General features: G+C 35.3%; 5 protein-coding genes and 2 long non-coding RNA genes across 7 annotated transcripts; 2 read left to right on the forward strand and 5 right to left on the reverse strand.

Moving 5' to 3' along the window:
• Positions 1-22,677: 22,677 nt before the first annotated feature.
• Positions 22,678-23,697, forward strand: LOC128225998 (uncharacterized). Its single transcript, XM_052935890.1, has 2 exons — positions 22,678-23,052; positions 23,176-23,697. The coding sequence occupies exons 1-2, from the start codon at positions 22,678-22,680 to the stop codon at positions 23,695-23,697; spliced, it is 897 nt and encodes a 298-aa protein (XP_052791850.1).
• A 37,193-nt stretch (positions 23,698-60,890) lies between these two features.
• LOC128228773 (guanylate cyclase soluble subunit beta-1-like) lies at positions 60,891-85,131 on the reverse strand. The gene is made up of 11 exons (XM_052940274.1): positions 84,986-85,131; positions 84,498-84,539; positions 82,400-82,473; positions 79,966-80,066; positions 79,288-79,373; positions 78,250-79,035; positions 77,659-77,777; positions 72,912-73,143; positions 64,459-64,602; positions 62,312-62,466; positions 60,891-61,507 (listed from the first exon to the last, which is right to left on the reverse strand). The coding sequence occupies exons 2-11, from the start codon at positions 84,498-84,500 to the stop codon at positions 61,378-61,380; spliced, it is 1,830 nt and encodes a 609-aa protein (XP_052796234.1). The 5' UTR covers positions 84,501-84,539; positions 84,986-85,131; the 3' UTR covers positions 60,891-61,377.
• Positions 85,132-87,713: 2,582 nt separating this feature from the next.
• LOC128228357 (uncharacterized) lies at positions 87,714-93,338 on the reverse strand. Its single transcript, XR_008259910.1, has 7 exons — positions 93,285-93,338; positions 92,673-92,785; positions 92,388-92,445; positions 91,934-92,007; positions 89,668-89,818; positions 89,292-89,424; positions 87,714-88,847 (listed from the first exon to the last, which is right to left on the reverse strand). It is a non-coding gene; the product is annotated as an uncharacterized LOC128228357 (long non-coding RNA).
• A 3,574-nt stretch (positions 93,339-96,912) lies between these two features.
• Positions 96,913-97,715, reverse strand: LOC128225999 (uncharacterized). Its single transcript, XM_052935891.1, has 2 exons — positions 97,411-97,715; positions 96,913-97,195 (listed from the first exon to the last, which is right to left on the reverse strand). The coding sequence occupies exons 1-2, from the start codon at positions 97,713-97,715 to the stop codon at positions 96,913-96,915; spliced, it is 588 nt and encodes a 195-aa protein (XP_052791851.1).
• A 14,825-nt stretch (positions 97,716-112,540) lies between these two features.
• On the reverse strand, positions 112,541-209,355 carry LOC128226858 (guanylate cyclase soluble subunit alpha-2-like). Its single transcript, XM_052936943.1, has 11 exons — positions 208,870-209,355; positions 182,396-183,078; positions 149,343-149,413; positions 132,421-132,539; positions 127,707-128,410; positions 126,345-126,524; positions 121,172-121,310; positions 119,415-119,581; positions 118,540-118,683; positions 118,166-118,320; positions 112,541-113,942 (listed from the first exon to the last, which is right to left on the reverse strand). The coding sequence occupies exons 2-11, from the start codon at positions 183,050-183,052 to the stop codon at positions 113,705-113,707; spliced, it is 2,574 nt and encodes an 857-aa protein (XP_052792903.1). The 5' UTR covers positions 183,053-183,078; positions 208,870-209,355; the 3' UTR covers positions 112,541-113,704.
• On the forward strand, positions 205,534-206,415 carry LOC128226000 (putative per-hexamer repeat protein 5). Its single transcript, XM_052935892.1, has one exon. It carries the CDS (start codon positions 205,534-205,536, stop codon positions 206,413-206,415), a length of 882 nt encoding a protein of 293 aa, XP_052791852.1.
• Positions 209,356-218,846: 9,491 nt separating the features above from the next.
• LOC128227985 (uncharacterized) lies at positions 218,847-224,213 on the reverse strand. Its single transcript, XR_008259878.1, has 4 exons — positions 224,065-224,213; positions 221,115-221,246; positions 220,436-220,533; positions 218,847-219,048 (listed from the first exon to the last, which is right to left on the reverse strand). It is a non-coding gene; the product is annotated as an uncharacterized LOC128227985 (long non-coding RNA).
• Positions 224,214-233,491: the final 9,278 nt, after the last annotated feature.

Below are 233,491 nucleotides of genomic sequence, written 5' to 3' on the forward strand. Positions count from 1 at the left end.
CATTGAACAAGTCAGGAATTCACAGCCGGCCGCACCACTAGTACCATACTGCCATCTGAAAATACAATAAGATTAAAATTTAAATGTCTGCAATTCATGGGCGCAGTAAAAATGTTACTGCATCACCATCACCGGTTGATATTATACAATTTAACCTTGAAAGAAATGTGTGCTGGTTTATGTGTTCAAACCCATTTTGCTAGACCACTAGCATGATATTCCAGTTTTAAGAAGGCAATATTACAGTGTGGACATACCAAGTGGTTTGTGACGTCACATTTTGTTATAACGTGAAGCAAAAGACCGCTCGACTCAGAAAGGATTATCGCTGTAAGATTGTTATTTTCATATCATTTATTTTTTAAATCATAGCGGAGGCTAAGCGGAAAAATGTACACTATACTCGGTTACTGAGCGATATGTTGAACAATTTATAGTGTGTTTTTTTCAAAAATCGTGGGCAAATGCTGATAATGTACAAAGTACTGTTTGTTATAACGAAAAGCAAATTACGTTTCTGGTCGAAAAAGTTCTTTTTATATATAAACACCATGTTTGCCTTAAAACGGAGGTCTCGGCATGCATGTTCTATCCTCAAGATATACTCATACCTACAAATGAGGCATACACTGTATAGAAATATTAAATGTCTGTATTTTGTTATGACGAAAAGCAAAATCTTTTCGGTTATAACGAAAAGCAGGTTTTGGTGAAACAATTGCGACCTCTCTCCTTCTTGCCATGAGTGCAATTATAACCCCTTTTGCAATATGTGTTTACATATACAGTGGGTATGAGCATCGGTTATGTTTTACAGCAATTGAAAGACATATATATGACAATTAAATGTCACCAAATGTATCATAAGTATGTCACTCAATTTGTATATCAGGAAACACGTTGCATGTTCTTCATGAGCTTGTCAGGTATTTTTTGCTAAAAATGGAGTTTATGCGTCGTCGGTAGGTTTAAAGTGCACCTAGTTCACCTTTGTCGTGTATCAATTAAAACCTTAAAACAATTGAATGGAACTTAAACATAAGTTCATTGAAGTAAACGTTGTCATTTCGTCTTTTTTCGTTATTAATCTTGATTAAATGCATATTGATACACATATGATAAAGTGGATTCTTCAGGGATAAACCTTGATGTCGAACAACTGAAGCAAAACCATGTTTATTGGCACAGAAAAGAGGCTCAATGATTTAATCAAACAAAATGTTTCTTTTTTTCCAGAATGATGCGGCCTTCCCTTGCCTCGGGGAAGCACAGCATGGGAGTAAAGAAAAAAAGATCAACATTTTTGGACGGTACTGCCAAAGCAATGCCGTTCATATGTATCATATGTATTTTTCATATGTACGTTTCGACAGGCATGCATCATTTGGTCCCCGGCTTCATCCCTCAAACAGAAGCGTCCTGGAACCAGTGTTTAAGGTATGACGTCACCATTGCGTCATATGTACTTCCGTTGTGTGGAAAATTCTCAATAAAAATATGTTTTAAGACTGATAGACATTTTTTCAAATTCTAAATAAAAAAATAATGTTTTTATGACTGATAGACATGTTTTCACATGCTAACTGTAAATAAAAAATATCATTATTCCTAAAACTTTTATACCTTGAGTATCTATTATTGCTTGATTTATCATTTAGAATAGAGGTTTAAGCATGAACTGCTGCCCTATAGTTGAAATGTCATTTTGGAAGAACTGTCATGGCGGACTGTGCAATTTTTAGAGTTTGTTTTTTAAGTGGAGAGATTTATCTTAGGAATAACTTGACCCCCCTGTTTTATTGGCTTAAAGGGTAATTTAAAGCTTGTACTTTAAGAATATATATGTTTATCATAGTCTGCTTTCGCTCGAAATGCCTTTAAAGTTGTCTAAAAATAATCATTTCACATTGAATTATAGAGGAAATAACAATGATGGTGTGTAACCTAAAAGGGACCAAACTGCTTTGTTTAAAAAGTGTCATTTTTGGCAAGAAATGTATTGCATTTCACTATTTCTGGCAAATTTTCACAATTAAATGCATTTATCTTGTCCGGTTGATCAAAATATGCTATTTCCTGGTTTTCACAACTTTCGCCTATTTTTTTTTATTAAATTGAGTCGTCTGCAATCTTACGAGCACTGAAAATGTCAAAATTTGGTGAAAATTTGACTGCGAGAACTTGAAATGTGTGCAAAGATGTGTAGAACTGCCCCATTTGATGCTTAGAATGTCATTTGAGTCCAGGTTCAGTTGAAAAACCTCAAAGAATTGCATTTTGGGCCAAAACGCCTTAGAAAATACAGACGCACAGGCACTTGGGTGACAGGCAGTGAAACTGGAAAACCTGACACAGACTATCAGATTGAGCTATTTTTGGGTGTATTTATGTATGAAGGACTAATCGAAAGTGTTTTTTATAAAAAATGCAGGGACGGGTTTAGTTATAGGTATGACGTCACCATTGCGTCATATGTACTTCCGTTGTGTGGAAAATTCTCAATAAAAAACATGTTTTTTATGACTAATTGACATGTTTTCACATGCTCAATACACTGTAAATAAAAAAATATCATTATTCCTGAAATTTTTATACCTTGAGTAACTGCTGCCCTATAGTTGAAAGGTCATTTTTAAGAACTGTCATGGCGGACTGTGCAGTTTTTAGAGTTTGTTTTTCAAGTGGAGAGATTTTTCTTAGGAATAACTTGACCCCCCTTTTTTATTGGCTTAAAAGGTAATTTAAAGCTTGTACTTTAAGAATATATATGTTTATCATAGTCTGCATTCGCTCGAAATGCCTTTAAATGTTGTCTAAAAATAATCATTTCACATTGAATTATAGAGAAAATGACAATGGTGGTGTGTAACCTTAACGGAAGTGCACGGCCAAATAAAATAGAGCGTTTCATACTACGCGAGTCAAGTAGCGCCCCAAGGCGACTGATTCATGATGTTAAATTTATTATTCAACTGTTACTCCACAATATAACACTGCATTGTTAAAAAAACAAAAACACAATGACTACACATCATGCCTTTTCTTTAAAGTTAAAACAGATTAGTTTTGAATAATGTATGAATGAAAAACGTTCAATTCATTTTTCAATACATCGATCCGACCTGTCAATCAAACAAATCATTATTGACCAATGGGAAAGAGGCAAATTATTCACCGCGTCCCGACTGCCATGTCAACACACAAACAGAGGAGCTATAAGTGTACGGATAATTGTATTTTTTTAACTTATTCATTAAAATGGTACAAAAATGTGCATGCAGAACATTTAATGCGGATGAAAGGAATCCTTAAAGACTAAATGGAGGCCGATTTATACGGTTTCCGACCCCGAAATCTGACATTGAGAAGCGTAAACGCTGTGGACGACCTTCACGGTAGATTTTCTCGGCATTGTTATTTTTTCTCTATGTAGACAAACCAAGACAAAATCTTGCTTTTAACTATCATGTTCTGTTGTCATTGAGCATGACAATCCAGCTGTATGATAATAGGGACAAAATAGGATACAGGCATCGGGCCGATATAAAATGTTTGCTGGGGTTGTCGAAATTATTACTTTGTTTTAGTGTCAAAATGCCCAAACAAAATGAATATGTTTATGAGTCAAATTTATCGGAACTACCTAATCAACAATGTCTTGAGAGTTCTTGGTGATAACTATTCAAATAAGAAAGTTATTAAAAATATCATGATAAATAGCGGATGAAATTCATTTCCTGGTTACAAAAATGCATTTTTTTTCTATAACAGCTGCAGCCACCACAAAGCCTAAAGACATTGTTGATAAATTTAACGCATAAACAAACGCATAAACAAACTCATTTTGTATAAAGACATTTCCGGGAAATCGTAAATGCTTTTGAAAATCTCATGAAATATTATAAAACTGCTCAACTCCTAATTACACTTTACATGTTTCAACGGATAAATGAATTATGCTTACTAAATATTGAGCCTCAAATCTGAAAAAAATGGACATTATAAATTCTGGTCCTTCAAACGACGTTTGCATTGTGGCCGGCCCTGAAATATTTGCCAGCTTGAATACTTCTTACTTGGTTAAGGACTAGGTGTTGTTCCAAATTCTATTGGACATGTATAAGAACTGTTTTTACTGTAAAATTAATATTAAAAGAACTTGTTCATTCATGAAAAAGCTGTAAATGGCAGTAAAGTCTTCTGTAATTCAGTATTTTTGCATTTCAAATGAACCTCAGATTCTTCAAATTTCATCTAAAAATTATTTGTGCTAATAAATTGTAGTTAATTACTTCAATAAACCATGTCAATTAAAAGATTCATACGTATTTGCAGATGGCATCCATCAAAAAAGTTTTTGAAAAAAATCAAGCGGGGCATACCAAAGGTTTTGAAACAGCAATACATGTTTCCTGTGGGAATGTGTTTTACCACAGGAGCCCAGATTACATTCATTGATAGCACTAATATCATATTGCCAAAGGTTTATGGTGAGACCAAATTCAACAAATCAAGAGTTGCGTGCTCTCTACCATCAACAGACAAAAGACTGAGGGCAAGATAGTCCACATTCTCAAAAACTTCCCACATACTTGTAACATTTGTATGGGTGTGCCTGAGCAGTAAATGCTCATTGGGCAGGCAGCAGTTCAACTCGAGGGGCTACCACTGTCTGTCCCAGGTGGCTTTCAAGTCATCACAGAAAACACGGGTGTCAGTCTCTGGCATAATTGTCCAGGTATGGAATCTTTCATTCATTCCTCAAAAAGGCATTTCACCTTCAAAATACTATACAAACAACATTAATAAAAATATCTAAATACCAACTTGTCTGTATCTGATTACTCTGTGCCTTTAATTTAAATTTTATTTATTTTACTATTGTGAAGAAAGTTATGTTAACTTATACTAGGTCAAACTTGTTGGCACGATGTTGCTCGAGAGTGTGCTCTTGTGGTGTTGGGGAAACCTGAGAACTAGGAGAAAACCCTCTTGTCTGGCTTTGTGACCTCGAACAAGTCACACATGAGCTGAAACTGGGAATCGAATGCATGTCTCCTTGGTGGTTAACGCTGAAATACTGCTTTAAGCAAGTTTCTAACGTTTTATAGAACCGGACATCGAGCGTTGATTAAGTTATTTTAGCAACAGTAAATTTGTTTGAAGCTAGTGGGCTTACTAGAAGATTAATACCTTTATCAAATTCAAACTGTTAACAGTACATTACTTCTCAATTTTGTGTAGATATTTTATTGTATATCTGAAGAGCAAATTTAAATCACACTAGTAATTTTGCATTTTCTTACTGTTTTTAATGCAGGATGAAGCTTAGCTCATGATGACAAGGTATGCAATGAGAATATGACCATTGTGCGTCATGCCATAGATAGAGAAATCCAAGTGGTGGAGACTTTTACTGACGTTGTACATTCATAACTGATGTCGCTGCCAACACCCACAAAATATGCTCATCAACTACTACAACAACAACCAACATACAGGTAATTTAAATTTTAGAATAGCCAGCTCTTAATCATCCTAAACACAAATTCCCTCAACATTGACAGAGCTACAGTTACTTTTCTGCCAGGTCATACTTTTAACATCAACAAATTGCAGTTTCAAAAACTATTCAAATTATTGAACATTATTCCCATTAAACTTAACATTAATATGGCCAGATGAAATATCTTAAATTTGCACATGATCAAAATAAAACAAAAAATATTTCAACTTATAACTATGTCCAAATAAGGTTTAAGGCTTTAATCTAATATTATAAATAGAGTATGTGAATATTTGCAGAGAATCTGGGGCTACCCTTGCATAGGAGACCGAGAGAGCATCGTGGTTATTTACTTCACCCTATTGGAGAATGGGATGCTGGAGTTTTAGTCAGCTAATGACACAATGCTGACTGTTCTCATGGAACTGATAAAATAATTTGAATAACAACTTCATGTACTCACAACTGATTGTTTTGTAAACTTACAGAAAAATAATATTCCAAAGATTCTCAAGTTATGAAATTGTTTTTGGAAAAACATTTTGGTAGTTTAGTTTACAGTCCGAAACTAATAAGAAAAAAATGGGATTTTCCCCAAACAAATAGCACTACTTTAATTGATACTTTATTCAGTAACATTATTTCTACGAACTGAAAATAGTTACTTTTATTTTGTGTGTTATGAAATTTGTTAGTACAAATCGCTGTAAATATATTTGTTTGTTCAGCTAGTTTCACTGCTGGAAGACATTGATTTTTGTCTTTGTAAGACTGAGTAAGTAACCAACACGTCGTGTCAGGTTCGATCCTTTTACTCAACTATCATATATATAAAACAACGGAAGTGACGTCGACGTTAAGTCCTAACGCCGCGACGTCACGTTACGTAAGTTCGCGCGTTATGTTATACAAATAAAATTCATGACAATTTTTGTGTGAAATACATAGATTATTGACATTTTCACTCTTTTACATATGCTTCCTTCTACAATGTTATTATGCTTTCATGTGTATCATGTATATTTAATTTTTTGCACATAATTAATCTATTCAAGATTTAGTGCTGATCCCGTTTCATGTTGTTTTTTTCTCATCCAATACAAATGTAACCGGTGCTCAAAATATTGCGATGATGGGTGTACTTTCCAGTCTTTCATGTTGTGTGATAATTGTCAGCTCCATCCTTTCATTAAAGAATTGCTATACCTTAGTTTCTTAGCAAGCCACCGACTCATACTTTGCCTCATATGTAAAAATATGTATTATAGCTTTATGTGGTTGCTGGCAGAAGAGGCACTAATATTAATCAACCCAATGTTGGTCAGTACATTAGATTTTGTGATAACATTTTGTTTAAAATTAATTATTGTATTTGTGACTGCTTTATTGCACTGGTAAAATATTTTTCAATTTGGCCTATCTTCCCCAAAAAATAAATCCTGTGATAAATCCTTAGAATTGCATCCATCATTCACCCAAGCTTTTCATTGTCTTAAAAGCACGTCTGTCTTTTCATGTACAAACTTCTAGAAATAATTGTTATTTTCAGTTTTGCTTTTTTTAAACAGACACGTGCTGTTATCCAGCGAAAAAAATGTTACTTAATAACTTGAGTACACCTTTTCTCAAAACAGTCATTCAGGCATTTATTCTTTAATAATTACTTTATGTTGAAATACATTGCAAGTAAGACTTTTGTTTGGCTGCAATAAATCTAATAAACCTTAACATAATTGAAAATATAAAGAAATATGGGCTCTTCATAAGCAAGGCTTAAATTCAGACCCATACAGATCAAGAAACAAATACTGGACTTAAACTAGAATCAGAAACCTGTTTTAATGCAGTTAGTAAACCTTGCATGTATATAGGCATTTTGTTAATTTGTCATTATGTTGTTATAAAAAAATTGAACTGCATTCTGGTTGTTGAGGCATTGGTCTATCACAGTTGTCTATGTGTTTGCCTGTTATGTAGGTTGATCTTACATTCAGCAATTGAAATTTACAGGAAATCATCTACATTTTTTTTCAAATAAATTTATATAGGTATGCACTAATGTCTTTCGTGTTTTTATTGTTTCATTCTTATCAGATACAAGCATATCAGTTGTTGTAATAGCCTTCGAAGAAGAGGTGTATATTGCTTTGCTCATGTCATTTGGTCGGTCCGACGGCAGACCAAAGCTTGTATGAATAATAACTCGACAATGTCTCGACCTTAAGTCCTCAAATTTGACATGAAGCCTTGGTCTGATCAGAAGATGTCCCCTTTTTGATTAAGGGGTCCTCGGGTCGAAGGTCAAGGTCAAATTGAACTTAAACAGGAAAAGGTTGTCAAAGCTTGTCCGAGAGATAAACTCAACAATGCCTGGACATTTGGTGATTAAACTTAACATGGAGTCTCGTCCTGAACCCTATTTTACAAGAGGTAAAATGTCAAGGTCACAGTGAAATTGAATGTTAAAAGGTAGTCCGAGTGATAACTAGACAATGCCTGCACCCATGACCTTCAAACTTGACTTGGATGTTGATCCTTATGACTAGATGACTCGTATTGATAATAGGAATCATTAAAGATCAAGGTCAAAGTGACCTTAAATGCAAACTCCACAATGCCTGGACCTTTGGTCATCAAACATGACACGAGGTTTTGGTGTGACCAGTAGATAACCACAATTGATTTTAGGGGTCATCAGGTCAATGTCACAGTGACCTTGATTCCAAAATGGTTATCCGAGTGATAACTCTACAATGCCTGCACCCATGGCCCTCAGACTTGACTTGGAGGTTGAGCCTGTCCTGAATATTACTGTTACAATGACCTTTAATGCAAAACGCTTGTCTTTGTGTTAATTCGACTCATGGCCCTGGCCCTCAAACTTGACATTATAGTTGGGGTGACCAATAGATGACTCCATGTGAATTTTAATTATATTTATAGTTATATTTGTTTAATCCATGTTGTTCAATGTTTGACAAACATCTCTTGTTAACAATGCCAAACATCATCCATTGTTTCTTCAAACAAACAGACAAGTAATGTTGTATAGTCAAAATCACTTTCTTTCCAGGGCATAACTTCATTTACACTACGAGGTGTTGCATTTCTGCTGCCAGCTTTAAGCAATACCGTCCCTCAGCACTTTCAGTGCTTTGATTCAATTTGCTGACATGAGTTACGATATATTTTTATATAGAGTGAATATAAGTATTTAATTTATTTTGTGACCATTCAGTTTTAGTTCGAGTTATATGAAAAGATATGAACGAAACAATAAACCACTTTATTGCGTGGAAGGAACTGACGTCTCTTTTTGAGAGGCATTTAGAATATACATTCTAAATGGTGCGTCAGTCAACAAATAGTTATAATAAATTCATTGATAGCATTTGTTGGTAGTTTATTTTACTCAACCCGATGAGCTACTTCGATTCAGATGTACACTCAATTGTCAAAACAATACAATCATTATGGTAAAATACAATTAATTTACACCTCAACTTCCATTCCATAAGTATACTGCCTTTTGGAAATTGCGAATATTTTCCGATGAAAGCAACATCTCCGGATATGTTCGGTTGCGAGTCATGGCATACTAATATACATGGAAAATGTTTATCTTGTTATTGTTTGTATTTTGTCAGCAGTTCCCGAAAAATTGTATCAACATGTGAAATGTATTGCTGTTATTAGTGTTTCAATTTTACGTTGAAACTGGGAGTAGGATTGTTATTGGTCCCAGGTTGAAAGTGATTCGAAGTGATTGATTTTATCCCGCGTTGTTGTGACGTCATTTGATCAACTGTTTCCGGTTACGGTCGGGTCCTTCTATTTTCAGAATGGGTCGGAAATAATTACTGTGAGTTTTTTTTAAAAGAAATGAAGTATTTTTTTACAATTCTTTAATGAAATACTGAACTATTACCGTATACAAAGAAATTAATTTCGTGATTGATATCATTATTGGGGATATGAACGCACTCCATAAACTTTAACCAGCCCAACTGCGTTCCTACCCCGATAATGACATCAATCCCGCAATTCATTCCTGAAATGAAGTGACAAGACATGAATTCTTAAATTGAAATGTAAGACCCTGTCTAGACGTACCATGCTAGGACACTGAGGTTCTGAACAATGGACAGCACAAACATACATTACTAACAATACATGCATCACAATATTTTTTGAAGAAATTCTTTTACCCAAAAGTTTCGAATAAAATACATAATTTTGAAAAAAACAACTTACGTATCGAAATAAAGGAAGTCTTACAAAATAAATTCTAAAATAATTTAAATTTACGATCGGGCAACTTCAGGATGCACTCTTATTCCTAAAGAAGCAGTACCACATATAACACAATCGTTTTAATTGACAGTAAGGAATAGATATATATCTTCATTTCCTCCTTTAAAAGACAATTTAAAACAAACATGGTCTAACCAATGAATCAGTACACAATATACATAAGAAGGTGCATGGAATATATATATATATCACCAGTGACCAAATCACACAAGTTATACCGTCTATTGAAATTTGAAGATAATATGTCGCTGATTGCGGTCATTACCTTTTTACAGGGACGTTAGTTGTGGACTTCGTATGGGGAATACTGCATTTAATTTAACAGAAAGGTGCAGAAAACACGATATTGTCACCTGGAAATGATACACTTTTAAATGGACCACCGTCTTCCGACCGTGTTCAGAAAATGCTGCTAGTTTGCACAATGTATGTCGGAAATTACAAATCCAAACTACAACAGACACGATAAGTACAACACAAAAAGAAACACATGGATCATCAGTTCTTAACATGATTTTTGCTAAAGAGAGAAATATTGTATTCATGCAGTTTATATAAATAGACAAAAAAATAATTGTTACGTTCAAATATTACGTTGTGTCCAAGTGAATCGAATTCGAACGTTTCCGAAAAAGTCACAATTTCATGTTCACTTCTCTCTGTCTTGTTGTTGTCAGTTAAACAACTTGTTTACATACTGAACTTGACATAATTGATAATCTTGTTTTATCCGTTTAGATTTTAACGCTATTAAATGAGTATTTAAGATTGGGTCAATGATTAACGATATCTCCACAACGCTTTACGGAAACGATCGTTGATCTCCGTAAATCTTTCAGCATTCGCTAGTCATTTAATATTTATGCCTTTAAAGCAGTTAAATAAACGTTAACAATCTTGTTATCAATGATTGATATTTTGATATCATTCAAACTTTATTATGGAGGACGTGCAACGTGTTGTTTGAATCATGAAGTGTGCTGATAAATAAATTAAGTGACATACTAAGCAGTATGATGGTGGCGTTTAGTTGTCATATCGTATGTCTTTTAATAGCTGTAAAACATAACCGATGCTCATACGTACTGTTTATGCAAACAAACATTTCAAAGCGGGTTTCAATTGGGCTCATGACAAGAAAGAGAGAGGTCGCCAATCGTTCCACCAATAACTGCTTTTCGTTATAACCAAATAGTTTTTGCTTTTCGTCATAACAAAATATAAACATATAATATTTATATATAGTGTATACCTCATTTGTTGGTATGAATATATCCTAGGGGATATATTCATACCTACATACGAGGATAGAATATGCATTCCGAGACTTCCGTTTTAAGGCAAACTATATTGGTGAATATATATATAAACAACTTTTTGGACCAGAAACGTAATTTGCTTTTCGTTATAACAAACACTATTTTGAATATTATCCGCATTTGCCCACGATTTAAAAAAAACACTATAAATTGCTCAACATATCGCCCAAAAACCGAGTATAGTATACATTTTTCCGCTTAGCCTCCGCTATGTTTTATAAAAATTGATATGAAAATAACAAACTTACGGCGATAATCCTTTTCGAATCGGGCGTTTTTTTGCTTCACTTTATAACCAAATGTGACATAACAAACCACGTGGTGTGTCCACACTGTATTAGTGAACAGGCATTACATTGAGCTGATTTTTATCAACACTCAAACTACTATATTGATGAATAAATATATTTAATTATGTTACCGACAGTCAACGATTATATTTGGAGAAAAGGTACGTTTTAGCACGGACATATAAACCATACGTCCTTGGTTAAAGAAATGTAAATTTTATTTTTTAAATTATTTAAAAGATTATTTACAGCAACAACAACAACAACGTTTAATGCATTCAGGCAATAATGCCTAAAGCATACAAACTGTTTACGAGCAAACAGGTAAAATTTAGCGAGAAGCATAAAAATAAAATGTGAAACTAAATATAAAGCATTGTTAGTTAGTAATAGTGATTTTTTTGCAATTCAGGTAGAATGCTTATATAAAACATATTGTTATTAACAATTTGATAGAACAAAAATTTAAACAAGTAATTCACTCAATTCCGAGTGTTTGTTTAACAGAAGTTAGATGGAGTAGAATTTATCTAGTCTTGTATATTTCTTGAGCCAACTCGTGTTTTTGTATGTACTCAATGACTTGACACCCACGTGCTATTTGGTACTACAACCAACTTTCTATGAATGAAAAGTATTATACATTTGTGAATGACATTCTAACCGTGGATATATAGTTAATTATTTAGACTGGTACTTTGCATTATCACCGATTTTTTTTATTGGTGTCGGGTCGATTCGGCCGAGATATCATTTCGGCCTATTTTTATTAATTAATGTTTGTTTTAAATCGTGTGAATTACGCTTTGAACTTTCATTTTATATCAGTTTAATTTAAAGTGTGTAAATTTCGTTGTTGTGACTTATATTTGTTAGTAAAATCGTGTGAATTAAGCTTTGTATTTCCATTTTATATCACTTAAATTTAAAATAGTCAATTAATGTCGTGTTAAGGCACTTATTATTGTTATCAAATGCATAATTTAAACTATTATTCTCAAATGCTTATTTACTACCACAGCGTGTATATAAATCGTTTTCACAGAAAGTAAATTTCTAAAATAACGAACTCGTATGACCGGCGACCAGTCAATACAAAAAAAGAGAGAATAACTTTTTTTAATTTCCTGTTTTAAACATTAGGCTTATTTGTTTTATATGACGTTTTGGAAGTTTTACACGCATCAAAACGGTTATTGACGACAAATTTAAAGTAAAGTTGAATAAGAGTTGATATCATTAACAAATCTTTTTTATCATAACTAAAATTTATCCGTATACACTTCCCCATTGACAATTGCAAACATGTTAGAACTGCGCCTACATATTTGTTCTCATCAAGGGCTTTTTCAGTCTTCCACCAGCCTTAACAGGGTAGTTTGACATCCAAATGTTATTCTGAATGCTGCCAGGAAAGGATGATTTTTTTTAAACAAAATGACTAATCAGTTGCTCACTTATGACCCGTTCATGTAATTTGGACATTGATGGTAAAATACTGACTGGTCTATAGTTCTTTTCAATAAAGTGGTCATCTTTCTTGATTATAGGGGTAACTTGTGCTAGCTTAAGACTATTTGGAAATGATCCTTGGTTAATAATTTCATTGGCCATGTTTCGGATGGGAACCTGTAAAGTATCTTTGCCAGCAATGATGATTTTGGGAGGAATCAGATCTATACCAGTTGCTTTTTGGGGATTTAACCTGTCAATGTATTTTCCAATATCTTTATCAGTGACCGGGATAAAGTGAAAGTCAGGTGGCATTTGGCAATTTTTCTTTTTTTTTGGTCAAGACTAGGGTGTTTATCTTTAACCTGAGTTCCAGATATTCCAATGTTTTTGGCTATATTAATGTAAAATGAGTTCATTGTATTGGACACCAGCTTTTGATCAGAAACCAAATTCCTTATGTTGTCTTTGAGTATTATTAGGTTATCTGATTTATTTGTAGGTTTCTGTGAGAGAAAAGGTTTAATTGTCGGCCAGAAGTCCTTAAATTTGGGTCTTTCACTACACCGTTCTTGGAAATAAACAGCTTTAGATTCTCTTTTCACCTTGGTTTTGAGATTTCTGAACTTAGTGTAGTTTAACCAGTTGGCCAGGTTCTGATTTTTGTTATAGGTGTTTCTTGCTTGACCAGCATTGTAAATTAGTTTACGGTACCTAGAGTTCATATAATGTGGTGAATTCCTTTTTGTGGTTTTCTGTTTTACTGGGGCATGCCCATCAATAACTTGTTTCAATAGGTGTTCGTGAGCCGAATAAATATCGTCCATGTCCTCAAAGATATGGCCGAGACGGGACGGTACATGAGAAAGATGTTCATTAAATGATTTGGTGTCAAAGTTCTTGTATGACCTGAAGGTGATATTCTTTTTCATAAATGGCTCACATTGTTCTCTTAAGCTGGTGAGGTTGTGACAGTCGTTTAGGCCGCAATTAAAGTTTACAGTTGTACACATGAAAGACTTTGCATTGGTGAGGATGACATCAATAAGTGTGGGCATGCATTTTTTTTATAAAACATGTAGGTTCAGAGATAATATTTTCCAGGCTAAAGTTATCACAAATGTTATGGAGAGGTTTTCATTTTTCCCTTTTCAGTAAGTCATAATTCAAATCTCCTATGCAGATAATATGTTCAAAAGTTATTAACATTTTGTCTAAACACTTAAGTATAATTTTCAAAGTCTGGATCTGACATCGACGGTTTTCGGTTCAAGCACAGAATACCCCATTTCCGCCTTTCAGTTTGGTTTCAGCAATTACGAGCAGATCTGAAAGTTCATCAAGGATTGTACGAATTTCATGGAATTGTATCGTATGCTGTTTATATTTAGGTATCTCAGCACCGGACGTTTATTGTTTTCATTTCTGAGAGTTTCAAGGTTGTCGAATAAATCTGAAGAGTCGCTGTTTGTGCTGCAAAATAAAACAGAATCATTAGTCATAGGGGTTGATGTATCCGCTGTTGTTACCTCGCCAAGTTGTAGGCAGTCCGGATCTGGAATAGGATCAAAAGAGTCATTTATATCTAAAAACTGGTTGCAACTGTCAGTTTATGATCCTGGTCAATCTCGTAGCTGGGGTGATATTTTCTCTGGTGTGGGGATTAAAAATGAGTCTGAAAAATGAAAGCACTTGTTATATTCAGGGCATATGGCACACGGAGGACATGTAAATGAGTTATCGGATGGATTAATATTTAATACTGATCTTGATATTTTCTTTCCTTTAGTTGGGAACATTTTTAATGAATCCAGTGACGACATGTAGAGCAAAGTAAAATTTGATGATCTTTGCGTACATTTTTGAAGCAAACACTGCAATTATTCATCGAATTGTTACCAGACGGTCCAGGGTTTAGCGAAACGTCGCCGCTCAGTAGAAGTGATAAAGAAAATGTATACAAATCTGTTAGGTCATTTTTCGGTTTGTCGATTTTCCATCCGAAATCATTCCGTCCGAATACTCCATCACATAGGTCGAATTTCAATTTGGCTGCCATAAATCCGCCTGTCCTGGTACAATTTATCTGATTTACGATTACTGTTGTTTTTATGATGTTTTTCTCATATAAATCAGTTAACTAGAGGTAAAGTGAAGGTAAAAAGACAAAAATAAATGCTGTTTACAAATGTTGTTGTTGTTTTGTCGAATTTTTGGCTTGTTGTCGCCTATGTTCTCTTTGTACTTCGGCGAATTTATTCGCAGTTATCATCACATAGTACTGCTTCACATTGTGATTTTACTCTTGCTACTTATAATGATATAAACGTCACTTAATTTGGAAAGTTGTTTGAGTCTGTGTTCTTTTTGTTTTGTCTTTATTTTTAATTATTTATATTACCATTACATCCTCTTCGTTTCCATCAAATACTCTGCCAAAGATGCAACTAAAGCTTCTTTTGCGTCCACAGGAATGTTTTCTATTTCTCCTGCAAGAATGGCTATTGTGATTGCCCCACAATTTATTCCAAAGCGATGTAGGTGTTCTTCAGTTCTTTTTATAGAGCTTTTCTTGCCACTACAATTTTTTTACAATGAAAAATGTAGTGGTCCACTGTTTCAGGAACCATACAGAAGTCACAGTTTTGGTCATTACTATCTGTTATTTTAGCCCAATGGTTTTTTAGATGGCTGTGTCCAATTAGTAGCTGGTTGATTAAACTAAACGTATTTATATTTCTATCTTCTATGCAGCTCATCCTTTCTGGTATTGTAAAGATGTCCTGGAGTCTTTCGGCCTTTTGTGAGTTCGCATACTGACTTGCCCATTTGTGCTGTGAAGTTTCTTTCATTTGCCTAATTATATCTCTTGAATCCCTTTTCTCTTGCAAAGCAATATCATCTGTATTTTGGGCATCTCTTGCAGCTTCTTTGGCCAGGTGGTCGGCTAATTCGTTACCAGCAACATTATTATGGCCAGGTACCCAGTGTATAGCTATTTTATTTTCTCTTTCTTCTAAAGTTGCAACTGCAGTTTTAATCTTGAGTATTGTTTCTATTTTTGTCTTTGGAATTTCTTTTGAAAATGCTGGCCTTATCGCTGCTTGACAGTCTGTGAAGATATGAATGTCTTTTCTTTCAATGTTGGTTAGTTCACTAGCAAAAGTAAGGCCGTCTCTATTCCAACTATCTCCCCGGCATACTTATTACTCAACTTTAAGACAGGTTGTTTGATCTGTATAGGTGCTGAGTTATAGCCATCCATATGAATGACTGCCCCTGCCCCCGTAGGTCCGGGATTGCCTAGAGTAGACCCATCAGTGAACATCAGCACATCTTCTTTACATTCTTCAAGTATTTTGTTGATGTTTACTACTTGGTTTGCCTTACTCTCTTTAAATTCTTCCAATGTAATTTTTTCCCTTGTTCTTGATAACCCGATGAAAGATTCGCTGTACTCAAACTCTTTTTCAATGTCACTGAACTCGGTGCGGCCCCTAAATTCTCCAAATTTACTCATAAGCTTGGAGAAACATGTTGGTTTTTCTCTCTTGGTTCCTCTGTGGTTTAACCATCTGTTGAAGTCCTATTTTAGTGGATCATCTGGCGCCTTCTCTACTATACGAACTGCCTCCTCTGACTGTTTTCTTTTAATGTGTATGTTTAGAGGAAGAGTGTTTGTTAGTACTTCAAGTGTCTCTGTACTAGTGGAATGTATGCAGCCACTTGCCTTCAACATAGCCACTCTCTGGACCCCTTCCAATGGCTTTAATTTCATTTCTGGCACAGTTGCAAGTACCTGAGCACCAAAATCCATAACTGGGGGGACCTGAGTGACCTGTATAACTTCATGTAAGTTGACTGGCTGCATCCTTTGTTACCTTCCAAGAATCTATCTAGTAATCTAAGTGCTTTAAAACCACATGCAGCTCTTTCTTGTATATGCTTTTCAAAACTAACTTCATCATCTTTTGTAATACCCAACAATTTCTTGTCTTTAACAATCTCAATTTCTTGAGTGCCTATGACTAATTTCTCGGTTATGTTAGATTTATCACCAATAACTAGGGCATATGTTTTCACTGGAGCTATTTTCGTGTTCCACTTTGGCACCAGTTGGTTATACTCTTCATGTCTTCATTAGTTTTTTTTACCGCCTCATTAGCGCTCTCGTGGCAGTTCCAAATTGATACATCATTTGCGAACTCTGTGTGTTTTCCGTTTACTGCGTCAAATCGCGCCATACCGCGGAGCAGGCAACACAGTTTAAAAAACAACAACTTAGTTTCGAGGCCCGCAAGTTATAGCGAGCAGGTGTTCTTGACAATACATGGATTTCCGGGTGCCGCGTGCTCATTCATATGGAAAACGAGAGCCGTGGCCGCGTCATAAATTCCTTAAAACAGATCGAGACTAACAGCGATGGACGTCCGCTTCCAGACGCACCGAAGGCCACCCAACGTCATGACGCCAGTTAGCTAGACCGCCGATTTGCGTATACGGACTATACCAACTATACGAATTGTCATCGCGGTCGCGGTGCTTTATTTACATTTCTAGGTTAATGATATGGTATATTGACCCTCTTGATTACCTAGTTTAATGAAAGCGCTGAAAGACTGTCGGTGATGTAACTGAAGCAAGCACACACTGCCTTACCGGTAGTGTTTCAGTTACATCACAGACCTTACCAGTAGTGTTTCAGTTACATCACCTACCTTACCGGTGGTGTTTCAGTGACATCACCGACCTTACCGGTAGTGTTTGCTTGCTTGAGCTACATCACCGACAGTCCTTTCAAAAGAAAAGCGATAAACGATTTCATACATTTGATGAACTATCTTTAAAGTAGATGAAATAGGATATATGAGATTATAATAAGCACAAATATAACGTCCCTAATAATCAAGTATCCAATGGCCTATAAGATTCTTAATTCAAATTTCCCAAGTTTGACGCGCTTTAAATCAGTTTAATGCAAAAGAAATGTATTCAATGTTTGCTATTTGACGTTGATTGTAACAGTTTAAGTAAGCGATTATATGCAGGTGATTTAGTTTGGGTCTGTTAATGTCTGTCGACAGCGGCGACCAACTGCGGACGTCAGTAGGCGTGCACAGGGTAGAATATCCGTATTATCATGGAACGTTTACGGCCTTAGAAATTTAAACAAAGCACTGAAAGTGCTGATGAACGGTGGCCCCGAGAGTAAGTTCATGTGTTTATTATGAACTGACTATTTTTCTAAATGATGATTGAACTTGTTAGCAATGATTTTGATAGGGACAAACTTGCAATCTGTAGTGGTAGGATTCATATGTTTCACGTCAAATTGACGTCCATGCTGGAGGACTTCAACTATATTGATAGCATTTCAGGGATACGTAACAAACGATGTTTGTAAAACATAATGCCCACCCGAGCGCCATGTTGTCAGGAACATATGGACAATTGAATGAAATATGCATGGATCGAAATGACAGGTGATTTATCATTGACGCTGGATGCCTTCAAGGTAGTTTTAAGATTATGACCATTCAAAGTGTAAAGGTAGGAACAGTAATTCGTTGTTTATAATGTTAAGATGATGACTGATATTTGCAGTACACATGTATTCTCTTAACAGCAGGGAATAAATGAATATGTCATAATTTGTAATGACCAATTTAAGTTGTGATAACTTGACCTTTGACTTGATGACCTAAATTCAATAGGAACCATCTACTGGTCACCCCCTCCAACTTAAATGTAAAATTTGAGGGCCACGGATGCAAGTATTGCCAAGTTATCACACAGACAAAATGTTTGCATTCAAGGTCACTCTGACCTTTTACCTGATGACTCATTTAATCAATAGGGGTCATCTAGTGGTCAGGCCAAACCTCCAAGTCTAGTTTGAGGGTATTAAGTGCATCTTATTGCATTCAAGGTCAATGTGACCTTCAACTTTTACCAAAGACCCCTTAAATCAAAAGGGTTCATTTACTGGTCAGGCCCAGCTTCCATGTCAAGTGTCATTACCATAGGCCCAGACAAGCTTCAGTCTACTGTGTTGAAGATAACTGATAAGTAATGACAAAATGCAATAACTGGAAATGTTTGGCAGTAACATGTTACCAAACCAGTTTTTATTAGGGATGATGTAAATACATGGATAATAGCAACTACAGTGTTAGTTAAAAGTAATGTGTGTAAAATATTCAGAAGATTTTAGGCTTTTGAAGTTTGTTTTTGAAACATTTGTTCTATAAGGTGTGGTACATAAGTTTTGAAGTGATAAGCTTCGCAATAATAATGATTATTATGTTAATGTTGCGAAATTGATATGAGAAAGACATGTGTATTCAAGCAGAACATATAAATGTTCAACATAGAAAATGAAAAGCCTTTTTGTATTAAAAAGTAGTACTTTGTTTTATTTACAAATTATTATCAACATGAGGAATGTAATAAACTCAGTCTGTGTAGAAAAATGTAAGTGAGCAAACTATGTTTTTGATGGGGTGGCAAAATATCTATACATCATGTAACATGTGTTTTCATTATCAACACTCAGAGCAAACTTATATAAAACTATTAATGAAACATTCAGATACGATATGTTACCAAAGTTTCTTTTCCATTGTTCCATCAACGCATCAGTAAGAAACATCAACTAGTAAAAACATTAGTAATTTGCAAGTACTACTGGAATGATGAGTTAGAAAAATATAAACAGCAATCAGATTAACAAAACCTATTTGTGTAAGCATTATCAATTATTCTATAATTAGTATTACAAACTTAAGGGACAAGTGATTTAGACAAGCACTTTTCTTCTTTTGAGGAAAATATTAATATGAAGTATGAATAGCATTTTCAGTCTGTAAAAAATGCACTATAAATTTATAGATTCTTACACACCTTACTTTTAAAAAAGTATATACATAGATATTTAAAAATATCACAACAAGACATTACAAAGGATGAAACTTGGAAGTAAATGAGCACAAAATGTACGTGAAAAAAATATGAATAAAAAATCAAATTAACAATGAAAATAAGGCAGTTATGATACAGGTGAAAACATTTTTTAAAAGCTGAAACAACATAGTTTCTTATCCCAAATTTTTTTGTTGGCTAATGTCAGTGTAACATGTATGAACGTGTTTATGGGTGAAACTAGTAAAAAACTGAAGGCTACAGTTAACTGCTAGAACTTTTTTGACTGGCATTCACTGTAAGAAGAAGTCAGCTATTTGGCACTTACTTATAAACTTAATAATGCAGTGGGAAATGAAGTTGTGATATGCAAATATCTAAGCATAAAAATAAAAAAATAACTTGAGTCATTAAAAAGAAAATATCTTATTTTAATGGGTCAATGCAAGCATGACATGGAATGAAGATGCCTATATTCTGAATGAATGGCAAAAGTGAATTGCAAGCATACGATTTGTAGTGGTATACAAATGTGTAAGGTATGCAAGGTTAATGCAAATTTGGATTGTTTATTATAATTCATGAACAAATATCAAAATTGGTTAATAAATGAACATTACATCAAATCAGTTTCAACCACAATGACAGGCCAGTCCAGCTCATCCCTTCATAAAGATTGACAACAGGGCAATTGTCTATTAAAAAGTTCTCAAAATTGTTTTCCCCGATGGTGGCTTGAATGCATGTTACATTCACAGCTCTGGACATCAATACGGTCAATGGTGGTGTTGAACTCCAGAAGGGGCCACAGTTTTCTGAAAGTACAACATACATGGATGTACAACATACATGGATTTAATATATTCAATATCATTGTGAATCATTGCATACTATTGCATGAGAGCATTGAGAAGTGATTGGATCCCACTTTTCTTAGTGTAATACAAACTACTTCTTTTATATCATGTGTGCTGAAATTTCTAAGTAGTTGTCTATGGTACATGCACACTAATAGTACTTACATGTAGTGTACAAGAGATATCATTGTCAAAGTGATGAATAATTTAAACTGAAACATACATAATTTTATTTCTGATTCTTTCCCAATAGTTTGTCTAATAGCTGAGATACAGCATATGCATATTACCAGGGAATGGCGGACTTATTCTAAGCGTAATAAAGCATAAGAACACATATTTGATCTATATCTGATATCATTTTTAGATGAACAAGACTGATTTGAATCATAAATGGAACTAATTCCAAAAAAATGACAATGTTACCTATATGAAACTGGTGTGGCCTAACATTATTTTGAGATCCCACCATCAACGGCCCATGTCTAAATTTGAAACCATACCTGAACCTAATGGATGTACACGATACTTTGCAAGGGAGGACAGTGCTTCCTGAAGAGGCACCACTTCTGCAGAGAATGGGTTTGAGCCCCATGTTTTGGTGCTTTTAGTCACCACTATGTGACATCCATTGTAACCTCTCCTGATCACATCTATTAACGCAACCCCATGCTAGTGACTATACACTGTAGCCTGGCACCGACAGCAAGAGTCTGTGATATCTTAGCCTCGTCCCTGGCCAACACCGACACTCGTTCAGGCTTATTGCAGGGTGTTGTATCACTGTGACCTACCAAGACATCTGAAAAATGAGCAGAGCTGATAAAACAACATGCTACAAAAATAATGATGGCAAAACATTATTAATGACAGGAAGGACTTGGAACATGTGACAGTTTTATAGTAGCAAAGGATAAGCTAAAGGTTAATACAAATGAAGCAATTCAAATTGTCTGCTATTGGTGAAGTACAATTTAACCTGCAAATTATATGTCTGTGCCACATGAAGTGAAAATATTTTAAAAGCAATTGTATAATGCATCACAAATATTTGATTTATCAATGTACCAGTAATGCACCAGTCAACTGTACCCACCCCCACCACCACAGGGATAGCAGGGAAAATCGGCCGTGTTTTTACCTTCCTGGTGACACTGCAGTACCGAGTGAATGCGGTGGATTTGTTATCGAGCTGAAAAAAATCTGAAATGGGCCTTCCCTAAGATATCCCTGGGATGCCGGGCATAAGCCGGATATTTTGGGAATGTCTTGGAATGAACCAATCTTTGTGTAAATATCTGGAAACCAGTTATATAAAACATGTGACGAAATATCGGATTTTTATTGTATACGTTCGAACGTTGATGTTTGTTTTTGCTAAAAGCCTTTAATACTTATGATTCAAGAAAAATGAGTTTTTGGGCACGAAACATCAATTTCGTAGATACCAAGTGCGATCTTATTCTATGTCAACAGTCTTAACAGCACCGTAGCCACACTGAGGCACACCGAGGCAGCTACCTCGGTTAAAATTGGGAGAGCAAATAAATAAAATAAATGAAAACTAATAAGATCGGTTTTTCCGGTTCCGGTGTGAATATGTAAACACGACAACTTTTTTACCAAAATGTAAACTACTTGGAAATTACGCTTTTTGAGCGAAACCGCATCATATAAAAGTGTAAGGAGGCATTTAATAATGTGCGCTTAGTGTGTGGTAATAAAACGGGTTGATATTCAAGACATTTTTGATATTAAATGTGAATCAAAAGTTTTCTTTGTTCTCAAAGTGAAAATATAAAGAGAACCACGGACGATTTTGCGTTCCGCTCTACTGAACGCGTTGATAGCCTTAAATAAATTGTTTGCCGATTAGTGACCTCCACACCAGTTATTGACTCGATAACTTTTGATTGAAAAAGGCGATATAATTGTACACGACTGAGTGCACGCGTTATTCTTAAGACGTTTATACAATAATTTACAAATAATGAAACACATTATTAAAAGCTTACACTATGCATTCAACCAAGAAAACTGACAAAAAACGAATAAGATCATCCACGGGAAGTGAATTATCCGAAGTTGAAATGGCGGAAGTTGATACTCTGGTCAAAAACATTGAAAATGCAGGTAGTGCAAAAAAGAAAGACAAACAAACCAAGAAAAAAAAAATCATAAACGAAGAAGAAACAGACGCATGTACTTCATACACACAAATAGAAAATAAATTAGATGACATAAACCAAAAATTGAACAACATGCTTACAAAAAATGACCGCTCTTTCATTCAAAACATAATCATGGATACTTTAGATGAAATAAAGGACACTTTGCTAAAATCTGTGGTACACAGGGTTGAGATCTTAGAAAGTGAGCTACATGAAACAATAGTCAAAAACAATATCCTAACGAAGGAGCTTGACAAACAAAAAAAGGAAAATGATGAAATTAAAAAGCAATCAGAAATTATTAAAACACAACTTTATAAACAAAACGAAAAGTTAATTGAGGAGGTCAATGACCTTGAACAATACAGCCGACGTAATAATATACGCATAACGGGCGATATCAAGGACTCCAGCGGCCAGACCTCACATGAAACAGCACAGCAAGTTCTAGAATTATTTAGAACAAGCATGGACATAGACATTGCAATGGGCGAAATAGATGTGGCGCATCGACTAGGAAAATATGATGAGAAGAAAAACCGCCCCATAATTGTCAAATTCGTGTGCAGAGAGGTTAAAAGTCTGGTTATGAGGAGGGCAAAACTACTTAAAAACTCGCGCAAGCATGTTTTTATTAACGAAGATTTGACCAAATTGAACAATCGTGTACTGTCTTCCTTGCGCATCAAAGACAAGAGTAAAGTTGAAAAATGCTGGTCGTTCGAAGGCCGCATTTTTGCAAAATTCTGTGATAAAGAACGAGCCATACAATTAAAATATGCTGATTTCCAGACATGGTTAAACCTTGCATGGCCAAATCCAAAAGAAGCAGGCACAGGAGACGTGGCTGGCAGAATAGACGACTAACTTTCATCATAGACTAAGAATAAAGCAGACGGATAAACTTGTTTACATGTATATTTTTGCACACGTACTATTTTAAAGAACTGGATTAAACCTTACTGTATATACATGCATTTAAGTGTTCTATTACTACCATATGTTGCTTTATAAAATAGTGTTCCCATACACGCTTAAAACTCGGGATATATGTACTGAAACAACATATGATGAATCTTATAAAGGATTCTCATATTGAAGCACTTTTGCACACTTATTCATGTCCTTGGTCTGTTTATTTGATTACTCACTTTTGTAAAAAGTACTAATATATACAAAAAAAGTTTGTCATTTAATTTTTAATCAATACCACTTAACAGCAAACCTCTAAATACTAACTTAGAACATTTATTTTTTTAATAAAAATATAACTACTTAATGTGTATTACTAAAAATATAAAAATAATATATATTTTTTTTGTTTTATTTTGCTAAAATTATAAAAAAAGAAGATCAAATTGCTGATTTATTACAAAACATATATTAGTATGCTTGACGTATAGTACTACATACGTTTTATACGATCCTTGTAAGACCGCTTTTGTAGTTAAATGAACATAAGTTAGTAGATAATGCTATCTGTTGTTTGTTAACTTATGATAACCATTTTGTCAACATATAGTCAAGACTTACGAATATAATGTATTTAATTTACTTATAGTATTATAGTATTTTATTGTACAAACTTTGTGTATAACCCCACTTTTAGATTTGTAACACTATAGCACACTGTCACTGTAAACATATTCTTAAACAATCATATATCATAACATTGTGGTCACATATGTGACTTTATTGAAATGGTATATTTAAACGATAGAACATCTAAACCTGTTTCGTTTCTTTGTGTTTAGATGTACTCTAATTGCTTAATGCCTGCAAATGCTTCTGTTTATATATTATGTCACTATATTGTTAACATTATATACTATGGTTCTACATGTTTCGTTTTCGATCTAGATCCAAGTATAAAAAAAAGATATAATTCACCCATGTGAAAACTTATTAATTGCAAGAGTATAAAATGTATTCGCGGGATTCTATCTAGATAAGTTACTATAGAAACTATAGAAAATTTACTTTGAGTTAAGATGCAAAATGTTGACAAATTTAAAATGTTCAGACTATGTGGTTGTTGTTTTTTCACCTCTTTTAATGTATTAATAGGTGTTATTTTTGCATAATGTAGACACTACCTTAAAACCAATGTATGACTATTTGATGTTACTATTATTCCTTGCACCATGTATACTTTATCCATTTATAACTGTATGTCAAAATATAATCACCAGATTTTACCGACTTGATAGGATGACTAAATACTTGAATCAAAATGTTAAAAAATACAACTGTATCTTTTTTATGAAGACAGGAATAATACTACAAATCGTTATGAAATTATGTGAATCTGTTTGGCATATTTTCTGTGTATAGTATCATTATAGTATTTAACAGTGCTTGATTTGGGAAACTGAAGCGTGGAAACATGCGTAATGCAACCACAAATCCAATTTATAGGTTTCGCTCAAAAAAGCGTTTGTTTTTCTTGTTTTTCTTAATAAGTCTATTTTCTTTTCAAAGTCGAATATGGCACCAGCTTTGTTACATATGAATTTGTTGTGTACATGTGTTCTAGTAGAAGAGTTGCAAAGTGTATCTCATTATTATATCAAGGTTGATGACCAGATCAGTCGATTTCATAGTCTAAGTGCTTTTTATAAAAAATGCACTATAAATGCCCATTTCAATTTGTACTTTTAATGTAAAGGGGTTAGGGGAAACCAAAAAACGTAATCACATATTTAACTGGCTTCGAAACAATAACCATGATATATTCTTTCTTCAAGAAGTACACTGTAAAACGTCGGAATATAAGAAATGGAAATTAGAATGGGGATCTGATGCATATTTTAATGGTAACAGCTCAAATAGTGCAGGTACATGTATATTGTTAAAAAAGAATAACAACTTTAAAATTATAGAACATAAAGAGATCATAACGGGTCGACTACAATGTTTAAATATTGAAATAGAAGAAATAAATATTATGCTAACAAATATATATGGCCCAAATACAGATGATGGGGAGTTTTTTAATATTTTAGAACAATTTATCGCGGAAAATGATGAAAAAACAATAATTGTCGGTGGTGATTTTAATATAGTACTAAATGAAAAATATGATAAGCGAAACGGACAGAAAAACACACATAAAAAAGGAAGGGACAAAATAAATAGTTGTATTCAAAACTATAATTTAGTAGATATATGGAGGATTAAACATCCAAACAAAAAACAATTTACGTGGCACTCAAATAATAAACCCCCAATTTTTTGCAGACTTGATTACTTTCTGGTTTCGACCAATATATCGAACAGTATATCGGAGTGTAAAATATCCACTGGCATAAGATCGGATCATTCAATCGTAACTTTAAAGATAGATCTGTCTAAACATCAACGAGGTCCTGGATATTTCAAACTTAACAATTCTGTTTTATTAGAGGCTGAATACCAAGCAAAAATTAAAAAGGCCATTAAAGATACAGCTGAAATTAATAATCATGCAAATCCAAACACTTTGTGGGAAATTATTAAAGGTGCCATTAGAAATGTTACCATTCAATATTGCACATATAAAAAGAAAGATAGAATCAAGACAGAACAAAAACTAACAGAAGAAATTAACAATATAGAAATACAATTCGCCAATAATCCTAGCAATAATTTAGAGAATATATTAAAGGACAAAAAACAATCACTAGAAGACATAACAAAACAGCAAGCTCAAGGCTATTTTCTTAGATCTAAATCAGAATTTATAGAAGGCATGGAAAAAAACTCAAAATATTTCGCTAATCTTGAGAAAAAGAAAAAAGAGCAAAAAAACATAACTAGATTAATTGTCAACAACGTCGAAATAACTGAACCCAACAATATACTCAACGAAACTAAACTGTTCTATAATAACCTTTATAAAAAACAACAACTAGACGAATCTAAAGATGACTTCTTTAAGCACAATACCAATAAACTAAATAATGTACAAAAAGAATCGTGTGAAGGACAGCTAACAGAAAAGGAATGTGCTGAAGCTTTATTAGCAATGAATAATAACAAAAGCCCGGGTTCTGACGTTTAACGACAGACTTCTATAAACTAGTTTGGATTGATATTAAGTTGTTTCTTTTAAATTCCTTAAATTATTCATATACAAATGGGAGTCTTACACAATTACAAAAGCAAGGAATAATAAATTTAATACCAAAGAAAGATAAAGACTCCTCCTCATTAAATAATTGGCGTCCTATATCCTTATTAAATATAGATTATAAAATTGCCACAAAATCTATTGCCAATAGAATGAAACCGGTTATTCAAAGTGTAATTCATAACTCTCAAACAGGTTTCATGAAAGGCAGATATATTGGGGAAAATATCCGACTAATATATGATATTTTAGATCATTTGGATAATACTAATAACCCGGGCCTTCTACTGTTTGCAGACTTTGAAAAAGCCTTTGATAGTATTGACCATGAATTCATGCTTAAAACTCTAGAATATTTTAATTTTGGTAACTCTTTCAATAAATGGATAAAATTATTTTATTACGATATGCAGGCTTCTATAACTAGCAACGGTCATTTATCAGATTTCTTACCAATAGAACGCGGTGTAAGGCAAGGTTGTCCCCTATCCCCTTATATATTTATAATATGTATAGAAATGCTTTCCATAGCAATAAGAAACAATTCTAATATAAAGGGAATAATCAAAGATAATGAAGAATTTAAAAACACTTTATTCGCGGATGATGCAACCTTTTTTTGTTAACGGTACTGAAGCTTCTATTTACGCCCTTCTTAACACAATTAACGATTTTAGCAAAAGTTCTGGAACCAATCTCAACTTAAATTCGAATATTTTATTAAATTCGTTAAAGAAAGAAAAGAAATGGAAGCACACATAGCCTTAACTAAAAACAAACTGAACATACATAATAGAAAATGGAATCGACTGGTCTTGGAATAACCACTTAAAACTCAAATTTTTCTTTGCAAAACATACCCTCTGCCTCAACTATTATTAAAAAAAAAGTATATACATGTATGTACATAGCAGTTCTACGTTCAAAGCAGACTGGGATATTTTTTGTTCAGTTTTCACCCGGAACCAAACTATCTTTCTCTTCTTCTCCCTTCTTTCTATAATTAACCTACCTTTAATCTCTCTCTAACACTCTCAACAACAGCAGTAAATATTGTTAACATAACCTGTATATGTTTTTTTTTGGTATAGATATACATGGATATTAATAACATGTAACTTGTTCAACATAATTATGTGTATAATATTTACTGATGTAATAATATATATAAAAGTTAATAAAAAAAAAAAAAAGATCGACCTCTGAATTCGTGAAACGACTACAATGTTTCTTTTAATTATGAAAAATGCCGTAGCAACAGACAATGAGCCAAACCGAGGCACCTTCTTTGCTGTCATTTAGTACTGCCGGGACTCTGTACAATGTATCAACCTTTACAGCAATGCCTTTTTGCTCGCGCATTGAGGGCACGCTAGATATGTACAGAATGGCACACCGTAATATTCAATTGATTCCGAATGAATTTCAAATATTTTATATTTATAACAGCCTAGACAAAATATACAAATTTTATCAACGAATTATTGCATGTTCCATTTTATACATGCTTAAATGTCGGCTACATGTATCAAATATATTGAAAGCATTTAATGAAAGTTAATGGAATGAAAAGCTCCGGTTGCTAAGTGTAGAGCACGCTTGTTTAACACACAGGAAACGCGTGTTATAAAATAAAGAAACACAGACATGTCCACATGGACATAATTTAAGATATTATAAACTTTCAGCAGGGGGAATTCCTCTCAGAGGGATGGTTAAAAGTCCAAAACCGCGAGGATGGAAATAATAACTACTTCATGAACTGGATAAGCGCATATGATGAAAAACCAAATCAAATATTGCGTAGTTTTTGAACAGGGTTGTTTTCAACCCTGTTCAGTGTAGCCACAAACTCGACACTCACAACATAAAATGCCTATTAATAGTAACAAGTGTCGTCTGCCTCTTTACCACCAAAAATATAGTTTGACAAAGTGCGGACTATATAAATTATAAAAAGCTATGTTTCTAATAACTGAGCAAGATTTGACAAAGCAAGAAGCAATCATAACGCAATAGCTATTTCAATCATTTAATTTGTTGAAATTAAATAAAGATATTATTAAAGTTGTATCCCTGCGCCCAAAAATGAATGAACATCGAAACGTAAACAAAGAATTACTATCCACTCAAAGCGCATTATTACATCACGTGACACAATGATCTCATCGATCTCAATGATCGCACAGTTTCACCGCTTAAAACATCACGTGATAGCCCACGTGGGAATAACAAACGCACGCCATTTTGACAGGCACGTACTAAAGTGCTGACGAGTTAGCTGACGATATAGAAATAGAAGAGAGTTGCTGACCATATAGACAAAGAAGGGAAAAAAAGTTTTGAAATTAAAGATTTTCAAGACTTATTTTGTTTAATTTATTTTAGATACTTTTAAAGTGTACGTATAGACGGATGTTTGTGTATTTATTTTTGAAAATGGCATTTCATTGAAATGAATTGAGTTATATGTTTTGCTGGTTTGGTGTAAATATGGGAAAATATCACGGATTTAAAAAAAAAGAAGATGTTTCATTTACAATTGTTTGAAATGGATTATTTTGATATTGATCATTTTAATTTAGAAACTATTTCTCTTTAATCTGTTGTATTTTCGAAGTTGTTTTGTGAATAACAAGGCAAACATAGGCAAACTCTTGCTAATAAGTGAAGTTTGATAAGTATATATTTCATTTTCTTGGTTGGGAATAGCACAAGCATTCACTGTTTTTTATATTTTCATTTTTTATTATCAAACCCCACACATTTACGGGGAGGAAGGCTTCGTGGAGTTTGCTTCTATGTTGTTTCAATAATTCACCAGCAGTTGCATATTATCTATTTATCGTTCCTCCCGAGTGAGAATCCAGTTTTTATGTAAATAATGTATATATCATTTTAAAATACTATTTAAAGTTTTAACAGTGGCCCTGAAAAGGATCGTTTTCAATTTAATAATTAGTGTAGTCTTTGTTAATGCCAACATCAAACACCAACCGGAAACGGTTAAAGTGTATATTTTAAATTCACCCTGGATGATCAAACAATTTTTATTTTGTTTCTTTGGTTAATAAATCCTTGGCAAGCCTAACTCATATGGTAACACCATACGATGGAGTTATGCTGGGATTGGTTACATTCTCCATCCTGGTTTGCCTGCTTATACAGCGACATTAATTTTATTGACAATAGAATATTAATTTGTCATTTACCATCATGCTTCAATAAGCATTGGGCGGCCCTTGTGGTTGGTTTACACGGGGACTCTTAGATTCACTGTGCTACATATCAGCACCTTATTAATACACACATGATCGTGAATCATAATGGTAAAAACCCGTACAAAACCCTGTTCATGCAGCGCTATCAGCGCTTTGATTACATCGCTGCAGCCAATAACAATGGGACATAGTCCTAACTCTTGTCGAGGAAAAGTTTTTGATGGTGCATCGACAGCGAGTGGCCAAGTAATTGGCGTTCAGGCTCGGATTACTGACCTTGATCTGTATGCTAAATATGTCATGCCTTATAGAAATCGTTGTCTAAATTAGGTAGTAGTCTCATCATACACCTATGTACCATCAATTTACAATTTTATGAACACACTTCAACAACTTACTTTTTTTCACAGCTCCGCAAAATACACATGCCATGAAAAAGCGCAGTGTCTGACCTTTGAGCCGACTAAACACAGAATGAGGAGGAAACAAATATGTCGTATTTCAGTGGACTTTAAAGGACAGACTGTCCCTATTCTCTCGGTTATGAGATGGTTAAGAAAAGATTCCATTAGAACCCTGTCCATTATGAACACATATTCATCGCATTAAAGATACTGTTACGAACAAGATGCGGCAAGTTATTTGAAGTCAATGGAAAGCGGTATATAATTTCATTTATAAGACTATTTTATAGAGGTTTATGACAGGTCAAATATAATAGCTATACAAATAAATATATTGCAAGGGAAACCAGAAAAAATCAAAGAGATGATAACCGTGTAAATACATCAGTGATTGACCATAATTTTTATAATTATTTTTATTATCATTATAAGCGTTATCACTTCTATCCATTTTTAGACCACGTAAAACAGCTCTTTACTTCACCTGAACGATTGAAAGACGTTAAGGAGGGGACATATTTGTTACCTGGAAATCATAACCATCTTCCGTTAAGCTTTAAATACAAAATCAATTAAACATTTTCATACGAATTTTCTGATAAGCAAATTTGAAACCAATGCTATAAGATGGAAACACTCATGCGTCAGTAGTAGTGTTTGGCCAGTTCTGGCTCATTTGTCCATATTATGGTTTAAAAAAAACCGTTTGTCCATATTATGGTTAAAAAAACACGTTTGTCCATATTATGGTTAAAAAAACACGTTTGTCCATATTATGGTTAAAAAACACATTTGACCATATTATGGTTAAAAAACACATTTGACCATAATATGGTTAAAAACTCATTTGACTATATTATGGTTAAAATCTCATTTGACTATATTATGTTTAAAAACACATTTGACCATATTATGGTTAAAAACACATTTGACCATATTATGGTATGTTATGATGTGTACTGAACGCAAAGCGCCGGGCACTTTGTGCCAGTCCCTGGCGAGACTTATGATGTGTATATCGTGTGTTATGATGTCTTTACAAGCGCCAGTGTCCATAGGCCAGCGTGTGCACCCCATCCTCCTGAATGACCCGCTTGTCATCGTTAGCGCTCAATGCTATCTTGTTTACCTCCTCCGTGAATATTTGATGACCGCGGCTGCGTATTACATTCATTTTTCGTAACTGCTCTTTCCGACTAAACAGACAGGTCTTGTAGTCATCAAAGCTAATCTCCGTTTTGACCACACTCTGCTTAACACCTTTGCACCGTTTTTCTTCGTTACCTTCATACATTCTATAACTGTAAAGCTTAGCTCTTAGTCCTACAAACTCATGCATAATCTTTCCACCACATTCATCCTTAAACATTCCTACAACCTTTTTGTTCACACCAGACTTGAAACCAGATGGGTGATTAGCTGGGAAGTTGCTGGTATCAAACATATCATTTACATCGGGACTTATATCTGTGTAAAAGTCCTCAGTTTTAATCTCGTATGCTAAACTGTCAGTGTCAGTTAACAAAAGTTTAGCTTTATCACCATAATTATTTTTGATGTAGTTGTAGTGGAAGTCGTACATCAAGGTTTTGCTCAGGTCAAGAATACACATCCCCAAGTAAACCGGCTTGTTAAACCTAATCTTGGTCTTTTTCATATGTACCGCTACGAGATTTTCATCAAATATGGTACAATGTTTGTAGTTAGGCTTTGCAGATAATTTTACAGCCTTTGTCTCGTTGTTGACTAGCCTAATGTCAACCCTGTTTCGGATGTTTTCCATAGTCTTTCCAAAAACAGAGTTGTTCATGAGCTTAAAGAAGTCCTTTTCGAAGTCATTGGTTGCTTTAGCTCGAAGAGATGTGTTGAGATCAATGTACTTTTTGAGCCAAGTACTTTCGATAAATTTGATACCTCTATGGATCTTTGTTATTTTTAAACCCAAGCTTTCATAGAGCTTAAGATTTTCGTAATGCACTACGTATTTAGTTTTGTTATTGAGATTACTGGTAAGTTTTTCAACCTTATTTACAGTGACTTGTTCTGGGGCTAGAGGGTAGTCGTTATGTAAATCATGTAAGTCTTTGGGATACTCTAAATCTACTTCGAGGATGCATGTCTTCTGTTTCCATTCCTCGATTTCGCTTTCACTCATCCACTTTAAACCACTTGTAGGTAGAGGCTTGCTCATAGCCCATCCGTACAGATTATTTGCATCCAGATACTGTAGATACATACTATCCTTTTTATGATCAAACTCTTGCCTTTCCATATCGGGTTATGTTGGTTGAAACACCTCCTCTAATCCCCTTTTCAATCATGAGTAACATGTCTGGATCGCTTATCAGTTCTAACTCAACCTCAGTTAATTTCAACGCAGCATCCCATGCCAAACCTGGTGCTGTATAATACTAGGCTGGGTCTAGGTTATAGTTTGTCAGGCATACATCACGGAAGGTCTCAAATACATCTGCCAGAAGCAATACATCTGACGTGAGATACAGATTGTGATAGTCTCTCTTTGTTTTACATTCAAACTCTTTCCAGACCTTTTGTGCGTGTACATAGTCTTCGTCCGAAATGTTATCACCACTTAACTTTGAATAGAATTCTTCCTTTGGAGGTAACTGCGTTTCAGCCAACTTTTCAAGACCATCGACGTAATCATATGGATAGACACCCTTACGTATTATCAGCGCAAAGCGTTGGGCACTTTGTGCTAAACTCAGGTGCTCACCTTCATACTTACTTTCCAAGTTAGCAAGCAGTGTTTTGAGCTCGTTTTGTTCATCTATTAATTTTTTTAAGAAATCAAATTCTCCTATATCTATAGCATCGCTAATTGGATTTTCAAGTTCTTTAATGTCTCGATATACAATATCCTTTGCGGCGTTGTATTCTGCTATTGCAGCCTTATTATTTTTTTTACACAGATACTCCTTGATATTTACAAATCGATCTTTCTGAAGATTACCTACCAGTTTATCTAGACTAGAAGCCATAAACTTGAAACTGTCAATAAACCGCAGCTCATGCTTCACTTCCTTTTCTTCTCCCTTTTTGTTAGTAAAACTGACAATTACATACTTTTTGGTGAATGAGATGTATTTTTCTTCGTTGTTAGGGATGCAGTTAATATTACTCTCGGATTTGCCTAGATTTTTAATAAACAAATGACTGTCATACCCACTCAAATTATGAAATACGACGTGGGTAAACTTAGGTTTTCGGTACTTGAGGTTGCAATCGTTATGAGCAGCTCCTCGATACTTACCAGAAAAATGGCAGTGATCTCTTACCCTATCCTCACCCAAATCTCCTTGACATATCCAGCATACTGTTTCCTTTTCGAAATATCTTTGTTGTTTGTTGATGATCATCTTAGCACGTCGACATTTTGTGTAGATGTCTTTAATGCTTTGTTCCAGGCTGTCAACAAAGATCTGAGATACATCTTCATCTCCAGTTTGCTTCGTGTAAATGATAGGATTTTGCTTTAGATTAATCATTTTGTAAACCTCTTCATCAAAGCACTTGATATAGTAGCAGAACCCGCTAGGTGTATGTTTTTGATACTGTTTTGTGTAAGACTCGTCAGGGTTGGGTTGTGCTGTAACCAACTTTTGTGTGAAGCTTTCAAAGTCAGCATACACAATAAAGGGTACTCTCATTGACTTGAAAAGTGTTTAAATTTTAAGGTTGATCCTTCCTCAAGCATTTCAATCTTTACAGCATCATTGGAGTCGCAATACTCTTTATGCTTACCTAAGGATTTCTCCGAGTTGAAAGAGTTAAGGCATCTATAACCATAATGTCTTTTATGTCCGTTTTTACTTCATTCGGCGGACAACAATCTGCTCATGCTCTTAATGAGACAGTAGTGTTGTTTTTCCCCATCATCTATAAGTAAAAGGTTAACACAAGTGTTATGCTCATGTTTGCTAATCCTAAGAGGATAGACGTCTTTATTTTCATAGCCGAAGACATTGACAGAGATGGTGGCATTTTGTCTTTCAAATCTATCTATCGCCTTTAGGGTAACCGGATACTCATACCATTCATATTTAAGAGATCTTCATGACCCTTTAGTGATTTATCGATACGTTCTGAGTTTTTATCAACAGGGTTTAGCGCTCGCAATACACACCAGGTAAAACACATATCATCCTCGTTGTTCATGTTTATGATTGCCTTTTTTGATTCAAGCTTGTTGGGAAGTGGAATATAAGAGTTACCTCACAATGGTTGATACTTGATTGTATGTATCTCCAGACTGATGATCTCTTTGAGGACTCAATTACTACCCTGTCTATGAAAGTTTGATATTGCTTCCATAATCCTATCAGTCATTGTGGTATACAGATCGCTCACATCATACCACTTTTTTAACTTATTTTTAAGGGACCTCCTAAGGACTCGTCCCTCGCTAAGCCTCGCTGGGGGGTCGGTACATGATCAATGACATTATCTTTGACATGTTTTGCCCGATGCTCTACATTTACGGGTTGTAGAGTAGCCACTCCCATATCTGGTATACTTTCATCCATTAAAGATGAAGTGTGCTCGGTGCTTTGTGCTAGCAAATCCACTAACTTTGCTTTACGCAATGCAGAATATCTTTCTAAGCCACGTTCTTTAGCCATGGCTTTCAAATCTTTCACAGTTTTATGTAAAGATAAAGTGTGCTCGGTGCTTTGTGCTAGCAAATCCACTAACTTTGCTTTGCGCAATGCAGAATATCTTTTTAAGTCACGTTCTTTAGCCATGGCTTTCAAATCTTTCACAGTTTTGTTATTCATTTTATTACATATAAATTTTTCTTTAAGTCATTTTCATAAAATTCAATTTTTTTCATAAAATTCAATTTTTTCATAAACTCATCAAGAATGACACGAAGTGTTCCACATTACATATGATGAATATATTACATCATATGTAATGAACTAGGTTGGAAACAAAGTAGATATGTTTACTAAGTTTTGTATAACCAATTCCGATTTGGCACGAAGTGGCACGAAGTCTTTATCCTCCCCCTCCTCAGCTTTAACTAGGTACTTTTTATTCCAAACCCTATTATTCCAAAATGTTATGGTTCTTGGTGACTTTTTGATGAAAAGAGCTGCCTTGTAGATGAATGGAAATTTATACTCCTTATCTAATGTGACATCCGTTAATGTCACATGCTTCGAGTTGTTTCTGTTTGTCTTAAGTTGCGTCTGCGACTCCATAACCTCCTCAGGTAGAAGACCTCTTTTTTCCAACAGCTCTATCAATTGAGGTTTGTTGCAGCGAAAGTAGCCTTCTATTTTGTTGTCTTTCAAGATCAGTCTTAGTACTGATAGTTTGGTTGTCATTTTATATCTAAAATACATTTTCTTTAAGTCATTTTTAAGATTTTTTTGGTTAGGAGGTCACAGAGCTCCCTTAATAGATAACACTCATCTTCTCTCCGTCTGACTCAAATGATAGCATTTAATCCGAGATGACTAGAGCAAATGCTTGTGTATCCGCGGGTACATTTACATTGAACTGCGCTTTGACCTGGATGTCCGTCACAGAGGTCTTTAGCTTCTCACTCTGCTTGCTCACATCAAACACAAAGAGTGGGTATAAATTCTTGTAATTGCTCGGAGTGATGTTCGGATTACTCACCAACTCATCCATGTGAAAAAACTTGGATCTGAATGCCGCAGCGTCGCCATATACCCGACTAAACTGTTGCTTAATAAATGAAATATTGTAATCATCAGCGGGGTATCTAGTTGAGTTTAACGTGACGTACATGTTACTCACATTAACGTTGTCAAAGATAGCCGGATTCTTTAACTGATCGTTATCTTTTGCAGTCTGGAATCCAACAATAATCCAACGAGGTTTTTCTGGTGAAGACTTGACACCCAGTCTCCAGGTAAAGCTGGTGCTCTGAGGGACGGTGATGTTTTCACATTGTCTCATTCGGTAACCAACCGGTAGAGTCACCTTAGATTGAATCGTCTTGTATAGTTGAAACTTTTCAGCATCAGCCGGTAGCACGTGTGGCATAAACCATGAAAGCTTATCAAGAGTTACTTTACCAGGCTCCTGATCCGGATCTGGTACTACGCGGAAAATTGCATCATTATTACCCTTTCTAGTGAGAGTCAACGTTTGCCTCATCCCATACAGGATTTTATTGTAATCCTCACAAAATCCGAAGAAATGCTTGAGAGGTATCCTGAAACTAAAGGTTCCTTTAGGATTTGGAGATTAAATGATGTACATTTGCCGACGTGTTTTTAAACTACAGCTGATTTAACCCCTGACTTTTGCTAAAGTCATCAGGATATTTTAACAAACCTAACATGGTAGTCCCCTCTCCCGGAGAATTGATAGATTCAATCTCTTGCGAAGAGATCTGATATTTGATGTTACTAAACAAATACATAATTGCATTGTTTGTTGAAGAAACGACATCGCCATTAGCATATGCTGTGCTATTATCATCAGCCTTTGTGAGTCTACCTTCGACAAGGAGATAAGACTCACTCGGATGTGTTAATATATCTTGCGTCTCGATGCTGATTCTGATCTCACCACCAGGATTGTTTAGACTTGCCCACGTAACAGGTGCATACTCTTTGTGTTCATAGGATTCAATACTTTCATCTTTTATAGATGCATCAGTAAAATTTAGAATGTCTAGATTACTCATTTTTAAAATAACAAGATATTTTTTTAACTCATTTACGAGAGTAAAAAAACAATTATAGTTGAGAAAAATTACTTTTTAAATGTATCATTGTTTACTACTTTTTGAATCTTTAACTGATTTAAAATTAATACTATCTCATCCTTTACTCCGGTATTTCCCACCTTCATGCTTGCCAACAGTAGTGTAACACGGTCTAGCAATACGTCTGTGGATGATGGATACACCACCCCTTCCCAAAACTGTTGGTGCTGCAATCGATCTTCCCAAATATTTTTCAAGAGATTTTTCAACTTCCAACTTTTACTCGCTTTTGGTTGATTAACGTTAGGATTATTCCCCCAGTGTAATGTGTTCGTGTTATAAATTATATTAGCATACGTAACATAGTCTTGCTGTGTGTAAACCTTATCATCTGGCACTTTACTTCTCAATAATTCCCATAGACCAGGTGTTCCATCATACTCTTTATCTCCAATAACTATACTGTCATCGACTATCGTTATAGGTTTATCACCAATGAAAAAGTTTTCATGTTTATCATATATCCCATACGTCTTGTCAACACCATCCTTTGATGCAAACTTTCTCAAGTACTGTTCCGCAATAGGACCAATAAAGTTGGTTTCTTGAGTTTGAGAGACTTCAGGCTCCAGCATCCTGATACTTGGAAACTGAAGAAATGATAAGGACTCGTTCCTCGCTATCGCAGTTGGAATCTCTTCAACCCCCTTTTTAATAGGTTTAAGCTCACTAAGAATATCCTCCGTCATCTCCCGCTGAGTCGATGTCACGGGTTTAAAACGAGTTCACCTTGCATATTTCGTTTATCTACACGCTCGGTGATATTGTTTTGCTGAATGTTTCGTTTGGTTTTTAGATACTTTTGAACAATAAAGTCCCTCTTCTTCGGTTCTGTTATTTTTAGAAACGACATTTTTATAGGGCTAGATTTTTTTCATCACGTTTTTCATCACGCTTTTCATCACGCTTTTCATCACGCTTTTCATTACGCATTCCATCACGCTTTATTGTTGACACTCTGATTCTTTTCAAACAGTTTACGAAAAGACGTTCTCACATCTAATCATGTGTTTTTCACCTCGGAATCCATGGTTGTCTTACTGCTACGTCTCAATCCTTCTTTCATCTCCCTAATCTTTCTCAGCTCAGAAACTATCACGGTGAACTCTTCATCACATATATAGCTTTAGAGATGTGTTCTTCGATCGTGTTTAATTTTGATTCCGCCATTATTTGAATCTGTAAATGCTTTTCTGCTTTTAATGAGAGTCTCTTACTTATAAAACCTCCAACGATGCTAAGTAATCCTATACCAGTAGCAGTGGCTTCCATAACAATTACCGCAGGAGTAGCAATAACGGTTGAAAGTAGACCTGACCCACCTATACCAAGACCCATACTCACGGTTATGAGACCTGTATCAATTGTCTGTATGATGTTGCTTGCGCTGTGATACTTTTTACTTAGATCTTGTTGCTTATCACGCTCATCCTCAAGCAGTCTTTGAATTTCACCAATTTTCTGTAATCGATATCCATGTCCTTTATCTAGAAGAGGTGCAGAAGCTATTGCCGAGCCCGCGAGGCTTAAGGGCTCGTCCCTCGCTACCGAGCCCGCGAGGCTTACACCAACATTATCGAGTGATGGATAAAGTTTGTTGCTCTTTTGCTCTATTTCCATATTTTTAGTATGAATATATTTTTTTAACCCGCTTGTGGGGGACGAGCCCTTGTCATCGTTCAAATATTTAACCTTTGTATAGTGATTAAATATCATACCTTATTTATACCTTATTTATACCCAGACCTCAAAGTATATTTTCACCTTAGAGTTTCTGAATTATCTCATTAATTTTCAATTGATTGTTTTCCATATATTTATACATAAGGCCTAATCTCGTTTCCAGTGAATTGATTTGTTTTTTTAGCGAATCATCGAGAACACTAAGTTTAGTATCTACATAACTTTTAACCTTTTCATCACGATTATTCGCATATTTTTTAGCACGTTGAATGACGACAAGATCAGCATCATCCGTATATTGTTCAATGGCGGTATCTGCTCCAGTAAGGATATTTTGAAGTTGAAATACCTTTTTACCGATAGAATCATCGAGAACACTAAGACTATGATCTACATACTGTTTAGTGGATGCATCTTGATCAACACTCGGGTCAACTAAATTCATAATTATATTTATGCTCATATCAATAGGACCGGTTGCCGTACTTGTCCCATCCCTTCTTAAAAAAATATTGTTTATGTAAGTAACTGAAACTCCAGAGACTTCTGTAGGCCTATCCCTACTACTACTACCAATTTTTTCAACAGGCATTTTTATAATGTAGTGTTTTTAAATCGGATTGTTGATAATGTTTTGCAAGCTGTCTCCATCTGACAATAGTTTCAAAACATACAAGCATAGATGACAACATATAACTGTTCCAGCCTTTTGAACTTGATGAGTGTTGTATGTAATTGGCATTCGGGTGCTTTGCATCAAATATTTTATCAACTCAGTAGGTGGTTGTAAACCATAGCTATCAAAATAGAGCTTGTTTTTTTCATCTTTCCACCACGCAACCCAATGTGTACCACCACCAGTCCTAGTTCCATATTGATCATTTAGGTTGTCGTTGTCATCTAGGTTGAGTATACCACACTCTTTTTTTGTCCGAACGCAAAAGTTGCGTCTGCGACTCCAAAGCGCCGGGCAATGCGGAGCATCGGGCCTGACGAGGCTTTAGACAATCATCCAACTCATTGCGCATTAACACCCCTTTAAAATGTGGTATTTTTAATAACTCCACAGCATCTATCAATTCTAGACTGCTTAATGGTTTGTTTGGCAAGACTACCTTGTCAACTGATATGTTCATTTTATAAAAACTATATTTTTGTTTTTATGTCAGAAAGGTCACTTCGTTCCACCCATGAATTAAACGACTCTGGATAACCGAACCACTTTACAAGAGCCTTTTTACCCTTCTTTTGTATCACCCTCTCAATTCTAAAAATCTCTTGGTCAGTCTTTTGAAGCTCCTGCTCGTAAAATGTTCCTCTTTGTTGTTGTCTTTAATTTTGTATGTTACAGGGTTGGTATACTGAATCTCTGATACCGTAAACACCTCCTCAGTCCATCTCGGTGTGTAGCTCTTTTCAAACGTTTTCTTTTTCTTGGTAATCCTAACCCTATCACCAACAGCAAATTTTGGTTTTGAGCTTGTTGGCATCGGTGCTTTGGAGTCGGCATACAGATTTTTATACACACGATTCTCATTCTTTTTAGCTTCTACAGGAGTCATCTTTATCGAAGATGTTTGTGTCGTTGTATTGATCTACAAGATCATTCAATATATCAATGTACTTGTTGGTAGAACTAAAGTACTTCCGTATTTTCTCCTTCATTGCTCTGTTCCATCATTCAACCACAGATGACTTCTCTTCATTTTCCGTACTGTTGATCTCAACAAGGTTTTGTACATCCTTGTTATAGAACTCTTTACCCTTGTCCACTCACATTTTCTTCGGTCTCCGCTCCTTTAAGATCTGTTTCAATGCATCTGCAACATACTTCCCAGTCATATCTTTTAGCGGTATCATCCAACCATACTTTGAGAAGACGTCAATTACAGTCAGTAAAAACTTGACGTTTTTGTTTTCTCTGGAAAAGCTCTGCATGTCTACTAAATCAGCGGCCCAAATTTCATCTTTACCCTTAACGTAGACTCTTCTTTTTTGAAACTTTGCATTGGCTGGCTTGTGTAGTTCGTTAGCTAATTGGTTAGTCCAAACTATTTGGGGTTTTTTTTTAAGTTGTTTAACACCCATCCAAAAGTCCATCTTAGTTCCAATTATTTTTTGGACGATGCTTCGGTCTAACCTTTCACGTAAAGATGGGTTGTAAATACCGTCCATCTCTTCTATCATATTTTTATCACACACACGAATTCGCATACCGGTATCTTTATTATTAGCGTAGCACACATCATGATGATACGCGGCATTATCAACACGATTTATTGGAACGCTCCAAGGCTTAGGAGTCATGTCTTTATTCAGCCTTTTGTTCAGATTTGTCCCAGGCCCCGTGAAATTAGGCCCCGTTAGATGCATTTCGAATGGAAACTTGTTAATTAGGTTGTTCATGACCCCACTGTGTGCAGCCACACTCTTGACAAATTGTGTCTTTGTTGACCCACATTCCACGCATTTTCCACGCTTTATATTTCTGTTATTTTTAGTAACAACATCTACTATATCCTTAGTATCAGTAGCTCGTTTACATTTAATGCAGTACAATTTTAATATAATACATATTAAAAAAATGGTAGTTAGTGATCTCTCATGGAATGAAATGAATTCAAAAAGGTTTAATAATGAACTACTCCCCAAGTCAATACGTGGAGTTATTAAAGGTAAGTCAGGTTGTGGCAAGACGACCCTCCTCTTAAATCTTCTTCTACGCCCGGGGTGGTTGGACTTTAATAAACTATTCGTTTTTGGAAAGAGTCTTTTCCAACCGGAATACAAGATTCTTAAAAAAGCGTTTGAAGAAAAACTTCCGAAAGAGGCTATAATTAGGCTATTCAATAATCAAGAGGAGATCATGAAATTGCATTGTTCTCCAGTAGCCGTAGTTGAAGAGATGGGTAAAAGCATCAGATACAAGTCTGACATCGATTGCAGTTTTTACGAGACGTCGGAGGATGTACCAGATCCGCGGGAACTTAGCTCAGACAACAAGAACCTCATGATCTTTGATAACCTGTTGCTTGAAAAGCAGAACAAATGTGAGTCCTATTACATTCGTGGAAGACACTCAAACGTGGACTGCTTCTACCTATCACAAAACTACTTTAAACTCCCTAGACAGACTATCCGCGAAAATGCAAACTTGTTCTGTTTGTTTTCTCAAGATCTCAAAAATATTAGCCACATCTACAACGATCATGTCAGCAGTGATATAACAAAGGATGAGTTTAGAATTTTATGTAAAAAAAACTTGGAAAAAAACACATGGTTTTGTTGTAATTGACTTGATTTGTAAAAAACATAATGGAAAGTATAGGAGTGGGTTTGATAACTTTTACATCCCGGCTTAGTGCGGAAGGGTGCGGCTGCGCCCCAAAGAGCACCAGTTATTTAAAAAAAAAAGGTTGTATTAAAAAATGAATTCAATCAGTATTGATCTGTTAGAACGGATAAGTTGCGCCTGCGACTCCATAGCCAAAAATACAAAGCCTAAACAATCATTCCAGATTGTGGTGAGTGATAATAAAACTGAAATCAACACTATGTTTAACCCACCATTACAATTCGATAAGACTAAGAAGTATGAAATGGCTCTAGTAAACCTAGAGACGTACTACAGCTTTCCAAACATCGATTCTACAAACAACGTCTTAAGGTACTCTCATGACAACGGTGCTACATGGACAAACATTAATATATCTGATGGTAGCTATGAGCACGAAGATGTTAACGATCTCATTCAGTTAAAAATGAGACAAAATGGTCATTACAACGCCCTAAATGATGAATTCTATATTAGATTATCGGCTAACCCCAACACCCTTAAATCCATACTCGCGCTGGGAACCAACTACCAGGTTGATTTTACAGTAGAACACTCTCTCAGAACTGTTTTAGGGTTTGACAGTAAAATTTACACTGATGTCTACAACGAGTCTGAAACTGTGGTCAACATCTTATCTCTCAACAGCATATTAGTCAACACAAATATAACTGCAGGCTCGATTTTAAATGGATCATCATCACCTATAATATATAGCTTTTTTCCCAACGTCTCACCCGGATATAAAATCATTGAAAACCCAAAATACCTAGTCTATCTTCCTATTACGATGGACACAATCAATAGTATGGAAACAGTGTTAACTGATCAAGACGGAAAACAGCTTAATCTTCGAGGAGAACAGTTGACTATACGATTTCATATTCGAGAGGCTTAAGGGCTTGTCCCTCGCTTAAAGGCTCGTCCCTCGCTTAAAAAAATAATAATCTTGTATTAAAAATGAATTATACGAACGTAAAAGTGTCAATTTCGGACGGACAAAAGGAAAAGCTCAAATCAGCTCTTCAATCTGGAGAAGCGGTTTCCATAAGATTAAGTCATCACGACCTTAATGGGGAAGATGTTCTTGCACTAACAAAAGCTCAAGTCACTAAGTAAGACTCAAATCAGACATAATCTTAAAGTGGAGGGGGGTTTTCTTGCTATGCTTGCAGGATTAGCAGCTACAGTAGCACCCATTTTATTGAAAACAGTTCTTCCAGCTTTAGGTGTTTGAGCGATGTCAGGACTGGCAAGTACGGGTGTGTCAAACTTACTAGGTAATAGACTATACCTTAAACCGGGTGGATGTGTTTGTCAGGTTGAGACGGATGGTAAGGGGTTATATTTAGGACAAGCAAGCGGTTCTGGTTCTCGCTAGGAGGTCGGTAAGGGAGCTCTGCAACCTCCTAACGATGACAAGCGGGTCATTCAGGAGGATGGGGTGCACAAGCTGGCCTATGGACACTGGCGCTTGTAAAGACATCATAACACACCATATATACATCATAAGTCTCGCAAGGGACTGGCACAAAGTGTCCGGCGCTTTGCGTTCAGTACACATCATAATATGGTCAAATGTGTTTTTTAACCATAATATGGTCAAATGTGTTTTAACCATAATATAGTCAAATGAGTTTTTTAACGTTTTTTAACCCTATTATGGTCAATGTGTTTTTTAACCATAATATGGACAAACGTGTTTTTTTATCCATAATATGGACAAACGTGTTTTTTTAACCATAATATGGACAAACGTGTTTTTTTAACCATAATATGGACAAATGAGCCAGAACTGGCCAAACACTACTACTTGCGTCGCTTAAAGAAGGATTTCAAGTGTGACGAAAACGACTTCCCCACCATTGATGAAATCTGTAAGTTAATTTTAAGATTACTTGTGGGTTCCTGTTCGTGCGAACGCAGTTTTGGCGCTTTCAGAAGACTCAAAACACGGAAACGATCAACCAGGTTTGTAGCTAGTCTTGATCGTTTGTGTTTGATATGTGTCCATAAAAACATTCCAATAGACTGCACATATACTCTGCGATTGTGATTCCGGACATCGAAGTGTATTTTTTTTTGCTTTTGATTCAGAAAACAAAATTAAATGTTATATTTATGGTATCTTAAACCAGTGTTTGCTTACTTCATTTGTCTTTCAATAATCAGAAATCGCTTTAAATCAATACACCCCGCTTTTTCCGCCGAGCTCGTCCCTGGATCCTAATACCAATAATAAATATTTGAAAATCGTTCCTTTACGCTTGCTCATTTAAAATGAATATGTATATAAAGTGCCAATAATACGAATTTTACGGTAGTTTTGCATGGCCGAAGTGTCGTCAATGGCAAACTAAGAGATGTCCTAGAAAAAAATGGAGGGAGCATGCTCCAAGACCCCTCTGCCCTGCCTCGGTTTAAATGAGCCTCTGGCTACGGCACTGGCATTTACCATGATAAAGCATCAGTCTTGATTAGCCCATGCTTAGATCAAGAATAAAAAAGTTGTCAAACAGTCAATTTGTGAGAGTGCAGCTTTAAAGTTGCATCACTACAATTTAATTAATAATTATAATTATTATTAAATATTATCTCACTGTTTAGACAATTAACAAGACTTAGTTCCAGTGTGTGTATACCACGTGATAAGTGACGTCATAATACTACGTCGGACGAAAACGAAAATCAAAGGTAACTTTTTTTTATTTCTTCATCATTTTTAATGAAACAGATCGCAGTATACGCCGCAAATAGTGCCCTACCTCCGTTTTTTTTTACAAATGTTTAATTAGGGATTTAGTTTTCCAAACACTTCGACAAACCTGTTCCGAATTTACTTTTTGACAGTGCTCCGTCAGACGGCCTATTTCAGTTTTCTAATTGTTTTCATTGTTTTGAATGCTTGTGTATCGTATATTGCAAATGGACATTAACTTTGATGTTTCCAAGCATTATAGTAATATTTTTGTTTTATAAGCATTGAATTTGGCAAGAATCGAAGTGATTTTAGAAAAATGCTTCGTCGGAAGGCTATTAAGCAAAATGCTACGTCAGACGGCAGTTTTTAGTTATAAGAACAGACTGTTAAAACTGGCTAAAAAAGTGTTCGGAAAGACTCTACCTTAATTGCCTTTACATTATGCACTGAAGGGCACCCGTTCAAAAAAAAATAGCTGATTGTGATTTTATTAATAAAATTGCAAAACACGATTTAAAAAAAATCGTATGAATCATGAGGGAATAAGAAAAATGGATACAATTTTATAGGAAATTAAAAAAAAAGGCAGCGTGAAATTAGCAGCCAATCAGCCTGGCAGATTATCAGCGTGAAGTTAACAACCGAGCAGCCTGGCAGCGTGAAGTTATCAGCACAACAGACTCGCAGATTATCAGCGTGAAGTTAACAACCCACCAGCCTGGCGGCGTGAAGTTAGAAGCCTGGAAGCGTGGCAGCGCGAAGTTAGCAGCTCAGCAACCTGGCAGATAAGCAGCGTTAAGTTTGCAGCCCAGCCTCTAAGCAGCGTTCACTTAGCAGCTTGTCAGCCTGACAGCGTGAAGTTAACAGCCTAACATTGTTACATACTTTTAAAACACTTTAAACATTTCATTTAGTTTCACCTTACCATACCACGTATCGGAGCGTTATATGATGAATGTTGTCTTCTCTTTCAACACGGAAAATTAAGAAATTCATGTTTTCAAAGCCGAAAAAACATAAAAAAAATCCTTCACAATAGTTTGTTTGCAAAACACGCCTTTAAATTAAATAGATATATTAAATAGATATAGATATAATTCATCCTTTTGTGTATTTGAATGTTTACACTCATTGTCAGTTGTATGCCTTTAAATAACACCTGCTGTAAAATCATTGATAATGATTAAATAAAAAAAGAAATATTTACAGTTTAAGTCAAATTCATTCTATTTATTTAGGATGAAAATGATGCTTATTTTATTGTTCAGTTTTTTTTTTGCTTGTGTTGTATTTGGAATTAAAATTTGAAATTATACTATCTATTTACTCATGTTCATTTGCTTGTATCTTTCGTTTCCAAAGATAGGAAAGAAATCATTTTACATAAAATGCGCCTTAACGGGTTTCGATAATGGGAAATTAAAAGACGGTTGTTTTTTTGTTGTTGTTTTTTTACGGCTTTCTGTGCTGAAAGAAAAGACAACATTTATCATATAACGTTCCGATACGTGGTATGGTAAGGTGAAACTAAATTAGCTGTCAGGCTGCCGGGCTGCTAACTTCACGCTTTTAATCTGCCAGACTGCTGAGCTGCTAACTTCACGCTGTCAGGCTGCTGGGCTGCTAACTTCAAGCTGCCACGTTGCCACGCTGTCAGACTGCTAACTTCACGCTGCCACGCTGTTATGCTGCTGACTTTACGCTACCAGGCTGCTGGGCTGCTAACTTCACGCTGCTAATCTGTAGGGCTGCTTGGCTGCTAACTTCACGCTACCACGCTTCCAAACTGTCATACTGCTATTTTACGCTGCCAGGCTGCTAGGCTGCCAACTTCATGGACATTTGATTATGATGAATATTGTCCCGATATTGATCGAACTTCTATGGATACTGCATGTAACACTTATGGTATAAAACTTCTAGATTTGTGTAAATATTGTTCTGTTCGTATCGCGAACGGCAGAATCGGAAATAATTTTAATAAAGGTGAATTTACAGATGTTTGTATAACCGAATCAACTGTCATTGACTATTTACTGTTAAATGATCAGTATTTTAACATTGCATTATGGCCAGTTTTTCTACCGGCGAATTAACTCGGGGTAATCCGGGTTTGTAAACTCGCAAATTATTCTAATTTGAGTGTAATTCGTAAATTCGAAATTTACACTGGGTTATGTTCAACAGAGCTTTCTCCCTTAAAAGCGTAACATTGCACTGGTAAATGGTATCATTTGCGGTACATCTGGATACATGACATATTATATTATATATGTATGTTCACGGCTACAAATATTCTCGTGCACCCCAGGGAAATACCCTACACGTTATACTATGATATAACAGATCGTTCAAATACTATTTTAATATATTAAGGACTTCATTAATAATTCCAAATATAAAAAATGAAATGATCGTACTCAAAAAAGGAAGTTAGCGAGTAGATTGGAACTGTTAAATTCAAATAAACCTAAGTTTTTTGTTAAATATTGTTAAACGGAAATACTTAAATGTAAATGAAGATTAGAAAATGGGTTTTTTGTTTGTCATATCAAATGATTTGCAAGTAGCATGAACATTGTATATATATAATATATTGCTTTCATTTATATTCATGTGTCCAGACAGATTTCAAATGTATGCATTTTTTCCAATCATTACTTATAGAATTAAAGGTAAACTAATTGAATATCATATATTGTTTCATTTTTTCATTAGCTCGGTCATTTTATGTAATTTAAAAGAATGAATGCATGGTATTGAACAAAAAGTAAGAAATTTAAAATTATTTAAGCTAGTTATATTGATAATTTATTTTCGTACGTCTTTTACATTCCAAACGTCACGAGAACCAATGTTTCAAAATATCGCGAATAGCGCGGCCACCTTTATAATTTATAAACGCTAATCCGGTTCCTTACTGTTAAATGATCAGCATTTTAACATTGCTTTAGATTTCCCGTTGAATCTTTAAACGAATGGTCGGATCATGCCCCGATATCATTTTGAACCCACATAATGTATAAATGACACGAGCTCACCAATGTGCATTAAAACCGGTGTTCGCTGGGTTAATAATTAAGTTGATATATTTAGACGTAATCCCGATCAATGGGTGGATGGTCTTATGGCCAGTTTTTCTACCGGCGAATTAACTCGGGGTAATCCGGGTTTGTAAACTCGCAATTTATTCGAATTTGAGTGTAATTCGTAATCCGGAATTTTTCGCACTGCGTTTTTTCTAAAAGATCTACAAATCCGAAATTTACACTGGGTTATGTTCAACAGAGCTTTCTCCCTTAAAAGCGTAACAATGCAGTGGTAATTGGTATCAATGGCTGGAAAATCTGGGTACATGACGGATTATATTATATATGTATGTTCACGGCTACAAATATTTTCTTGCACCCCAGGGAAATACCCTACACGTTATACTATAAGTTATACTATGAGTTTGCAATTTGAAGTCGACCGTCGTCCAGTATTGCGACCAAGTAATCAGCCATTTTGAACGAATTTACATGCACACCATTCAAATAATTTAGCTATACCCCAGGATTATTTCAACAATGAAAAACAACCCTCGAATAATTCTCGATTTACTAGGATTCACGGCCAAATTTTTAACACTCGAATAACGGGCAAGTGTCCTCGTGGCAGGATTATTTACCCTAAGGAAAAATGCATGGGCTAATTATCTCGGAGTTAATTCGCGAATAATTCTCGGTTCAAGTAAAAAACTCGCCATTATAGTTTGTTTTATTTTAAAAGGATGATCCTACCGATGTTAATAACTATAGAGTAATTACCATTGTAAGCTGGGGGGGGGGGGTTCTAAAATATCCAAATGAATTACTAATCACCGTATATCTAATTGGTTTGAACAAAACAACATTCTAAGTGATGCACAATATGGCTTTAGAAAAGGTAGATCAACAGTTGATGCTATATTTGTACTAAATGCTATTGTAAGCAAAATTCTAAATGAAAATAAACGTCTAGCATGTGCATTCGTTGATTTCAAAAATGCATTTGATAGTATATATGGATGGCCTATGGCTTTAGTAATATAATATGGGAATTCGTCGCAAGGTATTAAACAGTGTGCAGGACATGTATAGTAAAGTGGGAGCAAAAATTAGAGATTGCAACTCTTTTCCTGGCCTTTTTATAATGTTCCATTGGTTTGAAACCAGGGGAAGTTATGTCCCCAATTTTATTTCTATTATATTTAGATGATTTAGAATTGTACCTGATGGATACTGATAGTTCAGGCATAAGTTTAGAAGAAATATGTTTTATATTGATGTTATTTGCTGATGACATGGTCACAATGAGTAATTTGCCTGAAGATTTGCAAAATAATTTAGACTTACTGTGTGAATATTGTAAAAGATCGGGACTCGAAGTCAATCCAGCTAAAAGTAAAAATGTTGTTTTTCGTAAACGCGGAACCACTGACGATGAAAAGTGGGTTTTCAATTATGTTCCACTCAATATTGTTGATAATAAGTTCAATTATTTGGGAACGGTGATCAAGTATACAGGTAGGGTTGTTTAAAATCATGCTACAATAACTGGAATTGGCACTCAATGCTCTTAGATGTAACATAAAAGATTTGTATTTAAAACCTAGTACAATATGTCAGCGATTTGATGCGTTTGTTAATTCAATCCTTAACTAAGCTTGTGAAGTGTGGGGTTTTGGTAAAAACAAAGAGTTGGAGAGGATCCATCTCAAATTTTGCAAATTATTTCTGCATGTTAAGCAGTCTACTTCTTAGCAATAACACCATCGTACTGATACAGACAAGGGAAAATCCAACTGGACTACAAATGTTAAAACTCTGAAAATTCTGGATATGCAAATGTTAAACCCATGATGTGCAGATTTGAAGAATTTTCACATTGTATTTAAAGAACGATTAACCGATGAGTTCAAACAAACCCGGTATAATCATGTCCAAGCTAACCCATCTTTATCCTTGTTTAAGTTGGTAAAGAATTATTTTGAATATGCAACTTATCTTGACTGTATACCATTCAAGTACCGTATAAGTTTTGCCAAACTTAGATTGTCCTCGCATCCCTTAATAATTGAATCTGGTCGTTACGGAAATAACCGTGTAGCCCATAGTCAAAGATATCATTTAATTTGTAACTCAGGTGATATTGAGGACGAGTTCCTCTTTGTTTGTTTATGTTGGGCTTATATTAATTTGCGCTTGAAATATTTAATAACAAAATATAATAAAAATATGGTAAAAATTGTTGAATTGTTATAGGCAAATAATAAGAAAGGTCAGCTAAGATTGTGTAAATATGTATTTGAAGCATTTATCATACGTAAGAATATTGTCAATCAAATTGTTTATCATTATATTTATAATTGTAAATTGTGTTGTCAATTTCCATTATTATACTTTGTATATACTGTATATATACGTTTACTGTACTTTATAAAGTCCACCCTCTCGATGCTATTTCTTACTTTACATTTTTTAAATTGACCATCTTGTTGTGATATAACCTTAATGATATGTGTTATATTATTTATTTATTTTTCTTTCTTTATTTATTCACGTTTTATTCTATAAATATTCACGTTGATCATATGTATGTTAAACTTTTAATATCATGTAACGAGAAGCATGTATACGTTTAAGTTACTTTAATAAATATTTTGAATCTTGAATCTTTAAAATGTAAATATAATACAAACTATACGCAAGATTCAAGGGACAGAATGAAAATATTACTTTTAATAGACTCTTTCAATGGCTGAATATGCCTTCCAAAACTTCTATCAACAGATTCAACATATCTACAAAATTTGTTTTCTAGTGACACTTTCTTTGATTATAAAAGTGAAAATAAATATGCATGGTGCTGTGGCATCATAAAAAGAAACAACTAATGTCCTAAACTTCAAATCTGCAACGTCCATTTCACTATTGTGTGAGTATTACAAAGAATGGTATTAAGGTAATACAGAATTATAAGAACATCACTTGGTCAATTTCATAATATCTATTACTTGCAGTCAGGTATATAATGACAAGAAACATAAGCAATTCAGCTATTTTACAACTGCAAAAATAAATGTTCAATTATAATCTAAACACTCTTTTACAGCAATATACAAGATAATCGACTTATTTATTGGGTCGATAATAAAAAGTACAAGAGATATTTTCCGACAGCAAATTTAAACTTATAGCTGTAATCTTAGCATAAAATGCAATATAAAATTTAGTCAAAAGTAAAATGACAATATCTGGGTAATGGAAACATGGCATTTTTATAACCTATTTTAAGACTGCTAAAATAAAATAAAATTGTTTATTTGAGTTTATCAAGGTCTGCCCGCGCCCACTGGCTGCATTATGGCTTGACCCCGCTGTAACGCCATCACGACTTAAATTGTGTTTTAATGCCATAAGTGACATGAGACAGAAGTGACAGCAATTCGCAGTCAAATCCAGACATTGGAAGACTTGAAGAAACAGAGTGAGATACAAGAGATCCGGGTGCGATACCCTAGCTCTTTGCGAAGAGACCTCTTGATACAACTTTTTATATTGATGTTATTTGCTGATGACATGGTCACAATGAGTAATTTGCCTGAAGATTTGCAAAATAATTTAGACTTACTGTGTGAATATTGTAAAAGATCGGGACTCGAAGTCAATCCAGCTAAAAGTAAAAATGTTGTTTTTCGTAAACGCGGAACCACTGACGATGAAAAGTGGGTTTTCAATTATGTTCCACTCAATATTGTTGATAATAAGTTCAATTATTTGGGAACGGTGATCAAGTATACAGGTAGGGTTGTTTAAAATCATGCTACAATAACTGGAATTGGCACTCAATGCTCTTAGATGTAACATAAAAGATTTGTATTTAAAACCTAGTACAATATGTCAGCGATTTGATGCGTTTGTTAATTCAATCCTTAACTAAGCTTGTGAAGTGTGGGGTTTTGGTAAAAACAAAGAGTTGGAGAGGATCCATCTCAAATTTTGCAAATTATTTCTGCATGTTAAGCAGTCTACTTCTTAGCAATAACACCATCGTACTGATACAGACAAGGGAAAATCCAACTGGACTACAAATGTTAAAACTCTGAAAATTCTGGATATGCAAATGTTAAACCCATGATGTGCAGATTTGAAGAATTTTCACATTGTATTTAAAGAACGATTAACCGATGAGTTCAAACAAACCCGGTATAATCATGTCCAAGCTAACCCATCTTTATCCTTGTTTAAGTTGGTAAAGAATTATTTTGAATATGCAACTTATCTTGACTGTATACCATTCAAGTACCGTATAAGTTTTGCCAAACTTAGATTGTCCTCGCATCCCTTAATAATTGAATCTGGTCGTTACGGAAATAACCGTGTAGCCCATAGTCAAAGATATCATTTAATTTGTAACTCAGGTGATATTGAGGACGAGTTCCTCTTTGTTTGTTTATGTTGGGCTTATATTAATTTGCGCTTGAAATATTTAATAACAAAATATAATAAAAATATGGTAAAAATTGTTGAATTGTTATAGGCAAATAATAAGAAAGGTCAGCTAAGATTGTGTAAATATGTATTTGAAGCATTTATCATACGTAAGAATATTGTCAATCAAATTGTTTATCATTATATTTATAATTGTAAATTGTGTTGTCAATTTCCATTATTATACTTTGTATATACTGTATATATACGTTTACTGTACTTTATAAAGTCCACCCTCTCGATGCTATTTCTTACTTTACATTTTTTAAATTGACCATCTTGTTGTGATATAACCTTAATGATATGTGTTATATTATTTATTTATTTTTCTTTCTTTATTTATTCACGTTTTATTCTATAAATATTCACGTTGATCATATGTATGTTAAACTTTTAATATCATGTAACGAGAAGCATGTATACGTTTAAGTTACTTTAATAAATATTTTGAATCTTGAATCTTTAAAATGTAAATATAATACAAACTATACGCAAGATTCAAGGGACAGAATGAAAATATTACTTTTAATAGACTCTTTCAATGGCTGAATATGCCTTCCAAAACTTCTATCAACAGATTCAACATATCTACAAAATTTGTTTTCTAGTGACACTTTCTTTGATTATAAAAGTGAAAATAAATATGCATGGTGCTGTGGCATCATAAAAAGAAACAACTAATGTCCTAAACTTCAAATCTGCAACGTCCATTTCACTATTGTGTGAGTATTACAAAGAATGGTATTAAGGTAATACAGAATTATAAGAACATCACTTGGTCAATTTCATAATATCTATTACTTGCAGTCAGGTATATAATGACAAGAAACATAAGCAATTCAGCTATTTTACAACTGCAAAAATAAATGTTCAATTATAATCTAAACACTCTTTTACAGCAATATACAAGATAATCGACTTATTTATTGGGTCGATAATAAAAAGTACAAGAGATATTTTCCGACAGCAAATTTAAACTTATAGCTGTAATCTTAGCATAAAATGCAATATAAAATTTAGTCAAAAGTAAAATGACAATATCTGGGTAATGGAAACATGGCATTTTTATAACCTATTTTAAGACTGCTAAAATAAAATAAAATTGTTTATTTGAGTTTATCAAGGTCTGCCCGCGCCCACTGGCTGCATTATGGCTTGACCCCGCTGTAACGCCATCACGACTTAAATTGTGTTTTAATGCCATAAGTGACATGAGACAGAAGTGACAGCAATTCGCAGTCAAATCCAGACATTGGAAGACTTGAAGAAACAGAGTGAGATACAAGAGATCCGGGTGCGATACCCTAGCTCTTTGCGAAGAGACCTCTTGATACAACTTTCCTGGGGTGAACCAGTACTGAGTACACCACTTTTCCAAGCACTACCCTTTAAATGCCAAGCGCCAGGCAAGGGAGCTACTTGTACCAGCTTTTAACGTCTTTCGGTATGACGCGGCCCGGGATCGAACCCATGACCTCCCGCTCCGGAGGCGGACGCCTAAACCACAAGGCCACGGAGACGGTGACGATTTCAGCCGAGCGACGCGCTTATATACTCCCGGGCGGACGAATTCAATATTAATATGGGTAAAACGGGTAAATTCCACTTTGCGAAAACTTGTAGGGAGAAAGCTCTGTTCTTTATGAAAACAACTCCCGGTTTATATATACTGTTTAACACCATTCCTTAAAATAGTATTGTCGTTAATAAAAATACGAAATAAATAAGTCTAAAATGTAATACTAACCTTTGAAAAACTCCGCCAGACATTTAACTTTGTTTAAGCAAATGGCAAATTTAGAACAAAGCGCGGTAATCGTGCAAAAATGCGGTTACGCTACATAACTTTGCTATGATAGTATCTTAACTAGTAAAATATATTGAATAAGTTTGTTTATAAATGCGTATGCAATATTATTGTGTTGGAAAAATTCAATTTATTATATTGCTGATGAATAGGACTTTTGCAAGTATGGACTGGCTGCAAGGTACAATGTAAGGCTTGCTCCTTCTGGTCAACTACTATTCCTAATTGAGTAACCTGCTCCCCTGCTTAACGCTCAAACCATGAGTGCGCTTCAGCTTCATGTTTTAGTCCGTGTTGAGTTGCACTGTTTGCCTTAAACCGCAGGTACATCTGGTTTATCACAAACTTGTTCGAATTTGCACGCCTTGATATTGACAATGCATTTAACCTTGGGGCCAAACTGCTTTGTTTAAAAATTGTCATTTTCGGCAAGAAATGTAAATTGCATTTCCATATTTCTCGCAAATTATAACTATTAAATGCATTTATTTTGTCCGGATGGTAAAATATTCCATTTCTTGGCTTTTACAATTAATGTCGCCTATGTTTTCTTAATCGTTAGTCGTCTGCATTCCTATGAGCACACACAATGTCATTTTTTGGTGAAATTTGACTGCTAGTGCTTGAAATGAGTGCACCATGCCATTTGAGTCCAGGTTCAAAAACCTGGATGACACTAAAAAAACTGCCATAGACTATCAGATTGAGTTAGTTTCGGGTGTACTTTGTCTATTCTGTTCAAAGAACTGAGAGTGCTGGAAGACTGGAGAAGACTCCTTCACATTTGGGAAGTATGGCGAAGGAAGGTGCACACGTGCACTTGGTTACTGAGTGTAACGGAATATACCTCTTAAACTTTAATATGAAAATAAAGGCACTTCATTTGCAATTTGCAGCGCATTAAGTGTAAATAGGCGATAAATCGGCCGAAAATGTTTTATTGAAATTGGCACGTTCCGTAATCGACGTCGTCAATGTCGACTTCTTGCTTTTCTTACATATTCGCGATTGTTATCCAGAAATCATAGATTGAAAGTGCAAAGAGACTGGGAGAATATTAAATAGCTAGGTTTAACAGAATGACGTCGAAAACTAAACAAAAAGATTAGTTGTATAGTTGGCCGAATACAGTTCTTACTAGTACGGATATAACCGCGTTTTATAAATATATTAGATAGCTATGTTTATCAGATAAGGTAGGGTCTACATAACGGAGGCTCTGGAAGAAATGTAATATACTAATATTCACTCTAAAGTTGATTACCAACTGGCAGTGTCCCATCTCCGAATCGCATACTTTTATGTGATAAGAAACAAAAAATACTGTCTGAATGTCAAACTCAGTAGTTGTATCTATCGCGTTGCTAATGCTTCATATACTAAAGTGATTTGCCTGCTATACCACAACAAAGAATCTATTCAGTCTATGATTTAAAAATGTGTTCTGCCTTAAATTTCAGGCGTATTTCTTTCTTATTGTTTGGGCCTCGTTCTGGTGTATACTTGGCATTTTTAGCCGTTCGGCTTTCAATTTATATTATAAGAACCCCTGCTTTAATATTTACGGCAGTGATGTATGCATACGTTTGATCAAACAAAGGAGTTCGGATTAAACCTGCAAAACATGTACAGTGTGAATCATTTATTACTGCACTATTTCTACAAGGATACTTACATTTAAACATTAAATAACATTACTGGGAAAAGCATAAGTATATTCTCATTCGCAAAGCAGACAATCGATAATCTAAAATTAGTTTCGTCATTCATTAAATGAACACATGTTTGTCTCACCGCTGGAAAACGACCATCTGATAAGCTCTCCATTTCGATACAAATTACTGCTTAAACAAAACGTGTATGTTTATAAAAGGAAATTATGATTTGGTTGGAATCCGATATATATATATATGACCGGGGCGTAACTTGGCCTATTAAAAGTATAGGCCCACTTGATAGGAGGATATGGGATTTTTATTTACTCCAGATCCAATATCGTGCGTTTTGGCGTATATCTGCAGCCTTTCAAGTTATCAAAATTAGCTTTAAATAGCATAACTTTATTGTTTTCTTACTCATGATGTACAATAACAGAACTGAAATACAAAACTTTGATACGAACTTGTTAAAAAAGCTTCAAAATAGAAAAAAAAACGTATGTAATGGTTTAATAAGCGTGTCTAGTTGGTTTTGTTTGCGACAATATATAGAGGGTCTTCAAATGAAATTCAAGTTCCTGCATTTGACTGAAGCAAATGTGTTTATGATTTTATGTATGTCTAACTCAACATCTCGATGAATATGAAGGACGCTAAGGCCAGAGTTTTTTATTTTTCGTTTTTACGGGAGCGCCGTACCTAAATATTGCAAAACCCAAATAAGATTTTTTTTTTTTTTCCGCCGCCCGTTTCTTCGATCTCCGGTAGAAAATAAAATTTAGTGTTATTTAACCTAGTAATGCTAATTTCACAACAACAAAAAATTAACGCGCACAATCTGGGAGAGTATAAAATCCGGCCCTATAAGGTCTCTACAGGGGTATAGGTATGAAAAACACGGCCCTAAGGTCTAACTTTTTTAATTCTTCACCAATTTAATAAATTTTGGTATCGTTTTAAAGAAGAAACAACCAGCTTTCAGAAAATATATTTGGTTCTTAATTTCTAGTTTGAAAAATTATGCTAATATTATCTTACATGTCCAGACATCATACAATATATACGTCTTCAATAATAATTCACCATCCTAAGTGCATTGGATGCAGCGGTCTTACATTTCTCACGACTTACATTTTTCACACCGTAAAGTGAAATCTGTAAGATCTTGCAAATCTCACGGTCTGATAATTCTCACGCTACAGGCAATAAAGTTATACCAACATATCGCATACCATTTTAATGGGCATTGGCTCCTCTTTTCATGTCACCCATTTTAAAATGGATTGTTTGTATGTTGATTAAGAAACTAAAAAAAATGACTACTGTGAAATCAAGTAAGTTTGAGTTACATACCTCGTTTCTTTTCTTGTATATCAGACATTTACTTTTTTCAGATGTGTTGTTTACCTCAATATTTTTACCCAAAATGATATCAATCAACATTTTAGACACAAACAATGTGCCAGATGCCTTATGTTTTGCCAGTGCAAGTTTCATTGTCTATTAAAAGCACTACAAAAGTATAGCTGCTCATATTAAAATCATTCATATATAATAATTTATGTGTAATTTTTATTTAACAGTGCACTGTGGAGTTACAGTTGAAGAATATATTTACATTGGTGTGAATCTGTTGACTTGTGACGTTTAGGGAGTAAAATGAATATCCAAAAGTTCCTTAAACATGCATTATGCACCAGTCAATTGTTACTAGGCCCCCCAGGTCCGAGGGTATATAGGGGATAATGAGAAAAACGGGCCGTGTTTTTACCGAGTGAATGCGGTGGTTTTGTTTTTGCACCAAAAATAGTGGTGAATAAGCCTTACCTCGGAGTGCGGGGGGATTTTGGCGAGGATTTGACCAGTAGCTTGTCTTCGCAGGGCGTGGTTTTACCAAGGATTGGCTTGACTGAAAGTCAAAATCTCCTCTATTCTCCGGGCCTGGGGGTGGGGGGGGGGGCCTGGTTACAATTGACTGGTGCATTATTGTGGCTTCTTGAAAATGACATCTTTGTTTGACTTTATTATAAAGATCTATTATACAATAGGCAGTATGGAGTACAAGTGTGCACAACTTCAAAACATACATTCTATAAATGTTTCCGATAAAAAGAAAAAAATACGAAAAATCCATCTTATTTTTATTTATTCTTCTCGACGCTCATTTTCGACATCTTTTTCTTTATTTTATTCCCTCCTCCTGGCCCTTATTTTTGAGAAATTTCCCGTAAAACGAAAAATAACAAGACAGACAGTCACAGACAGCTATATCCCCCGCCTCATGGGGACATTTTTTGTAACGAAATCCAATCAATGGTAAGGGTAGCTTCTCAGGAACATAAAAAATGCTTAAAATTAAGAAAAGGCAATAACTCTTTCAAAAAAGGTCAAATTGCAAAAGCCTGACAATATGCACTGTGTCACTATAGTCATAAACGTAAGAGCAGTTGCGAAGACACCAATATTAAAGTAAAATAAAGAAAGGGCAAGAACTCTTTCAAATATGGTCGAATCGCGAAAGCCCGACAATATGCGCTGCGTCACTATATAGTCATCAATCTGTGAAAGTTTGGTAGAAATTGCATGAAAAACGTAAGAGTGGTTGTGGAGAAACCAATTTTAATGTAAAATAAGCAAAGGGCAAAAACTCTTTTAAAAATGGCCGAATCGTGAAAGCCCGACAATATGCGCTGCGTCACTATATAGTCATCAATCTGTGAAAGTTTGGTAGAAATTGCATGAAAAACGTAAGAGGATTTGCGAAGAAACCAATTTTGAATGAAAAATAAGCAAAGGGCAATAACTCTTTCAAAAATGGTCAAATCAGGAAAGCCCAACAATATGCGCTGCTTTACTTTATGATCATCAATCTGTGAAAGTTTGGTAAAAATCGCATGAAAAACGTAAGAGGAGTTGCGAAGAAACCAATTTTAAATGTAAAATAAGCAAAGGGCAATAACTCTTTCAAAAATTGGTCAAATCAGGAAAGCCCAACGATATGCGCTGCTTCAATTTATGATCATCAATCTGTGAAAGTTTGGTAGAAATTGCATGAAAAACGTAAGAGTGGTTGTGGAGAAACCAATTTTAATGTAAAATAAGCAAAGGGCAAAAACTCTTTTAAAAATGGCCGAATCGCGAAAGCCCGACAATATGCGCTGCGTCACTATATAGTCATCAATCTGTGAAAGTTTGGTAGAAATTGCATGAAAAACGTAAGAGGATTTGCGAAGAAACCAATTTTAAATTTAAAATAAGCAAAGGGCAATAACTCTTTCAAAAATGGTCAAATCAGGAAAGCCCAACAATATGCGCTGCGTCACTATATAGTCTTCAATCTGTGAAAGTTTGGTAAAAATCGCATGAAAAACGTAAGAGGAGTTGCGAAGAAACCAATTTTAAATATAAAATAAGCAAAGGGCAATAACTCTTTTAAAAATGGTCAAATCAGGAAAGCCCAACAATATGCGCTGCTTCACTTTATGATCATCAATCTGTGAAAGTTTGGTAGAAATCGCATGAAAAACGTAAGAGGAGTTGCGAAGAAACCAATTTTATATGTAAAATAAACAAAGAGCAATAACTCTTTTCAAAATTGCCGAATCGCGAAAGCCCGACAATATGCACTGCTTCACTTTATGATCATCAATCTGTAAAAGTTTGGTAGAAATCGGATGAAAAACGTAAGAGGAGTTGCGAAGAAACCAATTTTAAATGTAAAATAAACAAAGGGCTACAACTCTTTCAAAAATGGTCGAATCGCAAAAGCTCGACAATATGCGCTGCTTCACTTTATGATCATCAATCTGTGAAAGTTTGGTAGAAATCGCATGAGAAATGTAAGAGGAGATGCAAAGAAATGAATGTGGGACGAACGGACGCACACACACACGCACGCACACACACACGCACGGAATCGCGCCTACCATTACTATATCCCCTCGCCATTTCAAGGCGGGGGATAAAAAAAACTCTGGCCTAAGTGAGGATAGCCTCCGCCGGTTATTATAGAGTGAAGGTATGTCTTGATACGCCTCATGGAACTAAAGGAGCGCTCACATGAGGCGGATGTGGCAGGCATGGTCAGCAGTATCTGCACATAATGTACATTATCCTGTCCACATTGGGCGGCTGGAGACCTTCAAATTTGGTCGGAATAACCACTGAGCCTGAAAGCGCTCTTGACATTCTCCAGGATAGATCGTTGGCTTTGCCGTCACCATTTCCTGGAGATTTTCGAGCGCATGGACGACAACGGAAGGGCAGACAAACTGTATAACAGTATATATGTATACACCTTGCTTGACGGATGAAAAGGTGAATAGGGAAGTGATAAAAGTCTGAGTTTTTAAAAGTCATCATTCCACGATACATCGGAATCTCCAGGGTCGGGGTAAGAGGAAAACATGTTGAATAACATTCAAAATAAACTTCCGCTTCGCAACTTTTTATATGTAAACGAAACCGAGTTAAACAGACAATCATTTAAATAATGCGTTTGGCGGTTGCTGTAAAAAATATTATCAAATCAATATGTTAAAGATGCACTCTCACAGATTGAACGTTTTGACAACTTATTTTATTGTTTGTCTTAGAACGAGCCAATTTATGCGAAAATGCATGGAAACCAGTGTTATAAGACTGCTGACAAGATATCAGATCACAGATTTTCATATTTAAGTTCAAAATTTGATGTTAATGCAATTTTCTGAAACCGTTAGTAACGCTTTTAGCCATAAAACATTAATTTTCGAACGGAAATATGAAAATCTGCGATCTGATCTTTTGTCAGTGGTCTTATATCACAGGTTTGCAGATATTTACGCAAAAATTGGCTCATTCCAAGACAAAAAATAAAAAAAAGTTGTCAGCTTTAAACGTTCGACCGTCTTAAAAAAGGGCACTTTACTTATTTGAAAAATATGCTTAGTTAACTTGTTGTGTTTACTTAAATGTTTATTAAGCTGTCACCCCCTTACCTTTCAGTTTTTATAGCAGATTTGGACGTTTTGTATTTTTCATTTTTGGAAACGAAGTGCCTATTGGAGCTACGCCGATGTATGATATATATATATTGGTGCTTTGATTAGATATTATATAATAAGAAAGTATAATATATCAACTTTTAGGATCGATTGAAAGTGGTTAAAATTAACAACACGTACAAACTTGCTCGCAGATAGTCTTTCATTGCATTCGCGCTCTGTTATTCTCCATAAGTGTGATTTGAAGTATTTACAAACGAATTTGCTAGTATGGAACCAATTCATTATGTCATTTTACCAAGGAATTACATGATCTGAGTTTTTCTTAAGTAAACAAAAGCGCCGCGACTTGATGGTCTAGTCATTAAGAGTGAGTTTGCGAGTAAGGAACCAGCATTCCATGGGCGCGTCCTTGCCCTTCATCTTGACCTCGCCGCGGTAAGTGAAGTGAAACTCCTCGTCGTAACATGGGCCCGACTTGAGGTACCTGGAAAACGGAAAATAAATTGAATTTATTTTTGGAAAGAGTGTCTCAAGTTTAGATTGGTTGGTTCCGATTGGTTAGTATTTTTGAACAGGCAACATGGGCGAAGTAAACCGTTTAACATATTAATTAACATAATAAGATCGATTTGCTTTACATTGTGATTGATTTAAATACAATAGTGTACATGAACCCATCAATCAAACCATTTGTATGACATTTCAAGTTAACCAAATACAACAAAAAATTAAAGTACATGTATTCTTTTCAGGCCACTGGCCTAGAATTATTCAAATAATATGTTGGTATATTGTTTCCGTCATGTTTTAACTTGTTTGTGTTTTGTACTACTTTGTTTGTTTCTATGCATACACGTTGCCATCGATCATTATAAACAGGTGTGTTGTTGACGATGTACATTGAACAAAGTTGAAATAAACTTGTCAGTCTGTATATCTGTCATAACACATTAAAGTCAAGAAGTCATTATTAAAACATGTTATTTTCTATATACTAAAATATTAGTTATACAGTAACCGCTATGTCAAGCTAACAAAATTTAATTGAGTTCCGTTTAAAGTCAATATGTATGCATTGCAAAGTGTCTGTAATCAAGTAGTGTATATAGTTTGTATATTTGGGAGCTTGGTTTTTAAAGTTAATGAATCTAAATTGAGTTTGGCTTACGGTACGAAAAATCATGATACTAAATTCGACGTTGACACTAAAAAGTGTGTGGATACCCACAACGAGAACGTTGACAATAAAGAAATAATTCAATACACTTACTGCACTCAATTCACTTACGTGTAGGCATACTGCGAGACGTTGATTCTGCCGGTGACGCCGGTGGTTTCCGTACGTGACGTCAGATTGACGGTGTTTCCGAAGAGACAGTAACGCGGCATTCGTTTCCCGATTACTCCCGTTACGATCTCGCCCGAATGAATACCGATTGTAATCTGTGGAAAGGACACGGCCCATTAAAAGTAAGAACTTAGAGGCAAGCGTTTAATGGCATTGAGGTGAGTAAGGTTATTGTTTAACGATATATATATATATATATATATTGGGAATTATGTGGGAGGGCGTTCGATAACATGTCAAGGCTAATGTAACTAAACTGGTCTCAGATCCCAGGCAAGTTTGGCAAAAGACCGCGCATGCGTTATGGATTATTCCGGCAGGCCACCGTTAAGTATTGTCACCGATCATTTCCACCCTGAAGCCTAATCTATGTCAATTGAGGATCAGCTCAAATTTAAACAAGACGTCGCTATCACTCTCACTAGATGTGATTTATACCCCCACCACACCACCCTCCTGTAATAAGAAATATCACTGGGAGTGATGTATGTCTCCTTGAATGTCCTATTTGTATGTAGATGAGAATACATCAATTAAGTTAATGGTCACAAGTTCTACTTATCAAAATAAGGACTATTACATATTTGAAATAATGCATCATTTTTTTTCTGTGTTACAGTTGAAGTCAATACTTCTAAAACATATGTTATAGAGAGAAGTAAAAAAATAAGTATGAAAATAATCAAAGGTCAATAACTCTAAAAATACAATTCACAAAATAATGTGTCTTTTGCACATCACTTCTCATGAACACAGTCAATATGTGTATGATGTTTGATGTAAATACCGCAAAAACATATGACGTTATTGAGAAAAGGAGACTTGTCCCGATGTCCCAGGACGGACGGACGGACCGGACAAGTGATTTCTATACACCACCAAGTGGTGGGGGTATAATAAGTAAAAAACAAAACAATAGTTTTTATTCAATAGATGGAAAAGTCCTAGGATAAGATCAGTCTATAAGGGTAAAGCACAGCAAATGAACTTTGATGATAGTAATATTGAGATTAACGTATCCGATATACAAAATATGTTTGTTTTCCACGACATTTACCGTATTGCTCAAGTTACATGCCTGGTCACCATATAATGTTGGTGTCATTTGAAATGGTAATTCTTACTGATAACTAATATGTAAAATAAATGACCGGAACAAAAGATTACATAAAAGTATTGCAGTTTATGTCTGTTGTTCTTTGTTTCAACTGAAACCAACGGTAAAATGAAATATTTTGCAATCTTTCAGAGCACAAACCACTTAATTGCGAGATTATATTCGTTATAATTTCACATAATCTTACTCTTCTCATAAAACGGCTACTGAATGACACCAAAATAATATTCCTTCAACAGACACCTGAAATGCCAAAAATGCCAATAATTTAACTAATTTTGAGAAAATTTAATAATTATCAAGGGAGGGAACTCTTTCTCAGCGCCGAATGTTTAATTGTCCGCCCTTCTTTATTTGGCGCCTTTCTCACTTGTTCTCTAGTTTTAATCCGGTTCGGACGTGTGTCTTCTCCCTCCCTCCCGCCCGATTCTTTTATTTCTTTTTGTCGAACAAGTTCTCAATTTTATCTTTGCTTACATAGTTACCCCTTTTCTTCCCTCTTTTATTTAAGGATATTGACTATTATATTATGTTTTTTTCACTTTATTATGCTTTCTGATGTAGTGTGTCCTTGCACTGAGGATTTTTGGCTGCTTTTGACAAAACTTTATATCTATGTTAATTTCATTTACAATCTAGCAGCCCATTATTTCGGCCAAATTAAATTTATATTTTACATTTGTCTTTGTTTTTCCTGAGCGCAATAATTGTACATCGAATTCCTTAAATTATCCTTACACGACGTGTGTTTCACATTTAAGTGTACTATAGACTCGTGTATATAGCAATGCAATACTTTATTTATGAACGGTTAACATTAAAGTCGGAATTGGAATAAAACTATACGGGAAACACCTGGCTAAAGGCTGACTAACTGACGTTAGTTTAGTAAAATCATGAATAAAAGAGTAAGCCATAAACTATTGTAGGTTTAGTCGGGATTATGATTTCAAATTAACTAGGTAATTACCTCAATGAGATGGTTGTTAGGATTCCGAAGTTCCTTCGATACGTCCATCAGATCCAAGGCCAGTTTGGCAATAGACCGCGCATGTGTAATAGAATCTTCCGGCAGGCCACTCACCGCCATATACTTGTCACCGACTGTTTCAACCTGCAGCACAATTGAATGGTGTACACAATGGTGCAATAGTTCCAAAATATGCAATGTATCTTCAATGTAGTGTTGCACCAATACAATATTGACGATGCCTTTATAATTTACAGCCATGCTTTTGTTTTGTGCCTGTAGCACCCTTAAATGTCACTTCTGTCGTATATGTCACAACCAACATCAAATGAAACAATATTCGGCTGTATATGTCACACCTACGTGTACATCATAAGTCAAATATTTGCCAACATTTTCTTTAAAAAGAGATGTTTTAGATGTCACAGAATTTGCTCTATTTGGTCAGAGTTGTCTGTCACATAATTATGTCATATTAGTGTGACCTTATAGAGACTAAACTGCTTTGATAAAAAATTGTCATTTTGGAAAGGAATGTATTGCATTTCACTATTTCCGGCAAATGATCAATATGATAAATACTTTATCTTGTCCGGATGAACAAAATAAGCCATTTCCTGGGTTTCAAAACGTTCGCCTATTTATTTTTTAAAAGGTCCGCATTCCTACGAGCAGGCAAAATGTCTGTTTGGTGAAAATTTGTCTGCGAAAACTTGAAATGAGTGCAAAGATGTGTAAAACTGCTCAATTTGATGCTTAAAATGCCATTTGAGTCGAGGTTCAGTTGAAAAAACGCAAAGGATGACATTTTGGGTCAAACGCCTTCAAATATTAGACGCATATAGGTGCTTGGATGACAAACAGTGAAACTAGAAAACCTAATATATACTGTCTATCATATTGAACAGTTTTTGGGTGTATTTATGTATGTAGGACTAATCGAAGGTGTTATTCATAAACAATACAGGGACGGGGTTACTACAGGTCAGTTATATCTTAATGCTTAGTACAGTATGTGGTCCAGGATGCCATCGAAGTGATATTTTGTTTATGTCTCAGTGATGCACATACTTATACATAGTTATTTTACATGAAATTCAGTTCAATACCCACACTCAGAGACAAAAAAATATCTCAGAGATTAAATAGTGTTGGTGGAACGAGCACCTGCTGTCTTCCGGCCTGATGCAATATGGATTCCATAGAAAAAGAAAAGGTGCAAATCTTCAAAGTGAGTGAATTTTCTTAAATTTTCTTGTATGGTTGTCATATACGTGAAACGCTAGAATTGGCTTTTTTTCAATCGCAAGTGTTGCCTGATTGCATTTAAATGTATACGGTAATTAACTATAGTGTCTAACTTTATGTTTCGACCAAATCGTTTTATTTCTTTCCACACCCTTTTATGCCCTTCGATGTGTATATATCGGTCTAGCCATCCAGTCAAGCCAAATCCTGTGTTTATATACCAAACATTTTGGTTTAAATTTGCCCCTCGGGTATTTAGTGCTATTGCGTATGGGGATGGATAACAGGTTACTTCGGGTCACTATTTTAACGCTAAATTGAGTGACATGGTACTGTGTCACGTCCCAGCCTCATGTTAGAAATGACGCACTGGAATAGTATTTTAATACCTCGGTTATGCACCAGTCAATTGTTACCACGGCCCCCACGAACTTATGGTCAAATCACCGCCAAATGCCCCCGCACCCCAGGGAGCCTAGGTAAGGCAAAGTCCCCGCTATATTTTGCGCGAAGACAAAACCACCGCATTCGCCCGGCTCTGCGGGGCCACCTGAAAGGTAAATACACGGCCCATTTCCACGGCTATCCCCGGTATACCCCCGGACCTGGGGGGGGGGGCGTGGTTTCAATTGACTGGTGCATTACATCATTTGTTTCCTGCTTTGGTGGATGTCACAGTAGCATAATGGTGTATTAGTGTGTTAAAACGAATTAGTATATCGTTCTGATAACTTACGCATCTCGTAAAACAACTAACGTTTCACGTCATAACGAGGTATAAACTCGTTACAGCAAGCAAGTAACTCGTTTTAACGACTAACGCATGTCAAACAAATGACTTACGTATCTCGTTAAAATGACATCATTGGACGATCGGAATAGCCTAATGTCATGCCGTTCCGTTTAATGGGGCACATGTTTGACGGTGATTATAACAACCAATAAAATCACTCAGAGGAAGAGTGTCCAACTCCGACAAAGAGGTCCCGGGTTCGATCCCGAGTTGCGGAAAAGTTATTGTCGCCTCTAAAATGAACACTCACCACTTGTTTTCAAATTAATTACGCCAACCAGACTTGTTCAGTTGTATGCCAACTTAACATAAAACCAGTGTACATTGACTACAAAAATAGAACATTTGGGTGCTCAATATTTCGTTATAATGCACCGAAGTTCTTTATATTAATTTGTATCAACTGATACCCAAAACAAATACTTCTATTGCTAATGCTTCTATCAAAGTGTGTGTAAACCACGTGACAAATTACGCCATAAATGATCCGACAGACGGTAAAAATATTGTCAGATTCAAGAATATTTCCATTCTTTTCATATAAGAATTAGGTGCTGGACGGGTACACTGGCACCAGCGGGTCGGGTTCGTGGGTTTGATTTTAGTACCCGTTACTCGAAAAAAAAACATATTCTTTTTAGTTACAAACACAATATATTCAGTTAAAATACTGCGCAACACGCGGTCATATTGATAAGTGTTAGGCTCTCTCAGACTTTTAGGTTAAGGTTCCAGTGCAACTTAGGATTATATACTTAGAGAAAAAAGTGAGTATATAACTATGAGTCTCCTATAATGTAATTCTTGAACCTCTCCATTGTTTCGTTATTTGCATTTTCATTGTTGAGTCTGCGAATATCGTTTGATTGTGTAAGAATTGAGTTATGTTTTTCTTGTAACTTAGTCTTTCACCTTTCTGATAGTGTAAAATGTATAAGAATTTGTCAATTAGTTAAGGACTTATTTGACGTTGTTAAGGGCAATGGTTTGGGGGATTTCTTGACATGTTTACCTTAAATATATATAATGACATTTTTTTCAAGTAAACTCAGAATTTCAAAGCTGTGTGAAATAAGCTAAACATACCACATACGACATTGGACATTCAAAATCGAATGTTGTGCTGGCACGACATTGGGCATTGGACATTCAAAAGTGAAAGTCGTGCTGGCACGACATCGGACATTTGACAATCAAAAATGAATGTCGTGCCAGCACGACATTGGACATTGGACATTGGGATTTCAAAAATGAATGTCGTGCTAGCACGACATTTGACATTCAAAAGTGAAAGTCGTGCTGGGACGACATTGGACATTGGACATTCAAAAATGAATGTCGTGCCATATTAAAATATCAATTTTGGACCCATGATAGACAGAGACTTCGAATGATCCTTTAAGATAGATTTTAGCAGTTCACGCGTCCATGAGCTGAATAATACGGGACCAGTACTGTTGTCGAATTTAACTGTTTGTTTTATATTTGAACAATTATTGAGCGCGATATTTATGAAATATTGCAGATGTAAGCACCAACAAATTGAAATCCAAATTGTACATAATAATAGTCATTGTATACATAAAGGCAGTAGATATATCACTACATAATGATCCTTTACAATTGTTATTGTATAACCTTAATATGAATTATTGTTTGGTGGGACGCAATTTTGCAATCGATTGTGTTTTTTTCTTTTACTAATAAATTGTGTTGATTGCATTAATTGTTGATATACAGCATACGTCTTAATTCAATTTTGATAGTTTTAATCCATCAAAGGTGGACACCCTGCTGAGAGCCGGAATATGTTCAGTAAAGGTGTTATATTTTTATTGCTCAATATTATCCGCAGAAACAATAACGCTTTATCTAGCTCTTTCATTTCACATTCTATTACTTTCATAATCATTAAAGACTTTCGTTTGAAACATAACTAATACAAGGTTTGCATACTTTTGGTGACCAATCAAAAAACCTGATATTGAAAAGGAATAGGCCATTTTGTGAACAGATCTAAGAAAACCTCAGAGAATGAATGAGTGTCCAGCGGACGATTTCAAACCGTTTTGATTTTGAATGTCCAATATCCTGCCAGCACAACATTCGATTTTGAATGTCCAATGTCCAATGTCGTGCTAGCACGACATTCATTTTTGAAATCCCAATGTCCAATGTCCAATGTCGTGCTGGCACGACATTCATTTTTGAAATCCCAATGTCCAATGTCTAATGTCGTGCTGGCACGACATTCATTTTTGAATGTTCAATGTCCAATGTCGTGCCAGCACGACTTTCAATTTTGAATGTCCAATGTCGTGACAGCACAACATTCAATTTTGAATGTCCAATGTCGTGCTTTCATTTTTGAAATCCCAAAGTCCAATGTCGTGCTGTCACGACATTCATTTTTGAATGTCCATTGTCCAATGTCGTGCCAGCACAACATTCGATTTTGAATGTCTAATGCCCAATGTCGTGCTAGCACGACATTCATTTTTGAAATCCCAATGTCCAATGTCCAATGTCGACTTTCAATTTTGAATGTCAATGTCCAATGTCGTGCCAGCACAACATTCGATTTTGAATGTCAAATGTTGTGCCAGCACAACATTTGATTTTGAATGTCTAATGTCCGATGTCGTGCCAGCACAACATTCGATTTTGAATGTCCAATGTCGTGCCAGTACAACATTCGATTTTGAATGTCCAATGTTCAATGTCGTGTCAGCACAACATTCGATTTTGAATGTCCAATGTCCAATGTCGTATGTTTAACTAACTTCACACAGCTGAATTTCAATGAGATGTCATATTATTACATTTTAAACAATATAAGAGGACTGAAGAGCCATATTTAAGTGTCAACGATATATGACGATAACCAGTGATCATTTTTGTAAAATGAATATTTTTTATATGACGAAATTTAAGCGTGGCATATCAGTGGAGTGTTTAAACGACGATACAAAAAGCTGGAACCCTTCAGCAAATGTTAATATTTGCTCAAATATCGTTTTTTGAAGACCACAATTTTCATATTACCGTCAACAGCTTTTCAGCCCGACTTGTAAGAAAAAAATAGATACTTCTTGTATTTTAGAACCAATTACGGTCGTAAGTCAAGGCAAATGTAACACAACGATCATAAGTAGACTAAGGACTAGTTGTTGGCCGGGCGGCATATGACAGGACGTACAAATAAACAGTTTTATTAGCCTGTGCCTACGCTAGGCCTACAGACTTTAATAACCGTAAATCGGAATCTACCATCGGCGGATCGATATAACATTTTTAGCATTTGACGAATTAATGCACGCAAGGGCGAATCAACACACCTCTGTAAGAACTGCGATGGTCCACGACCTGTTACCAATCTGCTCTTAAGTATGAATACTCATAACAAGGCTACTTTTATAAAGCTACTCATGCAGATCGCATGCCGTAGCTTTATAAAAGTAGCCTTGTTATGAGTATTCATAATATGTTGTACGTTTAATATAGTGCGAATAAGCTGCGTTTTTCGTAATTGCACAATTAAAATCATAGGAAATACAATTATTTTAATATCGACGAATTACAAAACGCAATATAAACCTGAACAACAAATTGAACGCGTACTGAATCAAAATAAATGCATGTATGTATCTGTGCATTAAATACATTGTTAGTAAATGATAAACCTTTTGTTTTTAAGCCAAGCACGATGTGTCAGTTGTTTAATGCCTTTGTTATTTCAATATTGATATATCTCAGCATGTGTACGGTTATGATAGGAAAATATGCACTAACCTTTATTCTTTGCATAATATGAATTATTGTTGTTATCGGTAAATGGCAAATCACACAAGAAACAAGCAACGCCCCGACACACCAGGCGCTCCAGCCTTGTTTTAATTTTGCAACCGTCGAGTGCGCAATCATTCCACATTTTCATGCAGCAATGTTAAATGGATAGGGATAAAAGTTTACATTTATTATATTCAGATTTCATTGCTCACAAACCTGATAAACTTGGGTAAAGACATAGAAAACCGAAAATCCGGAGAATGTTTATTTACTTTGACAATAGTTCACGGTCTATGACGATGTCAACTTGGATTGGCTGTCAGCCAATATTTGGATCATTTGACCCAATCTGGGTCGTTTTTGGTCGGGTCATTTACGGTCGGGTCATATTCGACCATGATTTCGGGTCGTTTGACCTTATGAGTATATAAGGAGAGGTTTCCCAGAATCAGGAGACGTAACTTGGGCATGCGGCTTGAAGCACACATCCCGTACGATTCGCCCTCGGGCGTTTCGTCCATTTTGGCATTTGATTTTGGCATTTGTCTGGAAATAGAAAACGATAACAAATGAAAAGATTTGTCTCTTTGATAAAATCCAAAAAGAATTAGATAGGAAATTAGCGGGAAAAAGGTTTTAAGGACTTATAAAACACGATGATATAGCGTTTTCCTTTGTCTACCCAGCGATTGCATAGTGTACCGTTTCTTCTTCTGATGTTTAAATGATGATTTGTTCCGCTGGTGTACTGTTTTTCAACGTTTAAACTTGTTTACATCGATTTGAGTTATCTTCCAGGTGACTTAGTTTTTGACACGCAATGGTTAGACTACACGAACTTTAACTGCCATTTAGAGGTTTCGCTATCAGTACCTGAGGGGCAGTCACGAGGGGAACACTTCAAATACTTGGTCACCCTAAAAGGGACAGTTGATAACGTCGACGGACCACGGGGCTAGGTCGTAACAATACCATATGACGGATGTGAGATATGGGGATTAAGTAAGAATATGGAAATAGAACGTAAACATTTGAAATTCTGTAAAACATCGTTACATGTCAAAACATCAACATCTACACAAGCTGAGTATGGTTGATCTTGGAAGATACTCATTGCATATTAATACATATGTTAAATTTATTAAATTTCTAGAATCTAATAACATAATTGTGCAAACACTATATGAAATTATGTAAGTTGATATTGATCGAGATAAGGTTTTGTATGCAGTTGAATATTACTCCATACTTGTAATAATGTGGGTATTCCACATATTAAATTAGTATTTCAAGTGACTGATACTCCATGGTTTTGATTTAATTGAGTATCAGCATAAAAACATCAAAGTATTTGCAAAGGAATTCATGAGCATGCATACAATACTATCTTTAGATGTTTATGTTAATTTGTTTTACAATTACATGACTATACTCACAAATAGTAGCAGACTGAAAGCTTTTCAAAGCGTTGGGCACTTTGATAACCATTGAGACGAGCACGCACGCATGAGCTCTCACGCACGATCCCATATGCAAGCAAATGCGAATTCCCAAACACAAGCGCGCCTTCACACAATTAAGCTTACATATCTACCCCCAAAATAGTTGGCATTTAAACTCAGCATTTGACTTGACTTGATTGATTAACCGAAATATGAATATCCAATAGCAAATTGAGCATGAATATATATAACGATTTAGGTATAAACATAAGGGCACACTGGTGTGACATATAAGACAGACAACTGTGATATCTAAAACATTGTGACAAATAGAGCAATTTATTTGACATCTAAAACCCCTTTTTTAGAAAAAAAAATGTGACATAAGGTGTAAGAATGACATATACGGCCGATATTTGCGATAGAGTGACATTTGAGGATGCTACTCCGTAGCGCCATACTATAACTTTATATGCCGATGGGCCCATCGGCCTTTTGCAACTCTTGTTGTCCCCTACATCGTGAGCTGTAGAGGTTCACATAATTTCTTAAATTACAACAATTAATTTCTATTGAACAATTATCGAAGTACAGAATGATTCTAGTCTGCAATCCGTAAAATTATCTGCACAATAATCCTTGATCTGCCTTATCAAGGAAGTGTAACATATTGCGCTTTAGTCTGATACAAGGTACGTTGTTTGTTCCATATTAAGACAACACCGCGACTGGTAAACTTCGTTGTATGATATGACAAATCAACCGGAAAATGGACTTGATTCTACACATACGCTCCAGTAATCAATGCCAGACAATGGGAGGAATGTCTATGGATTAATTTCTGTATTAATATTCCTGTAATGGAAACCGCGGACACAAGCTTAATTTGCAGGATGATATTCATTACCGCTGCAGCTTTGGGCTAGTGCCATAGTTGTGACAACATCATCCGTCTAGGTTAAATGTATCTAAATCTTACCACTCTGTCTTTCATCATTCGAAAACGTCAAAGGAAGTTTCTTTTCATTTCAACAATCGTTGTTTTACAACACAAACAGTTACAGTTTGAACAGAGCCTTTTTATTATGTTGGGTCAATCAGCCCCATGTGGTTAAAATCGGAGTGTATTCTAGAAGGACAATACCTATTTAAATGCTCTATTCTTCATGCAATTCACCTACCTTAAACACATCCGTGTGTCTTTGTAGAATGTCATCAAACTTTGTATAGACCGTGTTAAGAAGCTGGACAATCTTCATGGCGCCGCGGGCGTCCGAGTTACTCGTGCTAAACTTCCCAAATCCCACAATACCGCTGAACATGAGCGTCACGTTCTCATACTTCCGGGCGGGGACGGTACGGTTGTGGCGTAATTCGTTGGCCACGGACGGCGGAAGTATTGAGTACATCAGTCTACAATGGGAACAATTTTCGACATGTAATCAGGACTGCCCCGATGGGAACAACTTATGACTTCGAATTCGCCAGGGATACATTCGTGTCATTCAATGAGTAATTATAATTTGACAACTCGTGATTTGCAACGGGGACTTTATTTTCCTGAGATGAACATTTTTAATCATTGAATGAATAAATTTGATTGGCCAGATGGGGAAGAAATCCTAAACGGTGATAGTGGTTTTCGATTGGCCGACACGTACCATGTCATTCGACAGGGAGAGAAACAATAATTGTCATTCAATGAGGATTTTATTGGCCAGAAGGAGAAACTTTGATAGGCATGCAATGGAACATTTTGATTGGTCGAAGAGCAAAAGCATTATCATGGTGATGGACAAAGAGCAAAAGCTCATGCAATGGGAACTTTGCATTCCAGGGTCATTAAATGAGTAACACTGATTGGGCAATGCGGGCATTTAATGGCGAATTTTGATTAGTCAGAAAGGAATAATGGCACCTGAAAAATGCATTTAAATGTAAATATTCATAAAAAATACTGTTTCAATTCATTTCAGTCCGGATTGATTTATTCAGCTAGTCTGATAAGAACAATCCTCAAAAGACTAATTAGCTATTCGTCTCTATTTATAAGCTGATCGCTTTCCTAGAAGACCGAAATTTTCCTTCGGCAGATCATAAGGAATATGTTTTACTTAAATCAATTTCAAATTAGACTTGTTCTTCGGACTGGGAAGATACACCAGATATATGTCATAATAATTATGTTTACTTGAAAGCAAACCTTATGGCATGTTCTGGATGGCCAAACAAAAGAATAGCTTTAATAGGGAATACATTATAAATAATATGATATTTGTTCATTTGTGGTAGCCATCCGAACACATGAATTCCTCAATAAGTAATGTCAATATTTACATTGCACTCAAACTTTATTAAACGGTACGGTACGCTTGTTGGTTGAGAACTGTTTTAAAGAAACTAGTTCAAAGAGTTGATGATTTCGACATTTTTTTCGAACATTGATTCTTTGTACCTATTTTTATCGCCAAACACCAAACAACAACTGGCAGATACTTGTGAATTTCGTCATTTTTAACCTGAAATCATTCATCTTTTCAATAGCATTACTCACGTTGCTCGGTAACATGTTAACACTAGAGTTTTTGTTTGAACTTATGATGATGTTTTTTCATAGTTCGCGTAGTATATTCACATTCCACACGAAATAAAAACAATCTACTTCTGACCCTATAAAACGTGAACAAGAAAGCAATGCACTTGATTCATTTGATAAAAAATCCGCTTTGTTTTACTTATTTTTTATGTACGTGAAGTTAGCGGCCTAGCGGCGTGAAATTAGCGGCCTAGCGGCCTAGTGGCGTGAAGTTAGCGGCCTAGCGGCCTAGCGGTCTAGCGGCTTGAAGTTAGCGGCCTAGCGGCCTAGCGGCGTGAAGTTAGCGGCCTAGCGGCATAGCGGCCCAATATGGTATATTATTTCAAAGTATGAATACATGCCTTTTCTTCTAAAATAAGGATATATTAACTGATGTTGTGCACGAAATATCAATTTGAAGTGATTTTCAAAAAACAAATCAAAAAAGGTGATCAAACATTTTTCTAATTTATAGCATGCAAACATGCCTGCTCTGCTTAAAAAATGATATATTTGCTATTTATATGCACAAATAATCAATCTGAAGCGATGTTTAACATTTTTTCAATGAAGTCGATCAAGCGATCAAGCGGCCTAGCGGCGTGAAGTTAGCGGCCTAGCGGCCTAATATGCTATCTTATTTCAAAGTATGAATACATGCCTTTTCTTCTTAATCAATGATACATTAACTGTTTTTATGCACAAAATATCAATTTGAAGCGATTTTCAAAAAAAAAATCAAAAAAGGTGATCAAACATTTTTCCATTTTATAGCATGCAAACATGTCTGCTCTTCTAAAGCAATGATATATTTGCTATTTATATGCACCAATCATCACCTGAAGCGATGTTTAACATTTTTTCAAAGAAGTCGATCAAGCGATCCAGCGGCCTAGCGGCGTGAAGTTAACGGCCTAGCGGCCTAATATGGTAACATATTTCAAAGCATGAATACATGCCTTTTCTTCTTAAACAATGATATAGTAACTGTTTTTATGCACAAACTATCAGTTTGCAGCGATTTTCAACATTTTTTTCAATTTTCTTTTTAATAGCATGCAAACATGCCTGCTCTGCTTAAACAATGATATATTTGCTGTTTATATGCTCAAATAATCAATCGGAAGCGATGTTTAACATTTTTTCAATGAAGTCGATCAAGCGATCCAGCGGCCCAGCGGCCTAGCGGCGTAAAGTTAGCAGCCTAGCGGCTTAATATGCTATCTTATTTCAAAGTACGAATACATGCGTTTTCTTCTTAAACAATGATATATTAACTGTTTGTATGCACAAAATATCAATTTGAAGCGATTTTCAATATCTTTTTTCAAAGTTGATCGACATTTTTCCATTTAAAGCATGCAAACATGTCTGCTCTTCTAAAGCAATGGTATATTTGCTATTAATATGCACCAATCATCAGTCTGATGCGATTTTCAGCATTTTTTCAAGGAAGTCGATCAAGCGATCCAGCGGCCTAGCGGCGTGAAGTAAGCGGCCTAGCGGCCTAATATAGTATCTCATTTCAAAGTATGAATACATGCCTTTTCTTCTTAATCAATGATTGAAATGAGATACCATATTAGGCCGCTAGGCCGCTAACTTCACGCCGCTAGGCCGCTCGATCGCTTGATCGACTTCATTGAAAAAATGTTAAACATCGCTTCAGATTGATTATTTGTGCATATGAACAGCATATATATCTTTTTTTAAGCAGAGCAGGCATGTTGCATGCTATAAAACAGAAAAATGTTTGATAACCTTTTTTGAAAAATATGTTGAAAATCGCTTCAGATTGATATTTCGTGCACAAAATCAGTTAATATATCATTGTTTAAGAAGAAAAGGCATGTATTCATACTTTGAAATAAGATACCATATTGGGCCTCTAGGCCGCTAACTTCACGCCGCTAGGCCGCTAGGCTGCTAACTTCACGCCGCTAGGCCGCTAGGCCGCTAAATTCACGTACATTATTTTTTTTACTAGTAAAATCAGAGGATGAAGCCGAATTTTAAGCAAACATTGTTGTGATTTAATGAAATCGTAGAGTACAATTTACAAGAATTCAGCGGAAATGCTTCAATGAAGAGCTCGTTATGAATCTAAAGAAATTAATGTTCACGAAAGTTGTTAAAATAAAGTGGTTTTGAAACACAACGTGTACGAGTACTTGTACGAGTATACGAGTACTTGTACATGTACTTGTACGTGTACTCGTACGTGTAACTACACGTGCGTATTAAGTTATAATTTAGGTCAAAACTCGCTTTCAAACTTTCTCTTTATTCTTGTACGTGAAGGCTCATGATATTTAAACGAGTACAATGTACGCGTACCTGTATTCCGTAGAGCATAAAATAGAAGTCCACATGTGCTACCCGTACCCGTAAAATACTGTTGCGAAAACTCTCTACTATGGACTCGCCCTAGAATAGCCTTCCATGAATAGAACAAAACACAACAAAACAAAAGTGTTAGTAGGCATAAGCAATAAACATGCGTATAGCCAAAAAAGATACACAATCACGATTGCCAATTTTTGAGCAGACGTCATGGGTTGATTTATGCCAGAAGGTACAAACATCGCCCTTTTTTAATGTTGCGATGTGTCTTATGTCAAAACTCTATGAAATCATGATGCCATTATTATGATGTCTAGAAACTGCTCATCACCTTGGCCTAGTTCACCTCGCTTGTATACTATCTGACTAGATATACTGCTCATCACCTTGGCCTAATTCACCTCGCTTGTATACTATCTGACTAGATATACTGCTCGTGACCTTGGCCAAGTTCACCTCGCTTGTATACTATCTTACTAGATATGCTGCTCGTGACCTTGGCCTAGTTTACCTCGCTTGTATGCTATCTGACTAGATATACTGCTCGTGACCTTGGCCTAGTTCACCTCGCTTGTATACTATCTGACTAGATATACTGCTCGTGACCTTGGCCAAGTTCACCTCGCTTGTATACTATCTTACTAGATATGCTGCTCGTGACCTTGGCCTAGTTCACCTCGCGTGTATACTATCTTACTAGATATACTGCTCGTGACCTTGGCCTAGTTTACCTCGCTTGTATGCTATCTGACTAGATATACTGCTCGTGACCTTGGCCTAGTTCACCTCGCTTGTATACTATCTGACTAGATATACTGCTCATGACCTTGGCCTAGATCACCTCGCGTGTATACTATCTTACTAGATATACTGCTCGTGACCTTGGCCTAGTTTACCTCGCTTGTATACTATCTGACTAGATATACTGCTCGTGACCTTGGCCTAGTTCACCTCGCTTGTATACTATCTGACTAGATATACTGCTCATGACCTTGGCCTAGATCACCTACTTGTCTGTCTTCTGCTTCTCGATTTCGAGCTGCCGGTGCATCGTCTGCAGCTTATCGGTGAGGAACTCGAGTTTCTGTGTCAGTCTATATTCCTCGTCAAACTTCTCAGACAACAGTACCTGAAGCAAACGACAAGAGTATTCGGCAGTGGATACAACGGATGATGGATAGATACGATATGACTGATAACACCAACATGAAACACACGACCCATATTGGAAAAATAGGCGACAGCTGAAATAAACATACACAATCAAAGAGAGTCTCAAAGAAATATGAGTAACATTTTCGAACATGCGACATGTAAAATATGTTTCATACCGTAATTATACCAAATAGATTAGCTAGGGTCACCAGCATGGCTTTAGGGTTGATGAAGTCACAAAAATGCACATTGCAATAAATGTTATAGGATTTGTAATGTGTACTTATGTAGAATCCATGGGCTAGTCTTCTTGTGTATTAGCTCGCGTGACTAATGTAACTCCAAATACGAGACATTCGGACTTCTTTAAGAAAGATTTTACAGGCGACCCTGGAGGTATGAATTTCAAAGAATGTTACATGTGTTTTAACGTGCATGGTACTTACGAGATCTCGCGTTGAGTCATGTAGCGGGATGTCACTTAGAAAGAGTCCGCGGCGGGAAAGATCATCCAGACTATTGACGCCGGGGGAACACATGAACAGGAGGCTTTTGGACTCAGGCACGTACACCATCTGTCCCTTCAGACGCATACGTGACGTGTCTTGATTCTCGTACCGGTTGTTGGCGTTGTCGTCGGCGTCGGAGCCGATGATGCCGTCACGGGAGCGAAGGACGTAGACGGTGTTGATATGGGACAGAATGTGGTTGAAATCAAACTCCATATGCGGCCGCACCATCTCAAATACGTCATTGATTAGACAATTCCCATTACCTACCATTGGGATCACCCGCGCTAGGGAGAACCCAGTTTGAGTAATTTTCATGTTCTTGTCAAATACAATATGAAACGGAAACGCCCTACAGAACGTGGCTGGGCTGATTTTCGGCTCAAGACTCATCATATCACACGAATGACACGTGTCATCTTCTTTTTTATTAGATTTGTCTTTCTCCACGATAGAGAACTGTACATGATCACATTCCTCCTTCGTCTTAATGACATTTACTTCGACTTCTGACCCATGGAGGTTCTTCGCGACGGCCTTGACAATGCCAATCACGATTGACTCGAGCCCTGGGCGGTCGGAGTAATAGTGGAGGACTAGGTCGCCCGTCTCGCCGTCTGTACACCGAAAAGATGGTGCCTGCATCCCTGGGTAGATGGTGGCCAGGTGGTCGTGAAGCGCGTCCAAGTTCTGGAGGAATTCACGGGTATTCGCACCTAAAACCTTATGGATAGAATCATCCTTACGTTTAATATTTATGAACAATTATCACATAAATGTCAATAAAAATGGCCTTGTTATAGGTTTTGTACTTCGGTTGCCATAAACATATTATGAATTGTAATGGACAATGAATCATCATTTAGTATCTTGTCAAAAGGTTGTCTTAGAATCGTTGTTTTTAGTGTGTTTATTTAAAAGTACGGAAAAAACCCAGATATGTTACTTGTAACATGTATAATAAAAGTATGAAACCTTGAGAATCTTTGTGTAGCCAGACTCCTTACAAAAGTCGAAGAACATCTTCCCGAACTCCTCCAGTAAAAAAGCCGCCGGAAGGTCTACATGAAGCATGGAATAACGTGAGAACGTAACTTTTGCTATGTTGAAATGTACATTACTAACTAAATGCATATTTTTTACATATATATTTTTATATTTATTTACTCCTTCTTTTAAGACCATGTAAGTTGGATGGGTACAGAGTGCACATATACATGTATAATAGGGTTATTAGTTATGTGTTTTCGAACTCGAGAGGATCCGCTACAGTCGAATACGACTCCGATCAAACATAGTACTAATAACCCTTTTAATATAGACATTGCTGTTTAAATCACTTTAAAGACAAACACTCACATAATAAAATGCACCATTTTGTTTTATGATGTGTCCGAGTATCATTAAGCGGTGTTAAAATGGCGTCATAAAACACAAAACAAAAAAAACCGCAGTACTAATAACGCTATTGTATTTGAACACTATTGGAATACTTAAATTTTAAATAAGTTTCATTTGAATTTTTTGAACATTATTTTAGTTATACCCAAGGTCAAGGCCGACGACGATGACTACGCCAAGGCTATGACAATAGTGTTTTTGTTGCAAACAGAAGAGCGAATAATATAATTTCACAAAGTGATGTGCACGCACTGAGGATCCTCGAGGCGGCCCCGACGACGCTGTAGGTGGCGGCGTCTTGGTAGATATGGCGAATAATGAACTTTCCCTCCATGATAAGGTCTGCCTCGCGCCTGGAAGAGATCAGGTGTAGTTTTGGTCAAAATGTGGCTTACATATGTTTATACTAACGTAGTTCAGCTCGATTGTGACAAAAACAGTTCATATTCAAGTCCGTGCTTGATAGAAACCAGAATTGGAGTCCATTCTTGTCGGCAAATAGCTCATTGAGCTAATGTTTCTTTTTACCCGACTTTAGATAAAGATTCTTGTATATTGTACCTTCTTGTATTCTGAGACTCCGCTGCTCCGTAGAAACCAGCATTTACGTCATTTTGACATTTCCACCTAATTTTCAATCCGTGTGCTTCGAGCATAACTTATACAAAATAAAGGGTTTAATTTGTGATTAAAATCGCAACAGAACTGTGAAAAATCTCATCGTTTTTCCGTGCCACTTGTGAAGTATGTGGTCTTACAATCAATAGTTTTAGTTTTAACGCATTTGTAATGAATATGCTCAGTAACAAATATAACTTCTGCATTTAATTGGTTTGTGAAATGATCCTGCTGGAATATAGACGGTTATCAATGTAAACATCTACAGGTAGTAATGGGCTAGAGCTATTTTCTGACAGCAATTTCAGACACCATCAAATCTCAGAGAACCTCTTCTGACACGGATTAGCATGTTAAGTATGTTAAGGAATTTTGTAATGTTATAAATGTCAATTACTGCACAAGTGTTTCGTCTTTGTAAATTTGTTATATCAGTAATGTAGAGTGTTCTGTCGTTACAATGTTAATTAATTAATCGCAAATGTAATTATTATTGAAGAAAAATATTAAATAGTAAACATGCTCCACTGAAGATATTCCCATTATAAACGCATTAATTAATTAAAAACTAAAGTTAAGGGTATACCTCGAAATTTGCACATAAGTACATTATTAATTAAGTCAGGCACAAAATTATAGTGTATCGATAACGCAACAATTAAAATGACGTTTACAGTGCATGCAAATGAAATCGAGCTTCTCAAATTTTGAAAGAAAAGGATAAATGAATGCTAGAACTTTTGCACTTAAATCAACCAAAGACATATGTTTTCTTCTGATACAAAGTAATTGATCGTTAAGGGCACATCGATGTGTCAATCAAGATGCCTGGCGAGTGGCGTGAAGATTGGGCAGGTCATAGCAAAGTTACGCACCCCACCTCTGAGCTATCCTATAGCACCCTTTGCATTGTATCTGCCAAATAATGTATAGAACATATTTTCCCAACAATGAAATTTATGTTTTCTATTATCTCGTATATATACTATGAGGAACTGGAACTATCAGTGTTGACCTGAGCGGTTACATGATCAGAACTATTGACCTGAGTGGTCAAACGGCCATCAGTGCTGGCCTAAGTGGTTAAACGACCATGAGTGCTGGCCTGAGTGGTTACCAGACGATCAGCACTGTTGACCTGTGTGGTCAAACGGCCATCAGTATTGACCTAAGTGGTTAAACGACCATCAGTGTTGGCCTAAGTGGTTACACGATCAGCACTGTTGACCTGAGTGGTCAATCGGTCATCAGTGTTGGCTTAAGTGGTTAAACGACCATCAGTGTTTGCCTGAGTGGTTACACGATCAACACTGTTGACCTGAGTGGTCAGTGTTGTGGCAATGTATTTAATGTATTTGCCAATAAAATATTGACTTGACTTTACTTGGTCAATCAGTCATCAGTGTTGACCTGAGTGGTTAAACGGCTATCAGTGTTGGCCTAAGTGGTTAAACGACCATCAGTGTTCGCCTTAGGGGTTACACGATCAGCACTGTTGACCTGAATGGTCAATCGGTCATCGGTGTTGACCTGAGTGGTTAAACGGCTATCAGTGTTCGCCTTAGGGGTTACACGATCAGCACTGTTGACCTGAATGGTCAATCGGTCATCGGTGTTGACCTGAGTGGTTAAACGGCTATCAGTGTTGGCCTAAGTGGTTAAACGACCATCAGTGTTTGCTTAGGGGTTACACAATCGGTCATCAGTGTTGGCCTAAGTGGTCAAACGGCCATCAGTACTGGCCTGAGTGGTCAAACGACCTGACCACTCAGACCAACACTGATGGCCGTTTGACCACTCAGGTCAACACTGATGGTCGTTTGACCACTCAGGCCATTACTGATGGCTGTTTGACCACTTAGGCCAACACTGATGACCGATTGACCACTCAGTCAGTGCTGATCGTGTAACCCCTAAGCAAACACTGATGGTCGTTTAACCACTTAGGCCATCAGTGTTGGCCTGAGTAGTCACATGACCATCAATGTTGGCCTAAGTGGTCAAACGACCATCCGGTGTTGACCTGAGTGGTCAATTGACTATATACTTTGGCCAATCATTTACTTACTTGACCTCCTCCCATTTGTCCTGTCCAAACCTCCTGATGACCAGCAGCTCCAAGGCGTGGTTCACAAAGCCATACTGGAAGTAAAGGAACTACATCTTATGAGGATTAAATTTAATTACAAGATAACTAATTACGAATATTATACCTTAAATAATTATGTTCCTTCCTGACTTATTTAAGTGACAGAAGGCTTTAAAACAGTATAATTTTTAACCTGACTGGTTACTCTTTTTAATAAGGCGCGCTGAAGACCAGTTGTGTTTAACCGTTGAGACAGATATTCTAAGTCTACCGGTCTTAACAAGCCTTAATTAAAATTTGTTTGTTTTTTTACAGAATATGATGTATTACCATGTAGAAAAAGTTTCTATATAAGTTCGAAGCTATAAAGAGCAGTATCATATAAGAAAAAGAACAGACAACTTCTGACCTCCTGATATTATAATGACCCACAAACATTCGGCGTCGGTCCGTTTAATAGTGGTCTGTTTTATTTCTAAGTATAAAATTAAAATACGATATATTAAAAATAACTAGAAAAAAATGTTTACAGATATGCAAGATTTACAAAGTTTGGTAAACTATATGGTAGAGTTTGACTTTTTTAAATAGAAACTATATGTTTGACATTTCAATCTATCATTGAGTTATGAATTACAGTAATACAGTCACTCTCGTCTTTTTCAATTTTAATGCTGGCAATCAAAATGACCAAACATTGCGATTGGTGTCACCTAAAAGGGTTTGGGTTTTAAAAGAAATAACATCTCCTTTCGGATAGCGCCAAATATAGTTTTGATTGATCTTTGAGATTGTAGCAAACTTATGGCCAAACGTACACTACATTTAAGGATATAAGATATATCAGGACAAAACAGTTCAAAGTTGGATATTATATATATATATATATTGGTCATGAAAAAGGGATACTATTCCTTTGCAATGTTGTCGAATATAAAGCCAAATTTATTCGGGGTCATATTTTAAGTGATGGTTAAAGGTTGATTGTGGTCAACATTATGGTTTGTCCAATGAGAAGGCAGTATTTATACATTAATTTCAGTTAAGCAGCAGTCAGCCGTTATTGACTTAAATTTTAAGTAAAGCGGTAGATATATGTTGTTTATCAATACTGTCTTTGTAACATTTTAAGACTTCCGTCAATGGTTACAAAAATGATATTGATCAACTTGAAAGTTGTGTAGTACATATTGTCAACATGAGGGAAATACAGTTACACTTGTTAATCAAGTGAAGCGGTATATATAAAACAGTGGCTGGCCCAGTTAGTGGGTATTTTATACATTATAATGTAGACCACTAATACACTTAAAGATTGTTAGTATATATTACACGAATTGATGGTTATGCGACTGCATCGCATCAACCCCTGTATTTAAGTACATACTAACAATATTTAACCATTACTTACTATGCGTTTATGGTAATCAATGTGAGGGAGTTTCGCGGACACTCGGCTAGTTTATGCGGTAAATGCATACCTGATTACAATCAATAACAGCTGACTGCTGATTTAACAAAAATAAATGTACGGCAGTATTCTACCAGGCTGATTTAACAAAAATAAATGTACGGCAGTATTCTACCATCTCAATCAACAAAATATAACTTCGAACACTAAATACTTTGATATTTAATTGATGCGCCCAATGTCCCGAAATGGTAGATTATTTACCAGCCTTTCACTCATTGAGGTGACAGGGCATGATTATTGTAATAACACTACAAACAAGATGCTAGAATGCTTTAGATGCTAGAAACGGAACAATGTGCATGTAATCTATACACACATACCGAGGTTTGTTTGCATGCTAGCTCCTTAATGATATATAGATTTTGTTGATTGAGATGTTGCATACTAACATTGAGATAACAATCCGAAACCCTGATATAAAAGCCATCATTTACAAGAGAAAAACAGAATGAACAGCCTCCGCCAAACATAAAGGAAAAAATAGTGATAAAAGTAGGCAGAATTTCGGCGATAACCGCTCGACAAAAGACATTTACAACAAAAACAATCCGATCATGAACTGATTGAACAATTTTGTTGTAGCCATTTTTTTGTATCGCGTACCATGCTTTTGTGGCTTGGTGGTGGTACGCTGTCTTCAAAGATCTGAAACAGAAACGGAAAAAATCCACCTTTGTAAGGCATCGTGAAAGGGAGGTAAAAATCGTAATATATCCAACCGAAACAACGCTGAGTTTGCGGTAATGGACAATTCATGAACACTACAATATTAACATTCGATTTTCAATATATTGACATGCTTAACCTATTAATGAAAGTTAACTAAACAAAATTAAACTGTATTATTGACACCAATGTTTTACAGTAACAAACAATTATTTGCATACGGTATTAAAGAATTATAGCGTCAATTAAACTTTGACAGTACTAGTGTAATATACATATAATATAGCAGAACAGTTGAAGTTAGATTCAATGCTTCAAAATAAACAAATAAAAATGTTACTAATGGTATAATGTCTGCACACAAATAAGGTTTAGTCAATTGATACAACAAAACATATAACACCAGTCACGATTAATAAACTTACTTCGAATCACAGATATCCGATATTTAGCACCTTTCAATTAGATATGTCGTATGTTCACATGCCTGCGCGCATTTAATGTTCACGAATGGTATTTCCTACTTTCCACACGATAATTTATTTATAATAGCGAGAATTGCGCCACACGGTTTTTGAATGAGCAGCTACAAAAGTACTGCCCAGACTAAACGTAGCTACAAATTCTGCTATCAGAGAGACAACGATACTTCGATCAATAGCAAAGGCCCGAACGTAAACAAACCAAAACTTGTTATCATAAATTTCAGTTTAAAATTTGAGCATAAGATGTGCATATCGATCCATGACCAGGGGTTTCTACTCCATTTTTACAATGAAAGTTTGGTAAAGATAAACACAGTTTGGCAAATTATTTACTTAATTTGGTTGTGGGTGCTATGTTAATGTTTTGCTACAGCTGTACGATTTTTAGTATCCCGAATTTACAAATACGTATCTGAAACATTTGAAACACTTGCCCGTTTGGTCTAATGGCCAATACGTAACCAAAAGCCTTTTATCAATAGGTGTATTTAACAAATCAAATATGGAGCATCTAGTCCACCTGCTCTTATTTCTTGGATTAATCATGTTCAAAATTTTCAATCAACAGTGTTTCTGGATTAAAACATCTTTCTGACACCTAAAGCCCCTCCCCAAAACAAGATACATTCATCCATCATGCATATAGACTGGTTTAAGATATAAATGGGAAATGGGTCTCTGTAATAGTCGGCGTAAAACAGAAATAATCAGCAATTATTTTCCAGATTCCGGAAGTTTAAACAGTGAGCATCTGGCGGGCTATTGATCCACGAGCTCCGCGAGAGCACATAAGCTCTACATCAACAATTCCGACAAATTTACGTCGGAAGTTTATTTTTGCAGAGGCATCTGAGAATGTCCGCCTGGCGGTCTGGGCGAACTCCCTCCAAGCTGGCTTAAAGTGGGTAACAAGTGTAACATTTCTGTCGCCGGGTGGGCACTTGTCCAATAATCTCGGGAGCCTGGGTGTTTTGGAAGAGGTAGTGTTGTTGCTTTTTGGTAGGGATAGGCATAGAGAACGGTAGGTTGGCGTCACAATTTTATGTCAGAGTCGTGCTCTTGTTACATCAGAAATAAAAAAATATATACTGAAATACTCTATATCTTCATTCATGAGATATGATAACTTAAATAGTTTTCTTGTTTTCTAAGTTTAGCTATGGAATTTGTTTCAGTTTTTTTTTTCATTGTGCAACTGTGAACATCGTGCATAAATTCTGTATAAATATCGAATGTTACGCACAATTCAATGAAATGACAATTGAAAAGTGCAATAAACAGCGTGCGAATACCTAACAAAGCTATTTTAATATAGGGACGCTACTTATGACACGGTAACCTTGACAACATGGTTCAACAAAGTTCCTGTATACATAATGATTTGGTATACGCTTTGATAGGTCAAAAGTTGAGCCTCCGCTTCGAGAGTGGATTGTCCCCGGTTAAGTAACCGACAGCAATTTAATCAACTACAATTTTTCTCCACAGTGACTTCCCTTACAAGTTTATAACATTGTTTTGTAAAGGAAAGTAGCCGATATGCGGAGTTTGATATCTTTTCCAACAAAATGGCGGCTTCTAGTAAACATGTTTTATAATTATCAAACAGAGGTGAAAAATGATTTTCCAACTGAAATGAAAACTTAACTGCCGTCCAAATATTTGGCTAAGGAAGTATTTAACCATAGAATTGTACAGTTTCTCCAATGTGAAAAACAGACGGTGGGTTTTGTTTCGGGCATATTTCTGTTATTTAAGTATTCATTATATAAATACATAGTGTCATATGTGGACTACGGTACGTTTCCCTTTTCCTACGCTTCGAAATGTATTCTCCAATATAGGGTGCTGAAGATGAAAAGGCGGGAAGTGTCAGACTCTGTGCTTTAACTTAATTCATGGTGGCTCACTCTAAACATTATCACAATTTTCAAATTATAGTTAGCTGCAAAGGCATCTCCGAATCTATTACCAATGTGTTAATTTCTAATGGACTTAAATGCCTTATTTATGACGAGACAATACCCTCGCAATTGTCAAATGTGTAATCTTACGTGTGAATGCTTGCCAGAACATATCATATGTGTCAATGCCTGTAAAAAGGGGTACAAAGGTGCAAAAATGACATTTGCTCTTTTTGGTAGTTATTTATAGAGTACATCATTAGAAACAATTTGGCGAAAATTTGAGGTCAAAATCTTAAGTACTTTTGTTGTTATGACGATTTAAAGAAGCACAGGAGTCGATCAATTTATCGATGAAAGTGTCAAAAAGTGGCATATTTATTTAGATAAAGAAATGAAACAACACATGTTTTTTTATGTCTTTATATAATTTGTAGTTATATATCTTACACAAAATAACATATTATTGAACTGGTGACAAAATTCTTGTAAAATTATGATTGAAGTTTTAAATGGCAATCAAAATGTTACCATGACAACCACAATACGATGCAATTCAATATTAAACGTAAAAGGGATCACACACGCCGCTCTTAAAAAGTACACAAATAACCTAAGCATTGGCAGACGCTTTACAAATATATTTAAAAAAAATAAATATTCAAAATGTTTAAGACTTTTGTTGCTATGGTGATTTAAGTCCAAGGGGGGTCAGTGTACAAAATCTATTCTATTATCGAAATATGAAGAAATGTTTGTAGCTATGCTTATTATACACATTATAATTTCACTAATGGACAATCCTGTAATAAAAAACAATAAATGTAACAAATATACACAGAAACATTGCCATGGCAACAAAAATACAAAGTAGTGTATTTATTGTCTCTGTACATGTGTTTGAATCATTATTTCTTAAAATATTATAAGTTTACATAATGCAATATTGTATTTATATATATAAAACATATTACTACACTAAGAAACAAGTTGTAACCATGGCAACCACAAGTATCAATTTTCAATACATTACATGTACAAATCAATTCTAGAAGAAAACTTAATGACAATAAAAATTGATGATATTAGCATAAAAAAATATCACTGCATCATTTGTTAATTGTCAATGTTACTGTAATTTGATGAAAAAAGGATATTAGGGTTCTAGCAAGAGTTATGGAAGGTTTCTGCACCCTGTTCTTTTTTTGGAAGCACCCGTCATGAAGAGTAAGATTGGCAACCTCCTGCCTTCATAGAATTAAAAGCTTAAGACAGTCAAATATTGATTTTGTTTTGATAACAACTTTATATTCACAAGATTATAAATACACACAGGCTTTAAATATTTGGCACTTGAAACCTAATAGTACTTCAATTAAACATTATACAATATTCCTAACATTTTCTGTAACATTCAAAATGTTAAAATTCTTCACAGATAAATGAAGGGTGTCCTATTGAAACATGAAAACCTGTCTCTTTTCTGTAGCTCCCTGTCTTTCTTTAACCTGGCTAAACCCCTAAGAGGTTTGTTTTATAGTTACAGTAAATATCAGCTTCTAATTCCTGCAGATATCTTATACTGAGAAATAATGTTATTACTTATTTCTGAATGACAAACACTAGTCCAAACAAACAGCTCTAAAAAGTTAATTAACAGGTTGTACAGTTTGTTCAATGCTTTGGTTGAGACTGTCTAGGGCACACTGTCTTTTTCAATGTCTAATCTGCTGTATTCTCTGATCTTGTCATGTTAATACCACTGCCATTCAAGATCCATCCCCTTGATGAATAATTCGGAAAGGAGTTCAGGGTACACAACTGCTCTGGTTTTCATCAGGTAAACTAAACCATCACCGATGCAGCAAACCTGCACCGCACAAAACCAGGCCTGTTTGCTGAAAGTATGGATTGATAGAAATTATGTCTAGATCAGTCATATTTTGACATCACAAAAACACACACAAAAAAAAGCTGATATAAAGATCAAGATATCATGCCAGTGTTTTGACAATGTCAGGAGTTACTTGGCTAGTTTAAACAGCTTTTATTTTTGTTTAACATTGTTGAAAATTTGAAATGTAATATAGAAATAACATACTTATGAAAGTCAACATTTACATTCTTCCTCTGGCAACAGGTATGCAAAGATGTATTTTATCAATTTCAACAGTTATTGAGTTATGGTCAAGGTTATTTTGTTTACATGTAACTGACACCAATTAAAAGGCTAACGCTGAGGCGAATACTCTTAAAAATCTAGGGCTCAATTCTGTTAGGTAAGTATTTTCAAAATTAAAGTACTCTACTTTAGGGTTTAATGTGAACATTTTATTAACTACCTGCTAAGACCAAAGTGCCAATTTCGGCTTTTTATCTCCAAGCCATGGTACTTGAAGAAGTGATCATCATGCTCACAACAGTGTCTGCTCCCTTTCAATTCAGTCTCATCGAAGAAATAAACTGCTTGTTGTCCTGCAACATTTGATACACATCTTTATTTTATACATGCTATTTTGTTTATCTAAAATATTACATGATTTCAAAATAAAATATGGAAACCAGATAATTATTCGGTATTACACAATATGTCTTCTGATTACGTATAACATGGTTGTCATGTGTGCAACCAAAAATCTTCTCCTTGCTTGGAAAAAGCTGTCAATTAACAACCGTTTATTAATTTGTGAACTTAAGTTATAAATAACTAAAATGTACCCGAGTGCTCTGCACATACTCCAAACTACGATGACACCGCATTTCCATCAAGTTTTGAACAATATTGGACCAATCGGTTGGGCATGATTGGGGAAGAAGACTGGCAGGCAACTGTAATGGAGGGGGCCGGGCAGGTAACATAGATACTGTCCTGAAATAAGATAGCAATATGATGTTATGTAGTGCACTGTGATCTCTTGTCAATTCATTATTGTTGTTATCAAAACTCATAAACAGATTTCAATTATCTACAATGTTATCGTGGACAGGTTGAGTTTTTCTAGTAAATGAAGGTCATTCATAAGTTACACAATATATTATTCTCCTGTTCAAAGAACGAGCATGTACCGTACACACTGTGGCCGGAACATGTCTTTGGCCTTAAAGGTCTGGGGTGCGTTTCAGATAGATTTTACAATCTGCCATTATCGTGAATTTACGATCGTAATAACGACCAACTTAACGATAATCATAAAGGCGTTTCAGAAACGTCTCGTAAACTCTCCGGTCGTACGTAAAAAATAACGATAAAGCACAGCGTTAAAGCGAGTGGCCCAGTCTGAAGTGAAATGACGTTACGTCACTTTGACCGATGAGCGCACCTGTCTTTTTTAATAATAATAATAATAATAATAATAATAATAATAATAATAATAATACCGATAATCTCTTGAAGGGAATCAATTAATGAAACTCTCCTTTTTATAATGAGTGACACAAATAATACAAACTCGTGGTCTCCATTCTGATTACCCATCTGCTATTTATGTTACAATTGTATCTTAAGTACATCGTCATCCGGGATTTTTTGTGATGGAGGCAGTGGCGGGTTCCGACGCTCATTTTAATATTTGTGTAATTATTATGAAAATTGGACAACAACAAATTACGTTTTTTTTCAGGCTGGTGATTTTACTTTAAATTCGTCTTTGATAAGTGAAATATTATAGTATGCGTAATATGAATGTCGTGTAAAGTAAATGCAAACGTGCAGCATGGTGCTGATGATGATAGTCACGATGATGCGACGGCAACGGCAATGATGATTTAATAATAATAATGCGACAACGACACTATAATGATGATGCGATGGCAACGATAGTGATAATGCGACGACGACGACTTAGATGATGATAATAATAATGATGATGCGACGACGGCAATGATACTAATTATGATGTGACGATGACGACAATGATCATGACGAGATGATGATGCGTAGATGTTGCTGATGATTGATGATGTGGATGACGATGAAGGTGTGAAGTTGGTGGTGTCTGTGGTTGGTGCGATGGATAATGATGAGGATGATGATGACTGATTCCAATCATCAACAACCGGCCTTAGTTCAGATAACGAGTAAAGTTCATACGCACCAAAACTGTGACTACGAGTTATTGTATTGGGAAACAGTTCGAAAATACATTAACTGGTTGGATTTTTTGTATGAAGACAATTCATAAATCCATCGTTATTGTGTCAATCGTTGTAATAACAGTTAAATAAACAGTATTTCAGATCCATTCAAAATACATGATAAAATCTACATTTGCAGACATGCTTCAAATACACAAAATTACTAAAAGAAATACAGCTATTTTACAAGCTCGTCTCATCAAAACACATTATTCAACAAAAAGTATCTTAACTGGTGCAGATTGCCATAGTTTTTAAATGTTCAGAGTTTCATGCAAATATTATCTATTTTCTATTTCAATCATGTTATGATATACACTGGAGTATACACTTTATGTAGCATTCTGTGTTTATACATGAGCCAGTCAAAGTAAAAAATAAATGTATTCAGAAATATCGAAAGATTCACTTAAATTCTATAAAAAGGTAGTATGAATGTTTACATGATCAGCCATGGTAGTGTGTGTTTTCTATATATTCATAAGTTTGAATAAATGTATCATTAAGATAATCCTATATAATTCACAAACATGTACAATTGGATATACATATGATGATAACAGTTGAATTTGTATAAATATATATATATTTTTGAAAAATCAAATGCTAATCGCTTTTAAATGCAAAGTCAAACTTAAAAAAAATATAAGAAATTTCATTTCAAATAATGAAGGTTACACAAATGCCTCACTGCCTATTTAACAGTTAAAAGTCTTATGTTGTGTTGGGATATGCAATTAATTTCAGATTCTGTGTCAATATATCTGTAATTATCTGCTTGGTCTGGTATCTCCAGTGTATGTAGGTATAAAGTTCTGTTCTGACAAAGTCTCCTAAAACACACTGAAACCTTTAAGGTGAGTATCTGGAAGACTGACTGTGAGCATATTCTAGATGTTTGAAACCTTGTGATTTCTCAGTGTCCTGAAAAAGACAAAAAGTTATAAAATATTGTTTAATACAGCACAATATAATACTTTTTTGAAAACGCCCTTTAATGGTTAAACTACAAGTTACACATAATTTACATTCCCATATTTCAACTGAAATAGTTTGCATATTTTATGAAAATTATTGTCTTTTAAAAAAAAAAATAAGTAGGGTTTTTAAGAAAACATGAACAACACCATTCTGGTCACATTTTATTACTTGATTAATGTTCATATAAGTTAAATAACAAGTATGTTGAACCAGTTAACTGCTCAAAGTAAGATGCCCAACATTGTATCAATATAAATTTCATCTGATTGTATTATTCATAATATTGGTTAATATCCTATTGCATTTTATCATTTCCTACCTACTTTTACATTTCCCTCCATTGCCAGCTTGAAGCATTCCTGATAGTTTTCTATCACCAGCCTGAAATAATTAACTAAAACAAATATTTAACAAGAAAAAACACTAAAAAATGAAAACATAGAATATCAATAAGCATCTGTACATAGCCTGTGCATTAACTGCAGATACATAATATGGTTTTCAGTTTAATTTCTACATAAGTCCTTATGACAATGTATTCATATGTTAAATATACCTCCATTATTATTCATAAAACCAATATAACAATTTAATTCCCTTTTCCATACCATTATTAAACAGAGGTCAATGAAGAGCACAGTATTTTCCACCAAGACCATGACACTTCTGTTGGCAATTTTCATTTCAGTTTTTATTGTACACTTGGCATCAAATGGTATGACTGAAAAAGACAAGATTTAACCTTGGTCAGTTGAAAACTCACAAATGTACATAAACATATACTACAAAGTTCTACATAAGGTGAACTAAATTGATTACATAGTCACCTGAAAGAGTCCATGGTATTAAAGTAGCCAATAATCAACTTGTTTGTTGTGACAGTGTTGTTTACATTACTGTACAGTATATTTACATATTTAGCATCAGTTTTAGATGTGTAAAAATAAGAAAAATAATTATGTTATATCATGACATGATAAAATGGTAACACTGTTTAATAATTCACTGACTACATGCCACAAAGGCCGGTAATATTACAACAAAATATGTACAGGCATTTATTTATCCGAATTAAAAACCATCCGAAATAGAAGAATTTTAAGAAAATGTTTTACATGACATATTAAACAGCAATGAAACCAAATCAAATTCTACATCATATTCCATGTTTTAGATGTACACAATATCAGCACATTACATAGATATAACAAAAAGCTTACATCTTCTACAGTTAAAATCCTTTTTTGACAGAACGGCGGAAATAGAACATTTTCATACTGTTTTCAGCTATTTTTAGACATAGTTTGAAAATTCCACACCAGCGAACATGCTACACGCAATATTAAACTCTCAAATGTTGATAAAAAGTAAAAGTATACTTTGATATGGAGAAAATCTTCATCCGCCATCTTGATCGTTAAGTTAACGAGTGCCTCTTACCCGGTCGTAGGTTTACGAGCAAAATTAACGATAAAGCAGGTGCACGTTGTGTCTCTGAAACGCTGCCGATCGGTAATTTTGGTCGCACTACCAAAATCAGCTAACGATCGCCTTAACGATCGTCTCTGAAACGCACCCCTGGTTTATTTTAGTGATTTCATGGCGCTAAGCGGGAGAGAACAGTGCCTTAATATATTAAATATTTTGGCGGAAATGTTAGATTGTGAATGGGCTAGTTTGGAAGTAGCAAAGGTGCTTAAAACATGTTTGAATGTACGTAAGCAATACAACTTGGACATAAACATTAATGCAGTGCATGATTATAGTACTCACACAAACGCATTTAATTAAATTGAAATATTCATTATTATCCAAACGATTGTTTGACTTATCATTTTTTAATGTACAGACAAACGAGCAAGTCCGGAAAAGGAAACATGTAGTTATAACGGTTCAATCAGAAAGTTTTGTTCTCAAATTGTTTGGAACCTTTTCCGAACAAACAGCGGGTTCTTTTGCACGTCTTACATGACATTGAGTAAATAACAAAGATGTTTTTAAAGTCTCAAGAATCAAGACTATATGTATTTCAAGTGTAAATCACAAGTCATTTAAAATATATTTAGTTATTGTAACTGGTTTTAATGAAGCAATACAAATTCCTAGAAGTACATTTTTAAGCGAGCGCAAACAATTATTTCAACACACAACCCAAAGAATACAGAAGTATTTGGTGTTTAAAAAAACGAACTTAAATTTATTAAATGCTGATGAAACCATGAACAAGATCATTAGTAATAATAAAATTATTATATGTAAAAGGCAGCTTCCTAACTTAAATCGGATTCTCACAAGATCAGAGTTTATTGAAAAAAATATCCAGCCCACTGTTAAAAAGTGCACAGATCCTTGTTGCGAACTATGCACTTATTTAATTGAAAGGTTCCACATTTAAAATAAAAGATAAAACTTTTCCCATTAAAGAGAGTATGGACTGTACTGTTAAAATGTTTTGTATGTTTCAGTGTGCAACGGGTGTAAAGAATTTTATATATGCTAAACGAGAGACTATAAGTATCTATCATGTGTTTCCGGTACGGATAGAAAAATCCACCCGAGGGCACGCGCGTAAGCCGGTAATGAGGCTTGCCACGAAGCGTGCCCGAGGGTCGGATTTTTCGATCCGGACTGGAAACACATGATTGATATTTTTTCTTGCATATCTAAAATTATCAATTTGTGGGAAAATTGATGTAGAAAACGCTCTTTTGTGCATTTCACCAAAAAGCGCGTGCTACTTTGTTTACTGACGTCATAACGCGCAGTTATTTTAAATCACTATTGACGTCAAATAGTTCCTCTAAAGATCGCGTTTTTACGCTTATTTATTTTCAATTTTAAAAAAATGGTTTAATTGCGCTTTATTGAAATGGCATAATATACTTTTCATAAACCATACAATAAATGAAATAAGAAGTGGCGCGTTGTTGCGCGTGAATCATTTTACCTGGGGGTGTAAGATGAGTTTTTCCAGCACTGGTCACATGACCGGAAGTGAACGTCCGGTATGCAAGAAAACCTTAGATATAGCCGTACAGTTCATGACCTACAAATAAGAGACCCTTAAAAAGGCAAATTCCATTAAGTGAACATTTAGATAAATGTTGCAAAACCAACCCAAAATATACAATATTCCCTTTTTATAAATTTCACAATAATGATGTTTCAGTAGGTAATCAAAAGAGCTTTATTTCATTGACATTTCTAAGCCATTTTTAATCAAAAATTGACGTTGCGTACGCAAATATATAAGTACACATGTAACGTTGCGTAGCAATTACATATTTATTTTAAGCCCTGATGAGTAACAAGCGAATCCGGTCGGCGTATTAAAGAAAAGAATACCCATGTGATGCAACTTTTTTATTTGATTATATAGGTAAGATTTGACAATTGAACTACATGGAACTAGTTGAAGGGAATTCGGAGATGCACTGAAGACGTGCGGTCTAGATAAATCATTGTTCTTACCTTATTGAACGAATATCAAATTTCATCAGGTCATGAATTATCTGCGGGAATTGACCTTCAATAAGCAGCTTTCACATAAAGATCGGATTTACAAATAAGTTAGAATATTGAATACAGTTAATTAATCAAAAGTCATCGGTTATCGAATACAATATTGCATTTTTAAGGTAGCAATATGTTATATAAGTTTTTAGCAATAATATTGCGCCAAATTGAGCTCAAGGAACATTATTTATTTTACTTAAGCTAGTTTAAATTGTGAAAAAACTGTAAATACACACCACCAGCCACGTATGTTTTTGCATACTTCGCACATCGCCGCGATTATTTCTTACCGCGGACGTTATTTTTTAAATCTAGTTTTCACTATACCCCGCGATATACGCATAACGCCCACCGCGTTCATTTCTATATATTTACACCTCAACTTCCATTCCTTAAGCCTGTCTCACACAGAACACGGTTGGGCACACGGTTCCAATACGGTATACTCGGTTATACACGGGTTGACTGGTACGAGTATTGAGCTCCAACCGTGCCTAGGCATGAGTTAGTACGATTTAGACTCGAATGTAGCACGAGTATGTACGAACAAAGCACGGATATACTCGGTCAAGCAAGGTTTGTCACGGTTTGAACACGATTTGCAAACGATTTTCATACGATTGTTGTACGGTTCCAAGTACGGTCTAGTACGGTCTGTTACGGCCTAGTACGATTAAACACGACTTTTACTCGATTAACTGGACATTTACAGGGTTTACATACGGTCCCACCGACTTTTGTTCGAGTTAAGCTCAAATTATCACACATTCGTGTATGTTTTGATATAAATTGACTCGTTTTGATGGCTTGGCTTGATAAATTTTCGAACTTTCAACAGAGAAGTTATAAAAATGGCAGATGACAGAATAAGGGAATTAGAAATCATGATAAGACTGATAGACATTGAGATTATTTTGGCTAGAAGGCGTGAGGGGAGACAAGAACAAGCCAACAGAAGGAGAAGAAGGAGGCAAGTTTGGACAAGAGAATGGCTCAACAGAAGGGTCATGTTTGGTCAATATGATACTCTGTTACATGAACTAAACAGAGAGGACCCCAGGTGTTACAAGAACTTCCTCCGTGTTGATGCTGACTTGTTTCAGGAGTTTGTGAGACGTGTCGGGCCACAAATAACCAAGAAAACAACCAATTGGAGTTAAACAATAATATATATTTTTCAGGGAAAAGCAACATATCCAATAATAAATCTAAATGTGAGAATTGTAAAACACATGTCGATGATTAATATTTTTTTACTTTTATTTATTTTCAGAGAGCCATTGGAACCTGGACTGAAGCTTGCAATCACACTCAGACACATGGCCACTGGTGCTACTGCTGTTGGGCGGTCATCAAGACTGTACCACTGCCACTGGCCGGACGCTTGATCAACTTTGTAAACGCCGTACGCTGCCCAAGATACCATTTGTATAGGTCCTGTCCGGTCAACCCCTCTCCAAGCTGGGCGGCTTTGTCTGCGAACAACTGGTCCCGCTTCTTCGTGTTTTTGTAATCAGCATGCGCCTTGTTGAAAATACTTGGGTTAGCCTGGATCCACTCTATCACATCGACTTCCTCGGCATCGCTGAGTTTTCGGGTGATGCGCTGGATGGTTCTGCAATTAGACAAAAGAAAACAAAATTAATAAACTGAATAAACATAATATTAATTTATTTAAGTTAAAACAATTATAGTACAGTTGTCATTTGTCAAAAATAATATCTACATACTGAGAATCATTGATATCAATATTTACTCCATGTTACATAGATAAAAATTAAAAATAAATAAATATATAAATAAAAAAATGTGAAGCAATGTAAAATGTACCTTTTTTTCGTGGGTGCGGCAGTTCCTGGATGGCCCATCGAGCTGGCATCCGAGTCTGAATCTCTGGGTATCTCGTCAGGTAGTGCCAGCGGGTCCTCCAGCTCATCAGGGTCGACAGGGTCAACAGGTTGAAGTGGTCGGAGGGCCTTTGTGGCCCTTTTTGTATTCTCGCTGGTAGAATCTTCCTGGGGATTCTTTTGGGGACCTTCTGCTTCTTTGGGGGCATTATGTAGCAAGTACTCTGTTGTTTCAAGGTGGCAGCAGGTAGTTGTGTTTTCTGTTGTGTTCGAGTGCTGTATGATCATACACGAGCTTTGTACAGACGTAGAGACCGTGTCTGGTCGTACTTGATCATGTATAATTCGTAATTGAACCGTATTGGTCGTATGGCGATCGTATGAAACCGTATTGGTCGTATGGCGATCGTATAAAACCGTGTGTACACTTGTGTGAATCGTACGGTGATCGTGTGACATTCGAGTGTTAATCCGGGTGTTGGATGTAGGACTTGGGAACGGTTTCACACGATTCCATACGATTTATATACGATATCGACACGGTTGAGCTCACTCGTGGAGTGGACTTCACGTGCGGTTGTATATACGGTCTCTCACGGTCTTGCACGATCGCTAATTCGATCATACACGGACATGGCACCCGTGCCAGTTTTTTAAAAGTTTTAAAAATCATACACGGCTTTCACGGATACACTCGAATGGCCCAAGTGTAACTCGAATAAGGCCACGGTTGGTTCGGTTGTATGTACGGTTAACACGGGTGGCAAACCGTATAAGCCGTGTGTTCTGTGTGAGACAGGCTTAAATGAACTGCCTTTCGGCAATTGCGTTCATCAATCGATGAACGCAACATCTTCGGATATGTTCGGATCGTAATTCATTGCATAACAATATACATGAAAGCTATTGATCTTGTTACTGGTTGTATTGTGTCTGCAGGTCCCGCAGAATATAGATCAACATTTTTAAAAGTGTTAGTTATTATATTTTAAATATATTGGTACCAGAAGTGTTTTATTTTACGTTTTAAAGTGATTTCAAGTGGTTGATCTTTTCCCGCGTTATTGTGACGTCATTTGAAAAAATGTTTCCGGTTATAGTCGGGTCGTTCTATTTACAGAATGGGTAAAAACGGATTACTGAAAGGTTTTCTTAAATGAAATGAAGTATTTTTTTAACAATTCTTGAATGAAATAATGAACTATTGGTGTAAATATAAGGAATGAATTGCGGGGTTGATGTCATTATCGGGGATATGAACGCAATTGGGTTGGTCAAAGTACGCGTGGAGTCCTTCGGACTCCACACACATTGACCAACCCAATTGCGTTCGTACCCCGATGTACGCGTGGAGTCCTTCGGACTCCACACACATTGACCAACCCAATTGCGTTCGTACCCCGATAATGACATCAACCCCGCAATTCATTCCTTAAAACATTCCCCGCGTTCCACAGCGTCGAGTCAATGCTATATACGCGGCGTTGCAAAACGTTAATTAACGGTAATTTAGGTGGCTGTCAATTTCCTGTAGGCTTTTCCTTTGTTCCCTTCCTATGAATATAATTCTAGTCAGTTTTATTAAACTCATACAAACTCGACCCGTAATCTACGAATCACTTAGTTCGTACTCAAAACGCTGTTTGATCCTTATTCGTACTAATCTTAATTTCGAATGCCCTCGTTAAACTTGTGTGAATGTGCATGAATACTATATTGAATAAAACCCAAATGATAACTTTTTAAATGAAAACTAAATTCGATTTTGTTTCAGTAATTTTGACACTTACAAAAACGTACAATAATCTCTGTTCTTCCAACAAGGACGCGTAAAAAACAAACGGAGCTACTGGTAGAAACTCTCCCTAAAGGCATAAAAGGTCTTTTGCAGGTATATTTTAGTATCAATTTACTGATTAAAAATACTTTTACAAGTTTTACGAGTGTAATGATGTAATATACAGACTTCTAATATGAGCTGTTTTCCTATAACATCACTAGATGTTCCCTCCTCCTCTTCTGCATGCCCGTAGAGTACTCTACAATATTGAATAACCCCAACTTTATTGATTTACCATAGCCATCGAGACACACCAATTTGGAAAGCAGTAGTACTCTGAAGTATTAATAAACTATTCAATGTTACACGAGATACTAGGAAAATATAGAGCTTTTACAACATGATTGACAACAATATGCACTAAAGCTTGCCTAATGCGAGGCAAAGACGGTTAATAAGACTTCCTACATTTTTGATTGGCTAAATAGCTCGCCAAATACGGGAATCTAGAAATGGACAATTTTCATTGGCTGTCGAATATCGCGAAAATGTTTGCCTTTAAAATTGTAAATAATAATTTGTTAAATATAAGGTATATAAGGGTAAATGTAGTATATGGTGGTATATAAAGGTAAATAAATTAAATACTCATTAAATATGCGATTAGATCCTCTGGCTGCATTACAGCTGACCTCGTACAAATAACTCGGCCAATATACAATCTCCTTATTAATAACATTATAATATTTTCAGATGCAAACAACGCACGAGTGACGAAATGTCTAAACAAAAACATGTGCTTACCGTATTGAAAGTCCATGCATGACATTATGCCATGTCTAAAAAATAGGGACATTATCGTCGTCGATACAAAATTAGGCTGCCACATGTAATACGGATTCACACATCACAATAATATACATATATGCATGTAGTCTAACGTCAAAATTGACAAAAATATTTTACCGATTGACCGTATGAGTCAACCAATCCAGTACCACATTGTTTCATTTATTATAATTAATAGCACATGGTTGCGAAGTCCAATGGATTATTCTGACCACCGCTGATAAAAATCAAACACTGAAAGTGCTGAGAGACTGGGGGATGGTATAGTAAGTGTCGAGATCGATTTAATGACGAAAAGAATTGAGGTGGTGATTGCGAGATGAGTTTCTCATTAATTGAAATTAAGTCAATTCTGAACATAACTTGTGTATCAGAAGTTAGAAATATTGATGCTGATTATGTGCAAGAAGTGTGGTTTTAATGGAAAAAATTGTGTAAACGTGTATGTTATTGTTACGCAAGATGTTGTAAAACGATTGGTCTGTACATTCTACAAACAATAAGTAATACTCACTAACAAGCTGTCATTTGTTGCAAGTAGTAAGCTGTGAGCGATGCTTGGTATAAAAACAATAATGCCGATTGGAAGAAGTTTTTGCAAAGTGTATTGGCATACAAATTATATATAAATCATCCGCTCGTACACACATGCAACCATGCTATCCATCGATATGCACTTCTCCATCTGCATATCACAGATCGTAAGTGCATAAAACACGCGTCTCGCAATCACCCCATTCAATGCTTTCCGTCATTTAGATCAGTTTCGAAAATCACTATACTATTCCCCCAGTCTCTGAGCAGTTTTTGTTACTTCTGGATTACAGTCGTGAATATATAGGCAGCAAGGAGTCAGAAATGACGGCATCGATTACAATGTCAATAACAACAACAAAAACAACAACAACATCATCAACAACAGGCTATCTATCGCCTTTTAAAACCCAAATGCACTGTAAGTTTGCTTATGAAGTGGCCTTCTGTTCATATTTAAGATGAAGATGTATATACCATTACACTCAATCATCTAGTGCATTTGTGCACCTTCCTTCGCCACACTGCGGATTTCATACAGCAGCGTTAATGCATTGCCAAAAATGGAAGGCGTAGAGATCCGAACAAGTTTGTAACCAACCAAATTTACCCGCGGTTTTAGACGAACAGTGCAACTCATTACGGCATAAACCATGAAGCTGAAGTTTTGAACATATAACAGGGGAGCAGGTTTCTCAATTAGGAATAGGAGTTGATCAGAATGAGCAAAACATTGCACCTTGCAGCCAGTCCAAACTAACAAAACACAATTATATTGCATATGTATTTATATACACATATATTCAGTATGATTTACTAGTTGTGACCTACCATAGCAAAAGGTTTCAAACTAGTAGACACGATGACTTCAGATATTTCATCTTTGAGCAATGGCCTTTTAAGATTGCAGAAAGGGCAGAAGGCACCGCATTTTATTGTCAATGTTTGTAACAATGTTTATGTTCGGTAACAATTAAGCCCTTTGATGGATCTCTCAACAAGAATGCGAACTGAATGTGACTTGGCTCAATCGTCTCTTGAGCTGACTATTGCATTCGATTCCATCTCTTGTCTTGTCTTGAACATAAAGTCCAAGGCGTAACCTTCAGTGAGTCATTGCCAAAATTATAAATTGTTACAGGACACGAGGTTCTGTAACTTGATCAATGTTACAGGACCTCGCACAATGTTACACGACGAAATCATTTCAATTTAATAGCAAATGATAAGAAAAAAACACACAAAAACAACAGTGTCTCTCTTTTATGTAGCATAAACACAGGCACTTGAATGTTCTATATGGTCAAAATATAGTTTATAGGCAATTAAGAACATTAAAGTGTTTTGATTTAAGTAACTATGCGACAATATCATTTGAAAATGAATTATCAATCTTTAAGCATCTTATATCATTGTGCATTTTGTGTATCACGTCATTCGATACAAATTGTCTGCAGCTTAATCAGTAATGAATCCCTTAGCGTGTTCGGTTTTCGCCTTTGTTTGGAAATGTATGCATGACCCAGATACATACTGCATTGAGCAGATATGATTCAACGGTAAAGCATTCAAAATAATCCTGACAAAAGAATCTGTAAACATTGCGTCACTTGGACAATAATAATCCCGGACACGAGGACGCATATTCTTCGAAATTTGACCGGACCTCTTGATATTTTATCAGATTCGTCCCGTATTCGATGGTCTTTCGCCAATGACTGAACCTTTTTAGTACAGACAGTATTTGGTCGTATACTCTCAACTTGTAAGAAAAGGCTTCCCTAAATAATGTAAGCATTTTCAATAGGGCCATTATCAGAGAAGTTCGAGCCATTGTAAAATCCAAATCAGAATAAGTGCTAAAGCTAAATAATAGTCTAAGAGTAGAAAGCATGTTTTGATGTATTATTTGTGTGTAGCCCATGTCCAACTCGGAAAGTGACTCTCATTGGATGGTCTTCCATCTGAGAAACGTCTTGAACAAACCTAAAATGACAAGTTGAATTAAGTTTTTTATATGTTTTATTTAAACCCTACTGAGCCGAGAATAGCGATTGACAGGCTGAATGAAAGAATTTTGTAAATAAACATATTCATAAAAAAATCTACTGTACGATAAAAACAAAACAAAAAGATGAATTTTCTGGCCGAATTAAATCAGGTCCAAATTAGTGTTTCTGTTGTGCTTTCATTCGTTTGTCTATGCTTGTTTGTATAAAAATAGAACAAAACTATTAACGATTTCTTACCAAAGCCTGGCCAGGTGGATTATAATCCCTCCTGTTTATATCTTTTAAACACTCCTGTTTTCTATCGGCGTCGGAATACAAAGGAATTTAAAAGTGGCAATGTATGATTTTGTTACAAATTGGCTTTTTCTATTTTTAAACATCTCCCTGATTGTTGCTGCGTCCTTTAATAATCCATCGATTCCTTCTGCTACCTTTTGCTATTTTAAATATTGGCTGTCCTGGGTGGTTTTCGCGACAACATCAGACTTTTTTGTCAAGTTGGCGCCAAGGCGAATGTAACTGGGCGGTGCTAGGTAGGTGGTAGCCCTTGATGTTTACTACATGCGAATACCCGGTCTTTGGGGGTCATATCACCTTCTTCCGGTCGTACTAGCCACTTAAGGTCCTTTAGACGTTGGGAGACAATTGGTCTGGATGATCAATTTCCTTTTTGACTGCTGTGTTAAATGTATTTGGTTTTGTTTTTTTTAATTGGAAGTATCTATTTCATTACGTACACGCAAATGCGTATTGGCTGTTAACTTGCAACAACGTAGTAACGACTTGCAAAATCGGTGACGAAATACGATATTTTCAATGCGATGCATGGCTTATTTACACCTAAATCCACTTCAATTAAGTACCTTTATGTTCTGATTAATAGGTATAATTTATCACAACTCAGTAACCAAGCCGCAAACGAAAAATGTTGTCTCCATTCATTTTACGATATTCTGCATCCAAACTTCCGAAATGTGACTGAATTTGCATTACCGATTTTGACTTCATGTATTTGCAAATGTTAACCTCATCAAATGAAATTAAAATGATACCATATATTCATTAAATGAACATTTCTTTAAAAAGCCAACAATTCATATGCTTAAAACTACTGATTTTACTGCATAATGAACATTCAATTTCGAATTTCAACACCACACACTCACTTAGGGCGTTTGTGGTCATACCTAAATATTGGAGATTTCCTCTGTCTATGAACCTACGGCAAGTAAGGATGTCAATTGGATATAATACCATGTCAAAGTGACATAATAATGTCAATGAGACAAGTTCACATACTATTCAAACATTTTAACATGGTAATCTGGCATGATAGAATATCGATTAGACATAATTGGTATTTTTTCACCAACAAGATAACGTCTTTTTAACATGATAAGACGGAATTGGACAATACATCGGTTTGACATCATTACATGTCACTTAGACATAAAAACATGTCCGTAAGACATAATAACATGTCCGTAAGACATAAAAACATGTCCGTAAGACATGTCCGTAAGACATAATAACATGTCAGTTAAACATAATACATGTCAGTCTGACTTAATAACATGCCTGTAAGACAAACGCACATGTCGGTTAGACATAAAACATGCTAGCATTTCATTTAGACACATTAACATGTCTTTTTGACATAATAACATGTTTTAGACACAATAGAATAAGACGTCACAACTTTAGCCAGTTGTGGCGTTCCGTAGGCATGGTCAGATTAATACATCTCCGTAATGCTTCCCTCTATAGCGAATATGCTTCGACACTTCTTAAAGTTGGGTTCAACATGTTTTGTTTATCGTGGCCTCGTCTGCTCATAAAACATAATAAAACACATTAACGGACTTCTATTCTATGCACAGCAATAAATGTCAGAACAAGACCTGTTTCAATCTATTTAGGCGTGCCAATTATAGGTGGTCGCATGATTGTTATTCTGTAAGAGTCTTATGACAAATTGTGCTAATATTAGACTCAAATACATTGAGTTATATGTTTATCTTAATACATGGCATGTATCGATTTAATAGTGTGCTTCATATTGACTACCTTATCTGATCACATCAAGGTCAAGGTCACATTAAGGTCAAAATACACTTAAACGCAAACAGTAGTGAATGTTTTCTATTTTCGTCTTGCATTTTTTGAATTTTGTTAATTAAATTATGTTTGCTTACAAAATGCTGAGCAGTTAAGCAATTGATAAGTTTAAAACAAAAGTTCCTCTTATGTTTTAGAGATGTTATGGAAATACAAGGTGTCGCCCCAATACATGTTACCCAAGATGGTCAACACAAAGTGTTGTTTCCAAGTGACTTCAATATTAGTACATATTTACTGTTTATTTTAAAATATATAATATCATTTATTGATTGTTGATATCTATTTTGAAGCGTATTTCATATTGACATCCTAAATCAAGCTTCTCAAAACCAAGGACAAACTTATTTGAATGTCAAAATGCAAAAGTTAAATATCGACTTTGTTATTATTTCATTCATTTATAATTTGGTTAGATTTTATTTGAAGAAAGTCAATACGTACATTACTAAAATGACGAATGTGTGATGCTCATAGTTTCAAACAATGACTGCATCGTATCTTTGAAAAGTTTTTGCATTAGGTGCTCTGAATTGTATTCCTCCGTCTGCAGATAGACTTGGGATTTCTAATCATAGAAGTACTTGAGGTTTACCTATAGGTTTATTATTATTTGTTTTATTATTAAGTTTGCTCAAGTTAATGCATACTTTGATAAAATTTACCTTTTACGTTTTTTCTTTATTCAGAATTGTTGGGATAAGAGTGAGGTTTGTGCTCTTAAACTGGTTTAAACCCCCAGTAAATTTACATTTTACTGACCGTTCCAAGGCGGTACCTAACAATCCTTCATAAACATACCTATTTTTACATATATATATAATGTAGTATGTATGCACAGTGCTGTTTGTGGATTTTTGTGCTGTTCTTCCATGTTTCTTGTGATTTTTTTATGTTCTACGGCGTTTACCCAGTGCCATTAAACCGGGTTTATGTTTAAACTTTTTGCTACTGAGCTTGTTTCTGTAGTTTTTCGCATAAATATTAACAATGGTTCATATATTTCCCATATTAAAAGTAAAGTTAATCACAAAATATCCCTTTTTGAACCAATGTAGGCTTTGCAAACTACGTGACATTATTATATTCTTATGAGTCGCATATAAGCACATCAAACATGAAGTATCGCTTTTCAAATCCATCCAGCGCTTATCAACCTCATGTGCTAAAACTAGTTTCAATCAACCAAAATTATATCCATCCTGAGACTAATCTGCGTTTAGCAATCCATAAAGTGTTTCTATATAAGCCCATTGAATGCCCGAAAACCTATTGGGGCTCAGTGTGTGCCATTCAAACCGCTAAGCAAACTCCACAAGACTTAAAAGGTCCCCAACAGCCATCTGAATAATTGCAATAAAGCCCGTTCTTACTACAGAGGGGTTCCTCAAGAGCTCATAAATCACTAATGTGGTTACAGTCAAGCCCATTAATATCAAACAAACCCAAGACGGGCTCTACGGAGGCACAGCCAGGGCTTATTCAACCGCAATTTGGCTGTAACCAACTCCAATCGTCCAGACAGTCAGCACACTCTGGCTCTTCTCAAGTCCACTTTGTGACCGAATGAAACCAATCGAGTGCCAGGTTATCCATATGTTTGCTATATTCCAGGCAATGTAGTGTAAACTAGCCCTTATAGGCTCTATACAATCATTACAGTGCCAGTAGCAGTGTACAGTCCAGTATATCAATAGTTATAAACCCAAAATGGCTATAATCAGTTCGGTTAAATTACCTATCAACTCAATTCGGACTTCAATGATGCGCATTTAGAGCTAAACAGACCCATATATAGCTCTAATTAGGCATACTCAGTGCCAAATAGACCCCAAATGCAGCATTAAGTAAGCCTACTCAGTGTCAAATGGACCGTATTTTGGACTCCATGAAGCCCATTTAGAAATAAACAAACTCATGTGCAACTCTAAATAAGCGTACTCAGTGTCAACTTGATCACATTTTGGAAACTATAATCCGATTTAGATCAAAACAAACCCATGTGCAGCTATTAGTAAGCCTCCTCAGTTTTCAAATATACCACATATGGCAATCATGAAACCCATTCAGGGCCAAACAAACTGATGTGCAGCTCTAATTAAGCATACATAGTGCCCATTTTTTGAAACTTTTCATTAATGTCAATATTTGTTTTATAAGAAACATTGAGCACCATCAACCGTTTACGTTTTGTTACAATTTGTGCAGTTACCTTTGCAAATCTTATACATAACTGAGTTAACATTATTTTACTGTAAGTCGAATTTGCCAAGACATTTGGATATGATCGTTTTTGCATTATTGGACATGTATTTTTTTTTTATGTATTTTGATAATTGACCAGCAAAGTCGTCACCGAAGAACAGTAAACAACTAGTGACAAGGCTAAACAAATAAGGTATATTCAACGTACATACGGATTTTCGGTATATTTGATTTAACAGCGTTATTCAGCGTTATATAAAACAACTGTATATATATTTCAGCATATAAAAGAATTTGTAATCTAATATACAGATGACACAATCCGTATATACGCTGAAATATATATACATGTATTTACAATATAAGTAATTTTCTACATTATCATGGAAAACAATAGAGGTATTCATGATATTTCATGAATACATACGTTATCTTTCTACTTAACCTTTGTAGGTACTGTCTTAAGTTACTAGACTACAAGTGCATTGGCACCTCTCAACTATGGACCAAGACACTGAGACACAATGGACCAAGACACCGGTACAGTATGGACCAAGACACCGATACTCTATGGACCAAGACACCGGTACACTTTGGACCAAGAAACCGGTACACTATGGACCAAGACACCGGTACACTATGGATCAAGACCGCGGTACACCATGCACCAAGACACTGGAACAGTATGGACCAAGACACTTATACACTATGGTCCAAGACACCGGTACACTATGGACCAAGACACCGGTACAGTATGGATACACTACGGACCATGACACCGGTACACTTTAGACCAAGAGGCCGGTCAGTATGGATTAAGACACCGGTACACTATGAACTAGGACACCGGTACACGATGGACCAGGACACCGGTACACTATGGACCAAAACACCGACACACTATGGACCAAAACACCGGTACACCAAGGACCAGGACACCGGCACAGTATAGCTTAAGACACCGGTACACCATGGACCAGGAAACAGGTACAGTTTAGCTTAAGACACTGGTATACCATGGACCAGGACACAGGTACAGTATAGCTTAAGACACCGGTACATCATGAACCAGGGCACAGGTACATTATGGACCAGGACAGCGGAACACTATGAACTAGGACACCGGTACACAATGTACCAAGACACCGGTACAGTATAGCTTAAGACACCGGTACACCATAGACCAAGACACCGAAAAAGTATGGATCAAAACACAGGTACACTATGGACCAAGACACCAGTGCACTTTGGACCAAGACATCGGTGTACTATGTACCAAGACACTGAAACACTTAAGACCAAGACACCGGTACATTATGTACCAAGATACCGGTGCAGTACGGACCAACACACTGGCACACTTTGTACCCAGGACACCGGTACAGTATGGACCAACACACTAGCACACTTTGAACAAGACACCGGTACACTATGGACCAGGACACCGGTACACTTTGGACCAAGACACCGGTACAGTATGGCTTAAGACACTGGTACAGTATAGATTAAGACACTGGTACACTATGGACAAGACATCGGTACACTATGGACCAGGACACCGGTACACTATGGACCAAGACACCGGTACACTTTGGACCAAGACACCGGTACACTATTGACCAAAAAACTGGTATAGTATGGACCAAGACACCGTTACACCATGGACCAAGACACCGGCGGTACACTATGGACCAAGACACCGGTACACTACGGACCAAGATACCGGTACAGCATAGACCAAGACACCGGTACACCATGGACCAAGATACCGGCGGTACACTTTGGACCAAGACACCGGTACACTATTGACCAAAAAACTGGTATAGTATGGACCAAGACACCGGTACACCATGGACCAAGACACCGGCGGTACACTATGGACCAAGACACCGGTACACTACGGACCAAGATACCGGTACAGCATGGACCAAGACACCGGTACACCATGGACCAAGATACCGGCGGTACACTATGGATCAAGACACCGGTACACTATGGACCAAGACCGCGGTACACCATGGACCAAGACACCGATACACTATCGACCAAGACACCGACACACTATGAACCAAGACAACGGTACACTATGGACCAGGACACCGGACACTTTCGACCAAGACACCGGTACAGTATGGCTAAAGACACTGGCACAGTATGGATTAAGACACTGGTACACTATGGAAAGACACCAGTACACTATGGACCAGGACACTATGAACCAAGACACCGGTACACTATTGACCAAGACACGGGTACAGTATGGACCAAGACACCGGTACACTTTGGACCAAGACACCGGCGGTACACTATGGGCCAAGACACCGGTACACTATGGACCAATACCGCGGTACACCATGGACCAAGACACCGGAACAGTATGGACCAAGACACAGGTACACTATGGATCAAGACACCGGTACACTATGGACCAAGACGCTGGTACACTTTCGACCAAGACACCGGTACCTTATGGACCAAGACACCGGTACACTTTGGACCAAGACACCGGTTAAGTATGGAACATGACACCGGTACACTATGGGCCAAGACACCGGTTCACTATGGACCAAAACACCGGTACACTTTGGACCAAGACGTTTTATGTTTAAAGTCCCCTACTTTTTTTATCAGTATATTTACAAATAAAGAAATGCATTACTGTTCGCATAAGGCATCTCGCACGCTTCTTATTAACGATATGCCTGAAAGTACCGACAACAATATAACTTTGTTTAAATGATTTTCATCCAACTTGTTAAACATAAAAATTAACGGTTGAATGTTAATAACTTACGCTGAAGTCTTGACAGATTCAGCTATACTTGTGTAATATTTTACAACGAACTCTGGGAAAACAAATCTCTTTCGTGGTGCAGAGGATATGGTCACCGACTGCTAAAATGGAACCTGAAGTATTATCATTAAACATAAATTCTATTTCATGCCTAAACTTATCACCTTGACATGCTTTTTCTTAATATTTACATAAAACTGCAGCAAAATGGGCAATTAAAATGAAGAACACAGACGTCTAATTTGTTCATATTTCGGGTGAATTTAAGTCACATATTCTCGATAAGAAAACGATAAGAAAATAATGATATGTTTATTGAAGTAACAAATCTTACAGGTATAAATATAAAGTTAACTATTAGTTATACAAGAAAAAACATCTATTATACATAACAACTGGTTTGCATGGTTAGTTTACACAGACCAAAACTAAAAATACTATTTATGACAATACGATTCACATTACAAATATACATAACTATCAGGCACGGATTCAGCCCTGGGCTTTAGGACTTAAGTCCCCCCAAAGCTGGGCTCGAAGATACGCTTAGGGGCGGGCTGGTCTTTTTTTAATCGTTTATTAATGCAGTGCTGCTGTGTCAATTGTCGTGCGGGGTATTCCCTTATCAACAGATCAATACATCATGGTCTATCACAGTCATCCGGTCAGTAGGCTGATAATCCCTTGCCGGGGGCAATACAGTCTGGTCAATCCTACTCCCAGGTATATCTGACAACCTAGCAAGCAGTGCGTCTAGAATACCGTGACATTGTGAAAATTGAAACGGCGAATTTGATTGGTTGAATGATGCTCGATTTACCAATGAAAGCGAACGACACAGAGAGCGGTCAATCTTTTGATGATACTGAAAATGTTTACTGTTTGCAAATGGTAAGAAACTGGTTGTCTCTCGGTCATTCAGAATACAATTAGCGGCATGGGAGCAATTATCATCAAAAGGTAAGATTGTTTCTACTCAAATTTTAATTAAAATGTGTATTTCAATCAAACCTAACCAAATATCTTGGTTTCATTCTTTGGTTTCATTCCAAAATGTATCGCTTTAAAGCAACATTGGACTTCTTGTAGTGTAATGTTGGCAAGTGACCTCCTGTGAATGTGAAAGAAGTGTAAGTGTACTGGGCTTAGTAAAGACAGAATTGAGGGCCACCATGAGGCAAGATAGACTGTCCCCAATGTGCCTCTATAGTATTCACAGAGATGTAAATATCGACATTGCCAAGGTAGTGGCACTGTTTGCAAAGAAGAACCCTACGAGAATGGCTCTACCAAGTGTTCTGTTGGACAGTGTTTAAACCAAAACATGCAAAACAAGTGCAGGGCCACCGGCCCATTTATTCAGTCTTTTGCAAAGTTTTATTAGCTGCCAGTGTTGCACAGTGTAGTGTCATGACAATGTCCTAATGTTTGCATAAATAATAAAATTGCAAAAAAAATAATTGAATATGATCTGTTAGTAAACTTTGTTCAGTTCTTTGCATTCAATCCTTATCAGTGAGAACTTCGAATTTCTTACGATTGCAAATTTTATATGTTAAATATTCATATATCTTATATTAAAGATGGTATGTATATGAGTATGACCTTTTTATTTGCTGTCTCCCAAGGATTCATGTATACTGATATGTAAGGAAGTAAGAAATCGCACAACTATGAGGCCAAAAATTGTATTGTAATGACTTTGTCTGCTGGAACTTTGTCCACTTTAATAATCATAATAATGTGCTATCAAGTAGTCAAGTAATACTGGAAAATGCACCATTTCATCAAAATTTTCTTCAAATGGGAAGGGACACCCCTCCCGAGCCCACCCCTAATCAGCCCCTAGCCCCCACACTGACTTGTCTGGCTCCGGCCCAGACTATTTAGAGCATTATACAAACAACAACGGTTTATAAAATGTGTATATTTGACCTTATTTCACACACAACCTATATATCGAGAATATTAGTATCTTTCATGGCCGCTCATTAAGATAGGTTCATCCAAACCCGAGTTTTTTAGGAAGCGAGGTTTACCGAGTTTCCTCAGAACACACTTGGCGCATTCTCATTCAACAGGGGTTCGCTCATGATAAATCTACGCTTAGCATCATCACACTGGTGAACGAGAATGCCTCGGTGAGGGTTGGGATAAACCGGGCATGGGCATGGTAGATGCCTTTTCTCCCACTCCAGTTAAACAAAATAAAGTTAAAATGAGAACTTTTTGTGCGTATTGAAAATAATTCGCGAATCGATATGTGATAATTTGTGATTGTCATATATATGCGCGCAGTGATTCAAAATATGTAAAGAGTGAAATCCTTCTTTAAATAGTTCTGAGGAGAGTGCAGCTTTAATTCTTGAATGCATCATGAAAACCTTTTTTTGGTACCATTTGAAGCGAGAAATGATTTATGCCACAAGGCAATGTTTCCATGGTGCTACAGGCGACGGTCTTCAACAAGAGAGGTAATTGCATGATGAAAATACAAACGTAGTTCCATACGGGTACTTTTTATCTTTGCCCGTGGGAAAGATAAGGATTTCCAGCATGGCGAAATATTTTGATCTTCTAATCTGGGGGTGGGGGGGGGGGGGAGAAAAATCTAAATCTAGCTCTATTGCAATTGATTGAAATAGCCGAACTACATAAGCGATGTTATATGCCTTACTAACTGATCTCAATATTACAAATCTACCTACTAGTAAGTTATTTCTAAATCTCAACCTCAACTGAATGTATCCTATAAAAATGAACGATTAAACAAAATAACAATAATAAAATAATAATAATATACCTTTACCATTTCCTCATATATTATGTTGATACAAACTGGTCAATGTCTAAAAATGAATTGTTCTTAACGGTTGACTTGTTGTGCATAATTAATGACCTTTTCAAAATACTTATGTATTTCAGAATATTGCTCAAAGGAACAATAAATCAGAATTTTTAACAAACGGAATATATATATTTTTAATTTTTTTACACACAATATTTAAAAACTAATTCACTTCATTGGTAACTAAACAACTTTGTTGTCGACGAACCTGAGAAAGGATTAAACAGTCCATCACAGAAAGAAGAAAATATACATATATCTATGGCTAACCAAACGGCTTTAAAACAATGTGACATCAGTATAGCTACATCCGTATCTTTATAGCCAGATTTGTAATTTACAGCTGTTATAATGAAATACTGCAGTAGCTATACTTTTGGCGCCCAAAATACAGCTATAGCTGTATACATTAATTTACAAAATACTGTTGTATTTTATAGTTATAATATTTAAATATTGCTACTGCTGTAATGTATTACTGGAGTTGAATGTTATTGTTTTGATAGGTACAGCTGTAAATTACAGCGACAGCTATAAATATACAGATGTTGATGTACTTTAAAATACAATTGTAGCTCTAAAAGACAGCTGTAGCCATAAACTACAGCTGTAACAACTATAAAATACATGTGTAGCTAAAAATTCAGCTGTAGCTACAAAATACAACTGTAGGTATAAAATACAGATGCAGCTATAAAATACAGCTGTAGCCATATCTATAAAATACAGTTGTAGCTATACATTTACCTCTGTAGATACATTTTGCTTTTTCTGCTGTTGATACTACACTTTTGAGCCACCTGATACTCAATACGTCACACATATCCTAGATTTGGACAAGTACAGGCCAGACATGCGTCGAGTTTGAATAAATCACAGAAAATGTGATACTCGTATTGATCAGAATGTTTCATTGTGTATCTGTTGTCAGTCGCAAGTTCAAGCATTCAATATGTGCATATGAGCAACATCTTTCATCAAGCTTACGGTGTTTTGTTCTTAATGCTTTAAATGGTCGCTTTTATTTATTTTGTAATGTTCCACGGCTGCATCAATGTGTACGAACTGGGACCGCTTTCATTTATTTTGTAATGTTCCACGGCTCCATCAATGTGTTCGAACTGGGACCGCTTTCATTTATTTTGTAATGTTCCACGGCTGCATCAATGTGTTCGAACTGGGACCGCTTTCATTTATTTTATAATGTTCCACCGCTGCATCAATGTGTTCGAACTGAGACATTTCCAAATCCTTGTTTGCCAGGGGGAACGTGTAGGAATCAAGGAAGCGACATGTGCCATCTATATCGGCCGGAAACCCCTGGGGAAGGTGGTCACGTGATCTAAGTGTCGTCCGGAAACCGTCTAGAAGCAGCCTGAAGTGTTTGATAAACCTGGTTAGGTTACTCATAAGTAAATAATATGTATTCTCCACCCTGAAGCTGATTAACATACTATGTAGTTAAAGCTTAGATAATATACAAAATGCGACCTGAAGTCACAGATAACGGAATCTATGAAAGTGAATGGATATATGTGACTGCAAATGAATAGAGAAAGTTCGAGAGGTAAAACGGTTTATTCCTGAAACACCCACTTTCTAATTTTCATATTCCTGAAACCCCCACTTTTTAATTTTCAAATTCCTGTAACACCCACTTTTAATTTATGTAACCCATGGTTACGGCCTATAGTCTGTTTAATTAAGATTAATTAGGTTTCTTTGATCTTTTTTTTTAAATATATTAGTTATAGTTTAAAACTGATAATTGATACATTGAAAAAGACAAGATTAACAGTTTGCAAGCAGTTTTCTTAATTAAAACTGATAATTGATACACGATGATGATGTTATTAAAGAAATAAGATGAACAGTTTGCAATCAATAGTGTTAATTTATTGCTATCTAAGTTTACTGTTTATCTTTTTGAATACTTTGATGTTGCATATAAATTCAACTGAGCAATATCTAAACAAAGAAATATTTATTTGAGTATATTAAAGGCGATAATTAATGTATTAAAAACAAGATACAATACCATTAAGTTTGAAGAAAAAAAGATGATATAAATGTATAAAAAAACTTGTCTTGTTTTATTAAATCATCCTAAGAAACAGACTATAGCTATAATTTGACCTAAGGCCATAGGAAGGTGTTAATTGGAAAAAGCAAAATTCCTGAAACACCCACTTTTCTTTTATAAAAATTTGAAAAGTGGGGGTTTCAGGAAGACACCGGTAAAACATATGATGCAAATCCAACAACATAAGGCACACACATTGTTTTACCAGGACAAATAAAACGACAAATTGTTTGATGCTGGAAATGCCATATTCTGTATACGTCTTGCACTGTTTACTGTGCACTGACAGCACTGTGTTCTGTCTGATACTTCTGGTGATAATGGAACCTTTAAATATATTTCTCATGCTTTTAATGCAACACTGTTTCTACGTTAACTAACCATACTCTAGAACAGTAAAATACAATACCGAAGCATGTATTTGGAACAACTCAAACAATGAAATAACAAATGACGGTTAAAATCGTGTTTTCTTCCATAAGGCCACTCCTTTTTTATTTTTTGGTTTACAAGAATTTTTGGAAAAAATGTCCACCGGGTGGTCGAAAAAAAAAGAAAAGGAAAAAAGTCCCAAAACATACTCTTAAAGGGTGAAAATCAGAGAACAACATAAAAACATTGAACATTTATATCATTTACTTGACATTTTAAAATTTTAAACTGCTATTAATGAATGTTTTAATACACTCAAAGTTTCAAAGTTCTAATTAAACAGACAGTTTAAATCTTACATACAGTGCATATAAAACATCAATGAAATTGACTATAAAACATGTTTACATATATAAACTACACTTTTTATCAAAGATACATTGAATATCACTCAGCAAGACATTTGTTTAGCTTTACGGGTATGCTTAAGCAAAAGTGATTGCAGAACACTTAAAAACTGACCAATATTAAACAGAAAAAAGAGAAGGCGAATTTTACGCATTAAAATACACATAAATTGCACTGTATTAGAACAATACATTACATTTTCTAAATATTGTTTCAGTTATTTAAATATTGGAAAATGCCAATAAAGTGAAATAATTACCAATTTTATAAATAAGGAAGTAACATTTTATGAAGATATTTGAGCTTTAATATTGTGAAAACAATTCCTGAAAAACTAAAAACCAAACTAGACCTAGATTTGAGTTTTAATAACTCTTACCATGCGGGGTCCTAGTTGTGTGTAACCCGATCCATGCTAAGTCTGGATATTTTCGGACCGGGATATTTAACATGGGCTGTTCATCAAATCCATTTCAAATTCAAATCTTGCAGCAAATTACCACATCAGTACATAAAAATCACATAGCAAAATAATAAATCTAGCATGTGACTTAACTTTATGTAGCAAACTGACAGAGAAATCCATAATTATGTATCGGATATTTTCATCTTCTCCCAACTCCGCCATTTTGTGTATACATGCGTTCACAGGGCAGCTATACTTAATGCTTGTTTATTTTTCATTTTAAAGAGTATTCATTGGTGACCACAACAGATCTCATTTATAGTGAAATATCAAGTTCAATACAAATTGAAATGGACTTATTCAAATAGTTTTCCGTGTTGTTTTATCTTAATGTTTTGCACACACCTCCAGGGATTAGTAAATGTCATTGACACATGTGTTCAACTTTTTGTTTGTTTTTTAACCCAAACATGAATAAAAATGTAATCTAGAATAAACACAAGCTTTGCATTGACCCAATGACAAGTATTTCCAAACCATTTAATATGTGATTTAAAATCCATAAACACCACCGACCGAACTTGTGAAACTAGGTCACCGGTGTCAACTTAAAAATTTTACTTTCGATTTCACCACTCACACTTTGTGCACTGTTATTTGATATATAACCATGAAATATTATAAAATGTTTTTCTCACACATAATTTACAGATATCTGTGTCTACTTATTCGATGGCAGCCGCTGACACTTTCATTTTTTATCTATAAACAACAATATTTTCATGACCTAAATTAGCGGGGAAAACACCAATCATGTGACAGTTATTGTTTGTGTCGGCTGTTAAATTTGCCAATGTTTATTGCTATTGTTATTTTAACAACTCTTGCATATTTTAATTAATTATTTCATATAAAGAGCGACTGCTATCGTCAATTCCGCCATTGCCAACGGCACTGCCATAACAGTTGACTTGCTCACATGCTATCACTATAAATTGGCGAATACGGCTACGGAATAACAAACCAGTCGAGATCTACTGCATTCGTACTCTTATCTATTCGTTTTGTTTTCATTTCGCACCAAAACCAATATATGGTCGGGAAAAAAAATTGAAAAAAAAAGTGAAATTCATATTATTTTTTTTTTACTTTTCGGAAAATTAGACCCGACGGTTTTGTAAACCAATTTATATAAAAAGTTGTGGCCTAAACTAAATTTATTTGCCAGCCGACACCAGTATGGTAATATACGAGTATATTACAGCTGCCAAATGATTTCATCACTCGAGCTATGGATTCTGACAGCTGTCAATAGGAATCCCGCTGAAACCTTATACAGTATTCTCTACCGTCCATCGATCTGCGCTTAAGTGTACTCTTCCCGGAATATTTGCACCTTAGTAGGACTTCATTCATATGGAAGACTATTGCATATTAAAACAAATTGTCTGGATATGTTATAAACATTAAACATAGTTTGCACAAATCCAAAAAACGTGACAAAACTTAGACTACGTTGACTACGAATTATACTTGTTTAAAATGAGAAAATGAGCAAACACATTACGGTTTATCTCAATGGCTTAAATTTCGTCTAAACAAAGGATAAAACTCGGCATATTTAAAATGCGGTGTAAAAATGCAAATTAAAAATGCAAATAAAAAATTGACTTCCAAAGCAAAACAAGAAACAGGCAACGTGACTCGTTTTGTACTGATATGATCGTGTCAAGTATTATACCAGTAATATATTAATCCTATGTATGACATCCAGGTAACTAAGGTCAGACCTCAATGTCTAATTTGCGAGGTAATTCAGAATTCAGAGATTGGGAGTTTCCTGCCTCGTAGCGAAATAATTGTCATCTTATTTCCTCGCAAATTGTATGATAATGGAAATAATGTCTTGCTTCAAACAAAAATGTCGTCTCCCACGAGATATCTGCAGAAAAGCGTGGACAGTGTACCTTTATGCAGGCCTCGAATAAAACGCTAGAGAATAGATAAAGCTAACAAAAACTTTCATCCAAAGGTAAATCAATAGATGTGTTGCGGATCACAATGCTTACGTGTGCTTGTACGTGTACCTACATGTTCATGTAAAAGTTGCACAGCTGAGCTTAAAGTTTTCGAAATATATATTTAAACTTGAACATGTTGAACTTGTAGACTCGCTAATGCTCGCATAAATCACTTTACTCGTACTATCGTACATGGCACTCTGAGCGTGTACAATGTATACCGGTACATACCTGGATGAGATCACTAAAAGAAGTGACACGTCCGCGTACCGTGTGCACTCGATTTTACCAATGCTAGAGATACATACTTGTACGATGTCGGACTGATGTTAATCTTGGTTGGCTCGCTCCCGGACTCAAGTTTGTTTGCAACGGTCACGTGATTACCAAAGAGGCAATATCGGGGCATTGTCACCCCAACCACGCCAGCCAAAATCGTCCCTGTATGGATACCTATCCGCATCTGCACAATGATGGACATAAACATGATAATTGAACCCTTCTTAAAATGTATGTTTGTAAAATCAATAAATACCAGAAGGTTATAATGCTGGAATAGTCAAATCAATCCTTCTGAATATTAATTTTGATTTTATTTCTTCTGAATCATTTCAGCATTTTATAGTAGCCTTAAAAAAGATCCTTTGCATGGAAGCTTGCTTTATGGACAATAATACCTGACCTGTATGACTTTCCCGTCATGTGACTTCTGCATCGAGGCAAAACCCATCATCTTGAGAGCCATCCAGGCGATCTGGTTGGCGTGGTAGCGGGAAGGACGATGAAGGCCGCCCGCTACGCAATACGCATCCCCGATAGTCTCCACCTGTAATTTTTATGGAATGAAAACACCTGACCCAAATATAATAAACCATACTTATGTTCTGATCATACTGAGAACATAATTTAAATCATGTAAAATTCATAATATAAAATAGCGAGGTTTCAAATTATTGCTAAATCTGCATTTAGCAATATTCTATGATGTAATTTGCTATGTGATAATTAAAGCTGCACTCTCACAGATATATCGTTTTTACAACTTTTTTATCTTTTGTCTTTGAAAGAGCAAATTTTTGCGTAAATATCTGTAAACCAATGATAAAAGATGGCTGACAAAAAATCAGATCGCTGGTGTTTATATTTCTGTTCGAAAATTAATGATTCATGGTTTAAACCGTTACTAACGGTTTGAGAAAAATGCATAAAACATCAATTTTTGAGTTTGAAAATAAAAATCTGTGATTTTTTTTTTGTCGGCAGTCTTATATAACTGGTTTCCATACATTTTCGCAAATATTGGCTTATTCCAAAACAAACAATAAAAAAAGTTGTCAAAACGTTCAATCTGTGAGAGTGCAGCTTTAAAAAAGGACATGTAATTTGCATCACATAATTGAGCAACTTCTCAAGTTCTTTTTTTTAAATATTGTAAATAATCTATGAGAGAATTCGTTTCTAAAAAGAGCAAAAATAACTTCCACTAGTCTTCTGTGTTCAAACCCCATTGTCTGGCTGGGATTAACCGGGGTTACCAATAGGATTATTTATAAATACCTTGTAGACTTCCAGTTCCCCACAGCAATTGTCAAAGTTAGTGTACAACGAGTTTAACATGTTGATGACGTCAAGAGGTGTGCACGAGGAGCAAATTGAGGTAAAACCAACAATGTCAGAAAACAACATTGTTACGTCATCAATACATTGCGGTTCCACCTTTTCGTCTGAAAACAACAACAACCAAGAATATGTCCTTAAATAGGCACGTGTGTATAGATATGCAGCATGATTTTATTCAATTGTTTAATATTCTAAGATTGTATTTATGTCTGGTGTGGATCTGGACCAATCCCATTAAACCCTTCCCTCTCTTTTGAAGTGAATATTGCCTTAGTCTATCATCGGTCTTCTGTATAACATACGATTTCGTTAAAAGGTATGTTAACCTCTTAATAGGCTATACCAATTTGCAACAATTTGTTGAAAGACCTTATCTAACCATTTTTCCCATTTCTGGTTTCCTGGTCCAATATTAAATGTCCTCCATGTAGCAGTTAACAGGCAATTTGCAAATGACTAATTGTTTGAGCGAGTTCATTGAATGGACACAATAAGAGGGCGCAGGAATTATTATCCGGTCTTTTTGAGCAGATGGTTGTGATTACGTTGCCCATTTGAGGCAAGTCCCTGGTTATTTCATGTAGCCGGTAAGTGTTGATACAACTGCCTAGCTTTAATTACTTTGTTGCACGCTACATGTATTTGGATCGGTGGCATATGAAATCCAGGCTTTCCTTTCAGTTATCGACGCATTCACTGATTTCACAACCAGTGGCTTACATTAAATGGAATGCAAATATGCTCAAAGCCAATTCCTTCCCGCGATTACGGAACAACGGCTTAAAATAATCCTCTATCAAGTGTTTTGTAGCAAATCATTTCTGACAAATTTTAGTCAGTTCAATGCCTTGCCTTAAACGATACTGAGTATTCGAAGTGTTATGTGCTGCTGCCAAATCGTTGCATTGCAATTATCTGGGCTTAAAAAGGCACAATATATAAATTTTGAGTGATGAACCTTTAACTACTTAGTACTAAATAATTCATTTATGGAAAATATTTATTACGGATAACAAGAATGTTACCGTGAATCTAATAGCTGAAAACGCAAAAATATTAAATGATTGGTGAGTGCTAAAATATTAACTGTTATCTACTATCGGTATCCTTCATAAGAACCATTGTTTTCAACATTTATTCATCCTTTTTGGTATATTTAAACAATTGTATTGATGTGGTGAATCTTATTTGGGAGTAAGAGTGCATCTTTAAAGTACGCTCCCTGAAAAGTGTCGCCTCAATTGGGACCAGTACAAAAATACTAAAAGTAGACCTTGGCTTACAGATATAATTACTTCTGCATGACGTTAAACATTAGATAAAACAGACTGATACTGAAAAGGCCAGATATCAGAAAACTGAAAACAATTTTCTTGTGCCTATTGAGCTATACAATTGATACATAGAGCAGAAAATAAGAAATTGAAAGGTGACTCACAAATGCATTTTTCTTTTCTTAATACTTTCTAAAATATTATCGTTGCTTGATAAAGGTGTAAAGCAATGCAATATGGTCATGAATTACTTGTATTTTCGAGCACACCGCGTGTTGTTGTATTTGACGGTACATAGCTTCGATACTTCAGCTCCCGAAGAGTTTTCGGGAAAAAGTCTATAAACATGATCTTTTGCATATTATATTTTATATGTTCACACAATTTACCATTAAAGTACTAAAACAGGTGTGGACTCACTTCTCCATAGTTTCTGCGCTACTTTGGAGGGGAAGACCATTTGCAGTAGTTCCACGTTTTTCCTCTTTTCCTCTTCCACAGCCTTGGTCGCCTCGATGATGTTTTGCTTGATCTCTTCCATTCGCCTTCGCAAACCATCCTTTATATAATGCCGATTTAAGAATTTTTAATAAGCTCAAACGATTAATTTGTTGTTCGTATTTTTGGTTTATTTGTATGTTTTTCGTTTGATCTTGTGGTTTAAATATTTTATACTTCGGCTTTTATTGTATTATTGCAGGGCTTCTATTGTATTATTGGAGGGCTTCTATTGTATTACTGAAGGGTTTATATTGTATCATTGCAGGGCTTCTATTTTATATTATTGCAGGGCTTCTATTGTATTACTGAAGGGATTCTATTGTATTATTGAGTGCTTCTTTTTTATATAATTGCAGGGCTTCTATTATATATTATTGCAGGGCTTCTATTGTATTACTGAAGGGTTTATATCGTATCATTGCAGGGCTTCTATTTTATATTTTTGCAGGGCTTCTATTGTATTACTGAAGGGATTCTATTGTATTATTGAGTGCTTCTTTTTTATATAATTGCAGGGCTTCTATTATATATTATTGCAGGTTTCTATTGTATTATTGCAAGGCTTCAATTGTATTATTGCAGTGCTACTATTGTATTATTGCAGGGCTTCTATTGTATTATTGCAGGGCTTCAATTGTATTATTGCAGGGTTATATTGTATTATTGCAGGGTATTATTGCAGGGCTTCTATTGTATAATTGCAGGGCTTATATTGTATTATTGTAGGGCTTATATTGTATTTTTGGAGGGTTTATATTGTAGTATTGCAGGGCTTCTTTTGTATTACTGAAGGGCTTATATTGTATTATTGCAGGGCTTCTATTGTATTACTGCAGGGTTTCTATTGTATTATTGGGTGCTTTTATTTTATATTATTGCAGGGCTTCTATTTTATATTATTGCAGGGCTTCTATTGTATTATTGCAAGGCTTCAGTTGTATAATTGAAGTGCTTTAATTGTATTTTTGCAGGGCTTCTATTGTATTATTGCGGGGCTTCAATTGTATTATTGCAGGGTTTATATTGCATTATTGCAAGGCTTCAAATGTATTATTGCAGGGTATTATTGCACGGCTTCTATGGTATTATTGCAGGGCTTATATTGTATTATTGTAGGGCTTATATTGTATTGTTGGAGGGCTTCAATTGTATTATTGGGTGCTTCTATTTTATATTATTGCAGGGCTTCTATTTTAACTTATTGCTGGGCTTCTACTGTATTATTGCAAGGCTTCAATTGTATTATTGCAGTGCTTCTATTGTATTATTGCAGGGTTTATATTGTATTATTGCAGGGTTTATATTGTTTTATTGCAGGGTATTATTGCAGTGCTGCTATTGTATAATTGTAGGGCTTATATTGTATTATTGTAGGGCTTATATTGCATTTTTGGAGGGTTTATATTGTAGTATTGCAGGGCTTCTATTGTATTACTGAAGGGCTCATATTGTATTATTGCAGGGCTTCTATTTTATATTATTGCAGGGCTTTTATTGCATTACTGCAGGGCTTCTATTGTATTATTGGGTGCTTCTATTTTATATTATTGCAAGGCTTCTATTTTATATTATTGCAGGGCTTCTATTGTATTATTGCAAGGCTTCAGTTGTATTATTGAAGTGCTTTTATTGTATTATTACAGGGCTTCTATTGTATTATTGCAGGGCTTCTATTGTATTATTGCGGGGCTTCAATTGTATTATTGCAGGGTTTATATTGTATTATTGCAGGGCTTCAAGTGTATTATTGCAGGGTATTATTGCAGGGCTTCTATGGTATTATTGCAGGGCTTATATTTTATTATTGTAGGGCTTATATTGTATTGCTGGAGGGCTTCAATTGTATTATTGGGTGCTCTATTTTATATTATTGCAGGGCTTCTATTTTAAATTACTGCAGGGCTTCTACTGTATTATTGCAAGGCTTCAATTGTATTATTGCAGTGCTTCTATTGTATTATTGCAGGGGCTTCTATTGTATTATTGCAGGGCTTCTATTGTATTGTTGCAGGGTTTATATTGCATTATTGCAGGGCTTCAAATGTATTATTGCAGGGTATTATTGCAGGGCTTCTATTGTATTATTGCAGGGCTTATATTGTATTATTGTAGGGCTTATATTGTATTGTTGGAGGGCTTCAATTGTATTATTGCAGGGCTTCTATTGTATTGTTGCAGGGCTTCTATTGTATTGTTGCAGGGCTTCTATTGTATTGTTGCAGGGCTTCTATTGTATTGTTGCAGGGCTTCTATTGTATTGATGCAGGGCTTCTATTGTATTGTTGCAGGGCTTCAAATGTATTATTGCAGGGTATTATTGTATTATTGCAGGGCTTCTATTGTATTGTTGCAGGGCTTCTATTGTATTGTTGCAGGGCTTCTATTGTATTGTTGCAGGGCTTCTACTGTATTATTGCAAGGCTTCAATTGTATTATTGCAGTGCTTCTATTGTATTATTGCAGGGGCTTCTATTGTATTATTGCAGGGCTTCTATTGTATTATTGCAGGGTTTATATTGTATTATTGCAGGGCTTCAAATGTATTATTGCAGGGTATTATTGCAGGGCTTCTATTGTATTATTGCAGGGCTTCTATTGTATTGTTGCAGGGCTTCTATTGTATTGTTGCAGGGCTTCTATAGTATTGTTGCAGGGCTTCTATTGTATTGTTGCAGGGGCTTCTATTGTATTATTGCAGGGCTTCTATTGTATTATTGCAGGGTTTATATTGTATTATTGCAGGGCTTCTATTGTATTATTGCAGGGTTTATATTGTATTATTGCAGGGCTTCAAATGTATTATTGCAGGGTATTATTGCAGGGCTTCTATTGTATTATTGCAGGGCTTCTATTGTATTGTTGCAGGGCTTCTATTGTATTGTTGCAGGGCTTCTAAAGTATTGTTGCAGGGCTTCTATTGTATTGTTGCAGGGGCTTCTATTGTATTATTGCAGGGCTTCTATTGTATTATTGCAGGGTTTATATTGTATTATTGCAGGGCTTCAAATGTATTATTGCAGGGTATTATTGCAGGGCTTCTATTGTATTATTGCAGGGCTTATATTGTATTGTTGCAGGGCTTCTACTGTATTATTGCAAGGCTTCAATTGTATTATTGCAGTGCTTCTATTGTATTATTGCAGGGGCTTCTATTGTATTATTGCAGGGCTTCTATTGTATTATTGCAGGGTTTATATTGTATTATTGCAGGGCTTCAAATGTATTATTGCAGGGTATTATTGCAGGGCTTCTATTGTATTATTGCAGGGCTTCTATTGTATTGTTGCAGGGCTTCTATTGTATTGTTGCAGGGCTTCTATTGTATTGTTGCAGGGCTTCTATTGTATTGTTGCAGGGGCTTCTATTGTATTATTGCAGGGCTTCTATTGTATTATTGCAGGGTTTATATTGTATTATTGCAGGGCTTCAAATGTATTATTGCAGGGTATTATTGCAGGGCTTCTATAGTATTATTGCAGGGCTTATATTGTATTGTTGCAGGGCTTCTATTGTATTGTTGCAGGGCTTCTATTGTATTGTTGCAGGGCTTCTACTGTATTATTGCAAGGCTTCAATTGTATTATTGCAGTGCTTCTATTGTATTATTGCAGGGGCTTCTATTGTATTATTGCAGGGCTTCTATTGTATTATTGCAGGGTTTATATTGTATTATTGCAGGGCTTCAAATGTATTATTGCAGGGTATTATTGCAGGGCTTCTATTGTATTATTGCAGGGCTTCTATTGTATTGTTGCAGGGCTTCTATTGTATTGTTGCAGGGCTTCTATAGTATTGTTGCAGGGCTTCTATTGTATTGTTGCAGGGGCTTCTATTGTATTATTGCAGGGCTTCTATTGTATTATTGCAGGGTTTATATTGTATTATTGCAGGGCTTCAAATGTATTATTGCAGGGTATTATTGCAGGGCTTCTATTGTATTATTGCAGGGCTTATATTGTATTGTTGCAGGGCTTCTACTGTATTATTGCAAGGCTTCAATTGTATTATTGCAGTGCTTCTATTGTATTATTGCAGGGGCTTCTATTGTATTATTGCAGGGCTTCTATTGTATTATTGCAGGGTTTATATTGTATTATTGCAGGGCTTCAAATGTATTATTGCAGGGTATTATTGCAGGGCTTCTATTGTATTATTGCAGGGCTTCTATTGTATTGTTGCAGGGCTTCTATTGTATTGTTGCAGGGCTTCTATTGTATTGTTGCAGGGCTTCTATAGTATTGTTGCAGGGCTTCTATTGTATTGTTGCAGGGGCTTCTATTGTATTATTGCAGGGCTTCTATTGTATTATTGCAGGGTTTATATTGTATTATTGCAGGGCTTCAAATGTATTATTGCAGGGTATTATTGCAGGGCTTCTATTGTATTATTGCAGGGCTTATATTGTATTGTTGCAGGGCTTCTATTGTATTGTTGCAGGGCTTCTATTGTATTGTTGCAGGGCTTCTATTGTATTGTTGCAGGGCTTCTATTGTATTATTGCAGGGCTTCTATTGTATTGTTGCAGGGCTTCTATTGTATTATTGCAGGGCTTCTATTGTATTGTTGCAGGGCTTATATTGTATTATTGTAGGGCTTATATTGTATTGTTGGAGGGCTTCAATTGTATTATTGCAGGGCTTCTATTGTATTGTTGCAGGGCTTTTATTGTATTTCATTACAGAGCTTCTATTCTTCTTGCAGGGTTTTTATTGTAATAATGGAGTAGATGAAGCGATTTAACTTTCAATGCTTTCTTAATTATTTAGTCTTGTTAGGTAGGTAAGACAGCATGATATGAAGTGTGAAACATTGCTTGTCATTATGGTGTCAGACTACTTAATAACAGGGTCAATAAAAGTATTTATACGCACACACACACACACACACACACACACACACACACGCGCGCGCGCGCGCGCACACACGCACACACGCACGCACGCACGCACGCACGCACGCACGCGCACACGCGCGCACACACGCACACACACACACACACGCACGCACACACACACACACACACACTGCAGAACGAATTTAAAGTGAAATGTGACTAGAAAGGTAAGATCAATGAGTCTATCGCTAAACCTACTTGTGCTTTCGTCTGCTCTCCAACCAAGATGACGTCACGCGTCGCATCATGAATTGGCAGGTCAGAAATATAAAGGCCCTTTTCTATCAATTCATCCAGCTTTTCTACGCTTGGTGTACCAAGAAACAAAATTCCGTCTATTTCTGGTAGGTGGATCATTTGTCCCTTAAAATCCATCGTCTAAAACAAACAATGGTTGAAAAGTATGCATACCTATTTAAATTTATAGGTAACATCAATTGCAGGATTTGGCAAGCATACTGTTGTTACTTATTCGTTATAAAATTGTCTAGCAGTTCTACAAAATATTATACTGAGCCTTTGTATGACAAAATTAGACCAAACAATGTTTCTGTAATTTCAACTGCATTATTTGTGATAGAAGGGAAAAGTTTGAATAGACATTCATGAATACATAACTAAATTGAGAGTGATGGTCGATGTCTATACAGCTGTGAAATTATTATTTTTCCTGTAACTAAGAGCACTTTTATTGCTGTACAAAAAGGGAAAATGGCAGAAATAGTTATCAAACCCAATTTTCCTTCTGTTTATTTCTTTGAATATCAAATATTTTTTATTTGTTCCTTTGTCCCGTTTACGAGTGCTGTGAATTGCGATGATATTGAAAATGCCGATTTATAATTCCTAGATGTACAATAATGTTTACCATTTAGTATATTATAAGACTATAACAAATTCATTGTCATTATACAGCTAGCTGTTCGTTTTGGACTCTGTCATGATGGTAGAAACAATAAATGTGTGGATTTTAACGTAATAACAGAGAAGAAAATCACGATGGAAAAGAATCAATCAATATGTATTCACAATTATGCCAATAACTTATAGCTAAGACTATCGACTTTTGGGTGCTAAAATATATACTATATATATTGGGTCTACATATTTGTATATCTGAAATGCTTATATCAACTTATTAACATACGCATGGACATAAATATATTCGTGTCGAAAAGAAATATGACATAACCAGATTAGTTATAAATACACTCGTTAACAGTAGAGAAATGCTTATTAACATAAAATTATAACATATACTAGCAAACCGAGACAATCACACATTAGCATAAGGTTTTCGATGTATAAATATATGAATTATGGATGCCTGGTGACCCCTTGTTTTTGTATCATCTGATTTTTATTATTACATACAAGCCATTTTGGCCTATTATGTATTTCTGGTCATTTATTGTCGTATAAGTAATCAGCGAGCAGTTCCCTTTCAAATGATACGAACATTATATGTTGTCCAAAGAAATCAATATATAACATTATCGTCAAAAGCGAGATGAAATAAACAACTTATTTGTATAAGTGATACCTTAAGTTTGTCCTTACCTGCGGAATGCCATTCCGATCACAGTGCTTTGTTCTTAGGTTAAACATGAAATTCACATGTGAGAGTAATGCTGAGTAGGTAAAGGGCTCGATCTTGGGCCGAGTCACTTCGAAGTGCTTTGTCAGTTCCCTGCTTTCAGAGTCATTTGACAGCTTCACGTGCTTTGCCATTGCTTCACCAATTTGGATAATATCAAGGTTTTTGTTTACGACAAAGTGAAAAGGGAAGGTTTTGCTAAATGTCACGGTGCCAATTTTACTTTCGGACGGCTTGCTATTGATTTGTACCTCCGGTGAACAGATTTTACAACTCGTGTTAGCGCAATCATCCACTGCTGCATATACGGTGAAGGTGTGATGCAAGGACCCTGGGGTGTTGCTACAAGATACTGATATCGTTGCCTGCTTTGTGAACAAGTGTCTGGAAATACCTAACACAATTCCTGCATAGTACTCAATGATGTTTCTTCTAGCTGTATAGAAGTGCAGAATAAGTTTGTTTTGTTGAGTTTCACACCTCGACGAAGGGGGCACTTGTGACTGGAACCTTTCGGACGATGATATATAAGTCTGGAGACCGTCAAGGTTACTGAGGAACTCGGTCATGTTGCTACCCATCATCCGGATACAACTACCATACTCCTCAAGGCACAACCGGAAATACTCGTCCCCAAGGCGACGTTGAAAAACGTATTGTGATTCGTCTGAAACCAAATATGAATCCTTTTACAACTTCGAGCGATTTTTCCAAACAAATGAGCTCGATCCTCACCTCAATGTATAAATAAAGTACACGGTGAATACAGCATGTATTCTAGAAACAATAAAGAAACTGTGCATGCAAAATTATACTGGTTCTTCAAAACCATCAGAAATAGCCAGTTTTGAAGATAACTGACTTCTGAAATGTGATCATATGCTTTGAGGAAGTACTTCTCTGTATCACAGTTACATTATTTGTCATGTTATTAAGGAAAGCATATCATCATCGAACGACTTTATTTCTTGACATATTTTGTATAATGCACAGTTCCTTTTATCCGCCAGTATATGTAAGATCCTAGAGAGTGATGATTTAAGCATTTGGTATAGTAGCCTCACGATTGCCTCCCTTAGATATTACAATCAATTTGCAGTCTTAATTAAGGGTTTCATCCCACTAATTTTTATTTTTATTTTTATTTAAAAATATTATAAAAAATATAATAATAACAATAATAATAATAATAATAATAATAATAATAATAATAATAATAATAATAATAATAATAATAAATCATCACCATCATCATCATCATCATCATCATCATCATGGGACGGATTTTTTTTATTGACTTTGATATAATCAACAAGCGTGAAAGTGAAACAAGCCTTAAAGCGAGCAACATTTTAAAACATTTGAAAGGGAAGGATAATCAATTTGCTGTATAAGAAATAACTGGTAAAACTGCATTTCGTCTTTAAAGTGTCCTGCAGTACTTCGTAACATACGCAGAATTCTACGACGTGTGTTGGAAGTGACCGAGTATATAAAAAATACCCTTAGACATCTTCGCAGTTGAACGAAAATGAGTCATTGATATTGAAAGAATATATAAGCGTGCAGCCAACGCTGACTTTTTGAGATAAGTTGCCCAATCCCCTTGGTTGTGACTGTCATGTCTGACAATGCATTTTTGGGTTTGCCTTAGCTAGTAATGAGTTGAAGTTTCATTTTCAAGAGACCTGACACTATTGGGATACTTAGGGTTAAAAACTGACTGGAGTTGCTCATTCAAGATAGTTGTTTTCGCTGTACCGTTTTGGTGGACAGAATTATGTTTACGTATGGGAGCTACAGATGCCGAATCTTGTTTGGAATGCTTGAGAAGCGTAAATAGTGTTTTTGCGTTAGGTTTGGAGATTTTATCATTGGAAGCGATATTGAGAATGTCTTCAAGATAACATTGGTAGGATGGTTTGATGGATTTCATAAGTAGATGCTTTAGATCGAGGAACCTCTTTCTTTCTTCATGTTTCCCTAAATGACGACGTTTTCGGTAACTCTGTATCTCTTTCTAGTAAGTATTTTGAGTTTTTGATTGACCCAGGGAAGATTTCTGGTGCTAGAGAGTTTGGAAGATATAAATTTGTTTGAAAAAAGAAAGTGAGAATGGAATAAAAAAACACAACATAATTGTTCTACACTGAGAGAAGAGTATTTGCCACCTTCAAGCATTTCCTTATGGTAAACTTTCCCGATTGAGTATGGTGGAAGTCATTAAGTGTTTCGATTATTTGTTAGTAGTATGAGGGATGTTTGCAGTCACTGGAGGGACACTGGTGGTCCCAATCCATATTGGACAAGTGAACATATTCAGAATATGCGAAAGTATGGTTAAACCAGTTAGCAATTATACAAACATTATAACCTTTGCATACCTGTGTGAAAATTGTTTTTGTGGCAGGTAAACAAAACATTTATATCAACGAAATCATATGACAACCATAGAGGAATTGCGGCCAACAAACGACCTTCACCTTCGATCAGCTTATCGGTCGAAGAGAAACTGGAGAAAACGCGCTTGTCTCTCCCATTGTGTGGTCGTAACAGAGTCATGAGCAATGATGGACCTGCCATTTGTACTTTTGGACTGGAGACGAACCAACATAGGGGTTATTTACTGATCATGACCAGCCTGAAAACCAAGTATGTGGTTCCTGGTTCCAAGTATGATGTTCCTGGGCCCAAGCGTTATATGGTAATTAAAAAGAAACTAAATGTGACGTACAGACTGTTGAAAACCAAATTGTTTTTCACCTGAATGTCACTATGACCTTGACCTACTGACCTTAAAATCAATAGGGGTCATATATTAGTCATGACCAATTGGCATGCCAAGTATGAAGTTCCTAAGTTCAAGTGTTCTTAAGGTATTGAGGGGAAATCGTTTTTTCACGTCAAGGTCATCGTGACCTTGACCTTTGACTTACTGGCCTCAAAATCAACACGGGTTATCTACTAGTCATGGTCAACTGGCATACCAAGTATAAAGTTGCTGGGTACAAGTGTTTTTTTACAGTGTTTTCACTTTTAGGTCACCGCGATATGACCTTTGCCCTACTGGTCGACGTTCCTTTGTGCAAGCAGTCCCTAGTTATTGCTCAGAAACCATTTTTATCTTCAGGTCACCGCCGACATATTGTTTTTCACCTGAAAGTCACCGCGAACTTGACCTGTGAACTACTGATCTCAAAACCAATAGGGTTCATCTACTAGTCACCAACTTGCATACCAAGTATGAAGTTCTCGTTCAGTTATTGAGCGGACACTGTTGGGGTTTTTCATCTTAATGTCACCGCGGCCTTGACCGTTGACCTTCCGATACCAAATCAATATGGGTCATCTACTGGTCATGACCAACCTGCATTACCAAGTATGAAGTTAGTGGTCTTAGCCTTCTCAAGTTATTGAGCGGAAACAAAGTCTGACGTATGGGCGGACTGATGGACTGACTGACGAAAAGGGCAAAACAAAATATGTCGTCCTATGAATAACTTCAATCCGCCCAGATCTGACTTCAAACTAGGGAAGCATGACTTGTAAAATATTCCAAATACCCTGTTTGAACCTTCGGGGAAGTCTCACCAACCAATAAAATGTCAAAATATTAATTTATCGGGATGTTAGTGCAGAGAACGATTTATGCAGCTGACGTTGCGCATGAGCCAATTTAAGTCAATATTTCAGCAAATACAACTTTAGACACATGTTCCAAACTGTACAACCTGCTTGATTAATGTAGTAAGATAACTATACCTTGCATATAATGCAAATTATTGCTTTTTATTATTTGACATAATTTCGGGTTAAGGTGTTGCATATGTAAGCACACGTAAATTAATATCACAGGAACTACTTAAAGTATTGCATTGAGACTTCATTTAACAGGTCTTACAAAAGAGACACTCATAAATTGATAATTTTTAGTTCTCACCTTGTGGATTGCTGGTCTCTTTCGTTATGTTGGCGCTTTAAGTTAAGCAGACACAATCGCGTTTGGCGTTTAGTTTTCAGAATGCTGCTATGTTTTTGTATTGATGGCACTCTCGGTATTGTTTTGGAAGTATCGGAAATACGTTACAAATACAGGTCCGGAGGGTAAGAGTAGTTTGGTTGAGTAATATATATATATCGTTTCAATACTTACCTACCATACATAATGTTATAGTTAATGCAAGTACATACGTAGGCAAACAAGAATTAGGTATATTCCAATATGCGAGTATGTTGTTTTGGAATACAACTAAATATAAGTTTTGAGTCAGAATTGAGAACAGAAGCCAAAGCAATTATAAAGGACCGTGTTTAAAGGCACGAGGCTCTGGCCTAACAGACACTGACAGAGAGACAAACAACATACAAACAACACAGACAGACCACACATGCATAAAAGTATCATTATCAATAGTTGTTGGGGTCTCTGCCTTGGAACGGTCAGCAAAACTTGAGTTAAGCCCCCAGTAAGCCCCCAGTAAGCCACCAGTAAGCCCCCAGTAAACTGACATTTCGCTGACCGTTGATGTGTACACAACCTCCAACTTAGCGTTAAAACTGAGTTCGGCCTATATATAGCAATGTATACAGCCTCAAAAGCAATTCACGAACACGTCTGTATTTAATGTGCATTTATCCCTACGATATAACTGAAGTTTAGATATACTGTGCAGTTACCGAGTATTGTAGCGGCGTGATGTATGAGGTCGAGCATAATAACCTCATCAAGGGGCTGGTACTTCCGGTCTGGATGGTCGATCCGGTCTTCAAACTCTGTCGCTGACGTGCAGCGCAGGCTAGAGAACATAAATCAAGAGTCAAAGGTGATATGATATGTTTTTTGTATTGTAAAATATAAGTGTATACTGTATACAGTCAAAGTACACATTCTATCATTTTTGTCGGCACATTTTGGGTAATGAGAAGATTTCAAACGGCATAATTTAAGCCGTTTTTATCCCTAAATATTAAGCAATATTTTCTCCTCAACTTCCATTCCTTAAATGAACAACCTTTCTGCGACTGCGATTATCATCCAATGAACGAAACATCGTGGAATATGTTCGGATCGCAATTAATCGCATTACAATTTACATGAAAAATGTATATCTTGTTATTGTTTATATTGTGTTTCCGGGCCCCGAAAACCTCAAATTGACATTTTAGAAAGTGTTATTTTATGTTATGCTAAATGTATTGTTGTCATTAGTGATTCAATTTAAAGTGATTTTAAGTGGTTGATCTTTTCCCGCGTTATTGTGACATCATTCGATAAACTGTTTCCAGTTACGGTCGGGTCGTTCTATATACAAAATGGGTGAGAATGATTACTCTAAAGTTTTCTGAAATGAAATGAAGTATTTTTTAACAATTGTGATTTAATGATTTATTGGTGTAAATATAAGTAATGAATTGTGGGCTTGATGTCATTATCGTGGATATTAACTAGTGTTGTGCCGATGATCGATTATAATCGACAATTGATCGAAAAGGCCTACGTCGGCGCAAATCGATAGTGAAATTTGAAAAATCGATTATAGAAACAAGGGGCGTAATCGCTACCGACTACCAGTAAAAAAATGTCATTTAAATATGCTTTGTGTCTGGTTAATGCTAGTTTATGTTGAAATGTTAAGGTGTTTGTATGTTAAATTATCTAGTCATATTCTTATTAAGTCGGTACGTCACTACATAACCTTATTACACATTTTCTTTGTAATTTAACTGCTAAATATTGGTTCTCATGTTTGTGGTTTTAAAGTGATTTTTAGACTTTAGAGAGCGGTATTTCAGAAACGCGACTGGTCGCCTGACACGACATATTGAACATGAATATATTAATACACACCATCTGCGTAGCAACAGAACTACGTGAATGTGGTGCGTCAAGTACTTGCTTATATGTATTTATCGCGTTATTGCATTTTTTCATGACAAAACATTGCGTGTTACTCTTACTATAGTTGTACTTGCAATTTGATGAGTTTTATTGAACAAAATAATATAAATATAGCATTTACATACGAAATCATTGTACCCTACAACCAATAGTAAGCTACGCCACATGTTTGCACCCCGTGTGACGTCACACATATCCCGGCATTCAAGACTGACCCGGCAAAGAACATATTTTATGAATGAAAGCTATTAAGAAATAAATCATACGCGGTCAAAGAGTTCATATCATGTAATGTTTTGTTAAAAAGCTTTTATGTTTCAAATGATTTTTTTCAGCAGCAATCGAACTAATGTTTTTGTTTGAGTAAGTTATTCGGATTATAACTATCCCAGAGTGTCGACGTTATGCCTACTGTATTGTTATTCTGTAGTGTAGTTTTTTTCTAGTCATACAATATGGCGGCGATTATGCGGAAATGAAATTGAATAATACATCGAAGACGTTCCTCTACAAAATAACCGACCCGTATTTAGTGTTATTGTTTCAACTCAGTCGAAGCAAAAAATGGCATCAATGTATGCGTCTAAAGATGTAAAATTTAGATGGAGACAATCCAGAAATGAGCTGCCAGGAAGTGATCGATTTCGGACACGAAGGTACATGATCTACATCTCTCCTTAGTCCAAATATTTGTACATTGGCGGACTTTTTTACGATTTAAAAAAAATGATATGGCATTCACTACAACGTCTTCATGTTACTTTCAAGTCAGAGTTGATTATTCACTTAAATTATTTTGCATGTTCGATTGTTGATTAACCTGAAACGTCTCAACCATCAAAAGAAAAACATTCAATAGTCTAAACAAGAGGGCCATGATGGCCCTAAATCGCTCACCTGAGTAAAAGAGTTTAACCTTTGTTATCAATATAGCTTGTTTCTCAAAGAATATTGAACAAGAGCTATCACAGTATGTGACGAATGTCCCGAATGTGACATTGACCTATGGACAAGTACATGAAAAGTTGATCTTGCCTTTACGTGTCAAATACATATGGCAAGTTATTATAAATTGCCTCTGAAATACCACCCATACTTGACAGCCTACACTCTTATGTCCTCATATTCAGCATTCCATTGTGAATACACACTTAGTGTATCTTTCACCTTAGAGCCTACACTCTTATGTCCTCATATTCAGCATTCCATTGTGAATAAACACGTGTATCTTTCACCTTAGAGGTAGGGACATGGGTCTTGCACACGACATGTCGTCTTGGTATGTCGAATACATGTGGCTAGTCATTTAAAAATCCGTCCATACAAGAGAAAGTTACAGCCCGGACACGACAGCCTATACTCCATGTACTTATATGCAGCATACCATTGTGAATAAACACTAAGTGTGACCTTCAACTTAGAGGTAAGGACACGGATCTTGCACGTGACCTGTCGTATTGGTATATTGAACACATGTGGCAAGTCATTTTAAAATCTGTCCATACAAGAGAAAGTTATAGCCCGGACACGACAACCTATATTCTTTGTCCTTATATTTGCAGCATTCCATTGTAAATAACACTTAGTGTGACCTTGACCTTAGAGGTAGGGACACGGGTCTTGCACACAACATGTCGCCTTGATATGTCAATCACATGTGTGAAGTCATTTTAAATTATGTCCATACAAGAGAAAGAAACAGCCCGGACACGACAACCTAAACTCTATGTCCTTATATGCAGCATTCCATTGTGAATAAAGACCTAAGTTTGACCTTGACCTTAGAAGGAGGGACACAGGTCTTGCATGCTACATGTCGCCTTGGTATGTCAAACAGACATGGCAAGTTATTTTAAAATATGTCCATACAAGAGAAAGTTACAGCCCGGACATGACAACTTATACTCTATGTTCTTATATGCAGCATTCCATTGTGAATAAATACTAAGCGTGACCTTGACCTTAGAGGTAAGGACACAGGTCTTACATACGTCATGTCGTCCTGGTATGTCGAACACATGTGGCAAGTTATATTAATATATGTCCAAACAAGAGAAAGTTACAGCATGGACACGAGTTATTGGGCCAGACACACTGAAGGACGGACGGACTGATGGACGGACTGACGGACGGACAGACAATGTGATTTTAATATGCCCACCTTCAGGGGCATGAAAACATACTGGTCAAACATGTTGCCTGAGTAATCACTGACAGGACTTGTCACGGTTGCCTGCACACTGACAGGACTTGTCACAGTTTCCTGCACACTGACAGGACTTGGTGATTGGCTGCACACTGACAGGATTTTGTTCAGTTGCCTGCACACTGACAGGTCTTGATGATTTACTGCACACTGACAGAATTTGATTCTCACCTGCACACTGACAGGACTTTGTTCAGTTGCCTGCGCACCACACTGACAGGACTTGATAATTGACTGCACACTGACAGCACTTTTTACAGATACCTGCACATTGACAGGACTTTTTCAGTTGCCTGCACACTGACAGGACTTTGTTCAATTGCCTACACAGTGACAGGGCTTTGTTCAATTGTCTGCACACTGATAAAACTATGTTAAATTGCTTGCACACTGAAAGAACTTTTAGTATAGATACACAAACAACAAACAGTGCACCATCCAATAGAATCAATAAACTGCCTTAATTAAGGTCTAATAATCAAACTTCAGATCTTATTCAACACCTTCAATAATACTACAACAACTGCCCATCTAGAACAACATCATATTCCTTCTAATGTTAATAAAAAACAACTTCTTTATATACATTATAAGTGAATAACACTATCCACACAGAAGATAAGATTGTAGCATCTGCATGAACAAAAATCCACATGAAGTTCAATGGAAAAGTCTGATTATTAAATTTATCATTAAGTAAAAATGAAATATCTTCTAAGAATAAAATGTATAATAATTATTTGATCTAAGAACCTTAAAAAAGAACAATAATTACCTCAGAAGTGACTATGTTGAAGACTTAATAAAATTTAAAATCTTGTTACTAATATTAGAAAGTAGTGGAATCTCCAACAAAAAGGGAGACCATATAGCAAGACTTCAAGAGTAAACTTTACATAACTATCAGATTTTAACATAATGTATTTATAATGAACTTGTTACTCACGGGGTGAGGCCAATTTTTTCCCAGGGGCATAATTTGAATAAACATGGTAGATAACTTATCGACAATGTTACACATCAAATATTGAAGCACTAGGCTTCATAGTATTTGCCAAAAAAAGTTTTGTAATTTTTCCTTTAGGTTGCCATGGCAACCAGAGTTCTGCATGGAATTCATTTCTTTGAACACTTTTGAAAAAGCACCAACCAAGGATCATTCCTATGAAGTTTCATTAAAATTGTCCAAGGGGTTTAGGAGAAGATGATGAGTATAACCAATTGTTGACGCTTTTCCTTAAGGTTGCCATGGCAACCAGAGTTCTGCATGGAATTTATTTCTTTGATCAATTTTGAAAAAGCATCAACCAAGGATCATTTCTATGAAGTTTCATCAAAATTGTCCAAGCGGTTTTGGAGAAGATAATGATTATAACCAATTGTTGACATTTTCCTTTAGGTTGCCATGGCAACCAGAGTTCTGCATGGAATTCATTTCTTTGAATAATTTTGAAAAAGCACCAACCAAGGATCATTCCTATGAAGTTTCATTAAAATTGACCAAACGCTTTAGGAGAAGAAGATGATTATATCCAATTGTTGACGCCGAACTACGGACGACGAACGACGGATGACAGACGCCGGACATAGACTGATCACAATAGTCAGGTGAGCTAAAAATAGACGTGTTATATAAGGTTCTTCCCATTCCTTACGTCTAATCTGGTTTGTGCAAAACAGGGTGGGGGTGAAATATATTGAAATTGTAGTTAGATAAGTATTATATGTTTGAAATAGATATTAAAGGTTTATATCGTATTGTAAATCTATTCACCGCAGCCTTGCAGGTGCTCTTCATGTATACCAGTTTATATCATTCTATTTAGACAGTATGAAACAAGACAAATGTTGATGTTAGCCATCAAAGACGCGGCTGAATGGGTTTTATTGAATATTAATGTGTATATCTATTGATGTTCATGAAACATTCTGATTAAGTTTCATGAATAATTGTCATAAATAAAATTCATCAACTCGTCAAATGAATTGAAATAGAGTAGAACAACTCGCCCACCGTCACTGTACAAACCATTTGAATAACGTTCATGTGAATCAAACTTAATAAATTGATTGTTTGTTGCATCAATATATATCATGCAATTGTTAAGCCATTCAAAGCAAGCAAATAATGGTGAAAAACCCATGCTTGTGAAAGTGCATCATAAAAAGGGGATTGACCCAAATGGACATCATTATCACCGTTTACGTTACCATAGTAAACATCAAGCATATATTGCGGACAAAATCAATCATTTCTAAACCTAACGGATGTTGGCAAATCATTATGCGATAAATATCGAGCCTCGTTTATACTTTCGACTATGGTAGAATACAAAGCATTTCCCTCATTCAGTATACAGTCTACATCGACAGCCGTTAATGAGGACATGTGGTTGTGTTCGTAACTAAAAAAGCCAATAATGCAACGAGAGCCATAGCGGTACATTGCATGCCATTGTATGGAGAAAACAAAGTTTGCCCTTGGTGAAAATGTCCTAAAACACCTCTTGTTGTGTCACGTGAAAAATATCGATACCCAATTGGCTCAATAAAGTCATGTGACAATATATACAATTGTTAACATTCCGAATAAATACGGACATAGCCGAACTATGACGGTTTAATCAACTTTCTAGATCGTAGTTACTCTGTCGTCTCCGGCATGCGTAAATTATTTAGAGTGGTACCTTGCATTATCACCGATAAAATCATTGGTGTCGGGTCGATTCGGCCGAGATATCATTTCGGCCTGATCCTTTTCGGCCTACTTTTATTCATTAATGTTTGTTTTAAATCGTGTGAATTACGCTTTGAACTTTCATTTTATATCAGTTAAATTTAAATTGTGTTAATTTCGTTATTGCGACTTATATTTGTTAGTAAAATCGTGTGAATTAAGCTTTGTACTTCCATTTTATATCACTTAAATTTAAAATAGTCAATTAATGTCGTGTTAAGGCACTTATATTTGTTATCAAATGCATAATTCAAACTATTATTCACAATATGCCCGTAGATTCTTACATGCTTATTTACTACCACAGCGTGTATATAAATCGTTTTCACAGAAAGTAAATTTCTAAAATAACGAACTCGTATCACCGGCGACCAGTCAATACAAAAACACAGAGAATTTTTTTTTTTAATTTCCTGTTTTAAACATTAGGCTTATTCGTTTTATATGACGTTTTGGAAGAAGTTTTACACGCATCAAAACGGTTATTGACGACAAATTTTAAGTAAAGTTGAATTAGAGTTGATATCATTAACAAATCTTCTTCTTTTTCATAACTAAAATTTATCCGTATACACTTCCCCATTGACAATTGCAAACATGTATCCCTGAAGAAAAAACACTCATCAAACTCATAATAATTTGTCGGATTTTATTTTTTTAACTCATATTTTATTTTATTATCTGATAATAATTCTTGTTTTAATGACATTTTATAGTCGCAAGATGCTATAACCCAGAATGCCGATCGGAATAACTATCCACTTTTGGTACAAAAAAATGTATGTGAAGGATATGCCATTTCAAAATTTGTAAAAAGATCAGTCAAGTTACTATTATTTGGACTAGTGCTTCAAGTGTTTGATTTATTGTCTTTATAATGCATAATGCACCAGTCAATTGTAGAGCCAAGCTGGGAACTGCCTCAAAATCAGTTACATCGGTTATCTCAGTTTGATAGATCTCCATGCAAGTGTTCACATGGTCGTGGGTTCAAGCACCATACCAGTAGCACCTTTTTCACAGGTTTACTTTACATTTTCATTTTTTTTTATTGAATATTACAGGCAATGTTCTTTTGTAAACTTTCAGATTGAGAATTGCCTAGCCATAAGGATAGTATTGTTAACATCATCTGATACAATCAACTGGAACAAAGCTTAAATGACTGCCTGACCCGACTTAAAAATCAGATGGCAATACATCAGACTAAAAGATTATAAGTATTGAGATGAACGAAATGAAACCTGAGCCTACCAAAGCTGACAGATTGCACAAGTAACACACAAATGCAGGTATTTGCTGAGATATTGTTATTATTTTTGAATTTTCTCATTCATTAAGGAAGTTTAGTTGAAACAGAGTTGGCCAAAAAAATAAAAAAAGGTATATACATTTTGAATTCTTACTAAATTGAGAACTTTACTGGCCAGCACAGAATGGTAAAATGCTAGTCTACCAATATAAATGTGCCTGGTTCAAAACAGTAAAGCTGATGAATGTACTAGTTTTGTAGCCAGGATGTGAATAGGTCTGCACTTGGCTGATAATGCATATCACTTTAAATGTTTAAGCTGCACTCTCACAGATTGACTGTTTTAACAACTTTTTTTATTTCTTGGTCTTGGAATGAATTATTTTTATGCGAGTTTCTGAACACTGGTCATAACAGACAACTTGAAAAAATGGATCGCTGTTTTTTATTTAAATTCAGTCAAAAAAGACAACTGAAAATATTGGATCGCTGTTTTCTTATTTTAATACGGTCAAAAGATGATGTTCTATGCCAAAAATCTCATTATAAGTAAAGCGTTAGTAATGCTTTTAACCATAAAAGCATTACTTACAAATGTAAATATAAAAAACATGGTCCTATCTTTTGTCAGCAGTCTTATGTCATCAGTTTTCATGCTGCTTTTTATTAGCTTATTCCAAGCCCAAAAGTAAAACAAGTCGTCAAAACCTTCAATCTGTAACTGAGAGTGCAGCACTCTCACAGATTGGACGTTTTGACTACTTTATTTATTTTTTGCCTTTGAACGAGCCAATTTATGCAAAAATTCATGTAAACCATTCATATAAGATTGCTGACAATAAATTAGCCCTAAAAAATTTATATTTAAGTTCCAAATTTGATGTTTTATGCATCTTTCTAAAACCGTTAGTAACGCTTTCAGCCATAAAACATTAGTTTTCGACCTGAAATATGAAAGTCTGCAATCTAATATTTTGTCAGCAGTCTTATATCACTGGTTTGCAGATATTTACGCAAAAAATTGGTCATTCCAAGACAAAAAATACATAAGTTGTAAAAACTGTAAATCTGTGAGAGTGCAGCTTTAATTGTCTAAATGTTTTTATTTGGCTCAATTCTCACCTAAAATTTATAGTTTTGTGGCACCTAAATGGTTTGTTTTTAACAACATTACATGTGCATATGTATAAATTTGTTCTTAAATTTGTAATTTAGATTGGAATATACATTCCCTGGAAAGTAGAAAAGGGCGTGTTACATACTGTTATCACAGCCATGACAGAAACCATATTGAGGAGCTGATCCGCCAGTAGGAAGAATTGCGCTATTGGTTGGAGCAGCACTATTCCCCAGCCATACACCCGCACTTTGTTTGTCATAAAGAGCATTTCTGAGAAGTTATGGAGACCACTAACTATGCAGGTATGTCATAATCAAAATCTTTGCTTATTTTTTATTTTTTATAAATTTAGCATCTGTTGAGAAGAAAATTATTTCAAGATTGAAGGCATACACTATAGATTGATGCCCAAAAATATATTTCTAATTTTCTAGGGACTGTACTCCGTATGATGAAATAGCGAAAAAAAAGAAAATTGTCGAAAACTGACATAAACTTGGTATCGATGTGTACAATGCATTAAAACTTACTTACTGAAGTACCGCATAGTTTACAATTATTTTTTTTTCGCAGTTTCTTCGTATTTTTTCATTAAAAAAGATTACTAGGTATGTCTACCTAGTAGAATTCATTCCTTATGCGTGATTGGCTAGTTAATGTTATCACGTGATATTACCAAGTTAGGTTTATAACTTAAATATTCCAAGTGTTTAGAGTAAGCCATTGTCGCACAGTGGATACAACACTGGACTGCAATTTTGGTGACACCGGTTCGAACCCGGTCTCCGACTCGATTTTTTTTGTTACATTTTGGCATTTTTTTTCAATTATGATATCAAAGAGTAAAACATTTTATTAAATAATTGTCCTGAGAGGGTTACAGAAAAAAAAACTTTTTTCGGTGCCAATCTGGTGTATAGTCCCTTTAATGCATTATCATTTCTAACTCATAAATTTGACTTAAATGATCAAAGCAAAAGAAATCCAAATGATTAAGCTGCAGATATACAAATGTAAGCATTATTTAGGCGCTTTTTAACTGAGGAAGTTGTTGTCACTTGTCTATTAATTAAAGTACACATTTATAATTAAAAAAGTTTAATCTGTAGTCTGTACACAAATCATATGCCATTTTTGTTTTAGCCATCAATGTCAAAGAGTCCAGCATGATAATGCATTAAATTGAAAAATGCATTAATTTGTATAAACCTTTTAAAACAAAGACATTTCCTAAATCCAATAAAAAATAATTGAATATCGATACAGAGTTCAGTTAAAATATAATATCTTTTTCGCAGGTGTTGCCGTGAATTTTGCACCAGTGTGTTTTCTGTGGAGATAAAGAGCAATGAAGCAATGAAGGTCCAGCAATGAAGACCCAACTCAAGATCTGACCTTGTTAGGTCAATATGAAATAACTGTGTGGGAAAATGGGAAAAACCTGCAGTCAGGAATGCACTTAAATCATCAAAAGAACAGTGTGAAATTAATCTTGAATAACCTGAAATTTATTTTGTTTGACATATTTATTCACTGGTGCAGTGAAAACATGCTTATTTTCTCATGTTTTTTTTTAATTTAGAATTGATAGGAGGGAACATCACTATGTAGTTTCATGTTCATCGTCAGATCAAAACCCATGTACATGCCCAAATGAGCATTCGAAAATATCAAAATGGTACTTGTTGTATGTAGTGTAGGTTAATTAACTTAAAAAACAAAAATATTTAATCAATTTCAATTTATTATGCCACCTTCAAAGAAGAGGAGTATATTGCTTTGCACATGTTGGCCGGTACCTCCGTCTGTCTGCCAGTAGACCAAAGATTTACCAGGTGATAACTCCACAACTCCTACACCTGTAGTCAAACTTGACATAAAAGTTGGGCTTAATCAGTAGATGACCCCTTTTGATTTTAGGGGTAATCGGGTCAAAGGTCACAGTGACCTTGAACAGGAAGATGACAAAGCATGTTTGAGTGATAAGTCGCAAATGCCTACACCTATGGCCCTCAAACTCAACATGGAGGCTAAGCCTGACCATTAGATGACCCGTATTGATTTAAGGGGTAATTGGGTCAAGGTCACAGTGATCTTGAATGCTTAAAGGTTGTACTAATAATGACTGGACAAAGCCTGCACCCATGACCCTTCAACAACTTGACTTTGAGGTTGGGCCTGACCAGTAGGTGAGCCCTATTGATTTGTCACAGAGATATTGAATGCAAAAAGCTTTCCTGTGTGACAACTCGACAAAGCCTGCACCCATGGCCTTCAAACTTGAAATTTAGGTTGGGGGTGACCAGCAGATGTCCCCTTTGGATTCTGAGGTCAAGGTCACAATTCCAATATTGGTCATTAAAACTGTGTCATTTACTTATTCCCTGCTGCTAAGAGGATACATGTTTATCAGGAAATACCAGCCATCATCTGAATATGATTAAAAACTGTACAAACTACCCTCATACTTTGAATGGTCATAATCTTAAAACTGCCCCAAAGGCATATTTTGTGAATGAAAAAACAGCTGTCATTTTGGTCCATGCTTATTTCATTCAATTGTCTAGATATTCTTGACAACATGGCACTAATTACTGCTGCAGGTTTGAAGTTTAGGACATCGTTTTTTTTTTCAGCACCATGCAGATTTATTTCCACTTTTATAATAAAAACAAACTAGAAAACAAATTTTGAAGATATTAGTTTTTTTCGTGGTATGATGCAATAGCACCATGCAGATTTGTTTTCACTTTTATATCTAAGAAAGTAACTAGAGCACAAATTTTGTAGATATGTGGAATCTGTTGATAGAAGTTCTGGGAAACATTTTTAGGCTTAAAAGAGCATCCTTTTAAAGTTATATTTGTGTTATGTCCCTTGAATCTTGGGTATATAGTTGGTATTGTGTTTGCATTTCAAAGATATTGGCTTCAATAGACCCTAATGAAATGAAGGCATGTACTTGCTTACTGAAACTGTTATAAGCGATGTCAAATAGCATATATTGAAGCATTTCTATCATAATGAATATGCATTTAACTGATTTAAAGCGCTTCAAACTTAGGAAACTTGAATTAAGAATCCTGTAGGCCATTGGATACATGGTTTAGTAGGGCCAAAATAGTTGTGCTTATTATAATCACATATATCCTTCATCTACCTTAAAGAGTTTTCATCATGTGTATAAAATCATTTGATCACGTTTCATTTGAAAGAACTAAACGGTAGTGTTTGCTTGCTTCAGTTACATCACCGACAGTCTTGCAGCGCTTTCAGCGCTTTGATTGAAACATGTTACCGTTTACTTCTAACCATGTAAGAATTTAGTTTTCTCAGTTTTCTGAAAGAAAATGTTTTTGTTTTTTTAAACAAATAGAATATTCAACTTCTTGTAGTACTTGTTACTGACTGATTATTAAAAAGAAATTGATATATTTCTTTGTGTTTATTTTACACATGTACATGTATACATTACTTTAAATGTAAGACAAAAAAATAGAGCCTGTGATCCCATGTTCTGTAATAATAACTTGTCAACACTAAAGGATAGTTGCGTTCTGAATAAATAATGTAATTTATACAAAAAAATGTTTAAATAATAGTGTAAGCCATGTAAGGTAACATTGGTGCTTAAAACTGGTGCATGTACTGTATCTGTATGCTTTAAATATGATGATCAAAGATATTTTAATAATGATTAAATCGATTAATAATCGATCATTGATCGGTTTCATTAACCGATTATCGAGAGTAATTTTTCTGTCCGATTCCCAACACTTATATGAACGCAATTTGGCTGGTTAAAGTACGCGTGGACTCCACACATTTTAATCAACTCAAATGCGTTCATACCCCGATAATGACATCAATCCCGCAATTCATTCCTTAAATGAACTCACCAAAGCCGAGAAAACACCTTTTAACATCTTCATCATTGTCCAGTAAGTAGCGGGCACTCACATACAAAACTGCCTGAATTTAAAGAAGGCCATGACCAAGAAAAACCCCGTCTACATGCTAGACATTTGTTATGCTTCAGAAGTATCAGGTAAACTAGTTTTCGACTGAATTATAAACGATATATTTCGCTTTGTAAGATGTGAACGTTTTTAATTAAAACGGTCTGAATATCAACAGAAGATTATGCTAGATATACGATCCCAGACACATGATAACCCCTCATAGGCAGTATCAGAGTCCTACATTAATATTAAAGTGTCATTAATGTATCTATATTGAACTAGCCAACATTTTTATTTTATAAAAACCGAATGTAAAGTAGAGCTCAAAGTGCTTACAGCATTGAAAGACTTTTTAAACTCATAAATTGTAAAACAAATTAACATAAACATCTAAAGATAGTATAGGCATGTTTATGATATCCTTCTCAAATACTTATTGATTTTTATGCCGATTCTCAATCAAAACCATGGAGTATTAGTCACTTGAAATATGTTGCATACCCAAAAAATTACAAAAGTATTGAGTATTACGCAAATGCATATGAAACCAAATATATGTTACAAAATGCATTAGACACGTTAATGAAGTTTATGTTTAAGGTCTCTCTTTACAATGACTGGAACTATATGCAAAATTCCTCTGGATCGAGTCACCAACAAACTATCTTGCCTGTATGTATTGATGTATCTTAATATTGCCCTCTACCTATGTCACTCGTGGAAAAAATGAACAGATTTATATTAGAGGTTTGAAAAAAATATGCATATATATTCAACATTCGAAAGACTCTGGGCTGATATAATCGAGACAAACTGAGAAATCTTCACGCACTTTTCGTTCCATTCGGCATTACATGACTATCTCACAAGATGTAGCAGGCCTGTCAACGCTTTTATCGTTTTGATTTTAACTGTTAAAGTGTAAAATACGCTTAAAGGTTGTTATTATGTACTTATACAAATAAATGGTGTGATGCGACAACGAATTAAGAACAGATTGGTAATGTAAATTAGGTCGTCAACCACCGCATTTGTAACAGCGCTCGAGTTTATACGCCCGCGCGCGCAATGATTCGTCAAATGTACGTTACGTCGATCTGCTCTCGGATCCACACGCAAGGAAGTGTGACGTCATTGTTTATTTCAATATTGCGCTCCAATTGGATTAGCGCGACGTCATTTAACCAATATTATTGCATAAAAGGTGTGTTTTCGGTCCGTTATCGCCGTGCGTTAAACCCAGGCGTTATCGGTAGAAAAAGAGCATTATTCAGTAAATTCACGTGCCGTTAATGACCGGCTTTTTGTTTTACATAAGCGCTATCAGGGCCCGCATCATAACAATAGACGCTGAGCGCCCTGGTTTCTGACCGAAAGAGGGTCCGCGATGCAAACTTTTGCACAAAACATAATTCAGCATGTACTGTATAGCTGTTTACAAATATTAAAGAGATTAAATAAACAACATTTAACCTAATATTTTCTTCTGAGTTGTCTTTTCATGGCAAGCTGAGGTGACTTACTAGACAGAACATTCTGCAGTTGTTTTGACTATTTATTTGCTTTACAGCACTTCAATTAAGTCTTAAACCTTTAACTCTTCCCAACTTTAGTTATTTCTGTCGATTTTATTCAGAACAAACGAATTAAATGGACATGATTCCATTACGTCGTATGCAATGAACAAAAAATTAATCTTTTTTTTTCTCTGATGCTGAAGATGCTGTACATTTTATCCAGAATATTTTAACATTTTTTCCGGTTTAAATTAGTTGCCAAAACATACAAATAATTAGGAATACATCGGTAATTTATCGATTACCCGATAGCTTTTTTGTGTAAATAATCGAAGTAATCCAGTAAATTTCTAAAAAAAACACTTTCCAATCGAATGAACACTGAACAAAATGGCGTCGAAACAAAAATGCAACTGTCGAGTTATGTTGCGGCCCTAATCAAGCTTAATGTAAAACTTTTCATTGACATCACTCGTGACGTAACACACGTACATGTTATGGGGGTTATTTTGAACTAAATGGGTTTTTTTTTGGATTTTCGTGACATTTAACAGCTTTCTTTACCACAAAAGTTACTCATGGTGTGTATTTATGCTTCGCACTCGGGCTGTAAACCATTTTGCGGGCCTTTGCAGATGGTAACGATCTCAAAAATGTGTATTAACCTTATAATAGACGACGTTTAAAAATACGCTTTGCCTTTATATTAACATTCGCCTAGTCATTTGTGTAGATAAAACTTGACGTTCATTTGAGGAATGAATTGCGGAGTTGATGTCATTATCGGGGTATGAACGCAATTGGGCTGTTCTAAGTGTGGTGGAGTCCGAAGGACTCCACGCGTACTTTCGGCCTGCAACGTTTTGTGAGTATAGTCATGTAATTGTAAAACATAATTATTGACATAAACATCTAAAGGTAGTATATGCTCGCTCATAATTTCCTTCGCGAAAACTTTTAGAGTTTAATGTTGATTCTCAATGAGATCATGAATAGAAATATAAGTCACTTGAAATGTAAATTACCCCAAATAGTTACTTATAAGGTATGGAGTAATTCTCAATACCATATAAAACCTTATCTGGAGCTTTGGTTTCATAAACAATGCACTGCCACGGATAAAGCATTACGGAATTTTAGTAAAATCTACTCTACACTTCATACTTGACTTAGGCGTATTTAATTTACTACCAGGGTATGTCAGCTAGACCAAATGCATCCCAACAAAATGCATTTGGCAAATTAATCGTGTTTATGTTTAAGGCTTCTTTCTACAACGCCAAATACCTCTGGATCGAATCACCCACATACTATTTATTCCCTGTATGTTTGATCCTTTTTTAAATATGCATATGCCTTATGCTATATACTCAAGATATTGGACTGAACTTACTGAGACAAACGGAGAAAAATTCAAAATTGTAGCAGGTCGATTTGATTTGAATGGTAAAAGTGTCTAATTTTCATTTAGTAATGGTTTTATGCCACACATTTTTCAAGTACACAAGTAAAAACTAACAATCTCAATAACAAAATGTCAAGTAATAGCCGATTTAGGCAATTAAAAACATAGAACATATACCTATGAATGAACTACAATCACCAAAAAAACTGATTGCAGGATAAAATGAAGTAATTTTTTCATTTAAAACATTTTGAATTGATATTTTACGCCTAATTAGCATTTAATTGCATCATAATACAATCTTTATTTTTTCCGGGTTTTAACGACTTCTCTGAGTTTATTTCCGGGGAATAAACCTGTCCGAATGCGATGACTCACATTCTATACTTAACTACAATGTAGATGTAGATATTATAGGTCATCGACCGAAGCAAAATCTAAACACAGGTATATAATACCTGTATTTTTTTGATTCAGTACGCGTTCATTTTGAAACTATTTGCGGATTCTGCTTTTTATATTGCGTTCTGTAACTCGCCGATATTAAAAAAAATGTTTTCTATACAATTTTAATTACGTTATATTACGCAAAACGCAGCAAATTCGAACTACATTAACCGCATAACATAGAATGAAAACTCATTACAGCGCTATTTATAGCAAGCTAACTAATATGCAGAACGCAGTCCGTAGCTATTAGAGCAGATTGCTTACTAGGTATTTTCGATGTAAATGCTAATGTAAATAAGGTCGTTGACCACCGCAATTCTAACGGCCTACAGCCTAAATACGAATACTCAATTGCAGATACTGCTAATGATTAATCACAAGGGATATTTCCTTTAAAATGTAAATATGGTATTTGCTCGCGTGCCGTACTGCGTTCATACAGCATAAACACAAGAAAATCCTTAAATGTAAGAGTATGTTGTCGGGAGAGGGCCGAGACTGATGTTGGGCAATCGAGCAAATGACCAAGAATGCATGGACCTGCTGACCTACTGCATTCATACAGCATAAACGCAAGAAAAACTACGAACAATCCTTTATTAATTGTATTATGTAAGAATACTGTAAATCTTTCTATGTAATATTTGACCATCAAAATACCAGTTTTAAAAGGGCCAAGCGCAGTACCCAAATATATACGTCGTCACCATGCATACGACTAAAATCTTACAGACGCTAAACGAGAAACACATTACGTACAAAACAACACAGACAGACCACAGACAGACAGACCACAGACAGACCACACTTGCAATATAGTATCTTCATTAACAAAACGTATGTACCGACGATGACAATGTGTTGCATGTTTGCCAGCGTTTAGTTTTATACTTAATATATAACGAACTACATATAATATGTAACTGCTTTAAAAATAACGCAATGTATGTGTTAATAGTTAAGGCATTTTATTACAGCGTTTTTAGTGCTATTAACACTTACATTATTTTAAAGCATTTTAAGTAAATTCCAAATGAGATACTGTACTTACAGGAACTGCTGGAAATTGGACGGATCTGCATACATCAGGATATTGTAAAGCGCCTTGTACATGAAACCAGTCTGAAATAACAAAGGGTATGGGCTTGAATTACACTTAAATGATCAAACGTAGCAGTGGACATATCATTGAAGTATATTCCGACAAGGATAGGACTGAAAAGAGCCAATTAAATTACACTAAAATGATCAAACGTAGCATTGTTAATAGCATTGAAATATATTCCGACAAGGATAGGACTGTAAAGAGCAATTTAAATTACACTAAAATGATCAAACGTAGCAGTGTTAATGACATTGAAATGTATTCCGACAAGGATTGGTCTGAAAAGTGCAAAGGGGAGTGCTTGAATAACACTAAAACGATCAACTTAGCAGTGTACATGATATAAGGAGTTTATTCCGAAAAGGATAGGTCTGAAAAGAGCAAAAGGGAGGTGTTTGAATAACACTAAATTGATCAAACGTAGTAGTGTACATGGAATTGAAGTATTATCCAGAAAGAATAGTGCTTTTAAAAACACCCTAAAATGACTCATTTCGGATGTTTTTGAAGAGAAAAAATAAACATACATGTAGTAAAAATTAGCAGTGCAAGTCGACAAAAATGAACAGGTTTTAAATGGCCGAGTAGTTTCACCCTTCCACATGATATTATGTTGTTGACCAGCAATATTGGTGCGTGTTTTCTCGAACTATCGAGTTACAACGTGCAAACATAGAGATGGGTAATCAATTACATACGTGTATACAATAAAAACAAAACATTGTAATAAGATTGCGTTGGTTTTAAAAGAGAAATTAATGTAGGCAAGAAATGTCTTTGCGTTTGCTTTTAACACATTCGCCAATTACCAAGATAACTTATGAGTTTGTTTTTTCTCAATGCCTTCTAAAAATCAAATTCTAATTCCGAGTTCATTACGTCCATCTTACGGCTTAATCAAAATGCAATCGACAATGTTTAATAAGTGTCGGGACACTTCTGAATGTATCTCAAGGTGTATTAACACAACTGATAATGAGACAAATAAGACAAATAACCACGACAATCAATTGACATGTGAAGTTTCCTGCAACCGATTGTGGTTTGGCCTATATGCCGTTTTGTGACAGATTCTGTGTTGATGATAATTAGCAGTTATGTAGAGGGTGATCTAGTATAAATGCTCCTTATCTGTTTTGAAGATAAAGCTTTCTTCCCTCCAGATAGAGACTAATTACAAACAAAAAAGACAGCGTATAATATATCAAATCAAAATTAAAGCACATTGTAGTCAGGTTACATATTGAAAGATTAATTCAAATCTGCGAGAAATTTATTTGTTTCCGCTAACTGCTTTTTTCAAGATAGTTTATCAGTTTTACTCTATTTCTATTTTCCCCAATGCCTTTTGATAATCAATCACATTTTGAGTTCATCAGCCCCAACGTATGGTTTAAACAAATTGCAATCGACAATGTTTAATATGCGTCGGGAGAATTGTCTGGTTCTTAAGCTACATTAATGCAAACGGTAATGAGACAAAAAAGCAAGACAATGAATTGACATCGGAACAGGACTTGATCAATAAAGGCTTAGACTGCAGTAGATTCTTGTCAGGCTTATAAGTCTGTTTGACGAGAATATTTAGCAAGTTTGAAGACGGTTTTAATTGTGGCGTTCAAGTACATGTATATCTGCCCCATTCGTGCGCCTGAAATGACGCAAAAAAACGGTAGCTCTAAATTTGCTAAGGTTCACCTGTAATATTGTTTTGTTTCAGCAAAATGTACAGCTATTCAGGAAATATAAACTGCTAATTTGAACTTTTCTAGGGATAATCATAAGACAGAAGAATGATTTTGTCAAACATGTTAGTATCAAGTGAACTCATGTAAAAGTGACGCCAAGATTAATTTCAAAATTTTCTCATACGTCATGATAACAAGAATAAATGTGATTTTTATAAAACAAATTGTCAGACGTAAATGTGACTTTGAATACAACTGTTTTGTAACTCTTACATTTGACGTACTAGATTTATGGCTCTTGGAAATTTCAAGTGGTACACAGATTTAAGTGTTTTTCTGTTTTTATGCCCAGTAAATATATAAAAAATTCTTAAGAACCGGACGTAAAAGCCTTGCGTCCGTATCGTAGGTCCATCATTTCTCCCAAACTGAAGGTATATTATGAGGACATGATAGTCTTTGGTGATCCCTAGACTGTTTAGTAGTATTTATCTCTTTAATTTCTTTCGGCAAAGCTAACTAGGGCGTGAAAATACCAACCGCTTCACCATAATAATGGGAATTTATCGGTCATAATGCTTTGTAATGAGGTCGAAGTGTTTGTGACCAGGATGCTTGAATCATATAATTATCTGATCGGGTGTCTACTGAATAGATATTCTCATATTACCTTTGGATCCAAGTTATCTAATTGTTCTGTCTACAGGAAGACGGACACATGGCTGCTCTACACCCAACAGAAACACTTCATGATGGCCTCTCAAAAGGGAGCAAGATCAGTTCAAGACGGGCGACATTCTAATTCTGGGCGACCGAAGTCTTTAAAAAGTGCGAAGAACATTGCTGAAATTTCAATTGCTATAGAAGAAACACTTCAAATGTCGCTACGGATAATTGTAGGGGACGTTACCAACACTTTTAGATATTCGAGTTCTCATAGACTCTTGCACTATGATTTGAAGTTGAACTCCTTACTGTTTATCTCTTATGCAACCTCTCAAGGAATGTGCCATTGAAAGTCGCCTACGCTTTGTCCACTGGTTGCATGAGACCTCAGGTATTGCGAATCTTATATTGTTTTCTGATGAAGGCCACTTTTATTGTTTAAATGCTGCAATCAACAAGAAACAGTGTCAATACAGAATACCCCGCCTTTATCTGGAAAAGAACTTACACAGAGAATAGTTAACATTTTTTGGCCGCAATGAATTTACAAGGCGTAATTGGACCGTCCGTTTTGAGGACGAAGGCGGTGGCGTTTAAACCATCAATAATGTGTGGTATTTTAATTCAAATTCAAGTGTCCACCAAGGTGCTGTATTACATTTGTATAAGATTTATTGCAGGGCGTCAATATATATAACCAACAGGAACTGAGTGTTTGAGAACATTCGTTTAGACCATAATGTTAGTAAGCAAATTTGCATGTGGCTTGCAACTATTCTTATCAAACATAAAAATATCAATTTCAATAAAATACCATAATAAAACTAATATTTAACGAACCAAATGTACATAATGAAACATTCGCATACTATTTTAAATTCACTAGTAACAATTCCCTCTTTATCTTGGTGGTCGGAAATTAGTCAGCTGTATCCCTCTATTTCTATATCGTCAGCTAATGGGTCAGCACTTTTTCACGACTCGAAATGACGCTTTTAGACTTTTATAACCGTAAAAAATGAACGCGTCCTGAATCAAAATAAATACATGTCTATATCTGTGTTAACATTATAGCCGCGGCCGGTGATCTAGATAATATCGGTTAAAAATAGAACCTTGATCATCTGATTCGGACAGGTTTATTCTCCGGAAATTAACCCGGAAAACTCGGTAAAACCCTAATAAAAGCATAGATCGTATTGAAGATGCAATTAAATAAGCCCCTCTAGTTATATCCTATCTTGTGCAAACGATTTCTGTACTATCAGATTTATATGGGGCGGCGTTATGGTCAACTCATACGCAGATTGACATTCTGAAAATAGAATGCTCGCAGCAAAAATGTGACAAAATATACCATCACGAACTCGTACTGACATGGTTCTGTGGCCTCTTGGTTGGTACCAAATGATACTCCACATTGACAAAAGAAACTAATGTTCTTCCATAAAATTCACTGTATGAAAACTCACAACTTAACCAAGAAAATATTTGACTACAGACTGAATCTTTTCCTGATACGCAATACCATCGACCAACGGGGAGTAATACCATATCTCTCGAAATTCATCAAGATCAAAAAATTTATACAAATACACCTCTTCTCTTTCGCCAAAATCATATTTTACCATGCACTTGCTTACGCCACCATATATATCTTTCTAACACATTTATTTAGCTGTGTACATAGCTTCGCATGACTTGTTTGTATTGATGTATATATTGTATAATTGTGATTGTTTCAGATCTCATATATATGAGAATATATGGTTATGCTACTGTAAATATATACTTACAACCTTTAACCTTTACTAAATGCATATTATTGGCGCCGCAATGAAGTGCGCGCCTATTATGGAATGGGAATTTATTTTAGTTAGTGGTAGGAGTGGTTTTTAATTTGATTGACAGTTGGGTTTTATTGTTATTTTATTATTATTAAAAAATGCAAATGGGTGGCGATTGCATGGGTGTTAAAAATGCTATTTATGGTTGAATAGATTGTCTTCAATTTATCTCAAAACATTATTTCGGAAGAACGACAAATAAGTTTAATAACTGTTCCCGATTCGTTTACGTTTTCCGATTGGTTACCTGTAATCATGTGCCGGAAATGTAAAATGTGCGGACCGATAATTTTGTGAATGGGAATAATTATGTTTTATTTTGTTTTGTTATGTTTACTGCATTGATAAACCATGAGGTAAGCTGTTTTCTTTAGTTTAATCGATATCGGAATTAAATGTTCACCTTACTTTATTTGGTAATGTGTTGAAGGTGACATTAGTTACATACTTTACATCTACTTATGTACATGTTACATATTTTTTAATGTACTTATGAACATTATTTATGTATATGATATGATTATGTAATCTTTAATTTGATTGTTTTATCTTAGAAAAATATTAGACTTAATTTTGTTTAAAAATGATGTGTTTATGTATGTGACCTATTTCTAACATACCATAATACATGAACATACCCATTATTTGTTTACAAACTGCATATTTTTAGAATAAACCTGTGAGAAAAAATATACATGGTTTTGGGCTGGAAGCCACGACAGCTTGGACATTCATTTGCTTGGTGTAGGTCTCGTTAAAACCTCATACTGTTGTGAATCATTATCAACCATATGCACAACAACTACACATTTATGCCTACCAACCCTTACTCTTGGCTAAAACGGATATTAGTGCAGTATGTATAATACTTGTGCATTTGTATTTTCCGGTGTTAGTTTCTGCTGGTTGATAATCTGGCCCCGATTTCTCGAAACTTCTTAAGTACCTTATAACAGGATTAAGCTTATCTCACTATTTTTGTTGTTCTATAAAATGTGTTATATTTACTTCTTCAAGAATTTTTAGAAATTATGTAGGAATTATCTGTATGATTATCAGCATAAACCATTTTTCATTTATCAAAATCCATTTTCAGTATGCATTTTGGCTAATTGAAATAAGCGACTTAAGCCTGTTAAGCTTAAGAAGTTTCGAGAAATTGGGGCCAGAAGTATAATTTCTTTCAGGCAGGAAAATGACTGAATATTACTAAGTCAACAAGTCCGGGTTATGAAGAATTCCAGCCTGCATTAAATACTATGTTGGATCATTGAGACAGATTTGACATCCATGTATATTCACAAGACAGTCACATCTGATAGGGATGAAGTGAGTATTTAATATAAAACATATTTGAGTTGGTTTTTGTTGTTTTATAAATTCAATAATCAAGTGGTGGTGGTGATGGTGATGGTGTGATGATGATGATGATGATATGAGATGATATATGATGAATTTTTATTGATAAATTTAGTAATTTTCTTTATTTTATATACATGTATGTATCAGCTTGTTGTTGTTGTTTTTATAATTAAGGTCGAGAAATATTAAACTGTTTATTTTGTATATGTAAGGCAGTAGTATTATCTATACTAATTAGTTAGAAAGGCTTTAAAGTACAACTTTTTTCCTTTACAGCACTAAACATTCTAGATGGGTAAAGAACCTGAAGGGGCATGAAAAACAAATCAGCATTGAGTAATTATCATCTGCACACACTACAAGAACAAACGCATGGGAACAGACCAAACTTCAACTGTTGAAGAGTGAAGAATTATTGTGAAAAAAATCTAAATGTTAGAAAACCAATGACAAAATAAAACAGATAGACATCGATTACCCACAGAGACTGTTTACATGTTATAATATTAAAAAGACATTAGTTGAGAACTTTCACTCTGACATTTTTGGAGGGGCATTACCGCCTACTTAGTGTTCTTGTTTCTTTACATATTTTAATTTAAAAGTACATTCATTGTTTTTAAATCTGAATTCTGAATTAGTATCATAAGTAAAATTAATTTATTTGAATGATTTCATTTTATGAATAAGTCCAATAAAGCTTAATAAATTTTTACAAGAAAAAAAGTTGATTTTTAAGCATTTTATTAGCTATAAAATTGTATGGTTACATGACATTTTGTATATTTTCTTCAAAACTGAACGGTAAACTATCATAAATTGTCTTTTAAATTGTTCAGTAGACATCATAGAAAATATTTAGAATGATTTCAGCAGCTTGCCTTATTATTAACTATTTTTATGAATTTATAAAACTGCTATATATCTTCAAACATCGAAATACTGCTCAGTTCCGAAGACACACAAGATCAATCAAAATGATTTTTTTCCATGTGTATCAATAATGTGTTCGGTTGAACTTAAGTTTTTTGTTAACTGAAGTTTATTTTACCAGAAACTGTTGTGTTTATTTCATAATCCCTGATAATGTGAAAAAAAAATCAAATATAGACAAAATATTTACTTGTCGCTCTTTGTAGCCCTTGGAGTTTGGGGGTGGCTGTAATGAAACTTGAATAACTTTTTTAATTCACGGTAAAAAATCTTCAAAATTTGGATAAAAGTCCCATAGTGTACCATGATAATAACTATGTTGTCGGTGAAAGATTTTATAAAAGTGTGTATTACTAATACCTTAATTCAGTTTAAATAATTATGGCCTTTAAGGATTTGTGTTTTCATATAGATTTCCTGTTATATTGAGCTTTGTCAATTTTGTTGTTATTTTGTATTATGTACAATTACTACTTCTATTTCCTAACTTAAAAAATTCATCTCATTTGTCAAATTGAATTGTTACATATTTCATATGAAAAAAAACACACACTATTTTTAAAGATGCACTCTTACTCCCAAATTAGACTTATCACAATTAATATTATTGTTTTGATTTTTCAAAATGGGTTGATAGATGTCGACGACAATGTTTCTTATGAAGGTCTTGCGTTCAATTTGCAAATAAGAATGAACATAAAACATGGTATTTCTGCCTTGTGATACTATAGTAGACCACAGTAAATCTTTTAGCAATCACCAATCATTTAATATTTGTCATGCTTTCTGCTATTATAAACAGGGTCACAAGCTTGTTATCAGTAAACAATATTTTCAGTAAATGCATTATTTAGTAAGTAGTTATTGGTTTATCAGTCAGTTTGATGTGTGTTATAAATACAATTATATGTATTGATTTTAAATAAGAGTTTCACTTTAAAGATGCTCATTTAAAGATAATGAACAGACACACAAAAAATAGACACATTTGATGCTAATTATATGAATGATTATTGTTTAGGTGACCTCTGATTTGTTTTCATGAGATATTCATAAATGGGTGTTATTCTTTGTTGTCTTCAGTTTCTTATACATTTAAGTGTTTTTATAATTGCTTTTCTGGTATATATTAATTTAATGCAAATAAAAACACACTTTAAACTAGACACATTTGATACTAATTATATAAATGATTATTGTTTACATGTACTCTGATTTTTTATGAAGATATTCATAAAGGGGTGTTCTTCATTTTGGACTTGATTAAGTATTGCTTCTCTGGTATAATTTTATATTCATTTAATGCAATAAGAAATTATTATAAGTGTTCAGTATCACTTTCACACATTGTTTACTATTATTTTGTGCATATTTGGCCTATTTATACTTATATGTGCATTGTTGTATTTCAAAACCTTTGTGAAAAATAGAAACAGTATTATTTATTTCATACATAGTCTGATACATATTCAGTTTGTATGCATTATTTTTATCATATTCGAAAAATTTGCCATTGTCCAATAAGTCATATGCTATTTTTGTGTTAATATCATTATCAACTAAAAAAATCCATTTTCAACTCTTCTTTACCATGTAAATGAAGAAGTTAACATTCTAATTCCATTGACCAGATTTTTATGCAGTTTGTCCAATTTCATACATTTTAGTATTATTAAACAGCTAAAAACAAGGCATGTTATGTTAAAAATGTATTTTTTCTAGTAAACAATGTTCACTTTTTATATAACAGTTCAATAATTATGTTCTATTTATGTTTGCAACTATCAGACGAAATGATAATGTTTATAAAAGTACTACAAAAATTGTTAAATTGTTATTTCATATCACTTCTTTATGATGAATCCCCCATATAATGAGGAACTTTATTCTTCCCTTCAAGTTGTCATTCCAGCATGGTGACGTTGCCCCCTCCCCCCTAAATGATTAGAACTGCAGTGTACAAGAACAATAACTCTATTTCAGCGAATTGCAAGAGTTATTCCCTTTGTACCTTTTCCTGTCCGGAGCATAACTAGAAAACTTCTGATTGGAATTTCATTAAACATCATTCAATGGTAAAGCACAACGAGAGGAAGTGCAGTGCACAATAACTATAGCTGTATTTCAGCTAATTAAAGAATTATTGCCCTTTGCCGCTTTTTCTTGACCTGAGCATTACTTTAAAACTGCGTATGGTATTGAAATACAACTTGGTATATGGATAGGTGGCAATGACAAAAAGTACAGTGCGCAAGCACCCTTATTCTGTCGTTTTCATTAATGTACCACACCCCTAATGAAATCTTCAACTTGAAACTCTTCAATTTCAATTCTTTAGCCTATGTTGTTAAGCCGAATACTACAAATATTTTGATAATTTTATTGATGCGGTTCGATGCACCATACTATGCTTGTTGGCCTTGACTATTCCTTGTTTTCAACATATAACAAATGCATAAACTATTAAACGGCGCCCTTTGATGCTTTGCATCAATGGTTTTTCTTGTACACTTTTACAATTAAAGTCTAAGCGATTAAACGTTGACAGGCTATCGGTTTGCTCCTATTTGTCAAATAGTCATGTAGTGCCGAATGAAAAATATATCAAACTGTATCAGTAATATCAGCCCAGAGTCTAAGAATGATGCATATTTTTAATCCACTGATATATAGGGGATATTATGATAGGACGCTTTTCTGGTGACTTATATCACGTCGAGTTCGGTGTGTAAACACGTATCCGTCGAGACCGCTGGTCGAGACAGATACATGTTTACTCACCGAACGAGACGTGATGCATTTTACCGTAATATTCCATTTATTATATAACTGCCGATTTCATTATTCCTTTTTATTTTTCGGTTTAAATTTGATTTAAATTTACCGCCATCTGTCAAATGCGCGTATGAATTCGAATGTGTTTTGTGTAATGAAGTCAAGGGAAGCAACTACAGCGAAACGAAGTCAAAAGTTACAGAATTCACTTTATTGAGCAAAATAAAAACAAAATATTTTATGTTTTATCAAAATTAACAAATTGCAAATACGAACACAATTATTAAATGTCACAGCACAAAAAACAACAACAACAAAACGGTACTTATTTTACGAGCATACACTAATCGTCATTTCCTGTAGATGTAACGCGGCCATTTTTAACAAAGTAAATATTCGTGGATCTTTTTGACGATCATAATATGCAGAATTGAGGGAAGTTTGTGTGTTAATCGCTAAATCTATCGATGACGAGAATTCGCCTTCTTCTTTGTATTGACGAGCTGCTCATATTTATGATAATAAACATGGATAATGCAACAATTTATGAACTTCGAAATGGCAAACAACCACTGAAGTAGCTGTCTAGATAGATTGGAAGTGTTCTCTGTTTCTTGCTTATCCTCATGGTTCTTTGAAGAACATGATAACCATGATCCTGAATATTAACATGCATCTTGAGCGGGAGTAAAGTTAACAGGTTTTACCAGGGGTTTTTTGTCATGCTATTTTTAGCAACGCGAAAGTAGTTCCGAGACTACACACGGTACTCGCATGATACGGAATCAGAAAACGACAGTATGGTGATACGGATTTTTCTGTACGGCGTGCTGTATTTTCACTGTTGAATATGGGAAAGGAAATTGATGGGCATATAATAAAAATCTGTTAATTTTGTTCACGAATGGCATAGGGTGAGGGCAACATCAAGATACATCAATATATACAGGCAAGATAATATGTCGGTGATTCGATCCAGAGGAATTTCTCACGAGGATCTTGTTATAATTGTAGAAAGAAACGTTAAATATTGACTTCATTAACATGTCCAATGCATTTTGTCGGATGCATTTGGTTTAGCGGGCAAACCCTAGTAGAAAATAAAATATTACTCAGTCATGTTGGAGTATACTTTACTAAAAAGGCTTTAATACTTTAAGAAAATATGCTCCTATTTGTCAAATAGTCATGTAGTGCCGAATGGAAAATTTATCAGTTTGTATCAGTAATATCAGCCCAGAATCTAGAATACCTTTCTAGGAGTCTAGAACACCTAGCAGTGCATTGTTTGTGAAACAACACGCAATTGCAATTATGTATTACTCCATACTTTTTTATATATATTATAATATATTTCATGTATCTGATAATCCATTGATTTGATTTAATTGAGTTTCAACATAAAAATCTAAAAGTACTTGCGCATGAATTCATGAGCATGCATATGATATGTTTAGATCGTTATGTCAGTGACATGACTTTACTCACAAAACGTAGCAGGCCGAAAGTCTTTTAACGCTTAAAGCGATTTAATTGTGAAGTAGGTCTCAACGCAGGAAAGGAAAACAAAGCAGAACCGTATTACAGCAAAATCAATCGAGTCCGAAAACAATGTCTATACTATTTTTACTCGTTGTGTTTACCCTAAAAAGATAATCTATCTTACTTACCTGGAAAAATCATTCGAGGGGATATCAAATTCTTCAACTTTTAAACAATCAGAAATCTTAAGTGCTCGTTTCTGATACTCCTTTATTTTATTTGACAAATTTTAAAGTGACCAATGGGATTTCTAGTTGAAGATTATAATGGCCAATGAAAATCTTAATTTTATTCAGTTAATTTCTGTGAATTTCACAAAAAGTTGAAAGGTGAAATCAAACGGTCTAAAGGCTGAAAAAAACAAAGACACAGGAAAGAGTTGTTTGTGTGGTATATCCTTTTAAGTTTTCACAAATTTAAACATATTACCTATATCGTGTTTCGGTCTCTATAGTGAAAATCAATTCTTACCGGTTGCAATTTAAAGACTTTGATATGAATGTTGCGTCTAATATTTTTTTCTCTTCATGCTTTATTGTTTGTCATTTGTCATTTGCTAAGAGAAAAAATGGTACATGTATTTCGATTTCATACAGTCTGTCTTATTCTGGCTAATAACGTAAACCTTTACACTTGAATGTTTTCGTGGGTCAATACATACAAATTGCACTTTCAACATACAGTATTCATTTTATATTCAAACTTGCAATTGTTTCACAAGTGAATCGTGTTCAGAGACACATTATGTATACTTCCCAGTGCATTACGACTTACAACATTTAAGACTGCAGGAACCAATTAGTTAATCAACTACACTTTAATAAAGTTGAATATTATACTTAATGGATATATATCGGCAAGTATCTTGGTGTCTGTTTGTGATTTTGTTTGTTTGTCATTTCTATTCTTTGTAATTATTTGTGTTTTGTATGTCCTGATACAGATCTGGAGTGAATTCTTACTTAGTTTTCATTGATCGTGCCAAGGCGTTAACCCCGACATTTACCAATGCCGAGATTTACCAATGCCGAGATCTTGATTAAATGTTCTCTTTTTATGTGTGTAATGTGTTTGGTCTTGATGCGCCTTGTCATTTCCATTGTTTTGTCTAGAAGAGAAGTGCACAGTTTATATCGGTCAAGTCAAAATAAGTGTAAACTGTATACTGTAGATTCTGTTAATCATTAAATAGTTCCAATATGAATATGTATGATTTATATTATCGGATACAAGAAAATATAACAACACGCATCATTATATGCATTAACGGACTTAAGAATACAAGCGGAATGAAATTCTTTTACAATTGGTACCATTTACTTTGAACTTTATCAATTATGATAAGCGGTTCTGGTTATTTAATATCGGTAATCGATTGAAACTGTTTTAATGGTTAGCAAAAACCTTGTCAATAATTAATTATACATGTGACCATTGGCAATAACACATTTTTAAAAAGAAAATCAGCGAGTATGTGCTATGCATTTACAATCATAGCTAAGCCTTGTTGATTTATAAAAAAAGAATTCCAACATTTATTTTGCGATACTCCTTTTTGTCGGACCACTTTGCATTCCGAAAAGTTCATTGCGAAAGAACATCATTGGGTAGTGTTGGCCGATGATCGATTATAATCGACAATTGATCGGAAAGGCCTACGTCGGCGACAATCGATAGTGAAATTTGAACAATCGATTATAGAAACAAGGGCCGTAACCGCTACCGACTACCAGTAGAAATTTGTCATAAAAATATGTGTTGTTTCTGATTAATGCTAGTTAATGTTGAAATGTGTTAAGTAATCAAGTCATATTCTTATCAAGTCAGTAAGTCACTACAGTCTACAGTTTACCTTTTTACAAGTTTTCTTTGTAATTTAACTGCAAAAGGATTGGTTCTCAACTTCTCATGTATGTGGTTTAAAAGTGATTTTTAAAACATTTTACCGTTTACTTCATACCATGTAAGAATTTAGTTTTTTCAGCTTTCTGAAAGAAAATGTTCTTGTTAATAATATAGAATATTCAACTGCTTGGTGTACATGTTACTGACTGATCATTAAAAAGAAATTGATATCCGTCTTTTTGTTTATTTTTTTACACATGTATACACTACTAAATGTAAGACAAAAATTAGAGCTTGTGATCTCATGTTCTGTAAAAATAACTTGTAAACACTAAAGGATAGTTGCGTTCTGGACAAATAATGTAGTTTATACAAAGAAACGTACACACAAGATTGTAAGGGAACATTGGTGCTTAAAACTGGTGCATGCACTGTATCTGTATGCCTTACATATAGGGGATTCGCTATCTCCTTTCTTATTTTTCATGTTTTTAAATAATATTGAAGAGTACTTGATTACAAATGATTTTAGTGGCGTCGATATGGGTGTTCTTAACTTGTTCGTGTTATTGTATGCTGATGATATTGTTATTTTTTTCTGAGTCAGGGGTAGGAATACAGAAAGGGTTAGTATTATTAGAAGCTTATTGCGATAGATGGAAGTTAAGTGTAAATTCTGTGAAAACAAAAGTTTTGATTTTTAAAAAGGAGGAAGACTAAGAAGAAATTTAAGATTTTTGTATAATGGTCAGGGGTTGGAAAAAGTGAATAAATTTACTTATCTGGGTATTGTGTTTACACCTGGAGGGTTATTTTTCTACCTCATTTGATACTTTATCAGGACAGGCCCTTAAAGCGATTTTTAAACTAAAAAGTTGTTTAACTAAATACCCTTCTCTGTCAATTAAGCACAGATTAGACCTGTTTGATAAACTCATGTTTTCCAATATTAAGCTATGGTTCAGAAGTATGGGAACTACAAAATAGTATACAATAAGAAAGAGTACACCTGGATTTATAATGTATTAGAACACAGACTCAAAACAATTTCGTATATGGAGAGCTTGGTAGAACAACATTGTTAGCTAAACGTTCTACAAGTGTAATACGTTATTGGTTATCAGATACGTTAGGATAGTGTATGATATTGTGATTTGGATGATAATCCAAATTTTAAATCATGGGCTTTTTGGTAAGGCATTTACTCCAAACCTTAGGCTTTAATCATGTTTAGAAGTACCAAGGTGTTGGAGATGTTAACTCATTTATGTCTGCAGTCAAACAAGGAATAACTGATATATTTATACAAACGTGGATATCCGAGTTAAATGATTCTACTAGAGCTAGATCATACATATTGTTTGCTGATTTTAAACTTCAATCTTATTTGTCAAATGTTAATATAGTAAAATATAGGACTGCTTTAACGAGAATAAAAGTATATGCACACAGATTAGAAATAGAAACCGGTAGATGGCACAAACCAGTACCATTTTGTTTGCAACAGATTCTTAACTAAGGAGAATGTTGATTAGTATACTAGCTTATCATGTGATTATCATAAACATTTAGTAAGTTACACCATTTAAAGATCGATAATCATTTCTTTACTTTTCGATCGACAGCAAACCGAGAATCTGAGGTCACATTCTTGACCATGTGTTTGATCATGTTATTATTCTTCAAAAAAAAATGTGGTTTGGGTTAGAAGATTTAAGATGAATGCGATTTGGAAGAAAACATTAAATTTTGCCCAGACAGACGCGAAGAGTAATACAGTTTAATTTCTTATTTCATGTTGTCTTAAAGAGTATTGTTTTGTAACGTTTTATGTTGGATGGCAAACACATGTCTAAAACATTAATTATACATGTGACCTCTGTCATTAACACTAAATTAGAAATATCTGAAAAATATAAACTGCGATCGATTCGTAAGCAAGGTCATGAAGAGTATATGAGAATGCTGTATTAACTTATCATGTGCATATTGTTTTATTTACAAAAGTGTTTCGAGGTTGAAAAGAGTTTAGTTTTTACAAATTTCTTATTCAATAATATTAATGGCAGAGATATATTATTTGCTAAACATATGGGTTAGTACTCTAAGAAGGTATATGTCAAGTTTCATTTTAATATAAACATACAGTACCTTTATGCTTAAAGCAAAATATATGCACAGCTAAGTACATATAATGGTAAGCACAATGTCATTACTCTAACTAATCAGAATGATGAAAGGCATTGAAGTTATGTTGTTTTGTCTGAAAGGTTGTCAGCAATGATATTTCTAGGATCAACAACAGCTAATTCTTATACTAAACAGTTTATTTTTAGAAGTTTTGGGTTCCGCATAATAATTTTTTCCTAACAAGAAAACGGATAAATCGACAATACGGAATTAATTTTTGATTCAGAGTTTTAGAGTTTATTGACGAATCAGGATTTTTTTTGGCCATTTACAAACTATAAATTTATGGCCAAGACACAATAGTATAATGATATAGCAATAACGTAATGACAATATATATATATTTACCAAAGCAAAATCCTATTGATATATAAGAAAATATAACCGCTATTATTCCGTAGTACAATGAAGCTAAACTTCTAGCTTCTCTTGTCTCAATTTCATCACCTTTTTTACTTACTTAGCTAAGATTTGTAAAAATTAATCCTCTTTACTGACTTCAAATACATGTATTTAAATGTAGCCATATTTGGCCAAGTATATTTTATACAATATTTATTTCTGAATAGACTGCACAACAAAGTAGAAAACGATATTCCGACTCAACAGTATTTTGTGAACAAAGTCTACATTTTCTATGTTCTCTACTAATATTAATATATCGACCAGTCTCTATTTCCAGTGAATGAGATGATAGTCTAAATCTTGATAATTCTTTACGATGAGTGTCATATTCTTTAAATAACAACTCGTCTGAATCTACAATAGTATTTCATTTAGGCCTGAAATGTTAAGTTATCATACCACATTTAAACATATTGGTCTCTTACTCTTTTGGGTTAAAATAGAAATATAATTGTAATTGTAACTCAAAATCCACTAACTGATAACCGTAACCCATTCTGTTTAATAATCAGACATAGCGGAGTACCATACACTTTCTTCCGGAATAACGTATGTTATTATTATGATGAATATTGTATTTTTTTATTTAGGTGGGATAGTTCTCTATCGGAGTGGATTTGATGATTTAGAAAAACAGCATTATCATGTCAAAATAACTCTTATTCACGGTCAAGATTCCTAAGGAAATGTTTTGTGGCCTACTGATAAAAGCTTCTGCCAAGCATCACATCGACATAACAATTATCTGATATTCACCCCTAGTCCTTACATGAGAAAATATTTGAAATGCTACAAGGGCCTCGATGCTTACAACCATATCCGTGTCTGGGTTTGTTAGTGATGTTTGCTGCTGTGTCACAATTAATGTGTTGTGTTTAAGACTGATTTACTAAGACTATGGTTGATTTCTAAGTTGTTACAAATTTTACAAGTTAAAAGTTGTTACAAAGTTCAATACAATTTAACTAAAACATATCCGCTTATGACTCAACATTTGAGCGTCATCGGACGGTATGTAGGATGAAATACCACCTTTTAAGTATGTGATTGTGGTAGGGCGTATTGAATTGAGGGTGCTTGCAATCATGCAATACCTCTAAACTAATTCCCGTAGTATTAACGTTCCCCGTTTCAGCAAAAACGCAGGAACTGGATAACTGCAGAGAAAGTTTGTTGAATCATCGCAGCAGGACAATGTACGTGTATCGCTGCCCTTGGGTAAACCTGCAACCATAAAGCTTCTCTACTGTTTTGTGTTTAGGCTGTCATTAAGATATATAGAGTCGACCTGTAACTGATCTGTCTGCCTACTGGAAATTGCCTCTGACATTTAATCATGTCTCAAATGCACAGCTGAAGGAGATTGATTTCACAAGTGCAGCCACATTGAAATGTGATTTTGTTAATTAATCAGTACGAATGATCTCCCTTGAATTCTGATTATGTTGTCAACGAGATGTTTACCAAACGAAAACGTCAGTTAATGACAAAAATATACATTGCCATTCATACACTGAAATCTTTAAAATTTTAAAAGTTTTTACCTAAAGATGTGAAAAAAGGGAAGGACTATAGTCCACCTGTCCACATTTGTAGGAAAGCGTAAATAGCATTTATTATATTTTTGTTCAAGCAAGCATATACAAACGATTGAGAACAAGATTAGATAATCAATTATTGTACCTGCTGTTATTCATTATTCGGATAGAATCATCCTGTCATTCGCTTTATTCGCTGACAAGTCGGGTTTAAATATAAAAAGAAAAATGTATATTTTCGATTTCAAGTTTGTTCTAGACTTTTCGCGAATGGACGACCATCCAAGAAAATCACTTCCTTAGGCTAGCGATTTTTTTCATTCGTCGTAGCATACACAAAAAAATCTAAGATAATACAAGTAAGATCAACAATTGTATCAGAAATGATAGAATACATGCAATGCCGAAGTAAATAGATATAAAACATGTTTTAGATTTTAGTGAAAAGTATTTTTGTAATTATTTTTAATAGTCCTTAGACTGTAAGATTGTAATACAATTTAGTATAATTATAATATATAATAACAATCCAAATAACATAAGTTTTATATAATGCATTGACAAAAGGTGTCAATATATACAATATATGTCCATTTTATTGTTTTAAATCCATGTTTTGTTTGTATTGGAATGTTTAAATCATAGGTCAAGAAAACCTAATTTTGAACAAATAATGTGTATGATATCATTTCCTCGAGATTAACATGGGCTACACACAAATATCCACACCAAAACGCGCTTGCTGATAAGGAAACCCCTAGAATCAATATTTGCCACTATATTGTTGTTTTCATTTCATGCATCATTCAAAGCATACTACTTGCAACATTAATATACAGAGTGTTAGTGAATACCACTTATTGTTTGCAGAATTCATAGACCAATTGTGTATACAGCATTTTTCGTAACGATGAAATACATTATCACACAGTGTTTTTCCATTAAAACCACAGTTTTAGCACATAGCACACATCAACAGTACTTACACATAAATCATACTCAGTATTGACGTTATATTGACTGATGATAAACTCATATAGCCATTACCTCTTCAGTTATATGCGTCATCAAAATCAGTCTCGACACCCACTATACCATTCCCCCCAGCCTCGTAGCCCTTTCAGTGCTTTGATTCAATAAGTATGAATGTACTCAGTGACCAATGGTACTTAAGAAATCCAAACTATTAGTATAACATAAGTAAATACTTTAGAGACCTCAAATATTATGTCAGAGACTTCAACTATTATGTAAGGTTCCTCAAGAAACACAAGACCACAACTTTTTGATCAACTGATCTGTTATGCAACTGGTAATATACAAATGAGCAGGCAAATTAGCTCAGAATATTTTGGCTTTATCTTTTGTTTTAATACTTTGACCACTGAAGTATCATAAATTCTAAGATGTTCTAAAATAATTATACATTATAAATTAGACGTGTTATGTGTGTGTTTTAAGCAAATAAAATAAACTGTTCAAACAGCACTGGTTTATCTATAATTGTTCCAAATACTATCTTGGATGGTGGCAGCGATAGCTGGAATTACAAAATCCCGATAAAGTCAAACCGGCGACAATAATGTCCGATTATGACTATACTCTATCACCCTTTGTTAAAGAGTTCCACAATTCTGTCTTGTATAAGCCGGTGTTACGTGCTAAGACCCAAGATCTGTGAAAATGATTCTGAGTGCAATGCGATTAGGTTTTCTTAATTTACAACATTTTAGATTGCGGAAACCAATTCATACACGTTTTGCACTTGATAGTTTTTTGCATATCCTTAACTAAGGTTTCACAGTTCTTTCCATCGACATTTAGTAATCATAATAGGAAGATATTGAAGACCAACGAGCATCAGTCTTTGATTTACCACGTTTTTACTAAAAAACAACAACTCATATACGAGTTTAATAGCAGAATGGCAGTTTATTGAGTGATGATTATTGAGTGATGACGTGCAACCGACAATGAAAACACATATAACTGATGTAGATTATGGAAAAACAAGTACACTATATCACTTAAGTCAGCACTGGCTACAAAAGCCCTAAACAGTGCAACCGACCGGCCAGAAAAAAACGGAGATGATTTACCCTGGAAATCCGGTGCTCATTTGCCAAGTATCGACTCACAATGTATGAATGTCGAGTCTCGTTCATGAACTCCTCGTGGCGCAAGACTGATCTATCAATACCTTACTGTAAAATCCCTCTCCTTTCGCGATCGACATATATACTATCGAAACGCGTGAAATAAAATAATATTTCTGTTTAAAGCATATTTTCAATATGAAATAACACAAGAAACATTATATTTGATAATTTGCTTTTGGTTGTCGGTATATATGAGGGAAATCCGAAGGGAAGACTGACAAACCGTGCTATATTCTACAATCACGAGATTGTTTGGAATGTATACACAGGAGAGTACTCAATGTGTGCCAATAGATTAGTAATTTATTTGGTGGTTCTTTAGGATTATTGGGTATGACATTGTTGTTGTTTTTGCATAATAAATAGTATTACACTTTAAAAGCCGCCGCTTCTTGGTGCAAAAACCATTTGATTAAAACGTAATATGTAAACAGAAACTTGATGCGTATTTCGGACATTTTTTTCAGCCATATATTATCCGTTTGCAATTATTTATTTTCCCCGATGCTGTGCAATGCGTCAAAAGTGAATGCAAGATTATTGGATATATATTAAGTGTTTGTAGGCACATCCTTACCAAAAACCATGTAGTATTTAAAGCGTGGTTGTGTGATACATATGCTACTATTTCCTTGTCACTCTCACCGCTTGAGCAACAAAATCGAAATTAATGTGGTACACATACAGTCTTCCTGCGCTTGGTCGTCTAGCATTGGTCATTTTCAGAAAATGAAGATATGTGAAAAACGCTAACGTCCAGCTGAAAAATGATAAAAATATCCTTTAATATTCTGTTTACATATGACGTAAAACCACGTGGTATCAACACCGTTTGCTTTGCGTGTTTAGATTAAGATTTTATTTTTTCCTGAAAATTCATTATTTCCACGGGTAAATTTCCAAGAATAAAAAGTTGGCTTTAAATTTATAACTGAAATTTAAGGTTTTAGAGCTCTTTGGAAATAGCCAAGGCAAAAAGGTTGAAATTCAGATTTACACTAAATCATGCAATAAGGCACTTTGGACTTTTATGACACCCATGGACTTCCATAGTTTTTACTGAATTATTCAAAACTCACTAATTTAAATATGTGAAAGGTAAAAACGGTTGAAAAATATCCCAATTCTGCCGTTGTAATTCACAAATGCTAAAATGCAAATGGCATGCATTTCAGTGGTTTAAGGTACCACCGGGCTGACCCTGAGTTTGAGTGTATCACGACCCAAACACCACATATGGGAAGAATTTTCCTCTTGTGTACTAAACGTTAAACAACATAAGAAAAAAGTTAGGCCAGCATTTTTTATAATGTGGTTTACGGGAGCGCCGACCCTATTATTTGCAAAAACCAAATAAAACTAAAGTTCTATCGTTATCTTTTATTTTTATTCTGGTCGCCGACTGTCATTTTTACGTGTGTTCGAAAAAATAAGACTGATGACGATTCGGAGACGATTTGTCAAAATTTATACTATTCCGCGTCTATAACGGCTGTTTTAATTGGATGTTCACTACGGTTGAATATGGTGTAAGCCAATCAGAACCATTGTAATTACGTCGTCCTAGGCCTTCCAAACAAGATGTCGGCATTTGATGTTAGCGACAAATACCACAGTGATTTGATGAGAATGAACTCCTGCATTGCAGTCATTTGACCAGTACAAAATTAAGTGACATATAACCTAAAAAAAAAAAAAAATTCTTCAGATTTTTTTCAAAGGGGTCACTTCTAACAACTATCTAGCAAGAAATAACTATGAATTACTGCACTTTAACAATTTCTGAAAATCTCGAAATGCCTAAATAGAGGATTTTCTGACATTGTTAAAGTGCAATAATTCATAGTTATTTCTTGCTAGTATTTCAATTTGGTGTGGCCTTAAGTGAATTTTGTAATCGATCTTTAATGATAAAATAATATCTAATTTTCAAATTTCGACAACATAGATTATATAATGTTGAACTAAAATGCTGATGGTTAAAAAAATGCCAACACAGGTCTTCAATTGTCTCGACCGTACTGTTCAGGAAACAATGGGCAAACTAAGCGAGACAAGTTCGTGATTCAGATCGAGCTATATAAAGCTCGACATTTTGAATCTCGAATCGGATGTCGATTGAGCATGACCAGTTGTTGATATATGTTTGTTTGTGTCAGATACAAGTTCCATTATGTGTTTAGCAGAATTGGACATGTGCTCAATTCTCCCCTTCTACTCTCAGACTGGTTTCATCAATTTATATATTGTTAAAATACAAAAGATTAACAAATAATATTATATTGTTTGTTGTTTAAAAAACTTTGTGTGTATTGGTTATTTAAGACTAAATTTATCTGTAAAATGATAAGTTAATTCAATCAATAGCAGCGACTGTCGTTTATTTGCATCAGATACGTGTCTTATACAAGTGACATGTGAAATGACTTAGTCCTCGGAATTAAATCGTTCAATGTGATCAGATTTATGTCGATTTTCTTCTATTATCATTGATTTCCATTTTGTAATGTTTGTTTAAGCGTAAGTTTCCAAATAGGTTGCATGTTGGTATATTCGAAGAAGTGTTGTTGTCATAACTAAGTACTCTGTTAATTAGCAATATGATAAGATGTTTCAGTCTATAATATTTAAAAAAACATAAGTTATGTAATGTTGTACAAGATGCGGATATGATAAAGTACACATGCCAACACAGGTCTTCAATTTTATCGATCTTACTATTCAGAAAACAAGCAAACAAATGATTCAGGTCGGGTATGAAATGTTAGATATGGATCGAGATACTTCTGTCTGAATTCCAGCACATAGTGAATGAGACAAAACCAAGAGTCGACTCATTAGACATTTTAGCTTGAAAATCAAAATGACAAAAGTCCGAATGTCGAGCTGAACATCGAGCTGAATAAAGAGCCATATTGACATTAAGACTTCGTCATTTTGAATCTGGAATTGAATGTCGATGGCTTATCCAGGGCTTGAGTATTTACAGTTGCAAAAACGGCTTTTGTTTTTTGTATTTGCTTTTTATTCACCGGATATGTGCCGAAGGGCCATACTCATATTTGCGATCTAATAACGCTGTAGACTTGAACTATGGAACGCCGGCACTGTCTTTCGTAGTCCAAAAGCTTTATTATTGTGTTTGTTTCTTATGACATTATGTACCAAGTGCTTTACATGGTGTACAAACATAGTTATGTTATGTCAGTTTATCTTTATATGTTGTGGTTTTGTACTTATATTATGACAGTTTTTTATTATATTATGCGGATACATCTTTATATCATGTAGACATTTTATTACGTTATGTGCATACTTTATTATATTATGTCCATACTTTATTATATTATGTGCAAATATCATTATATTATGTCCATACTTTATTATATTGTGTAGTTCATTATTAATATTATGCACTTCCTTATTTGTATTCTGTACAATGGTGCTTATAATGATAATTGTTATATTATGTAGATTCATCTTTACATCTTGTGCTTATGGAATACTTTGCCCGCGACTATTTCACAAGGTATTTTTTCTTCAACATTCACCGGTAAAATGCAAGCGTTTATTGAGTAAGCGCGACTCATCAGAAACGAGTGCAAAATGGAGAGAATGGAAGGGATTCTTCAAAAGTTTAAGTTAAATAAGAATATCCCATGTTTTATTAAAGAAAAGATGCATTTTGCACACGGTAGTAACTTATTTACTTTTGCACACGATGCACTATACTCCCAATCACTCACGCGCTTTCATTTTCTGGTGTCGAGGCAAAATATCACCCCGCGAAAAGCATCCACTACGTAATAATAAAGTTACCACTACATAACAAAGCTTGCACATAATATAATAAAATTACTACAACATAACAAAGTTTGCACAAGATGTAATAAAGTTACGACATAATAAAAGTAAAATAATCAACTACAGTCGAAACTCGTTGGCTCGATATCCTCGTTGGCTCGAACCAAATTAAAAGGACCGAATTTTATTTACTCTTTGTTCATATGAATTTCGATCGGATGGCTCGATATCTTGAGGGTCGATATTTCTCCACGCTCGAAGTCGTTTTCGCGGTCCCAAACAAGAATTTCACACTTTGATTTGTTTGCTTCGGTCGATGTAATTTTCGCGGGTTCAGTTAAGAATTCCACACCTTGATTTATTTGATTGGCTTCATTGAGCACAAGGTGCTAATCGATTAAAATTGCTTGACTGATATTATAATTATTATCGAATTTAAATGTTTTAACAGTTGAATAAACATGCCATCACTTTAAGTTCTGTCTCTAATTGTTATCCATCCCTAAATTACTATGCATTTTGATATAACTTTTAAGCTATGTTTGTGTTACCCACTGTTTATAGTTGCTTGTTTTCGCATAAACGTATTTTTATCATAAATAAAATAATAAAATGATATTTTCTAATAATCGAATAAGTCATATTACGAAATTTAGGGTGCGTAACTATGCCCAATAAATACTCTTCCTTCTCTTGTGGAGATAGCGTAGCCAATAACAAACGAGGTAAATAAGACTTTATGTAACAAATGAAAAAATAACATTCTGTAAGCAATCCCGCTTGGCTCGATATTCTCGAGGCTCGAAGTACTTTGGCCGGTCCCTAGAATATCGAGCCATCGAGTTTCGACTGTACATAATATAATAAAGTATGGACATAATATAATGATATTTGCACATAATATAATAAAGTATGGACATAATATAATAAAGTATGCACATAACGTAATAAAATGTCTACATGATATAAAGATGTATCCGCATAATATAATAAAAAACTGTCATAATATAAGTACAAAACCACAACATATAAAGATAAACTGACATAACATAACTATGTTTGTACACCATGTAAAGCACTTGGTACATAATGTAATAAGAAACAAACACAATAATAAAGTTTTTGGACTACGAAAGACAGTGCCGGCGTTCATACTATTGAACCGTCAAGGGATTTAGTGCTCACAGTTTTGTTGGCGCCGCTCTGGAGAGCGCGCCTATTATGGAATGGGAATTTATTTTAGTTAGTGGTAGGAGCGGTTTTTAAGTTGATTGACAGTTGGGTTTTACTGTTATTTTATTATGATTAAAAAATGCAAATGGATGGCGATTGCATGGGTGTTAAAAATGCTATTTGTGGTTGAATAGATTGTCTTCAATTTATCTTCAAAACATTATATTTGAAGAACGACAAATAAGTTTAATAACTGTTCCCGTTTCGTTTACGTTTTCCGATTGGTTAACTGTAATATCATGTGCCGGAAATGTAAATATTCGGAGGAGTTCCGAATGAAATGTAAAATGTGTGGACCGGTAATTATGTGAATGGGAATAATTATGTTTTATGTTGTTTTGTTATGTTTACTGCATTAATAAACAATGAGGTAAGCTGTTTTCTTTAATTTAATCGATATTGGATTAAATGTTCACATAACATTTTTTTTAATGTGTTGAAGGTGACATTAGTAAAATTTTATTACGATTGCCCCCGAGTTGTTTTATTTTTAGAACACTACACATATCCGGATGTTGCTATTTTTAGAACCAGAAGGTATTTCCCCGCTATTCATAGGTCAATAATGGAATTTCTACATCGTCGATTAATAGTTGGAAACTCGGTTTTGTCATGAATATACGTTTAAAATAAGTAAACACTAAAAGTGCACACTGACAGTTGAATACGATACATCTAACAATTTGAGTAATTACAGTAAAACATGGATTATAAGTGAATTATACGCGTAAGAGAAGATTTTCTGTCGAAAAAACTAATGTCAACAATCAGCATGGAATTGGGATATTCGTATCAAAGGGCTATTCATGTAAGTAAACTGTATCCTTGAGTAGTTGTGTAAGTTTATGTGTTCAAAAATGTTTTTTTTTATTTATTTTTTTGGAATTCTTAAATCATTTTTATTTGCTAAACGTTAAGACAGCGTTCTAATATTTCTACATGTACTATAAATATACATGTTACATACTTTACATCTACTTACAATGCACCAGTCAATTGTAATCAAAGCCCCACCAGGTCCGAGGAATAGCTGGGACTTTGACTTTCTGTCCAGCCAACCCCGGGTAAAATCCTCGTCCTGCGGGGACGAACTGATGGTCAAATCCTCGCCATATGCCCCGTACCCCAGGGAGCCTAGGTAAGGCATATTCCCTGCTATATCTGGCTCAAAGACAAAACCACCGTATTCACCCGGCACTGCGAGGCCACCTTAAAGTTAAAAACACAGCCCATTTCCCCGGCATATCCCCAGACCTGGAGGGCCGTGGTTACAATTGACTGGTGCATTATGTACATGTTATATATTTTTAAATGTACTTATGTACATCATTTATGTATATGATATGAGTATGTAATCTTTTATTTGATTGTTTTATCTTAGAAAAATATTAGACTTAAAAATACCCATTATTTGTTTACAAACTGCATATTTTCAAAATAAACCTGTATTAAAAGATGTACATGGTTTCGGGTTGGAAGCCACAACAGCTTGGACACGAGCGACATTCGTTTGCTTGTTATCAATTAAAACGTCCAAAAAGGTTACCAACGAATGGTAATTGGACACACATATGATTATCTGGATTGTACTCACTTCTCCACTTTCTTCCATTATTATTGATTTCCTGTTTTAAATGTTTGTTTTAGTGCATTTTTTTTATCATGCTATTGTATGTCTAATGGCAGTAAATAGATTTTTGTCATTTAATACTTAATGATTAGCCATTGGGTGGGATATACCAGTCAACTCAATTTGTCACTTTCAAGTCCAGTCAGGGAAATATTATATGATTTTCATATAATGTTGTAGTTAATTAAAGCAAAACACTCATGCAACCAACCACAGAACGAAGAAAAGTGATGTGCGGAAACATATTATGGTACGATGCTTTGAATTCAGATTATATAAAACTAGGGATGCAAATGCGATCGAACGTTTGGTATTCGAATGTCAAAATAGGTATTCGAATATTCGATGTTTTTGTTGAATTAATAAATTAATAAACTTTTTGCCTAGAACTGTCATCTTCGTCTGTCTTGTTTTTTACAACGATGGACCACTTATGCCATAGGTGTGAACTTGATGACACTATACACGCGTCATATCGGATATATCGCCGGGAACTATAAACGGTCCCCGTAATTTTGCATTTATTGGATGTTAGACAAGTGAAATAAAACACATTCCAATTATTTTGAGTACATTTAAATGACCATGCCAATTAAGGGTTTAAGAGATCGGCCTTTATACCAATGTTTTGTCTTCACTGCTAATCAAGCTTGGCGATATTGCTCAAATCGCCTTGATGATATGAAGGACATGTGCTAGTTATGTGCATTAAACTGTTTCCATGTTTTCAATATAACGCTCTTGCGTACAAAAATTATTTGTATGGTTTTACGTTTAAGGATATATGTCCTGTATTGTTGTACAATACCTAAGGCAAAAGCGACGTTTACACATGGTGTCGTTTTCTATAAATATATTTAGTAAACATCAATCCCAGAACGAGGCTGCAAGTCCCACATTGGCGCATATCGTCATTTAACCGGGAAAAACACAATTCCCTGATCTTATTTTGCATTGTTTACAAAAAAATGAACGCAGAGGAATTGGTACAATTCGTTTTTTTTTTTGGTAAAGATATATCGCTTTTTCTTGGGATATATTTTGAAAATGGGGAAATTCAGAGGCTAATTTGTGGAATTATAAGGGTCCGCCGCGTGTACCGAATACGATCAGGAAGTGTAACAGGGCTCCCGCTATTACGTTAGTGAATAATAATAGTTTACTACAATTCTTAAAGGTTCATTTTGGTGTTCGAATATTCGAATATTCGATCGAAAGAATTACCGAATATTCGAATATCACTTTTGCCATTCGTTTGCATCCCTATATAAAACAGTGCTACATATACACATCGACATCGAGTGTCTTTGGTTCAGGCGCATAGGTAAATTAACCAAATGACCAGGACGTCTACAACGGTGTTTGATTAATATAATTAATATAGACGTTTATTTACGTCAGAAACGGGTGTGAGAACCAGTCTCATACTGGTGTCAGGAGTGAGAACCAGTCTAATACTGGTATCAGGAGTTAGAACCAGTCTCATACTGGTGTCAGGTGTGAGAACCAGTCTCATACTGGTGTCAAGAATGAGAACCAGTCTCATACTGGTGTCAGGAGTGAGAACCAGTCTCATACTGGTGTCAGGGTGTGAGAACCAGTCTCATACTGATGTCAGGATACAAGCGCTCTTGCTGGTGTTCAATTTTTGCACTCAATTAAAACGATAAATTTGACACTTGATAGTATTTCAACACAAATATGAATATCAGTACTTTGTTAATGTTGGATGTAGTGTGTGCTGCAAGTTAGTGTTGGATGTAGTGTGTGCTGCAAGTTAGTGTTGGATGTAGTGTGTGCTGCAAGTTAGTGTTGGGTGTAGTGTGTGCTGCAAGTTAGTGTTGGATGTAGTGTGTGCTGCAAGTTAGTGTTGGATGTAGTGTGTGCTGCAAGTTAGTGTTGGGTGTAGTGTGTGCTGCAAGTTAGTGTTGGATGTAGTGTGTGCTGCAAGTTAGTGTTGGGTGTAGTGTGTGCTGCAAGTTAGTGTGTATGCAGTGGGTGCTGCAAGTAAGTGTTGATGCAGTTGGTGATGCAAGTTAGTGCTGGATGAATGTGTGCTGCAAGTTAGTGTTGGATGTAGTGTGTGCTGCAAGTTAGTGGTTATGCAGGTGTGTGCTGCAAGTTAGTGTGTATGCAGTGTATGCTGCAAGTAAGTGTTGATGCAGTGTGTGCTGCAAGTTAGTGGTTATGCAGGTGTGTGCTGCAAGTTAGTGTGTATGCAGTGTATGCTGCAAGTAAGTGTTGATGCAGTGTGTGCTGCAAGTTAGTGTTGGATGTAGTGTGTGCTGCAAGTAAGTGTTGGATGTAGTGCGTGCTGCAAGTTAGTGTTGGATAAATGTGTGCTGCAAGTTAGTGTTGGATGTAGTGTGTGCTGCAAGTTAGTGTTGGATGTAGTGTGTGCTGCAAGTTAGTGTTGGATGTAGTGTGTGCTGCAAGTTAGTGTTGGATAAATGTGTGCTGCAAGTTAGTGTTGGATGTAGTGTGTGCTGCAAGTTAGTGTTGGATGTAGTGTGTGCTGCAAGTTAGTGTTGGATGTAGTGTGTGCTGCAAGTTAGTGTTGGATAAATGTGTGCTGCAAGTTAGTGTTGGGTGTAGTGTGTGCTGCAAGTTAGTGTGTATGCAGTGGGTGCTGCAAGTAAGTGTTGATGCAGTTGATGATGCAAGTTAGTGTTGGATGTAGTGTGTGCTGCAAGTAAGTGTTGATGCAGTGTGTGCTGCAAGTTAGTGTTGGATGTAGTGTGTGCTGCAAGTTAGTGTTGGATGTAGTGTGTGCTGCAAGTTAGTGTGTATGCAGTTGGTGATGCAAGTTAGTGTGTATGCAGTTGGTGATGCAAGTTAGTGTGTATGCAGGTGTGTGCTGCAATTTAGTGTTGGATGTAGTGTGTGCTGCAAGTAAGTGTGTATGCAGTGTGTGCTGCAAGTTAGTGTGTATGCAGTGGGTGCTGCAAGTAAGTGTTGATGCAGTTGGTGATGCAAGTTAGTGTTGGATGAATGTGTGCTGCAAGTTAGTGTTGGATGTAGTGTGTGCTGCAAGTTAGTGGTTATGCAGGTGTGTGCTGCAAGTTAGTGTGTATGCAGTGTATGCTGCAAGTAAGTGTTGATGCAGTGTGTGCTGCAAGTTAGTGTTGGATGCAGTGTGTGCTGCAAGTTAGTGTTGGATGTAGTGTGTGCTGCAAGTTAGTGTTGATGAAGTTGATGATGCAAGTTAGTGTTGGATGTAGTGTGTGCTGCAAGTAAGTGTTGGATGTAGTGTGTGCTGCAAGTTAGTGTGTATGCAGTGGGTGCTGCAAGTTAGTGTGTATGCAGTGGGTGCTGCAAGTTAGTGCGTATGCAGTGGGTGCTGCAAGTAAGTGTGTATGCAGTGTATGCTGAAAGTTAGTGTGTACGCAGTGTGTGCTGCAAGTTAGTGTGTATGCAGTGTCTGCTGCAAGTTAGTGTGTATGCAGTTGGTGATGCAAGTAAGTGTTGGATGTAGTGTGTGCTGCAAGTTAGTGTGTATGCAGTGTGGGCTGCAAGTTAGTGTGTATGCAGTGTATGCTGCAAGTAAGTGTTGATGCAGTGGGTGCTGCAAGTTAGTGTGTATGCAGTGTGTGCTGCAAATTAATGTGTATGCAGTTGGTGGTGCAAGTTAGTGTTGGATGTAGTGTGTGCTGCAAGTAAGTGTGTAAGCAGTGAGCTAGAAATCAAAGAAGCAACCTTTCTGACAAATTTCCTGGGTATTTGGGCTGAAAATGTTACCTTTAGAGTGTTTACAAGGTTTTTCAATATGTGGGCTCTGTGACCTAGTTTTTGACCCCAGATGACCCATATTCGAACTTGAGCTAGAAATCATCGAAACAACCTTTCGGACAAATTTCCAAGATATTTGGGCTGAAAATGTTACCTCTTGAGTGTTAACAAGGTTTTTCCATAGTTTGGCTCTGTGACCTAGTTTTTGACCCCAGATGACCCGTATTCGATCTTGAGCTAGAAATCATCGAAACAACCATTCTGACAAATTTCCAGGATATTTAGACTGAAAAAGTAGCCTCTAAAGTGTTAACAAGATTTGTCTATTTTGGGGTTATGTGACCTAGTTTTTCATCCCAAATGACCCATATTTGAACTCGTCCGAGTAATTACCGGGACAAACATCCCGACCAAGTTTCGTGACAATTGAGGCAACAATATGACAGAATGGAAGATGATTAAGTGTTCTTGCGTTAATCATTTTATTAAATTACTATACGGACAAAACTTGATATCGTATCCTCTGGCCTTTCATGAAAGGCGATTAATCTGTGAGTAAGCACTCAAGTGAATGATGACATTAGGAAAAGTATTGTAGCACGATGTGTAAATTGAACGAGTGATTTGGACAAAGCTTAGAAACGCTATTATAAATTAATTTAAATGTATTCTTAAACTGTGACAGACCCAGGATACGAACGACACATAACGACACAAAACGACACAAAACAACTAAAACAGACACATACACATATAAAAAAATCGTTTGTATTTTAACGGCATTCGAAACGGTCAACGATATAAGAGTTCACTGGAGCTCAACCAGTCTGTAAATTATTGCACTTTGACAGAACCAGTGTACATGTAATGCATCCAGTCTGATAAAACATGTTGGGTTAATTTTGTTTTAATTGGATTCTATGGCACATCGTATTCAAACGATTTAAAATTTAAGACGAAGATATGTTAAAAGTGATTGGACAACGATGAACTCAATATTTAACAACATAATATGCTGGAATCTTTTTCTGAACCATGTCACAATAAAAAATGATGTGACCCAAACAATATTGATAATGATGGTTTCATGCATGTGTGGTTCATATCTGTTGTTTTTACGTTGTGTGTCTCTTGTTCAATGTCTGTTTGACTTTAGCTCACATAAACTTAATATCCAAACCCTTACCTTTGCCTAAATCAAGAAAACATGTTGTGTAACGCCGAATAAACAGCATCGCCGCATGAACGATATCGACCACGTTTATGCGGTGATTTTCAACGCATAAACAGGAATTTTCTTATTTGGCAAAAAGGCACACTTTCGCCGCATAAAAAACAACAATTAAAACACATACTAGTACAATAGTGGTTGATAAAGTTTCATCAAGATCGGAGTTTTTTGTGTCCACTTAACCAAGCTTTGAACTAGACTTTTTGAGACGTAAACAAAACCGCCATTTGGGACAATCAGAAAATTGAATCGTCGTAAGACGTAACCTCACTTCAAACGTTTCTAGAAAAGTCAATTGTTAACGGCGGACAAACAACAGCAATCTAACAATCCTCACAGCTCCACATGTGCTCTTTATGCTCAGATGAGCTAAGAATTATTTCAATGTCAAGAACCACTTGCTTGTAATTGTGCGATTGTGAAATGTATTCCCGTCTAGGTCATCAGCGTATATCTCTGGTTACCAGGGCAACGAAAGGAATACTTTTGAAAATGATATGGTTTCCAAAAATGTCAACACAACATTAGTTTTGGGCACTTGAACAAGAGGACTCAGATGACTGATATAGGGTCATCATGGACGTTTTTTTTCATTGATTGTGTTTTTATGCACTAGTGATTTGTAAACAAAAAAATGTAGATGTGAACACTCCAAGGGGAGTACTAATTTATTTTGAACTTTCAATTTTGGCTCAACTTTAAAATATTACCTTCAATTTGACCAATTTGTCTGCCTATTTCTCCCGTATTTTCTTCAAAATGACAGTAATATGCTACTATGCCCTAATCTTAATCAACATCATAATCAACAACATCATCACACACACCATCATCAACACCACAATCACAACCACCACCACCATCATCATCATCATCACCATCGTCGTCGTCGTCGTCGTCGTCGTCGTCGTCGTCGTCGTCGTCATCATCATCATCATCATCATCATCATCATCATCATCGTCGTCGTCGTTGCATCATCATCATCATCATCATCATCATCATCATCATCATCATCATCATCATCATTCCCTTATTTTTTTCAAAATGACAGTAATATGCTACGCCCTAATCTTAATCATCATCATAATCAACAACATCATCACAACTATCACCATCATCTCCACAATCACAACCACCATCATTCATACACCAATGAATAAATGTAAGTGACTATGGAGACTACCATGTCACAAGATTTCGGGACGGACGGACGAACGGACGGACATCATCATCATCATCATCATCATCATCAACAACAACAGCAACAACAACGTCATCACAATCGTTTTTGTTGAAATATTAGAACTTTATAATAAATGGTTTAGTTAATCCCATTTATGTGCTACAAAGGCACAGTTGCGCCCCATATAAGCAATTTCTTCTTTATGCGTTGGGCGTAACCGCATAAACGTTGTCGCCCTGTTTATGCGTTGAAACACGTTTGTGCGGCGATGCTGCTATGCGGCGTTACAATGCTGACACCCACTAAATCACATCAACAGAGTTGCATTCATAACTGGATACTTATCAAATGCAATATAGATTATTCTGGCCAAATTAAGCATTGCATACGCGGAAATTTCCCCGCATTCCAAGACAGTGTCATAACGAGCAGATGCTTCTGGTAATATTGTTTAATTGAAAGCGGAAACACATGCTATCAACCAGACAGCTTCACAGTTTTTCTCTAATATTCTGTATATATTCATTACTAATTTTATCAGCTTTTCCGTAACAGTATATGGATATAAATCAGCAACATTTAGCTGTTGTTTTTTTCCATAATTACTGTTCTGTAGAAAGTGTGTAAAGTTCCATTACAGGCAAATCAAAATCGATTATAATACAGGGTACCTGAATGGAATGTAACAGATACATATCCACGGAAAATATCATCAAGATAAATGACCAAATGATATCGCCCATAAAAAAGATAAAGTCCAAGTATCAGTAATATAAGGAAACAGTGAAAGCGGTTCTTAACAACAAGCTGTTGATTCATGGTATTGGTAATGGTTATATGAAATAAATATGGACTAAGATGCAAACATTCTCAGTAAGGCAATCAAATGACAAAAGTATAATTATATACTTTGAATCAGTACAAATTGTGAGCAATGTTAGAACAGCAGCTGTCAAAATTTAGACAGCGAATTTAAATACACTAACCAAATTACAAATAAATAAAGTATGATCTTAGCACGGCGATAAACAAATTGCCATGTGTTTTAATGAGGCAAACACTTAGCAAAATTATCCCAGTATAAGTGAAATTAGAATTATGAACACTAAACATGAGTCCGAGTTAAAGTCTTTATGAAAGAAGGGGCGACAGTAAATTGATTCACAAGTTCACAAATATTTGTCATTACAAAAGTTCTGACTGTGGGTAATGGCCAAATAATATTATTATTGACTTACCACGGGGATGAGAAGTGTGCCGATACTCTCGATAAGGCCACGGAGGTCGATCTTCCTCTCCCCCTCAACCTCATCGGAACCGGTGGAGGAAGATACCATAGAGATACTACTGGTTTTCCTTCTGGAAGTGGAGGTGTTACCGGCTTCGTGGCTAATGTGTTGACCACTGACTGATCGGACCGGGGAACGACTCTTTCGCTCACAACACTCGCATTTGCTACATCCAGTGGACGGATCGTCTGTGGCACTTTTTGTTTGTGTTGCCGCCATTGTGGCAGTGTCAAGTGAGTTTGATTGTTTTCGTGAGGTATTTGTTTTGAGTTTATTCGGTGTAACATCTGAAATTGTTGCATTTGAGACATCCGGGTTTGAATTGTTTGTTGACAAAATTAAATTTGATCCCTCCGGTGTGTCAGCGGAGTTTTTTTCACTTGCCGTTCCAATTGAAGTCAATTGTTTTGGTGTTGTCTCTATTCTTTCTGACATCATTAACATGATAGGACAACGACTGCCCTCCTTCTTGTTCGGTGCATGTTGTTCCGCGAACGGACATTCATTACGTGAGCATTTAGAGCCTTGTCCGTCTCTTTCACATTGCCTATCATCATGACACCGTTCTTTCTGTTTGTTATGATCGCTGACATAGTTGGTGTACATCTTGCACCCCCTCCTTCGCGTGGTCTCTGTAAGTAAACAATTAATAAAAAATAAATGCGTAGCAAACCAGTATTTACTAAGTGCACAGACCTTAAATCAGCAAATTCATTTTCTTTATGGTTGAGGAAGACTATGCTTAAATTAATTCAAATGTAAATGCAATTTATTAAAATGAATGACAGAAGAAAGTCTGCGTCAAAAGGACGGAAACATCGTTTGAGGCTGGGTTTTCTCTTGTAATTGGGGATTTGCAAACAATGACAATGCTACATTGCGAGACAGAATGATAATATTTCTAATGCTCAACATCGAGTCTGGGAGACTCGCGCCATAAAAAGAACGCCCGGTAATAAATTTTGTTTTCAAAATTGAACGAGAATTATCCCGTTCAGTTGTGCAATAAAGCTAAACCAGATTAGTTTTATTACAGCGATAGGGAGGGCACTAAATAACGAGGTATATACAAATAAAACTGGAAATGGATCGTTCTCTTTTTAAACAAAAACCATAAAGACTTTCAGAGCGTATACGTAGCTATTCGCATTTTTTCTATATACATATCGAATTAGTTCTATTGCATGAATCAAAACACAACTCTCTTCGGAATCATTATTATATACTTAAATATACCTTAGATATATGTTCAGACATCAAAGATTTCAAAATCAATACAATAAACACTGATAGCAATTAGGGATTTGTTATCAAAATAATAAGCACATTTCTTGCATCAAAGACAATCAATTAATAACTTCAGTCTTTTTTGAATCTGCTGATACCATAGCGAAACAGCAGCACAAAAAAGATAGCAGACCCTACGAAAGTGAATTCACGCATAATTTATGTGTTAAAAATATCAAACATCAATTCGGTATTGTGGCAACGGTGGTATTGGAAGGCACCGTGCTATCGAGGAGGAGTCGCTATTTGTGAAGATCTCTCGCAAATAATGCCCTTGTCCTGTAAAGCCACGAGATTAGCTACCTCCGCGCTCGACACATTCATTGACGGGACTGCCACATTAAGGTTTTTGCAATACGATGTAAGGCCATTTTTTTATAAATTGGTTAACGGATTTTTTTTTTAAATGTTGGACGGGTGGTGCGAAAAAAAAAAGGATTTCATGCTTATACTATTATTTTTACAATACATGTACATGCATTTTTTATAGTGTTTGTGGCGAAACCCAAAACCAAAAGTTCAAAATAACAACAAACAGGAAAGACATGTTCATACATACATATGAATAACATTTGAAATGCTTAAGTATGTTTTGATTTCCATGCAACACGATGTCTTCAATGCCTCAATATTATAATGAATATTGATATGTTCAAATGCTCACTTTATCATACACTTATGTTTGGCTTTACGGTCCAATTTTCTCTCCTACCAATTTCAAATTCAAATTAATGTAATCATTATATAAACATTTTATACACTTCCACCCAAAAATAATGCACCAGTCAATTGTTACCACGGCCCCCAGGTCCAGGGGTATACTGGGGATAGCCGGGGAAATGGGCCGTGTGTTTACCTTCCAGGTGGTCCCGCAGTGCCGGGTGAATGGGGTGGTTTTGTTTTCGTGCCAAATATAGCGGGGAATGGGTCTTACATAAAGTCCCTTGGGTGCGGGGGCATTTGGCAGGGGTTTCACCAGTAGTTGCCTGGGCTTGGCTAGACCGAAAACCGAAAGTCAAAGTACCCCCTATTCCCCGGACCTTGGGGGGGGGCTGTGGTTACAATTGTCTGGTGCACAATGTCACATTTTAAGTCAATATTATTACAAACTTTCAATTTTACTGTCACTTTTTGTTGATGTTTTTTGAAGCACATCCTCGCTGCAAGAGTTTTCCTATTTGCAACACTATTTCCACATATCAACCTTACAATGAATTTGCCTGTGTCTCCTCCTTGCTGGGCACTACTTCTTCTCAACAGAAAAAGCACAATGTAACAAATTACACTGACTCAATTATTTATTAAATGGAATAAGGAAATGTAAATAATAAAAATGACTTTATATTCAGTAATGAATTCTTTGAAGTTAAGATATTTCTCTACAGCTTTAGCAAAATATAAGTTACACCAGATTTTGATTACTTGGATAGTAGTCTCCATATAATTTGTTTAACAATTAATGCCCCCTGCGACAAACACAGGACAATATATTTTATCAATTCCTCTGGTTAATATGTGATTTCTTACCATTGATACAGACATCATCCTTGATGTCAGTTATACAAAAAAAATAGTTTAAATGCAGATGGTATGTTGAAAATGAGAATTTTTTTTTTGTATGATCTCAGCTCAATTGAGGCCGCCATTTTGAAAATAATTCAAACTGCATTATTATGTTGCAAAGGAACAGGCAACAGGTTTTACATCATTTCATGTGCGCAAAAACAAACAAACTGATTTACGTTTTTCAATATTTAAAAAAAAAAATACCCAAAAATTTTTTTTATATATATTTTTTTTTTGAAGTTTTCGAAATAATTGGGCGTTGGATCCGTTAACCAATTTATTAAAAAAAAACTAACATGGCCTGTTTTGTGATCTTCGCAAGATATTAATTCTGCTTAAGACATTAATCCATCGTAAAATATAAGACATGTATACGGCGTAAAATAGTAGTCCTAAAAAAAGTGTTTGACATAATTTGTTTTGCAATTTATTTGATTGTGGATCGCATATCTAGAACCAAAACTTTATTTTTTGGACAAAATTCCTCAACTCTTAAAATCTACTTTCAAAATGAAGGGCCATTTTGAAGGCTATTGTCTATATAGTGGATGCATTCGGGCCATATTGAAGGCCATTGTCCATCTAGTTGATACATGGGGCCATCTTGAATGCCATTGTCAATGAAATTGATGCATTCGGGCAATCTTTAAGGTCATCGTCCATGCAGTTGATGCATTCAGGCCATTTTGAGGGCCATTGTCCATGAAGTTGATACATGAGGAAATCTTGAAGGCCATTGTTCAAGTAGTTGATACACGCCGGCCATATTGAAGGCTATTGCCCATGTAAATGATACAAGGGTCCATCTGGAAGGCCATTGTTCAAGTAGTGGATGCACGAAGCCATATTAAATGTCATTGTCAATATAGTGGATGCACGAGGCCATCTTAAAGTCAATTATCCATTTAGTTGATGCCCGGGGCCATCTTGCAGGCAATTGCACTTGTGGTTGAAACAAGGAGCCATCTTGAAAGACATCGTCCATGTAGTTGATTCATTGGGGCCATTTTGAAGGCCACTGACCATGTAGTTGATGCACGGGACCATCTTGGAGGCCATTGTCCATATAGTTGATGCACGAGGCCATCTTGATGGCCATTGTCCATGTAGTTGAAACAAGGAGCCATCTTGATGGCCATTGTCCATGTAGTTGATGCACGGGGCCATCTTGATGGCCATTGTCCATGTAGTTGATGCACGGGGCCATCTTGATGGCCATTGTCCATGTAGTTGATGCACGGGGCCATCTTGATGGCCATTGTCCATGTAGTTGATGCACGGGGTCATCTTGATGGCCATTGTCCATGTAGTTGAAACAAGGAGCCATCTTGATGGCCATTGTCCATGTAGTTGATGCACGGGGCCATCTTGATGGCCATTGTCCATGTAGTTGATGCACGGGGCCATCTTGATGGCCATTGTCCATGTAGTTGAAACAAGGAGCCATATTGAAAGCCATCGTCCATGTAGTTGATTCATTGGGGACCATTTTGAAGGCCATTGACCATGTAGTTGATGCACGGGGCCATCTTGGAGGCCATTGTCCATAAAGTTGATGCATGGGGCCATCTTGAAGGTCATTGTCCATGTAGTTGGTACATGGGGCCATCTTGAAGGTCATTGTCCATGTAGTTGATACATGGAGCCATCTTGAAGGCCATTGTCCATGTACTTGATGCATGGGTCCATCTTGAAGGTCATTGTTCATGTAGTTCGTACATGATACCATCCTGAAGGTCATTGTCCATGTAGTTGGTAGATGGGGCCATCTTGAAGGTCATTGTCCATGTAGTTGGTACATTGGGCCATCTTGAAGGCCATTGTCCATGTAGTTCGTACATGATACCATCCTGAAGGTCATTGTCCATGTAGTTGGTAGATGGGGCCATCTTTAAGGCCAATGTCCATGTAGTTGATGCATGGAGCCATCTTGATGGCCATTGTCCATGTAGTTGATGCACGGGGCCATCTTACCAAAATTGCTATGTTTTTATAAAACACATCGAAGGGAAGAGCTTCATTGGTCGCATTTAATACAGTTTATTTGATTTTGCAAGTAAAACCTTCAATTTAATTTGTGACGCTCGGTAAATATATCACTGAAATTCGTAATCCTTGATAACACGGCCACAATGCAAAAATCCAAATGTAAAAAAAGTGCGTGTGGTAACTAAGACAAAACACTTCCTACGTTAGTCAATATAATTGAAAACAAAGATAATTGTAACAAGTATCAACGATTCATTCCAAATGCTGTTATTACAGATAGGATTTTACAATAATTGACTTTTTCTATGACAAATGTCATAGAAAATTGTCATAGAAAATTACCAATGGCATAGATTTATCTTACATAAGCCGTTAAAAGTAGAACATTAACGACTTACAGCAAATATTTATCAATTGTAGAATATCTAGAAAGGGCGCATTATTTAGACAGTATGAGATAAAATAAACATATTAATATCGTTGTGTAAATAACGTAAAAGGTTAGACAGACTGATTTTTCCTGGAAACCACAGGCAATCGGAATCAATCGGTCAATAGACAATAGAGTAAACGAAATAATGGATAGTTAAGAAAATACAAGTTGGCATCACAACAAATATTTATTTAAGTCAATTATTCTAATTCAGTCTGAAAGAAATCCATTCACTTATGCAATGAGAACAGAGAAGTGAATGTATATTTAATATTAGTAGTATCGATGACGTTGTACTGTGGAAGAGTAGATGCGTTGTGCCTTCGTCGTCTATAGAACTGCCAACATGTCATTTTATTTCTACCTACTTGTAATTAACGACCATAATATTTATTTGTCTATTAGTTGCCTAAGTTAACTACTTAGTTCCAAAGTCAAAATGGTAAGGTCCTACATTAAAGTGATAAGTATGATGGTGTTCAAGTCAATTAATAAATATTTATAGAACTGTTTGATATTCTTGATAGTTTAACCAAGTTTCCATTAATCATCAAATAGTTGACCTAAAATATATATAGTGTAGCATGATGCCCTAATTTGAACATATGATTCCTCCTACGTAACTACGTAACAAACTGGACGAACTTATCTCTCGCATGGTATGAAACCACTGAGGGTGCAAATCACATATACCCCTCTACTAAGTTACGAAAAATTCATGTCGGGGGCGGATACCTCATCCTCATTGCAGCCTAAAGGGGCGTATAACTCATCTCTAGTGCAGCCTAAAGGGGGCGGATACCTCATCTCTAGTGCAGCCTAAAGGGGGCGGATACCTCATCTCTAGTGCAGCCTAAAGGGGGCGTATAACTCATCTCTAGTGCAGCCTAAAGGGGGCGGATAACTCATCTCCAGTGCAGCCTAAAGGGGCGGATACCTCATCCCCAGTGCAGCCTAAAGACGGCGGATACCTCATCTCCAGTGCCGCCTAAATGGGGCGGATATGCCCATCTCCAGAGCAGCCTAAAAGGAGCGGGTACCCTCATATCCAGTGCAGCCTAAAAGGGGCGGATACCCCCCCATCTCCAGAGCAGTCTAACTGGGGAAAATACCTCATCCCCAGTGCAGCCTAAGGGGGCGGTTACCTCATCCCCAGTGCAGCCTAAAGGGGGCGGATACCTCATCTCGAGTGCAGCCTAAATGGGGCGGATATGCCCATCTCCAGTGCAGCCTAAAAGGGGCGGGTACCCTCTTCTCCAGTGTAGCCTCAAGGTGGCGGATATGCCCATCTCAAGTGCAGCCTAAAGGGGGCGGATACCCCTATCTCTAGTGCAGCCGAAATGGGGCGGCTACCCCCATCACCATTGAAGCCTTAAGGGGTGGCAACCCTCATCTCCAGTGCAGCCTAAAGGGGGCGGATACCCTCATAGTTAGATGAGATGTAAAGCTGAAGAAAACAGTTTAGCGCCAAAGAAGTGAGAGGAGAGAATAATGAGGGATCAGCTTCGATGTTAAATGGAGGCCCACAATACTCTATGCACGTGACGTTTGTTTGTGAAACATGATGCAACACTGTCATCCCAAAGGGAGGCGCAGAGCCTCGACAAAAATTATCACCCTTTTCGATGAGAATAAGTGAAGGACATAAGATGGTTATCACATTACAGATTAACTCATACTTCTTCGTCATGGTAAGAGCTGTCTGATAGTCCACATACTGTGTCAATATTCTTTCATAATTCAATACTATATTTTCATTTATTAACTCACATGTACACTTTCAAGCACACCACCAATGTCAGGTTTTGATTGATGTAAATTTCAATACATTCTTATTATATGGTGTTTGAAGTGTTAACATGCCCATTTTAGCACCTACATATTTATACTCGTCTGTCTATTTAAACAAAATGCACATATTTGTATAAGATATTTCAATATTTGAGTAGATTTATTTTCGTTATCAACACCTTCTATGTTTAGTCAGACAGATTTCCTCTTACATTGAGCAAACATCATTATCATAATCTTACAGATAATTGATTATGTTTTATCTTCAAAGATATAACACTGACTCGCCCATCGTTATTCATAAATTCAGTTGCATTCATTTTCCTTACCACGCATGTGTCACTCTGATTGTAATTGGACGATATTATCATTACTCTTAAAGGGACTTGCTCGTGTTTTTGGAACATTTTTTCCCCCGGTAATGCATCGGAAAACACTTGTTTTATCATTGTTTTACTCTTTGATACCGACATTGCAGAAAAATACAATCAAAGTACAAAAAGAAAATCTAGTTTTAGACCTGATCGAAACCACGTTGGTGCTGTCAAGAAATAAAAGAATACTGATTTCTCATCCACGCGACCAGGACTCACATATTATGCTGGATATTTTAAGATTATATCAAAACATTGTAAACGTCACGTGATAATGTCAATCGATCAATCACGTTACAGTCTTTTGCTGACGGTTTGGAAATCGTGGACTTCAAAGAAAATATTTGAGCTTATATCAACATTTGTTGAAGGGTTCCAGCTGTCAGTATCTTAGTTTTAACTCTCGTGATGATTTGACACACTTTATTTTGTATTTGAACAAAAGTCCGTAAAAAGTACATTTTACAAACCATGAGCGAGTTCCTTTCAAGAAAATTCGCATCATGTTTATTCTCATGGGTTAGCGGCATTTTTCAATTGAGGCTTTATGTTTTGGTAAGATTCATTTAACTTGTCAACGGACCGTCAATTGTAATCATTACTTTGATTTTGATATAGGTTTATTAATCAAAAATAATTCATCGGGGCCTCATGAAGAGAGTCGGAATTATGAAGATTAATTAAATTCCATCAAGTACTTTCAGGTTATGCTACGGACAAGATCAAAGTAACAAAGGCAATAACGCTGAAATGGAGCCTTTTTCATTGTACTTCCTCTCATTGTGCAGAGTATGAAAAATTATTAGATTCGATCAAGAATTTTTCAAGTTATGCTCCGGACAAGAAAATGAAACAAAAGGAACTCTGTAATTAGCTAAAATAGAGTAATGGTTCCTGTACATTGCACCTCCTCTCATTATGTTTGACCATTGTATGAAGTTTAATTAAATTCCATCCAGTAGTGTTTTTTTTTTAAGTTTTGCTCCGGACAAGGAAACATGCAACGGACCGACCGACAACGGTTAGCGCAGTGGTTAGTGCACTCGCATCTCATCCAGGCGACCTGGGCTCAATTCCGTGGCTGGACGCATGTGAGCTTGGTTTGTGGTCACCAAGTCGGACAAGTGGGTTTTCTCCGGGTACATCAGTAACCCCAACCACACAAGACCACACTCGCGTAACATCGTACCAAGGAGAGTAATCAATATAATGATGTAATAACTTGTTTCACAATCGTTGTAAAATAAATACGTTTTAACAGCTCCGAAGCCGGATTTTTTTTATTTGATGATGCAATTTTGCAAACCTAATATTTGAGCTAATATTTTTAACCCAAAAGACCCATATCTATACTTAATGGTGCCAGAGTGGTAGTCTGTAGTTTCACTGTTGTGCTGACAGGTCAATGGTGTGTGTACCAGTGTGAAAGCATGTGTGCGCGTGTGTGTATGTATGTGAAGTAACCAAATGTCATGAAATTGAAAAAAAAAATGGAAAAACTGTAATTTTTGCTAATTTTTTATTATACTTTGGAGAAAAAAAATTGTAAAAGTTTTCATGAAAATTTGAGAATTTTTTTATGACATTGGGAAAAAATTTCCTAAGATTTGACCTAGTTTTTGATCTGAGGTGACCCATATTCACAAATGTTTAAGACAACAAGAAGACAAATATTCTGAGCAAGTTAAATAAAGATTTGACAAAAATTAATGAATTTTTATGGCCGTGGAATTCTTTCTCCTAAGGCAGTAACTCTGTAATTAGCTGAAATAGAATTGCAATACCTGTACACTGAACTCCCTCTCATTATGATCTATCACTGTATGAAGTTTTATTAAATTCCATCCAATAGTTTTCAAGTTATGCTCCGGACAAGAAAAAGTAACAAAGGGCAGTAACTCTGTAATTAGCTGAAATAGAATTGCAATTCCTGTACACTGCACTCCCTCACATTATGATCTATCACTGTATGAAGTTTTATTAAATTCCATCCAATAGTTTTCAAGTTATGATCCGGACAAGAAAAAAGTAACAAAGGGCAATAACTCTGTAATTGAATGAAAAAGAATTGCGGTTCCTGTACATTACACTTCCTCTCATTATGATCTATCACTGTATGAAGTTTTATTAAATTCCATCCAATCATTTTTAAGTTATGCTCCAGACAAGAAAAAGTAACAAAGGGCAGTAACTCTGTAATTAGCTGAAATAGAATTGCGGTTCCTGTACACTGCACTTCCTCTCATTTTGATCTATCACTTAAGAAGATATATTAAATTCCATCCAATAGTTTTAAAGTTATGCTCCGGACAAGAAAAAGTAACAAAGGGCAGTAACTCTGTAATAAGCTGAAATAGAATTGCGGTTCCTGTACACTGCACTCCCTCTCATTATGATCTATCACTGTATGGAGTTTTATTAAATTCCATCCAATAGTTTTCAAGTTATGCTCCAGACAAGAAAAAAAGTAACAAAGGGCAGTAACTCTGCAATTAGCTGAAATAAAATTGCGGTTCTTGTACACTGCACTCCCTCTCATTATGATCTATCATTGTATGAAGTTTTATTAAATTCCATCCAATAGTTTTCAAGTTATGCTCCGGACAAGAAAAAGTAACAAAGGGCAGTAACTCTGTAATTAGCTGAAAAAGAATTGCGGTTCCTGTACACTGCATTCCCTCTCATTTTGATCTATCACTTAAGAAGATTTATTAAATTCCATCCAATAGTTTTCAAGTTATACTCCAGACAAGAAAAAAGTAACAAAGGGCAGTAACTCTGCAATTAGCTGAAATAGAACTGCGGTTCCTGTACACTGCACTCCCTCTCATTATGATCTATCATTGTATGAAGTTTTATTAATTCCCATCCAATAGTTTTCAAGTTATTCTCCGGACAAGAAAAAGTAACAAAGGGCAGTAACTCTGTTATTAGCTGAAAGAGAAGTGCGGTTCCTGTACGCTGCACTCCCTCTCATTATGATCTATCACTGTATGAAGTTTTATTAAATTCCATCTAATAGTTTTCAAGTTATGCTCCGGACAAGAAAAACGAAACAAAGGGCAGTAACTTTGTAATTAGCTGAAATGGAATTGCGGTTCCTGTACACTGCACTCCCTCTCATTATGATCTATCACTGTATGAAATTTTATTAAATTCCATCCAATAGTTTTTAAGTTATGCTCCGGACAAGATAAAAAGTAACAAAGGGCAGTAACTCTGTAGCTAGCTGAAATAGAGTTATGGTTCTTGTGCACTTCACTTCCTCTCATTGTGCTTGACCATTGTATAATGTTTTACTAAATTCCATCTAGTCGTTTGCAAGTTAATGTCTGGAAAAGCAGAAAAATAAATAAAGGGAAATAACTCAGTAATTAGTTTAGGTAGGGTTATGGTTCTTGAACACTGCACTTCCTCTCACTGTGCTTTACTATTGTATGAAGTTCCAATGAATTCCATCCAGTACTTTCCAAGTTATACTCCGGACAAAAAAAAATAACATTACTCCGGACAAAAAAAAATAGCATGGGCAATAACTCAGTAATAAGCCAGAATAGAGTTATGGTTATTGTACACTGCACTTCCTCTCACTGTGCTTTATCATTGTATGAAGTTCCAATGAATGCCATCCAGTACTTTTCAAGTTATACTCCAGACAAAAAAAGTAACAAGGGGCAATTACTCAGTAATAAGCAAGAATAGAGTTATGGTAATTGTACACTACACTTCCTCTCATTATGATCTACCATTGTATAAAGTTTGATTACCACTGGATAAAAACTCTTGATTTTATTACATAATATGAAAACTTTAATACAAAATTGTTAACGCCCGCCCGCCCGGTTTTCGCCATTCTTTAACCCGTAATTTTTCGATGAAAAATCCGGCTAAAAAGCAACACTCGATAGAGGATGAGAATGACAGAAACACTAAAGTGGGACTGGTTTCATTTTTCGGCGATAGCCGTTTAACCCCAGTCTTGACCTAGATGTTAAGACAAATGACTTAGGTTGAAGACCAATCAAATATTGTGTTTAATGAATAATGTAGAAAACATAAACTAAACGATTCGTTTTGATTGGTTTAAAGTAGTCGGCGAGTTTACGAGAGGCAATAATCAGATGAAGTTTTGAAATGAAATGTTATAGATACCGACTTCTAATTGTTTTCCTTATGAAACACATGAAATGTTACAATTAAGTGCAATTTATTAAATTATATTTAAAACAAGACATGTATTTGGTTAAACCATCTTAGGAACTAACACTTATTCAGTAATGGTTTCTTGTTCGTTCAACTATGAAATTCGGGCCGCGTCTAAAGTTGGCCGGAGATGGCCGAGTAGCTACGATTCGTAAACAGCATAACTGTTTGTTGTTGACAAAATACGAATTATTTATATTATGTTTATAGGTCCGTGATGTTATTAACAATAAATCAAAATATAGACGATGTATCCGTTACTTTGGCTGAGCCTCCCAAAAAACAACAACTGTAAAGTATAATAAGTTCAAATCACTCATGTCAGACTGCATTAACCATCTTATAGATACATGGTTGAAGGGTATAAACAGTGGTGATTATGTAGGGGCCATTTATCTCGATCTCCGAAAAGCATTTGACTTAGTTGACCATGAAATACTCTTACACAAACTTAAACTTTATCACTTCAAAGAAAGGTCTATGAAATTATTTAGGCCCTATCTGACTAACAGGATGCAATTTGTGAAAGGGAACAACATTAATTCTGAGAAAATGAAAACTATGTCGGGTGTCCCTCAAGGATCAATACTCGGACCCTTAATTTTTCTAATATACATCAATGATATGCCTTTAATTTCTTCCAATTCATGTATTGATTTATATGCAGATGATTCCACGTTATACAAAATAGGTCCAAGTATATTAAGCATTCAATCAGATCTACAAAAAAGTCTTAATAGTGTGAACTGTTGGTGTAAGACAAATAATATGTCAATCCATCCATCAAAAAACAAATGTATGATTCTATGTACTAATTATAAAGCAAAACATGCAATGCAACTTGAACTATCAATAGATGGATTGTCAGTAGAAAACGTGAAATGTCAAAAGGTCCTCGGGGTGCATGTTAATCAGACATTGTCATGGCATACACATGTTAATACTGTAGTGAATAAGCTTATTTCAAAACTGGCACTTCTAAGAAGAATAGCATATTATCCAACAGACGAGATGGAATTATTGTATTATAATGCAAATATCATGTTAAACATGGAGTACTGTTGCAGTGTCTGGGGACTTACACATTCCTCAGATACCACAATAATCACTAATATTCAGAAAAGAACGATTAAGCTAATAATGAAGTCGGGAACTAGCCACTGTGGAAAACTAGCCACTGTGGAAACATATTCAAACAGTCAGGGTTGCTATCTTTTGAAGACAGGTGCTATAATCATCTGTCATTACTTGTTTTCAAAAGCATGAAATGTTTGACTCCTTCGTACTTCACAGAATTGTAAACATTTGCCAAAAAATGAGCACTATAGCTTGCGTTCTTCAGAAAACAAGGATCTTTTTGTTGTATAACACAAACTATATCAAAAATACATTTGCCTATAAAGCAATGAAAATTTGGAATTCTCTTCCTACATACATTAAATGTCAAGATAAGCTACCAGCCTTTAAACATGCATTAAAAGGCTACTTATTGGCAGAATAATATTATCACTTATGCAAAAAAATCTTGACACTTTATTTCATTCACATTATAATAAATAGTTCACTGTTTACATGAATTGTGTTAATGTACGTATATGACGTAAATGTTGAAAATATATTGATTGAATGAAGTTTTACTGAATATATCTACATTATTTACAGGATGAAATTATTGTAATTTATAATCATCATATTAAACTGAGGTGTGTTTGTCGAAGAAATGTTGAATACATGTATAATTATGTTGAATTACATGAGAAAAGTATGATAGTGATAGTGTGATTGTATGTTTTGTATGTTGCTTAATATGTAAGTTAGTATATGTGTTTTAGTAATAGTTTTTGTGTGAAGGCCATGCTGGAAATAAGTAGTATGTCTGTAATGATTGTACACTAAGTATGTAACCTTCGTTAAATAAAGTGTATAACTCTGCTATTATATCATTGATCAAGAAATTTGCGTAAAACTTAACTTTTTTCAACCTCAGCAATACTTAAAACACTTTTAATATTAAAATAAAACAAAATGCACATGCTAAGTTCATACTGCTTTCTCATTCACTCTTCATGACCGTGTTTACAAATGGTCGCCGTTTATCTTTTTAAAAAATAGGTCTTGCTTCCAATAAGACAGCTTACGTCGCGCAACAGACTAACAAATCCCCTGATTTATCATAACTGTCTATCGCATGATAGGATTGCATGCAGGTATGTTTCTCGTCCTAGTTTTTGTCGTGTTTTGTTCGACATTGACATAACATAAATAAAATATATATATCTTATATAATACCCACCATATTTACGGAATAATGAATGAAACCTGGGTTAGTTCTTTTTTAACATGTATACTTATTTGACTTTGACCCTGTTTGTATAATATTTTCAACAAACAGAGTTATGTCAATTAAACGGCCGTATAAGTGAAAAGTTATTATGGTAAGTTGATTGTCAGATTAGCACTGATCCAAGACAAACACATTATGTTTGATGTTTATTGATATCTAGACAGCAAAATTCCTTAGTATGTACGTGGTGTGTACAATAAAACTGCAGGAGGAAGGGTTTGCTGATACTGTTTATATACGCAGGCCAAATACGCCGCGTATCTGATTTTAATAAACTTAAAATGATTAATATAAATGTAACTAACCATAAAACAAGTCTTTTAATTGATCATTATTTAACCTAAACTGGAACGTATTTGGACACCCCTTTGTTTTTCAAACTATGTAAACAAAGAGTAAACAGTAACTGTTTTTCGTGTCTAAAACAAGTTTCTAATGCTATAACATATCTTGTTTTTTATGCATTTGCTGACACAAACCAAACAATAATTGGTCAAGTTTTGAGTGAGTAAGACATTGAGCCAACCGGGTTATATTCATACTTTTATAAATGTTCCAGCAGACACAACAACGTTGAAAGCCATTCTTCAACGTTGAAACGTTGGTGAATAGAAGTTGGTCTCGAAAGTGTTCAATTATGAAGTGTTATGTTTAAATTTATATAAACCTTTTTATTTTAGAAAGTTAAAATAAAAAATTCAAAACTTATTTGAAATGAAAATTGAAGATATTATTTCGGCGAACCAATTATTAGCTAGACTAGTCCATAAATCAACCAGTTAATGTCATTCGGTCAGGCGTTAATTTCAAATTCGTTAAAAATGTTTGTAACTACAGCAACGAACCCAGTACAACACCGTTTAATGTTTTCGATTACTACACAAAAGCTGTGATATTTGTATTAAGCAGGCAAGTTAAAATGGTACCCGAATTTAAAATCAATACATACACATGTATAACAAACAAAATTTTAAGTGAAAGATCTTTAACTATAACTTACTAAATAATGCATTTATGAATTTATATTCTGATAACAAGATTGTAACCGTGTATTTGATAGCTGAAAACGTAAAATAGTAATTGACTGGTGGGTCCTAATTTTTTCACAGTGTTAAATTATCGTCTCATGAGATAGAAATACCGTTAATGCTTCGGATCTGAGAGTAATGAAGATTTTTTGGTCCCAGTGCCGACAACACTTCGTAGTTACATCTAAACATGTATTGCTTACATATAATCAAAGGTTTCTACACACAAAATATTATGTTTTCATCATCATTTTCATTCATGCAACGGCATCAGGGCACAAAATAATGAAACTATATACGTAGGGAATATGTTCTTACCATGTAAATGATACTAAATCATAATGCCAAGAAATCCCATTCAATTTTCGATTAAGAAGGAAACATTCTATTCCTGCATATACCTGGCATATGCAGAATATTCCAGTCAGTGGTTTTTTGATTCATTAGTCAACTTTTATCAGTTATCTGCTAACAGCTAAATCATCGAAATTTAATGGCCATTACGCCAAACATGAATTGCATGGGAGCAATGATTTTGGGCATGTTCTAAAACCTGGCCAGGCCAGACCAGTTTTTATACATAATGAGAGTTCAAGCTCTAAATATACGCAAACACAATGATAGACCTTTATTTAAAAATTAATCTGCATGTTTAATATAATATCTTTTTTGAGAATTATCTAGATAAATAATGTAGTTTATTTGAATGCATATTTAATTAATTTTCTTTTACAATTTTTTTCAATTAAACTATGCATGTAGTTTTTAACAACTTGGATGTTTAACTATATATATGAACTGTAAGATGGAATTTCTACACCATAAATAATAACAAACAAAAAAATCATCACAAATAAAATGTATATTGTTTTTGGTATGTAAAGAATAAAAAATATATATGTATGGTAAACTTGAATTTGAACACATGTTTTTTAAGATTCGATTTGTAAACCAAGATCTATGCACTTATTTTTTTTAATCCGCTTAGTGTTTTTAATACAGTGTATTCCCATGCATTCAATTAAACTACTTTTTTATCTAAATAAAACTCAGGAAAAAAGTAATAACATTAACATGCAGCTTTATTTCTAAATAAAGGTCTATCCTTGTTTTCCAATATATTTAGTGTTTGTACTCTCAATGTGTATAAAATATGGCCTGGCCTGGCCTGGCCCGACACAAAATGCTGAGTCAGCAGGCCAGACCAGGCCAGGCCGGGCCGGGCCAGGCCAGGCCAGGCCAGGCCAGGCCAGGTTTTAGAACATGCCATGATTTTGGTCAGTTTTTAGACTGTCGGCTGCAAGCCTACAGTCTTTAGAGAGCGGTATTTCAGAAACGCGACTAGTCGCCTGACACGACATATTGAACATGAATATATAAATACACACCACCTGCGTAGCAACAGAACTACTTACGTGAATGTGGGGCGTCAAGTACCTGCTTATGTGTATTTAACGCGTTATTGCCTTTTTTATGACAAACATTGCGTGTTACTGTTAGTATAGTTGTACCGTTGCAATTTGGTGAGTTTTATTGAACAAAATAATGAAAAATAATGAAAGTATAGCATTTACATACGAAGTCATTTTACCCTACATCCAATAGTAAGCTACACCACATGTTTGCACCCCGTGTGACGTCACACATATCCCGGCATTCAAGACTGATCCGACAAACCCCGGCAAAGAACTTATTTTATGGATGAAAGCTATTAAGAAATAAATCATACGCGGTTAAAGAGTTCATGTCATGTAATATTTTGTGAAATAGCTTTTATGTTTCAAATGATTTTTTTTTCAGCAGCAATCGAACTATTGTATTTGTTTGAGTAAATTATTTGGATTATACCTATCACAGTGTGTCAACGTTATGCCTATTGATATTTTGGACTATAGGGTGTAGTTTTTAAAGTCGTACACAATATGGCGGCGATTATGCGGAAATGAAAGGTTAGCCTAAGGTACAGTACGGATTGTAGTATTGCTAGATAAACGACAGTGCGGATTTCAGCAGGTTCTTGGATGGTCTATTTACGTCATAGATATTTGTGTAAATAGAAAATTTGCCTTTGCAGCAAAGTATTAAGGTTGACAATGTTTTAAGGTTGACAATGTTTATCATAAATTTCTCTTGTCAAAATGAACTCAGTTTTGATTGTGTTTATATAAAATAATAATGTAAGTAGTTGCCACATTTTCCCATGATTATTTTATGAAATAATTAGGTTAAATCAAACAATTAAGAAATAAAGGAAGATCTACACTGTACTTTATCTTTGATTTAGATTTAGCTAATACAGTATAATTTAGTATCTTAGTACTCCATATAAACAGCCGCTTCTGAGTCTTTAACGGTTTTTGAATAGGCGAAAGTTCCCTATACTCGCATTATTGTGCCTAGTATTTTAGAAGGTGTAAACAAAGGTCCATTGTTTTAATTTTAATACCTATCAATCCTTTATTTATGTTCATCATGAAAAGCATCCAACTTTGACACTGAAATTTAAGACATCCATTACGTTTTGAAGTATTTTGACTGTAAATCATATGACTGTAGCGATCATTGCTTTGGAACACGTTCAAAAGCACTGTAGTTAATTTATCAAATGACGGTCATTTAATGACCATATGTCTCTATGCTGGTGGTCATAGCTGGGGGACACGTTCTAAAGCACTGTAGTTTATCAAATGACCATATATCTCTATACTGGTAGTAATAGCTTTGGGACACGTTCTAAAGCACTGTAGTTTATCAAATGACCATATATCTTTATACTGGTAGTCATAGCTGGGTAAAACGTTCTAAAGCACTGTAGTTTTTCAAAGGACCATATATCTTTATACTGGTAGTCATAGCTGGGGAACACGTTCTAAAGCACTGTAGTTTATCAAATGACCATATATCTTTATACTGGTATTCAAAGCTGGGGGACACGTTCTAAAGCACTGTAGTTTATCAAATGGCTATATATCTTTATACTGGTGATCATAGCTGGGGGACACGTTCTTAAGCACTGTAGTTTATCAAATGACGATATATCCTTATACTGGTATTCATAGCTTGGGGACACGTTCTAAAGCACTGTAGTTTATCAAATGACCATATGTCTCTATGCTGGTGGTCATAGCTGGGGGACACGTTCTAAAGCACTGTAGTTTATCAAATGACCATATATCTCTATACTGGTAGTAATAGCTTTGGGACACGTTCTAAAGCACTGTAGTTTATCAAATGACCATATATCTTTATACTGGTAGTCAAAGCTTAGGGACATGTTCTAAAGCACTGTAGTTTATCAAATGACCGTATATCTCTATACTGGTAGTCATAGCTGGGGGACACATTCTAAAGCACTGTAGTTTATCAAATGACCATATATCTTTATACTGGTAGTAATAGCTTTGGGACACGTTCTAAAGCACTGTAGTTTATCAAATGACCATATATCTTTATACAGGTAGTCATAGCTGGAGGACACGTTCTAAAGCACTGTAGTTTATCAAATGACCATTTATCGTTATACTGGTAGTAATAGCTTTGGGACACGTTATAAAGCACTGTAGTTTATCAAATGACCATATATCTGTATACAGGTAGGCATAGCTGGGGGACACATTCTAAAGCACTGTAGTTTACCAAATGACCATATATCTTTATACAGGTAGTAATAGCTGGGGGACACGTTCTTAAGCACTGTAGTTTAACAGATGACTGTATATACCCCAGTACATATCTATACTTAACACTGGTTGATATGACAGGAAGTATATTGTCTTCAGCTGTGTTCTTATTCCACTGACCATACACATTTATATTAGAGATTTTGACTGGACTTTACCTTAAAAGCTCCGTTTTTTAATTAAATTCTCTTACCATATATCTCTATAAAGGTGACAATAAACAAGGGATACACAGCAGAGAATTAACATGACAATCTTCTTAAAACTAGGCCTTTGAAGGAAACTCAATAAATGATTTACAAAATTGGTTTTAGAGAAGAGATGGTAACAAATATGTTTTTATTAAAGATTGAAAATAGTTAATAATTTGTGTTGCAACTGCATTATAAAATAAAAATACTATTTCTTTACGACACTTTTCATCATTTGTTAATCAAATTGTTAAGATGTTTGAGTAGAGATATTTAATATTTACAATGCATATCATGTATTTTAACATCATATAGCAAGTTTAATAGCACTTATATTCATTGTAATGCCTGTTTAATGGTTGGATGCATAGAATAATTCCCTTTTTTGCCATTTTTAATGTAATCACAGCAGGGTTCCTGATACTTCCTGTGTATTGTTTATTACCTCGACCTATCGGGGCTAACATTGTTACAATGGGTAATCTCATTACAAAAGTATGAATAAGCATTTTATCATTTTCTGAAATTCAATTTTAATGCCTGGTAAGTGGGCCATTTGGTAGGATAATTCCCTGTTGTGCTCTTTTTATAGATAAAGATAAATAGATACATTCAGTATCAAATGCTTAAACTAGGCTTTTAAGATGTTTATTTATGAAAAGTAATGAAATTAGTTGTGAATATAGTTAGTAACATCTATACAGGAAAGTTACAGACAATTGCAAATTCATTTAAATAAGTATTTATAAACTTTTTGATGAAGTTATAATGTAATGCATGTATGAAAAAGCTGTTTCTGAAGAAATAGCCTGAGCTTCTATTTTTAAATCTAATTAAGGGTGAGGTATTTTTTTATCAACACTTCTTCTTTTAAATTACAATTACCTTTTTTATCATAAACATTGGTTTTCCATTCACAGTTTGAATATATAATAGTGCTGTTCACTTATATACTTAGGATTCAGAATTATTATTTTGTAATCACTAATTGATTTTAATTAAAAGTCTGAATTACCAAAAAAAATGTTTGGATGTTACAATAGTAGCACAATTATATGTATAACAACCCTATTTTCAAATATTGGCTTACAAAGAAATTTATTGTATTTATTTAAGAAATGTTTTATTCTTATTTCACCTACATTAGAATTAAAAAAAAATGACAAATATGACAAGTAAATGATGGGTAGAAACCCCTTGTCTCTAGTTACTGGCCCATTAAATGATGAACATCATAAAGTCATCAATAAATGCAGTATACTAAAATGTTTTGTCACAAGTTAAACAATAAACTACTAGAGAAAATGATCTTATCAGTAAAATTAAATCAATATAGTAAGGCCAATCTGAGTGGACCAGGAAAATCAATACTGGCTTATCTAATAAACTACAGACTACATTAGTTTATCAATAGTGCACAAAGTGTTCATTAATAGTGCACTCCTAGTGAACATGAGTGTAAAGTTTGGTCTTAACAGTACTGTATGTTATCTATAAGGCGTTTTAATATTTAATATTTGTCTTAATTAGAAGCACTAATATTCACAAAATTTTGGACATCGTCAATCTCAGACTCATATATTGGTTCGTTGCCGCCATTTGAAATAGTAATATATCAATCAACCTAGACAACAATTGGCATCGGAAGTACTAATGGTTTGGTAGAACTAATGTGTTTCCTACCTTCTAAATTAAAATGAAAGTATAGAGACGAGACAAGACACAGAGGAAGGCCTCACGTAACATCTCAGGAATGCTTGACAAACTTACATAACATTTCTGTATGTTGTGGACGAGCTGAAATATGGTTTCTTGTACCATTTCAATGGTCATAACTCAGTCAAAGACAATATATTATACACATCTGGCCATAAAACAAGCATTGTCTAATGAGAATTTAATTAATGTCTAAGTTTGCGAAAGATTATAAAAAATGACGCCTGTAAACAAGTTACAAATGCGCATTATCGTAAGACGAAGTTGCATATTAAAACTAAATTAGTTTCAAACATATGTGGGATATTTTCATGTAGATTCAAAAAGGCTTTTGAATTAGATGAAATGTTTATTAATAGGGATCAAATTCTTTAAGTTTGTCAGCGATTTTTAGTTATTTAATGTATACTTGTCTGAAAAAAATAATACACGTAGACATGAAAAATCTTAAAATATTTCAAAAGAATCCTGGGGATTGAATGAGAACATTTCTGTGGCATGTTGATTGTACACAACGCACACAATGATAACCCGGTAATAGTATACGTAAGAAAACCAAAGTGAAGTGTTTAAAGCGATATGCCAGATTAAAGCCGGTGTAAGGAAGTATTTTGACCCCCATAGAATCACGACCCCCGGTCATCATTCTATAGAAAGTGTGACTCAATTTCTGTAAAATACTGACAACCCCTATAAATAAATGACTCCCCACTAGTCGTGTCTATTACATTTTGACGCCACCGAACAGAATCGACTATTTTGTATTGTGGTTTAAATAAATATTAGGTCAACAAGTCTTAGTAGTACAGCTGGTACTGCTGCAGCTATTGCTGTTGCTACTACTACTACTACTACTACTACTACTACTGCTACTGCTACTGCTACTGCTACTACTACTACTACTACTACTACAACAACTACTACTGCTGCTGCTGCTGCTGCTGCTGCTGCTGCTGCTGCTGCTGCTGCTACTACTACTACTACTACTACTACTACTACTACTACTACTACTACTACTACTACTACTACTACTACTACTACTACTACCTGCTGCTGCTGCTGCTGCTGCTGCTGCTGCTGCTGCTGCTGCTGCTGCTGCTGCTGCTGCTACTACTACTACTACTACTACTACTACTACTACTACTACAACAACAACTACTGCTACTGCTACTGCTACTGCTACTACTACTACTACTACTACTACTACTACTACTACTATATACATACTAGTACTACTAGTACTAGTAGTAATAGTAGTAGTAGTATGTAGTTGTAGTAGTAGTAGTAGTAGTAGTAGTAGTAGTAGTAGGACTAGTACTCGTAATTGTCTTGAATTACAATTTGAAGGTATGGAATTCTCGCTTAACGTGAATTAAGATGCCTTGGTCCACGTATGTACCGTCTTTTCGTTTATCGTTTTTAACAACTGAAATGAAAAAAAAACGAAAAAGGAACATCAAATCCTTATTCATTTTTCTTATGACTGTATAGAAAACCAAAATTGATAGGTTTTTCCTTTTTTCAATTATAACAACGGAATACAAAACTAGAAAAAGATTCATTTATACTGTTTTTCGTTTGACAAAGTGTAAAACGTAAACGACAAACAAGCTATCGTGTATATACCGCCTTTTCGTTCTTCGTTTTTTATGATTGAAAGTAAAAAAGGAAAAAGGAACATTCAAATCAGTGTTTGTTTTTCTTATGGCTAATAGAAAACCGAAATTGATAGGCTTTTTCCTTTTCTGTTCTGTTCAATCATAACCACGGAGTACTAAAGAGGGATAAGATTCATTTATAACGTTTTTCGGTTTTACAAAGTGTAAATAGATAAAAACAAAATAAAACAGGGTATACAGTCTTTTAGGTTTTGGTTTTTCACTTTTGATAAAAAAAAAACGAAAGAAGATTTTGAAAATGTTTTTCGTCACGAGTTTTCTTATTACAAGTAAGAAACCGAAATTGATAGGCCTTCTATTCGATCAACGACATGTCTGAGAATTATTACGTCGTATACACCGTACGTACTCATATGTAAAATGATTTTGATTAAAACTACTCATAATGAAAAAATAAAATACAGCAAAGTAATGCGTGAACGACAGATTCAAACGACAAGCATATTTTAGCCAATGTGTATGGTTTGAAGTTTTGAACATATAAAATCATCGGCATGATGTCAAGTATGTTGTTTTTTCGGGAAATATTGCAATAGTTCAGTACTTTTTTCTTGAGTGATTTATATTCTGCTGGACCCAGGCACGGTCACAGGCCCGGTCACAGGCCCGGTCACAGGCACGGTCACAGGCCCGGTTACAGACAAGGTCACATGCACGGTCACAGGCATGGTCACAGGCAAGGTCACAGACAAGGTCACAATCACGATCACAGGCAAGGTCACAGGCACGGTCACAGGCAATGTCACAGGCCCGGTCACAGGCCCGGTCATAGGCACGGTCACACGGTTACAGGCACGGTCACAGGCATGGTTACAGACAAGGTCACAGGTACGGTCACAGGCACACTCAGAGGCACGGTCACGGGCAAGGTCACAGACAAGGTCACAACAGGCACGGTCACAGGCAAGGTCACAGGCACGGTCACAGGCACGGTCACAGGCACGGTCACAGGCACGGTCACAGGCATGGTCACAGGCACGGTCACAGGCACGGTCACAGGCATGGTCACAGGCAAGGTCACAGACAAGGTCACAATCACGATCACAGGCAAGGTCACAGGCACGGTCACAGGCACGGTCACAGGCATGGTCACAGGCAAGGTCACAATCACGATCACAGGCAAGGTCACAGGCACGGTCACAGGCACGGTCACAGGCACGGTCACAGGCACGGTCACAGGCACGGTCACAGGCACGGTCACAGGCACGGTCACAGGCACGGTCACAGGCACGGTCACAGGCACGGTCACAGGCACGGTCACAGGCACGGTCACAGGCAAGGTCACAGGCACGGTCACAGGCACGGTCACAGGCACGGTCACAGGCACGGTCACAGGCACGGTCACAGGCATGGTCACAGGCACGGTCACAGGCACGGTCACAGGCATGGTCACAGACAAGGTCACAATCACGATCACAGGCAAGGTCACAGGCACGGTCACAGGCAATGTCACAGGCCCGGTCACAGGCCCGGCCATAGGCACGGTCACACGGTTACAGGCACGGTCACAGGCATGGTTACAGACAAGGTCACAGGTACGGTCACAGGCACACTCAGAGGCACGGTCACGGGCAAGGTCACAGACAAGGTCACAACAGGCACGGTCACAGGCAAGGTCACAGACAAGGTCACAACAGGCACGGTCATGGGCAAGGTCACAGACAAGGTCACAACAGGCAAGGTCATAGGCAAGGTCACAGGCTATCTCATAGATTGATTCTATATCAATCACTGCTTCCTAGGACGATGACGGAGTGGATAGCCACAAACTAAGACGTTAATAGGACAAAGATTGCTGCCATTTGGGACAATTAGATATCCGTCAACCAGGGAAATAAATTGGGCTACACCAGAACGAAAGGTTTAAAAGAATGATAGGGAAACGAACATCCTCAGCATAGCACAATCATGGCTATATGCGGGAATATTGGTCTACATCAAATTGAATGGGCTGTAAGAATTACAAGGGGGCTGTATGCAATTTGATTGAAGCGAGACTACACGGGCAATAAATACGAACATTCATAGATGACTCAAGAGTATATATACAATTTGCATTCGTCCGCTGTCCAAATTCTGAAGCAAAGCAATGTGCAGGAAGTTTGATTTTTATAAGAATTAATGGGCTGGAAGAACGATGTGTTTAACGATATAAAACGCCTCACATACACCGACATACAATTTAGTTTATTAGTATGTTTGTAATGGCTGCATTATGGCCTGACCCCCACCGTGACATCATTACGAATTAAAGTGTAAATGACGTGAGATAGGCTCATATTCAATACTGCAAGTCCTAGTCACATCTAGATATTAGCAAAGCTGAAGAAACGGATTGAGGTACCAGGAGATCCGGGTGCGATATACGTTCTTTTCGAACCTTTTCGTTCTTTAAAGTGCCCGGAGTAAAGCACGGATGCACAAGAGACAACTTAACCAGGTTTAAACAATGGTGAATATCCCCAGTTTACCAGTACTACCCTCTAATGCCGAGCGCTAGACAAGGGGGCTTCTAGCGTCAATTGTTAACGTATTTCGGTATGACGCAGTCTATGATAGAACTGAGACAGGACCTCCGAACACGAAACATACTCTCTACCACTGAGCTATCGATACGGCGGATGCTAGTTTCTGGAATCAAGTCCGAAAGACCAGACAAACAGTTTGAGGAAACATTTTCTCCATACAAATATTGCTTAACCTTTGTGGACTGTCGGTTTATAGATTTGTTTGTTGATAAATTAATACTGAACAATCATCGGAATAGTTTACCGAGTCTAAATACACACTTTTAACCCTATTAATCACTTATTCAGTTTTATTCATTTTATTGGTTATCATCATTTGAATATATCTTTAATAACATATATCTACATTTTAAGTACACACTATAATTAATCAATTTCCCAGATTCAGATAATATCATTTTGTCAATTACGATATAAAGAAATATGTCAATCTTAATGATTGACGACTGCCCTAGACCTATCGTCTTTATCAAACGCAATGGGTTTCTAATATCTTCTATTTATGAAATTTATTTCACATTATTCTCAACGACATAAAGAAGGCGGTTTAAAGGTATTGGTGGTACATCACACTTTGGGTGGTTTAGGCGTAACAAAAAATGTTCATTTCAGGCTTCCCCAACAACACTAAACTAAAAACGTTTTATTCCCACTAGACAAAAAAGGTCTAACTATTATTCTCTCTTTTGGGGAAACATTTGCGATAGTTTCTTGTACCGTAAAACACCTGAATGTACCCACACAAAATGTCAACGGTTATCAATGTGAAGTTGATTATTCAAGAACACACACAGAATATATCCTGACTTACCTACCCTATATTTTTGGCAGTGAAATTAGAAACATACAATTTATTGTTGACCTTATGTTTGATCATATCCGACCTGTCGCCAACCTTTCGCCTATTACGATACGTTGGCTTTGTACTTTCAATTATGAATAATCTCATTTTTCCATATCAGAGTTCCTAATCCCGAAAAGGCCCTACTTTCGTCATTTAGTAAGTTATCCTACTTTCATTCTTTGTCAAGTTTTAAAGGGCAAATGTTATTCTACCATAAGTGCCAATGATGGCTTTTAGTCTCTTGGCATATTTTTTTCTTTTACAGAAATGGTCACTATAACCATAAATTGGGTTAACGACGTTTCGTTTTTTGTTAAGTTGAACCATACCTTTTTTCTTATTGGCGCAAAACGTTAAAAAGGTCGTGTGAAATTCGAGTCAGTCAATGGTGACATGCAGATGATTATAAATTTTTCTCTCCTTGTAAGATACATCTCTTTTTAAAAGATACAAAGCTATCGTATAAGTTAATTTTAGGCAGTTGAATTTACTTGATCTTTCCTTGTTAGTCATTCAAAGAATGTTTGTAGTTATGGAAAACATTTGAATACAAATTCCTCCTATAATTATTTATCTTGATAATTCGCTTTTAACGAGCGATACTGCTTACACACGATGCATGCTTATATCACTACGATATCGAGCGCGCTTCGTGTGACAATCCCTGACACCAAGTGTTAATCTATACAAATAGATACGTGGTTTGCATTTTATCTACATACTCAGAGATTATTTATTTACGTTTTTGCTAATAAGATATCAGTACTTACTTGGTAAGTTGAACACCTGTGCATATGCAGCAATGTCTCTTTCAGCTTTCGGAGGTCAGATTCCAATCTCAAACAATTCGAAACGTAGTACCATTGAAATTGAAATCAGTTCCAACCATAATTTATTTTGTTCAAAGTAAATAACTCACAAACACAAGCGAATACAATAAAACACTTCAATAAATCTTGTGATTTTTTCTCCAGTACATTCAAAACATTTTAATAATGATTTGTCAATTTTGAGCTCTGTCTATACCCCGCAGAATATCGCACAGTTTGTAGTTGAGATTCTAATTACAGCGATACACCTTACAAAATGGGCAATTAGAATTCCCTTTACACCATCATGTAGGAGTTTCCAATATTACAGCGATTGTTTTCAGAAGTACGAGAATGTTAGGATTCCATTCACTGCCCAGCTATAGGCCTGTTATCTTTAGTGCATGGTTGTCTATGGATAGTTCACCTGAGTAGGGTTGCTCTCCAATAGCCACTCGGTACAGCTTTTGTTTATTCCTCTTTCATACTTGGTTATCCAGTATCTACAATGTAAACATCCCCATCCTGAACTCTGATTGTCCAGCATATGTGATTGAATTTAGATCTTTTCCAGCTTGTTTCCAGCTTTATTCCAGACTGTGTGAATTGATTCACAGTTACATCGTGGAAATGCTGATGGAATTAATCAAGGCACTTGTTTATATTCCATATATTTGTGAATTTAGACGCGTGAAGGCTGTTTTAGACTTCCGAGGTATCAATGAGATGAGGTTCATTGAAGAATCTAATAGCTGTTCCATTTATTTAAGGCAGTCATTAAAATAAAAAGACAAAAAAAACAGGTTATGAAACCAAAGAAAGGAATAAACCCCAAGTCCAAATACTGTATACATGCTATGCAAATATTCCTTCAACGGTGTCTTGATCTAGGGTATTTTTGCTAATAAAACTGAATCTCGATGGTTTTATTGCATTTCAAAAGTACTTGATTTCCATAAATTCGAAACCATAAACACTCTGGACATTTACAAGTAGGTAAACAAATTCAGTCGGTTGCTATCAAACAATGAATAAAGATTTTAGAGTAAAAAGGAGAGCGACTGTTCTTATGTTCTTTGTTTGAAGTTGCAATACTGCGGAATATACTACCTCTGAAAATATTGCATTTTATGCAAACATGCTCAAGGTACAACAAGTGAGGAAATACATCTGTCATGGTCAATTGCCAGTAAGCGTTCATTGTTCTCCTTTAAAACAACTTTTAACAATTTAGATTATCTTTAGTTTATGTATGATGGCAGTGATATTTACTTACACAAATATAAACCCTGTCTTTTACATAGGCAACCAGGTGTAAAATAACTGCGCATTGAACAAACTGATGATATTTCACCATTTGTGGCCACAAAGTCTCTATTATCAGCACGGTTCTTTCGTGCCAATATATTTTTTGAATATAAGTATCGAATTTTATCTGTATGAAGTGCTTGTAGACATTATATGGCTTCCGTGCACACTAGATTGAATTACTTTTAAATTTTCTCCAAACACACAGATTAAGCTAAATACCTTGTAAGATTTCTGTTGAAATATGGGTGTGAACAGTGATTGGCCATCTTTGAAACAACGAACAAAAAAAAAGCTTTGACAGGAACAGTTTTATATCAAACTAAAATATAATCTGTATCATGAACTTGCAGAGACATGGAGAATGTCCTAGAAATATTTTACGGCAAGGAAATGGCATTTAATCGCTTGAAATTACGGTTAACACCGAACGAAAGTGTACAAATACAAAACAATGGTTTAAATGTACACCTGTTTTCCGTTTCATATATGTCTTAAAGGCCCACGTATTTTACTAGTATCTGATCAAAGGGAGCATACTCATTTAAGATAGACGTACCGGTAACAGGTATGCTTTAGGCGTAGCAACCTACTTTTAAAATTATATTTTAACATTCATGTTAAAGTATTCATAAGTAAATTCTTTTATTTTATATGAAACAGAACATAAGTTCTTGAAATATAACAATAAGACAACTTCCTATCTGACACTCTTTAAAACATCACGGAATATTCGAAAAATGTAATTCAACAGGCCCTGTTGCTAGTTCTGACGATTTTATTGTGCAACATTCAAAGCCTTACACCAGTGAAAAGCACACGATAATCTATCATAAACACTTGTAATTAGCCGGTATATATATACACCATTTTGAAGGCTCCAGCATCGGATGAATTATTTTCAGTGAATACATTAAAGTTATATATTTATTTGTTTGTTTACTCTATAGTTGATCTTTATCTTGTCTCGTTTTCCTGCATCAATTACTTTTAACATTTAATAGAAAGAAGAAAATCCTCTTCTTTATATTGATATCATCATGTTAAGAGTTACTTTTATTCTCCTCATGTTATTATTCAACGAGATCTAGAGACAGTCTCAGAACCTTAGCCGACGTTTACTTACACAAACACTATGATATCGTGAACCAAACATTGATACTTCTTGCTTTTTCTTCATGACCATTCATTTCAAATAAAGACCTCGTGTAGAAAACGCTCTCGAGTGGCCTAGTGTCATAATAGGTTCCAAAAAGGGGCGTGGGCACGAGCCAGGGGCATGTTCTCTTAAAATACAGAGGTATTGGTTACTAGCCAGAAAACACGCGGTGTTGATATAAGAGTATAGCACAATCAACCTAAAGTAGTAGAAACTTTTCCTGGTGTAACCACAGGGGTTTCTCTCGAAAAAAAATAATCTTATATATATTATATAGACAAGGGGTTGAACTCAAATTTTGCAATCCTCCAAAAAATGAAGAAAACAATGTATTACAGTTAAATTAATGTTTTTGTTATAAATAAAGTGACTAATGTCAATATACAAATGACTTTTAAAAGACCGAAATCAACAGAGTATTAAATTATCCATAAAAATCCATATATCATCGCATTTGTTGTACGATTACATGTATCCAGTTCGATGAAGTATCATAAATTTGAACACCAACCACTTTGTTCGTTGTAACTGAATGATTTACACCACTATAATTGGCGAAAAGCAAACATCGAGTTTATTTTTGTCTTTCCTCGGCCATTTTGATTTCCAACACTCCAGTTGTATCCAGCGATTTCATTGGCTGATGACTGGCTCCGCCACGGCGGTGGTTTTTACAATAGCCAATAAATTAATTCGTAACAAAGTTTAACGCACGCGCGGAAAATGGCGAGTTTGACAGATTAACTATGCTGAGGGAATTTTCGGTGTTTTGTGCCCTTCTTCGGAATGCATCGGTAAAAATTGCGCATTTAATATGATTATTTTTTGTTATTGTAATGATTTATAGCGTTTAATATTCGTCATTTCGTAGAAAAAGGTACATTTACCTACGTTGTTTCCGTTTGCGAACCTGTGTCAGGATTGCAAAATTTGAGTTCAACCCAATATATATAAGAATTTTTTTTCGAGAGAAACCCCTGTGGGTGTAACTGGGTCAAGTATCCATTTTCTGCTCAAATCATGACATAGAAAGTAATAGTTGCCATACGGTTTCAATAAGTCATCGCGGTGTTGCATCAAAGAATGGATGATGCAATCCTTATGCTTCAAATAGTCAGCTGTTGAGTGAACCCCACCCATTTTATCATACGTTCGACACTGACACACAAGATTATATTGTGTAAAAGAGATACTTGATTCATCTCTGTAAATTTGAAATTCCGAACAACCTGCTCAGGAAAAAAAATGTTTTTCATTGAAGAAGTGATTGTGTATTTGTGTATTATCAATTTAAGACACTCACACTGACGGTCTTTGCTTACTCACAAAGAGGAAACAAACTAATGACGGTAAAGTTGGAAGGTAGTTGGTAGTTGGGGATTCGAATAATCAACTACTTACCAGTTGCCAGTTGGGGATTCGAATATTCAACTACCTGCTAGTTGCCAGTTGGGATCCGATAAACACTGTTTTAATTCACTTTTATTGGTATATTCGCCAGTCGGATATTCAACCATTTCCAGTCGATTATTCGCGAATGTTCAAGTGCAAACCAGTCAGTATTTGGGGATTCAGTTTATGTCTTTATGTATGGTTTTAAAGGTCACATATGGGAAAATTAATCGCCAAATGTTTCTGTATACATGTGCACATATGTTTCTTTGCGACAAACACTGTTTTAATTCACTTTTATTCGTATATTCGCCAGTCGGATATTCGACCATTTCCAGTCGAATATTCGCGAATGTTCAACTGCAAACCAGTCAGTAGTTGGGGATTCAGATTATGCCTATATATATGGTTTTAAAGGTCACATATGGGAAAATTAATCGCCAAATGTTTCTTTATGCATCTACACATATATGTATCTCCAACTACCAACTACCTTCCAACTTTACCGTCATAACAAACTACACTTTTTTACCTGTCATGTGCTACTTTGAAAACACAAACGTAATATAATGCTCAATTTTAAATACAAAAATAAACGTAATAGCGATTAGAGAATTACAAAAAAAATCGTGCTAGCTAGAATAATGTAACGCGTTATTATACTGCACTGAATCAGGACTAGTTTTTAGCCAATCTCCCATGAGAAAAAAGAGAAAGACTAAGACGTTTTTCGCAGCCGTGAAGATTACAAAATAAAACGAATAGGTAACTCTCATTTGAAATGTTTAAAACTGTTTATTTAACATTTGACGCTTGCTAAAATACAGAAGGGTCGTTTGCCCAATGGTTCAGCAAAGCTTAGAAATTGTGTAAAATGGTCAGAAATTGGACAAACATAAAACTTGGCACGAGAGTTGTTAACGCTATTCTGAACATATCAGTTAATATGACCGGATGGCGACCATCTTAAAATATGACCGCAAAATTGTACATGTATTTATATTGTCTTGATCTCCAATATTTTCCTTTTTGCTACTGTGATGATATTAAAATATATATATTCCTTTAAGTCCCAACATTCGAAGGTGAGAGGAATACAACATATACTAATTTAAAGCTTGATCCTGTTCAATTGGACTTGTTCGAGAAATTAGGACCGTTTCGGAAACGGATACTTTATATCTTCAAGCCGTTTGGTAATTGAGTTTATTATGTGTGTTCTCTCTGGAATTACGCACCTATTTCCTTCACTAGTTTATTTTACGTCCCAAGTCACACCCGCTGTTTCAGTTTCTCAAATCACTCTAAAAACGTCATCTCGTTTTTATAGAGAACTTATTGTTTCAGGTCCCGAACGTCATAGGTGCAACTTTACTCGATAGAAAGGGTCCATATCCTAACGCCAATCTCGTGTCAGGTCCTTGTGATTGTCCGCACTATCGCTGTCCATACAGTCATCGATTATCCTAACAAGAGAACTCCATCCCGTAGCCACACGTCCTCGATAGAATGACACCAGTATTGTCGTCGATGTCGGTGAAAATATCGGTGTCTCGAATGAAACGCTTCATACTGTCATGTTTACCACTCATGTTAGAGAAACACGTGAAACATATGTACGTGCTTCTTGTACACCTTCATGACGTCAAGGTCCGAGTTTTCGCGGATTTTTTTCTGCAGCTTATTGTTGGCCGGAGGCACATGTCTCAAGATGGCGGACCTCAGTCGCTGAAACTTTTGTCTTGGCTCGTGATATTGGGTCATCTTGCAGTTGACATTGTCCGATGGTCTGAACACAAGCGTGTAGCTTCCCGATGACCTAACCACCTTCAGGATCTTCGTTTCAGACGACAGCAACTGCTCTTCACCTCGGCTCGAGTCGAACACGGCTTACTGGCCTTTTCTACCCTTGTGACCATGATGATGACGCCATGGCACCTGGTTGCCTTGGTAACGGATACATCAACAGCCCCACCTCCAATCCCGACTTCGACAAGCAAGAAATACCTCTGAAATGTAAAAAATGTCATTTTTAAGACGCCATATACCTGTCTGTACAAAACTATTAGAACTTTATTTTCATCTAAAACCCGTTGGTGGTAATTCTGCCACATCATAAGTGGAGAATGTTACTTTGATGATTTGTTGTTTTTTGTTTGTCTTTTATATGATAAGGCGTTTGCTGCATGTGGTAAAAGTGTAAACATTGATGGTTCAAGAAGGAATCGACAATATGAAAAAGCTTGGTTGTATATTGCAAGACGTGAATTTAGATTTGCAAATCGAATATATAGAAAACACAACACTGATTAATGTCGTACATAGTTGCATATGGAACGTACTAATTGACGTGGCTAAGAGGCAGTTCAGTTCACAATAAAAGAGTGAATTACATAAAACGTTTAAAACACAGCCATAGAAAGTTGGGGAAAATAAAGAAAATTCAAAATAAAAAGGCCAAAGAAAATAATACAAGCAAAGAAGATTGTTTGTCTAATTCTAAAACTATTTTTGCTGGCGAAAGGTTTTCAAACGATGATATTGATAACTCTGAAAATAATAAAAACTTTAATATAGAGAAGTTAGATAATGATTTTACTTTACAAGAAGATGTAAGTTCATTAAAACGAGGTAAAGCCGTCGTGTTGATGATTTCACGTCGGAAATGTCAAATATTTGCAATGATGTTTTTACACCTATTTTGTGTTAACTTTTTAATTATATATATTTATGTAAACTGTGTTTACCCACAAAGCTAGACAAACGGTTTAAATATATTTACTGGTATTTTATTCGCCCGTAACACTTTTTCGCCCACCCATTTAAAACCAGTCAAAACGCAATATTTTACACAAATCAGTCTTGCGTTTCATTGCGACATCTTTTTTGACAGCTATCAGCTGTTTTCTGAGTTCAAATGTTACAAGTAGTATGTGGAATTTGACCCAAATAAACATTGTTCACACTTCTGACCTTGTAAGTTGCACGCGGGGATGACGTCATCACGCGCGCGCTCATTTGCATGAGGCCTGTAAATTATATAATGTTTATTTACAAAAATGGTATATAATGTTAGAAAATCAGAAAAACTACAGTGTCAGGTTAATTTTAAACAAGATTTTGCGATTGAATATATATATATATAATATTTTATTAATTAACTATTACCATTTGGGTTAAAAACATTCTTATATAACTTACCTTTAGTTCACATTAAAGCCGTATTTATCCCTTATCCATTCATGGTATCTTGACTTTGCTGATTTTGACATGCATCCTTAAAGTGACATTATTCATAAATGTGCAAAGCACTGTACATTATAAGGAAGCATGTCTTTTCGTCATAAATTCGTAAATCGTTTGCTAAAACGTCAAATGTTTCCATAAACACTAATGACCATAACATTATTCGCTCAAAAATCATAATGTTTATAACCTGTTGTCTGCAGCTTGAACTCTTAGAAAAGGAGGTTTACAAACGACGTTCCATTCGGAGCTCCTCGGCCATTTTATCGAAAACAAGTTGTTTTTGAAAATAATGGCCGAGGAGCTCCGAATGCGTTCATGGCTGCTTACAGTGTTGACAATGTTGCGGAAAATCAACTCCAACATTCAGGCATATGAAGATTTCAATACTTTGATTCAAGCATGCTTGCTTTTGCTAATGTTTTAGCCAACGATATGCCATATGGTGAGTACTATAGGAAAGATCTATGCATTATTTGATCAGTCAATTGTAACCACTGTCCCCCAGGTCTGGAAATTGGCCGTGTTTTAACCTTCAAGGTAGCTCCGCAGTGTTAAGTGAATGTGTGATGCACCAGTCAGTTGTATCCACAGCCCCACCAGGTCAGGCAGTATACTGGAAATTTGTCCTTCTAAAATTCTGTCCAGGCTTTTTTTTTAATGATGGTTAGCCTGGACTGGAAATGAGCCGTGTTTTTACTTCTATGTTAGTCATTCTAAAATGCCGTCCAGGCTTTTTTTTAAATGATGGTTAGCCTGGACATCATTAAAAAAAAAGCCTGGACGGCATTTTAGAATGACTACTTCTATGTGGCCCCGCAGTGCTGGAGGAATGCGGTGGTTTTGTCTGCGCCAAAAAAGGTGGAATTTGACCTATATCATAGGGTCCCTGGGGTGCGGGATGGGGGCATTTGGCGGGGATTTTACTGAAGTTAATGATAAAGATAGTTTATATTGAAAGCAACACTATATTATCAACATTTTTATACAAAATATGTAAAGACATCGAAATAACTTACTCCCGTAATAATATAAAGGTAAGAATGTTGTTGGTTAAAAGTTTTAAATAAACAAATAAATGTTACAGATGGGGTCAAGTGCAAACATGCTGATTGATTTTAATTTTATTATTAGTCCTCAAATATTGGCAAATGGTAAATATAGACTTCTATGAAATCATATACAAAGTTATAAATGACATTGCCTTGCAAATGCTGCTGGACTATCTGAGCCCATGGATAAAAGGGTCTTTGCAAAGATTAATAAGCTATTCGAAGAAGGTATAATGCACCATTCGATAGTAACCATGGCCTCCCCAGGTCCGGGGGTATACTGGGGATAGCCGGGGAAATGGGCCGTGTTTTTATCTTCCAGGTGGCCCTGCAGTGCCAGGGTGAATGCCATGGTTTTGTCTTCGTGCAAAACATAGTGGGGAATGGGCCTTACCTAGTGTCCCCAGGGTTCGGGGCATTTGGCGGGGATTTTACCATCATTTCATCCCCACAGGGCAGGGATTTGCACCCGGGGTTGGCTTGACCGTAAGTCAGTCCCCGCTATTCCCCGGACCTGGGGGCGTGGTTACAATTGACTAGTGCATAACAGACACTGGCAGTGTGAAGAAACACCTGAAGGAGAATGTCAGGACACTATGTCTGCCCGGCATAAGTGTGGCCAACAAAAGTTTTTTCTGAACAGCAGAAACATTCGAAACCACCTTCCAAGGGCTAGAAAGAACATGGACCAGTCGCCAATGATCTGGAGTCTGGAGAACATAGAAACATATACTAGAAAGAAACTGGAAATGAAATTTGTCAAACAAAGGACAATATATCAATATTAACAAATTTACAAAGAAATTGATAGAATGGAAGTTATAAATAAAAGGTTACCGCTTTGACAGGAATTTTATGTTGATGTCGGTAGTAATCATGTTGGCAGTGAAAATTAGTTTTCCTACCAATTATGTAATGTACTATCTGCATTGATGATTCACCAGACAAGAAACTGTGAAGCTCGATGAAGTGGATGAAGAAGAAAATAACAAAGGAATGGAATTAAAGAATATAATTCGAGAAGTATTCACACTAGCTTCATTGTTCAGATGTCCTTGCTACCTTACATGTATGGTATCGTAATCACATATTGTAAGAGGTAAAATGTATTATTAGCTGGATATTTTCCCAACTTCACTTATATGAGGAGCAGGCTCAACAACAATATTTCTTGATACACCTTCTATTCATGTTTCAAATTATTGTTTCAACTGTTTGTGATTGTATACTGTTCCCCACATTTAGAATAAGAAAAAACAATTTTTGAATTTTATAGAAAAAAAATTTGGGTAACAGTTTTTTCTATGATCTTCTTATCATTTGTGATTGATAATGATGCATTGGTATGCTTGATTATGCTTCATATCATTAGATACTTTTCAGAAATATTCTGTTTTATAATGACTAGTTCCAAAACCAACATACATACATAATATTGTATTTTCAGATAAATGTTTAACTACTGAGAAATAACAGCCATCATTTCATTTCACATACATGATACATATTTAGACTCTTTAAAATCAAAACATGAAAATTGTTATTTTTTTGTTTAATAAAGTTAAAATTTCAGAAGCATCATGTTTCTGATACAAACATAGCAAATGAAGTATCTGCTACATAAGTATGGAAATAAGGTGACCCGGATGGACATTTAACTGGACTATAAAAAAAATCTCTAGTTTAAATCCAGATTCTGTTAATATTTCCATTGTCTTTATTTTTCAGAGGTTTTAAATTTTAATACATACTCATAGCAGTTCAAATTAAAAAGATAAATGTAAAAATTGATACTTTTATTGGAACATATTTTTACATATATGTAAATCATTCTTTAGGTTCATTGATTTTCTTTAGGAATTATATTATGCAGAAAGAGTCTTTTTTATTTCAAAGTATTTCACACAAATAATCAAGTGTTTCTAGTGTTCTTTCTGGAGGAGCTAAAGCCATGCCCTGGAAGTCGTGATGCGTTCTGGTATCCTGAAACACAAACAAAAGAAGATATAAAGAAAAATACTACAAACTTCCATTACAAATATGAACTTAGAATTTCTATGCCATCATTTTTGAAGTTTTATAAGAAAACTTCAATATATTATGACTTGCTGACTTTACTTGCTGATATTTGGAACTTTCATGAGTGCATTCACCTCAATTATGAAAGTTTCTGGTCTTTCAAGGATTGAAGTTTGGCAGTTTTTGTCCATTCATGTAAACTTAAGTATTTACTGCAGGGCTTGACATTTACCACTGCCTGATTGCCCGGGGCAAGTAATTTTTGCAGGCGGGCAGTAGTTTTTAGAATCTACCTGCCCGATCGGGCCGTAACAAAAAAAACTTGTCATAGTGGCGACTTTTCTGGTAAAAAATAGTAGTCCGTACTCTCCTTCTTGGAGAGTATTTATCAAACCGACACTAATGCACTCATTGGTTGTTGACTCGGAAAATCGGGTCAAATGGAGCTCCTCTGACATTTTCATTCGAAACTACGATGGTGAAGACTGCCAAATATTTTCCGATAGAGCTCGAGTAATTCAATCTAGATCCGTTGGCCAATCACGTGAGCTGCACCAAATCCATATAGCTAGCATTCCAGTTAATGCTCTCACAATGTACACAAATGGTGTTTTGACAGTCGACACTGTCAAGTTTTTTTAATGTTTCAAACGAACAAAAGGCTAAGTCATCCAAGAAAAAGACCAGCTATGAAAAGAAACGAAAACGACGCAGGGTCGAGTCTTGGGGAAACAATTTCTTGGACTCAGACATAGCGAGAATGGTAATTTTGGCTATTTTTTGGACTGCTCCAATTGGATGCTCGGTTATTCAAAATTTATGATTTCACTTTACATTGCGATAAATTGTAATTTACTTCAAAATAAATGTAAGATTATAAGGCTAAGATAATAAGAAGTTGACTGTTCGTTCTTATAATTCAATTTTATTTCATCCTTAATAATTTGAATGTATGTGCTATTAGTTACAAATTTCATGACAACTGATTTATTTCAAATACAGCAAGCCCTGATGTGCAGGTTGAATCTGGAAATGGGTTTTGATGTGAAGTATAACAACAAAATGATCCAAAAAAAAATTGGGCAAGTCAAAAATCCATTCGGGCAAGTGAAAATGGCTAGGTGGTTGCCCGAAGGGCAACCAAGTATTAGAATAAGCGTCAAGCCCTGTTACTGTCCATTTTTGGTTGTTTTTGCATTGCGACATGTAAAATAAGATCTCAATGAGATTTATGTCTAATTTGTTAATGAAAATGTTCTTGAAAAACACTAATTTCTCTATCAAAAAACATTTTTGCTAATTTTTGTTCAAAACTAATTTTTTTATATATGCCAATCATGATATACAATACCTGACTGAAACTATTTTCTGTAATTCAGAAAGTCAACGTATGCAACATGCCAATGTGCTCTTATCTGACAATATCATCCGTCAGTTGGAACACACATTCTGTAAATATAGAGCAGAACATGACTTACATGTGGCTATATTCCATGCTTGGAAGATAACAACTTTTGTAACCGATCACTTCAAGGTTATTATGCTCATTTATTTTTTGACTGACACTCTTTAAAATGAAAACATTTCTTTTACAAATACATGGATGAATAGTATAAACCTTTGGCCATGCTTTAGAAGAATGAGCCATTACAGAATGTGGTAAGGGTCCTGAATGATTACACATTAATGACTAAGTGAGCACTCAATAGACATGTCAATAGTCAAATGAAATGTCAAAAAATATAAAAGCTAGTAATATTAATTTTGATAATGGAATCTTTATGGAACATATAAATAAAGTAAAAGTTGATGATGCATTAAGGTATTATCAAACAATCAGGTCTTTTTAAAAAGCCACTTGCAATGCTTTTAGGATGAGAGCCATGGTTGCTATAGAAACATGAGAATAGTTTAAGTATTAAATCTTCAAGAATTGTAACAATTTTGTCCAACATCCAAAGTTGCGTAATGTCACTTGCACATCTGCATACTATTTTTACAAACAGCAGCCTAGCAGCCATTTACCATACCTGAGTTAACTAGTTTTTGCACTGCTGAGTCTCCAACTATTTTCCAATACTCAGAACATGACATTGTTGGTGACATCATGAAGTATGATATTGTATAACATCTAGCCATTTCTCATTACTAGGAACTACAATCTGTAATAAAAAAGTAAATCAAATATTGCACTTAAATATATCATCATTCAGAACATAAAGGTAAGAAAATACAGAAAAATAGTATTATTGACCGGCTAATGATCATCACTCAGAACGTAAAATTCATATAAAATGACAAAAAAACATTATTAATGACCGGCTATTGAACATCACTCAGAAGGTAAAAGTCACAAACTACAAAAAATAGTAATATTAACCGCTTGTTCATCCGAAAGTCTAATTTCGATGACAGCTGTAAAGTTTCATCGAGATACAATCAAAAATGAAGACTGTATCGTGTTCACAACCAATTGTTTACACAACAGGGTTCGAATTTAGACTCGCATACTCGCAAAATGCGAGCGACATTTACAAATTGCGAGTGACTTTTATTCAAGCTCGCAAAATTCTGCGAGTGGCTTTTTCTAGACCACAAAATGTTAAAAGGAAAGTAGAATAAACATGAACTTAACTCCGCTAGGTAGTCGAGTGTAAACAGCCTATAAGTGGCATGTTTGCACTACCAGTATAAAGAAGACAGTGCGGAGTCCCGCTCTAGTAAGTTTTCAAAAATAGAACAAATACGGAAAGGCCGAGTTTTATCTCGAATCTTTCCGGGATGCTCCGAGGCGTGCATTATACAAAGTGAATACGAATGACGTAATCACCTAGCTCAATCATTGGCTAAATTTAGCGCTTTCGCGCACTATATGTAAACCCCATCATCCTTTGAATATATTTTCGCCCAACTGTCAAAATAAATACAGTAGACTTCGTCGATCGATATATTTCATGGTCCAAAGTATCCACGCTACATTTACTGTTCTTTTTTTATTTCAAATTTATAATGTTATTGATTTTAATACTTACAGACTTAATGAAATCTGTAGCGTGCTTGTCAAATGGGTATTAAATTACCCGATGGCGAGGGTAAATATACAAAGTGAACAATGTCAAATTATTGGACAGCTTTGTTATCAAAAAGCTGCAAGCATATGATGAGTCTTTCCGTACCCCCCAAATAGAATAAGCCATCAATAAGTTCTAGTAGTTGAGTCACTCAAGATTGATACCTTTTAATATTCATAATATGTCTTAGGTGTAAATTTCTACTTTAATTAGACAATATTATAAGGCAAGTTGATTTTTCATTTTGCGAGTTGCCTCAAAATGCACTCGCAAAATTTTGCGAGTGCTCCTCAAAGTTAAATTCGAACCCTGCACAATATCCTTGACTAACCATGATTCGCGAATGTAAGGAACAAATAAAAAATAATAAAGTTGAGCAAAACAATGAAATAATTTAACTACTTTTGTCAGACATGCCATTTATTTATACATATTTCCACTAGTATTTAAGAACAAACGGTCAAAAGTTCACGTAAATAATGTCAACAGAGTACAGAAACTGAAACTAGGCCGCCATCTTGATTCTAGTACCTTGATTCGCGAGCTCTGACGTAATCTAGGTCAGCACGTTTTAATTAGGCCAACACTATTTTGATCAATTGTTTTTTGAGAAAAACAGTCAAACATATCTTTAAAAATGTTAATTTCAAAATTTCAACTTGTAATAAAAGATTTACAGTATTTTGTAAACATAAAACATTAAATCATGTCAAATTACTCGTAGTGGTGGAAAGTATAATTTAACCCAAAGACAAAACTGTCTCTTTAAGTGTATTTTCAGGAACACTGAACATTCTAGATGACTTAAGGACATAAGTGCCTTCCTCTCTGATCATTTTGTACATAAGCATGTTTAAGGGCAGTTGGAAATAAATTATGTACTGCTTTATCACTGCTTAGGGATGCACCTAAAACAGAAATTAACACTCACTAATTTCTTTATTTTGACACTAAGACTATGGGTCATGAAAACACATATTATAAGTTTGCTTTGCCTTCCTATACGAATTTAGGTCACGTGACCGTCATTGATAAAATGTATACAAAGCAGACGAAATAACCAGCGAATTTTTAAGGATGTTATGTGGCAAATATGGTTGGTTTCTATGGCAATTAATTTGGGATTAGTAAAACTACATTGTTTGCGGTGTTAACCATTGTTTCAAGTGAATTTATCTGTTTTAAAGCATTTTTTCGCGAGTTGGAAGGCATCTACTCTTGTAAATAGTTTGTAGTAAAAATGACTTCATAGCTTTGCAGATACGTGCATTTCACGTGATAACCAGGTAAAAACAAAGATGGCCGCGAATCAAGGTTGGTCGCGATTTTAGGGACTAGGACGATAGTATTTTTTATACTATCAAGGGCCATAATCTAGGCATGCATGGGCGGATCTGGCTTTCTGGTTTTCGAAAGGAACTAAGCTCTAATGGATATCTAGATACTGTACAAGTTTCATCGAGATACAATCAGAACTGAAGACTGTATCATGTTCACAAGCAATTGTTTACAGACGCATGGATGCACATACTACGTACACATTACCATCGCATAAGCTCTTCTGGCCTTTGGCCAGTAGAGCTAAAAAAAAGTATTATTAACCGGCTATTGATCATCACTCAGAACGTAAAAGTTAAAAACGTCATAAAATAGTAATATTAACTGGCTATTGATCATCACTCAGAACGTAAAAGTCAAAAACAACAAAAAATAGTTATATTGACCAGCTTTTGACCATCACACAGAACGTAAAAGAAGGAAAAGACAGAAAAATAGTAATATTAACCGGCTATTGATCATCACTCAGAAAGTAAAAGTCAAAAACAACAAAAAATAGTTATATTGAGCAGCTTTTGATCATCACTCAGAACGTAAAAAAAGGAAAAGACAGAAAAATAGTAATATTGACCGGCTATTGTTCATCACACAGAACCTTCGTCGTCCATTTTGTTGGTGTTCAAAATCGTAATTGTCGTAAAATCCACCAACAGGTTAAATACAACTGATATATCAAACCGTACAAAGTGGTTCAATCATTCAATAGGTTCAAGTATTCCAAATGCACAAAATTTTCAAAACAGTCAAAAAACGGAAAACAAAATGGCTACCTTTAAAAATAATTTCCAGCATAGTTCTCATATTAGGCGAGTTTCGACAGCCAATGAAAATGGCCCATTTCTCCAATCCTATATTAGGCGAGTTTTGTAGCCAATGAAAACGGAGGAAACTCATATTAGGCGAGTTTTATTGATATTGGCCGAGTTTGGTCGATATTGAGCGAGTTATGGCATATATCGTCTTCAACTGTCTGGTATTGGTACAGCAATTGTCTCTGTATCTCGTCAAATACGTAATAGTTGATTAATAAATATATATATTTATAGTAGGGTGCGAACCCATGCCGGTAACGTCAAGAAAAAAATATGCTTCACAACATATTATTGCTAGACCACGAGGCCTTTCATACAAGTACTCTATATTTTGACATAATGACTTTACATTAAGAACAACTCGCGGTAATGTCAATCAACCAATCACGCAACAACAACGCTCATATACAAATTAGGTATCAACATTTGCTGATGTGTTCTTTAACACTCCGAATTCCGAATGTCATTTTTATAATACGTTTGCTGTGACAGCCAGAATATTCCTGCTCAAAGTCACCTGGGAGATAAAACCGGCGGTACCGTCGGAAAGGCACTCAGGGGAGCACAGATCAGGGGTTGCTGATTCATTTCGGGAAGGGATTTAATGAGCGAAATCAGGGGAGAATACCGGTTTGTACACCCGGGAAGGTAGAACTGATTCAGGGAAAATCACATGTTTAAACAGGAATGCAGTTTCTATGATTTATTGGGCTATGAAGTATCTGATAGCAAGTCAGGGTTTGACATAATCATAGTTGGAACGGATATCATGATAAAAACCTGTTCTGTTAAGGTAACTCAAGAAGCGACATCAGAAAGTCCATCTTGTTGGAGGTTTATCTATTGGGAGCTCCAGAAAGAACAAGCCGCTGATGGGGAATTATGTATCATTAGGGCTTACCTGAGACAGGTACTGTGCCGGCCGAGGGAGAGGTTTTTAGTCCCTCTGGGAGCAAGTACTTTTGGATAAACAAAGAACTGTTTAATCTGAGTCATGGTGTGCTGTTTAAGCAAAAGACATATTCGGAGGATTTGGAATTGGCACCATGATATACCTTCAGCCGCACATCAAGGTATTGCAAGAACCAAGGCTAAGTTTAAAGAAATATTATTTTGGTTGCACTGGGGCAGAGATGTTAAGAGATACACCATGTGATGTGTTTGGCAAGAATAAGAAAACAAAAGTACATGTATATGGAAAAGTCCCATTAACTGAGTACCATGCTGGGGCACCAAATTGAGCGGGTCCATATTGATTTAATGGGGCCATTGCCAAGAACAACACAGGGAAATGAACACTGCTTGATGATGGTGGATCAATTCATCAAGTGGGTAGAATGTATACCGTTACGATCACAAAAAAAACACACAGAAGGAACCGCAAAGGCAGCCGTGATTTTTTTCTCAAGATTCGGCTTTCCTTTTCAGATTATTTTCTGATCAAGGACGCAATTTCGAAAGTAAATTGTTTACAGCTCTTTGCCGTCCTTTAGAAATACACAAGGCACGTACCACATCGTATAGCTGTCAGTCGGTCAACAGTGTACAAAAGTAAAGGTTTCACACCAAGCATGCTGATGTTAGATCATGAAGTGAACACAACAGCCTGTTTGATGTTTCAAGATCACGCTTACAAAAAGGTTGAACCCGACGAGTATGTAGCAGAGCTTCAAGAGAGGATGATGAATGCCCATTACACTGCCCGAAGACAGTTGAAGATATCTTTAAGGCACATGAACTTAATGTTCTAATACGACCGTATAAAGAAGGAGATCTGGTGTACTTACTGGACACTGCAGTAGTGAAAGGCAAGTGCAAGAAACTACGTGCGCCATGGAAGGGACCTGCCATCATAACAAGAAAGGTGTCAGGTTACCAGTAACAGATTGTGTTGAAGAATGCGGTGGTTGTTACAAATCATGACAGGTTGATGCCTTGTACAGCAATAGCTATCCCAGCTTGGATAAAGAAGTACAAAAATGTACCTAGAAAAACCGGATAGTGACCCATTTCTGTCAAAAGGAAATTGGACAGATAAGACAAAGCACAGTGTATGCAAGCAACCATGGGGAGTGAGATTTATGATCCAATGTGAATATTGTGATGAATGTACCATGGCTCTTGTGTAAATGTTACACCCTTCGAGGCCTTGAACATTGATACAGGTGCAAGAGTTGCATAACATCAAGGAATGTATATTAGTCCTTTTTGTCTATGTTTAAGGATGACTGACAGCAGAATCGTTCGAGATGTGAAAGAGCTTCAGGAGAAAGTCCCTTTCTACGAGCCCGTCGACAAATTTGTGTCACGTCTCAGCTTGGCAGTATGTAAAGAAGAGAACAGGGATCTGCTGAAAAGCCTCATAAAGGCGACTTGCGATCTGGCTCGCAACACAGGAAGAGGGAAAGGAAATGGGTTGAACTTTTTTAAGAGATTGGCTAATAAGCCCAATGTTCTGGAGATTGTGGACAGGGAGTGAATTACTTCAATATCCACAAATTGCCACCAATCAAAGTAACTAATGAGGAGGTGTATGAGCCTCTGAAGCTAGCAAAGAAAATACTTTAAGTTAGAGATCGACCCGCAAATTGAGAAGGTTGTGAGCGACGCCAGAAAAGGGACTGAATGTGAGGACATGGAAGTGGAGGTTGAGTTTGACTTGTTAACTCATTCATTTCTACTGAATATCCGGAAGGGGCAAGAGCGAGATCACATAACATGTCTCCCCTAAAGAGTGTGGTTTCGCCAGTAAAATTGAGGATTTCTCCTGCAAAGGCTCAACTGCCAAGTGAAACAAGCCGGAAGACCAGTAGAGATGTTCAGTCTACTTCCGGATATCATCATCAACCTGATGCAAGAGGTGGTTAAAGGGTGAAGAGAGCTTCTTGCCCTAAGGACGCAGAAACAAGGAGATTTTTTACTCTGATGAGGCTGGAGGGACTGGACGCTTGCCTTTATCCGAACTTCTTACTCAAGCGATAAGTGCAGAAAGAATTAGCTGTGATAAAACAGTGAACAATTTATGGAAGTAATTTTTAAAAGATTTTATTGAAAAATAATCTGCTTATATTGAATGTTAGGACTAATGGTGATAGAGTCGGTAAATGCACATTTAAAGAAACAATTGTAATTGACTATTGTATCACTTCAACTGCTATGTTTCAATTCAGCATTAAAAACTGTATAAAATTATATAAAACAGACAGTGTTACAAAACTTAAGAAATTAAAACAAAAATATTCAAAGCAATTCTGGAAAATATTAAATGGCAAATACAAAAATAATGTTGAAGCATCATTAAAAGACATATACAATTATTTCAAAAATGTTAATGTTACTAATGTTAACGATAAAACACACACAAATCATAACCAACCTTTTGAGACACCTGAGCATATTAATAGTATTCTTAATTCCCCAATAACTAAGGAAGGAAAACAAAAAAGTGGTTAAAGAATTGAAAAATGGTAAGGGTGGTGGCGCAGATTTAATTCTAAACGAACACGTAAAATCTACTTTAAATTTGTTTAAAAATATATTTGTAAAACTATTCAACATAGTGTTAGATACTGGTTATGTCCCTGAACCGTGGTCACAGGGAATTATTCAACCAATATTTAAAAACAATGGTAGCTTACAAGGCGCAGAAAATTATAGGCCGATCACACTTATAAGGGGTTTAGGTAAGTTATTCACCGTTGTTTAAAATAAACGTCTACACAAATTTGCTGACGAATTATAAATGAATATCAAGCTCAAACTACTAAACAACTGATGATATGTTTGTTCTGTATCGTCTAATACAAATATTAAGAGCTAAAAAGAAGAAATTATATATATATATATATATATATATATATATATATATATATATATATATATATATATATATATATATATATATATATATATATATATATATATATGTATAATTCCATTAAATCGTGTATTAGGGTTAATGGTGAGTCGTCTAACTATTTTGCAAGTACTATAAGGGTCAGACAAGGAGAAAATCTTTCTCCGATGTTATTTCCCTGTTCCTAATCGATCTGCACGATTTTTTTAACAAGAGCTTAATGGCATCGAAATTGGTGAAAATAAGATATTGTCATATATGAAAATACTTAAACTTATGTATGCTGATGACACAGCCATTGTCTGTGAAACTGCAAATGATTTACAATATTGTTTAAATGCATATCATGACTACTGTCTTACATGACATTTAAAAGTAAATATTGATTAAACAAATATTGTAATTCTCTCATCTGGTAGAATAAAAAATCACTCTTTCCAATTTGATGATACGGACATAGAAACTGTGAAAGGTTACAAGTATCTTGGAATAAAAATTAGTCGTTTTGGATCTTTTTTTCTGCAAAAAAATAAATATATATATTGCAAACCAAGCTACCATAGCAATGTATTGTCTGATAAAAAAACTAAATCATTATACCTTCCAATAAATATGCAAATTGACTTGTTTAATAAGCTAGTTAAACCAATACTTCTTAAATGTGAAATATGGGGATTTGGAAACTTGTAGTTATTGGAAAAGGTACCACTTAAAATTTTTAATCACATTTTGAGTCTTCGATCCTTAACCCCAAACCCAATGGTGTATGGTGAGACTGGAGTATAATATTTAAAATATGTTAATAAAATCAGGCATGTATGGAACACAAAAGTTAAAAGATTTGTTTATTAATGACTGGTACAGTATATTAAACACATCTACAAGCTTCCGATTTTACAAAACATTAAAAAGAAAGTTTGAAACGGAAAAAATACCTTAATAACACCTATGACATAAATACAAAGAGTTATGCAAAATTAAGAACGAGAAATCACTAATTAACATGTGAAACTGGACGATGGAGTTATATCCCATACGCGAATAGAAAATGCACGCATTGCAAAAGAACCATAGGTGACGAATACTACTAATAATAGAATGTCCTGATTTCTTAAATTTTGCTAAGGGTTGATTTTGATGTATTAAAATGATTCAACTTGACATATTTTTGATTCTAATTATTGATAATTGTAATTCTATTTGTAATTTGACAGAATTTGAAACTCAATGTATTATTCCTTTTAGACAACTTTAAACTCATTGTATACTTTGTTTTCATATCTGTTTTCATTATGTGCCTGCATAATTCTTCTTTATACTTAGTATATATAATTTCCTCATGATTGTAAACTCTGTTTGCATTAAGTGTATTTATAAACTTTGATAAAGAAATAATATCTTGGACAAGTTCGTTTATCAGTCATATCGCTCAAGTCACTCAAGAGTTATCGCCCCTTAATCATAAAAAATACCTAAAATCGGCCTTGTCCAATCAATAGCTTTACAAGCCTTTGTCCAATCATCTACACATTTGGTCAGAATGTGAATAGGCAGAATATCTCAGTCAGGCTCGATAACCAGCCATGTCGCCTCCGTCACGAGTTATGACCCTTGAATTGGCAAAAACTGGTTAAAAACTGTCAAAATCTCTAAATTTGGTTTAACGTACAGCAACTTACCACCAATCTTGGCGTCCTTAAAAAAAGAGGACGGACAATTTTTTGCGCTAGTTGGTTCTCTTGTTTTCTTTTTTGTTAATAACACTAGTGCATTTTAAAAGCGCAACGTTTTTGTTTTAATATATATAATTTTTGGTAACAAAAATCAGTTTCATGCTTATATAATATCAAAGTAGTAGTCGGCATTTGAATTGGTAATTGTTATAGACTTTTTATAAAAAGTGGAAAAAAATACTAGTGAAAAATAAGTTTCAAATGATTTATTTTGAAACACTTGCTTTTTCAAACCAAATTTAAGATAAACTCTAAAAGAGAAAGTTGCATAGAAAATCACATAGCCACATATTTATAATTAGTCAGAATTATGAATAGTGATACAACCTGTTCTTCGAAGATGTGTGCGCCATTTTTTGCGTGTGAAAACATACGGTCAACGTCGTGCTCTGTATACCTGGACATGACTGTTTTTAAGTTACCAAAACATAACAAAATGAGCAAATATATTTGATGAAATTTTGAATATATGTTCCAGTTACTTTGCGATTTGTTTTATGTTAACAAGAAATAAATAACATATGTGTAGTTATACTTGTTGAGAATCAGTTTCCGACGGAAGGCAGTTTCCGACAAATCGCTTTTTCGCGTAACTTCTTTAAGTCTTCATAAAGAAGGTTCTGCAATTCAATTCTTTATGGTTATAATGCAATCAAAAGTTGGAGTTCTTACCGAGACACGTAAGTAACTATTATGATTTAATGTTTAATGTTTATTATTCATTTTGTACACAAACTTGCACGTGGGGGATCGTCACGCGCAGCGAATTGCGCATGCGTGTGAACCTAATTTGCATATATCTATGAATAGCTACAAGATTTTCCTAAATTGACTTCTATAAACGATGATCATTGTGTACATATTTGTGATCACTAGTTTTACACCCACATTCATTAAAATGTTTACAAACACAAGTTCCTATTAGAAATTAATAAAAATATCACTGATATTCATGAAGTGTCTTCCTGATTTCGAGAATGAATTGACTGTCGTAAATGTTACGGTTTAAATTGTTGGTGCATGCTGGAAATTGAAAAATATTTCTTATAATAGTCTTATGTTTAGTATATTAAATAAACAGATAAAAAACACACAATAGGCACTTGAAATCCGCCGCGTATTCGATCTGTCGGAAACTGCTTCTCATCACCTGCTTATCGGAACAGTGTGAGGGCGCAGGATTAAACGCAGATAACAGAGATAGAGTTACGCAGATAATTTAAAAAGACAAGGGTTTTTAGAAATGCAGATAACATACAGATAGAAGGCCACGGAGAAACGCAGATTACATATAATAAAAAGGATTTCTTTTGAACATTATAGTCCAAGTGTACATGCTGTCCTCAAAATTAAATACAATTCAGAATAGTGTTCCATTATCACGAGTTTACCATGCTTTATTTTAATATTTTGTAATTAAAGATTTATATTGGTATATTTAAAATCGATGACTTTAATGGAGTATGATATACATTAAAGGTAAAAACCGCACATTTTACAAACTGCAAATTGTGAGTAGAGGTAGATATTTCTATTAAATATCAGTAGCCTTCTGATGTTGTAATGTGATAATTAAATAATCGCGGTGGAAATGTTAACTACAATCAATTTATATAATGTTGAGAAAATATTTAATTATAAGTGAGAGCTTATCAACTGTGATATACATGTACTATCATCTCATATGGTAGAAATACCGTGTTTCCTGCATCATTCATTCAAAAATAACTCTTTATACTTCACAAGAAACATTTCTTTTGATATATAATCATCCTTTCTGGTATAGTAAATCTTATTTGGGAGTAAGAGTGCATCTTAGAGGGTAGAAACTTTAAAGAATGTGTCTTAGCTTTGATAACGATACAAAAAAGCTCATCTTATAACAGTAATTTATTATCAGAATTAAGTAATAATATAAATTGAATCATACTCTGACAAAACATCCAGGAATAGAGGATGTCGCGTATCATTATAAATTAAACAAAGTAAAACAAAATGAAATTTATCTTTATCGTTTAAGTTGCATAATGGAAAATTTTTATCTAGTGTATTTTTACGTTTTGAGAGAACAAGTTAAGCTCAGAAATTTCTATATAGTTTCCTATATTTTTTTTCAGGAAAACAATGTACAATGACACGGGCCTTATTTATTGTGTTACCGCTTCAACATCTGAATTGCTTCTGAATGGCTGGTGCACTGTCTTTAATTGGTGACACTTGTAATATGACGTGTGACAGTACGCATTCTATACAAGTGGAAGGGCACAAATTCCACACCTTTATTGCTTTCCAGTGAATTTTTAGAATATTAGAATGACGAACGTCGTTGTTCGGGCGGGCGGGCGACCGGGCGGCCGGGCGGCGTCAAACTCACCTATGAAACTGAATAATTTCAGTAAGGGTTGGCATATCTTGACCAAACTTGGTCTATAGTAAGAGTTTATGGATACCTTTCATGGAATTGCGTTTGGGGTTCCTATGGTCAAAGTCAAGGTCACTGTTACTAAAAATAGAAAACGGTTGAAACTGATTAACTTTTGTTAGTATTGACATATCTTGACCAAACTTGGTCTATATGAAGAGTTTTTAGATACCTTTCATGGGATTGCATTTGGGGTCCCTAGGGTCAAGGTCAAGGACACTTACTTAAAATAGGAAAACGGTTGAAACTGAATAACTTTAGTAAGGGTCCACATATCTTGACCAAACTTGGTATAAAGGAAGAGTTTAGGGAGACCTTTCATGGGATTGCGTTTGGGGTCAATAGGGTCAAGGTCAAGGTCACTGTTACTTATTATAGAAAAAAAAAAACAATTGAAACTGAATAACTTTAGTCAGGGTCCACATCTCTTGACCAAACTTGGTATAAAGGGAGAGTTTATGGAGACCTGTCATGGGATTGTGTTTGGGGTCCCTAGGATCAAGGTCACTGTTACTAAAAATAGAATAATGGTTGAAACTGAATAACTTTAGTCAGGGTTCACATATCTTTACCAAACTTGGTCTATAGGAAGAGTTTATGGATACTTTTCATGGGATTGCGTTTGGAGTCCCTAGAGTCAAGGCCAAGGTCACTTCACTAAAAATAGAAAAACTGTTGAAACTGAATAACTTTAGTTAGGGTTGACATATCTTGACCCAACTTGGTTTAAAGGAAGAGTTTATGGATACCTTTACTGTGATTGCGTTTGGGGTCCCTATGATCAAGATCACTGTTACTAAAAATAGAAAAACAGACACAGGCTGAAGTTCTTCTGTCAATCATTGAAAACCTGGTTTCGTCGCATTGCGGCGTTTCTTGTTTTAATATATAATACAATACGATTTTTTAATATATTATAGGTGAAAGAACACAATTACGACTATATTTATAAGACATACTGATAGAAGCTTTTAGTAAACATTGCTTAAACTGAACAGTTTATAAATTTGAAATCCTAAGTTTTCCTTTTATGTCTTTATTATGCAAAAGCGTTAATTTTGATGCTGAAATAAATAATAATCGTAAAATCATAATATTGACAGACCGATAAAAATAAGGTAACAACTCGAGATAATGATGCTAATACTATTAATAATACTGAAAATGTAAATTCA

Source organism: Mya arenaria, chromosome 3, assembly GCF_026914265.1.
Source record: "Mya arenaria isolate MELC-2E11 chromosome 3, ASM2691426v1".
Lineage (NCBI taxonomy): Eukaryota > Metazoa > Mollusca > Bivalvia > Myida > Myidae > Mya > Mya arenaria.

Coding starts and splice junctions, on each gene's coding strand:
- LOC128225999 (XM_052935891.1), bottom strand. CDS start 97,715: ATGATCATACAGCACTCGAACACAACAGAAAACACAACTACCTGCTGC. Junction 97,196..97,410: donor GCCGCACCCACGAAAAAAAG/GTACATTTTACA, acceptor GTCTAATTGCAG/AACCATCCAGCGCATCACCC.
- LOC128228773 (XM_052940274.1), bottom strand. Junction 79,374..79,965: donor GGCCGCCTCGAGGATCCTCA/GTGCGTGCACAT, acceptor TGCTTCATGTAG/ACCTTCCGGCGGCTTTTTTA. Junction 64,603..72,911: donor GACACACGGATGTGTTTAAG/GTAGGTGAATTG, acceptor ATTGTGCTGCAG/GTTGAAACAGTCGGTGACAA.
- LOC128226000 (XM_052935892.1), top strand. CDS start 205,534: ATGGTTACAGACAAGGTCACAGGTACGGTCACAGGCACACTCAGAGGC.
- LOC128225998 (XM_052935890.1), top strand. CDS start 22,678: ATGCATTCAACCAAGAAAACTGACAAAAAACGAATAAGATCATCCACG. Junction 23,053..23,175: donor GTGAGCTACATGAAACAATA/GTCAAAAACAAT, acceptor TTAATTGAGGAG/GTCAATGACCTTGAACAATA.
- LOC128226858 (XM_052936943.1), bottom strand. CDS start 183,052: ATGTACACCAACTATGTCAGCGATCATAACAAACAGAAAGAACGGTGT. Junction 126,525..127,706: donor ATCGGAATGGCATTCCGCAG/GTAAGGACAAAC, acceptor TGTTTGTTTTAG/ACGATGGATTTTAAGGGACA. Junction 118,684..119,414: donor GGGAACTGGAAGTCTACAAG/GTATTTATAAAT, acceptor TAAAAATTACAG/GTGGAGACTATCGGGGATGC.